Here is a 287,017-nt window from a genome sequence, read left to right on the forward strand (position 1 = left end):
TGTGGCTTTTTCAGGCACGTTCCAAAAATGAAGGCGCCTCTGAAATTTTGCAGCCGGGAGTCTTCGTCTTGCTACACCCAACGGTCTTGGGGTCATAAAGCTTGGGGTGTTCGGCTACATTGGTTAGTCTCAAGAAGGTGGTGGTTGTAAGCGAAGTCGTATGATGGGAATTCACAGAGAAACACTTTCAGCTCACTCTAACCGAACCCGTTCTTCAAAACTTTCAATGCTACGGTTTAGTTAGGCCCCAGCAGAGTTTTCCACACGCCACATGCATATGTGAAAGCCTTTTACTTTGTATTCTCTACATTTAACGTGTCTCCTTTCCTTACTCCAAAAGGTACAAGTTGACTTCCGCATCCAGATTGAAAAGTTAGCAACGCGCACTGATGCCATGGCAACAGAGAATATTAAGCCCGAAACAGCCTTTTGAAGCTGGGACAGTGGACATCTCCAGGCTCTTTTTTTTTCTTCTTTTTTTTTTAACGCTTGCAGTTGCGTTTCTCATTTTAACAATATGACTTTTCCTTTTTCAGAGAAAAAGTTAAGAACCTGATAATGCACTACGGAGAACCCTTGGGCACATTCACTCTCAATTCCCATTTTAAAGCATCTGGCCTTGTTAAAGATGCCCTCCTTAACATCAATAGTTGTTATATATATAGTCAGCGCGTAGTGATCAGACTTGGCCCTTCACTGAGGAACAAAAAATTACGTACCTTCCGGCGTTTTGAAAGTGTGAGGCGGATATGTGACTGGGCCGAGGAGCGAGAAAGATACAGGAGATAAACAAACAAGACAAAAGACTGTCGAAGAGAATCTGCGGCGGACAACGCTTGGAAAATGAGAGTGAGCTACATATACACAAAAGGAGACGATGCGGCAGCGCGGTCGCCGACGAGTGTCGTTATAACACGCTCCCACGCAGGGGTTCCCGATGGGTATCGGGTTAACCCTGGTGTTTACAGGGTACACGCATGTACACAGGCCCGGTCCAACTTTAAAATGGCGTGGAGTCTCTGGCATAAACTAAGGCATTTGTTTTCAAGCATTCCTCACAACAGAATAATTCTAATAATAAAAATAACCCTCCCCCCCACTCTGCCCTCCCCCTTTCTTTAATTTTGGCGACTGTTGCGACGCCGGAAGGGCCGGAGCCGAAGGTAGCGAAGGCGAGCGTGGTGAGGCGAGGAGCAGTGCAGATTTATTTACATGATTGTAGAGATTTTAGAGCACCGTGTTTTAGAGAAGGTCTCCCAATGACCCCAGCAATGGTCAGACCCCGGTTTTTCTACACTGTCTTGTCCCTAGGTACCTAGACAGGGAATCCTTTGTCCCTGAGCACTGGCCAATCGAAGAGCACCAATTGGCATTTTTGCACACAGCACCATGAAGACCCTCCTTCCGAATTCCTTCACGTAGGCCACGGCACGTCGACGAATACGTCACCAGCTTCCCACAGGTAGACCTGGTTCTTGACGCTGCGGAAGCGAGGATATCATATTGTCGGCGCGTCTGTTCTCTCAGGCGTGCTCTTGGTAACGTTAAACCGACCACAATGCGGGGCCGGCGATGCATGTCTCCCTCTTCCACCGCTGCCCTTGGGAAGATTTTAAGGGCAGACTGCCGGACCGTTCGCTGCACCTGGATATCCGATGCCACGCGAGCTTGTTGCTTTGCGCAGGGCCTTGAACACCGTCGTCGAGGCAGGCCTGTTGCTATGTCCAGGTTGATATCCGCTTCCTCAAGTGCCCCTAGCAATGAAGACACGCTGGCGCCTTCACAGACGTGACCGCACAGACATCACACGACATATTTGATTTTAGGCTCCTTCGTTCCGCACTGTTGGTATCGCCCAATAAATCTCTACAGGGCCGACAATTTACATCTACGTACACCGCTAATTTTTCAAACATATACCATCTGTTCTCGCAGGTCGCACATAGGCAAACAAGCGACACCTCGGTATGGAGCGTTTTGTTCCATTTTATTTCGTAGGAGCTACGCATTGAATGATATCAACAGTGACACTCGGGCTGGAGACAGGCAAGACGCGTAGGATGGCTCGGTGCCTCAGAGTACGACACCAGACCTGGGCGTTGCCGAGGAAGCGCCTCGTCTGCCAGTACCTCGGAATAGTTTTGAACGACACTGCCAAAGAAGGATTCGAGTTGCTCTTCGCGCTCTCTTCTGGGGAGCCTGGCTTGAGAGCAAAGCCCAGTACGGAGATGGCTCTGAGAAGAATGGACATACGAATGACACGTTGTTCTGGAAAGTTATCTAATCAGACTTCAAGTGAAGCGATCCGTGCAGAAACGCTCAAGTTGAGCTGGCATGCACCCAAAACACTGGCTTAAATTAGTCTCAAATTTTAAACCGTTTCTTGTTATTTCGATGCGCTTGTATAATCCCGAATCGCTCTTCCTGCCTCTGACGGCCATTAATGCATACGTAACGATATAAAATTATGAGATACACTTAATCTCCGCCTTTATGGTTAGGACGCGATAACGTAGGCTACCAGCCGGCACATTGCGCCTGACTTTAACCAACCCATATGAATGCGTCTGCGTGGTCTAGGAGTAGCGTGTATACCTGTCTCGGCATCCAAAAGCACTGGCAGCTTTATTGTTATTGCGATAGCAATACAACGCCAGGTCTAACAGCTCGTCGCTGTGTGCCGTGTCCGTGGTCCCCGAGCAGGAAGAAGAAGAAGAGGAGGAACAACAAGAACAAGAAGGAGAAGAAGAAGAACGGAAGGAAAAAACTGAGGAGAGGCCGTGACGTCACTTTTCGCGACGCCGGCCCACGACCGGAAAATGCTGTGGCGCCACCTACACATGGGGCAGCTTTTCCCCTCGCACTCCCCTGTATGCCCTTCCCCGTCTGAGCGCTTCTCCGCGTCATCCAACGCCGACGCCGACAGCCATGATGCCCCATAGCAACGCTGACGCTGCTGCCCCATCATCATCATCATCATCATCATCATCATCATCATCATCATCATCATCAGCCTAACTATACCCACTGCAGGGTGAAGGCCTCTCCCATATTTCTCCACTTAACCCGGTTCTGTGCTAGCTGCATCCACTTGACCCCTGCGAACTTCTTAATCTGATCCGCCTACCGAACTTTCTGCCGCCCCCTGCTACGCTTTCCTTCCCTTGGAATCCAGTTTGTTACCCTAAGCGACCATCGGTTATCCTCTCTTCGCACTACATGTCCTGCCCATGTCCATTTCTTCTTCTTAATTTTTACTAGAATGTCGGTAACGAGTTATTTCTCTGACCCACTCTGCACGCTTTCTATCTCAATGTTACCCCTACCATTTTTCGTTCCATAGCCCTCTGGGTTGTCCTCAACTTAAGTAGAACTCTCTTGGTTAGCCTCCACGTTTCAGCGCCATAGGTGAGTACAGGTAAGATGCAACTGTTATATACTTTCCTCTTTAGCGATACCGGTAAGCTGCTAGTCATAATCTGCGAGTGCTTGCCAAATGCGCTCCATCCCAATCTTATTCTTCTTGTTACTTTTTTTCATGGTCCGGATCTGCGGTTACTATACCTGTCCTAAGTAGACATATTCGCCTACTACTTCCAGTACTTCGCTACCTAATGTCAACTGCTAAGGCTGCCCCATATCTAGGCTAAAAAAAAAGCACGTGACTTCCGGCACGTTGTTCGCAATGCATCTGAGATACATGGGGCCTCTCCTCAGGTTTTTCCTTCCTCCATGAATAATGAGAAGAACGTTCGGTCACCCACAGGAAATGCTTTCGCTCCATATTCAGTTCAGCAGAACTGAACCATACTAACTTTTTTATTATTATTGCATATTCCCACCTAAATTGATCAATCCAAGGTCACACTTCCGCCTAACGTTCTGATATCGTAAGCAGTGTCCGGCCACATCAGCTGTCAGAGCCATGCCTTTGGAGTTTTCGCTCATATATGTCGCCGACACCGGATTTCCGGCGTGAAGTCCCCTTTAGCGCGATCGCATTAGAACCCCCAAAGAGAAACAGTCACACTTTGCACATCGAACGGGGCTACGTCGATGATTTCCTTGATTTTACCTTGCCGGTGCAGGCGCGACAAAAGTGACCGAGAGGAGCAGCGCCTACCAATGTGGAAAGGCCGGAATAGCGGACCACAGAAAGGTTCTCATAACGAGTGCTTCCCGATGAATATATCACAGCCTGCTTTCTGCACCACACGGTGGTTGGGCAGCTCTCATCTCTGCCGTTCGAGTAAGGAGTTCGAGATATATTTTTTTTCCTCGAACTCCTTACTTACGAATTTTCAAAATTGTTCGTAAAAAACATCCGTTATTTGGGCAGTGAAAGTCGCGCGGTTGTTTTATATAATATAGTAACCTGTCCTGGCCCACGAATTCACTGTGCACCGTCCAGCGATTTCGCGCGGAGGATGCTTGCACAGTTCTGGCTTGTGGATGCAAGTTACGGGTGGTCTTAGCCTTACGATTTTTTTTTTCAGCAATTACTCCACCGTAAGAGACATATATTCATTAAACGCGAGATATTGAGGCACAGGCATGTGACCTAGCCCAGTCATAGCCTCCCCCCCCCTTTCCCATTCCGACCAAAACACAAGCACACACGCACGCAATATTCAAATCCTGCTGAATTAGGGTGCACATATTGCGCTCAGATCTAGGCCGTCCATAAGCTCTGTTAAACATGAATGAAGCATGCCTACACATCAGCCTGACACCTGTGCCGAAGCGCTGACGCACCTGCACCAAGGTCAGACTAAGCAATCAAGCGCCAGCGAAGCAGATGCTGAACCCCTGGTGTGTGTCCAGGATGGTGCATGCTAATTACCCCCCCCCCCCCCCCATGGGGGAAATCTCCCCAGTGCTCCTCTACAGCGTCTCTTGGCTCAAGGTCAAGCACCCAAGTGAATGACCTTTGGAGTTGCACTGCGAAGAGTACAGCTCGCAATCTAATATATTACAATAAGTTGACCGCGTCCTTTGAGGAAGCACATTGTTGGCACACAGTAATTATAAGGTATAGATGTATAGCTTTAATTTTTTACAACTACAACATCTTGGTGTTCGACACTCATCTGGCATGACATCACTAATACGGCGCTAGTAGCTAAGTGAGCTCTAAGCCAAAAACGCATGCGTATTCCAATTCGATCAAGGCGTAGTGGTGTCCCTACGACCCTTAGCCTTTTACCCGTTTCAGGGTCGAATTGTTTTGGAAAAAACTTCCCCAGATGGTCAAATTACTTTATTGCGGATTTTGAGAGTTCAATATGAGTAAAGTCAAGGAAAAGTTGTAGAAAAATATTAGGAACCGTATTTTGGAGTCAACGTTGCTCCATAATGCAAACTCAGGAACCTCAGGAAACCACAAGGAGAGGAGGAATACCTCGTGAGCGCCGATTATGAACAAGCTATCAGCAGCCCGAATAAAAATGAAAATCGGTTTCTGTGGCCCCTGTGCACCGGGAGTGGCCATAAAGATAAAAATCAAGTTTTGCTCGCCTCCATTGCGATCACGAGGAGGGGGGTAAACGAAACCATGCAAGGGCCTTGCCGCACACCGGGTCACAAGCTGCAGCTAGGAATCAGTTCTGTTTATCCCCTGCACGGAAGCGCCCATAAAGATAGAAATTTTGATCACGTCGCGAAACCGAAACCGCGATAGGGCGGCGGCGTTGCCGCAGACCGGGAGACACGCTGCAGCTAGGAATCACTTCCGTTTATCTTCGCAAGAAGGCAACGCAATAAATTTCAAGCGCTTCTTGTAAGTCCTTGGAGGTGGCAGCACCTCCCAGTGAGCATGCATCATAAATAGGGCGAGAAATCTCAAACTGAGGACTGAAACCGTACCGGTACGGCAAAAACCTTGTGGGACGGAAAAACGCCGCCGTACATTTACGGCAAAAACCCTCAATGGGTTAAAATGCGCGCGGTATTTTCCCTTCGGCGTGCGCGGAGGCAGCGCAAGTACCCATATGCAAAATTTATCGCGACGCGCGACATGTTCTCGACGCGGTTGTCAGTCTTTATAAGGGCGGCGAGGTCAGCTAACCGGGGATTCCGACGGGAACCCTGCTGAGGTCAGTTGTGTGGTCGGCGAGCGGCACGGGCAGCACCACCTAGACTACTACAAGGCCTGTGCAAGCTTATGTGACGTCATCGTAGTGAGATCATACCGAAAATCGGCTTCACCCTACGCGGTTGCGTTTTTTTTATTCAACCCTGCTCTGGAGCTATCTGTTGAAATGTTTAGTGCTAGCAATGAAGAGGGTTATACTTGTGTTACATGTGTGTTATCTAATATTGCCAGTCTTTTGAAGTATATCAGAAGTTTGACACAATCCACCTGACATTTATTTCAATGGCAGAAATGAAGTGGCGAGGATATTTTCACCTTCATTCAGAGTTACTTGAACAAACATTAAGACAGGCACAAAATTCATCTGAGAGCACATTTATTGTTAGATGGATAGATAATGATAAGAATGGTAGGCAGAGATATTACTCAGAACGGTGACCTTGACGACACTCGGTGTAGCTTGTCGTGATTACGAGGTCGCTAAATATAAAAAACCTGCTTAATCTAGGAGCGGCGATTACCATTAGTATATTAACGCAACGAGCAGCTAACTCGGCTTTAAACCAGTCACTTACTATAGCAACTACGATCACGTGGTCACTAGCGAAATAAAATTGTTTCCACAAGAAAATAATTTAAGTTGCAAAAAAACTTTGTTCCGCACTCAAAACAGGGCGAATGCTACTCGATTATTAGTAGCTGTTGGTATTATTAGTTGTGTTAGTATTGTGTGCTCGATGTGGGCACGCCTACGCTTTATTACACCATGCTAAATCAAATAGTGGTGAATAGCAGCCCGAGTATTAGGAAGCAAACGAGAACGCTTTCTTACCACAGTGCACTTCATCGGTAATAAGTTTTCCCACGACACAGCCTTTGTCCACGCTGCATTTTGAGCACAGTCCGATGGAAATTTGTACTTGCGCTTTGGATCCATTGGCATAGTTAGAGCGACAGTTTAACGCACAACAACACCCAGACATTGTAGATATACTTGCTCGCAAGCGACGGATTTAGGAACACAAACACAGCTAGCTGAAAACACGCACACTCAAGCAGAGTCGTTCCAGATCGCATTGCTTGCTTGCGTGCGCTTGCGCTCGGCGCCGCCGATCTATCTACAGACCTCACTGTCGTGACGTAGGACCAGTGGAAAGGGGGACTTGCGCAGGCTTTCTTGGCACGGTCCAGCGTGATATACACGGACAGTGAAGCGGAGCCTTGCCCAGACGAAGAATGAAGCGGTGCCTTCTGAGATGGGTACACGAGGGTGTTTTTGCATCAGTTGCTGCCACGTGATAAGCAGTGTTTGTTGCACCGCTCGGAACCTTTTGCTCATGTCGCCCTATTCGCGCGTCGCCCTATTCGCGCCGCAGTATTTTATCTTGCCGCGTTGAAGCCCCGTTCGCTTTTAATCTTGGCATTTTGCGCTGCTGCGCGTCTCAAACGCATGCTTTTCTGCGTTTCTAAAGTTTTCTTGTTTATCCGGAATAAAGCGGTGTTTCTAGGCAGACTGCATTTGTCACACGTCGGTCGAGATCATATTGCGGACCGGTTTTATCAGCGGGGCTTCAGCATAAACTTCATTTCCGCTTTCAACTTGACGATCACAGCGATAGAAGAAACTTGTCTCTTTAGCATCTATGATGTCGTTTTCACGCACATTGTGTTGCCAAAACAGCGTAATCATTCAAGGCAGAAAGCTGACGCAAAAGTGCACTCCTGCTCGAACGCCATTGTAATATCAAAATTTTTATTTGATAATTAAAAAAAATATTTGCGTACTTATATGACTATTTGAAGCACTACAGGAAGATAGAGTAGAACAACTTAAGAGATATAGAAGCTATCAGGTAACAAGGGAAGAGAGAATCTCTAGGTGCGAATGCAAAAAAAGGGGAAAGATGAGGGAGGACGCATCCGAAAGTTACGTTACAAACAGCGAGCGCCCTCTCTCGGCTGCGACACAGCGCCGTGTATGTACTCGCCGCCACCATCCGATGGCGCGAGTTGGGGCGTCTCTCGGTCTGGTGTGACGTCACACGGCCACGCGAAAATGACGTGACGTCACCGCTGCGGCTCCTGTAAGAACTCACCGCCACCGTCCGATGGTGCCAGCTGGGGCCCCGTCTCTCGGTCTGGCGTGACGTCACACGGTCACGTGAAAGGTCATGTATGGAGGCGCCACGACACGACACGCCAAAGGCTCGAAGTGCTAGCAGTATTGCTTTCGCAATAAAAAAAGCCAGCTAAGCTCACTCTGTTAGCAAGGTGCCGCCACGCTCTTTGCGCGCCTCGAACCCATGTGCCGTATGGGACTTGCTAATAAAAGCACAATTTATTTACAACTCGGCGACCAAGAAGTACGCATCTTCCCATATACGCAGATACCGCAGCAGTCATTTGCACGTCGTTGTCACAAGGAAAGGAGGTGGTCCGAGGCCAAGCCGGTTCTGTCAATTCTCTGGAACTCATATAAATTAAAAAAAAAAAAAGGCGCCTGGCTAGGAGGCTAGGCAAAGACACCCTGCTAACTCTTCGGAGTAAATTGGATTGACAGAATCGATAAGTATAAAAGGGCACCAATCTCGCCATAGCTACAGCAATTGTGAGCCGGTGCCAATACAACCCACCATCGATGAGAGACACGATAAGACATGTCTAATGCGGTTGTTCATTTGGCGGGTCTCTGCTTAATCTGAGTGACGACTAGCGGGATAGGTGAGTGAACTCACAGATCATGGCAGTTTTCAGATGACACTATACAGCGCAGCTCATGTGCCGAAGTATATATAACATCCTCTGGAGCTCTCGGGCAGGTGGACTGGGTTTGGTGAACATGGAACTTAAACTTATCGTCTAAAGATTCATTATCTTTCGTGACCAAAAATATAATTCTCTTGGGAAAGCCACTGAATATTTTGGTTCGGCATACTGGACCTCGTGGATGCCCACAACGCAGCCAACGTGCTACGGAATGAGAGTCCCGGCATTCTGCACAAGCATCGCACAGGCCCTGGAGCTTGCGAATACCTGCTCTCACTTAACCTAAAATGTATTACTTGTATACCAAACGGCGCATTCGTTGGCCCACCCACAGATCTGGGCAAGACTCACTGGTCTCAAGAGAGTCAGAAGTATGCCTATGCGAACGGGCTCCAAGGATTTTCTCTTCTATTTCCACATAGGAGTCATAAAGTGAAATCGTTTCAGGAAAACCGTGGTGCAACATGGCGTTCTGCTTCTGGGACGAAGTGTGCAGGTTCTTTTTTCTTTGTTATTTTTTTTTTGCGTCACATGGCCAGGCCACCCGTGCCCACGCGCCTTCCTATAGTGTCCAGTGGTCAGTGACTGTGTGCTGGTGCTGGCAGCGGATGCCCGATTCCGTATGCGTGTACACTGCGTCATTTCTGTAGCCTTTTCACATGCTAAGCTGTCTGTCTTGGTTGGCTTAACGAAAATTACACACGACATTCAAAGAAAAGCCATTTCACGATGTACCTCTGAGTCGCCTTCATCGTCTTCATGTGCGGACAAAAAGTTGCACTGAACGCATTCAGACCTTCATTTTATTAAAAGAATAACACACCAGTCAATTACTCACGTACATAGCTGGATAAGGCGTAATGCAAATGTAAACAAAACTAAACTTCTATAAACAAACAGTGAACATGGCTTCTGAATATATACCCCTGCTTTATGTTGCGCTTCCGATGAATATTTGTTTTGTTCCAAAATTAGCTTTAAAACCATTAAAATCTTTTATTAGCCGCACAAAATCGTAGGTATTTTTCATCGGCAAAGAACAATTCTGACATTACAAATGTCCACAACTTCCTGATGCGCGGCGTTTAAACGCAAAGCCAGAGAGCCAAAAGGGAAGCGTCCCTCTGGAACTCAGACCTAAAAAGCACGGGTGTATAAAAAAACGGAATGTCTTGATGCTGATTTACGTAATGTGCAGGTCAACAAAACGTTAAAATAACAGCGCAATATTGCTGCTGGGTTCTATTTAAAGTCACTTGTACTCTGTGCAAAAAACGCTATAGCATTATCTTTATGCTGGTTTGAGCTGTATCAAAACAACGGAATGCTCTTGATGCTGGTTTACGTGATGTGCAGGTCAATAAAACGTTAAAATAACAGCGCGATATTGCTGCTGGGTTCTTTTTAAAGTCACATTGTACTATGTGCAAAAACGCTACAGCATTATCTTTATGCTGGTTTGAGCTAAAACCACGGCTATACAGCGCCAAATATTCAGCATGCTAATCATGCTGGTGTCATCATAAAAACGAACGCAAAGAAACTTATGCTGGGCAACATTGCACGAAAAGAGAATTACAGCTTCCTCCAAGGCATTCACCCTTTCGCATCAGACATCACAGACCTGGAAAGTTCATATTTTCTGGTGAACAGGAAGTCCTTGAAGTGAGAAGCCCAAAGGAGAACGTCCTCTATTCGCGACTCGGTGACGTCAGAGAACTCTGGTCTGTCCCATAGCTCGTCGTTGAAGTCCTGCGCCAGGAGTGCGGTGAGCCTCATGGCGTAGTCCAGGTTCTCGCTCAGATCCAATTTCGAGAAGAAATGGTCGTCGGCTGTGCGGCACCATGGCCTTATCATCTGCATCGGCTCTTCGGACCCTTTTAGGAACTCAGCGACGTGAATGCTGGATTCTGCCACGGACTCTGCACGCACTTGTTCCCGGAGGATCTGATTGAGCGCAGCGGCTTGGAGTCCTGTCATATCTTCAACTTCATACAGCAGCTCGATGACCTCCAGGTTACCGAACTTCGCTAGGTTCAGAAATCCTTTCTCTATGAACATGACGTCATCCCTGTAAAACAAAATTACACATGTTATTGATCGAAACGGCAGCCCATCCGGAGTGACGAAGTGATGAAATGATTTACTGCCTTCGGCGGGGTGATACCAGTCCTCCATATATATACTCGATGGAGCTATGGTCTCACACAGCAATTTTATGTCGGAAAGTATAATGACCAAATAAACGGCTCTTCCGAATCAGGCGTACAGTGGCATGCTTATATGGTGGTGAGTGCGAATCACTGAACGATGTGCAAGCCTAAGAATGGCCGTTTACATATGAGTGGAGTCCTTAGTCCGGGACCAGGACACCGGTGAAGAAAGCTTCGCCCGTGCCCATTTGGCCAGACTCCGCTGGGTCTAGACTAACGATTAGCAGCTGAGAAAGGCTGCCTCCTATGCCTCTCTGATGGGGGTGTAGTAGGGAAAAGAGCAGTATTTTGTTGACATAACCACACCATGCATGTGGCAGACATCGGAAGCCTCTCTGCAGTGTGGGCGCCGTCCATCTCTTTATCTTGCGATCAAAATGTTTTGCTAATACATGACACAAGGAGTTAGTTTACAAACGCCCCAGGGTTCGTTCATCCGCCCTAGCCAGCCCCTTTTCCTCGCGCAGAATGAAGCTGACATTTTGAGCCGTCACCGACAGTATGAACCGTAAAGGCTTTTGAATCAATACTTAGATATGCGCCAAGTAAATGAATTTTTCCAGCAAGCCTTTCGGCACACCGCACAGAACCTGATCAAACAGCAAGTTTCGACTTTCTCTGTGTTTATGCTGTTATGCTCAAGCTATACGAACAACGCCGCAGTTGAGAACTAGGGATCTGTCCCATCTAGTGTTCTATAACGTCCACTGACATCACACGGGCGCCTCGCTTTTTGCCTCCACCTAAAGCGGCTCCTTCAGCAAGGATATGAATATAACGGGTGTTCCAGCTAAAGTTATACAATGGCTAAAAAAAGGGTAACATTTGAGGTAGGCCAGGGAGACCAGTTGTGTATAGCTGCCAGGCGTCTTGCGGACCATAGGTAATTATTTCTTTTGCAATTAAGCAATTAATATTTTGGATCATTTTTCTGAAAACTACGTTAGACCATATATGCGATTTGCAATGTTGGAGAGCCCATTCAGAAACCCCCATTTCTTTATTTGCGATAAAGCCTCACGCGTGTACCATTTTTTTTCCGTTTCATTGATAAACTTTATTGGTGAAAATTAGGGGTTAGGAGGTTAGGAAAGAGCAATTAATGGTCGGCAGTTCTTTTTCCGGGAGTCCGATGACCTCAGCAGCGGCTCTGGCTCGCTGCTCAGGACTAGGGCTGTCTATTTTGAGGCATTACGAGGTTAGCCCTACATCTCCATGTTGTGTGGTACAGTGTAGCAGTGTCTCCATACCAGACAAATTCGCTTTGGTATTGTATTGGCCATATATCTTGTGGTACAGGGCTCTATTTGGATAAGTGTTTGTCTGCAGGCTTGCTCTCTGCTTAGTATGTCATGTATAGTACTTTCTACGCCTCCCCCTGTACGCTCGTAATGTTCCCTCGTATGTTTCTGGTGCTGTGAAAGGCTCTACACTTGGCGCCGCCCGGCTAGTGAAACCTAGGACGACGGCATCTCTCTATTGTTTACCCCTCACCCCATCGTCGGGGCCCAAACAATCGCGTGTTGCCTACCTAGGTCTGTTCCTTTCGGCCGACCGGCTAGGAACTTCTTTGATATGCGACTAATCTTGTTGTTCCCAGCTTTAAAGAAACCCTGCGAACCAGCACATTTGCGCGCCATGATTATGCTGCTCTCAATCGTGGTTTGAGCGCATGAAATCAGCTGAGGTTCTAATTCGATTGCCCCGTCATGCCCGTTGTCGGTGATGGTTGCAGCGAGCTCGCTGCAGCTTGCACTGTGACGTGCGCCGACTGACTGGCGTAGACGCACACTCAAGGGTGCAAATCACACGCGCATGCAACGCGAGTGGACGAAAACAGCTTTCAAATTTTTATCTGTGCTGGGAAAATATCGTAATTTTCTCCGTTCAGGACATCTTGAGCCTTTGGATGACATTAGCGACAGTCTACACTCCGGTTCTATCCAGAAGGGAAATCTTCAACGAAATGCAGGAAATTAACTGGCGTTTAGATTCGCTGACATACTACTCTGCATTGTAGCTTGCACGTTATCTTCCCGACCTTAGTCCCGTCAATCCCCTCCATCCTTTAGAGCGGTAGCTCTACTGCGGTCACATGCGAGGAATAACGCGTTATTGAGGCGAAAGCCTTTAATGGTTCATGCTGTCGTGGACAAAGTGTGTCCCGCTTTTGCGGCGTTCTGATTGGCCGAGGCGGGATGCGCCCCTGCCATCTGCCACATTTGAACGCGCGCCAAGGAACACCATGCGACAGGAGCGATGCTGTACCGCCCAAACTCTCACTTGCCGGAGAAAATGTGATAGTAACCTGCGCCTTTCCTTTCCTGTAAACCAATTATAATGTAAAGAAGACAAAGAACAGAAAACGCTGCGGCATCGCCATCACCATCGCTTGTCTCCGGCGCCCATCTCGCTCGCGCTGAAGCTGTGCCCTGCGGCTGGTAATTCGATCCTGCTGTGCCCGAATTACTGCCAGCGCTAGACGTTCCAACCAACCATTAAATTCACATTTCACTTGGTGGAGGTGCGGGGTATATGTAGCACTACAACGAATGCCGACAAGAGGCTAACGATGGGAGGCAAATTATAGGATAGGAAGGGTAGGCTTTCGCCATTAGAGAGATTTAGCTTACCGTAATCCGCTACCGTGATCCGCCACCGTGATCCGCCACCGCGCATATCCAGATCCCCTTGACGCCGATACATGGCGCCACATACTTGATGCCGGCACATGGACCTGCCGCGTCGGGACCAATCAGCTTGTGCGCGCCGCCCACGCGCGGTAGAGGGTCGCGGTGGCGGATCGCGGATCACGGTAAGCTAAATCTCTCTATTCTCCTCTTAAAAAGCATCTAAGAGACCCTTTAATTTTCCTGACCGTAGTACCTCACGCGTTCCACAGATGGCGTCACGTGCTCTTGCACGTGACACAATGTTGCACGTGACGCCACGTGACGCGTGTTTTTCTTCTTGCGCTGTTCACCATTGTTTTCATCATCGTGCCCACTCATGAGAGCAGTATGCTATCTTCGCAGCCCCTCCCGCCTCGTGTGAAACACAGCCTCACACTGTGCAGTAAACACTGAACGATCTTTATCAAGTTAGGACTGCAAAGTCACTCGCGTTGTTCATTGAACATCGTCGTATGCTTGAAGTTCCACCTCTTTTTTTTTTAACCAACATTTTTGGTCCATGGCCCCTTTTCCCAATCATTCACCCCAGAAGAGCCGATAATAGGTCGGGAGAAATCTTGTACCCATCGGAAACCGGTGGGTGCCCGGCGGCACCGGGGTTCGAACCTGGTACCTCCCGAATGTGAGGCGGATGCACTACCACACATGCATACACGCACACACGCGAACACACACACACCATCTCGCTAAATACAGAGACCGCTGCCGTACCTGACAGGCTGCCGAGGACACCGAAAAATGAGAAGTTAGACTGGCCCGTTAGTGACAAGCTTGCGAAGCGCGGAAGCGAGCAAAAATCGAAGCGGCAGATGCGGCCGGTGGCTAACTCTTGTGAAACTTGGCTCAAAGGTAGTAGACGCTCAACAATTGTTTCATGACTGCGGCACATCTGTGTTTGATAACGGGCCGGAGCAAGAGGACGACGACAATACACTAATCGCTCCTTTTGCAAGCCCACGAACGAGCAGTTCGCGCGACATTAGCCTTGCCTTCCTTTCCGTCCTATCGTTACACAAGCAATGTTTGGCGCTTCCTAGCATTTAGCTGAGATCTACGCGAGGGTGTCGGCAAGTGGAAACACGGGAGTAGCTTCTCTCGTTTTCCAACATGGCGAATAAAGGTAAGGTATTTTACAACAAAAAACAGCTTCGTAAAAAAATGACCGCCGCTGTTACCTCAGTGCGACGTTCTCGGACTTGACGTAGTAGGCGTACTGGCCCAGGACTAGAAGCACAAGGTAAGGCTTAACCACGCCGTGAGGCGAGTCAGCCTTGCCACAGAGATCACACAGCAGCCTCCCGCTTGGCCAGAATAACTCTTCGCCATCGCAGTTCTTCAACACCGCCGTGGGCAGTACAGTCTCCATGTGAGTCAGCAATAAATCCTGCACGTCTTTCAGCGGTTTTGCCACAACCAAGGCGAGCGCCATGCTGCACAGGCTGATGATTTGACCCGCTGCATCCAGGGCCTCTCGGCTGGAGTGACGGATCAGGTCAGCCAAGTAGTCGATGACACCGGGACACGTGGGCAAGGGCTCTATGGGCTCCGCCCGGCGCGCCAAGATAGAGGGCATCTTATTGAGATTCAGGACACCCGTCGGTACATTCCCGTAAGGTCCGTCGATGACTGGGTCGTGCGCTTTGTAGATGTCGGCGAACAGAGGCATCCCCGGAGTTGACACAGACGGCGTGGCTGCAACGCAGTCAAGCATAAGGCCGTCGAAGGAGTCGTGCCAGTTGTTGGAGGCGAACACCCGAAGCCAGGAAGCGTACAGCGAGCGGCGAGTGGCGTCGTCCGGGTACCTGACGCCCTTCAGGATTTCCCGGGCGCCCTTCATGGCTACGATGTCGCACCAGTCGCCGAGGTACTCCATCTCGGCGGCCAAGACGCGCTCTGTAGAAGACAAATATAGAACAATAAACTCGAGTCCACATCAGGGGGTGCGTTTTTGTGCCTACAGCGGGACGAAAAGTTTCTCGCGTGCAACGAAGAATTAAATTCCCTTACATCGAACAGCCGTACACACGTCAATGCTCTGAATGACGCCGCTATATGCCCATTTAATGAAAAGATGCTACTAAATATTTGTCTACACACAGCGCATCGCATGCAGTGCGCGAGAAGCAATGCGCAGTTAGCGCCAATAGGCTTAGTGCTGGCCAGCCTCCACTGTCGGCGCGTGTTTTACGAATCTTGCCTTTTACAACGCAGTCAATTCGTGCCACTTTCTGCTTTTTTTCGCACCTGCCTTTGGAAACTTCTGATATTCACATTGGGTGCTTGATCAAAATACAGTGAAGATAGCAACGCCTTCTCACCTTGAGGGGGCGGGGCAAGAACAAATAATCCATTTCCCGCCCAAATCTCCCGATAAATGTTCTAGTTTTTTTTTTTTTTTCAAACCAGGATGCCCAGAGTTATTTGTCGTGAGCAGCACGGAATCCCATTATACCAGATCGACGGAACCTTTGTGCTAGGGAACGGCACGCGGCAGTTTCTTTACATGCGCTTAAAATACACTTCGGAGACACCGTGCTCAAATTCACGAACTCGCAGATAGCATTCACAGCCGCATTAACTGAGGACGCACACACTACATTTCACTATATCCTTGCAGTGCTATATATCATAGCTGCTGCCAGTGTGGAAAGGACGTTCTGGGGTTGCAGAATGTATTCTTCTAAATGGACATGTGGAATAGTGCACGCTTCGTAGAGCGCAGGCGTCTAGCGCTGGTTTTATATCCAGCTGCATTAACGTACGCTCACTGGATTAAGTGACAAATGCGCACGCTGAAGTAGCGTTTCCAACATGGGCGGCAATCTCAAGTTTCGAAGCAGCCCCTCTCACTGCGGAGTGGAGAAGGCTTACTCCAAGACCTTCTCTGCGGCCATGGCGCAGGAGAGCCGGCAAGGAGACCCTCCACCTGGCTGGGCCCCTGCCCCGAGGTCCATGTCGGTGTAAATAAAGTATTTTCGCTCACTCACTCACTGCGGAGTGGAGTCTCTCTCGCGAGACGATCTTTAGTTCGCGGTAACGCACCTCCCGGTCCACGACGAATCCTCGGGCATACTGGTGCACCGCCTCGTTCCCGGGATGACCCGCGTGAGCGGGGGCCCACAAAATTTTAATCGAACGTGCATTTTTAGAATGATCATTTTGATCATTCTACATTTTGATGCATTTTGATGAATTCTACCTTTTGCGAAATTTCGAATCGCTGTTTTCGAGTCGCCAAAAATTGGTGGCTTGGTTTGTGGGGTTTAACGTCCCAAAGTAACTCAGGCTATGAGAGACGCCGTAGTGGAAGACTCCAGAAATTTCGACGACCTGGGATTCTTTAACGTGCACTGACATCGCACAGCACACGGGCGCCTTGCTTTTCGCCTCCATCGAAAAGCGGCCGCCGAGGCCGGGATTCGATCCCACGTCCTTGGGAACAGTAGTCGAGCACCGTAACCACTGCGCCACCTCGGCGGGGTCTGCTAAAAATTAATTTGAAGTTCATCGTGACTATCGCCAGAGGTATACAGTCGCCTCTTCTGCCTCCTCTGGGGTTCGTACTTTGTTTATCGTTCCTGAATTTTGTAAGCGATACATGTATCGACTAGTGCCAGGGCATATGCTTTCTTATCTCCGTATTCTGCCACGTCGACATAGTAGATTAGAATAGTGTTTCTCTAATGATTGGGCTCTTGCTACCCGACGCTGCAGGAGAAAGTCCAGGTGCATGTTTTTAGGTAGTGGAGGGACTTCCAGTATTTTGTGTATAGAACTGGGAACAGACGTTACCCGGGAGTGTATACCCTCATAGTGTATATGTCGGTCTTTCGCAGTAGGCCCCACGTACAGAGGAATAACGAATTGGTACAAAAACAACAGACTGAAATATCCAGAACCCCACCCAACACTCAGCAAATTACAACAACACTACTCAGAAAACTTCAGACAAATACGTGCTTTAATCCATATCAATTAGCCCAATGGTATCCAGGTGAACACAGCCCCTCATGATCTCTTTGCGGTGATTAGAGGGCTGATCTCGAACACATCATGTTTAAATGTGAAAACATGAAACCGCCGGAGGGCCTGCACATTACCAGTTCGGAACAGTGGGAGGCCGCATTGCTTACCTCTGATCCAGGCAGGCAACACGCCATCACGGCCTGGGCCAAGGAGGTCGTCGAGCGCCATCGGGCGGCAACCACCCCTGGAGCGGCTTGAGGAGAAGCGTCCTCACACGAACAAAGAACACATCAATTTCTCCTCAATAAAGTTTTCTCCTCCTCCTCCTCCTGCGGAGTGGATCCGTAATTGTTGCTGGATTTTTTCAGCATATGCTTCCCTGATGTCTAAATGTGGCAATTACTCATGAGTTTCCCTTTCGCTCATCCTACCCACAGCAAAATGCGTGAGCGATAAATGCGGTTATTATTTTTGGTTTCAAGCAACGGCTTAGATCGAGTGTTGGCTCCTGTATTTATATTTTTCATTTATTTGATTTGGTTTGGTTTGTGGGATTTAACGTCCCAAAGCGACTCAGGCTATGAGAGACACTGTAGTGGAGGACTCCGGAAATTTAGACCACCTGGGGTTCTTTAACGTGCACTGACATCGCACAGCACACGGGCGCCTTGCTATTCGCCTCCATCGAAAAGCGGCCGCCAAGGCCGGAATTCGATTCCGCGTCCTTGGGAACAGTAGTCGGGCGCCGTAACCACTGCGCCCGACTCAACCCTTTTTGTCAACCCTGAGAATCCGAGGGCATTGCAGAGAGGAGTTGGTTACGTTGGCCGCAACCACTAGGGTCATTTGTTTAACCTACACCAGCTACACCAATGTAGGAAATCTCCTATACCTACAATTGATTTTTGCTGCACTGGTGTAGGTTAAATAAATGGGCCTGCTGTCGCTGCTGCCGCTTCGATTCTGGCTTGCTTCCTGCTTGGTAAGCTTCTCGCCGATGGAATATAGTCTGGTCTCGTTGTTCGATGTTCCGGGCAGTTTGCTCGCTTCATCGATTACGTATCATTGTTAGTGTGACGCTGTCACATAACGCAATGCTAAGCCTTATGATGTTGTAGCATCTCTTGTAATCACGACTAGTCATGTGATGTCATATATGTCGTGAGACACAAAAATAAAGGTTTGGGTTGGTTTTGGTTTGCGGGGTTTAACGTCCCGAAGCGACTCAGGCTATGAAAGATGCCGTAGTGGAAGACTCCGGAAATTTAGACGGCCTGGAGTTCTTTAACGTGCACTGACATCGCACAGCACACGGGCGCCTGGCTTTTCGCCTCCAGTGAAAAGAGGCCGCCAAGGCCGGGATTCGATCCCGCATCCTTGGGAACAGTAATCGAGCGCCCTAACTACTGCGACAAAAATAAAGGTAGAAATAGTTAATGTAGCGTCATGTGAGTTTTATGCAGTACTTCGTGGCCTAAAATGTGGAACCTATTTATGTTACTTGGACGACATTATCTTTTCGTCAACGTTTAACGGCTATCTCACACGCCTGAGTGACGTTCTCACGTGCCTCGCTTCAGCGGGCCTATAGACCAACACCGTGTTTACAAACAAAGGGGGCGCTCGCGGCGCCACAGCCGACTGGGGGTGAAAAATAGGGTTAGCGTCCGTAGGAATACATGGAACCGAAATATTCCAAAGCAGTTTTCTTTTCACGGAGCACCTGTGATGTCGTTATTCGATACAAAGCAACTATGAACATCCTAGAACAGATCGTCAAAATATGAGATCTCATTACTGAGGTGAAGTATTTTTAAAACACCGTGAAACACGTTGGGGTGCGAGTTGGAAGGGCGACCCGTAAAAATACATGTAAATAAAACCGGAACATTTTTCTCATTTCGCAGAGCATCAGAAGTGATCGCCGGTCGTTAAACGTTGACCAGCGCTTTGAAGAAGTGTGTGATAAAGCATGGTGCGTCATTACGAAGGCAGTCAACTTTTAAAACTCCCCGAATAATCTGTGTTATGAATCCAGACACCGCCAAAAGGCAAGCTGGGTGTAGCGAATCGCGCAGTTTTGCTTACAGTCTGATATGCTGCCGCATAGGGTAAATAAGTTTGATAATACTGTCGTTCCAGTGATACGTGCTAGACATAATTACATTTAAAAAGCAGTTCTCAAACGCCATACGACAATATGAACCGATCGAGATTCGCGCATTGCAGCAGACGACAGCGTAGCTGGCGATACCCACCGCGGTCGCTCCGGAGCCTGATAGCGACAGCGGGTGGTGCATGGTGCGCGGTCAGTTTATCGTGATGTGAGCGGTCCCGCAAGTCGTCAGACTTGCATTACTTGCAAGGGAATGTAGTGTGCCATGCAACATGACGTCGGGGCGTCGTACAAGACGTTCACCAAAAAATGAGAAGGGTTCAACGCTGCTGAACCGAGCAAAATGTTGCGGTAAGTTGCGTTTACATGTATTTCTATGGGTCGCCCTCTCAACTCGCACCCCGATACGTTTCGCGGTGTTTTAAAAATACTTCGCCTCGGTAATGAGATTTCACACTTCCATGATCTATTCCAGGGCGTTCATGGTTGCTCTGTACCGAATAACGACATCTCAGATGACCCGTGAAATTAGAAAACTGCTTTGTAATATTTCGCTTCCATGTATTCCTATCGGCGCTAAGCCTATTTTTCACCCCAGCTCAACACCAAGAAGATACCACTTTGTACAGAAGGAAACTAGAATATTGGACCATATAGTTAGACATGGCGGAATTCGTCCAGACGCTGAAAAAACCATCGCAGTCCTCGACATTGCTCGTCCTCAACGAACTGCAGGTTTGAGCAGTTTCCTCAGCCCTATTTCCGGCGTTTTACAGTTGAATCCCGCTATAACGAAATTCACGGTGCACGAAAAAAAATTCGTTCTCGCGGAACTTCGTTATCGCAAAAATTTGACGTGAAACACAGAAAGAATTGCCCAAGCAGCAGCAAAGGCGTTTAATGCCAAAAATCTGTAAGCTTGGTTTGCTTACGCTTCACGGCGAGCAACGCCGTCACGCGATTTTCGCACTCGGTCAGCAAACCCATTGCAACATCGTCGTCTCGGACAGCAACGAAATTCCTGATGACATCAAAAGCGTCCATCACCTGTACGGCGGTTGCCGCAGCCGGCGCTTCCTGTACGTCGTCGTCTTCTTCATCGGAAGAGTCCTTATCATTCCGGGCAGCTTTTATGATCTGCTCATCACTCACATCTTCGTGAACAACAACACAAGCGTCAGCGCCGATGTATTCGTCGAGCTCGAGATTAGGCGGCACGGTTCCTATTTCTCCCAGCATTTTCCAGGCGGCCGCGATCCCCGGAGCCGGTGACGCCTCTTCGTCGTCGTCTGTAACGCCTGGTGTTAGGCCAGCAGAGTGTACGGGTCGACCTTCGACAAATCCGGCGTGCCTGAAACAGTTCACAATTACTGAGCGCCCCAGTGTGCTCCAGGCAGCAGACATAATCTGCAGTGCCACGTACAAGTCCACCTTCGTGTCTCGGCCGGTTTCAGTGTTAAAAAGCAGCCGCTGAATTAACCTCCCGCGGTAAGCGCGCTTCAGGCTAAGAATCACGCCCTGATCGAGAGGCTGTAAGACAGACGTGCAATTGGGAGGGAAAAACCTCAGCTCCGTGTTAGTGAGCTTGACTTCGTCGGAGTGATGCGCTGAACAATTGTCCAAAAGCAAGCAAACTTTACGGCCCTGCCGCTTCATGTCGCGGTCGAATGCCATCATCCACTCGGTGAAAATAGCGCGGGTCATCCATGACTTGTTGTTCGCCTTGTACTGCACAGGTAGGCTACGAGTTCCCTTAAAACAGCGCGGCTTGGCACTTTTGCCTATGACTAACGGCGGACGCTTGTCCGAGCCATCCATGTTTGTGCAAAGCAGCACTGTGATGCGTTTTTTGCTGTGTTTGCCGCCGTGACAGCGCTGCCCCTTGAAGTCGAGCGTCCTAGCCGGCAACATCTCGTAGAATAGCCCGGTCTCGTCGGCGTTGTAAATGTCTGCAGGCGCGAAGTTGCTTAAAATTCCGGCCATGTTACTCGCCTTCCAAGCAGCTGCTCCGTCCACGTCTGCTGACATTGACTCGCCGCACAACACTTTTCCAACGATGTTATGGCGGGCCTCGAAACGGTTTAGCCAGCCAATGCTGGCTTTAAAATCATCAATGCCAAGTAGGCATGCATAGTTCAAGGCTTTCTGCTGGACGATGCTTCCGGACAGGGGGACGTTGCTGGCTCGTGCTTCCACAAACCACGCATGCACTGCTTTGTCCAACTCTTCATGGAGGGGCCGCGTCACCTTTTTGTGCTTCGAGGATGTGCCTGAAGCAAGTGCCATTCTCACGCTGTCCTTATTGCCTAGAATCGTTGACAGCGAACTTGCAGGAATTCCGAAGTCTTCAGCAATTGCCGCTTTCTTCCTTCCGCTTTCTGCTTGGGCGATTATTTGAGCTTTTTGCTCAAGGGAAAGAGTTTTGCGTTTTTTCACTTGCGTTGCCATCGTGTCCTGCGGATGAAAACTCGTCGTTGTCGAAGAGAAAGGCAGCGAGTGAACAACGCGACCACGACACAAAGCCAAAATGGCGGAACTGCAATCACGTGATTTCATGCTTAATGTGGCTTTGGATTTGACTTGGACTTCTCGCCAATAAAACTAGTTTCGGTTTCGATTTTGAACGCGAAAATTTCGTTGAAGCGGAAACGCTCTGCAAAAATGGTTCGTTGTGCAGAGAAATTTAGGCCATTAATTCTTATAGGATACTCGCGGGGAATAAAAAATTATTCGTTGTCGCGGAAATTTCGTTGTGGCGGTATTCGTTGTGGCGGGATTCAACTGTATTAGGCATTTTGCGACTATTGCTGCTGCACTTCAAGAGCCCTTTCGTGTGGACTGAACAGTGCGACACCGTTTTTAATAACCTCAATCACGTCCTCACATCGTATACCCTGTTGTTGGCCACTCCCTATTGAAAAAACCGTATGAGTCACAATAACCTCATACAGATTTCTCAAACTAAACTCATACGAACCTCATATATTTCTCATATGTTGAATATCCAGGTAGAACGAGAGGAAGAAGATGGCTTACACGGTATGAAGGAGCACTGAACAAGGGGTCGCAGGTCGACCCAACGTTTCGACAAGTGGACATGTCTTCATCTGGGCAAAGCGACCATGATCGCTTTGATCAGTTCGTCGATAAGCTAAGGAACCTAACCGTGCAGCTCACTGACTGTGACCGTGCCTTATCCTGAAGAAACGAAAATGGCGGTCGCTCTCGGTGGGAGGAGCTTCTCAATTCCTATTTCTATCGCGTTTTTTTTATTGCGATAGCAATACTGCGTCAGGTTTCGAGCCGTCCTGTGGACCCGGTGGAGGCCACGCTTGACCTTGAAGAGCCGAGGAGGAGGAACAGAATAATAAGAAGAGCAAGATGAGCTTAAGTGTCCCCAATCATGTAGCACCTTCAGCTGATAGGGCGTGATAGGGGAATAATGTAGCAGGCAAAAGAAGCTTCCACCGTTGATATCGCAATTCAACTAGGGTTAACCAGAGTTAAACAAAAACTATTTTTTTAATACGCTCCACGCGCTAGGCACTAGAACTTTCGTGTAGAATCACAGACCTGTATAAATTCCCAGAAGTACAAAACGGCAATGCGTCGATCGACCTTGTGATCGCCCCTTTAAGGCGAACCTTAAGCGCCCTATAGTATTCTATATGGAAAGAAATCGTACGAGTTTTGGCACTGCCACAAAGCCTTTTCTCCTGGGTGTATCCCCCAAAAAAGTGAAACCCCCAGAAATGGCGCGTCTCCTGCGTGGCTGTCTGCGAACCTCAAGGACATCACAGCCTGCTCTATATAGACGACACGAAGGTGTCGAGGGAATTTTGAAGGGGCAGGTCCCTGGAGGCGAGCCGGATGAACAGCGGTGGCAATGGAGGGAAATCGTAGGCAGGGGAGTGGAAGGCTGTGTGGCATTGTACCAGACAATGTTTTATATTTGTGGAGATATGATTCACAATTACGAATAAGTTTTTTTTTTTTCAGGTGTAAGACAGAAGCAGCAGCAGGAGCGCCGCTGGCTCCTAGCGCCGCGAATGTGGTCATATCTGGATCAAATCCCCTTGGCTCCAGCTAGGCCAGTGAAGCTCTCGCTTTAGAGGGCTTTACTGGGATCAACTGGCTTACGTTTTTCAACCATCAACTAATCGGCAACCATCCACAGGATTGGGAAATGCTTTTCAACCGCGCCATTTCTTCTGGTTCCACACATCAAATTGGCCCGTAAAAGGAAGAGCGGGGTTCCTTCCTCATAAACTCTCTCCTGTGTCGCAAGCGTAAGAGCACTCAACACATTGCTATGAAGTGCAACTCGGCGCTTACCTTCTTGGAAGTGCGCAATTTTTTTTTTTCTTTGCATGAAGTAGGGCGTCACATGGCCACGCCTTTGTGCCTGAACGCGCCTTCCGAATGTGCAGTGCTCAGACATGATCTGCTGGTGCAACTAATACATGCCCTCTACCTTGTGCGGATGTTCTACGCCATTTCGATAGCCGGTTGTTCACATGCTACGCTGCCAGTCTAGGTTGATTCACCAGGCTTAAAATCTGGCGCATAGCCAATGAAGCGGCTAACAGGCGGAGGTAAAAAATGCAGGCGGGGTTTAACCCTGGGTACACCCAAGATAGAGCGGCTGTGCGGTGACTTATATTTTGGGATCCTCGTTAAAACCTTTTCAACAATATTGACCACGTTGTAGCAATAAGTTCAATTTTAATTCTCAGTTGACTGAATAATGGTAATTAGCACATGAAATTAGCATAGTGTAACCATACATGATATAAGGTATCCAACAATATCACGTGAAGCTACAGAGCAAAATTTTATATTTAATTACAACTATTTAACGGTGGACATTTAAGACTTACAATCAGTCCAGGGCAATAACGATCGACATAAGCCATAAGATGATATATGACCTGATGCAGTAGCAGAAACTATTATTCACTTTTAACTGAGTAACTGTACTAAAGGCTTTTAATTAGCCTAATACAATCGTCTACTCAATATAAGCTATTCAACGATATACGATTCGGTGATGTACCGCAGAGTCCGATTCGTATCACGTTGAACTAATTAGCCGTAGTTAATCACGAGGCGTAAATATCAAAACGGTGGTCTTCCACCAGTTCACAATAGCACATCATGCTAAACGAGACTTGTTGCTAGGCTGGCTGTCTTAGATAGACTTTGACTGAGCTTGAATCCATCATAACATTTCTTTTATGCCTTGAGGCAATAAACTTCGAAAAAAAAAAGTTCAGTCTGGGGGACGAGGCGTTTTCTTTGTACCTTGCCTAGTATGCTACCTCCAGAAAACCTACCATGCTGCGCTTCGGAGGTCGTCGTATTCATCTTCTTCACCGATGACAAACTCCACTGAAAACCTTAATTGGGCTTCTTTTATCTTAATGAAAGCCGCCCCGTTAGTCCTTAGTGGTGCTAAAGTAACGCCAAGTGAAGCAAAGCACAGCTAAACGAGTGACAAATAATGCTTCTGCGTTTATTTAATGTTTTCTTACTTCCGTCAAAAACACACTATAAAAACTTTTGAAACGTTTTATTGACAGCATAAAACAGTTCCGTTTTCATTGGCCAAGAAGAGCTCTGACAGACGACCACATCTTCGTGATGAATGCCGCACCTTGAACATTAGAAGGCACTGATACCAAGCAGTGCTTAAACGTGCGGACAGAGTATCACAAAGGGAGCATCACTTAGACCTAAGTTCAGCTTAAGGGCATGGATATGTCCAAACAACAGCATGATCTTGATTTACGTAATACAGGTATATAAAGCAGAAAAATAACAAAACGATCTTGATTATGGGTTCCCTAAAGACACGGCTATTGGATGCCAAAACGGCAGCATGACTTATGCTGGTTTCTGCTTAAAACCGCTGCTATACAATGCGAAAACTACAGCAAGATTTCCTTGCTAAACTAACGACAAGCACGTACGCAAAGTAACATATGGAGAGAAACCCTGAACGAGATGAGAATTACGGCAGCGTCGTATGCATTCAGCCATTCGAATCTGTCATCTTAGACCTGGGAAGTCATTCATACTTTCCGGTGCACAGGCCCTCCTTGAAGCGAGGGGCCCAAAGTAGAGCATCCTTGATTCGCGACTCAGGTACGCCAGAGAAAGCTCGCCTCTTCCAAAGCTCGTCGTTCAAGTCCGACGCAAGCAGAGCGCCGAGCCTCACGGCGCAGTCAATGTTATCGCGCACGTTCAACTTCGAGAATAAATGGTAGTCGACTGCGCGGCACCATGGTCTAGTCATTTGATTCGGCCCTTCGGCGCCTCTAAGGTACTCGGCGACATGTAGACTGGACTCTGCCACGGCCTCTGAACACGCATGCTCCCGAAGCAGCTGGTTGAGCACGGCAACGTGAAGTCCGGTCATCTCTTGCACTTTGTACAAATGGACGACCTCCAGTCTACCGAACTTCGCTTCCGTCAGATATCCTCTCTCCAGGAACATGACGTCATCTCTGTAAAATAAAATTACGCACGTTAATGACTGCAACGGCAACTTTTTTCGCCGAGAAGTGATCAAGCGATTTGTTGGCTTCGGCAGAGCGCAACCTCACATGTGACTCGAAATCCCACATAAGTGTGTACACATACACGCTGAAGCTATTTCCTCACAAATAATTTTTTGTAGGAACCTGGACACATGGTCTTTCCAGTTGTGATGTATGGATGCGAGAGTTGGACTGCGAAAAAGGCTGACCGCCGAAGAATTGACGCGTTTGAATTGTGGTGCTGGCGAAGACTCTTGAGAGTTCCTTGGACTGCCAGAAGATCAAATCAATCGATATTGTCGACCATAAACCCTGACTGCTCATTGGAGGGTCAAATTCTAAAGTTAAAGCTCAGCTACTTTGGTCATCTGATGAGAAGAGAGGAGTCGCTGGAGAAAGATTTGATGTTGGGAAAGGTTGAGGGTCGCCGGAGAAGGGGTAGGCAGCGAACGCGATGGTTAGATGGCATCCTCGAGGCGCTGCAGATGAAGTTATGTGATGTTAGGAAGATAGTGAGAGACCGGAAAGCGTGGCGTGACATGGTCCATAGGGTCACGAAGAGTCGGACACGACTGAACTGAACTGAGACACTGAAAGCAGATAGCTTTACCCCATCACGCGTGTCGTAGCACGTTCTGGCCAGACAAATCCGGTTTGTTCGACGCATCGCAATGTTGACTGACGCGTCCCTGAAGGTATAACAAAATAACGGCTTGAGGGGCTAGTTGGTGCTGCATAATACCCAGAAATGTGGCGCAACAAACAAACACAAGCGCGTGTGTTGTGTCTCTTCGCTTGTGTTTGTGTTTGTTGCGCCACATTTCTGGGTATTCTGAAGGTATAACATTCCTCCACTTCATAGCGACTAGTGTCATCTAAGCGACGACATTTAAAGCATCAGTTCCCCACATCGTGCCATAAGGCGCCCGTATATGAAAGACTACTCGTGGATATGACGTCACAATAAGCTACAGCATTGGAGAAATGCATTCGCCGCTGACAGAGGACGAGCTGCAAGGGACATATATATGATCGCACAGCTAACGCGGAAAGAGGTCGCAGTTGTCAGAACGGGCCCGTCACGGTGAGAGGAGCAGAACTGAGGCAAGAGTGCGGCTTATACCCCTGTCACAAGGGTAGTTTCAATGCGCATTGAGTTGATGGAGATCCAACTCGATGGGGTTCCGCCACTGCCACACGGCAGTTTTCACTGACCATTGAACATTTTACAAATGTTTAACTCTTGGCTAAAGTTAGCTTGGACAGCTAACGCGGAAAGAGGTCGCAGTTGTCAGAACGGGCCCGTCACGGAGAGAGGAGCAGAATTGAGGCAAGAGTGCGGCTTATACCCCTGTCACAAGGGTAGTTTCAATGCGCATTGAGTCGATGGAGATCCAACTCGATGGGGTTCCGCCACTGCCACACGGCAGTTTTCAATGACCGTTGAACATTTTACAAATGTTTATTTTTAACCCTTGGCTAGTTAGCTTGGACACCCTGTATATAGGTGAGGCAAAGAACCTCTAGTGTTCCTCGCCTCCGAAGCAGTGGCCTTGTTTAAAAGGGCTTTACTGAAGCCAGCTGGTCCAGTACAGGTAGCCACTCCGGAGAATTATCTTGTGCACGCAGAATTTCTCTCAGGTATACCACGCTCTCAATGAAGTAGTGTCGAGCGGGGTGTACAACGGTTCGCTCATGCCTGACATCCATACGCGTTTTCCATACGCTATGCATACATAATAGCATCAGCATGTCATTCGGCACTCCTTCAGGGTCGGCGCATGGCAGATATCGGATACCGAATGGCATTATTGGCAATTCCTTTTTTAAAGTTCGCTTCAAGATATCCCAGAGGAAAACTGAGTCATGGCACTCCAAGAAGATGTTTTGCTTTGTTGTTGTGCATTCAGAGTGTATGCTGTGTGTTTAAAAAAATAATAAAGAAAAAAAAAAGAAGCAGTGGCCTTGTGGTAGCGCATCCGCCTGCCATTCGGGAGGTACCAGGTTCGATCCCTGGCGCCGCAGGGCCCCCTCAGATTTTCAGTGGGTAAAAGAATTCCCTCGGTTGGATGCTCGGCTCTTATGGGGTGAAATGCTAGGAAAAAAGGGGGTCATGGCCCAAATAGTTGCGCCGATGGGAGAGCTTTCCGCCGTCGGACAACCACAAGGGTACCATTTGATTTATTTATGCTCATGGGCCTCCGCTGTATATGGCGCTCAAGAATGGCGGGTTACCATTGCGATAAAGATGCACGGCTTGCCAGAATTTATTTTCGGGAAAGCGTAGACAGGTATTTGGCAATCCAGGAAGCTAGAGCAGAACCTTCCGAGTGGGTCTCAAGGCTAGAGCCTTTGTTGTGTATGCGTGAATTTTAGTGCGTCATATGTAAATAGCATTTGAGTGATTTTTGTTGATTTTGTTCTCGTGTCAAGACCATGCAGGCAATAAAGAAAAAAGAAGCCAAATGTGGCCCTTTTTCCCGCCTCGCATTCGGGTTCTAGGTTCGATTCCTTGTGTCACCGGATACCCACCTGTCTTTAGTGATTACAAGCTTTCCATAGTATTATTGCGTCATTATTGCAATGTATTTTCTTACCCTGGATCTAATGCCTTTTCACTTCGGATACATACATACATACATACATACATTATATATATATATATATATATATATATATATATATATATATATATATATATATATATAAATATATATATATATATATATATATATATATATATATATATATATATATAGCATTATTGCGTCATTATTGCAATGTATTTTCTTACCCTGGATCTAATGCCTTTTCACTTCGGATACACACACACACACATATATATATATATATCATCCGCCTGACTATACCCACTGCAGGGCGAAGGCATCTCCCATATTCCTCCCATTAACCAGGCCATGTGCTAGCTGCATCCACTTGACCTCTGCGAACTTCTTAATCTCATCCGCCCACCTAACTTTCTGCCGTCCCCTGCTACGCTTTTCTTGCCTTGGAATCCAGTTTGTTACCCTAAGCGACCATCGGTTATCCTCTCTTAGCCCTACATGTCCTGCCCATGCCCATTTCTTATTCTTGATTTCCACTATATATATATATATATATATATATATATATATATATATATATACATATTTAAAGGAGCGAACAGTCTCGAGTGCAAGGGAAACGTTGTGTGTGTTATATATATATATATATAATACGATATAGATTCGGCATTGTACTGATAAGGAGGGAGGCGGTCCTCTCGAAAAACTAAAATGATACAGGTTAATAGAGGGGGCCCGCGACGAGGAAGTTTTACCGAATTCAATTAAGGTGAAACAGAAAAACGATAGTAAGCGCTAATACTAACATTTTAAAGAAAAGCATCTCAGTAAAAAATCAACATTCGCTATTACCTGGGAGCAGTATCCCCGGACTTCAGGTAGCCGGCGTACTGGCCCACAACTAGAAGAATGAGGTAACGCTTAAGTACGGCGTGAGGCAACCTAGGTGGCCTAGGGTTGTCAGTGAGAGGACGAAAAAGCATCCCGTTGAAACTGAATTCCTCGTCCTCGTCGAGGTTCTCCGGCTCCGCCATAGGTAGGACACTCTCCATGATCTTCGGCAATAATTCGTCCTGCACGTCTACAACCCATTTAACCCCAACCAAGGCAAGAGTCAGGCTGCACAGGGTGATGATCCGCCCTGCCGCGTCCAGGGCCTCACGGCTGGGGTGGCTGATCAGGTACGCCAGGTAGTCTATGATACCCGGACACGAGGGCAACGGCTCTATGGGTTCCAGTGGGCGCGCAAAGAGAGAGGGTACCTTCATGGGGTCCAGGACGCGCGTCGGCGGGTTAGAGTAAGGCCCGTCAATGATGGGGTCATGCGCTTTGTAGATGTCGGCGAACAAAGGCATCCCCGGAGTTGACACTGATGGCGTGGCTGCGACACGGTCAAGCATGAGGCCGTAGAAGTTTTTGGGCCAGGAGTTGGAGACGAACCCCCGAAGACAGGAAGCGTACAGCGAGCGGCGAGTGGCATCGTCCGGGTAGACACCCTTCAGGATTTCCCGGGCGGCCTTCATGGTTACGATGTCGCACCAGTGGTCGAGGTACGCCATCTCGGATACTCAGACGTGTTCTGTAGAAGTACAGGAAAAAAAAAAAAACTCAAGTGCATCTGCGTAAAAGCGCGGCGGTCATAATATTATGTCTGCAGTATGAAGAAAATTCGCTATAATACAATGAAAAAATAAAATTCACTTACGAGAATAACAGTAAAAACTCGATCAAAACGTTCTAGATCGCTGGGATGGCGCTGTTCAGGGGACGTAGACTCCTCTTTATTTTCACTTTCACTCCCAACTTCCTCCTTTACGGAGCAGTTTAGGTGTCCACGAAACAAGTGTGACAGATGCAGCGCCTTTCCTTTCCTGTGAACCAACTATAACTAGAATGTGGCGACGCCCACCTCCCGAGATTTAACAATGAGGGGCATGAAATTCTCAGGCAGGTACTGAGATGGTATATATATATACCTGGAGAACAAAGTGGCGTCCGTGTGCTGTGCGATGTCAGAGCACGTTAAAGATCCCCAGGTGGACGAAATTACTCCGTAGCCCTCCACTACGGCTCCTCTTTCTCTCTCTCCATTTTCACTCCCACCTTCATCCCTTCCCTTACGGGGCGGCTCAGGTATCCACAGAGCAAGTGTGACAGATACTGCGCCTTTCCCTTCCTGTGAACCAATTATTATAATTATTATTATTACATACAGTCTGCGAGCACAAACGCACAGGCAGCGCAAAAAAAGCCTAGTACAGGACACCTTTTGCAGACAGCTGGTTTTTTAGGAACCATGACATAAGCAACGCTGTCAATTCGGGGTCTTGTTTCGCATCTTCTTCTTGCGTGCATTGCGGGCAGTTAGGAAATCGCGGACGAAGCCATAATACCACGTAATCGCGTAATAATCGAGGACGAAGCATTACTCCAATGCAGATTCTGCAGTGCTCTAATTTTTTTCTGTTGACACTAGATCGGCGCCATAAGGGGAGGAAGGACAGTGGGAGTGAATGCGGGAAAAGAGAAAAAAAATTGGGTTGGGTTGGGTTGTGGGGTTAACGTCCCAAAACGACTCAGGCTATGAGAGACGCCGTAGTGGAGGGCTCCGGAAATTTCGACCAGCTGGGGTTCTTTAACGTGCACTGACATCGCACAGCACACGGGCGCCTTGCTTTTCGCCTCCTTCGAAAAGCGGCCGCCAAGGCCGGGATTCGATCCCGCGTCCTTGGAAACACTTTTGGGAAAAAAAGGAGGTTAGAAAAAAAAAAGAAAAAAAAAGCTCGTGAATGAACCTGGGCCCGTATTCCGAGTTTGCGCTATTATCGGTGTGTCGCTACCCCACGTGACCTCGAGTCATCTGATTGGTCGAAACGCCGGAACCAGGTATTGCCACTACGGAACCGGAAGAGGTGGCAACATGATGTTTCTGCGTTTCCACCAATCAGACGACTCGAGGTCGGGGAGATTACCACACTGTAGATAACGACGCAAACTCGGAATACGGGCCCTGAAGCCACGCGGCACCGTTGGGGTAAGCTCGCTGCATTCACAGTGCGGCAAGTGTTGCGAATTTTTCGGTTACTTTTCTTTATGCGTCTGGGGTGGGTCAGATTTTGATGTCCTGAGAGGACGGAACGGCCAAGCGCGTGGCGAGGCAAGCGCGCCATCTAGTAACGTTGAGCGCGCCAACGGCCGGGATGGCGCTTGCCTCACTGCTCGACAGATGACGTACCATGTTAAAGCAGCTTTTAGACTCGTCTGCGAAAATTGTGCACGCCGCCGAGAGCAGTTTTTCCTCGATTTCAGAAAATCTAGGCAAGTACCGATGTTGAATCACTTATCAGATAACGTAGACTATATTTAGCTACTTTGTGAACGTTATTTCAGCTCGAATGGGGTAGTAGATTTCGCATAGAATTTTTTTAAATCCATGCCCCCAAATATTTAAGACCCTGTATACGCCGTGCATTTGCCAGTTCATTCACTCGCTAAACACAGTATTGACGAGTGTGGAGACTTACATAGACGTCCATCGCATGAATGCAATCCTATAAATGGTTCCGCCACTAGCCACAAGACTATTGCTGACTTGGATGCATGTCACGATAGTTTTTTTTTTTTCTCGCACGGTTTTAAAGCAGCCTTGGAAGATCGTAAGCACGCGCCCCATCATAGCATAAATTTGCTCAATTATCACGCGGGTTGCAGCTTATTTCTTGTTTGCACTAGTTTGCATATATGCTATCAGTCTGGGTGGAATGCTTTTATTTTTAATTTTTACTCCTATGCCTACACGCAGAGGACCAAGCCGAGCAAGTGGGTTAATTCAAACGAATTATGATTAGACTATAGAATAATGGTATAGGGCGATGGATACGATATTCTAGGCACTGTAGCCACACTATAGTTAGCAATTTTTCATTAACTTTCAATGATACGCGAAACTTATAAGAACATTTTTTTGGCACTAAACCTCCGCCGGTTGTAATGATACTAGCAACTTTCTGGACTAAATTACGAGGCAAACACCGTTAGAAACTTAAAAAGAGATGTTTATTTACAAAACTCATGTCATACAAAAACAATATATGGGCAAGTACAATCAAGAAGTACACACAAATATTTCGTTATTTGCAAAGTTCAATCACTAAATGATGACTACTTGCGTAGTTTTCCATTCGCAAAGATAAAACTCGCCAGACTAAACACGCAGCTCCTATCTAGCTCAGCAGTTTTTTTTTTTTTTTTCTGGCAAGCTGCTTGATCAATTATCATTTTTTCCTGCGTTGACAAGTTGTGGCCTAAGCAACTTTTCTATGATTATCTTCTCCGTGTCAGTGCCGTGGTCTTTCGTTGCTGCGAAGCTAGAAGAGAGCACCTCTCGAAGTAAGGCAACATAAGCTAGCGACATGTACGCTACACTGGAATGTAGCGATGTACACCCTCCCGCTTTTTTAACCTGAACGCACGAGCGTCGACCGCCGAGTCGATAAGCACCGTACGACGGAACACAGCGGCGAAATGAGCGAGAATACGCGCGTGCGCACAATGCGTACTCCGATGCCGCTGTTCTTTGCCAAGCTGTTACGGGAATCGGATCCAATGTAGGACCGCTACTGTGGGAAATAAAGTTTTACCAAACCAAACCAAACTAAACCCCGCCTGCGTTTTTGTGCGTTATCGCATTTCCTTTGGTTTTCTGCATGCCGCTGGGAAAAGATTAGAAAAGACCACGTGGTACCACCTGCTTTCCTGTTACCTTTAATTTGCAGCAGGACCGTGCTACGTGAAAGAAACAAAATGCTGATACGCATGCAGTATAATCAGCGGGCGTATATCGCATTCAATCCAGCGCTAGCGCTACCACCTGACCGCTTATTTACAACTTGATGAAAGCGTTCAAAAAAGAAAAAGGATGATTACGATAACGGTTCTCAAAAGAAGCAGGGGTGACGACCCATTCCCAGAACAGCCGGGCACAAGACTGCTCATTGCGCGCATGCGCGTATTCTCGGTCGTTTCAGCGACGGTGGCGGCGCCGCGCGGCCTGTTTTTGAAGCAGCGAGCCGCGGGCGACCGCATTGGTTTGGAATGGTTTGGAGCGTGGAGATGAAAGCAGAAAATGAACATTTCTGCGATGCCGAGGTGTGCAAATCAATAAACTGCTCGAAAAAGCAAATATGTTGTTCCTTCCAGGGGCCAGATGTGTAAAATGCAGCGTTAAGTTCACTGGGCCGGTTTGTAAGACATTTTGACTTGACCCGTGTGCATTCTGAGCGACATATTTTGTTAGGCGAAAAGCCATGTCGTTACTGCATTCATTCTCGCGAATAGCAATAAATTTGGGCTTAATATCATGCCACCGCAGCTACACGTAAGTGCTACACTGTTTAAACACCAAGCTAATATGTTACGGCGGACGTGCTAAAGAGAAAGCCCTTTCTCTCATTAATAACCGCCTATATTTTTCCGCGTGCAGCTGTTCTTTACGGCTGTCGTTCAGCTTTAGTTTATTTTGATTCATAACCATTTGGAGCCAATTGAAAAAAAAAAAAAAAACGAAGGATAAGATTTGTAAGCATGGCTTCCTGGCCATACTGCGTCGACATAACGATATGAAATGCGCACATTTTTCAGATGTATTTTCATTTTTGGACGGAGTGAGCGATATATTTGAAATGCGCTAACATTTCAGTTGTATTTTAATTTTTTTGGACAAGGTGAGCAATGGGTTTAAACAAACGCAATCATTTCTTCACTGATGTCTTCTCCGCCACTAGCCACAAGATTATTGCTGACTTGGATGCATGTCATGATAGCTTTTTTTTTTTTTTTTTTCTGGCGCAGTTTTAAAGCAGCCGTGGAAGATCTCAACTTATGCCTTGTGGCAAACCTTTCAAAAAAAAAAAAAATGTATTCTCCCTACTTGATCACGCGCTTTTCTCCCGGTAGTGCAAAGAACACACCTCGAGTGCTAATTTCGGCTGTTTCATGAAGCTCAAATAACCGTTTCGCTACTGTAGCGAACAGTAGCATACATTTGCCTCAGACGCCTCATGATATATGCTGAAGACAAACAAGCTGTTACCTACTCTGTATATGCGCACGTGATCAATATATACACTCAATGGCGGTGCTGAAACCTGCCATAAAATGAAATGCGAATATCCAAATAACTGCCGCTTAGAGAGTTTGTTGCCCTTTAATGCGGAATGTTTGGTACATGCTGCAATACTGACGGAGCTTTCTCTTGCGAGCTAGCGAATCCACGAGCGCTCGTATCAACGAACGTTTATTATGAAACTAGTGTAGCCAAACTCATAGATAGCTTCGTATTTATGACTGATATGACTTACTGCTGCTTATCTAAATGCCAGATCTCCCATAACGATGCCACAACGTCAAGAAACAGGCCCGCTTGTGAAAACATGCGATAACGGCCGCGGCACTATTATCACCGACTCAGCCGCCATGTCGTGCTGCCGACGACCGATATATCGACTCGATGCTCGTGCGTTCAGGTTAAAAAAGTGGGAGGGTGTACACTTCCCTTGAATTTGTTATACTTTCAAGCGAGCGCAGAAGTCCTAGGATTAAAAATGGGGAGAAAAACGAATGTCACAGTTCACCAAACTGCAAAAAGACCTTGCAGCTAGGAAATATGCATGCATTTCACCATTCAAGCATACGCTCGTGACACTGATTGACCGCCGGCTTCACGAGTAATCGTTAGGCACTCAAAGACTACTCGAGGTAGTCTTGACGAGTAATTGTTTCACAAACAAAGAAAACTGACTACACGAGCCCAATGCATAAATTCTAAGTAGAACGGAACGCATTTTGTGAACGCGGCAAGAACATCAACACTCCGCTTCGGTAGTAGACACAACACATAAATTGTGAAACAATTCCGACATACCTTGCGGTCAGTCTTTGCTGGATATGACACGTTCGTAACAAAGTTTGCGAGAAAACCGCGCCAGCGGCGCCGCGAGCGGGCTGGACCACGGCCGGCCTCAATGCGCGCGCTCGCGCGCTGGGACGCGCGTATTGAGACCGGCCGTGGCTGGACGAAGCATTGATGATGATGATGATGATTTGTGGCTGCACCCTTTGTATCGGGCGGGCTCAGTAATGTGCCCTAGCCGGGTGAAATAGAGAAACTAAAAAGGTAAGAGAAAAGCAAAAAAAAAAATTACCGACGATTACGTTACTTCCTAATGCGAAATTTGAGCGCAGCAAATAAGCTGTTTCACCTTTTCGATAGATTGAGGCAAAGAAATCAAGCAACACATGTATGCGCCATCACCGATTTTTTTTTTTTTTTTTTCACACGTATTCCTTTAACAAAGACTCCCTTCTCGGCGGCGGCGATGAGCTTCTGCTTCAGCCTCGCTTACACCTGGTTGCTCTCGACGGTGGCGATGAGCCTCCGCTTCGGCGGTGCGAACGGCAGGGTCTTCTCGACGGCGGCGATGAGCTTTGCTTCAGCCTCGCTTACTGCTCTGGATTCTGGCGGCGACGGCGCTGGGCCTCTGCTCTGGCAGCTCGTTTAGCAGCAGCAGCAGCAGCAGCAGCAGCAGCAGACGGAGGACTTCCACCGGTCGTCTCGCTCATGGCTCAGAAAGAACTGGCAGATAATTTCGCAGTGGCGAACGGCAGCGGCAATTTCGGCTCGGGCGGTGCACATATACAGATCCGCCGCCGCCGATCTGGCTCTCTGATTGCCACCGCACAGGGGTTGCGTTGGAGGAGGAGCGAAGAAAGGAATTAAGTTCGAGCCGGCGCTTTGACAACCGGAGACTGGCAGGAAGAGGGGGCGGCGTGTACACCCAGCGGCAAACGATGGGGGCAGAAGCGCGCGCAGCAAGCGGACAACGCGACAAAGGGAGGAGGGAAGAGATAGCAGCGACTAACTGATGCTGCTGACGCCGATAGTGAGTCAACCCCAGCTGCGGAGTTGGTTTCAGGGACAACGCCGCCGATGCCGACGCAAACAATATGATACCCTCGCTTCCGCAGCGCCAAGAACCAGGTCTAGCCGTGGGAAGGTGGTCACGTATTCGTCGACGTCCCGGGGCCTACGTGAAATAACCGGCGCGTCGGCAACTGAAGAGCACCCTATCCGCCACACAGGAACCGGGGGGGGGGGGGGGGGGGGGGGACCCTCCCCTCCTCTTTCTGCATGGCGGCGACGGTGTTCTATGCAGTCACGTTATCTTGACTCTCTAGCGGCGTCAGCGGCATCCAGCGGTATCAGTCGGTCGCTGCTAGCGCTGGGGGGATGAAAGGGGGGCGGAGCTGGTTACGAGGCCGACGACGACGCCGACGCGAAACCCAGGAACGGACGCCAAAGAGCTGCGCTCTAAAAAAGTAAGAGAAGTGAGAGAGGATAGGGTAGAGCTGCTATGAACACTATCAGCGTTTAACTATTGCCCACCACGCACGAAGCCGGGCTTTCGTCGTGCGGATGGCGCCACTGTGCTGTCCGCGTTCGGGCGATTCAAAACCCAGTGCGCGCGGTAGCGTGGTGTCCTCTGTCGGCTGGGGCGATAGTTTCGCGCAACGGAGAATCTCTAGGCCTCAGGTCAACCTCATGAATAAAGGTTTATGAATGAATAAATGAATGAATGAATGTGCTCCGCCGTCTCGTCTGCGCTCCCACATGCCCTGCGCCTTAGTGTTTCTGTATATGCTATATACAGGAACACTACTGCGCCTTAGTGTTCCTGTATCTGAGCCTTAGTGACTACTTTTTTTTGCGCCTAGGTGCGCACTGCCGCCTGGTGGCACCTGGATGTATCGACAAACATTTGGCTGGGGCGCGCGCCGATTGAAACGGCCGGAGAGAAACGCGCGCGTGGGCAATCTCGGAGGCCGTGATTATACACACCTTACTGTAACTTATGCCACCAGAGGGCCAACTTACACCGCATACTATGGGCATACCCACGAGACCACCATCTGCGGGATCTGCAGCTCTCCATACACCTGGGAGCAGTGAGAGGCCGGTATGCCAACTGCGGGCCATCGAGAGTACAACCCAGGTCGCCAAAGCTCAAGGGCTCCTGGCCACCTAGCGCGGAAGCTCCTGCCTGCCTGACTTCCTCAAATAATAAATGTTTATCCTCCTCCTCCAAGCAAAAATTCTCCACCCTTAGAGCAATTCGTTAAAACTTCAAGTTGGGCTAGTTGGTAATTTCTTCTTGGAATCATTTTGTAGCGGTAAAAACACGGACACAAAGAACACAAAGAAAAGGGTGTCCCTTGCGTTTCGTGTTCTTTGTGTGCGTGTTTTTACCGCTATGAAATGATTCCAACCTTATAGCACTGTTTGCTTCTAAAAAAAAAATGGCATTAGCTTAGTTAGCTCTGCTATGCTTATATATATATATATACATATATACGAAGCGTAAAGCTACGGTTATGCTTAGTTGAGCTTGTTTCGGGCGCACGTTTTGCCTCAATTGTCTCAATCGCTCTTCCGCTGCTCGACGGCCAACTGCCAGGCGACAACCTTGGGATCGGAAGAATTTAAATTTTCCAGTCTTCTGCGCTGTTTGGCAGTGGCTGGACTCTCCTTAGCTGCCATGTCGAGCGCGACCGTCTTTTCTCCGTCGTTTGGTTGGTTGGTTGGTTGGTTGGTTGGAGAACTTTTATTTCCATCGGAAATGGGCAACCTCTTCCCTGCCCCCGACACGCGTGCCGGGGAAGGCGGGAAGTCGTGCGCCCGCGATTAGAGGCTGGCAGGTAGCCCTTGGCTTGCTGCGGCCTCTTCCGCCAGATGGACGGTGCGTAGCTGGATCGCAGGGTCCGCGCTTCGCAGCAGGGTATCCCAGACTTCTCTACTTGTTATATTTTGTCCTACCCCTGGGGATTATAGGCATTCCCAGAGCGCATTATATACACGCAGAGCACCCTCCTCGCGCATGCGCAGTAGCGCGCGGCGCAGCTGTCGTAAACACTACTCCGGCGAAAGGTCACGCGTCAGAGAGGAGCGCACGCCGGCGGCATCGGCGAGGAGCGAGCACCGGCTGTGGCGAGGAGGCGACGAACCTGCGCCTCTTGTAACGTCACGCGGCTCTCGCGCATGAGCATAACGGGCGGCGCGAACACACGGGAAACTCGGCTCTGACCTGCGCAGTGTAGCTTTACGCTATTAAAAAAACAAAACAAAACAAAAACGACTGTGTCAATCGTTAGAAACCTCGTAACTGCGGCCGCTGCAACTGTAACGCTCGACACGAAACGAGCGAGCACGCCGGCCAACCGAAAGGCCACCCACGGAACGGCGGCAAGATAATCTCCATTTCTTTTGATCTGCACTAAAAAAAAAATAAAAAAAATTCATGGTCTTTGTTTTAAGAGGAGAATGGCGAAAGCCTGCCCTTCCTCTCCTACCATTTGCCTCTTATCGGCGTTCATTGCAGTGCTAGATACAATTATAATTAGTTTGCAAGAAAGGAAAGGCGCAGTATCTGCCACACTTTCTCCTGCAAGTGTGTTTGAACGGTGCACAATCGCTCCTGTCGCGTGGCGTTCATTGGCGCGCGTTGAAGTGCGGCATTGCAGGTGGCACGAATCTCATGTAATTTCGCGGAATATGACAGATCTCGCGCACGGGATTTCGTTCCGTGAGCCTAGAAAGGCTTTCGCCTTATTAAAGTTTTCACCGCCATCGCCACCAGGCCTCGTTCGTCACGGCGCCACTGTGTCCTACAACCGCGCATCGAATAGGATCAAGTGGCAGACCACAAAACGTGCGAGCGCAAGGTCCTGCTCCTAACATGGTGCCCGGCGAGCAGTACCTTCAAATTCGTACGCCGTGACACATGCGACAAAACACAAAAGGGCGGCATCGAATCCCGGCCGCAGCGGTCACTTTTCGGCGGAGGCGAGAAGCAAGGCGTCCGCGTGCTGTGCAATAGTGCACGTTAAAGGTGGCCAAAATTTCCGGAGCCCACCACTACGACGTCTCTCAAAGCCTGCTTTGGGACCTTAAACTCCATAAACCAAACCAAACTAAATGAAATGACAGGTCGCCAGGTAAAGGAAGGAGGGGGTGCACATCTGGTACGCAAGAACGAAGACACGGAAGAGATGTGTGTTAGAGTTTTTTTTTTTTTTTTTTTTTTTTTTTTGAAGAGTTGATCATATCGTGATCACAAAAACAAACAGCAGCGGCCGCATTTCAACGGTGGTACAGGCGTCCATGTGATGTGCGATGTCACTGCAAGGTAAAGATCCCCAGGTGATCTAAAGTAACTGCCTCCCGGAGGCTCAGCGTGTGCAGTTAAAACGTTCCGGGGTAACTTCTACCGCAGCCTGACTCCATAAAGTGCACCGACATAGGCTGCTTTGCGGACCAGCCCGCAGGCCAGAAATGGCAGGTGGATCGGGCTCTACGTGAAGCACAAGCCCGTGGACTTCTGGACTAGAGGGACCACACTGGAAAACTTATTTCTTTTTTATATATCTAATCTAGTAAAGTTGATTCCATCCATCCATCCACACAACACACATGAGACTATTTGCACCACACTTACAAGGATACGCCGTTCTGCGACTCGCATTAAGCAGGGCGGAGACGAAAGCAGGACTACGTCTACTAAGCACATGGCGAACGCCGTGATAACAGCCGGGCACAATCCAAATTTCGCAAAGCCATCCTCGTAATGGCGAAACAAAACAACACGGTACATCGGCAACCTCTCATCAGAGCACTTTCAATGACCGCAAGCGTCACAACCACGTCTCATTCCCATCTCTGCCCGTGCTAACATGCATCGGGGTCGTATTCCAAACGCACCCATAAATTTTAATTTTGGCGTCACAACAGCATGACAGCACCAAATCAGATGGAAGCAGCGAGCGGCCAGTCACTGATATCACAAGCCGGGTCCCGCCGTGGAAAACCATCGGCACTCGCCGCGCACCTGCTAAACCGCTAGCTATACACGCGCGCGGTCCTGTCAGCAAAAGGCCGATGGGTCGCTTCCAACGGGTGCTAGAATTCTGCGGCTTAGGCTTAGGCCACCCACCGACAGCGACCAATGCCAAAGTGCGAAATGGGTTCGAAATGGACAACGTATCTGCATCCCGTACACAGCTTCTCTGAAAATCAAATCTCACCTCCCGCTTCCATTCATAGAACTATGCTAGCAGACCTAAGGCGATCGCGTCGCCTGCCACACACAAGTAGGTTTATAAAACAACTGTGTGTTTTACAGGACGCATATGCTTGTAAAGACAGCAGCTAATCTGTACAAACGGACACTTACCAATATTTGGGCAGCCGTAACAGCGGGAAGGTCGGGGTGGAAAAACAAATTCAACTCTGGAAGCCGGTGTGGCGGCAACGACGGTTAACTTGTGCTGCGATTGGTCTGAAGTAAAATACCCCATGCTTTTCCGAGAAGTTGACAGATGGCGCAACTTGAGCCTTTTGTAGAAACCACGTGTGGGAACTTTGCGCGCCAAGGCTTCGACCACGGTGCTTCGACGCTCTCCACCGGTCGAGTGTTCTCGCTAAGCCGCCGACGAAACTGATCGGCGCGCCGCCGACGACGTTTTCTCCCGGCGCGATTCAATTATGTATTTTTATTTCATTTATATAGACAGCGGCCGTCTGCTCTTTGGCGTGCGCGAATCTGATGTTGTGCCGGTTATTTGACGCCCTCCATCAGCCTGTGGGCACTTTAGACTCTGGGCATGTGTGCTCCCGGCGAGTCGGTGCCATTCTGGAGGTTCGAGTGCCGTTTTTGTTTGGAATGTTTTGAGACTTCGCTTGCAACGTCTGCATCTGTTTGCATCAGCGAAAGTGTGTGCAGCGCGTCGGCGAAGAGAGCGAACGTGTTTTGAACATTTCATCTGCGTGAACCTTTAGTGCACTGCGTGAAAAAAAAAGTTTGCATGTTCTTATATCTACCTCGAAGAAGCGATTTGCCCCAATAGAGTTTCTGTACAAAACTCGATCTGCACCCACTTAGTGTACGTAGATGAGATATTGAGGGTTTCGGCGTGCAGTTAAAAAAAAAATTGTCACAATTAAATAGCTGTACTCAAATAAAGCCGGCATTTTTTTATTCCGCATTTCATTCCGGTAACTCCGGTAACTTGTGACAACCGGGTTAAATACCCGGTTGTCTCAAGTTACCTAAACGAGACTGTTCTTATTATACCATATCGCAGTGGAAAAATGTTCAGTTGTTGCAGGAAAAAGCGCAGAGAGTGTGTTGAGTCATTTTTCTTCATGAAAAACAAAAGGCTGTAGGTTATAATTACCAAAGATAAAGATGAGCGATATGAAGAACACGTCTTATTGCCCGGCGCCGGTATACCGGCCTCCTCCCTGCTGCGCGACTCTCATTTGTCGGACACTTGAGACGCCGTCCAACCAGAGCTCGGATTTCACCAACGCCGTGTCATGATTAGCCGTAGGCTCTCTCTCTCTCGTTTTCTTTCTCCCTCTCTCATGTTGCGTTGTGCGCGCCATGGTTGAGCACGTTGCCCCGCCGGGGTGGTGCAGTGGTAAGACGCCCGACTACTGTGCCGGAGTACCCGGGTTCGAACCCGACCTCGGCGGCTGCGTTTCGATGGAGGCGAAACGAAGAGGCGTCGTGTGCTGTGCGATATCAGCGCACGTTAAAGATCCCCAGGTGGTCTAAATTACTCCGTAGCCCTCCACTACGGCTCCTCTTTCTATCTTTCCACTTTCACTCCCATCTTCCTCCCTTCCCTTACGGCGCGGTTGCGGTGTCCACAAAACACAAGTGAGACAGTTACCGCGCCTTTCCCTTCCTATAAATAAATCAGTATAAATCAGTTGAGCACGTTAGCCCCGCCGGGGTGGTGCAGTGGTAAGACGCCCGACCACTGTGCCGGAGTACCCGGGTTCGAACCCGACCTCGGCGGCTGCGTTTCGATGGAGGCGAAACGAAGAGGCGTCCGTGTGCTGTGCGATGTCAGCGCACGTTAAAGATCCCCATGTGGTCGAAATTACTCCGTAGCCCTCCACTACGGCTCCTCTTTCTCTCTTTCCACTTTCACTCCCACCTTCCTCCCTTCCCTTACGGCGCGGTTGCGGTGTCCACAGAAAACAAGTGAGACAGTTACCGTGCATTTCCCTTCCTATAAATAAATCGGTTTAAATCAGTTGCGCACGTTAGCCCCGCCGGGGTGGTGCAGTGGTAAGACGCCCGACCACTGTGCCGGAGTACCCGGGTTCGAACCCGACCTCGGCGGCTGCGTTTCGATGGAGGCGAAACGAAGAGGCGTCCGTGTGCTGTGCGATGTCAGCGCACGTTAAAGATCCCCATGTGGTCGAAATTACTCCGTAGCCCTCCACTACGGCTCCTCTTTCTCTCTTTCCACTTTCACTCCCACCTTCCTCCCTTCCCTTACGGCGCGGTTGCGGTGTCCACAGAGAACAAGTGAGACAGTTACCGTGCATTTCCCTTCCTATAAATAAATCAGTTTAAATCAGTTGCGCACGTTAGCCCCGCCGGGGTGGTGCAGTGGTAAGACGCCCGACCACTGTGCCGGAGTACCCGGGTTCGAACCCGACCTCGGCGGCTGCATTTCGATGGAGGCGAAACGAAGAGGCGTCCGTGTGCTGTGCGATGTCAGCGCACGTTAAAGATCCCCAGGTGGTCGAAATTACTCCGTAGCCCTCCACTACGGCTCCTCCTTCTCCCTTTCCACCTTCACTCCCATCTTCCTCCCTTCCCTTACGGCGCGGTTGCGGTGTCCACAGAGAACAAGTGAGACAGTTACCGTGCATTTCCCTTCCTATAAATAAATCAGTTTAAATCAGTTGCGCACGTTAGCCCCGCCGGGGTGGTGCAGTGGTAAGACGCCCGACCACTGTGCCGGAGTACCCGGGTTCGAACCCGACCTCGGCGGCTGCATTTCGATGGAGGCGAAACGAAGAGGCGTCCGTGTGCTGTGCGATGTCAGCGCACGTTAAAGATCCCCAGGTGGTCGAAATTACTCCGTAGCCCTCCACTACGGCTCCTCCTTCTCCCTTTCCACTTTCACTCCCATCTTCCTCCCTTCCCTTACGGCGCGGTTGCGGTGTCCACAGATATCAAGTGAGACAGTTACCGCGCCTTTCCCTTCCTATAAATAAAATAAATCAATGGTGCGCTACAGCTTTGGCCGTACATGTGGCGCCATCTGGGAGGTGCCGTCTAGAAAGGCGGCTGTCTGGATCTGCAGCCGTGGGTAGCGCTTACGCTGTGTTCCGATTTGTTCCTGGTTCCCCGTAAGAATAAAAAAAAAAAACAAACGCCGACTGAAACAAGAGCCTCTACTTACTGTTGTCTTTATGGTCATTTCCAACCTGATATCGCACCCATTGCCTTTCGTTTCGGCTGCGCATTTCCCATGTTCTTTTTTTTTTTTTTTTCACGACTGCACGCTAGGTTCTCTCAAGCATGCGCACGACCGATCGCTTGGTTGTATCGAGCGCGAGGCATGCGAGAAACAAAAAAACGGGGTAGTGCTTTTTTTTTTCTTCTGGACTCAGCTGAAGCCTTAAGAGTTGTACTATGCGTGCATGCTTGGAACCAGTGCTCGGCACGTCTTCGGACACGGCCTGTGTGTTGTAGAGAGCTCGCAGTCTTTCTGCCCAGCGGGATGTTTTTTTTTTTTTTTAATGACTTCGTAATGATAGTTTCCAGCTGTTCTCGGGCGCTCGTTTTTGGGAAGACTAGCCTGAAGAAGTACGACATCGAGAGCGAAGCACATTGCAGGAGTGCGCGCTCTTGCCATGCGTTCACGGCTCTCCGCAAAGAGAAAACCTCCTTTAAGACTTACAACTCGATTTACTGCTGTGTTTATGGGTGCCTTAATAGTTATCAAAAAACCGTCGGGAAGCAACCGAAAATCAAAGTGTTTTCGGTTTCCTTGGAAATCATACGAGAGCGATGCGACTCATCGTTAACAGTGGCCCCCGACTTTGCCGATGCAACTGGCCTGTGACTTTGCGTGGGTTAATTTGGCAAAAACGACATTAAAAAAAAAAAAAAAAAAAAAAAAACGAATTACACATGTGGTGAAGAGACGCCGAAAGGGCTGAATAAAACTAACCTCCAAGCTGACGTCGTAGAAGGCGCGCATTTTCCGAAGATATCCGAGGGCCCCTCTGCACTGTGAAGTTCCTCGCGCACTCCATACACGTGCTGGCTTCGTACAGTTTCTGACCGCGCACCAAGCAGTTATTCTTAAAATATGTCTCAACATGCTAGGATCGCCACCTCCGAACAGCACGCGCTGCGGAGCTTGCTCAACTATGCCTGTTTTTCTGCGCACTGCACTGTCACAAGTCACCTAGCTCTCGTTTCGACGCACCGAGTAGAAAATAAAAACTACGGCAGAACTGCCAAGTGGCGAAAAAGCACGTGCACACATGGCCCGCGGCGTCTTAGGGCACATCTCCAGATACAACCTGGGCTCGTCCTGTCCTGCGAAAGAGCTTGCTTTTTTTTTTTCTTTTTAAAGAGCGATTCCATTGACTGACGGTGCCCAGCTGTACTCGGCTCTCGGTTCGGGGGAGTCGAACATATGCCGTCTACACATGCACTGCCACCGATCGAGGGGAAAAGCCAGTGGTGCGCATTGCACACTGGCTTAGTTTTTGTTTTATTTATCTGCTTACTTTCAAACTGCCAAATTGCGCGGATTCCAAATTCCTACTTCAAAATGAAAAAAAAAAAAAAAAAAAACGAAGAGCCGCCGGCAGAAGCGATCGCGCGCCGACGATGCGCTGCGCCCCAAGCGCCGGCGGCCTTCTACCAGACGACATGAACGAGTAGCGGCGTTCTTTGCTTTGCTTTCGATTTATTTTTTAACACAAACACATGGTACACATGTCTCTTACGTGCGCATGTGGCACGAGGCAGGAAATGGCCGAAGAAAGTTTCGTTCTAACAAGTTTGCTGTCGAGAAGCGTAGACTTCGCGTTCACTCCGCCGCCTCTCTCCGACGAGCAGACGTACCACATACGGGTGCGCCGGCGGGAGGTGGCGCCACTTGTTCCGGAGCAGTTGCGCCTCCATACCAGCGCACTAGGCCCATACTCGGACCAGTCTTCGTAGCCTCAGTCAGCATCGCATGCAGGTGGCCACACCAGACCCACCTTTTACAAGAAAAACCCAGCTCACCCGAAGTCTTTTTGAATAAGCTCATCACCCATGCGGCTTACACGCCACGTATTATGGCCCGCTGGCGTCAGTATACGGAGAAAATGATTACGTCCCCCCACTGTACGACTCTAACTCGCGGCGGCATATCTCATCTACTCTGGGATTGCCCTGCTTTTTCTACTGGACGCTCCGAGATCAAACCCTACCGCCTGAACTACCGTTCCCTTCTAGAAAATGATGCTAGCACACAGATGATATTTTCCAAGTATATGGCTCGCTTAGTGGCCTGGTTAGAGCTATGTGATTCGAGTGACGACCTATACAATGAAGATTGTCCCATGAGCCTTCCCATTCAATAAAGGACTTTCAATCAATCAATCTTCACTAGTCGCTCGCCCTGTTCATTTTTACCCTTATTGCACCAGTGGTCACTTGTCAACACACGTGCTCGCCATGCTTGCAAGCTTCTTCGTTAAGCCTTGGACGTGGTGGTGGTGAAACTTTAATACCTAACAGATGCAGGATAGGCGTCAACCTATCCGCATACACGGCGATCTGGAGTCCTTGGACCCGGGCGGCGTGTTCGGCCAGTCAAATTACTCCTAGCTGCATGTCGGTGTGTGAGCACAGCAGTAGTCTCCAAAATACTTGTTTTTCTCTTGATTTATATTTTCGATCTGTGGACACGTCCAGATCATATGTACCAGATCCGCCTTATCCTGACATAGTTTGCACCTATCTGAGAATTGCTCCGGGTACCACTGGCTAAGTGTAGCTGGATTCGGAAAAGTCGTTGTTTGTGGGCGCCTCCAGATGCTTTCTTGCCGCTTATTTAGTGTCCTATCTGCCGGTGGGTATTCTACTCTGTTTAGCCGATTGTGCTCAGTAATCCCTTTATAGCTGACCAGCCTATCCCTGCTCAGAGTGTACTGAGGGTCAGAGCCTACCCGGAAGGTGAGACCGTGGGCAAACTTATGAGCTCCCTCATTTCCCTGAAGCTGCAGGTGAGTGGGCTGGTGCCCGTATTAGCCGGATTATTCTGTCATCCTGACAAGTTTCCAGTATACTCTTTGTCTGTCGAAAGACCCTTCCCTTGAGAAAATTGCATACTGCTGTTTTCTAATCACCTATAATTGTAGTATCGTCCCTACTATCGAAATAGCAGCGGTCACCTCTTCAGCCATGTCCGTCCTGACCGAGCCGCTTATTAGATTTTGTTCATCTGTCACTACAGCAACCATAACCTGCTTGTCCTCATATTCGGCGGCGTCAGCATAGACCACGTCCTGCCTTCCTTGATATATCTTCTGCAGTGTTTCCCCTCTTTTCTTCCTTCTTTCCTGGTGATGTTCTGGATGCATGTTCCGTGGCAGCAGGGAGATTTTTAGTCGCTTCCTGACTTCCATCGGGATATTCGTCTTCAGGTCCCCTTGGCGTCCATATCGAATGCCTAGTCATGCTGTATATTTCTTCCCGTCCGGGTCTTTGCCAGTCTTTCGTATTGGGAGATTTGGTTGGCCTCTATCACTTGCTTCTGCCAGCGTATTGTGCACATCCAGCTTCATTAACCGGTTCGTAGATGAACTGATGGAGAGACCAAGGGCTGTTTTTATGATCTGCCTGATGATTACTTCTCTTAGCCTTCTCGCAGATGGCCAGGTGTTAGAAACTCGATCAATAGCTGCTGTGTTACTTCTAACGTCGATGTACGAACTATTGTGCATCTCACATGAATCTCGTGAGCTGTGTTTATCTCGGAAATAATGAAGAACAGGCGCACGGCTTTACTTTGGATATGTAAACATTCTATTCAATAAGGATGTACTATCCGGCGAAAGTCGTTGTAAAAATAGCTTGAATCGGTACAGGCTGCTGTCCGAGGTCTGCTTCACCTGACAGAAACATCTCTCTTACAATGCTCCGCCGCAGCGATGTAATAAACATGCTTCATGGACTTCGAAGAACATGACATATGCCCCCTGCGTGCGGACTGAGCACTCTCAATGCAGTCAGCTTACCGTGATGCCCCCGACTTCCATCCATTGCGCGCCATGTAACCCTTCCTTCCCACAGGTCACCACCTGCACTCGACAGCTCAGGTAAATCCGTACTTTTTCCTGTTTTTATTCTATCATGAATTAGTTTCGCGCTTTAATTGCTTCCCCATACTAGCTAATTTCTAGAAATTGGTCTAATACATGCATGGAGAAGAGCATGTCAGGAGCCTAGGGAGCTTGGCAGTGCTCCAGGGATGAGACAGGACTCGGAGCCTGGAGTCCAGACTAGTGGCGCTCAGGAATGCCAAGAGATGACGAAGGACAGCCAGGTGGAGTCGGACGAGGAAATGTAGTTCGGAGGCTCTGGAGTAAAGAAGGCCCAGGCGATGGAAGTTGACCGCAACAGCTTGTCGAGCCTGGCTCAGGGATAGGCAGAAGCAGGGTGTGATGGGTGGTTTCGTCAGCACCGAAGGAGAAGCAAGCTGGGGAAGGGGCATGGTGGAGGCGGTGGAGACGGGAGGCCATCCAAGAACGGCCAGAGCGAAGTCTGAGAAGTAGGCGCTGATCTGGATGTGCCAGCTTCTGAGGGAGGTGGTGAGCCTTGATGCTCGCGGCGATCCTGGGGTCAGGGTGGAGGGTAATGTAACCTCCCGTATGAAGTAGAAAAATTTGACGCTTTGACGGCTGATATAGGGAGTTTGGGGTCCTCGTGAGTGGCCTCGGAGAGTGTGCCTCATTTCCTGGTATAACCAGGTGGCCGGGGATCCATGAAGCAACAAGGCAGCCAGGTTGGTCTGGAGGTCTAGGAGGCGGGCCCAAAGAATTAAACTTATCTTGCCTTACGGGAGTTTCAGGAGTAGATGAGCAGCCTTTGAATTGGTTAGGATGACGGCTTCCCTATGGGATGGAACCTTCGGTGGTCATGTGGTGTCGTCGCGCTTTCCCGAGCAGCAAACTTCCGAGCGCTGTCGACGGAAGCGGAGGAGGAAGTAAACACAGAGGACACCAGCGCAATTCTACAGTCTTACACCCACATTACATTATATTACCGTACACAAAGAAGAACACTGCCACCGCCGCACCTAACACTCACCAAGGCCGAAGCTGTGGCATGGCAACAACTGCAGACTCACACGTATACGAATCTGTACCACAAACATTTGTTCTCCTCCACCTGCTACCCAAAAAAATGCCCCACCTGCCAACAACATTGGCCTGCCCAAAAACACCCAGCGGCATTCCCCCTATAACTCACCCCATCCTCTCCTCTTGGGAAGATTCCTTCTCCCGCACGGAGCAGACCGAACAACGCCGACTTTAGAAGTTAAGATATGAGGTAACATTCTTGTTTATTCTTCACTTGTCCACACTATACAGCAGAGAAAAACAATTTTTTAGGGGTTAATTTTTTGCATAAACATTCCCAGGCGTCTTGGCTTCCCGTGGGACGAAAAAGTGCTGGCAATAGTAGCTATGCTGCTCTCTGCATGTCTCTCTCACACCCGGCATCCGCGCTATCTTACCATGCACCCAGAGAGACTTCATTTTCGGACCTGCTGGGCATTCAGCAACATGTGAACGTGTTTTCATATGGCCTAGTCTGAGACCAGCCTGACTGAACTGCTGGATTGTCTTAGCCATACAGGACACATAAATGAAGGCATCCATGCTGTGAGCAGGCGGAATTGGAGTGTTTATGGTTTCGACATAGCATGACATCATTTGCCCTGAATCAGGTCATTAATACATGTACCCTAAAAATAAAGTTGAAAATTGATGCTTTATTGTACCACGGCAACATTTTTGGTGACTAAATGTTTGCTCCAGCCGGCAACTTTTTTGGATGCTTTAAAGATTTATTTGGTGCTTATTTTCCCAGAACACCTTGCAACCCTGCCTACAGTCCATGCACCAGCAGAACATGTAGCGCCACCTAGCAGAAGCATGCTCGTGATATTCATGTCTGGGCACCACCTTTGCTGACGACGTTTGTGCTAATGGGGAATATAAGACTGTCGAGCTAATAACTAGGAGTCAATAATGAGTATGCAACAGTGAGCATTTATTACAGCAAGATGAAACTATGAAGGTGCAGTATTAACACATGCAACGATGCTATGATGTTAACTGTACAAGTCCATTTTCACCATGTGATCACACATCATTGATGGATAGTGATGAAACTGCAATCTGAATCTGTGGTCGCATTCCGCCGTCAGCCTTCAATCCTAATATTATCACACTGTAAGTGTGGGGCTCTTGCTGGTAACCAGAAGGCCCACTGTTCACCTAGAAGACAACAGTGAGGAGATTATGTTCAATTCACCAGTAGGACACTTAGCCTTCAAATGATGCAATCAATGAAATAGCACATCTTTCAAGTACTCTGCCCGCTACGCTGGCACCGTTTTTATGCCATTTGAGAACAGTCTAGCAACAGTGATGTTGCACTGTGGTAGCGGTCAGGCTATGCTAACACAAATTAATAACTCAACACAGTGCAGGCACTCACTGACTAGCTCCAATGCAACAATTGTTTGACCTGTACAGCCAATGGAGTATACCCTGGAGCATGCCGGTCACAGCAGAGCATCGATGCCTGCTCCGATGTGTCTGTCCCGGTATGCCTTCTTCCTCCTTGCACCGCGACCCACTCGGCCCATGCGGCGGCTAAGCTTGGCAGTGCGGCACTCAGTCTCCACCGGAGCAGGGGGCTGGGGTGTCGCAAACATCAGTGGCATTGCACCTGGGTGTCAGAGCCATACTCAATGAGACAGCACTAGAGCTGTGTCCTGCACTACCAAGCAATGTAAACATTATTCACTTGGCCATGACAATGTTTGATGACGTGCACGGCAGACACAGAAAAAAGAAAAACCATTCTGATATCATGTAGTACTAATAACACTAACTATTGCAAAATCAGTGCTTAGCCATGCCAACTGCCAGCTACCACTCGTCAGCGCCATGCCTATGATTTTTCACTCACAACGCCTATGGCAGATTTTCTGAGAAATGGGATGTTATGTAAAAGGAGAAAGAAATGAGATGCTGCATGACAAGGCAGAAACCCAAGGAGGAAACAAAAAAGCAAATAGTCTGAAATGCAATTTAATGGCAGCTGCGCACTGCACATCTGCTATTGAACATCAGAAGCTGCTGCAGCAACCATTCATGGAGAATGATTGTGTTGCATGCACAATGGTAAAATTATGATACTTGGAGACCACGTCTGGTTTTGGTCACCTACAGTCGGGTGAAACTTGAGAATAACTTAACAAATACCTCTCAAAGAAGACCCACGACATGAAAAGCTGATCAGCGGCGCTCCCCCACCACAGTTGCTTTCCAGCAGTGCCTAGCAGTGTTGCCAAATGTCGGTGAGCAAAAGTAGCTAGATGGCAGCGTGAAAGTAGCTAAAAGTAGCTAAAAAATTTAGTAAGGAGCTAGAAGTAGCTAGATTTGTTTCCGAGAATTTTTACTTTATATTTTGGATATATAACGCATTTATTGGCAGCTCTATTATTGTAAAAATTAAACACAGCTATCAAGACATGGTTTCCTGCAGGCGACTACGCATGACAAGCGCTAACTAACGAATTACGAATGATAAACGTGCTCAGATTTCCATTCCGATAATTTAGGCAGACGTAGTTTTGCAAAGCGTTAAGGCTTGCGCGCTAAGAAAAGACGAACTGCGAATGCATCACTGCTCTGTAAACATGTAAAGAATGGACTTTTATCTACTTTTTGCGTGTACACAGGCCTATGAACGGAGAGTTATGAAAGGTTTAATGACTGTCCAGGCGTATCTTCAGTCCGCGACTCGGCGTAACACGATCCGGTGGGCCTCTTGGCCTCTTACATCCGCTCGGCGCTGACCGCGCATGATCCGCAAAGAGAGTCGAATCAGACAGTCGATTCCAGGCACCTTATGGCCGCTGCGCAGGGAACGTTGAGAGTTTAAGTAATAGGAATGCGTACACACACGCACAATAGTATACCGCGAGCACGACTTCGATGCGCATGGAGGAAGCTCCACGGAGGCAAAAACGCCCGCGCCTTGTATTGCATCCTCCTCTCTCTTTTCAAGTGTTTCCTTCTTTCTCGCAACTACTCGCAAGTTTGTCTGGTTTGCGTCTTGTTTAAAAACTACCAGATGGCGCTATGTGCCTGACGTCAGTTTCATCATGTGTAGCGTCTGTGGAAAGGTTTTTCGTGCCAGAATAGTAATTTTCCGAAATGTAGCCAGATTAGAGCTATATTTCACCAAAATAGCTAGATTTGTAGCTAGATTTTGAAGAAAGGAGCTAGAACAGCTACTCGTAGCTAAACTAACTTTCTTGGTAGCTAGTTGAGTCCAAAAGTAGCTAAATCTAGCTACAAAGTAGCTAAATTGGCAACACTGGTGCCTAGGTGCAAAGGGGCCAAGCATCAAAGAAACTCAACATACGAGGTGCCCGTTCCCACAGAAACATGATTTTATGAGGACAAACGCGGTGGCTTCTTTGTGGTGCCTTAGGGGCATAGGAGTGAACCATTTGATAACTACAACTATTCACTTGCATATTAGTGAGCCGCATCTGGGCATGAGCAAAAACACGGCGGCTGAAGGCTACTGCGATGGCTTCTCCACATGTCTTGGTGTAAAGGGGCAAAGCATCCAGAAACAACCAAGGATGCGATTCCGACTCATCATTGCCTTCTACGAACTAGATTCTTTACTAAATCTCTCCTGCACTTTAAGAAAGCAATGCAAATACGGAGAGTGGAAGCCTGCTCCGGATTCCTTACCGAAAATAATTTACATGAGTTTCTATAATATGCCTTATGGCAAGCTTGCATAAAAAAAAAAAAAAATACGAATTGAATTCCGCAAGAGCTAAAAAAAGGATCTGTGCTTACTGGATGTCTATAAATGCTAATCTATACTTTAATGCAGGGAAAGTCTCAATTCTAAATGCCTTTGCACCTCATTCAGCAGTTAAAACTTTCAAAATCAGGTGGCTCCGATCGTAAGTTCTCCCGGATGATACTTTTATTTCCCGCATTTCTTTTAAAGATGTATCAACGAGGCTTTACTGTATATGCTTAGCTCGGATTTTCATTTCTACCACCAAGACCAGAGTTCCTATTGCAAGCTAAACCAGACAAACCCCTGATCTAAACATCGGTCAGTAAGCAGCATCTGCATTACCTTAGGTCTTGTTATCTTGTTGTCATTTACTGAAATATCAGTAGACTCCTTTTAAGACGAAATCTATGGCAGACTGTTTGAATTGATTTTGACCAGCTGAAGCCTTTCAACTCATACACTGCACAAGACAGGCCTATCTCTGCATCCATCCCGATGAAGTCACAACCGATAGGAATTGAACACACAACCTCGTTCTCAGCGGCAGAACATGGCGTGGCAGCTCACCCACTGTGAACAGCCGTAAATCGCCCCCAACACCATCAACCCACCTTCGAAGCTTATGGTAATGGAGGGCCGGCGCTGTGGACGCAACCAGGGGACCACTTCGAAGACTGGCTCCCGGTGGGGACTAGCCGCAACGGGTCGTTTCTTGCGTGGTTGCTTACTCTCACTTTGCGGTCTCCTCAGGGCAATCGTCAACCGAATGCCCCGTGCTGGGTCAGAAATGGTGCTCTTCACCTGCGGACAATATGTGCACGCACGTCCTGAATGCAAGGAATTCACTTTTGTTCAGTTCCAGCACACACCGCACGGTACGACTGCAGCAGTCAACTAGTCAGTGAGGTATGTCGTGCACCACGATTTTCGTCTGTTGTCCAAGGTCCGTGTTCTGAGTTTGCGTCGTTAATGAAAGTGTCGCTATCTCCCTGACCTAGAGTCCTCTGACTGGTTGAAGCACCAGAACTGCATGTCAGTACCACTTCTGGTTCCGGCATTTCCACCAGTCAAGACGACTCGAGGTCGGGGAAATAGCGACACTTCGGCTAAAGACGCACACTCTGAATACGAATTCAGCCTCACAAATGAGTGGTAACAAAGCGTAACTAACTTTAACTAACTTCTAGTCTGCTGGCCTTCAACCAGGATAATCACGTGACTGAATGTTTTAAGGCAAAAGCCTTTTATGGCTCATGACTCGCTGGCGTGTCCGTGCATCTACGGCAGCTGTCAATCATTTTCTGAAGGATTAGGATTTCTTCAGTACTGATAGTTAATCAATGATGTAGTAGGTGTATGAAAATTAACAATAATTAGCTGATAAAGTGATAATAATTAGTAAATGCTAATTAGTTAATTATTCTAGGGTAGTTTTATTAATTAGTCAATCCTAATTAGTTAATTAGCCATGAAATTAGGAGACGCCTGCTTCTGGGAAAGAGAGCAATGGTTAGCCTTGACCGCCTAGTAAAGAGCAGAGACATTAGTCTGCCAACCAAGATCCGTATAACCCGTGCTATGGTCTTTCCAGTTGTGATGTATGGATGCGAGAGTTGGACTGTGAAAAAGGCTGACCGCCGAAGAATTGACGCATTTGAATTGTGGTGCTGGCGAAGACTCTTAAGAGTTCCTTGGACTGCAAGAAGATCAAATCAGTCGATATTGTCGACCATAAACCCTGACTGCTCATTGGAGGGTCAAATTCTAAAGTTAAAGCTCAGCTACTTTGGTCATCTGATGAGAAGAGAGGAGTCGCTGGAGAAAGATTTGATGGTGGGAAAGGTTGAGGGTCGCCGGAGAAGGGGTAGGCAGCGAACGCGATGGTTAGATGGCATTCTCGAGGCATTGCAGATGAAGCTATGTGATGTTAAGAAGATAGTGAGAGACCGGAAAGCGTGGCGTGACATGGTCCATAGGGTCACGAAGAGTCGGACACGACTGAACGCCTGAACTGAACTGAATTAGTTAATTAGTAAGCTTAATGACGTCATGATTGTGCAATGGGCTTTCACCTCTGCACACTTTAGACCATCAAAATGTGCTTCAAATCTTTATGGAAACTATGAAGATGAGCAATGGCACTCTCTCAAATGAAGCACAAAATAGTACTGCAATGTTTTGCATATCGTAGAACACCCACTACTGGCCTTGCAGTCGAAACGATCCAAGTTCAGTTCTCTGTTTTCCTTGTTGTACTTCTGCCTGTGCAATAGAACACTGAAGTGCACATGGTAGGAAGTGAAGGAAATCAACATAGGAAGGGCATAAAAAGTGTAGAAAAGATAGAAAAGATAACGACAACAGAGTGGAACCCAACAGAAGGTTAACGTAGCAACACAACAAGAAAGGGGGGTGAGAGGGTAGCAGAGACTCAGGTGGGCGGGTTGAGATTAGGATGTCTGCAGGTGGCACAAGAAAGAGTTCATAAAAGGATTCAGAAAAGGTCTTTGTCTTGTGAAAGGTGCAGATGGGCTGACTCCCAGTTTCGTAGCAGAAGTGCAGGGCCTACCTGCGGGTGGATATTGGGTGATGGCCCACTGAGATTGCTCTCTTCCGAGTTGTTGTCCTCGTCAGCGGCTGAGGGGCTGCGCTCTTCTTCGTAGAAGGCCTCCAGAAGCTGCTCTCCCGTGGGGCTGTTGCTGCGAACTTGTCCACACCCTGCCTGTAAAGAGGGCTGCGGTCACCCGCCGCAACGGACACCAGGCACGACATTTCCCACTCTAGTCTGGTACGCCACCACCAATTTCACGGCAAGCGCAAATTCCATGCAAGAAAGAGGCTGCTATCTAGGTAACTCAGTTTATATGCATTTCGTGAGTTTTTAATGCTGGGACGTTGTAAACTGACAGGTAGATACAGTGAAAATGTTGCTGTCAAATAAAACATTCGTGCTGCTGCAGCTTCTAGAGCTTTATATCTTGGCAGCAGTGGATCTGTGTAAACATGCAAAGTAAAGGTCCTCTCATTTTTCTCAAAGACTGCTAAGGGCACATAAAGTTAGGCTTTCCTGCACTGAGTAGGACTTTGAGAATTTAACCAGACGAAAATCTACTGAAACGTTTCTTTAAAACGAAATGAAATTGGGATGGCTTAGCAAAGACGCTTTAACGTAAGTTTCTGAACTCATAGAGTGAATTGCGGAAAGCAAGTTGAAGGGCAACTCTGGTGGTTTTTTCATCGTTTTGAGTTATTGATTGCGTTACTTTTCCCGGTGTGTCCTGACTCCAATACAAAAGACCGTTTTCTAAAAATCCAAGTACAACTGTTTTTGAAAAGAAACAACAGTAAATCGAAACCAAAACTGGTTTCATGGCCGGAAACGACATTCCAGTTGACGAATCAGGACGTTATAGACAGTATTGCAAAACCCTTGCACGCGTGTTGGATGTCGGAAATCATGACACAGTACACAAAATGCCTGAGACAGCCTAGTACCGGCCTCAAAATTTCTTAATCACGTGGGAAGTGGGCAGTAACGCGGGTATAATGCTTGTGATGCCACAAACACAGTGTTGCCTGCAGAACAATTCAAAATCAAGCTCTGTACAAATAAATTACCGCACAGCGCCCAGACTTGGTTGAAAGCGTCAGGGCAGAGAGAAAAACCTGAAGTGAAATTTTTTGCCAGATAATGCGAATGTCGAAAAACCTCCGAAGTTGTCCTTTACGACTGACCCGTATTCAGACATAAGTACAACTTATTACTTATACTCGGCAAATTTCATGCCGGTACTTTACAGCCAGAGTGGTTTTAGTTGCCATGCTTAAGTACAATCTTGTTACAAGAGACAGTCGGTCATAAGAGACACATAAAAATGGTTTGGCTGCTTTTAATATGTTTGCCATGTTAACAACATTGCATACAAAAGACATGGTTACAAGAGACACTCTGTTACTAAGGAGAACTTTTGCAAGCCCCTAAAGTAACTTCTCCACTATTTAGAAAAGACACAACCCAGGTGGGCTCATGCAACGCAGCTGGCTCGTACGAACTTGTATGTGTGGCAGTTTAGATTTCCTTATCTACATTCTGCTTTATATCGGTGTCCTGTTTTGTTGCAATATGTTAGGAACCAAGAAGGAGTGCCTCCTCGACTTGGAAATCAAAATGTCCCTGTTGTTTCAGTCACACAGCAATGTGATGACAGTGGCTGAAACAATAGGGACATTTTGACTTCCCAGTCAAGAGGAGGCACTGCTTCTTGGTTCCCGACATATTGAAACAAAACAGGACACTGATATGGAACAGAATTCAGATAAGAAAATCTAAACTGCCACACATACGAGTTGGTAAGAATTTTTGGTTACAAGAGACCTTGGTTACAAGAGATATCTTTTTCGAGTCCCTTAAGTGTCTCTTGTAATGAGGTTTTACTCAGTGAAGCTCACCTGCCGTGGTGTGTACAGGAGGTGGGCCACATCAGACAGCAAGGGCAGCTTAGAGGCCAGGGCATCTCCAAAGCACTCGTACAGCAGCTCATACGGTGCCAGCAGAGACTCGCACCGTGCCATTTTTTGACGCTGATCCTTCACCAGTAGCTCCGCTGCCAACTGTCAACATGTGAAAGCCGGTACCAGAGAACAATATGTTCAATATGTTGCTGCTTTGTGTCTCGATATAACATACACTAGCTGTGCCAAGTATTAAAATTCACTAAATACATCATTCTGGTGGTTACAGTGAAACAGTCTCTAGAAATTGGTTTAGGCGGGAAGAAACCTCATTTTCATGAAATAAAATTTTGCTATGAGCAAATATGAATCCTTTTCATTCTTCTGAGGTAAAAAAAATTAAGTGGTCATTTCATACCGCACAGCATACATATTAAAATGCTGGCAACAATTTTCCAGTCCTTGCACGAGGAATATGCAATGTGGGCAACGGCGACTGAAATGTCTTTGCGTTAGGGTCATCCTCGTTAATCCGCTATGAGTAAAGGTTCTATATATGTTTTCAGCTGACATTTTTCTATGTACACAAAGAAGTGATGGCTATTATTTAAAATATATGGCATCTCTTCTTTTTGATCTGTTTGCTTAACATGCATTTGTTGCCACTTGTAGATCACATCGCATTGAAGATGAAAGAGAGATGTGTCAGTGCATCATGCATTGCTGCAAGAAAGGGCATGTCATGCTACGTTCTAGTGGCTGGCTCTGGATTCTAGGATGGATTCACACATGTAGCTTTGGTTGGCAGGGAATATAAACAACAACAACAACCTACTGCATCAGGAGAGAAAGAGTGAGAAACACGACAAACCAGCAATGCCCCGTGGACCCGTGTGGCATCTGCCTGGGCCTGGGTGTTGGCAGGGCGGCAATCTGCCAGCACGGCCTCCAGATGGCGCCAGTAGCCAGCCAGAGGCGGGCCCAACACCTGCCGCAAGGCGTCCACACCCAGTGCAGTCAGCCCCGACACGGCCCCATACTGGGCGCACAGGGGACGCGAGGAAGGGTCTCGTACACACTCGCCCAGCGAGTCCAACACCTGCGTTTCCAGGCCCACAATGCGGTCGCCCCAGAACCTGCATAAACCAACACGGTTGTCATGACAACCTTCGCAGAAAAGGAATCGTAGCAACATAGCACAATAAGCGCATTCGCATTGTATTTCAAATGACAGTAACAGCGTAACTTCGATGAAGGACCAGGGAAAGAAAAGATGCAAGCGCTACCTTCAACTCCTTTACTCCAAGTAGGAATGTAAACATCACAAAAACCACAAACAAGAGATCAGCGCTTGTAGACATCTTTTCTTGTCTCTCAGCATTTGTGTTTTTTCTTTCCTTTGTCAACCATTTAAGTTGCGCTGTTCAGGCCATTTGAAATAAAAAAGAAAGAAACAGACTAAAAATTCAAAAAGTGCTCTGAACGCTATCGAAAGCACTTTCGCTGTTTTTTTAGTCTACTTTGATGTCTTTTTGTTGACTTGTCACTTGAGTGTTGTCTCTCTGGTGTCCTGTTAAAAAGGGTTCCAGAAATGCTGTCAACATGGTTGCTTTGCACCCCGGCGTAGACAAACTACGCCAATGCTCGAAGAGCAATCTCAACTTCTGCAGTGGCTGGTTGGGTCGGCAGAGCACTGTGAAATAGGATGATCGCAAAACTTCCCCAAGAGCTGACTGGGAAAGTTCACAAAGAACCATGAAATAACAGTTTGCCGAGAAAGAAACCATAAGCGAACAAATGGCATGCTTGCGATAGTGCAATGAGTCCTTGCTTGTGCGCGAGTGCTTGCATGTTTGTTGTCCCTGAAGCAATGACCTGAGCTTGCTTATCAGAGATTTCTACTTCAACATCTTTTGCCTTTACAACCTTGGAGAAGAGCTCTGGCAATATCTATGCAGAAACATGTATTCTGCTAAGCATATCTGCGCCAATGGTTGCAAACCAACACGTCGTAAGCAGACTGTGGGAAATGACGCAGTATGGGTTCCTAACATGTGGATTCTGCCATGCCAACACTGCTGGAGAGGGCACCATTAGCTGCACGCAAGTGTAGAATGAAAACTGGGCCCGTATTCCAATTTACGTCGTTATTGAAAGTGCCGCTATCTCCTTGACCTCGAGTCATATGATTGGTAGAAATGCCAAAACAAGAAGTGGTAGTCACTTCTGGTTCCGGCGTTTCCACTAATCATATGTTTTGAGGTCGGGGAGATAGCAACACTTTAGATAACGACACAAACTCGGAATACGGACTCTATTGTCATGTGCTCAGTGCAAGTAGAAAAAGGAGGAGGACAGAACAAAGACAGACAAAAATAAAACACAGTGCTTTAAGGTTAGAGGCTGAACTCCTCAGTTTTATTTGACATTTTAAATAGTATTTTGGCAAACTTTTTCTTGTGTTTAATTCAGAACCCATTTTTTGTCTTTCCTTGCAGTGTCGGCACAGCTCAGCTGCTGATCCTGAGGACGCGTGTTCGATTCCAGCTACTGCAGCTACTTTTCTTTTAAAGAAAGCACGAATGGAAGTTAGTCTAAAGAAGTCTAAAATTTGGTTTGTGTAAAAACCAAATAAAGAAGAAGGCAACTATGCAGAAAAAAAACTGCTGAGCTAAGCGCATACGCACTTGCCACACCCAGCGAGTGGAGCGAGGCCTTTCTGAAGTGCTGCCTTTATGTCGGAATCACTCTGCCCGGCTGTGATAAAAGTACACATATTGCTTGCCTGCGACTCTATACTTCTCCAATGAAAGCAACGGGGCAAGGACAAATATCAAATAGGCTACTGCAGAAAAAGGCCAGAAATAAGCAGAGGGCCATGCATCACATAGTCCGCATCAACTAAACCATCACAGAATCCTGGACACGAGGCTTCACGTCCCATCTCACGTCAAAGCTGTGAAGAATGCACCACCATTGCCATCGCTAGGACATCGGCTTGTTCTGTTTCACCCCAGACGCGGAGATGAAAAAACTCTAGGGGCACTTATGACTGCTTAAGTGCAGCAAAGTGAAAGTTTGTTCTAATATATATTTTTTTTATTGCGTTAGCAATACTGCGCCAGGTTTTGAGCCGTCGCGTAGCTCATGGCCAGTCGCCACGGTTGACCTTGAACAGCCGCGAAGAAGAAGATGAGGAGGAGGAGGAGGAAGTAGGAGAAGTAGAGGAAGAAGAAGGAGAAGAAGAAAAGAAAAAGGAGGAGGAGAAGAAGAATGCTCGGTCACCGGCAACTAATGCTTTCGCTCTCCATTTGGTTCAGCAGCATTGAACCCTTCTCATTTATACGTGGGCTGGTAGCTTATGCTCGAGCGTCATACTCTTAAAGGATGAGCTTAAGTGTTCCCAATAATGTAGTACCTTACACTGATAGGGCGTTATAGGTGAATAATGTAGCAGGAAAAAGAAGCTTCCGTCGTTGCTATCGCAATTCAACTAGGGTTAACCAGAGTTAAACCCCAACTAATTTTTTATTTCTATTACCTTTTTTTTTTCGTTTTAGTATTAAAATTTTTGCATGGCTTTTAGCTATTCATTACCCAATGTTTACATATTTTAGCCAATATAGCCCATGTTGGCTTCTTATGTGGCTACTGTTGGATTGGCTATGGATCTAGCTCGTTTGACACATTCCTGCGGACGCCGATTCATGAGCCAAGGAACACTTTTGCCTTAAAAATCAGCGGTTGCAGAAGCCGCCACGAACAAATAGTACAGGAGATGAGCAACAACAAAAAAACACAATGGCACCGACTGCAGACCGATGAGTATAAGCCAGCAGTTCTAGTGTTCTGTGCCATTACTGTTGGGCACGATACCTCGAAACAGACCTCTCACCTGAGCAAGGCAGCCAGGAGGTGCGCCGCATTGTCCCTCAGGGCCCAGTGGTCATTGGCTGGATTGATGGCAGCAGCCAGGGGCTCAAGCAGGCAGAACAACAGTGCTTGGACCACTAGTGTTGGCTGCCATGAAATGCAGAAACACAGAAACGATGAAACACCAGTGTGAACAATGCTGGGCACCATTTTCTGCAAACCACTGGGTTCACACACCCATGCACTTCCCAAGAAGCACAAATCATGTACACAATATTGGTATTACATTGGCAACAACCAGTCATGCATAGGGCCAATCAGTTGCCAAGGATGTACCAGTACTGGCCCTAAGGATTGTGATGACTGGTTCTAACATACTCACATAGGGCAGGGTGTCGAGGTAGAGTGCAGGATTCCGTGCCAGGGCGCCGATAGCGTGGAGGAGGCGGTCCAGGCTGGCAAGGTCGTGGCTCAGTTTCCGTACCTGCAACGACGATCAGTTGGTTCTTAAAGGGGCAGAACACTGACCAAAATGTGTAATGGGATTACGGTGGAAATAAAAATACCTTGCGTCATATGGCATAGATCGAGCTCTACAATATCCAAGAAATGGGGATTTCTAAATTTAATTTGGCACCGAAAATCGCATAAAAATGACTGAAGTGGCCTCTTGTGGCGAAACACTGAAATTATCACTGTAGTAATTCACGTGATCACATATCGAGAAAAGGTAACTGGTTTCACAAATGCACCATATTCTCTGTTCTTTGAAGAGAGCTCGCCTTGTTTATTATATTTCGCATTCTCTCTGCTGCGACCATCACAAAAACCATCCTCCATCTGCATTGCCTATGATGTGCTCTTAGCATTTTGTCACTAGATGGTGCCACAGTGTTTTGATTTCCTTGGATGAAGCGGTGACCATGGCTCACTAAAACTTCTGTCGATGAGGCATACGTTTCTGTGCCGTAACAGTGTTGGGTGTAGAAATTAAATGGACACTACTCTGTACTAAAAATGCCTAATTACTGTCTGGAAGATGAGATTTATCTTAGTTTCAGTACATCACTTTTGTAGATGCGCAATCGTCATCGCGGTCACTACTCATGGTTTCTAGCATCGGACTACATAAAAATGGCCGCATGCACATGCACTGATCGAAACATTTCCAGTAAAATTTTTCCACGGTGTTTCTGACAAAACCTCTAATCAATCGACCACTCAAGACAGGAAACTTTCCACTGCGCCAAAAAGAAACTGGGCACTTGAAGTGCAGTATTCTGTCCCTTTAAGATGATAAAATTGACATTTGTAAAGCATGCAGCACTCATAGGAAATAACCAGTGGAGTGCCAGAACGGTCATTGAGGAAAAGGAAGCATAGCTGATAGAAGCAGAGTGTCAGGTGAGAATAGAAGGCTATTAAATCAGCTGGAATAAACTGGCCACAAGTGTTATAAGACTAGGTTCACATTGAAGATTGAAGGAAGAGGCATTTGGCCTGCACTAGACCTGACTGAGGTGATGGTGTAACTGGCTCACGCAGCTGGCTTTTGAGGAGAAGACCAATGTGGTACGATGTGAAAGTTGTACTTTACATGGTTGTGTGTTTAGCAACAATGCATAAGTGAGAATGTACAGAACCGACCACAACTGTCATGCCTTAAAGAGACACTGAATGTAAAAGAGAGAAGTTGTCCTGAGACTGATCACTGCATTCCAACAATAAAGAAAGGCTAGTCTTACATGAAACGCTGCTTTTGCACGCTTTTAAAGATAAGACTTAGAAAGCTGGCATCATCAACACTGGCCCACTATCGCAAGCTAACTTCAGTGTATCAAGAGAAATTTTTGTGCGCAGATCCCCGATGCCAGACTGCACCAGCATTAACTTTCTAACAGTGATAATGGGGTCCTCTTCATTCTTGACACCAAGTGTTTCGATCCAGTGGTGAATAAATTTTTATATCTAATTATCTCAGCAATAAATAATGTTTTGCTGCCAAGCATCGAGACAGCTAGAAAGAGCCACAGAGCAGATTTTAGTAAGAGCAAGGAATTATGGGGGCACTTAGTAACTTTGGGCAAGGAATGCAACATCAGAAGTATGTTGCTGCTACATTTTGGCCATTGCAGCTCCATGCGCTCAGTCTCATTTATTTTCTTTGTGTTTTCTTGAACTTAAGCACTTATCGTAGGTTGTAGATTCAATCCAGTGAATTCGAGTTGTTTGTACACTATGGTAGACACAGGTGGCATTGATTGTGGTGCCACCTTGATCTGATATGTCGAGCCTTCTACAGACAGGTCTGCATACAATAAAGTGCAGCTTCCACCTGCTGCCGAAGCCGCTATTACTTTTAAGCATGTCACGTGACCAGCGCATCGATCTACCAACAGCCGGCGGGACTCCCAACTGGGCTATGTCATGTGACCCTGTGATGTCATCAACCTCTAGACAAATCACGAATTCCTGACATCATATGATGCCACCCTGTTTTTCTGCTTGTTGCATTAAAATATGACAGAGTCAACCTCAGTTTTTTTTTTTCTTTCTTTGTTGGCAAACAGAGGTGCTGATCATACCCCGAGTGACACGAAGTGGACCAGGTAGGGCAGAAGTGGACTGAGGCAAGGGTTGCTAGCCAGGTCCTCCAGGGCAACCTGCAGAAGAGGTGGCAGGGTTCAAGGCTTGAGTGGAGGCTAGAGAGTCTTGTAACGACATAATGAAACTTCCCACTGTACTTAAACGAGAATATTAATGTCAGGAAAGTAGTGCAATGTACAAAGTGCACTTGAGCACGGAGCTACCCAGGCAGCACAAAACCTTGGCCCAATATTGGAACTGTGTTTAATAAACAATTTCTGGCTCTATATAGAACCATTATATTGCAGTGCTGCCCGGGTAGTGAGATGGTGGATCACACTTCATTAAACTCAAGCATCTGTTCCCCGTTTTCTCACCCTCATGTTGCACCAGCAAAGCTACACTTCCAAGATGCAGTGCTATATAGTTCAGCATTGGCCACCTAATAGTATAATGAAGTAGAATAAAGCACGTAATATGAGCGGTTGGCCTACATCGGCTGATAAAAGCAGAGTATCACTCATCTCACAAGCTCTGCCCAACATACTGCACGAGATAAGGTAAAGTACAAGAGATTACAAAAGTGTGAAACCAAATGTTTAAAACCGTAAAGCTGTGGTAAACACAAACATCAACCATGCCACATGCCTGCAGCCAGAAGACAATGAAAACAAAATTGTAATCGTCAAGTACAAACCCTTTTCAAACTGCAGACCTAACCTGAAATTTTGACAGTGCTAAAGCTCTTTGACCGTTTCGTTACTTCAAAAATTAGGGTATTTCCCAGTTTCCGCAGAGTCACTATTGTAGGCCCGTTACAATTACGGCACCACAAGCACTTCCAACAGGCCTTACAAATCATGCACAATTAAGGGGGCACATGGCTCTTGGAACATTTTTTTCATTTTTATGCTCTATGCAATGAAAATGCACACTCTTGGTTGGTTTTTATGTTGATTGTAAATATTATATAATCAATTTTCTCATATGTCAATCAGTTTTCAAAATATTTCACATTTTCATTCCTTCTTTTATAGAAAAAAGAGAGAAAAAAATGTAGGAACTACTTTTTTGGTAAAGGACAATATTTGTCATTTTACAACTTGTTGAAGTTCAAGGTGAGGAAAAGTGGTCGATGAACCATTTTAATTTAAGGACAGAAAAAAATTGCAAGCAAAAAACGAAGAATCTGTTCCCAACAGTGCATAGTTACATCGCTTAAGAGCATGCTGCATTAAAAATTATTCCTTTATCTGCTCTAGATGCAATGATATCCCTTCTTGTAAACTAGAAAACCGTAAAAATTTTGTTTAAAAAAAAATCTAGAAAAAAAATATGAAAGGAGGTGGAATTTATTCAGCTCATTTGCTTATTTATAAAGTAGAATGAATGACCCAGGGAGTGAATAGTAGGTATGTATGGGGCTGTAAACATCCAAAATGTAATTTTCAAAGAGTTGCTCTTTTCCACGATTTTCAGCGCCTTACAGCCCTGTCCCACTTCAAACATACAGGGATAAGGAGTATATGTGGTATAGCGAAATTTTTTACAATATCTTTTATGAATGAAAAATCAAAAAGCCCTAGACTGTGCAGGTCACCTCAACCAGCTGCTTGTCGCTCCCAAGCAGGGCCTTGGTGATCTCCTCGTAGTACTGCATGTGGGTGGCGTTGACGTCAGTGTGGACCGCTTTGCTGCCGCTGCTGCTCTCATCCTGGCCCACACCTGGTGGTTTGTCGGGGTCCGGTTCGAGTGCCACACCTTCCACTACCAGCCATCGTCCTGCCAAGGACACAAACGTGGAGCATGTCTGCATCACACCCGCACAGGAATGACATATATTCGCACACTCATTGTGCAAACAAAAGAATTTGGGTTCGTTCATAACACAGTGCAGGAAATTCGATTTCTCTACAGCATGGATAAAGGACAGCCCTGTCCAGTTGCTGCATGTGAGCAGAACTGTTTCCTACTCAATCTTTATGCGCATAATACTTGATACTTCACATACACACACCTTGATTTCAGATCCTTAAAGAAATAAGTGAAAGATGAACATTACACCCAGAGTCATTACCAGAACCCATTTCAGCAATGTCTAAAGCCTTCAAACACAGCTTTCTTTCCTCAAGCCGTTTCGGAAGAGAACTCCTTTCCAGGTACCATATACCAGCCTTTTATTCTTTTGAACAGAATTTCCTTCACCGGTTCATTAAGATTATTTTGTTGTTTTTATTTAACGGCTTGTGATGTCCTGGAATGCCTCAGTATTTTCTTCATTATGATCTCTGGTGCTTCGATTAGTTTTGCATTGCCTCCTTGTATAAGTCAGAAATACTAGCCTAGAGCCTTTTAGAGGAAAAAAAGAAAACCAAATAAACAAATAAATACACAAGACAGTGCCAAAAAGAGATTTCGAAATTCTGGTTGATGGCGGACACGTAAAGTAGTCAGCCTTCATGACAGAAGGCGGCCACATGACATTGCATGTCACGTCATGTTCTAATGTGATATGTGACAAAAGCTACAACTTGTCCTCCAGCTCTCGGCTTGCACCATACAAGCAACATGCATAAGCTGGCAGGCAGTTGGCAACCAGATTGCAATCATGAAGTGGCATGACTTTGGTCGACGCCTTAAAGTGCGAACCTTGGACGCTTGGCTCTGGAGGAATATCAAGCTGGAGGGGAGAATCAAGCTCGTCCGTCAAGTCAACGAGGCTGTCGTCCGTGCAGAAGACGTCGGCTTCTCGTACGTGTCGAAAGGGCAGCGGCTCCTCTCCACTGCACCCGTAGCAAGGCTGAGCAAAGCACAATGACCTCACGTCAGTCACATCACACCAAACAAGAAAATGGGACGAATGCCGTAATTTACAAAAACGAGAAGGCCACATTCAATTGCATAAAGCTCTGCTGGCAGAAACCACCTGGTTAAACAAAAGTGGTTTCAGCTCCAGAGTGTCTTTTACGATGAAGTAATGAAATACTAGTACCACTCGATCAAAATCCCTTACATTGTCGTTATTGCTGCTCTCAACTCAGCCCAACACTGTTAGATGCTAACAACTGTTATCCTGCTTGAAGTCTAGAACATCTTACGGTGAATTCCAATCAGTGATCTGGAGCAAGTTCTGACGCTCTGTGAAACCAAAGAGCAGTAATTTAATGGGTAATTTGGGTTCAAATCACAAGTTCTGATTGAACCCCAATGGTACAGTACCTATATTGCCCAGACATCTTGCTCTTTTGCAGATATGGAACGTGCTCCAGTTCACCAACTGGATTTCACCATTATTAATGTACAAGCCAGCATGGTTTGCACAAAGGGCAATGTACAACATAACTGTTCAATGAAGCTATTCTCTGTGGGACGCAAAGTGCTTAACCAACATTATACGCAGAAAGGCTGCAAGAGCAATTCTGCATTCGTCCAAAGCTGCTATTTTTCTGATAGCACCTGGACGTAGCACTACATTAAAGGTCTGAAAAATTTATTTTTCAGACCTTTAATGTAGTGCTGCCATTTTATTGATGTACTAGAAACGAAAGCAATAACAAGCACAAGATATGCATTTTACGCACTTAGATCTGTATCCCAATTCAATTAGACAATATTATAAAGATAAAACAACTGACCTTTAAAATAAGAGCACTTATCCTGCTACAGTAGGATCCCTTTCTTGGGGGGAGGGGGTACAATCTAATTTTCTTCCTAATTTTTGCACTTCGAGTAGAGTTATTGAGCCCGATTTCTCCCTACAGAGCTTCTTCCCTGATACAGTTACTTAACAGTACAAACTAGCAGGTGTGCAGTGCCAGTTTCAGCCTGGTGAACATTGGTGAATGTAAGCCTTTTTTTTTTTTTTTTTTTTTTTGCAAATGTTGTGCACAACTTCCAAATGAAAAATAATGCCAGATTTGCCCTCTCCACTATGAATTTCAAAGCACAGGAAAGTCCAAAAAGTAAGAACCTCCCTAAAAGAATTCACTAACACAAAATACTGCACAAATTAAATGCAGCCTTAAACGTAAGAGCCCCAACTGTTCAAAGTGTGATATGTGGAGAAAGAAAAAAAAAAAAAAAAGAAAAACACAAAAAAGGACTACAAATGGCAAAAAATAACGTAAAAAGATTAGCACTAAATAAAGAAATTAAGGAGTATGTTGTATCCTCAGTGTCTTGCACGTAAGCCGTACGTGAGAATCATATCTGCACAGGTTACCTGTGAGTCACTCCAGTAGAGAGCTCGTTCCACATCACTGCATGTCAGCTTGCGTCTCTTAGAGCGCCGCATGAACTGGCCACAATTCTGAGGATAAAAAGAACAGAAATCACATCACGCATCATAGTGCCACATTAAAAAAGTAACAGTATTGAAGTGCTTCCTCAAACTGTAGAAACAATCTGCATGATATTCCAACACTTTACAAAACTACTGCAGCTAACTTTCACCTATCTTTGGCCCTGCAAGCACTTAAAATTGAACCTGAAAAGTAAATTACTTTTCCTGTTAAATTCTGTAGGAAACAGCACGACAGATTTGCAACAGTTTACTCCATAGCTTGTTCTCAACGTGTGCAAGAACAACTATCGACTGGTCAAAAATCTGGCACCAATAAATTGATACAGTTACGCACAAAAAGAAACAATGGAGGAAAATTATTTGACAACCAAGCTTGTAGCCTTTTAGGTTGCACATTAGCTGACCCTTACCACCAATTATAAGAGTTTCTGGCAGTTCATGTAGCAATGCTGAGGGCTTTGTCTGTCTTGTTGCTTGTCGAGGTAGAACACGAGAAGATGTATAATTTCTCTAATTTAGTGCTTGTAGTTACAATATGTGCAACAGAATATGAGATAAATTGAAGACAGCCTGGTCCAACTGCCTGTCATAGTCAAAAAACAATTAATGCCCAATTTTTTATTTCTCATAAGCAATACAATTCGTCTTGCAGTAACAAAATGTACTGTTTAGTCTTTTAAACTAAGAGACTGCAGTGTTAAGCTGTGCTGGAAAGAAAAGCTTTACATATGTGCCACTTTTATTAACTTAAATTCACAATTATCAACATGACCTGTGCAGGTATCTTGTCTAGAGCATCGAGACATAACTTCTATGTCAAGCAAGCAGAATACATCCTCACATTATTCAAGCGAATGTAAGATTGACACTAATACCCTAGCTGATGCCTAAGGTTAATGAAGTAACCATTACCACTGGAATGACCATTAAATTAACATTATTAGCCATTTCCATTAGTTTGATGGACTAAGCGCAACCTCTTCATCCATTACTATTATTTGCAAGAATTACTATGGAAAACAAACAGGAGCTGAAAACACCAAGGTCAACTCACTGTAAACTAAATGAGAGTCCACTAAAACATCTGCAGCTCTTGTTTGTTTGTTTTTTTCCTTTTCAAAAAGTCACTCTTACGAGTATTCCAGTTTCTCTGGCAATACAGTGACATTTGCCCTTAAAGAAAAATTTGTGTTGAAAAATGTTTTTCTTCTTGTAGCCAAGAAAAACACCAGAGAGAGCAAGGCAAGTTTGTCCAATTCTAAGGGAATCCCCCAAGGTGTAGATTTGTAATAAGCCGGTAATTACACATTACCACCCGCTCAAACGCAGCCATACGGTACAGGTTTCCTACCTGCGCCAGTTCACGAAGTCTGTAATTGACATCTTCAGTCAGAAGGCTGAGGGCCTGCTCGGACACACCGGTGATGCCGTACGACTCCGCGAACAGGCTGACAGAGTCCCTGGAAAACTGGGTATATCGTTTCTCTTCGGGCTTCTTCCCGGGTGCCGCTCCTTTGAGAGTCCTTTTCGATGCCATCTTCAAGGTTTATTTCTGCAGCAATGAGTGCATTCGTTACCATCATGTCAGCAGCAACCGCGTTAGTGCTTTCGATTTTATAGTCAGTCCTGCATACCGACACACAGCTAAGCTGCTTATTTCCGCCATCGACGCATGACTTCAATTGACTTTTGGTGAGCTGCCAATGACTCCTTTACTCTTATGCTATGAAATAAACTTATTTTCAAATGTTCCACAGACCCTGCACGTGTTTCGGACTTCAGAAAGCATCGCACACCGGCGTCATTCATGCATTTATTTCGCTCGTAATATATCCGGCGATAAGGCAACCGGTTCGCAGCTCTTCTTTGGCGCTTCTCTACTGACCAGGAAGTCGCAGGCCAAGTTTTTATACGGCGTATATCTTTGGTATATCTACCTGTTGCTTTCAACATGCTAGCTATGCCGCGCTGCCTCGCGCGTGCAGTACCGGCACCATTTGAAAATTGAGGGTCGGCTGCCAAAAAGCCCCGAGGCACGCACGCAGTTCCGACTAACCAGGCCAAGGTCCTTTGCTTCGTCTGTGCGTGTCGCCTTTGCTAGGAGACACCTAGGGACGCTGTTGTATCATGCAACGAATCTTATCGACGATCACATCGCCACACCTCCACTGCCCCACTCCATGGAGAAAACTAAACCACTAAACTCTACCAGGGGGTCGACAGCGCACCTTTTATCAGCGAATTTTAATGCGCCAAAGCACACCTGCTAGATACCTGTGTGCGCGCAAAGAAAGTTACCAGTTTTCGTAGCTACACTTGTATACTAATCGATAAGATTGAGCAATACTAGTATTCCGCACTCTGAACACAGGGTAATATATTTTACCTGGGATCCTCACTAGTTATTACATACAATAATCTGCATTGCGGAGAAGCGGAAACGCATCATACGTCACGTAAATCCGGGTCAGACATAGGTCGAGGATACGCGGAGCGTTACAAAGAGCTGTCTGCTAGAAAATGATGCGGTGGATGGTGCTGGCGAGTAACTGTAGGGCTGGCTTCCCCGTGTAGCCAATGTAGCGTCAACAAAGGCCTGGGAAAACGACTTCAACCCACAAAGTAGCGGGAAGAGATGCCGTCGAAACCTTCTTGCGTCTACTGAGTCGCCATCGAAACGATGTGCATCTCTGGATCTCCGCCGAAGGTGCGACCGTCGACAATGTGCCGTCGCGGTTCATCGGTGCATATCATGCTTGTGAAACCACGCACAGCGGCAATTTAGAACGAAACGCTCGTCTCGATGATTGAGCATGTGCTGAGCGAGTGGCGATCATGCTTCTGAAGCTTCCACCTTCCGGTGAGGGGAGGTTGACGGCTCCCTGATCTCAGTGCGCGGCTTGTGTGTTGACACCGAGCAACAGCTAGGAAGCCTCCCTTTCTTTTCCGTGCCCACAGCGATGACCCTTGCTGGTGCTTTGACCGCGGCGTGCGTGTTGTGAGTGTTGCGCGATGCCAAAACGAAAACTCAAATGGATTTTGCTGCTTGCAGTCGCATGGGTAGGCGGCGTGGGCTATTACCTCTTCTGGAGCGGCAGTCAGGACGTGGTACGTATTTGTGCCCTTCGTTGTCGGCACGCCTGTTCTGTGGTTGTTTTTTACACGTGCTGAGTCAGGGCCTCTATATGAGTAAGCTGAAACAGGAACTCTTTCTCTCCGCTTCCCACGCAGACTTGTTTTGACGGAACTGGTTTGTTTTGAAATCAGAATCAGCGCGAAGTGCGAGCCGCGTAGATGATCAAGCAGGCAGACATTAAACACAGCGCGTATTCTACAGCCCCTCGTCGTGCAGAAAAGATGTCAAGTGCTACTGACAGCAGACGTGTGATATACAAGGATCATGAGAAAGACCCAGTTCCTCTTCCCCAGTCAAAAAAATTCAATGGGTTCAATTGGGAATTTCCCAACTGATATGAGTTGGTCAAAAACCAATTGTGGTTTTGCCACCCATTGGGCCTGACCATTTGATATGAATTGGTACTTCCAATTAGAAATAATTGGTCACCCATGAGGACCAAATAGTTCACCAATTGAAGTCAAATGGCATACCTATTGAGCCCGGTTTGAACTCACATAGCAGAAAAAAAATAAAGAATGGAGATGCAATTTCAATGTTTTCTGTCGAGAAGTTACAGGGGAGCTGACTTTTATACAAGTGGAATGAAATTACAAGTTTTTACAGAAATCATGAGACAATTGCATGCATCACACACACGGAACAACACAGATTCAATGTATATATCCACAGGATACTTTGCAGACTTATGTACATATTCGTTGAACAGTGCTACTAGAACCAGTGAAACATCTCTGTTATTCAGAGTTAACTTCTGTTATTCAGAGTTAACTTATTTAATTATACCTCCACTTACAGTGGACACGATAAAATCAATAAGATTAAGCAGCATATACTTTTTATAAGAACTTAAATTTTTCACTGTTGTTTCTTTATAGAGGTATGTGTATATATGCACATCTCAGTCAAACATATCACTGATTTCACTTTCCCAATTTGGAATGTTTCCTTAGGACCAATTGGAACCAATGGGAAGCCCAATTGGTTTCAATTGGCCGTCCCAATTGGGATTTGAAGAAATCCATTGGGCTTCCCAAATAGCCCTATGGGTTTATTCATTCCCAATTGGGATGCCCAATTGGTTTCTTCATTCCCAACTGGGAGCCACGAAACCAACTGGGCGTCCCAATTGGGAGTGAATAAACCAGTTGGGTTGGACAGTACCCATTGGACAAACCATTTGGGATTGGCAGAACTATGCAATCTGACTGGTCGTCCCAATTGAACCCATTGATTTTTTTTGACTGGGCTAGTTTATCAAGATAGGAGTAAAGTCATAAATCGTAATATGATTGTCCTTGCATCTTCTTCTCAACTTGACCCTGCTTTGGGGTAAATCTGTTTGGCATGTTTGAAAGCTAGGCGGTAAATTACATTGGCACCTATAGTTTTAACTATGCTGACTCTAACATTTGAAGCGTGACTGGGGTGTGTAACTTAATAGTATTAACGAAAACCAGATTTCTTCATGTCTACTGGTGCCCAAATTGACATCTCTGGGATACATTCCTGTGCGTCCTGTTTGGCCTCATGCAACCCAGCTTCAGTAGAATAACTTGGGCAGCAGTGCAAAGCATCACAGTGTGGTAGCAGAAGGTAAAGCATGGCAGCTAATAATGCACTAGTTTTGAACAATGATCTGTGGGCTGTTTTGTTGAAGACTTATTTAATGAAAATTGATGTATCATACTGTTGTCATAATACTAGCTGGACTTGTTACAGTGCAAAAACCAATTCCATTGCTGTTGTGTGTCAGCTCTGCTATTCCTGATTTCAGCTAGAGTACCCCTAACCTGTGCTTTTTGTGCTACTCACTGTGCTCTCTCTCGGTTTCCTAATAAGACGCTGAGGACAACTCCGTGCAAATGTTGTTCTCTGCAAAAAGTGGTTTTCTCTGCATGGGGTGATGATCGTCCTTCAGCAAAAGACACTTTTGTTCTGGGGAAAATTGTCGAAAAATTTTTCCTCCTCTCGATGTCTGACATTTACACAGATGATTTCATCAACATCATATAGAAGTGAATGGCAGTGTGAAACTCAGAGATCTGTGCCAGAAGAAAGTGTATTGATGTCGCATTTTGCTTCTGAAAGTGGCTGGCGGGCCAAGCACCAGTATTTAATTTTTTTACTTAATCTTACTTATAAAGGCTCCATTTTGCGTGAAGATGGCCTATGTTGTTAGACTATGGTAATCGACTGCCGCTGATACAAGCAGGCATTTCACAGCTTGCTCCAAGTTGGAGTTCCTATGCCTTGTTAACTGAGTGTTGAGATGCGCTCATTCTTTGTCGATCATTGTGATTTGCTAGCATGTGGTAACTGAATCTCCTAATGTCCGGTAACTGAACCTCAGCTGGCTGATCCATTTTAGTATGTAATCGTCAAGCATACCTCATTCACCATTGTCTTAAGCCATGTGCCCTCAGCACAAGTACAGGGCATTTCGTATTTATCTATCCAACTTGTGAAAAATTCTCCTGAGCAAACTACTGGACTATGCAGGCTCAAACACTGACCACAAGGTAACTTGTGATGGTCTACGTTTTTCTATGTTGTAATTTAACGTCTGAACTTGCCTGCATTTTCCGGAATCAGCAAAAACCTGCAGTCGTCTGCAACTGAACTTTTTGTCGTGGTGAGCACACGAGCCGATTCAACAGGCTGCACCATCTGGTGAGTTGCGAAGCCTGCCACACCCAATGCAGAATATTTGCTTTGTAGTTTGCGCAGGAGAATTTTCACAACTCGAGCAGATAAATACAGAACACTCTGTACCTAACTGACAGTGGGCTTGTGGCGTGCAGCCTCCAGATAGCAACGAGGCCCTGCGTCTGAAGCCGTCTGCCACAGCAGCCCTCCGGCAATCTTCCTCCCAGCTGCCAAACACAAGCAGGCAGCTGTCGTGGCGCTACTTTGACGAGAAGGGCTACGTGGCTGTAACGCAAGTCAAGGCGGGTGTGGACCCTTACGAGCGGCATAAGTTCAACCAGGAGGCAAGCGACGCGTTACCCAGCAATCGCGCCATTCCTGACACGCGTCATCCGCAATGCATACCAGAGGGCAGCTTGCAGCCGGGCGAGCAGCTGCCATCCACAAGCGTCATCATCACATTTCACAACGAAGCCCGCTCAGCACTGCTCCGGACTATTGTCAGGCAAGCCGCGCACTGCTCTACTGGCATGGGGGAAGGGTGTACAGGGTAGAAACATTCTAGCACTAGTGAGCTGAGATAACCAGACGTTATCACGCAACAAAAATGGTTTGCATAAAGCAGCACATGCAGTGGTGCCACCTGATAGCATTGAATACGAGTTTCGGCACTTCCATGACTGTTTAGCGTAGTTATGATGAAATCTTTTCATCGTCAGGGGCCGAATTACACAACGATCACAGCACAAAAACTCAGCCCCCCCCGTCTATTGGCCGACAGATCTGCTAGTCAGAATCGATAAATAGGAGCAGTGCTAGTCAATATTCGTGACAGTTTTTGTTGTGTGTTTGCAGCCTAATTTGATGCCAGGTGGCTGTGAGTAGTCTGCAGCATCTTTGTGCTCTGTCAAAAGTGTAGAGTTTTCGTAGTGAGTGCATCTGTGGAGACAAGAAAAAGTCAGGACAGGCTATCACTTTTCCTCTCTCTCTTTTGTCTGCTCACCTTTATTGAGATAACTTTTTTTTTATTGTGTCATTGATGTTATCATTCTGTCTGTCTGATTTTGTGCATGTCCAAAGTATACATCCACATTCTTTAAGAAAGGTGCTTGCTTTGTGTCGCACTGTCATGGTTGTCATTTGTCGGAGTTATTAACACACAGATAAGCAGCCTGTCATATCAGGTCATTCCAGCTTGTGAGCTAACAACTGATATAGTATTGACTGGAGTTTATGACTCCAAACTATAGCTTTCATCAAAAACGTTCTAGTGAATGCACATACCTTCTCTGCAAACATTCCGTTAGGCATCACATCTAGCATTTAGTCTTTTCATTTAGTGAATGTACGTACCTTCTCCGTAAATGTTACCTGGTGCGTCACATTTAGTATTCGGTTTGTTCATTGCCGGCAATAGCTTTTTAGGAGGCACTCTTTCCAAGTGTCACTTGGAAAGAGCTAGCATTCGCTGTGCTGTATGTATATCATCAAGATGAGCTCTGTTCAAGGTGCATTAATTCTAGTGTAACATGTTGCATTATCTTGTGTCTCTTCCAGTGTCCTCAACCGAAGTCCGCCAGAACTGATCGAAGAGATCATCCTAGTAGATGACTTCAGTGATGATCGTAAGTGGTTTTGTACTGAAGCAAAAGTTATTCCCCACCACTTTCAGCATGCATTCCAACCACTTTGTTTTACTTTTATGTTCATGCAGCGTCGGATGGTACAGAGTTGGCAGCTATACAGAAAGTGCGTCTGGTGCGGAATAACAGGCGAGAAGGTAGGTAGATGCACATGGCGTCTACATTTTGTTGCATTTTACGAGCGCCTGGGTTCTGGTGTTGCGTATGAAAAAAAAAGTTGATCAGGTATTCCCACTATATGTGATACAAGCTTTTCAGCATCAGTAGTATGTCATTGTTGCTTGGAAGAATGTTACAAGAAAGTATATTCGGAGGTCAACTTGTTTCCTAATTTACTGTCAACTGGCATTATTTAACACGTGAGTCACATGGTCATGTGACCTTGCTCCATGATGACGTTATTCCATGTGGACTGTGAGCATGAGGTGAAGGGAAAAGGTAAGATAGGGAAAATAAAAACTGAGAGATGCTTAGTTGACTTGATGCAGCGAACTACTCAAGCTGAGTGTCATTTTAGGATGTTGCTTTCTCCTTTTACCATATCCCATTGCCTAAATGTTGTGCCAATTAATTTTATACACTTTGGCTGGCGTTATGGCTCGCTAACGAATCTTTTTCGTGCTCCTACATTTGCTGCATTTCACATTCTTCCTTCCTTGGCGTGACGCATCGAATACCCTGAATGAGGCCGCATGTAATGGGCTCATATTCTGAAAGTGTCCAGTAGGGCAGGCATGCCTAAACAGGCGTGACTTAAACGGGGTGCATTCTCCTGCTCCGAAAAATGTCGAACTCCAATGTGGCCATTTCAGATTGTGTTATAGCTGTGTCGAAGCTCCCGTTGACTTTAAACAAAGATACCTGTTCGTGGCTTTGAACGCGTTTAATACAAATCATGTTATTTTTTTTGGACCCAAACTTCTGTTACCACTTTGTGCTACAGTGCAGACGAAATTAGACACGCATTTAAGGGGGCACTCCTCTCAGTGTGTGCCCTGAATTTTCCAAGAGTGTTGCAAAGAGGGGTAAGGAATGACTGACAAAAAATATGCAGGCCTGGTGCGCAGTCGTGTGCGTGGGGCCCACGAGGCTCGGGCCCCGGTACTGACATTTCTGGACAGTCACTGTGAATGCAACCAGGGTTGGCTGCCTCCGCTGCTTCGGCGCGTCAAAGAGGATCCCCGTCGCATTGTCTGCCCCGTTATTGACGTCATCAACCTCAACTCATTCAAGTACTTCGGCGCCTCTTCCGACTTGCGCGGAGGTATGCGACTGTTGCACATACTCTGACTAGAGTACCACTTCATGGTCCTTTTGTCACTGGTGTCATCAGTCATGTTTCATCCACTGCACTAAAAGGCCTCCCCTCCAATGATGTCTAATTACTGCAGTCCTGAGCTGGCTGTGACAATCTTATCACTGCAACCTTCGTTAATTTGTCACTGAACTTGAACTTGTGCCGCCCTCAGATGCCTTTCCTCATCCTTAGTGATATTCTCTCCACTGATTCTCTCTGCCCTTCCTTTCATTAAATAGTTTTCTCTCTCTCTTGATGATATCCACTCCAGCAGGTAACCGATTATCAAGAGCATAATATTGTAGCCTTGTTGCAAAAGCCTAATATTGTAGCCAGAATTGCCCTTTCAATCAACCTAGTCCCGTCTCTGGCAACTGGGTCTGTTTGTGCAGGCTTCGACTGGAACCTAGTGTTCAAGTGGGAGTTCCTGTCAAGTAAGGAGCGTGAAGAGAGGGCTTCACATCCAACACTGCCCATCAGGTATTTCTGCACTTTGCGAAAGGTGTACAAAACTTGCCCAAATTTCTTCCTTACCGTTTTCGCGTTATGGTGCAGGCAAGCTTTCGTTGTGGACCCTTTGTCAATAAGCTGGCCAAGCTCAGAGCTCTAAAAGTGCTTAGAAAAGAGACGTACCTTGCCTGGTTCTGTGTACGCTCACTTTGCATCGCAGTTTGTTCACTACTGAAGCCAGGTAGACATACTCCGACTAGCTAAACTGCTGCTAACTTTGTACTGAGACTTAGAGGTGTCCTTCGTTGTGGTGGTGCTGGCCTGGTTTGTCCAGAAATAGATCAATATGATTTTTGGTTAGTGGGCAGGCTCAAGTGCAGATGTACTATTTAGCAGAGAGTGCTGCTCTCTGGAATGGTTTGGTTTGGTTTATAGGGTCATGAAGCTTCTCGGGCTGCGAAGGACGCCTTAGCAAATAGCTCCAGATGAATTCGACCACCTGGAGCTCGTTATTGGGCACTAACATCACACAGTGCATGGGTGTCTTGCACTTCGCCTCCATTGAAATGCGGAAAACCGAAATGCAAGTAATGCAGTGAAAATTTCAAAGCGATGCCGATGTACTAACTCTGGGGAGCACAGAGTGTAGGCGAAGATGCACGCAACCATTTGTGTTAGCAATGCAACTTTGATGCGATGGAGGTCATGCTTGCAGAACGCCAATGATTGCGGGAGGCCTGTTCGTGGTAGACAAAGCCAACTTTGAACGCCTGGGCACCTACGATACAGCCATGGACATCTGGGGTGGGGAGAACCTTGGTGAGCTATGTTGAGATGTTCCAGTACTACTGCAACCTCTTGTGCTTACCTAAAGAAGCAGTAAACTAAACACGCGAACCCAGTTCACTTTTGCTCCGTAGTTTTCCTTGTTTGTAAAATGTAAAAATTTCTGGCAACTCTCCTGGTTTTTGAAGGACCTACTTACTGTGTGTAACATGATGCCTCTTACGTCACTTTGTCATGATTGGCTTGAGTATTCTGCCTTCACCTGTGGCACATGCTGTTAGCTAAGCTATTGTGATCAATTTGAGCAAAAGACATGACTCGTCGGATACTATTTGCAATCTGGCTCAGGCGATATCAAAAGTTAGGCTAGAGCATACCAAATGCAGTTTCTAATTTAAGATGTTTTTACAATGAAGAAGCCATGGCTGTAACATGCGCAAAAGGTGATGGTTTTGTTCCAGAAAATGAACGGAGTCTGCGTAAATGTAAACATTGTAGGATTGTCCGCTTTGTAAATCAGGCCGCCCTCAGCATGTGCTGAGTGCATCCGTTACGAAGTGCTATGCCAGCATGTGCTGCGGATTGATTTGGCTTCGTGCACATTTAATTTGGTGCACCAACACCCCGCAGAGCTCTCCTTCCGTGTCTGGCAATGTGGAGGCAGCCTTGAAATCCTGCCCTGCAGCCGCGTGGGCCACGTCTTCCGGAAGCAGCACCCATACTCTTTCCCCGGGGGCAGTGGTAATGTCTTTGCTCGGTGAGTTCTCTTTCGCACAATTATCTTCTCATAGCGCATATCAATTCTCCAGTGAATTATATCGATTTTTATTCAAACCTGTGCCTGTCACCAAGAGTACAAACACCACGAGGTAAACTGCTTCATGTTTAGAAGGAAAGGCAAAACTGTGCTGTCTTGTGAAAGCAGTTTCAATTTGAATCTTTGTGTAGCTTTATTAACGAATTGCTAATAGCTCTAGTGTTTGAATTGACAACTGTCTTCCCGTAAGTGTTGTCTTCGCTGACCCAATCAATTCTGAGCTCTATTCAGCCTAGCTTGCTGGAAGCATCTCAGCAGTGTTGTGCAAACTGATAAAACAAACCAGGGTGATAGCCGGCTTGCTGTTAAAAACCGCTGTCAAACCTCGTCCGGTCATTTATTGTATGGACAAGTAATAATGGCCTGTTTGTCCATGGTGTTAAATCATCTTCCATTGTGGGATGCCTGTAACCGGAGTTGCGATCGCATTTAGTTGTACGACCACCGCACATGGTCACAGCATTTGTTAGTGTGACAGCAAAGTCACAGCCACGTGTGGATGTTCAGAGCGTCACTTGTAGCCACATCGTAATGGTTGCACTTCATGAGACGATTCCATTGAGGGTGTATGATGTGCATACAGAAGGCATAGCCAAAAACAACAGTAAGAGCGCTTGGCCTGTCTTTTCTTTGAGCATCTTTCAAGGTGCTATATAACCAACTCGCTCAGCTGTTGATTTTGCAAAAAAGAAATAAGAAACAAGATATGCAATAATGTGCATCCCACACAAAAAAGAATAATAATAGTTAATCGCCATTCACTGTCAATACTTTCAAGTACTAAAACTTAGTTCTATAAATAGTCCACACATAATACATGAAGGTCATTTGAACTATCGAGTAGAATGCTTATTCTGGGACATTTTCCTTCACCTTGTGCATAAGCTTGAAAACGTCTTGTCTAAGACTTGTTTTCAACTTTTGCTGAGAATCGCAACTAGCTTGTTTGACAGCTTTAGTTTTCTGATTATTTAGCATGAAATACAGGCACAAGACATATATATGAGCAGTGTGTATCCTGTACTGTGATGGCTGCATGCTTTACTAAGGCTTCTGCACTTGGGAGTAAAGTGCCAAGAGATCCTGTGAAAAGTATTGCTTAGTGTGTGTGCCTTTTAATGTGAGGGCGTTGGGAGTGTCACGAAGTTGAAAACTGTCCGACGGTGGCAGTGTCACATGGGGGCTATGATAAAACACCGGTTATGGCATCTTGTTAATAGCACTTCAGGGACAGGCAATAGTGATTTGTTGCAGTGATGAAAGCAGCTTAGTGAAGTTACCTGGTAGTGGTCATAGTAATGCAGAACATGCTCTAAGCTGCAGAGCGATAGAACAGAGGAATTTAGATGGGAGACGAGTGCAGTCACATTTCCTTTGCGTCATTCCAATTGAGCGCCCCTAATTAAAAAAAAATTTTTTTTTACCACACCTAGAAACACTCGCCGTGCTGCTGAAGTCTGGATGGATGACTTCAAGAAATACTACTATGCCATGGTGCCTGTTGCTCGCAACATTCCTATGGGAAGGTGGGTCTTTCACCATGCTTGAGCGTTTTTCTCTTTTATGCCATTCTGAATCTTGTAGTGTCAGACTGCCCCTGTTGGATAGATTGGAAATCTCAATTTTTGAAAACTTATACACCACAATTCCTTAGTATCATAAAAATTTCTACTTTTGGAGTTCGTACAAGGGGTAAAGAGAGTAAAAAAAGAATATCAACTTTGTGTACAGTAAAATGCAGAGATGCAAACTGTAGACAATGTTGTCTTGACCACGAACCATCAAACATTGATTGAAGCTTTTTTTTTCTCCGCCATGCAGAATTTCACCGTTCGGCTAGTTAGGGCTACGTGCAAGTCAGTCCAGCCTCTCATATTGATGGGAGGAGTCATGTAATGCCAAAATCGCTGACTACGAAACCGCAGAAAAGAAAGTGAAATTATAATAAATACACAAACACGCGAGATAGAGGTAGATGAGGAGAAGGAGGAAAGGCTTTCATCGTTAAGCTTTTAAGCAAAGCTAACTGCAATCCTATATTTTTCCTTCCTTCCCCTGACAGCATTGAAGAGCGACTTCATTTACGCAAGCGCCTGGGCTGCCAGTCGTTCCAGTGGTATCTAGACAACGTATTCCCCGAACTGAAGCAAGTATCTCCTTACGGGCGCAGAAAGCGATGACATCTCCTCTGCACCCACTCACCTGCACTGCACCAAATGACCAATAATAAAATCAACGAGGCCAGCATGTCTGCTTGCTTATTAATGCTTGGGCCCCACAGGTAGCAGCACTGCATGCTGCCAGCACGGTAATGTAGTAGTTCACCGCACGTGCCAACTGCTAAGAGCCTCCGAGCTAGCTGCGCTTTAATAGCGGGGTTGGAGGGTAAAAAGGGATGCATGAATAACGTAAGCATGACTGAGCATGATTGATAATGCACTCTCATGTCAGCATGCACATGCATGAGCTTTTTACTTGTTTCATGCCCATTTCTGAAGATTGAACTTCTACTACGATTATAAAACGAGGTTTGTGGCACCACCATGTGAGTTTATTTTTATTCTTTTCACTGCATTTTAGACAGCTTTGCAACTAACTGCAAAGTTTCACTTTTGGGCTTTTGATAACCTGTCGGACGGGTCGGTCACCCTCCTAGCACCGAATTAGTTCTGAAAAGTAGCTAAACTTTATTGGGTTGGTTTGGTTTATAGATGTTAAAGGGATTGTCGAAAGATATTAATGGTCGTATTGTAATGCAACAAAAAAGTACCCTCATAGACTGAGTTGCTTTGGATGTTGAAGCCTGTAAATCGGACCAAACCAAGCATCGAGTTCCAATAGCTTTACTCGTATGAATCCTGTTCAGCAGATTCTATCATCAGCTCAGTAAAGGCTTCAGCCTTACAGAAACTCCTACGTGGCACCGAATGTGGTAAATGCGCGGAGGACAGGCAAAGGGGAGCTTCTTTTCGGCTTTCTTTCTCTTCATGGCAGATGTCACACTGTTATATGTTGTCAGCTCTTTTGATATTTTGTTACTTTACTGTTTGCATGGACTGTTTGATAAATACTTAAATAAATTATATCAGTAAAAAATAAATTGGTAATAAATAAAAAACCCCATTCAGCAAAATGGACTGTTTGGACATCCTATCCAGTCCCTTGAAATGCAACAATTCTATGGCATAAAAATCTGGCAAATTCAAAAGAATTCGACCACTGGTCGGCTAACTTGGACTGAGGTGGTGGGCCTTGCATGTGCAGAGGACTTTGGAGATCTTAGTGACGACAGTGATGAATGAGCGATTCCTAGTAGTGTGGCCACCATAGCTTAAGCTGCACTGGCGTCCATCCAAAATTTAAAATGGCCATACTCATTATTACGATCATCTGTTGAAAAGGAACGATGGCATGCTTTCTTATTTTGTGCTGCGCTCCGCCATTTTCCTTGGTTTCATTGTACGCATATGATGGAGTGTTATGTCGGTGTTCTTTGCACCATCGAAATCCTGTAATCATTTTAAACTTGCGTCATGTGCATGTACACAGAATGTGCTCTTTTTCTTTTGCACAGTATGCCTGTGGGGTTGATACCATAAGCGCCATAGAGGACCAAACAATTAGTCAATCAGCCAGTATGCACACCCTTAGGAATTAGGTGGAACTGCAGAATTTAGTATTCCCATGCAAATTTCTCTTCTCTGCATGAGAAAGTTGGCAATTACGAGCGTTTTCGAGGAATAGAGGTATGTTGATAGGGAACATTTTATGGCCTTTTACTCAGTCTCTCTTGAATTTGACATTCATTTAATTCGGGCATCTTCCTCGGTCCTGTAAAAACTAAAAGGTTTTTATTGTATCGTAGCTACTGAATACTGGTAGTGCGTGCATGCGCACTGCTGCTGTCTTACCTGCCTTGTGTTCACCTGCCTTGTGTAAGCATAGAACAGGAAACACTGCAAAGTTGGTCATAAAATGATGGAATACAAGAAGCATGGACAAGCATGAAGAAGTGAACTACTAGTGACTCATTCCATGTTGAAGAAGTGAACTACTAGTGACTCATTCCTTGTTTGTCCATGTCTCTTGCATTTGTCTGTTTTGTAACCAACTCTGCAGCACTTCCTATTCAGTATGCCAAGTGATACCAACTAGCCCTTAGACTAAATATTAGCATCAAAGCTTTGCATTCGTAAAGCATGTGGCAAGTCTACAAATGGGAGCGCTTTCCACCGTACGAGGGCACACACACAAGTGAATGGCATGAAATCTGGACTTTCGATGAAATGTAATGGGGAATTTAGTTTGAGCCTGCTTCCATACTTCCATGAAAGTTTCAATTGTTCTCTTTGATGGACCGTAATTTTTTAACGTACGTGATGTACCCACTCCTGTCTTGGCTACCAAAAGGCAGCTGGCAGTATCGAATAAATAAATATATAAAGTACAGTGGTCTTGGCTTCCATTCGTGGGCAGGAGCCAATCTAGCTGAAATTTCTGCTCTTGGCGCGTGTAATAAGCTTTTCTCTTAACTCAGCCTGACGCTATGTGGCAAAAAAGTAGGGGTGCGCAAATACTGAAATTTTTTAATACGAATCGCACACGAATATAAGAAAAATAATGTTTTCGAATATCGAATACCTGATCAGTGCAAAAAAAAAAGTATGAAATAATTGAATGCAGAAAACATTTATTTCAGAATTTTCATGGTATCTGCAGATAAAATTAACTTATAATTCCACGGATGTGCATACCCTGCTGAAAAATCCAGTATAAATTTTATACAGAGTTCCGTATACCAGATTTTTTGCATAGGAGGGACCTGCGTCAAAATCTGGTTGAGCTTTCATATTGCTGCTGAATGCAGTAAAATTGCGTTAATTGTCCCTTCAAGGGTCAGAAAAAGTGTCCAAATTAACTGAAAGCTAGAGTTATTGAATGGGCCTGAAAAACCTACCAAAAACCGTTTGCATCGCAGCAGTTTTATCTGATGGACACTTGTACGATGAATGTTTGCATTTGAGATGAAGCCGAAGTAAGGACAACATTTTCTTCCCAGTTCTTTGGGACGTTAAACCCCACAAACCAACCTTTTCTTCCCAGTTTCGTCATGTGCTTCACTTTGTGCACACCGTCTGAAAAGCCGCTTTCACAAAAGGAAGTTCCCTGTTCACAAAATGGTGCCTTTTGCGTATTTAGGATGCTTCACCGCACAGTCTACTCTGTCGAGCATTTCGGTGAAGTGCGCAGTGCGGAGAAGCTGCTGTGAATTCGTAAACGTTTGGTGTATTTGGTAACTTTCGAATATCACTCGAATACGGATACAAATCTGTTAAAAGCATATTCAATTCGTGTCCAAAGTTTCTAATATTCGTACACGCCTACGAAAAAAGCTTTCTTCGTCCACACAGTGTCATTGAATTCCTTAAGAGATTCCTTCTGCCTCCTTGTCCTTCCCGGACAGCACGAACCATTGGCCCGACATTGGACTATATTGGTCCAGTACTACTTCGGTAAATATCAGATCAGGCTTGCCAACTCAGCAGTAATATTGGGCCATGTTTAGTGCTGCCTGGGACACATAAAATAGTTCAGAGGACTGTAACAGCGTTGTCACGGAACCCTTGGTGTGCCATATTGTTGCAGGGTGCCAGCAGCAGGAGGAGAGCGGTTGGCTTCCCTGCGCCAGGGTTCGCTGTGCCTCGACACCCTGGGTGGAAGTGAGGGCTCGCCGGTGGGCCTCTTTGTGTGCCACGGTGCCGGTGGCAACCAGCACTGGAGCCTGGCGTCACGCCTCATCGCACACGGCGGTCTCTGCGTCACGCTTGACGAAGAACAGCGCGGGTCGCTGCTGCTCAGGCCCTGTGGTGGGCACCCGTCACAGGTGAGGTGGACGTGCATGTTCGTGCATTACTTCGAGGGTCCCGATTATCTGGCAACTTGAGCATTGGCTAGCACGAGCAGAACATATTTTAGGCATAGTTTAGGTTACTCCCATCAGTCAGCCATTTTGAACGGTCTGCTAGGAAAATCCTCATCAGCCATGTCACGTTTAGGAGCGCAGCAGCTCATGGCACAGGAGCCTGATTACCATGATTAAGTGCTGACTAACAACATTTTTATGGTGATAATTTAATGCATCGTGGGTTTTCCAAATATAAATTGAGGGCATTAAAAGCCATGTCAGCAGCTGTTAGTCTATGCTTTGTCTTGGAAGTTCTTGCACCTTGTGCGACAAGCCAGTGCTTTGAGCTGGTGCTGTCAGCAGTCCTTGCTCTATCAAACATTGGCAGCACATCGTGTGTCCACTGTCACAGAGCACACGCGTCTTTGTCAGCACTCTAGATACTTGGTGCACATCTCGAGTGCACCGCGATGCAGCACGAGTCTTGATGGAGTAATGCAGCCCGGAAGATGCCAATAAAAAGGATCGAGACTTGAGGTTTTTCACCTGAAGCAGTTGCAACAAGAGGCAGGATCTCTGCTTTAGAGCACATCTTTCTTGGAACAGGAAAACTGTACAAGTGTGTTCTGTCTCCACTGGGCTCTTTCCTTCCTCATGCTAACCTAGCTTCACTGTGTTGGCTATCCACACTCTTGGAATGCTTGGATGATTTGTTGCAGTAGTAACTGGCTGGTTGAAATCGTTTTAAGGTAAGTAGCTATAAATTATGCTTGATGAAGTGACGAACGAAATACAGAGGAAGATACCCTTAATAATGTTTCCATCCCAAAGTGCATGGCTTGTTAGTAAAATTAGTAGTAGATGGTGGCAGTCCAGTGTTGTTCTTTTTGTCCCCATCTTTTTTGTCCCTCTTTCAACATACAAAGACAAAACACGCAATGTTATTTTTTTGTCTTCATGGAAAAATAATAGAGCTCTCCAAGAGCAGGCAGCCCAACAAATTGGCCCAGCATTTGGTATGTGTTGGCGATGCAATGGCTCCGTGTAGGACTGGCCATTGCCAACTTAGTGTCCACATTGGTACCATGGTTTTTACTGCGCTTTAGAAATACACTCATGGCCGCGCTCCCTCGCTCGCTTGCTTCACGTGTGCAGAGGTGGCTGTGGCAGGACCACAAGCTGCAGCAGCCCGGCGGGAAGCTGTGCCTGGATGGCAGCAACGGACGGCTGAGCGCCCAACCATGTCGCCGCGCGGCCAACTCACAGAGGTGGACCCTGTCCACCTGAACATGCCTGTCTGCAGCCATGGCACACTGAGAAAGCAGCTTGCTCCTCGCGCGGTCTCACCTTGAAATGCCGGTACTTAAGGCAGTGCGTCCGCTGCGGTTGTGACAGATGCGCACCAAGTGCGGTTGTCGCAAATGACATCTCTCTGCATCTTGAAACAAGAATGTGCAGCAGTGGGAACTTGGGGCTTAAGTAACAATTCCCTTTTGATATTATTTTCCATTCTTCTTTTCCTTTTGGTCGTTGTGCCCAGCTCAGGCATGGTGCCACATTCCTTGTTCTCTTCGTCATTGGCTGAAGCTGATGCTGCTTCAGTCGATTGCATTGGACAAAAAAGAAAATGGAATGCAATCAAAAGTGGAACTGCTGTATCCCGGAAATCGTGATATTTGGCGCATTGCTGTCATCCAACTTCTCAAATGTTGAGGGCCCCAAGGCAGAGTACTATTACTTTAGGGGCCTCATTGGCATCAATAATGGGCAACAGTTACTTTGCATAGCATGCAACACTGTGCAAAGCAGTTGAGCAGTGTGTCTTGGATGATTGCAATACAATAGTAGTCGCAACAGCTGAAAGCTTCTCCTGCTGCATATTCTAGCTTCATCTTTCTTTTCCCCGATGGTACGCATCAGAACAGTACATGTGGCGGCTTCGGCCAGAGTTTGAACGTTTCCTCTTTTGGCAGAGTCGCAGAGTCTTCCCCACCATGCGTGCTATGAACGGGGCTGTGAACACAACAGTTGCTGGCCGACGTGTCAAGAAATTTGGGGCCGTACTTTGGCTATCATTTCTGTGATTTCGGTTTTACAGGAAGTAGGCGTCTCATTTAGAGAAAGTGACACAGGTTCGCACAATTTCTTTTCCTTTTACTCGACATCAGCTCTTGTGTACTTATCAGGAGGCCTTGTTGTGCGGCAAGCAGTTGCTTCTCTACGGTGACAGTTTACAATAGATGTTGCAGCTAACTATATGACAGCTTCGAGAGACTCGTTGCGGAGTTGCGTAGAGTAGGGCAGTCTTGGAGCTATGGTGGTTAGGTTTAATGAAAAAACTCGCCACTAAGATGTGCCACTGCTAGACGTGCATCTCGAAGAGTGGTATGTGTCTTTGTTGCAGAATTGCACAAAAGATTCCCTTCTCTCAAAAGGTTTACTGCACACTAGAAGTTTAGCATGAAAATCAGATGGCATCCCTTGCCTGTCTGGGCACGGCAGTGTCACGAGTGCACCACCTTTTTATTTTTTTTTGCAGATTGCGTGGCCTGTTACAAAAATTGTATACTACGTGTTTCAACTCTGATCTGTTGTAGTGGAATTTGTGCCGAGGGAAGTGACCTTTATGTTCGTTATGCAAACAGGGTAATTGCAGTTTAAGTGTGACCATGGTTTGCCAGACTTAAAGGGTGCACCAGGCTGCTGTAACCACTGTGAACAAGTTAAACAGTGTTCAGTTTGCCACACAGCTGCTGGCAGCCATAATTAGAGACAGCTGTGCTTGCCTCAACTGCGCTTAGGCTTCTTGTGTAATGAAGGTGTTTGTGAAGCAGTAGTGGAACTGTCACTTTACACGTGGGCTGGTCACCTGTTCACTTTTTCGTAAGTCAGTTGGCACAAGAGCAGTTGGGTTGTGAAGACAGTTTGTGAGTAGTGTTGTGTAGTTTCGGCCGCCAAGAGGCCTTGTACAGCTATGTCACCGGTCCCCGTCCCAACTGAAAGGCACACAACGAAAAAAACAAAAAACAAAAACAAAAAAAAAAAGAACCTTTTGCATTCAAAAATAGCCAAAGCAAGGTCTCAGAGAGGAAAGGCTTATATTACGATGCACTCCTTTTGAGTTTTATTTAAAAGCCTGGATGGATTTCTTTTATGTCAATGTTAGCAGCAGTGAGGAAAGAGGTTGAAATGATTTAAAAACTCTAAATGCGTTTAGAGGGTAGAGTAGACACTGCTTTGAAGGGAACTGTAGTGGTTGGTTTTACCGGCTTAAAATGCACAGTTTCTACAGTTGCACTAGGTAGATGCAGCTTTCAGGGCCACATTAAGGCAGGTCACACCCATTGCAGTGGATTACCACTTTCTAACGACTGCTGCTTTCACTGTGTAAGGAGCCCTTTGGAGCTAAAAAAAAAAAGCAACAAATGGGAGGCGCTTATCGTCAGCCACTTTTCCAGAAGTGTATTGCGTTGATGAGGTGAGAATTTTTGTTGCATGGAACAAAAAGCCGAGCAGTTACATGCCTGGCTGTTCTGTGCTCTTGCTACTGCTACCACTTGTACACTTCCGCTGCACATACAAAGACCAGTACAAAAAAAAAGTGCAAAAAGTGAGTACCCGAGTTTGAACCCGAGCGCAGCAGCCATCACAGGCAGTACAAACCACTGACCCAATATTGGTGCTGTATATTAGCAATGTCCAGCCCAACACAGGACCAGTGCATCATCAACATAGTGTCAATATTGGATGATGGTTCGTGCCACCTTGATGTGCTGGCCAACATAGGACCAATGGATTACCAACATCGGGCCAATATTTGGCCTGTGGTTTGTGCCGCCTGGGATATATTCAACGGAGGCAAGATGTGCCAGTGTGCTATGGGATGTCAGCTTAGGTTAGAGATCAGAAGGCGGTAGAAATTATTCCGGAGCTCTGCACTACTCACAGCTTTGGAGGTCGTCACTAATGCCACGAGTTGAAATTGGAGTGGCGATACAAATGAACCAATTTCAGCCTTGAATTTCTCGGCATTGAGACTGTCTTTTGCAGCTGAAGACACATCGGCAAAGTCATGAAAAACTAAGGCATCAAATCCTACTAAGAATACAGAAGTTAACTTTCAGGCTGTTTCCGCCATCCCTTTTATGACTTACAATTTGTGGGTTACGGGTACTTAGGGGTACCTTGTCAGTATGATGTGTGTATAAAAGACGCCATAAGGAACAACTTGTCGAGAACAAAGCTAAACAACCGGTGACAGGTTCAGCAGCTTGGTCAGCGATTGGAATAAATTTGTCAAGCCTGAAATGCTCCAGTTTAATTTTGTAAACAGTCGTATATACATGCTATATATTTAGAACAAAATGTCTTTCTTGTTTTGTTTTGTAAACAGTCATATATATGTTACATATTTTGAACAAAAACATTGTGGAAATGCACCTTGCATTCTGCAGGGGCAGCGTTTGCAGCATGTAGTAAACAAACGTGCCTCCAGTACAGATATTTTTGTTGCAAGAAAAACTGACCAGTGGAATATTTCCTATGTTGCGACTGGTGCATACAACACCTGGTGTTTACTTTTGTATTTCAATGGAAAGATGATTTCACAACAAATTTAGCAAGAGGAAAGAACACTGCTTTGAAGATACAATTGCAACTCTGAAAACATCGATGTTAAGTTTAATTAGGATGTATAGCTTGGCAAGCAGGGTATGAAACGAGAAACTGGAAGCCGAGTTGGTTTTCGATATGCTTTGCGGCCTCGACAGTTGTCAAGCCGACAACTGGTTTGGAAGTTGGCAGCTTTCAAGTGTTTTTTTAGAGGCAGGCCAGAACATTTTACTCAGTTATGTTTGTATTCTCGAGTTACACAGTAGCTCTGGACGTCTTCAAAGTAAGCCGGTGACGGAACCAGTAATGCACAGTTGCGAACCGCATTGACTTGCATTGCTTTGAATCTAATGCAGCTACATAGTGGCTCAACCAGGCCACTTTTAGTATCTAGTGCCAATGTGCGCTTTGTGAAATCTTATCTATTATCTTATCTGAAACATGCTTCATGAAATCTTATCTCATTGAGTATCTAGAGCCAGTGTGCGCTTCATGAAATCTTATCTCTTATCTGAAGCATGTTTCATGGAATCTTATCTCATTGATCTGTTGTGCATATCAGTCTAGTTTGTCTTTGTTCTATTGTGTTTTGTACCGCAGAACTTATTTTCCTTTAAATAATTCGAGTTCATTCTGTAATCATACAGCTAGGTTACACTCCTAGCCCAATAGCAGAGATATCTCGGTGATGAAACGGATATAGCTGTGCCTGCCATGAGTGTTGTTAGCACGATGAGACGGCTGGGCAAGCCTGTATTTTTAATCTTCACATATCAGCGCCTCCACCTAATTACCATACACATTTTTTTTGTTTGCTGTTGTGAGCATGCAATATAGTCTGGTTTGGCACCTTATTAGTCTCAGGAACAAATGTAGACCTCTGGGTGAAATGTACGTATTGTTTATGACTGTACCATGGTCACCTCTGGTAGACGCTCACCGTGCGAGCATGTACGCCCGACTGCAGCCACTGTGCGCCGAGCTTTACTGCTAAATGTGCATGTGTATGGGGTACGTGCCAAACAGTCTTGTCATTAAAGGCCGGAGTTTTCTTCCATCCAGTTTTGTCATTTACTGTGTAGCAGCGAACTGCTCCAATGAGTGGCTTGCTGCGAACCCTCTCCGCTATAGTGTTCCTTATAGGCCATGCATCACTTCAGGGTGTTGAACCACAGTTTGCAATATTAAATTTTTTGAGCATTGTGCATTCACTGTCCCAAGTAGCCCTAGAGTAACCTTTAATGCCCCTGCAAAATGCACTTGTAACTATTTTTTCATGCTACCATATTTTCAGATTTAACCATAATGCTGTGATGGACACGGCCATCCATCGTAAAGACGCTACCTATGGTGTAGCGATCGCTGCTCAGTTTGACTGGCCTAAAATACATACAAGAAAAGCGGTTTTGTGTTAAAAATATCTAGAAATAAAGTGACAGATCTTTTGCATTCAGATGCTTGCAAGACTCGAGTGAGGCTGTGCAAGGTTTGGTGTGGGTTTTTGCTGTGGAAGGGCCTGAAAATGAAGCATGGGGATTGTTTAGAAAGTTAAGCATCTCACTGAGGCCATTTTGGGGCCCTTGCACAAGATTCTTTCGGTGGTTATCATAGAGGTTAGAGCAGCAGTCTGGATGGAGGCCTTTGCAGATGACGCATACAACGCCGAATTTCCAAGTCTGTGTCAATATCTGTGCCTAGCACAAGGGTTTCCAAGTGAGTGGTTGCCAAGGTGATATAGACACAATTTTTCGTTGTGTATTCTGTTCTTTGTAATGATGTGTACCAGATTACACGGACCATCATCTATGTACTACATATGAAACCTTGACTTCATAGCCATCAGTCGGCTGTTGAGTCCAACACCAAAATAGACATATATTATGGTGAGGCTACCCAAAAAAAAATGAAATAATGTGCCTCTGCCCGTGCCAAATAGACAGTGAAACCACTACAGATAGAGACAGCGAAACCACTATAGGTGAGAGAATTTCAACTATGGATTAGTTACTGGAAATTGCAGCATAGCAGTAACAGAGACGAGACAAGAAGAATGCAAACACAAGCGCTGTGTTTGTGCTCTTCTCGCTGTGCTGCAATTTCCAGTGTGCAAAACCAACCAGCCAGTCACTGTTTTAAGCGAATGGATTATTTAGTGAATGTATGCGAATCCCACGGGACAATCCATTACGCATTGTTAACAAGGAGAAAACATTGTTTAAATGTAGTGTCTAAACTCTTATATAAGACAAGGCTCTGGGCTTTCAAGATGCAAGGTGATTGGTGCTAGGGAAAAACTGCGACCAACAAGTAACTCGTGCCACAGTGCCAAGTGGATAACATGCAAATTAGCACCAAATGGAGGACGAGCAAGTAAAAAAATATAGCGAAGTTGTACTGTGAGAGGTGATAAGGTGCTGAAGTTCTAGTCTGACAGATGTTCTCTTTTTTATTAATGCCAACTAGGAAGATAAACAGCAAAACAGTTAAAACCTGAGAAACAAAATGCATGAGACTTCCTTTCGTGCTGCAGAAACTCCATGCCCAAGTGGCATCCACACAGGTAACAATCTTTTTTTTTTTTGGTAAAGTCATGTGATACTTGTTGCACTTTTCAGTACAGCCACTATCAAAAACCCCAATGCAGAAGATCAGTTACCAAGTTGAGAGCTTGTTCTTTTTTAAAAAACTGGTTCCCATGTTATGCTCCCCGACTATAACTCGTTTTCCACTTCACATTACTACCTCTGGAGCAAACCAATCAATTAAGCAAGAAGTCCCCCACCCCCAATGCTTATACCAAGAATTAGCCAGTGCAGCCTTTCTTGAAAACCAATATGTTGTGTTCAAAATCGAATTTCAAAAATTATGACCATTGGACAATTACCAGTGTTTAGCAGTGAATTCCAAAATATGACAGTCTGGAACCTTTTGGAAGCATACTTTCATTACACTGTTTGCATAAAATGCATCTGGGCTACGGACGTATCAAAATAGAATCCGGCCCGACTAGTACAGTTTGGCTGCTCTAATTATTCCCGTGGAGGTGACAGCAGCACTCTTCTTGCTACTACCAAGCTAGAAGGATCCTAAGCCAATACTGGTAAGGAGATTGCAAAGCAGGTTCAGTCTTCACAGTTTATGCCACTATTGAAAGTGTCGCCATCTCCCTGACGTTGAATTATACTGGTTGATAGAAATGCCGAAACGGGAAATGGTGACATCCGTTTCCGGAATTTCGACCAATCAGATGGCTCGAGGTTAGGGAGATAACCGACAGTGGCACAACAGTGCTACCCAAGAATTCTTGACATGTAGCGCTTGCTTCAAAATTGCTACGACTTTCCTGAGGTCTTCACAGATGGTCATCACACCTGGCACATATACCGAATACATACAACGAATCCCAGACTGTTGGCAACTTTCACCAGAGGCGCTGTGGTTGCTGCCATGAGGCTAGAGGTAGGTCTTCGCTGCTGCCAAATGCTGTAGTGCCCAAATCAAGGCACTCCTGTATGCTTCGCTGTAATTAACGGCTTAAAACTGTTCCCTAAACCCACCAGTTATGAAACTGCACTGCTGCTTCAATGTTCAGCTCTATTTTTTTTTATTGGCCGATTTAAGGGACCCATGCAAAGCATTAACTACTAAAACAGCTGCATCTGCTGGCACTACTAACTCGGAGTAGGCTTGCACAGCTGAGCAACTTCGTAATACATAAATAAATAAGGAGCTAACAGTGCAGAAAAATACAGAAACGCACCACAGAAAGTTGACAAAATGACCAGTACTATAGTAGGATACAACTTTAAAAAACATCAGCCACAAACTATGGGCAGTGGTCTGGTGCATGTGTTTTACTCCTCCGAATAGTAAACAGTGTCAGTTTTTAATACTTGACTACGCCAAACAAGTCAGAGCCATAGAAATTGTTGAGCTTTTAATTTGTTTTGATGGTTAGCGTTTTATTTAGGTAACCAGAACAGCCTTAACGACAGACTACTTACTGTCAGGAGGGATTGCATGTGGCAGTTAGTGTAGACAAGTTGTATTCGAATATAGTAAACAAGTTGGTCATTGCTTTGTCTGAGTCCTTCTGCTCTAGCCTTCTTTCTTTTTCTGGTCCAGTTTTTTTCATGGTACTGGATCACCTGTGCCATAATTACAGCTCAGCCTTTGTGCAAATTTACAAATTCTGCAAACATTCGATCTCTGGACCTGTTAGTATCTTTGAAACAAGAGTCCAATGGGCAGCTTCATAACTGGTATGGTTAAAAGGATGACAGATTTGCCAGATAAAAAAGGAGCGCGAGTGATTCAAGACGTGACTTGCACACACACACAGGCAACAAGTACTGAACTGACACCAAACGGTGCAATGTATCACAGCAGTTTTAGGCAGCTCCAGGTATCACACACTCGTCACCCTCACTGTATGCCGAGAGCAAACAGAATCACGTAGCTGCTCGACTTAGTGGTGCCAACCTCCAATGTACCACTTGTCGCTGTCCGACAACAGCAATGCAGAGCTGTCACAGTCACTATCTTTCAACCACACGCTTTGGCACTCGCATTCAACTGCACTCAGCATTTTGAGAAAAAGCCTCTCCTATTTTATTATGCATCAAGAACGAGTTCTACGTAGTGGAAGCAGGATGCATAAAGTCTTACCAGAAAAGAAGCCAATGGGTAAAAATGCCAATCCATCACATTTTGTGGCCTCTTCGGTAGCTAAGTTTGTACTGAAACTTTTTTGTGGCCTAGTTAAGCTAAGTTGGGCTGAAACTTCACCATCCTGTGCCTGGCTAGCAGTAAGGCTGTCTAGGCTTCTCGATTGGATTTCTTTTCTCACAAGTGGCGCCTCTACGAAGAGAGCGAAAATTCGTTTGTTACTCACAAAAGTTGGTTGAAAACAAACGCACGTCCAGTTCGCTTTCGCGAGGCACCAAATTCGCATGCAGTCCGCAGGTGCATTCTTGACACCTGTCGCACCTGCAGCCAACACGAACCAGTACTTGGTGACTCGTTTTTCAACCAGTCAAGCTCACGGCTGTGCAAAGAAAAAGGTGGATGGTGCGCAGTCCAGTACACCCTCTAACAGATGAGCAGAACTCTTTACAATAGCAGTGCATCAAAAAAAAAAAAAAATTGAAGTCAACAAAGGATCAACTCGAGTCGGGCAACGGTGGTGTCAACAGCAGTATTTTTTTCTTCTTTAATCTGTGGAGAATGCGCGTCGCGAGTACAAAAATAACGGGACCCGCCGGACGGCCTTGGCAACGGGATCGCACTCCCCCAATTAAAAAGAACAATGAGAACCTAGTATTTACAAGCCATGTACAGAGAAGAAGACGAACAACATGAGGCGGGGCGGGGCGTTGAGCAATTGCAGCGGTAGCGCCGGGCCAGCAGCGGAGTTTCGGCAGCACCAGCGGGCAGCGTTCAGAACTCGAAGCGGCTGCTCGCCACCGAGCGGGGCGCCCCGTGGCTCTTCATGTGGGCATTGCGACTTTTCACCTTCGCAAAGACCCTGCATGAGATGCATACTTTGCTTACACAAATGCGCCATACACTAATAAAATACTACATGAAAAAGACACAATCCATAAAAGAGCACCTGTAAATTGAGTGGTGGGGGTGCGCTAGTTCAAATTCAAATTTTATTCAGCACACAAAAGTTTATAGCAAAGCTAGTCTGCAGAGTGTCATTTTGTGTTGAATTACAATTAGAATGGCTCATTTAACCAGCATTGCTGTACTAACCAATGATATCAACGTAAAGGCAGGATCTCTTCATTTAATCCAAAACCCCACAGCATCACCTCTAAGGTAATTTAGAGGGGATATGGCAATTGTAACTATTTTTGGTATGCATGCATGAAACACAACCAAATTTTGAAGGGTCGCACATTGTGATGTCATAACCGCACTTTATTTTGCGCTAGCTTGAATAGTTGTGATATACTAATTGCAGCTAATGGCCTCGCGAAGTCATCCCAGCAAAGTTGAGTAATTAAGAAAAAACAAAATGCGTAACTTCTGAATTTCGGCATGCTTTGCAAAGGTCTGCTGTGTGCAACAAGCAGACTAATATTGTTTTCAAAATGCCTAGCAATTTTAAAACATAAATACTTACCCGCATATTCACGTGGCAACTACTTTTACAAAAATTACTTTAAAATATAGCAAGCACAAATAGTCTTTGACATCTTGGGAGTTGAGCACAAAAGGCAAGCATTCTACTACTGCCATCAGTTACAAAATGGCCCCGGGATGAGATACAGAACTCCGCAAAAAGTTCAAAGCCGAAAATATCGACATTAAGGTTCATCGCCTTGTGTTCTTTTTGCTTTTAATCAGAGGGACGCAGCACTGCAACCAATAGAAGCTCTGATCTGTCCTTTTGATTGCAACTTCTAGTCACGCTCTGAAGTCTGAAATGCGCAAAATTCATAGTGCACTGAGACCATCAGAAGCGCAATTCGCTAATAGTTTTCAACACACACATAAAAAAAAAAAAAATTGATTTTCAAACTTGCAGAGCATCTTACGCTGCAATATTTCATATACATACAGGATTGAGAAATAGAAACTTTTGAAAAGCTACAGCAATAGTCAGGCTCACTAATGACAGCCACAATAACAACGAACACAAGCTTAATATGAACATACCCAATGCGATTATCAGGATGTCCATTGGCACTACAATGCCAAATGTTGGATAGACCCAATGTCTGCCGACACAAAGTAATGAAGATAAACATGAACGCAACATGAAACAGCGCGACTTACCTGCCACAAAGCCTGCAGGGGAACTCCTGAGGTGGCTCGCAGGGTTGCACAGGTTCCGAGGGCACTGTCGGCTTTGCTGCGGCTGCGGCTAAGGCAGCGGGGCTACCGGCCGCTTCCTCCATGTCATCTTCCTCGGGCGCCACCTGGTCCAACTCACGGCGCCGACGCAAGCACCGCAACCGCCGGTACTCCTCGGGCGCTACTTTCTTCCACACATAGTAGAACTCGACACACTGCTGTACACTCTTTGTTCCAACCTGCACCAGGATCAAGCCAAAAAAATTATGCCAAGCACTATAGGAGACAAAAACTTAGGTGGGGACAAGCTATCAGTGCATCGCAATCTATCTTAGCAGAATTCGAACAGTGCTGTTTGTCCCGCACCACCCGACTTTAATGCAACATCTGCCACTAGAAACAGCACAAAATGAACATAACTCTCAATACCATATCCTTGACAAACGGGCCAGGTTTAGGGGTGTGCGATAGCTCATAAATTTCAAATAGCACATCGAAGTTTTCCATTCGGGTGTGGTGCCCACCTTGGCGGCGACGTGCAGGAAGTCCTTGTCGAAGGTGGCCAGGCCTTCTTGGAAGCGCTCCACCTCCTCACGGCTCCAGCGGTGGCACTCGGGGTAGCGGTACGTGAGCAGGGGGTGGCCGCCGGGCAGGCGCGGCTCCCGCTCCATCAGCCGCAAGGTCGCCTCCTGCGCCACACAACGCGGTGAGTTGGCAACAAATCCGTGAGAAAAAAGGTGGGGCAAGCACTGCTTCATGCAGTTCCCTCCGGAGTTGTTTAAAACTGGCACTGTAATAGCACTGCTACGATGATGCTGGGATGCACAGGCTTAGTACTTGGTTAGGCAAGACCTGGTGACAAGTTTTGCTTGGTAATGCAGCCAAAGTGCCTCGTCCCCTTACCGTGAGGAACGGGTTTCTCGCTGTTCGGGCTAGGCTTAGCACTATCCCTAGCACTACTAGGCGGGTTAGCACTATCCCTGCGGAACGGGGCAAAGGCCCATCTTCTTCCCTTTCTTGCCAAACCTCACCTGCATTGCCAAAAAAGACTTGCCCCCGAGTATAGCAACTATCCAAAAACATGTGAACCCAAGTTGTAGGTGTACACAACCCTTTCTTGAAGTAAAGTTTTGAAATAAGTCCCAGAGAAGTTCACAAATGCCACAGAGCCCTTCACAACTGCACGAAAACTTCCGACGTTTTATTTAATACTGCTCAGGCTTAAATTCCAGCATAGCTACATATCTAATATTATGGGCAAACAGCAGCAAAGCCAAATGCAAGATAAACATTTCCCAGCATTGCCAAGGCGGATTATGCATTGCTTGAGAACATCCGTTCCCTTTACCACCATCTGTTTGGGAACTCCTTTCCAAAACGACTCGGGCTTCAAGAGATGCCGAACCAATAGCCTATTGGAGACACCGAACCAATAGCAGTTTCAACAACTATCAAGCAAATAGAGCATCATGAAAATATACTGGTGGCAATGGCAGCAACACAATGCCTTGGTGCGAGATATGGCTACCATGGCTGCCTGGATCAAGCTGGCAACCGACACAGGTGGTTGTGCAGTGATCGAGTCTGTCGCGCAGCAGTGCAGCCAAACTCCTTCGACACCATCACACCATGAGCGATTGTTAGGATGGAAGCGGGGCAGTGCGTGTCATCCCGACATCCGCGCTATTCGAAATGCCGAAAACAAAAGACATGCAACACTGTCTTCTAATCCGTGTGTCATATAATTGGAAATATCCCATACAGTGGACAGACGCCTTTTTTGCAACAAAACTCGCACATCTGAGTCAACAGTGCACCAAGGTTGCACTGAGGTTGCTCCAAGAGTGCACTTGCCTGCAGGTTTCCCTGGCAGAGAGCTAGAACGTGGAAGGCGTACTCTCTATTCCGGCCGCCACCAGGCACAGCAGCGCAGCACGCCAACTCCAGGTAGTTCTCCACTGCGACAAAAAAGGGCGTACATTAAGATCCTCCACACACATCAATGTCGAATATGACTATGCTGCCTGAACGTTCCGGTGGAGAGAGGGCAAAAGTGAAGGAAAACTGAAGAGAAGCTGACACTATTCACGTGCGATATTGCAACTGGTTTGTCACAGACAACTGTGTATAGGCGCTTCTGGAGATGATGCAAGGACATTCTTTCTCTTTTGTTGGTGCTTTATTTCTTACTTTGTTTTCAGCAGGACGTTCAGTGCAAAGGGCTTAGCCAACTTGCTATTTAACTGTGCCATTAAACCACGATACTACAACAAAATCGGCAATATCAGTAGTTTACACTGTGATGCTCCAATTTTCCTACGCTGAAATTCATTTTGAAGCATGCAGACAATCCTCCAAAATGTGTTACAAATCGCTAACATACACACAAAAAAAAGTTCATGGGTTAACATTCTGTTGCAGATACTGTTGCTACATCTTTCAATCATTACCTAACTGCCATTTTGCAGGCCTTCAAGGTTTAGATAGGTTTGACCACATTGAAAGACACAGGTTCCATTGCAAGAACGTCCGCGATAGTGCAAATAAAACATGACACCAACGGTCCTTTCTTAGACAAATTAATTAGCCTAATTTCAGCAAGTGTTTAATTAACTCATTTTCAATTACCAATTGACATAATGATGGAATTAACCAATTGAGCTAATTATACTGTACAATTAATGGCAATTGCATCAATTAACCACACCTGAAATTGTTTGTTCTATTGATTGCTTAGTACTTTCTCCGTTTGCACTACAGTCGAACCCGGATATATCGAACTCGAAGAGGATCGCGAAATAGTTCAATATATCGATAATTCTATATAGAGAAATCGGCTTGAGACGCCACTTGCAATCGTGAAAAGTGATACTGTACTAGTCGCGTAATCAACCCACGCGCATAATGAACCCCCCCCCTTTTGCCCTCGAGAATTTGAAGAAAAAAAAAAAGCGTTCGGTGGCACGTCCCTCCGTTTCGACCGTCGCATGCACAGCTCATTTATTGGCAACGCGGCAAGATGCTACGCAGAGATAATGTCAAGGCGTGTTTATCTTTTGACTATACCTTTGATAGATTTTGCAGTGGCAGGGAACGAACTTGGCAGAGTGGCCGCGATGGCTCGATTGCACAAGCCTGCTTCGATTTATCACGCTGCGCTTGGGGCGGGCGTAGTCCACTATAGTTGCCACAAGATCATTGGAAAGAGTGATGGCTGCAAATGCTGTTTGAAGCGAACAATACTAAAAGTCGGTGTCATGATCGCAGCTGACCGCATGCTTTCATTGATCCATAGATGTAAGAACAAACGACTCTCGCAAAAAAAAAAAAAGCCTGCCGGTGCAGCCGCCATAGCTTACGCTGTGGCGCACATTCAGCATGACAAGTAAGGAAGACTCTCGCAAAAGAAAAAAAAAAGTTGCAGCTTCTTAACGGCCACAGTCGCCATAGCATACTATGCTACGCAGCACATTTAGCATGACGGGAAAGATGAACGACTCCCGCAAAAAGAATAAAAAAAAAAATTTGCCGCTTCTTAGCGTCCGCAGCCGCCGTAGCTTATGCGCATTCAGCACGCCAACACGAGATGCCCATCGCACGTCAGCTGCTGCGCGCAGAGCGTTCACAACACACACTGGAGAAAACGTCTGCCACGGACTGAGCTAGCTTGTCCGCGCATGCGTAGTATGTGCTGCTGCAAACGCAGACCAGGAAAGAGAGAGGAAGGGGAGAGATAAAGCTAGACAGAAGAGTAGGCGCACCCTTGCGCTTCGCTCTATTGCGTTTTTCCCCTTTCCCTAACACCACGGCGGCATTGGTTCCCTCTTGTGTCTTCACACACATGGCTTGCAAACGTCACGTGCTGGCGCGCGGATTCCGCGCCCTTTCATTCCTTCCGGGCCTGGCTTGAAAACGTCATGCGGCAAAGGGACGGGGTGATGCGATCGTCTTTAAGGGAAGGCGCACCGTCCAATGTGTGGTGAGGAGTTCGATATATCGAACGACCAGTGAAATTGAGTTCGATATATGACGCAGCTTTCCTATACTTTTGCATGGTATTTTCAAGGGGATATTCCGTGAGTTCGATATAACCAAAATTCGAATTATCCGGGTTCGACTGTATTTACGATCTTAGCTGACTGGTGATTGCCACAGCTCATGTCCTTCCTGTCCATGCCACCTACGAGGCAAAAAATGATTTTGCATTAAAAACTTTACTCGCAGTTAGGGTGGCCTATTGCTTCAGATTTCTGCACTTTCTTCGTTAACGACGCTGCCCATGTGACCATAGAAATTGCACTGCGTCTCGTTTTAGGAGTCAGCAAACCTGCTCGGCACACCTCTTCACTTTCACCACCGTAAGTGCGAGCGTTCTGCTTTGCAAGTGCACGCTTTGTCGGGTAGCGCAGTTGTCTGGTGCGATACAGGAGACTGGCTTCACAGCTGATGCGTTTGCCAAGAAGCACCGACTCGTCAGTCCTCCTACTTAGCTTCAGAACCTGATAGGCACGATAAACTCGGCATGTTTGTGGCATACAGCACAACAGTGCTGCACGCTCTCAGCTAATAAATGTCATCACATATCTGCCTGCCAATGCACTTCGTATGGTGCACACTTCATTAGGCACTCCGCTCAACTCCTCGAACCCTGTTTGAGTCAGCAATGAACTAGTTAGCAGTGCGGCAAAATTTAATTCCGTTATATCGAAGCTAACAAATACATGGTGTTCTATAGACATAAATCTGTGAAAACCAACATGCTGCATTACAACGAGGATTTTGTTACCCGAAAGCATGTTAGAGTGAGATTTAAATGTACCAGCTATTTCGTTGCGAAAGCAACACTACGCTAATCATCGAGTCATTTTGCGTGGCACTGCATGGGCCAAGCTGTGCATGCACGACAAGCCACGTGACGTCAGAGGCAGCAGCCGGTGTGCCGGAGCTGCCGTCCCGGCCGCGCGCTCCATTGGAGAAGAGGTGTGTGTGGTGTACATATAGCTAGGAGCGCGCGGTCAGAATCGACCAACTATAGAGAAAGAGAGCCCGGCTGCTGCTCAGCGCGTAGCCTAAGCTATCCTAAGCGTAGCCATGCAGCTGTTGCTTTCGCAGCTCAACTAGGTTTAATCTGAGCTAAACCACTGCCAATTTTTTACGCAGATTACTAAGTGACTGCTCAAGCTCTGTGTCCTCGTTTTTCAGCACCATCCTTTTTGCACACTCCCCCAAGTGTACGCCGCGTACACCAAGAGACACAAAGCCACGAGGTGATCATCAGAACTCACCGTCGTCATCAGCCAGGTGGTCTCCTATGTGTGGGTCCCAGACAAGGTCCGCATGATGCTCAGACTTCAGGGCTTCCTCAACTAAACAATGGAAACGAGGACACTGATTAGTTGCCATGCTTCAAGCAGGAAGAAGCATAGACTGAGAACAAATCATTGACATTCATCAACACGCTTAAAGCGATTCTAACGCCAAAGAGGCAACCGTCACCGAACACAAAATTTTCTCAAGGCGAAAAAGGCCAAAAACAAAAGAAAGGCATTCCCATTCACCACCTACTTCTGCAAGTAAACAGCTGTGTGTGTCAGGGAAGTTTTTCCGATGCAGATTCCAGTGGCTAGGCTACATCACCATTAACTTTAAAATGGTAATCACAAAGACCTCGAGCTTGAATCGAGCAGAGGTAAAAAAATATTTTCACACACAGTCTCGTCGGCAATAAACTCTTTTTTTTTTTTTTTTTTTTAAGTGACGTGAACGAAAAGAACTGCTTTTTTCCATTAACCATTAATAATTACACTGCTAAAGCCTGCTGCGGTGTCTGCAGTATACGACGTAGCCACACGGCAATAATTCAGTCAGAAAAGGCTTATAGAACAATGGCAAAAGAAAGAGTGCAATCTCACCATCTAAAGAAGGCAACCGAGCTTGGTACTGTGGCCCCACATTGACGTGCCTGGGCAAAAGCAAAAGGTGCACCTGCTTAGCCACACATCTGCAAGCGGAATAGCACTGCTAGATGTCACAGTGACACGCATACTGAACATACAACACAATTCATAAGCCTTCCCGTGGCTATTGCAAGATAAAAATATTAACAATTCAAACTCAAGTGTGCAACCGCTTGAAACATCCTTGCAAAAAAAAAGGGGGGGGGGGGGGGGATGAGAGCTGAGAAAATACGGTACTATCATGATTATAGTGTAATCTCAAACTTTCAGACCAACCACAGCAGAGAGCACACTAAGAAAATGAAAATGGCACATCAAAATATGGCAGGGACGGATGGACAGGTTGATGCTATTTAAGAGGAAACCCTTCAGATGGATGCATATGCATGTATCACAATGAAGTGAAGCCAAATTGACACTTCAATGCAAGCAGCCTCCCATGCAGCAGCAGGAACCATCACAGCTGTGCCACTGTTACACTCTTGTGGTTCCAGCTACCCACTCCAGCACCCTTTTGCTGTTCCTTGCTTCCCTTATCCCACTTGATTCTGTCAGTGCCTTCTCTCCTTGTGGTTCCATCTACCCATTCCAGTACCCTTTTGCTGTTCCTTGCTTCCCTTATCCCATTTGATTCTGTCAGTTCCCTCAACGACTCATATTGACTCCTTTCTATAGCGAAGGCCAGCTTCTTCACACTTTCAAACCATGCACTTTGCCCCAAGTTCCTTACAAATCTGGCTTCTATGTACTAGCTGTTACTGAGACTGGTGCCGAAAGTAGCATTAGCCAACCCGAAGTGCTCGGAAAAAGACAATATTCACACTAATAGTTCTGAATATAGCGTGACATGCATTCTGAAGCCTAGTATGACATGTCTTGCAAACTTTCGAGAATTCTTTGTTCTCAATCTGCGAAATTAAAAACTTTTCACCGCAGGAAGTTAGGGGCCCTAAACATAGCAACCACAAACTAAAAAAAAAATCTAAAAGCTGAGAAAAGATGCTCAGGGTGCATTTACAGCCTATAAGGGTGTCATCTACACTTTATTTATCATCAGTGTAACTTACGGCAAAATGTCCGTCTCTGGGGCCAATTCTCCCTCTTCTTCAGACAGGGGAGCTTCACAGGGTCCCTCCAGGGGCGACTGGGGCACCACTCCGCCCCCTCCGCCGCTTGATGGAGGATACACAGCGCTTACTCGATCTGCACACACGCACGTGCTTCCAGATCAGCACAGGCTGCAGCCGAAGCAGCATTTGATTCGTTACAGAGTTTTAGAATATGTTGATCCTATCACTTTGGGGGAGAAAGGAATAGCGGGGTGCCCAAGAACACAAAAGCCCCTCGAGTTTTTGAGCTAGCGAGTGAAGTCAACCAAAAGCCAGCAGTACAGTGCGGCCTCATCACACTTTATGTGAGGGTCAGACAACATGGTGGCGTTCACCTCAAAGCGGGCGTCACCCACCTCACCGCCATCAACTGCGTGCACAAGTTTCACGCACTTTGCACTCTTCCCCCGTCCTGTTGGAGCAAGGCAGACAACGGCACACACTCACCTCTCGGCGTGACCGCGTGAGGCGTGACTGGTCCAGCCGACCGGGGTCCCGAGAAGACATGCCAAAAGAGCCCAGACCCCGAACGCAGTGGGCTCAACATGGGAGGCGGTGTGTATGGGGGTGGCGAGCTGACCCCCGCGACACCCTTGCAGCCTCCACCGTCCGCACAGGGGTCCCAGAGACGTGGGGAACGCAGGCGGCTCGGGAAACCGATGGCGTTCACATGTGGTGGGATGTACAGGGGCTGTTGAGGAATAGAACAAGTGAGGAATTGAAGCAAATAGAAACAAGTTGCTGCAGACTTAAAGCAGAAGCTGTCGATGACAATGTAAAGAGGGATGCGTAGAGTTGTGCCGACCTTCAACTGACTCCCGCTGCTGTCGCCCGCCACATTCCTGCTATATTTGGGATGCTAACTGGTCAATCCTATCAAGGCCAAAAAAACTGCAACGACTTTGGGCCATGGCCAATTTAGATGAAAGCGCCACTCCTTGCTTGCAACTACTGGACAGCACGTCATAACACGTCACTGCTTCCATCACTACACACTCGGACATTTGCCTCATACTGCCACTGACGGGCCCTTAAAATTGCCCTAGCGGGCTATGATAAATTGCTGCATACAAAGCATTACGGTTGGTTGGTTTGTAGGGTTTAATGTCCCAAAGCGACTCAGGCTATGAGAGATGCCATAGTAGAGGACTCCGAAAATTTCGACCACCTGGGGTTCTTTAACATGCACTGATATCACACAGTACACTGATGCCACTTCGTTTCACCTCCATCGAAACGCAGCCGCCGAGGCCGGAATTCGATCCCGCTTCCTTGGGCACAGTAGTCGAGTGCCGTAACCACTGCGCCACCCCGGCGGGGACAACACATTACGGTGCAAACCTCTGGACTGACATATGCCAGCATGCTGTACATAATGGTGGCCACCTTTATTTTCTCTCTCTCTCTCTCTCCCCCCCCCCCCCCCACCCCTCCCCCTTTTTTTGCTGCACTTTGCTAAGCGCCTTTCATTTCTCTCGTTTTTTTTACCGAAAAACTTAGGTTTCTGTGCAAAGCGAGAAATGAAATCAATGCTGTTGCAACCGTGACTCTCAGTGTCTCCAAGCATAGCAAACCATGGCGCTCCCAGAGGCCAAGCAGCAGTTGATGGAAAAAATTTCCCATGCACATATGGAACAAGCCAGCTAGATCCGTATTCCGAGTTTGCGTTGTTATCAAAAGTGTCACTATTTCCCTGACCTCGAGTCCTATGATTGGTGGAAACGCCGGAACCGGAAGTAGCAGCCACATCCGGTTCCAGCATTTCCACCAATAAGATGACTCGAGCTCAGGGTGACGCAAACTCGGAATAGACCCTGGTCTTACATACGAGTTCACTTAACTAATCAACTTGATACAAGCAGATCTCAGCTACTACAACCCTGTCTTCTTCAAAACTGGAGATGATCAGGTGGGTTGTGCAGTTATGTCAACACCTGCAGAACGCTCTTCTCACTGCATCACTTATTTGTTCTTGTTCAGACCTCGCACACAAACCGCATTTCCCAACAACTCATATTTCCGACAAACACTCCAATTTTAGGACGTTATTAATGTAAAGCACAGAGGGGCTGAGGTGGTAGTTGTTTTTGTAGCCAACAGTAAAGCACTCCCTGAAAGAAGTTTTTAATAGACTGACCTAGACTCGTGAGCATCATTAGCATAATGTGCAAACACTCTTACTGCAGTCGATCATAATGCACACATTTTTTAAATCCGCCCATTGAGATTCTAGTTTTATATGCATTAAACCTCTCAACAATTCCAAAAAATATGCAAACAAAATTTAAAAGTCACACTTAAATAAAACAATTAAATAAATGAAACACCCACCCACCTCCCCAGTCAAAAATTCTAGTACAGTCAAAACTCGATTTAACGAAACCCGATTTAACGAAAATCTCGATTTAACTAAGGTATCCTAATTCCCCCTCAGACGCCCATAGGGTTCAATGCTTTGACTAACCCGAAATAACGAAACCGATTCCGTGATCTGTCCCGATTTAACGAACCTTTTTTCGAGAAATAAAGGTGAAAAAGTGTTAATTTTTGGTCTATTTTGTAGACAGCACCCCAAAATTTATTGATTGCGAGTCAGCGGTAACAGCGCGGAGCATCTTCATCCCGTCGCTTTTTTCAAACTGCGCGGCGCAAAACGAGTTTTAATTTTGAGTCGAGCTCACGAGATGGCGCCAGCAGTAAAAAAGTTTCGTGCCACATTTCATAGATGGCGCTGTCGCAGTTCGAGTGTTTTTTTTTTTGTGTGTGTGTTTGTGTGTTGTGCTGCCGGTCGTGGTGTTGGCGCTACCCACTCGAAAGTAGCGCGGGGGGTCATGACGATGACCATACGGACCCCCAAAGATTGTGCTATTTGTATGATTACCAACTTTGGCGCCAATTTGTCATTAGCTGTGTGGCTTGCCGTCCCGTCGGCGGTATTTAGGGAAGATTGTTGCGCCGCTTGTTGCGGATGCAAAATGCATTATGTTCAATGGGTGCTCAGTCGGGGACTTGACTTTACTACTTTTAAAACGAAAGTACTGTTTAAGCAGGTACGTTTTAACGAGGTTTTACTGTAATCGAATGTACTGAATTATGTGCCCAAGAAATGCCTCATTCAAATTTAACCCCTTCACCGTTTTGTTATATCAACGAATTTATTAACAAAACTGCTTATTTTTTAATTTCTGATTTCGGTTGTTATTGCAATAAAAAGCATGCATTCAATCTTTAAAAAAATATCTGAAGCAAACACAAAGTCAAATTAGCATATTGAGCTTTATTATTTCTCACAATACGGAAAACCAACTTCCTGCTGGTAATGAGCAATAAAAATTAAAAAATTACCACAGCCAACAATTTCATAACTCTTTCACTGAGTTATGGTGATCGTACGAAGGAGATGATGAAGAAAAGCGTCGTTTCCGAGAGGACGGGCCAGCAATGCATGTGTCGCCTCCGCCGGATGCCATTTTTAAAACCCATGTTGCCATACGAAAAAGACGTTTATGTGGTAGAAAAAAAAACGAAATTAACAGGTCAGTGCTGCCATCTGTCGAGCAAAATGCCATCTAAACCACAAACGAGCGCTGCTCGTCCGAAACGCTGAGGGTAAGAACTTATTCAGCGAGGACGGCCTGTAGTCATCCAAAACGGTTTGGGGACGGCTTGGCAAGGACGAACGCAGCTCGTCCGAAACGATTAAGGGGTTAACGAAGTTCTCGATTTAACGAAATAATTCACGGCTCCCCTCAACTTCGTTAAATCGAGTTTTAACTGTAGTTCCAAAGTCCCTAACCTGGGAAACACTTCCAGACTATTTGCCCTTCTTTACCTCTACAAAATCGTTACAAAATTCTTACCCCACCTACGTAACGACCACTGCAAAATTCATTAAGTACTAAGTCTGCATTCCCAGAAAAAAAATAAGGAAAGAGAGCACCTCACCTCTGGTCTATGTTTCCGTCGGCTCCGCAAGGGGCACGTTGGAATGGGGCTCAAGAACACATCGTCGTCGTCACACTCAGTAGTGCGGCATGAAGACACTTGGGCTTCTTCCGCGCTGCCTTCCAAGGGCTTTTTTGGCTCTGAAGAGGGCTCTGGTGTTTCAGTGGCATGAGTACTGCTAACATCGGCTGACATCGGCTGCTGGCTGGGTTGAGGTGTCATTGACTGCACTGTCGTAGGCATCGCTGTCAAAGTGGCTGTCGGCATGCTTCTTGGCACGCCTGTTGGCATGCCTGCTGGTGGTGCTGTCGTCAGCACGGCTGTCGGCACGGCTGTCGGAATGGGTTGGGGCATAGCTGTCAATACAGACGTATGTACAGTTGTGTGCATGGCTGCCTGTACAACAGGCTTCACATCCTCTTGTTTATAAACTGGCTCAGTTTTTATTTTGTTCACAACCAGCGGTGGCGAGTCAGGCACACACACCACTTCGTGGCCATAGCTTGCTGGCGACTGCGCCAATACTGATGCCGGAGAATGGGCCAACCCCCTGTGTGGCGAGTGGCTGTCGACAAAGCTGCACATGTCTTTGTCCGGCTTCTCTTCTTCCTCGTCAAATGCATCGCTGATGGCGGCAAACACGTCCTCGTGTTGGTGCGAGTCTCCGTACGACATACCCCCCTGCAAGTCGTCGGGCGAAGACACGAGGGAGTTCCGAGACGACGCTACCAGCCCCTGCAGCTGCTCGAAAGAGGGCAATGGTTCGAGTCCTGGGTCAGAGCCAACCCTGGACGTGCGCCGAGGTCCCAGCAAGAGGTCGGCGAGCAGACCGCTGCTTTCGAAGGCCAAGTGGTCAGAGTCCGAGTGGCGTCGACGCTCGTTGCTGTTGGCGCTCGTCAACGAAGGGCGGGATGGTCGCACGGCCCACATGTTGAGAGGTGGCAGCAGAGGTGCCGCGGAACGCTGCTGTTGCCGCTGGCCGGACGACACGACGACTTCATCCGGCTGCAAGATGTGCATGCTTTGCCTCGTCACCACTGGGGCCTGCTCCACAACTGACTGACAAGTCTCTTGCAGTGCCTGCAAATAAAGAACAAGAATGATCAAAGCTTATTTAAATTCCTAAGGTTCTCAGCAATGAAAGCATCCTTTAGTACTGAAAAAACATTTTTCCAGAATGGTGAAAATGTCAGCTGTAATTTTACTAAGTTCTAAGAACCTCATCCACGCCTCTCTCATTTTCATGGTGACAGTTTCCACAAAGGGTAGCACTGAATTCCACTCCTCAAGTCTCGGTATATACGAAGACCACCTACCTGGCCGGCGAACATGGCAGCGCTCTGGCTGGCACTGGTGGTGGTTGGCGGTGGCTGGTGCAGCCGCATGTGCCGCTCTAGTTCCGACAGGCTGGCGAGCTTCTGATGGCAGAGGCTGCAGATACATTCAGGCTCGGCCGCCAGCGGCATGCTCTCCAACGCAGAAGACTGTAGACTGCTGCCTCTGCTGGGGTTTGGTGGCTCATTCATTGCGTCAACCGGGAAGGAGACCTACGATGCCAGTCACACCCACTCTTCAGTTTCTACTCACCACAATGATCTAATCATGACATACTCCGTTCCCTCCTTTGCATCGCTTGACTGCTAAGGGTAGCCCCACATTTTTCATATGCAAGTATCTTTCAACAAGACGCATTAATAATAAGCCTGGCAACACAGCAGCTGAAACCGCCGCTATGAACTAACCATAAAATACACTCTTCCCAAGAAACAACAAAACCTAAATCGTATGAAAAACTTTTTAATGTGATAGTATTAGCATCACAACATGGCGTTGCTAGTCATGAAATTTGATGACTGATTGAGGCTGATGCCACAGGGCTGATGTCACATAACTGAGTTTGCAAGTGCACTGGTCATGTGACGTGTTTTAAGCACTGTGGTGGGCTCGGTGGAATTTGACAGCTGCACTCGCCTGTGCGCAGGCGCGTCTAGGTAGGACTGAATGGAGACAGAATCAATGAGTGTTGTCTCTACTCTGGTAGAAAATCCCTGCAAGCTCAGAGGGCAATCACAAAATATTTCGTTCATGAGGGAGTATCAGTGGCCTACAGGCTCTACGTATACGGCAAGCAAGCAATGACCGAGCGAACGCAGACTAATGCTATTGCATTCTCAACATGTAATGTTATGAAGCGTCTCCTAAATGCATTCCATACTGTGAAAAACAACAAAAAAACAGTGGACCTTTGCCTGGGCCCAATTTTTTTTACATTTCTGGTCAACTCGAAACATTTTCTGATGTTCAAGTGACTTCAAATTAACAAGGTTTTACTATAATTTATCTAAGTATACTTCATAAAGAAAAAAAAACAGACACACACATTGGTCAATTAAATCTAAAAACAGGGACTCACTGCAACGCTGCAAAACAGTCACCACACCATGTCACTGATAACCCCTCCTCTCTGAATAAAAAGCTCGCAGCAATTTCCAAGCAGTAATGCTAGTTATAATGCTACTTTAACCATGTTTACAGCAAGAAATAGGAAGGGTGAAACACATTAAACCAATTCCACTGCCCCTACTGCAAACCGCTTCCAACTAGCGTGTTGGAAGTGTCCCAACCATTGATAGCACCTTTCGAGCTGCCACTAGATGTGGGTCAAAACACTGCTTGAAGTCCTTGTGAAGTAGAGTTAAAAATTACACAGCTCTGATCTGGACATCCCTCATATCCGCAAAAGATACATCCCGGGCACCTTCCTCCAAGCAGCCAGATGTCAAAGTGTGCACCCCGTCCTCTCCAGTACTGCCAAGTGCAATGCGCCCAGCCCACTGACCGTCTGCACAGACGACCACGTCTTGCTCGGCTCCAAGAGCTGCTGAAGCAAGGGAGGTCCTTCAGCCTGCGGTCGTGGAGGCGGTGGTGGGCGCGGAGAGGGCTGCCGCTGAGGGGGCGGCTGTTGCTGCACCGACACCTCCTGTTGCTGCTGTTGCTGCAATGTTGCAGATGCCACTGACGGCTGCACCGCTGTCGTGCTCTGCGCTTGCGGAGTCACGAGCAGGGGTCGCTGTTGGGTGGCCCACACAGAAGCACCGTCTTCGGCAGGAAATGCCACCAGCTGCAACTGCGGCGGTAGCGGGATGGCCTGCACCACAACAGGCACCACATTGATCTGACGGCGCTGGTACCAGACATGGCTCCAGACAATCGCAGAAACTAGGGGAGCACACTAGTATTAAAATGATGCATTTGCCAGGCAAAGCTAGGAAGACGCAGCACGGACGAAAGGTTGCCTAGAGAGTCCACAACACACATAGTCTGTTCAGTCAAACTGTGCATTGATGTTTTTGAGCAGTCATGGGTTGTTTTTCTTTTTACCTTGCAAATTTCGAGCTGAAACCAAGTCCCATTGCACAGAAGGCTACTGAATTTTCACTTCAAGCGATACTTCTGCAACTGAAACCTAGCATGAGCACAGAGGCGCCATGAAAACACAATGTTGTGTCCTCTTCACATTAATACCTCGCATGCGCTGCAGACCTCAAGGCAAGTGTGCCTGGAAAAAAATGCCTAGAACTTGAATTACATTGCACTTTTCAAATCCCAAGAGGCAATGCGAAAGTTCATTATACCGCCTCTACCTAGTTTTGTGGTTGTGTCCGAGTGAAGTAAGCTTCAGTGCCAGATCTGTAGTGAAAACTCAATTCAAACCTCGATAATTTGAATTTTCAATAATTCAAGCTGCATTGCTTGGTCCAGACAAACTACATAGAAGCCTATGCATAACAAAGCTCATTAATTCGAACACAAGTCGATTCTGCCATGAATAATTCAAACGATGCACCACAGCATTTGGGCGGCCTGGTGCCCGCAATATGGCCAAAGAAATGTCCCCGCGATGGGACGGCATAGTTACGAGGCTGCACGCCTTCAAAATTGAGAGTAAAGACAAAATCGAGTAAAACCATGGTAGAATGGCAGTTCCATGGTAAACAGGCGCCATATACTGGAGCAGCGACCGACGGCACCCAAGCATAGAAATTGGCGGCCATGGCGGCGGCTGCCTGCTCTCTCTTCCGAGTAACTTCCTAAACTTGTAACTAAATGCTCGTTAACGCACAAATATGAATAAGACTGACTGCAAATCATCTCGACAGACTATTTGCCATTTGCCAGTGCCATTAAGCACCGTGCAGTGAAGCCTCGCATGCGACATAGGCTGTTTTATTACGCTGCACCGTGAAGGCCCTTACCATTTCTGAGCAGTTCCACTTCAACGCCTCCCGAGTGTGTGCACATAATAAAGCATCAATGGGAACACGAAAAATGGTCATTGTTGCGCTGCTCTAGTCCCATGCCCAATTTTTTGCCAAATAAATTCACTGTAATGCAGGTGGTCCTTCAGTTTTTCCAAGGCCATTCAATAATTCGAACTTTGAACAATTCTAACTTTCTTCCCAGTTCTGTGCAGCCTGAATTATTGAGCTTTTACTCACCCTTGCAACATTCTGCTTACATACAAAAACGACAGGATATGTTGTGCACGCACCCAATGTAGACTGAGCATGCAAACATTCAATTTGATCGTCACAATCTTCCGGGCTAGTTGATATGATCCCTGCTGTGGATGTCAGCATGAACTTTGGGACGAGGAAGACACAGAACAAAACATTGCACCTGCTCTGCGTCTCCCTCGTCCCAAAGTTCATGCTGACATCCACAACAGGAATCTAACCTGATCGTGGCTGTCAATCTCCCCAAACCCAGCCCATGCCGTACTCCATACAGCCTCATTCGACATCACAGCAGCTGCTTCGACCCATAAATAGACACTACTGAACAGATGCATAGCAGGAAATGATCTCACAGTGTTGGAGCCTGTGGCAGACACTAAGTTCCACTGAGAAACAAAAATCCCACTGCAAAATGCAAGTTACTTGAAGCGCGGTATTCAAAGTAGGTTCCATGCCAAGTATGTTTCATTTATGATGTTTTGGAGCTTGTTTTGGATAATTGATATGATTTTTGGTCAATTGCCGTGAGAACCGTATCGAGATTCGATTATACACGCAAGTGCCATGCAAGCAACCCTACACCCTGCAACTGTTGAACTCCACAAGATGGACCCATAACTATTTTTGCAAAAGGCAGGGAGCAGTGTCTGGAGCTATGAAGGACTAGAGAAATGCAAGCTGTCATTTATTGAAATAAAAACGAGCTCACTGAGAGAGCGTTCTCGTACCTTAAAAGTTGGTTCCCCCACCTGGAAAGGCACCAGGGTGAGCGCCACAGAGGCATGGTGGTTCTCCTTGTGTCGCCGCAGGGAGCGGGCGTCACAGTAGCTCTTGTCACAGCCGTCAGCGTCACACTCGTACGGCTTCTTGTTGCGGTGGGTCAGCAGGTGGCCGTTGAGGTGGTCCTGCCGCTTGAACGCCTTCTGGCACTGGGTGCACACATACTTGCGCTCATCCGAATGGGTCAGCTTGTGCTTCGTGAGAGCGCTTGAGTTGCCAAACACCTGCGGCCACAAAGAAGAATGCGCTCCTTCAATCACTTGCTTCCAAGAAGCGAAGCCATTTGCGAAAGAAATGAGGTTAAAAACTGAGAGATACGCCAGCTGGATTGGCTATTTCAAATGCTGCACAGTCCACAATGGGTGCAATGTCAGCAAAAAGGGCACATATCATTTCTCGTGTTCTCAGGGTAAAGTAATCGCTGCAACACCTGGATCGGCAAGATGGGACACCCACTGTGGTCAAGACAAGAAGCTTTTTTGCCTTGACCACAGTAGTGGGGTCCCACCTTGCTATCCCACTGTTTGTCTTTCTTGAAGACAGACATGCAGTAGATAGGAAAAAAAGAAAAAAGAGTGGAAACAGTCTCAAAGTTGGATGATATCACAATTTGCTGTCTTTTTCGCATAATCCACAAACCAATCATAAACACAACGTCAAACGTGAAACCAGAGCAGCTCAGCCCTGTCGAGTCTGACGAGCCCCCGTACCTTGCCACAGACAGGGCAGGGCTGGGCGGAAGGGGCGCGTCCTCCGGTGGTGCCTGCTTTAGTAGGCATGGGACGCATGCCAGCGGCAGCTGACAGGGCTGGTGACAAGCGGCCCAAGTCCTTATCGGACGGGAGACCTACACACGGCAGACCCATGGTCGTTCCTGGTGAATCCGTGCTGCTGGCCACACCTGTGAATAACCAACCACTCCATGCTGTCAACTAGTCAACCTCTAACGCACAGTCATTGCATAATGAGAATTAGGTGCCACCATAATTTTTCTTTTCCCAGACTCACGCCTGCAAACCTCACCCTCGCGTTGCATTATATTCGGGTGAACACATTCCATAAAAAAGACAATGACCCTCTGGCCCATCCACCCTTCCATCAGTATGATGTTTCCTAGCTTTACTAAAGTGTAACATGCACCACGCGCCGCAAATCAACAGTCTACACGTTCAGTGCGCAACTGACCGGTGTCTGAGACATGCGTAGCTGCGCCAAAAGCCTGCGGCGGCGACAGCTGCAGTTCGCTGTCACCCAGCAGGTCAAAAGGTGAGGGGTCGGCCGGGGCCGTGGCTGGCCGAGGGGGAAGCCGCAGAAGCCCATCGAGAGAGCCAAAGGGCACCTCGAAACCTTCCTGAAGCACTTCATCCTCGCTGCAAAGAACGAAGAGAGCACACTGGCACTCAGAATCACATATGTCGTCATTAAATCTGGCTTCACGGCAGGCAGCCAGCTTTCACACTTTAGTCCGATAGGGCCAAAAAAAAAAAAAGAATTCTTGAAATCTCCACTTTGATTGGAACAAGCAAGAAATGTTATGCAACATGACAACACAAAACACACTGTCTAGCTCAACAGTTGTGTGAAGGTTCCCGCACAGACGAACGAGAATGTGCATTCATGAAGAGCTTGACAGCTTCTACTTTTCCACTTGCTTTCACAAGGCAAGCCTCACAGTAGTAGGGTAGATTTGTGATGAAAAAAAAAAAAAGCACAAATTTGGAACACGAAGGAGAAGGAAGACACCAGAAATGGTGGCTCGCAACTATGTTTTGATGAAAGGGTGAATGAATATACAGGCAGTCCCAAGTAACTTCAGTGAAGATTTCAAACAGGAACAGTGTTTTGGACATGAACTGAACCCGATGAATGACGTTCGCACTACTGCATCGAGAAACTCGGGCTATTCTTTATTTTCCCCTTGAAAAATTCATTTAGGTTCAATTACTTAACTTTTTAAACCCTGGCTGCAGACCTCTAAGCGCGATGAGCAAAGTTGTAGACAACATTCAGACACCCCTTATTAAATTGTTTCCAGCATGATATGTCTCAAGTATATTGCCTGCAAAATATGAAAGAAAAAAACGCGATCGGGCACTTGCACTTAACAACACTATGCTTCTCCCAAGCGTGTAGTGGATGAACAAGATCGGCTGCAGTATGACTGTGGCTACAGGGAAACAGCAAGGCGTTACTATGGATGTAGGTATTCAAGCCTCCAGGGGATGCAGCTGTCTGAACGCGGCCAAAACAATAAAGTATCCAAGACTGTAAAAGAAAAACAACTTTCCAATTCTACTCCAAAAGAAGGAAAGCCTGGCCAGCTGCCCTTTGCCCCCGTTTAATAATCTTGTTATGCCACAATGTTTCCTTGTTGACATGCGGTTGTGACATGTGCAGTTTGCAGTTGTTGCTGGGTGTACAGTCTATCCGACTTTTCACTAAGCCTTCGGTATCCAAAACTGTGAAAGAAAAACAACTTTCCGATTCTACTCCAAAAGAAGGAAAGCTTGGCCAGCTGCCCTTTGCCCCCGTTTAATAATCTTGTTATGCCACGTTTCCTTGTTCACATGCGGTTGCGACATGTGCAGTTTGCAGTTGTTGCTGGGTGTACAGTCTATCCGGCTTTTCACTAAGCCTTTGGTATCCAAAACTGTGAAAGAAAAACAACTTTCCGATTCTACTCCAAAAGAAGGAACGCTTGGCCAGCTGCCCTTTGCCCCCGTTTAATAACCTTGTTATGCCACAATGTTTCCTTGTTGACATGCGGTTGCGACATGTGCAGTTTGCAGTTGTTGCTGGGTGTACAGTCTATCCGGCTTTTCACTAAGCCTTCGGTATCCAAAACTGTGAAAGAAAAACAACTTTCCGATTCTACTCCGAAAGAAGGAAAGCTTGGCCAGCCGCCCTTTGCCCCCGTTTAATAGCCTTGTTATGCCACAATGTTTCTTTGTTGACATGCTGTTGCGACATGTGCAGTTTGCAGTTGTTGCTGGGTGAACAGTCCATCCGGCTTTTCACTAAGCCTTGGGTCGCAAGTTGTGGTGTCTTCCTTCTTGTGCTATTTCCTCACATCGTCGCTCTACTGAGTTGATCACACTCACCCATAGTTGATGGCACTGAGCATAGCATCACCAGCATGGTCGTACGCTCGGTTGGCCGGGGAAGAGGAACCCTTGGCGTGGTCCTTGGGGGAGAAGGATGCGGCCTCAGGGAACAGGTACAGGGCCTGCAAAGGAGACAAAGACTCCCCCTGAGCGGTCACAAAAGGGCGTGCTATATTTCACATGGCATGGCAGTGACACACAGTCAAACGACTCAATGGACAATGGCAAGCTTGTGCCCACAAAGGAGACATACTTGGCATACGCAGAGCTAACTGCTACCGTCATGGCAATCAGCTGAATGGCTTTACCCCGAAGCGAATCAAAGTATATTTGTGTGGCTACACAGCACGTGATATTTACAGGGAAACATGAAATTGCGAAGCCGGCTCTCAGCTTGAAAAGAGTAGGTTTCACTGCGAAGTGGAAAAAAAGAAGAGCTTGAAAGCAGGAACCTGAAGCTGCACTCCTCACTCTCAGTACGACCTGCCTTTCTCCGCGTTAGCCCTTCGACACAATATGTACACAACTGTGTACAAAGCTAACCCTGAGCTTCTTCCCAGGGCTTTCATACATCTAGCAATGATTTCTTTGGTTCAGTTGATTTTTTTGTCTTTCATTCAACAGATAAGTTGTCTTTTACATGACACTGCTTTACACTGTGCATCGCATCCACATATATCTCATCACTCTGCCGATCCGTTTCAGATAACTCGACCTATTGCTTGCACAGCAACTTTTCGCAATCTTTCTTTCCCCGAATTGTGGACTAGAATGCCCTTCCGCAAGAAATTTCCACAAAAACATTCGCATCTCCATTTCTTGAAGCCGTGAAAATCCATTTCCAAAGACAATGACCTGCACTTTTATTTTACTTTCCTTACATATCTGTAACCCCACCCCTTTACACCCTTAAAGACCTCCAGAAAAAGGTCTTTAAGAATATAATGTAAAGTGGAGTGAAGACACAGTGAACACAGCAAATAATATTTGTGAAACAATGAGGGAAATGGCACGTCGTCCACCATTTTTGTGTGCACAGCTTTTTTGATGATATCACCACCTTTTTTTTTTCCAATGTCAAGCATAATGTACACCTTAGAAATTGTTTCAGGATCCTTCAGTAGTTTGCCTGACAAGTCTCGCCGTTTCGATGCTGCCATTTCCATCAATTGTTAAATACTGCACGAAATTTGCCACATCTTTTTTTAAAACAGCACAAAATAATATTTTGTGCTGGAAAACTAACAAACTGTTTTCCTTAAGGCCTTAATATACTATTTGCACAGAAAAATATTTCTTGATGTAAACAAAAAAATTAAGGAAAGGTTTAACATGGCTAAACCTAACTAGACAAAGCTTTCGCACCACTCCGCAATATATGTCTGCGAACCTCTATGACACCACAGTCGGGTCTTGACGCCACGAATGTGTCGAGGGCATTTTGAAGGGGGGAGGTTATGCATAGTTAGTAGCCATTCAGCGACACTGTTCAGAACTGGCACTCCAGGCGTAACGGTGAATACTAATAGATATTACTAACGCTATGTAGCAGAACTTTAGCCTTGAGTAAACTGTCCTTACAATTCTAGATGACACAAAGATGTCGAGGGCATTTCGAAGGGGGGAGGTCCAAGGAGGCAAGCCAGATATAGGCAACGATGGTGGGGAAGAGACTGGAAGGATGTGTGGCATTGTATCGGGCAATGTTGTATATTTGTGGAGACATGCACCGGCACGAATGAAGTTTGACAGGCGTGTAAAGAAGGAGAAGAAGCAGGTCTGTGGTGTAGAAGAAGAAGTGAGTGCTACTGCCACACGTGCGAAGAAGTGGGCGGCGTAGAAGCCGCGTGCCACTAGGCACACTCAAGGCTATATGAAACACACACCGGCCAAGCTACAGAAGGGCGCAGTAAAGCTTTCTCTTTAAAAATCGCGTCTGAATGTTCTCTCCAAGTATGACACGTACTGTACATTTACGCTCAAGACAGGCTTACCAGTAAGCTAGCTGGCACATCAAGCCAGACCCAAAAAGCAAACTAAACAGCAAGGACAAACAAAAACAAACATAACGTCTGCATGTGCAGATATCATGATAATTCCGCGTTGCGGCCTAACGTGTAGAGTCCAATACCGTAAGCACAGGGTCATCTACTCTTAGTGCAAACACTGGTCATCATTCTCTTCAAAGCGCCATTACATCCGACATGACCATACATCGAAGCAAAATGGCCCAGAGGGAGGGCACAGCTCTCCACTTGGCTGCAATGCCTGGCCGGGTAGGATGCAATGGCCCTTTGAATAGAATGACCAGTGTTTGCACTAAGAGTGGACGACCCTGTATTATCTCGCACCAAAACATGCAGACATGAAGGAGCTGCACATCTGCACAAAGACTAAACAAGCATAAATGAAAATCGAATAAACAAACATGCAGGACTATGTACACAACATAGAAAACAATGTACTGCCATGAGCAAGAGTTAAGAGTGGTGCTGATCTTTACACCAGGAGTACATTGTCAGGCAGTGACCCCATGATGTACAGCACGGTCTGGAACTTGGATGGGAGGGGAAGCAAGGTATTTTACGTTAGCTCATGAGTTTCAGGAAATATGTTTAAATATGCAACAAAATAATTAAATGCATGAACAAAAAGCACTGCAATTTTCTTCGTCACCATGACTTAATCACTCTGGTATCGAGCATGGTGGAGAGGAGCAGACCTGCGAGTGGTCCCCGCCCACGAAGGAGGGCAGCCCGAAGGCCGAGAAGTCCACGGTCATGGCCGACTGGGGGGCCGGGGGAGAGGAGGAGGATGGGGGCGAAGAGGGCGCCTCCAGGCTGCTGGACATACCACCTCACCCGCAACCGCAGCAGCAGCCACCGCCCATCGCTGCTACCACAGCGCCCCCTGCATTGCGGCATGGCACACAGTCAGACCGAGGGTGAGAGGGGAAGGGACACGCACCCCACCACTGCCTGTGAGCCAATAGCAACGCTTGTTCTGGCCAGAGCCGATCTTTACCTCTGAATTTTGGCGGCTAGCTGCATGTTCTTCCTGAACACCATGCCAGCCTCTTTTCTGCCAGTATCCAAAGGCTCTGAAGGTGTGCAAGCAGAACAATGCCGGAAGATTGAACTCATACATGTATTGTCCTGACTGAACAAATGGCTTTAATCTCCATAACCGACTTTTCAGGGACATCGTCTTCCTTGAGAAAGCTCACAGTATTTGGTTACAGTGGAGTAGGAAACAGTGAGAAAGAAAGAGGTGCAAAGAAAGAAAAAAAAAGGGCAGTGTTGACGCTCGACTGCGATGAGGCAATGAGAGTAGTGCTTCCATACCGGGATATTAACTGCAACGTTTTCTGCAACCAAACTATAGGCTGGCCTAAATGGTTTACACAAACCCTCTCACCTAAGTCAGCCAGGAATAACATTTAAAGCAGCAAAATCAAAAGTGCTGTGAATATAGTATATGCTTTGAGAATAATGGCAGGCAAACAGCACTAAGCAGCAAGGTCTGACATTGGGAGGACAATAGAAGTTTGACACTTTTGTACCACAGTGCCAAGCTGTAATCACAAAAGGAATGTAACTGCTATCTGGTAAAAAACAAAATAAGAGCTTCACCGTCAACAGCCAATTCTGCAAGATGCACGCGTAAACATCCAAATTGGGCACAGACCTAACAAGCTAATACTGACAACACATCTTTTTCAGCAATATTGGGACAACATTTAATCCAATGGGGGAAAATTTTTTAAACACAAATATATCCCCGCCTTCTGTCGCTTGACAAGCGCAACAATGCCAGGCAGAGCCAGAGACTTAATTTTTGCTCATTTAGATAGAGATGTCTCCCTTAAAATGTTTTTCAAGGTCATCATGCTGCTCAAGATGTCCAAAGGGAGGCCAAGCTATAATGCTTTCGTGCTTGGTGCTTCCCTATCACGCAAACATGCAAGCTTTCACAAACAGTAAGCTAGAGACAAGCAGCTGGCTTGGGATGGATTTAAAGTGATGTTTTACTCAGTTCTATCTCATGGTTAAATTTGAAAAAGTATCAGTGCAGCACTGCTTACTGTCAGCGTACCAGCACTGCAATTTCACCGTGAAAGTTTTGTCACAAGACACGAATGAGATCAACGACACAGTGCCTTCTAAATTCAGCGTTAATAATTGCCAAATGCTATGAATATTACCTAATTAAAGTCATTTATCTCGACATGTACCCTGGAGAAAGCTCAAGAGACACAGTACGACAAGTATACCATGAGAACTGTGAAGCAAAAAACATTAAGCCCAGCATCATCTTCATTTACAATACCAATGCGCTTTAACTCTAACAACTAGCTCATGTTAATTTTTTTTTATTTAATTCAGAATAGAAGGTGAAAATGCTAATGAAAGAAGCATTGATTCACACATGTCTGCATCTGCATACTTTCTTACTCTGCAAAAAAAAAAAAAGAAAAGAAATGCCCTAATGTCGATAGGAACAATGAGCAATGGAAGCCGTTAGTTCAGAGAAACCAGCATAGAAATGTAGCTCATCAACAAGCCCCTCCTAGCACTATATCTTACTTAGGTGAAACATGGAAAACCCAGCTATATTATTGATTAAATGACAGGATTGAGAGAAGCATGCGTGGTCTTGTGGTCAGTAGTCTAAACAAATCCTCAAACCAACACCATCTCACCAGTATGTAGAAAAACCACAGACAAACTAGTTTCCAAAAATTTTATTCTCTCCTTTATTATTTTATTCCATAAAATTTGTTCAATCCTTTTGCGTCAAATAATTTTCATTTCAGGTAAAACTTTGAGCATTTATGACAATCATCTAGCAGTGTCGTTTCACACCAAGCCTGAAAAAGGACATTAAAAATTAACACTGTAGCAAGTCATCCGAACAACTCGTTTTTCTCGAGCATGTAATCAAAAATCTACTAACAATGTGTGGATGAGCACTAGCTTTGAATTCTGGGATTGAATTGTTTCAAGCTTATGTCCAGTGCAAAGCCTTTCATCATGCAAGCATACCATATTTTCCGCTGTATATATAAGACGTAGTTTGTGGTTCTTTACAAAATGTTCGGTAGTGCATGATACAACGATGAGTCTTATGCGAGTTTTTTTTTTTTTTTTTTTTTTTTGCATTTTGCGCAATGTTCCTTGGTGAACTTTGTCGGTAATGGTAGCGACGTCTGCGATCACAATATTTACAGTCGTTACAGTCTTCTAGAATTGTACAGCCGTCTCACTGGCAGAATGTAAAAAGGTGGAGACACCATGCTCCTGGCCCTTTCCACGCTGCCAAGACAAGCCAGATCGAGCCAACCCTCTTTTCCAGTTACGATTTACAAAAGTTTGGTGGCTATTGCATGTATGTTTTCTCTTTTTGCATGTGTTTTGCTGCATATACGTCAGAGCGCCCACGCACACTGACGATCAGCGCCTTGATTATTAGCGAAAAGAGGACGTCTAGGTGCAGTCTCGAAAAATCAGCGACCGCGTACAAAAAATGAAGCCTTTCAAGGCTTTGAGTAATAAGTGTTCTGCTCTCACTGAGCGAGAGTTTTTTTGCGCATGTGTTGCCTTTTTTTCTATTATTCCTACGCGCACGTAACATATTTTCTTCCAGGCACATAGCACACGATGGTCGAGTAAGCATATATAGTCAAGTCCTATCGTCCTAACCTAAATAAATTGAGGTGCGTCTTATATGCCAATTTTTTTGGGGTGAAAGCCTCTGAATATGAGGGGTGAATCTTATAAATAGGAAAAGATTGTAATCACAAGGATCAGAATGGAACACTTATTCAGTGCCATATAAGTGAAACCACACTTCCAGAGCTTGCAGATGATGTGATAGTAAATTGTTTTAGCAGGTTTTCTAACAGCACAGCAATTGATAGGTAAGCTGTAGGAAGTCAGCTACTTGCATGGTGGTACACTACTTGCTTCTCGAATGTTTGATAATCTGGCTTGTGTACATGTCTATCTCCTGTTTATCACCCACGATTGGCCATACGATGCTTAAAGCATAATAGCCATATGATTAATATATAATGCCTGTCTAGTCACAAGCTTTAAAACGTATTAATTCCTAGTATACGGAACATGTAGCAGTTAAAGTAGTCGACACATGCTGCTTCCAGTATAAGCGGAATCGATAAAATTTCACCTTAACCCAGTTTTTACAGCATACGATTGGGCACTGTTCTATGCTCTACCAGAGAAAAATTCTTATCACTGTACACCAGTGATTAAAATTAAAGGTGATACTTGATATAAGTAGAGCGCTACTGCTATAGTCTCGGAAATTATAAACGCTGTTTACACTGTGGGCTTCATTCAAGGTGAGCAGACTTACCAGTTCACAGCAAAGCAACAACCGCGAAACAATTTTCTGGCGAAAGAGAGTAAATGCAGCTTTCATAGTATAAGAGTTTCATTGAAATGCCTCTTTTCTGCTGTCTCCGCGCTCAGTTCTCGCGATTTAACGAAATTTCACAACCGGCACTATGAATATCCGCGCTGTGAATACGCTAATTTTCAACAAATAAACACAAAGAAACGCTTTTCGGAGACCACACAAACGGCACCCTTGGAGAGCTGATGAGGCTCGTGAACATGCCAGCAATTTTTTATGCACTCCGAAGTACCGGGAACGAGATCCAAGCACGCAAAGGAGTTTCCTGTCGACGGACGCGTGCCGACGGGAAAGCGATATTATTTCGCGCACCTGTCGGCTGCAAAATGCCCATGCAGCAGCCCCCCGCATAGAGATTCGTGACGAAGGCGCGCGTTTTTTCAGCGCGTTGCGCGGCTTCGCGTAAGCGCGCCCACAGTTCGTTCGCACATTTCAAGGTTAGCATTTTTCTTAGCGATCTGGCAGCTCGCTAGTGAGCCGTGCCGCACGGGATACGGTGCATACGGCGCGCTTGACGCAACCATGAAAGCGCCTAGCGACGACTGGCCATGCACCGCCGCGTAAATGCACGATACAGCACGCCCGTACCTGCACTTGCTCGGCGAGATTTCTCACGCCGAACGGCAGCGGCGCCACGAGAGATAGGAAATCGCGCAGCTGCGAGATCTTTTTTTGCCGAAGCCGCGCCGCTGCACGATAGAGCGCCCGTTCTGCGAATGCAGCCAGCTCGCAGGGCAGAGCTTTGCAACGAGCCGCCTGTTGCAATTGCAAGCTCGATGTGCCATGGCGCTTTTGCGTTTAGATCGGGAAGCTAACCTTGACGCTGAAGCACCAGCTCAGCGGCAGGAGCACGGACCACCCGCCCTCCAGAGAGCTTGCGGACCTCCGTGCAACTCGCGAGTGCGTCACGGCAGTGCTACTGAGTTTGTCGGGTGCATATCGCCGCTACACTCACTGGGGATGAATTGGCGTCCTCCGCGTGGGCAAGGGCGGTCTGCTAAGGAGATGCTTCGACGATTTCGTAGGCGCGGTGGCTTGTCAACTTTCCGCCATCGAGGTTACTGTAACTTTTCTTTTTCTTGCTCTGATTTTCTTTTCTCTCCTCTGCGTTGCATTTTGTGCGCACAACCTCCGAAAGACACGCTAACGCGCAAAACGAAAGAGTGCTCAAGCAGTTCAATTAGAAAATAACTTTGCCGCAATGACTATTGCTTATAAAAGCAACAGAGCACAAAAGACAATCATTTAATCGATTGTGTAGTGCTATGCTCTATATATTAGCCAATATGATCATTAACTCTGAATGCGCATTGCGGACGAGCACAGGATGCGTTTGGTCAAAATGTAGTCCGGCCACAGCTTCCATCCTTCCGTTCTGTGACAGCCGCGCGTTGCATACGCTGTTCTTGATGCCATGTGAACAAATTATAAGCAGTTTACCAACACGTTTGCAAGAAACAACGTAAACTAACGATATATCTCTCAGTTTTGTTGTCAGGCGATATCGAACAGTCTCTTGACGACGCTGTCCATGCAGTGAAGCCAACGTGTTTTTTAACCAGCCACTGCCGAGTGCGGTGCATTCACCACTGTCACCAGCAAGTCAATGATTGCGAAAGACTGAAAGCGACAGTGCATGGTACCAGGAAGAGATAGCCTATGCGATTAGAAGCTTAAAAGTAAGATAGCACATTTTGCCGACGTCAGCTGTCACGTTGTGCGAAACTAATGTGACGTAAATGAACTAGTACTGGATAACTGAAACCATCGTCGCCAGGCCCACAACCATGCCCACAACCCTACTGTGGCGCTGCCTACTTTCCTGAAATCAACCCTCCGATAGTTTACATCTGTCCACACTGGTCCCGATGTAAACATTTGCCATGTGCGACTCGGAATCGAGTAGCGGTGAGGACAGCTCAGGCGATTTCTTTGGTTTAAATGACTCCGACTGGAACCCCCAGCTGGAAGAAGCGACAGAAAAAGCATACGAGTTTTTAAAAGCTGACCTAGCTTTGCGCGAATCAGCGACAAGACTTGGAAGCAGCGTATCTGGGCCGAAGATCAAGTCAGACGGTCCACCTACAATCGAGCGACGTTCTAATGACACGAGTATTTCGAGTTTGAAACGACCATCGCAAGGTTTGTGTTTCGTGTCGCGTAAGCATGCAAAGCTAGATACCCAACAAAATGAGCCTTTACCTGCAACTTTTCCCGTTTCATCGAGTGGAACTTTGGATACGTCGCTCGTAACCTCCGACGAGGGATGGGAAAGCGTCGAGTACTACGCTCGCGCTGTGACAAGGTCTTTTCGTTGCATCAAAGCGCACGCTAAAGCGATCGTATCCGCTTTTTGGGCTCCGGAGCCTTATGGCAAACTTGTGCTGACCGCATCTCACGATGGCCACATCAAATTGTGGCAGTCGACGACGGGGAACTGCCTTTACGATCTTCCGGGAGAAGCTGGCATAAGAAGCGCCCGGTTTACGTTGTGCGGCAGAAAGATAGTGCGTTGCGGGTGGGACCGACGAGTTATAGTTGTCGATCCTACGTCAAACTCGGTGATATTCTCGTGCGGTCCGTCACAGAGTCCGCCGTCATGCCTTCGCATGCACGTGTCCGACGAGTCCAACTTCTTCGTGGGTTGCAAAGACGTAGTGCAGCTGTGGGATATGCGCCGGAATCCCGCAGCAAATCCCGCTCGGACGTTTCCAGTCTGCTGCGGAGACGTGTTGGACTTGCTATGCCTGCACAGGGGACAAGAGCTCGCCTGCAGCGGGAATCTGGTCGCGAGAGATTCGTGTGAGGCGGCGCTCTCCGTTTGGGACGTGGGTTCGGGCGCGCGCCTGTCGGGTCAGCTGTACCAGGAACGTTACACTATCCCGTGCCTCGAAAGCCTGACGCCGCAGACTGTGCTGGCGCAGACCAACGGAGACTACATTGCCATGTTCGATACTCAACGGCCGTACCGCCTGAATAAGAAGAAGCGGTTCGAAGGGCACAAGGTATCTGGACATCCAGTCAGGTGCAGCGCGTCACCCGATGGCGCACTCGTATGCAGTGGCGACGCAGAGGGCGTGCCCCACATCTACTCGGCACACCGTAGCACAACAGTGGGCGTTGTCTCTCTCACGGGTGAAAACACACCCGCGACACACCCGGACTGGCATCCTAGTCGTCCTGGCTTACTCCTGATTGGTTGTGCCGACGGCAACTTGCACCTGTGTCGCTAGCAACCTGTTTGAACTCAGCATTTGATATTCGATGTGGTGAAGCTGTCAGCGCAGGAAGTGTCAGTGACGGACAGAGTATTTCATGACATTCAGACTGTGCATTTGTTCTTGCTCACCATTCTTTGTGACAGTAGAGAAGCCTCTATATATTGTCTGAATTAATGGTAAAGACGATGCGCTTGCCTTGCCTCATGTCGCGTGCTGCTGCCAAAGCACACTCTCATTGTCATGTTGTTCTCATTGCACGTCATCAGAAGTGGCTGCTAAATGTATCTGCACATGGAAAGAAAACTGCGTGGTCGTTGTAGCTGCCTGCATTCATGCTGAGGACAGCGACCATTCTACACAAAACCTAAAAAATTTATATGTTCTTTAAGTCGTAAAGAGTGACAATGCTACAGCTTGCTCTGGCTGCATTTCTTTCACAAGATCCTTTTACCATCAATCTGAGGTGCACATTAATGTTCTAGTTCCTACAAGGAAACACAATGTGTCTTTTATGTTGGCTTACTTATGGAGACATTGTTACTGCTGAAACGCACTATAGCTACTGGTACTGGTACGAGGGGGTTTACTGTTGTGAAGCTGCATGCCAGCTATGAAAGGTAGCGCAGTGCTCTGGATGTATTTTCACCACCAGTGGTTCTTCAACGTACACTCAGATCATACTGCACACAGACATTTCTGCAATTTACCTTCATTGAAATTAAGCTTCTACAGCTATTCTATTCAACGTGTGCTAACAGCGGAACAGCCTGCTCTTGGCACCCCTGCTGCAGGCCAGGCATTGGATTTACTGCTACCTAGTTTTAAGTATGACTAGAAATATGAGAACCTGTCAGGTGCCACGAGATCATGGGTGGCAGTTTAGTAATATCCTTCAAGAAGAAAGTACATAATAATATCTTACCATTATTTGCCTATGGCACAGAAACTAGGAAAGCAATGGAAAGGGTTGAATTTAAAACTGAGGATAGTGCAGTGAGGTATGGAAAGGAAAATGACAGGTGCCGTATCAATAGAGCAGAATGAATCAGAGAACAGATGAGAGCTGATAACATCCCAATCAAGATCAAAACAAATAGGCGTGAGCAGGGCACGTAATGTAAGCTGAAGATAATCGATGGTTAATGGTAACAGACTAGATTTCACAAAAAGTCAAGTGTATCAGGGAGCAGTAGAAAGTCAGCCGGATGGATGAGATTGGGAACATTATAGGGATAATGTGGATGACCACACTGATTGGAGGGCTATGGCAGAAGCCTTTATGCTGCAGTTCGTGTAGTTAAGCTGATGATGACGATGATGGTTATTGGCTTCAAGCACATGTAGCACATTTTCTTTTCAAACCACAAAATTTTGCAACAAACCCAAGTTTCACTGCATCAGCCACAGACATGGGTGGCCTAAACGAAATGTGCACATCAAATTTGTAAACTGCTCCCAAAGGGGCATCTGATAAGAGTCAACGACCACTCTGACCCACAAGAAAGTCTCTGTGCAGTTTTATTTCAGGCAAATAAATAGCGTAATACTAGCTCAACACAGGTTTCTCTGTTGGGGTGTGGAAAGCTGTCCATTCTTTTCTTTTTCATTTTTTTTTTTTCATATGAGTGTCTCTGTGGTTCGTGGTTGGTGTACTGCACCGTCACCGGCACAGTGCTGACTGGAAGACCGACTGCTGCAACACAAGGAGGCTTGGGTTCCCTTGGAAGGGTGCGATCGTCTTCGCTCGCGAGCACGTTCTTCCAGCACCTGCACAGCAAAGAAACAAAAAAACACACTCCACTGTTGGCAGCATTTCTCTAACAATCCATAGCTCAGAAAAAAAGGCTGTGAAAATGTACTTTTACCTGCTGCTTTTGACACATGATATTCTTTATGAAGCAGAACAATATAAGTGCGAACTGACAACTGTTTACTAACAAAAGTAGGCTTTCATCTTGGAGTGTGACCTCTACTGCTAGCATTCTTCAAGGTCATCTCATTCGGCAATTTGACCTTGAGCAAAACATCACATAGCAACAGTGCATACCACATGTGGACACCTGGGCCACGGTGTAAGGGAGGGAAGGAAGGTAGAAGTGAAAATGAAAAGTTAGAAAAAGGTACCGTAGTGGAGGGCTGCAGAGTGTTTCGAGCACTTGGGGATCTCTGTCGTGCACCGATACAATAGGTCATATAGCAACAAGGCATACCACGTCGTCATCATCAGCCGGACAATACCCACTGCAAGGTGAAGGCCTCTCCAATACTCCTCCAATTAACCCGGTCCTGTGCTAGCTGCATCCATCAGACCTCTGCGAACTTTTTAACCTCATTCGCCCATCTAACTTTCTGCCGCCCCCTGCTATGCTTTCCTTCCCTTGGAATCCAATTTGTTACCCTAAGCGACCATCAGTTGTCCTCCCTATGCACTACATGCCCTGCCCACGTCACCTATGCAAATTGTAAATTGGTTTATAGGAAAGGAAAGTTGCCGTATCTGTCAAACTTCTCCAAGGACACCTGAATAGTGCCTTAACGAAACCACGAGACCAGCCATGGCAACATAGATCGTTGGTGCACGGCCGCTCAATGGAGGCGCACTTGGTGCGGCCCGGGGAAGGGTGGAGCGCACAGAAAAGGTACTAGCAAGTTTCGTGCTGTCTCGAAAAATAATTTCAAAAAAATTTTCGGAGGAGCACTTAAGTCACCTAACATGCAGCATGGCGAAAGCATTTTGGCCACCCTGCTGCGATCCTTGGAGCGCCTGATTCCTCGAGAGAGAGAGACAGTCTCTCTCTGAGAGGGAGAGTATAGAGTGAGAGAGTCTCTCACTTTCTAGAGTATCTCCCCCTTTCCCTACTCATGATCAAGAGACTCTCTCATCACTGACTACCATAATCTATAACGATCCCCAAACCAGGCAAAACACCTAGTCTGGATAATCTCCGACCAATTTCGCTTACCTCATGCGTGGGGCTAAACTTTACAGAAAAGTTATCAAGACAAGACTGAATAACTATGAGGAAGACAACAACCTGTTTCCAGACAGCTGCAGCTCTCTCTGGAAACATCACTCAATCAATCAAAATCCCTAACTATAACTACCCGTCACTAATATATACCAGAACCCCACCGATATCTTGCGGACACATCTTACGTACACTTTCTTTGGATGCCACTCATGAGCTGTTAAAGGATTTTGCCTTAAAAATGGCATAGAAGCAAATGAAAAAAGGAGCCGGGTGTAACAAACCTTGGCCATGACGGCAGCGCTGATGTAGTCGGGCAAAGGGCCGTTGCCATCCTGCTGCTGCTGCTGCGTGGGCGTCGTTTCCTCGGGTGACACTGAGTACACCATGGCTGTGGGCGGGAATGTGGGCATGGGCACCCGGATCACCCGAGCTTCGGGAGGGGTGCGTTGCGCCCGACTCCCCAAGTGGTTGCGGACTTTCTCCTGAAGTTCGTTGGGAAGCTGCAGCACATGGAAGATACCAACACGTAAACACTTATTGCGAGAGCTTCCTGTAGAAAGGGAGACTCCTGTAAACAACACTAACACATCCCCTTGGAAACAGGGAAAAAATGTGCCTGAAAGAAACTTACGCTCGTTTCACACAAAAGAAGGGGCACAGATGCAATGCTGCAAAAGGCAGTGGTACAGATGGTAATGCTCAGAACACTGTCATGCTTACTGAAAGAAAAAAGTAAAAAAAAAGGTGCACAAAGTGTACTTTAACACACTGCAGTGAAACACAAACGCTGTTTATGATGCGGACGAATCAGAAAGAAAGACCTGAACACTGACAGGCACTGAACCTGAGAGCTCAGCCCGTTACGCAAATATTCAACAACCCTCTATCTGTACGTAGTGTTCAGGCAACAATATCAGGTTGCCCTGCACTACTTCTTAACGGTGCGCTGAAAGGGCAGAGGTCTATGGTGGCTACAAGTACTAACAGGAGTTATGTACAAATTCATTCACACTACTAATGGCATCTGGCATGTCACCAATGCCGAGTTTCAAAGGAAGCTGCACTCAAAAAAAATTTAGTGGAGGCACTTTGGGCTGCCCGCATGTATAAAGTCAAAAGCTTGCTCACGTAATGTGCTGCCGTGACATCCAATTCCTAAGCTTCTTCCTGTGCACATTGTGATCGGTAGCACAATGACCTCCATACTCTTTCTGCTTCTCCGGTAGTGGCCTCTACACTCATCCTCCTGCTACTTTGACAACGCCCTGCCGCAGGAGTATCTGTTGTGCATGCAGTCATCCCACTCGCTGCTTCGTTGGCTCGTCGCTATAGCTACCAGCGAGGTATGATGGGATGAATCCTCCTCCTACTCTGACAATACCCTGCCACAGGTATCTGCCATGCACGCCATCATCCCACTTGCTGCTTCATTGGCTCGTTGCTATAGCAACCGGTGAGGCATGATGGGATGAATCCTCCTCCTACTCTGACAATGCCCTACCACGAGCACCTGTTGTGCATGCCGGCATCCCACTCACTGCTTCGTTGGCTCGTTGCTATATGGCAACCAGTGAGGCAAGATGGGATGAATTCTCCTCCTGCTTTGACAATGCCCTGCCACAGAGTACCTGTTGTGCATACCGTCATCCCACTTGCTGCTTCGTTGGCTCGTCACTATGGCAACCAGCGAGGCATGATGGGACGATTTTTCTGCCGCTTGCTGCGGACACTTTCTGTCCACACCATGCACGAGTTAAGCAAGGCTGTCTTCTTAGTACACGATATGGGTAAGAAATTTGTGAACATGACTGCTGACATAGTCACAAAAACAACGCGCAGCTGACAGAGTAAGGCATCATACCGTACTGTACTTGGAGGCTACAAAGTTGGAAGGCTTGCACTGCAACAGCTGCACGGCTACGCTGCAGTCGTTCCGGTACTGCTCCTGCAAGGTGTCAGTTATCTACTGTTAGCTACTGGTGGCTGTTCCAGTAAGTTCTGAAAACAGCAGATGAGTTAGTTGACAAGCAAGTTGTGACCAATTCGTCCTGTTCTGTCTCCAAAGTTTTAAATGACAAATCTAGCAAGCATAAATGAGGCTCCCAATTTGGTCCCTATTCTCACAATGCTCATGAACATGTCACCAAATTTGCGCTGACCAAATGTTTTTAAATATGGCTACAAGCACAGCATCATAATGGTACTTGCATATAACATTTAGTGTAAAGTTATAATTACCCTTCTAAAGCCAATTCAGCGGGTTCTGCAGTGTGTGTAGAGAGAGCTAGTATACTAAACGCTAACGCAAACACTGACAGCCGCCAAGGGACTGCCAACTGGACAAAACAAATGCAAAGTAGCAGCCATTCGCTAGAAAACAAACTTCAGTAGCGTTCACCCTATGGAAAAGCATAATGGCACGGACAAGGATGTGTACGTCTTGCTGAACAAGGTGCAGCTGTAGCTTCACAGTCAACCCACTCCTGCATCATCACTGTAACCACACACTGTCAAGCAAATTGCACTCAGCTTTCAAAGCATATGAGTTCCATTAAAAATAAACAAGCCCTTCTGTCTTGACCAGCATTTCTGAGGTGTCTGAAGCATTTAACAATTTATGGGCAACCTACGGCTATCTAGTACTTGCCAACCAAAACCCTCATAGACACTGAGTGATGTCAGGTGTACGACTCTATCGATATTCATAAAGTCACACGAGTGACAGCAGCTCCGGGACTCAAATGCGGTGAGCTCACAAATAAATGCTTCTTCCCTTGAGCAACACTTTCGGTGAGATAATTTCCATTTTCTAGGTAGCCGACATAACAGGGCTATATGGCAGCAAGACAACCCTGATGTGCATGAACAAAAAGAAAAGAGAAAGTAGTGCAGGTTTAACTGGCCACGTGAAAAATAACACACCTAAGTATGAAAACCAGTGTGCACTTTTTATCCTCCCCATTGCTTTTATTACTGTAGCCATCATTTCAAGCTAAAGACGGCTGTTTTCAGATGTCGCTGGTGAAACAAATGTCTTGGTGAACGGCATTTCTGCCACAGGTGCTGACAATGGGTCTGATAGCAAAGAACAGCAACAGGTGCTCACACATATGCTTCCTTATAACCGAAAAGCCTTTTGCTCTCATTTCAATATTGTAATGCAAAGAACACTTGCACTGACTTGTTGCTGCTTCCATTATATTTCTTATCACATTCAAAAATATACCTTCCAGTGTTAATGTGCCCTGCTTACTAATCACAGTGAAATTTTTGGTCATAAAATATGCATTATGGAATTTTATTTACAAAAGCTGCGTTCATTTAGTATATTAAAAAATTGAGATACAGTAGACAAGTAGAAAATGTCTCACCAAGCACATCCTCATATGGAGCACTTTGCAAAATTATCATACACTGACCTTACACGTACTTCCCTATCCAGATGAGTGCCACAGATTTTGAAATTCTAAATTTCTGTTCACCGCACTGACAGCACTGTTCCCCACGATATGGTCATGCACCAAAGGTTATGAAATTTACAAGCGTGTCGAAGAAACAGACAACTTCAGTTAATGAGCTGAGCCAGAAGCAAACGTCACAGCAGCACGTCTGATCCACATTACACTTTCATTCAACAAATGATCCAGCTGTAGTACACGATCGTCCGCTTCCAGCTTGATCACGACTCCGTGCAGCCGACGCTCACAGCAGTACCTCGCACAGGCGTCTGTGAAACTATTGTGCAAGCACACTGAAAGACATAGAAGGCTGGCCCTTTGGCATGTCGTCTGCTACAGCACCTCACTGCGATTGCATCTGTCTGTCGTCTGCACACCGCAGCAGACGATAAAGCCACTAACGGCTTTCACCATGCTTGCGTAACAGTTCTTTTCTGGAGTGCCAGTAGCTCTGAGCTGTGCTCAAGCTGGACAACTGTGTGCACCTGGTACATTATTCGTAGGCCGATAGTTCGGCCAAACAAAGAACAGGTGCACAGGTCCAAATTCAGGAGCACTGGGCACAAAAGCGCGCGGCCACGCACTCACATTCTCCTCACGCAGCTGTGCCAGAGCCAGCTGCGCATCCACAAGTCTCGCTGTCAGTTCCTGCAGGTCACGGCTGAGCGCATTCTTCTCCGTCTCACAACGGTCCACCACTCGGAGCAGTTTGTCCTCCAGGCCCTGGTTCACCTGCATGAGGGATACAGAGCCAATGAAAGTTTTGATTACCTAGTACAACAATGGTCCTCAACAAACTTTATTCGTTAACATGGTTAATACAACTTTATTCGTTAACACATGAGCAGGCTCCTCTTTTTGTTCTGCAGAGGTAGTAAAACGAGAGAGACTTTAGTCAGCATTTCAAATCAGCTGACCAGATTCTCTGCGAAGGGAACTGGGCAGAGAAAGAAAAGAGAAAAAAAGGCAGAGGAAATAGTAAAAATAATAGTAATAATAAAATAATATGTGAAAATTGTAACTGGTCTAACTGTAACTGAAACTTCATGGGAACCAACTGGTACCAACTCAGAATTATTCCATAAACCAGTTAGACCAGTTACGATTTTCATTAGATTATTTAGTGAATGTAGGCAAATTTCACACAGTGATAAAATATGTCTACTAATGTTTTATGCAAAATTCAAAACCTCAAAGGCAGTAAGAAATATTTGACATCTCTACCCCAGTAGCAGCTGTTACTGTAGAAGAAGAAAAAAAAAGTAAAGGGTGTCCCCTCCCCACGTCAGAATCTGAAGGAGTGTTTGTGCCCACCTTCTGCAGCTTACGATATCCATCCTGTAACCGCTGCCACCTATCCTGGCAGGATTCTTGTCGGCAGGGAGCGCCAGGAGGCGGGGGCTCGGGGGGTCGGCCCTGTGGCGGGCCCTCCAGAACCTGCACCATCAAAGTATGTCATGCAGCACAAAAAGGCGGCCAGCCTAACAGAACTAACAATGCAATGCCCATATCTTTTTCATGAACTCGCAGTTGCTTAGCATTGTTCCGAGCACCCACTCTGCACTTTATTTTCTGCTCAATGAGACCCTCGGCACATGCTTTTCTTTACACACAGGACATTATACAGCCCTTGGCATTCTGATGCACAATGCAAAAGACACAGAGAAAAAAAGAAACTAAATATGATTAGTACAGTGACAGTAAGTCTTGCTAGAAGCGAAGAGTAACCAACTATAAAGTTGGCACTGTTACAAGTGGCCGTCCACAAACAGAAATAAAATTTGCAGCTGACAGTAACGAGCAATATTTCGGACCACTTCTGCTCTGGAAAACAGAGAGATAGTATTTTGCCCCCAAAAGTGAACGATGAGGAGAGGCTCATAAAGCTAACTTTATGGAGCCTCACTTTACGAAATCAGATATTTCACACAGTAACATGCAACATTTCTGGCCATTTCTAGTTTAGAAAGCATACAGTATTCCGCCCAAAAAAGTGAATGATGAGAAGCTCATAAAACAAACTTTACGGAGCCCCACTTTACCAAATCAGATATTCCACTCCAACTTATCCTGAACCACGAGCCAACTAGACCCAAAGTAAGTGTTGCTGCTAAGCACATTCTCGCACTTTCCTGATGACAGGAGAAAAAATTGTCCTCAGCCCTACTGATGCACAAGCCAAAGACAATCCAGTGTTGCTTGGGGAAGTGCATGTTCACCTGTGTCTCCATGCGCACGATGTGACAGTCACGCTCCAGAAGCTGCCTCTTCAGAGCCTCGATCTCCTGGTGGAGGTGCAGGCTGTTGCTTCCGCTCACACAGCTCTCGCAAACACAGCCGCACTCCTGGTGTGACGAGCAAGACATCGTCTTTTACTAACCACAACCAACCGTTAAAGTAAAAAAAAAATGATCCCTAAACAAAAGTTTCAACAGGCCTTCGTTTAGCACTGAAAATTGAGCCTATTACCATGACTCCTAAAGGACTTTTCTCCAAAACTGAGAACACTCAGTTTTTTTCAGGTGCATGATCAGGGGCTCGATTATGCCACAAAAAATCAGAACCATGCCGCAAACCAACCAATTAGCCCTGCTCCTATAGGTTTGCCTTGACCGGTGGACATATCGGCCAATAGGAGAATAGCCAGTGGATCAGTTTGTGACTGGGGTTATGATATGAGTTTTGTGTAATTCGGCCCTACCACTGCTTTAATAGACCTTTGACCACAGAAAGCAAGCCGTCTACATCAGTACAAGCTCTACATATACCTAGTCCTCTTCCGCTAAATGCAGACGAATAGAGAAGTAGATGAAGCATGTTATTGTTTTCTGACACCTCACACATAACTGAAATTGGGAAGTATGTGATGTGCATTCTGTTAACAATTGCAAGTGCAGTTCTCTGTGAACAAAGTCCTTTTCAATATTTTTTTTTTACTACTGTGAAGTTTTTCCACAATGAAAATGACTCACTCTAAACATCAGCAATTCAGTTTGAAAGGCAAAGCAATGACAATGGGACCCAGCCAGCTGCCTTTTGTTTTACTTTTTCAAGTTCTATACGTGGCGCGGCCCTGGATTAGCTTGAAGCCTTGACAGGGACGCACGTGCGATTTCCTCCCGAAAAGCTAAAAAAATTACCCGTAATCCTACTTTAAAGGGGAAAAAAAGCTCTCACCTGGCAGATACACTTCATGGTACTCATCTCTGGCTACGTCATGGCTCCGAAACACAGCTCGCCACCAGACCAGTGCCGCTACTCTTGCGTGCAAGCCTGCGCAAGCAATGAATGAGAAATTTTTGAAGGGTTCAGACAAATCTTCGTAGTTATGTCGCGGGTGATCCGGTCGTACAATCTCTGAAGCCCAAGCGCAGCATAGCAGAAACCAAACGGCGAGTCTGACAGCAAACGCACATCTCTAAACTAACTTCAGCGAGGGTCGAAATTTGATTGTCAAGTCTGTCAATATCTCGCGCTGAGAAAGAGGCAGGTTCAGTGTCGAATCACGATTGCCGGTCCGCAAAAAACAGTCCGTCCAATGCGACAAAATGTCACACACAAATGGTCAAGTGCATGCAACGTATATTGAAGTAATCGTGCGCGCACTGCCGAAACTGCGTTCAGAAAGTAGGAAATCCCCATCCCACAAAACGCGATCAGTGGAAAACACCCGAACTAGGATCTAGGCAGGACAACGCTTACGGCTTCCAAGCGGCCTGTGGTATTCCGCTGGAGACGGCGAGCGCTCCTTCAGTACAGCGTGGCAGTGTAGCTAAGACGCATCGTTCTTGAGCAGGGACAAAACGAGTGCGTAGCGGACTCCGTCACTGAGCTCATCGGCGGCTGCTGCTGCTGCCGCCACCCAAAAGAGACGTGGTCCTTGGCCATCCCAGCTATTGCAGTTATCGGAGGTCGTAAAATAGTACTCAAAAAGGCCGCAAGTACCTCTATGTCTCTGCTCGCCATTAGTGCAGTTGCGTTGATTGTCTGATTTTTTAAACGAAACAGTTTTTAGCAGTTCTGTATGTCTCTTTGTCTAAGATTGGTGCCTAAGCTAGTTTGTTTTAAAATTTGGCACTAACTACTCTTCCTAGTTTTGAAGAAAGCGAGACGTTACTGAAACCCATGGAGGAAGGAGGAAAATGCTGAAATCACTGAATGAGTATATTGTTAGTATATGTCTTTTATGCACGTTGCTCTATGTATATTAAAGTAAATGTAAAGGTGATAAAACTCATACACAGTGGTTTCAGCGGTTTCATCGCTTTGGTCGCTCAGGCAGCTCAGGCGGGTAATGGAGTCACTTTAGTACCACGATACCCCGCTTTGCATACTGACGCTAGCTACCACGTCAAGTTGAGCTAGTTGCCGCAGTTACTCCATTGTGCGCGGTGTGTGTTTCGGTGCGTTTTAGTGGTTTTAGTGCGTTTCAGCAGTTTCAGCACCATAGTTTCAGTTGATATGCTGAGTTACTCGACTAGTATTGAGGCTGTTTAACAGGAATTATAAAGCTAATATTTCGTGTAATTGTTGGCCGAGTCAGCAGACTTTCCTGTTGTTTGTTCTCATTCAGCAGGTGAGCATGTCGTTTGAGCATTGTGAATGCGCGGATGGCGACTGTTTCCCTGCTTGCCGATGCCAATCGGGCGCCTTCCGTAAAGCGACTCGATGTTTTCAAGCTTCTTGACTAGTATCTTCCTTTCAAGCATATTGCATGCTGCATAGAAGTTTGGTCATAAGTCTGCTTCTATGTGGGTGCTTCACTGTGGCATTGGGATCTCTCGCTCAGCTCAAGGCAGGCCGGGCAAAGCCCGGTGATCAAATACTAAATTTTACAAAAGCATAAGCGGTGCTTTTACTAGTTCGGGACTGTTTAGGAAACACGAGTGTACCGCTGTGAAGTAAAAGTAGCACAATCTTTTTTTTTTTTTTTGTTGTTGTTATTGTACCAGCTAGATCAGCCAATCGAGACTTTCTAGAACTTTCACACCCGACAGCTTTATTCAGACTCGCTCATACATTTACTGCGATTTGCGTGTAGAGTAATATAGAAGCCCTTTGGAAAGGTTAAAACTCAAGTCAAACACCAGGAAAGTGGTGTTAGCCAGCCAGAAAGCATGTTTATTGCAGTGTGTTAAGGGTCTACGTAATTTAGTGGCATTTAGGCATTTTAGGATGTATGTGGGCTGAGTAATGATTATGCACGCTCAAGAATTTGCAACATGTGGTCCTGTCCAAACAGGCATAAAGGTGAATCACACCAACTGACCCTTATTCGTTATTGGGAGAGGGCACCTATTGAATTGAACGGAAATAAAAGTGAGAATGGTATGGAGTTTATCGGGAACGAGAAAAGATCATCAAGCTAGTTGGCTTATGTCAAATGGAAACAGTGTCGAGAGCAACAACGGACGTGCAGAAAAACGATTCAAGATGTGTTTCATCATCCTATTCTGCATTTTTTTCTGTTTCCACCAATATATTTGTTTTACTCACTGTGTTTGTGACTGCCTGTGCCCTGGAGTATGCTTATTTGCACTGAAATACGTTATTTGACATTTGTTTTCATTTTTGTGCATAGATTTGGCGCGCCAGAGCCATGGCCATGTACAAGGGGGCCGCCAGCGAGGCTGGCAGAGCCATGCACCTCAAGAAGAAGCGCGAGAAGGCGCTGGAAGAATTGGAGCTACGCAAGAAGAGGATCGAGGAAGAACTGAAACTGTCGACCATGGAGAACAAGTTTGCAGCCCACTACGATGCAGTCGAGCAGCAGCTCAAGTCGAGCACCATTGGTCTTGTCACTCTTGATGAGATGAAGGTGTGTTAGGGAGGTATTTGTCAGTGCTTGTGTGAGACACCTATGGGGCTGAAACGTGGAGGCTAACCAAGAGAGTTCTACTTAAGTTGAGGACAACCCAGAGGGCTATGGAACGAAAAATGGTAGGGGTAACATTAAGAGATAGAAAGCGTGCAGAGTGGGTCAGAGAAATAACTCAAGTTACCGACATTCTAGTAGAAATTAAGAAGAAGAAATGGACATGGGCAGGACATGTAGTGCGAAGAGAGGATAACCGATGGTCGCTGAGGGTAACAAACTGGATTCCAAGGGAAGGAAAGCATAGCAGGGGGCGGCAGAAAGTTAGATGGGCAGATGAGATTAAGAAGTTCGCAGGGGTCAAGTGGATGCAGCTAGCACAGAACCGGGTTAAGTGGAGAAATATGGGAGAGGCCTTCGCCCTGCAGTGGGTATAATCAGGCTGATGATGATGATGATGATGTATGAGACAATGTGCAGTCATAAGGCGTGAACATGTATGCATTGTAAATATCCGCTGCTCTTTGCAAGAGTATGAATTACTCATGGAAATACTTCAGGCGAGGAGAAGGTGGGCGATATTCCTGAATGCAGTGGTCAAGCACAGTACAGTCTAAATTAACAGCCCTGTGTAGAATTTATTTGAGAATAATAATCATCATCATCAGCCTGACTATACCCACTGCAGGGCGAAGGCCTTTCCCATTTTCCTCAAATTAACTCGCTCCTGCGCAAGCTGCATCCACTTGACCCGTGCAAATTTCTTTATCATCCACCCAATTTTCTGCCGGCCCCTGCTATGCTTATCTTCCCTTGGAATCCAATTGGTTACTCTTAGAGAACATCGGTTATCCTCTCTTTGCGCTAATGCCCTGCCCATTCCCATTTCTTCTTCTTGATTTCAACTAGAATGTCAGTAACATGAGTTACTTCTCTGACCCACTCTGCACGCTTCCTAACTTTTAACATTACGCCTACTATTTTTCGTTCCATAGGCCTCTGCGTTGTCCTCAAATTAAGTAGAACCGTTTTTGTTAACCTCAATGGTTTCAGGCCGATAGGCGAGTACTGGTAGAATGCAGCTGTTATACACTTTCTTCTTGAGTAATACCGGTAAGCTGCTAGTCATAATGTCTGAGTACCATCCAAATGCACTCCATCTCAATCTTATTGAGAATATTTCAGGCAGATCATCAGTCCACGAAGTCCCTCTTGTTATATTCCAAATGGAGCATTAGTACGGAGTAGTATAGTGGACCAGTATAGAGCTCTCAATAATTATTTTTAATCCATGGGCTTAAAAAAGGTTTCTCTCTTACAAGGTAGGACCGGCAACCAACTGTTAAGGACTCAATCTTTTTTTTTTTTTCTTTTTTTCGCAACAGTAACCTTGGAGTGCTGGGTGCCTAATTCTGCTACAGTTCCAATAGAAATAGTGCAGAGAGTTTTAACACAACAGTGTTAAAAGCCCCGTCCTACAGGAAATCTGAAGTCAGCATTGTTGGCGTGAGTGAGAGGTCTAGTGCCTGATTGGTCGGAAGGTTGTGTGATGTCACAAGACCACCTGACATGGCCAAGGTTCCAGTAGATGGGAGTCGATCCCAGGACCCTTGAATCCCAAGCCGGACATACTACTCCTATGCCATGCAGGCTCATTCGTACGGCTTGCTTAAAGCGGGCCTTATGTCTGGTGATCTTTTACATAATATGGTAACTTACAACTTGATGCCAAATAATATGTGCGAGATCATAATAGAGGCACATATTAAGAGATTAACAATTAAACGAGTAACAAAGTGCACATACGCAAACTAGGATCTACGAGGAGTGAAGGTGGGGTTAAGCCGTTGCATTATACCTTCAAAGGTATAGCTTAAATGTCCTTCATATTTTGTTTTATATAGGGATGCTCTTATTTTTATGTATATTGGTGTTGGAAACAATGATCAGTGAGTGTGATGGGGATTGTACAATGGTAAAAGTAAGAAACAAATGACCCAGCAGCAAGGTGGTAATCAGGCAGTTTTCGTGTAGGGTAACATTTGCTTGCATTACAGGAATGTAAACCCATTGCAGCACCTTGACGTATAGTAGTATCTTGTTTAGCAGGTGTTAGTGATGCATGCTGGCATCGCAACCAGCAGATGCAAAACACTGCAACACCGACTAAGTATAGCAAATAAGTGTACTTCAACTCTGTCAACACTGTGATGCAAAGGACATACTATTTTTTATTCTAGTATATGCTTTTCTTATGCTGAAAGATGCATTAACCCCTTCAAGCACTGCGTCTACATTGACCCAAATTTTATTATATCTTTTCACGAAGTGCGAATTTTTACCTTTGAATTTGGCACACGTAACATTTGGGCCCGCCCTGTCAAGTATGTGGCATCATCTCTTGTTGCTACAGCGAAATGTGAAAAATTTTTCCTTTCAGAAAATTTTATTGGCGCCTGAAGGGGTTAAGAGAGCACAATGGTGATAACATATACTAATACTTAAAAAAATTAAACAACCGTTTAACAATGGAAGTCACATTTTACTGTGATGTGGTCATATATGGCGAGGTACGCAAAAGTTTCACCACTAAATGTTGCTTCAACTTGATTAATGGGACTTTCAATGCATGATTAAAATTGTAAATCTCCTCTTCGTCGGTTGCAAAATGCTAGATTCTGCTGCCACGACAAATCTTTTCGATTTGTAACCTATTTTTGTCACTTGTTGGTTCCTTTGAACAGGCATTCATACTGAGGAATTCTTTTCATTCGTGAAGTTTAGAAAGGAAATGTGATCGTGCCGAGCGAGACTTTTGATTAGAAATGCTCGTGAGCGGTACTTTTATGATTTAACACATAATAATGTCCACGTGCATTATTGTCCTTTTCTATGACTCACATCTCTGGGGCTTCATTCGTGTTTTTTTTTCTTTCCAGGCCAAGCAAGAGGATGTAGTGAAGGAACGTGAACGCCAGTTGGCACAGCGGCAGCAAGAACGTGAGCTTCAGAGGCAGCGTGAGATTCAAAAGAAGCGTGAACAACAGGAGAGGCAAAGAAGACAGGCAAGTGCTCTGTAACTTTTTACTTTCTCCTTCAAAAAGGCCCCTTGTGAGGGTGATAAGCTATGTTCTAGGCAGTGCAGGTTGCGGCAGTCCTGTCTAAATCATTCGTTCAAAAATACAAAGAGTTTTTCTTTAGCGCCATCTAAATGCAGTTTAAAACTTTAAATCTGCGCTGGTTTATTGGCAAGACAAACATAGAAGAATGAAAAGGTCATTTCAAAGTGACCGCTAAACCTCACCGTAGTTGGAGAATTTCATAGTGCACCATTTACTCAGAGCAGGCCGCGTGCTTCTAAAAAAGAATAAGGCCTTTTTCTTGAAATATATGTATCGGCGGTGCAAACATAATCAGAATGCGGATAGAACAGACTGCTGCTGACACGTATGGATCGAAACCAACGAGTCCGGCAGATCGTATTATTCAACTGCCTTGGAAATGTACATTTTTGTTCTTGTCACTGTAAGTATAATGTAATCTATAGTTATGCGAGAGACCCTACAAGTCTAGGAGACAGATTCTAGGTGCAGGGGATAATTAAAAAATACAATTTCATGCAGCAAACAAGAATGTTTCTACCAATTTTCGGCCTTAGACGTCACTACGACATTAAATGTCATCAGTCATCATCGTTACAAAACAATGATGTTGCAACTTCCACATAAAAATTAAAATATCATTTCCTTTAAGTTTTTTGACAGTGTACTATGCCATACCTAATTAGTCCCATCTTAACTCTTTAACCACCAATCCCGAGTTGTACTCTTCGTTGGTGATGATGCTGATATCATCAATAACAAGTCGCATCTGTACCGCTAGATTTTTTGCTACGCCCGATGCTAAAGATGAGTTACAGTCGGGCAATGGTGGTTGAAATTGTCTACACTAGGGGCGGCAGCTGTACATGAAAAATCGCAATTGTGAGGGCACGGTTCTGGTTTTTCATGTACAGCTGCTGCCCCTTAGTGTAGAAAATTGCGACCACAATTTGTCACCATTGCTGACAATCTTGAATTTGTTTCTGACAATGACTTGGGCTCCGTTTGACGACATTCATGAACTGAGCTGACGGCCGAAAGCACTGGCATGCACCAAGCAAAAGCAACCTTCAAGAGAAGCTTTTTGTTTTTCAAATTTCTGGTGATTCTGACCAAAAATTAGCAGAGCAGTAATATATATTTTCAGAACCAAACTTCCATGGAAATAAATTATTAAAAAAAAGTTATGCTAAAAAAATCTTTACAGTACTGGTACATTTAAAGGTGGCTCACTTGGTTGTTAAACGGTTAAGCAGTGAGAAGAACAGTTCCGAAAGTTAGTGCCACGGTACACATGGTTCACACACGTGAGCCTCTCTCACTTTCTCTTCCAGATTGCAGCTCTGTCGTTCAAGTTGGACGATGACGAAGAGGAGGAAGAAGAAGAAGACGAAAAAGACTACGATGAAGAAAAAGAGGAAGTGAAAGAAAAAGAGGAAGTGAAAGAAAAAGAGGAAACGAAAGAAAAAGAAGAAGCAAAAGAAAAAGAGAAGGAAGAAGGAGGAGAGTCGGATGAAAACGAGGAGGCTAATGGGCATGACGGAGAAGAAGAGGTCGACTACGAACCACCTGTGAAGCGTAAATTGGGCAAGAACCCGGATGTAGACACCAGCTTCCTGCCAGACAGGGAGCGGGAGGAGGATGAGAAGCGTATCCGAGAGGAGCTACGTATGGTACGTATGGCTACTTTGGAGCACAGCGCTCGCACGGGCACTATAGTACTCACTCCGTACTACTATGGTCAGCTACAACTAAAAAATTAAGTGGTCAGCCAGTGGTGTGAAAAGCTCTCCTGATGACTTTGTCAACTGCCTTGTGCCTGCTAGAAGCCCTTTGAGAGGCATTTACCTTTTCTGTCTTCAGTTGTATCCAGCAGTTGTAATGCTTTCCTCAGAATCTTTCTGTAGTAGCCATTTCACCAGCATATTTTGCCACCAGAGTGGCTAGATTGCTGCCTCGTTTAGCCAAATCAGTGCGCCATGGCTGATCGGACGTTATGTTAGTTTCTTAAATGGAGTGCTGTAATTTTTTAGCGTGCATAGCACTCGAGTTTCCATTCAGCAATTTTGCTGATGTCTGTTTGTCTAAAGCTTGCCGTGAAGTCAACTGCGGCAGCACTTTTAAGACGGGAATCAAGCAGCACGGTTAAAGTGGTGCTTTATACTATCTGCGTTGGACGGTCTTTCATGTAATATGGTAGATTTCACTGTATGCTAAGAAGTGTCTGCAACACACACACTGAAGGAAATTTCCGGAGCCTTCCACTACGGCGTCTCTCATAGCCCGAGTCGCTTTGGAACGTTAAACCCCACAACCCAAACGAAACCAAACCTGAATTGAGAGCTAGTGCTAGCACAACTAATTTGCATTTGGCCTAACCACATTAAAGTGACCTTTTTCTTTTTTTTTTTTCAATTGTCCCTCTGTCCGAAAACAGAAGTTCACCAGTACAGCAGGGGCAGAGATGGCTTTGTTAACAGAGTTGTAGCCCCTCTCTTCACATCAGCGGTTTTCCCTTGGTTTGAAATTGGGGATGTCTAAATTTCTAACGCCGATGAAGTGGCAGTCATTTTTATTATTTTATTTGTCAACATGTCACTTAGGGCTATGATCGAATACAGCTTAAGTCTGCAGCAACTAACACGCACAATTTCTCCACAATAGAAAGCAGTCCATTGTTAAGGCTTTTCTGGTCGTTCAGATAAAAAGCTAACCATTAGAGCAAATCAAAAGTGCGAAAATTTTGGTACCTCTGTTCTGTTTGGTATCATCAAATATTAAAAAAATTATTCTGTATTCTGTTCACTGGTGTTTTACACATGCCGTGCACCACTGCCCGTTTGTTTTGTTTTTCCCATGTTTTATCCTTCCTACTATAGTCAGCGTTTATGATTTCAACACTCATTACAAACACTGTGAACAATTAATCCGCTTTAAGACAAGGGCTAAAGTCAAAGTTATGAATGGGCCAACCTAAAACAAGGACGACATAAGATGTGTATAGAAACTACACTGCAGTTCAATCTGCTAGCAATAAACATTATGTCAAAAAACATATTAGTAGCTGTTTAACACCACACTCGTGATGCAGATGTGGAAAATACTGTAAAGCACGAGTCCCTTCGTACTAGTCATAACAGACCAACCGAGTAATTAAATTGCACAGACCAGGGAGTCAAATCTATGCTCACTGTCACAGAACATGCTACAGGCATCCTTTGAGTGTCGCCACACGGCATCACCTTTGTACTGCATGTTTCCCACGCTTGCACCCTGGCCCAGGTGCTTTGAAGCCCGTGCGGCCATTACATTCGTCATACTTTCTTCCATGTGAATGCTGCGGTTTCTTCCACCACAAGCAAACTATGGATGATGTGTCCCCGTGAGTGCGTGCCCTGTTTTTTTTTTGTTTTGTTTGGCACTACTAAACGAAATTTCTCACTCTGTTTAAAAAAAAAAGAATGTTTAGAGGATGCCTTCAGAAAAATGGGCACGTACCCCCACCCAAAAGAATGTTTAGAGGATGCCTTCAGAAAAATGGGCACATACCCCCACCCAGCTGAGGTGTAGGGAAATTACCGCTTCGGACCTTCTAATCAGCCTGCTAATCCAGACACTAAGCAAACAGCGACACTGCATTTTATCTCATTCGTGAGGTGTATCTAGGAAAAGCTAAATAGTCATACACTTTGGTAAAACGTTGTAAAGCACTGTGACACAGCAAAGTGACACTCTAACACTGTGCTACTTGTAGGAGTGGGTGCAGAAGCAGCAGCAGCTCAAGAATGAAGACATCGAGATCACTTTCAGCTACTGGGATGGCTCGGGTCACCGGAAAGTGGTGCGCATGAAGAAAGGAAACAGCATCTACCAGTTCCTGCAGGTTGGTTGCTGAGAGAAACATCTAACAAGTGTGTGTTGAGACCAAAATGTAGGGAGAAAATTTACTTATGAAAAACTGAGTTTTTAACTGCAATTGACTACTCTAGGTGCTGTTAAGAGTGCGAGTGACAGATGTCATTGCCTATAACCATAGTGAAGAAGCTCTGCGTTCCGGGATGCCCTTTAACGCGACGCTGATAAACGCTCCATTCTCCAGGTAATCTGGTGTTGGTGTTGCAAGCAAAATTCACAAGTTTGCTTCTGGCAGGTGGCGCGACAGGCACGAATAAGTTACCAGGTTGCATAAGGTCATGGGACCACATGACATCGAGTTGGCATGAGTAGCCGACTCGAGTAGCTCCATTGTGATGAGGTGAGATAAGAATCCACCAGGATCATTGGATCTCGGCCAGACACACGCTGCCTTTAGGTCACTCAGGCATGTACATAAGGCTTGGTTGAGGCGAGGCATTATACCTGTCAGGTTGTCTTGCACATAACATGGCAGCGTACAACTGTATGCTAGTAAGTATGTATGAGATTATATAGGCACAACTAATGGTATTCGTGGAATAGCTTAACCACGCGAATTTACATCACAAAGGTCTCCAAGAGTAACCAACAGAAGCTATTAAGGGGGGACAGGGCTTTTGATGGGATAAAAATCGCGAGAAAAAAAAAGCGACTTTTTGAAAATGACATTTCGAAAACCTACAAACCGTCTCTTACATACCAACTAATTTATTTGCTTCCTGGGCTATTAATTCAACTTTATAAGGTAGCTAATGAGCTGAATAAATTTTATCGCTGTTCATCGTTTTTCTCATTTGCTCAAAACACACATTTTTGACAGTTTGCTTGTTTACAAGAAAGATATCTTCGCATCTAGAGCAGCTAAAGGAATAGTTTTATTGCGGCATGCTCCTAAGTGATTAAACTGTACAATGTTGGGAACAGATTTCTTATTTTGTTGTTGCCAATTTTTTTGCACTCTAAATGTAGGGCTTATAGATCACTTTTTCCTACATCAAAATTCAACAAGTTGTAAAATGACTGATATATTGCCTTAATCAAAAAAGTAGGTCCTACATCCTATTCTTCATATTGTATCTGTCTACCCATTGTATTCTGGTTTTTTTCTTTGCTGTTTTTATAAATAAAGGAGTAAAAATGTTGATTATTTTGAAAACTAATTTAAATATATATCAGAACAGCAATTACATACTGTAAATCAGCATAAGATACTGATTAAGACTGTGTATTTTCATTACGCTTAGTCTAAAAGTAAAGAAAAATGTTTCAAGAGCCCTATTCCCCTTAACATAGTCATGCCATAACCTTTAGGGCTAAGGTAAGAATTCCCCATCATTATGATAGAAATCACTGATGGGAATCGTAATGTATGAGGCAGGTTTGATGGTTTATTCACTTGCAAGAGCATTAAAACAAAATTGAATTGTAGTGCGCAACCTTTCAAGATGCCAAATGACTTTCAGAAATGCATGGAGCTCCTGCGGAAGGAATTTTACGAACTGAGGGCAGTCACGGCAGACCAGCTGATGTATGTGAAAGAAGATCTCATCATCCCACACCACTACACATTTTACGACTTCATTGTGACAAAGGTAGGTGAAGTGCCCAAATTTTAGTTAAAAAAAAAAAAAAGAATGGATGATTATTAAATTTGCTTCGAATTGCAAAAGAATTTACTCAGATTGGAGTGGTGCATTCAGCTTATGTTTGTGATTGTGAAGTGCCCAAATTTTAGTTAAAAAAAAAAAAAAAGAATGGATGATTATTAAATTTGCTTCGAATTGCAAAAGAATTTACTCAGATTGGAGTGGTGCATTAAGCTTATGTTTGTGATTGCAAAAAAGAAGTTTTCTTTATAATCAAAGAATTATTAATGATTGAGAAGCAAGACATTAAATTTAATTAATTATATAGGCACGTTTATTGAGCTAGTATGGCTAAATTGCAGTGCTAACATGTATATTTAGATATGCTTCCATGTAATATGTTTTTTTTTTCTTTTTGCTTTTGTCAAATGCACTGTCAATTTCAGGTGTTTAATTTAATGTAGAGCCTAGCGTCCTTGAAAGCCATATTCCTTTATAGTTATTTATGAATCTCTGCAACTAGTGAAGTTTCGGAAACAAGGTTCAGTCTTTTTTGACAGAAGCAAGTCTTGAATCGCATACAGCAGCATCACTTCAGCTTCATTCCGGAAGTTTCTTTTTTTCTTCGAAATATTTAACATACTTCTAGCATACTGGATATGTATTGTCACTCATTGTCTCACACAGGCCCGTGGAAAGAGTGGTCCCCTGTTCGCCTACGACGTAAGGGAGGACGTCCGGCTGACCAACGATGCTTCTGTCGAGAAGGAAGAATCGCACGCGGGCAAAGTCCTACTACGTTCGTGGTACGAGCGCAACAAACACATCTTTCCAGCCTCCCGATGGGAACCATACGATCCCGCCCGCTCATACGAGCGCTACACGGTATCTGACAAAAAGAAGTAGACCGGTCGTACCGGCTAACTTTTTGTACCTTAGGAGCAGAAACTGCGCTGTGAGGAAAAGTCCAGTCATTTGTGGAAAGCTTGAGAGAAACCACGAAGTGTCTTCATACAGATGTGGCTGTCCAAGACAGTGTGCGTGTGTGAAACGCATGCAAGCATGTCCTGAACGTTGCAAAGAGCCGTTGCTGGCGTCTAAAGATTTGCGACGCTAAGCCTAGCATAGGAGCCTTTTCGCCATGGGAGTTGGCTGTTGTATAGTGATGGTGACACAAGACCCTTCACAACAATTGGGCAGTGTTGAAGCTTAAAGTTCCTCTGCACTTCTTAACTACACTGTGAAGCAAATCGTGGAAGTGAGCATGCAGAGAAATCACACTGCCAGAAAAAACATGGGTTGTACCCATTCAAGCTTGCCTACAGAGTCCGAAAGTAACGTTACTTAGCATCAAAACATTTACTGTAGCCTCTTGGCAATCTTGTGGCCATGTTGTGAATCTGGCAGCCTGACTGGTGTTTCATTGTTGTTTTTTTGCCAAGCAGTTGCCCTTCCGCAATATTTTGAGGTCATTGTAAATAAATAAGCATCATCACTACTGCATCGTTTGTGTTTCTTTACTAGTACTCGAGTGATGTGCTCAGCACTAGGTTTTGCTTATGGGGTTTATAATAATAATAATAATAATAATAATAATACTTTATTTTTCCTTTACTACAGGGAAAGGAAAGGAGCAAACGTCCCAAAGTGACTCTGGCTATGAGAGACGCCACTTGTATACTAGTTACAACAAATATATCCGAAGCGCTGGCTCGTTCGCAGGAAACACCCATAAAGTTGTAGGGTCGCCTTACAAGCAAATTTGCCCCAATTCAATTTTTCTTAACTATGATGCAGTGTGGAAGCAGTGAAATTATGCCCACAGTATGTAATCTCTCATTTCCCTCAAATTGAGCTCTCCTCTCCCAGGAGCTCCTTCTCTTGGACACCCTAGACAATGTCACCTGTATAACGTATTGAGCAAAAATTAATTTTGGGACTCTTTCTGACCATGCTAAAATTGCACAGCTGAACCGGGGTATATCACAGTTTAACTGAATGAACTGCAGTGCTAAAAAAAATCACTGGCTGACAGGCCACCTTTGAGGTTCATTTGCTGTTTTTTGTTTTCCCGAGTTGTATCACACTATAGTTTCATAATTGTTTTAAGTACCATTAATAACGTGCAAATATTCGAAATTTCAAATGCGAATCAAATGTTTGTTCAATTTGTATGCGAAAAACTGACATGTATTCGTAATTCCTGAGTTATTAGGAAATTACTGAATCTTGCCTAAAAGAAAGGTTGGCATCAAATCTAAGTAAAGAACTTGGCAGTTCTGGATTAAAACATGCAGTGATGACACTTTTTCAGCATACCATTTGCGTAGTTTTTGCTGAATTGCACGTTTGGCCTCAAATGCAGTATTATTCATTGAACAGCACAATTTTCAGAATTATAGCCACCTACATAACGTCCTGCTCAAAGTATGAATTAAAAACCAATGCTTAGTAAAATTGCAAAGAAAAACCAAGCCCTCAAAGAACTATGATTTCCAACAACTAGTTCTTGAAGAAAAATTTGCAAGGTTTCATGTATGGTTGAATCTAGTTTGAGGAGCGCTAGCTTGGTTTAGCAGTAAGGTCAAATTCACGGGTCACACCCACCATGGTAAACACTGGTCACCATGGTGAGGTGGTGGTTAAGATATATACACCCGACTATATACCTTATCTAGTATAACTTCACTCTGTTTCTATGCTGTGCTTCTCAAGGTTAAATGAAGGTCAAACGCAGGCTCTAAATGGTACTGACTTTTGCACTGAGTAAAGTCACCACTTAAAAAAAGGTTGACAAATGGCATTTGTTGCATTCCAAGAGTCACATACACCTTTGAAGCGTACACAAATTTGAAACATTATTAAAAAGGGAAATGTTGTACAACAAGCAAGAAGCCTGAAAATAACATTGGTAGCAACATTTAATATCTTCAATTTGTTACAGTTCTAAATTCTGAAATGTGAAAATGCAGGTTAAAAACTACACTTGCACTAATAACAGACATCACACGTGCTGCAAAGAGCTCTCACAAGTTTGCACAAGCTTGCAAAGACTGCAGTTGGACCACAGCAAATTCAGATTTTGTCACAAATGCTTTGGTCGTGGGCTGTGCACTGCACGAGTCCAGAAATGCATCCTTTTATGGAACCACAAAAGGTACCGTGCAAGTACAGAGGAGGAAAGATCTTGTCCTAACGTTTCGTACCGTACTTGCGTAATGAATGCATTTTTCTTGACCCCAAAAATTAATTAAAAATTGTACATGCATTCTTCATGCACAATGCACACAAATTCAGTAAGAAGGAAAGCTAGGGTCCACGGACTTGGACCAGGCCTCCAGGCCGCCCCGCACATCGCACACCTTGACTGCCTGCTTCCAAGCCTGCCTCAGCTTTTCAACTGCCAGCTGGGAGTCGTTTCCACGGCGACAGATGACCACCACTGCAAAAGCAGGTTGGCCACCGGTCAGCTTTTACTCATTCATAATCGTCCAGCAAAACGTACAGTCTTCGTCAAAAGTATACGGCACAAGAGGTTCACTTCTAAGCACTGTAATGCGGCTGCTGGCAGCAATATTGGAATATGAACGTAAGCTAGAGGAGCATGAGGCTGAGATTTGTCATCTACGAGATTTCCAGCGCTAGAGTTGCTTTACGAACCTCATTACTGGGCTTAGAACAAAAATCCTTGGGCCGTATACTTTTGACAAAGACTTTACATACATTACTCCTTGCATCCTAACAAAACATGAGCCAGGAAGAAGAAACTGCGACAGAGCATACAGAAGTATAGTATATACACTTGTGCTAGCATAGATACTGTCCGCCAAACAGGCTTCCTATTTTACAAAGGCAATGGGAAACATTACTGCTACAGTATAGTATATCGCTAATTTATTTCTGCAGTGAGCTCTCGTTCAGGGTGTCTGTTGTATTATGTTTTACCATAAGTAGCTTACATCTCTGTGCAGTTCATGCAGTTGGCACTCCCATCTTGTCCATTTTCGACAAACTGCTACAACTACCATATGCTTGCACAAGTGTTATATGCAAGGATGACACTGAGCTGTCCAGCGAGGGATTTAAGAGTGGCAAGCCAGATTCTGCAAGCATATTGTACACAGTTGACATGAATGCCTGTGGTATAGTAATTCACCTTGTCATCAACGAAACTTTACAAAATGACCCCTCTCTCTGGGTGTTGGCAGACATCGGAACTACATTACAACTGGCCGCAAGAACTTCCACACGACGCCTGACCTGGTCAGCAACTCTGTCGTATTTGTCACGCAATTTAGCATTGTGACAAAGTTGTAATGAGACATGACATAATGAGTGCCCTTACCTTCTGCAGCGTCTGCTATCCTTCGCTCCAGTGAACTCAACTCGTCATCCAGCTCTTCAAACGGAATGTCTGATCACCAGCCACAGTCAACGAAAAAAAACTTTTGAAATTTTATCATTGCTAAGGGGCAAATTTTTCCTGTAGCATGCAGGCCACAAATCAAGCACCCTTTTACAACATGACATGGCACATTTTCCAATGTGGAGTGATGATATCCCCCAACATCAAACCAGAATAATTAGCATTGGATAGCTATTTCTCCAGAGTTTCGAGTGATACACACACTAAAGGATGAGGACCTCTTTGAAATGAACAATGACAATGTGAAAAATTACACAGTGTACATCAATGTGACTTCACTCCCAAATCTCTTGTACAAACTGCCAGCTTTCAAGACAGGCTTGAATGCTCGAAATAGTGATATGACATGCCTATGCCCAGAAGCCAGAGTATTCTATCCTGGTGTGATGTGAAAATGAAAGAAAAAGGATACTGATGCTACCAGGCAAGTGACACATCTCAAACTGGCACTTGGGCCGGACGTCCAGTAGAAGACAGCTGGGCTGCTTTTGCAGGAGTCGATCCCTCAGGTCCTGAAAGGAGTTGGAACGTCAGAAAGTTGCTGATGCTGTGCACTAGTTGGACATTACGAGAAACTTCAAAGAGGGCAGTAGTGACAACTTCTTTAAGGGGTTGAAAGCAGGACAAGAATAAAACTCACCTGACATGAAATCCGTAGCTCCTTCGGTAGCACAGAGATGCCACAACACTGGGAGAAAGAAGCGAAGGTATCGTTGATAATGTGTTGGTCAAAAAATATTGGCAAAGACACAGCATGAGGCATATAATGCATTAAAATGTCCCCTGTGTATCACACACAGCAGCAAATATGTCTCACACTTGCGACTACTTCCTCTCGTCAGCTGTGACTACTACAACAGGTGCAGTTCAGCATATTTGACATATCTTTCGAACGCTCCGATAATAAGCAGTATTTGCGCACCGCCTTGAACGAGAAATAACAGGACAGTCATGTCAGTGCAGATATCGAAACACTGCCTGTGACAGATATTGATCAGCACATTTGCAAGATGCATCACATGTACTAGCTCGGACTCACCAGAATACATTTATGAGCAGAAACACAGCACAAAATGCAGGAAGGGCAAGTAAAAAGAGCGATAGACACAGGTGCTCAAGTTAGGTCACTGTTTTCACGTGTATTTTCTTATTACATTTATGTTTATATCATATACATAGTGTTTAACATACAAGAGCACTTTTTTCACCCCAGCAGCAATTTTCTTCAAAGTGCATCAACTTCTATCATAAACCAAAAGCTAGTCATGCCGTTCGAGAGCATCACTCCACAAATAACTCTCTCATGTTTGCCCGCAAACCTAAAAATGTTTTTCTTTTCAGTATGCCGTCTTTCACCACGGTCTCTTTCAGACCCTCTTCTAAAGCCTCATTGCGACAAATGCTGCCTCTCACTTCACTGTTGGCAAGATGAACTGTCAGCATCGTCAATCAGAGTTGATCATAACTTAAAAATGTGCCATAACCATCATATCACAAGATCACTGTATGTGCAGCTGTATTCAGAGTAATGTGAAGGTTTTCACTGAAAAAAAAATATACCTTTGATGCATATGAACCACCTGTTACCTTATTTGTTGGACCCATTCCGCATAAGGCAACATAGTCCTGTAATGTAGGGTCTGCAGATGGGTTGGCACAGACGGGACAGTCGGGCAGCTTTCCTCTAAGTGCAACCTGCCGCCACCTGGCATCGGCGCCATCAAAGAGGAGCAGTCTTCTGGAACAAACCTCTGTAATACAAAAATTTCCTCTTTAAATTCAAAGGCTCCTATTATAAATTTGTAAATTAACCATTTTGTTGGAACTCCAAACGAATGCAAAGTGTTGTGTGAGATGCATACTCCATCTCTAGCTCATGAAACATGCTCTTCAACACGAGAGCAAAAGCAACATCAAAATTCGACGCAGTCGACGGACAAAAATGAAACAACTTGATTTGATTTGACTAGGCCGGCAAATTTTTAAATTTTGCAGCAATGCAGCAGGTACTGAGACATCAGGGGCTAGAGATTGATTTCAGCCAAGGTGTGCCAAATCCTCGGCACACAAGTGATCCTGCATTTTGCCTCCACTGAAAAACACTGCCGCCATAGCTAGAAATCGAACCCCTGACCTCATGCTCACCAGCAGAATGCTGCAACTAGATGTGAAAGCCCAAATATGTAAGCATCACTTTATGGTAGAACTTACCCCCGCATCCGGTCAGGATTTTCACCACTTCCAGCGCTTGCATGCAACCAATGACACCGGGAACTGGGCAGAATGAAAATACAGAAAGCTCAAAACACGTGGTGAAACAAGACCGCTGGTTCCCAGAGGTACTGTATTTTTCTCAGCAAGTATTCCAGAAAGCCATAGCATTGCCAGCATTTTTGTTGCAGTTTTCTTTTCACTGAACTGATTCTTAAACAAGCTTCTTAATGAGGCATTATGTACAAAGATCCTTCATAGGTACAGCTATAAAGCTCAGCATCAATGTATCAATTCTAACTACACCATGTGGCACAGCAGCCAACACATATTCTGTAACGCAGCTACAATTAAATTTGCTAATAACTTCACAAGTTCAAGGCAATGATGCACGGTAGAATAATGAAAAACTTACACGAACAAGGTTCAGACAAACACTCATAATATAATTCATCCTGCCCTCACACGCGAGGCTACAATTGGATGAATTATCGAGCCAACTTCTACAGCCTAAAACATGGTTTACCCAACATGTAATCTGCAGCTTCTTTTCTGCCGCCAATTTGCACTAAAACTTAGGATGTTTTTATATCTTTGAGATTTGAGATGTTTCCATAGACTGCCAAGTGGAAGCCTTTTCTGTTTATTTTCTTCATCAGTGCATACCAAAGCAACAGAATTTTCCACCTCCATGCTCCTAAGTTTCCTATAAAAGCGTGTCCACAGGAATCGTGTAGATACGTGCCCATGCCGACAACGCCTCCTTCCGAGCAGTTGGTGACCGTAGAGGTGGGCGGTGGCTGTGGGAAGAGGCACCGGTAGCAGGGCCCACCATGGTGCCCGTACACCGTCAGCTGACCCTCCCAGCGCAGTGCACTGCCTGACACCAGTGGTCGACCCAATCGCACACACGCCTCATTCACCAGATACCTGGTGGCTGCATTGTCACTGGCATCAACCACCACCTGGTACCTGCATGACCACACAATTGTGAAATCAAGCTGTCCATTCTTTAATGACATTCAGTGTGGAATGGTTAGTTTAGCATCCCAAATCTGCCTGTGATAGTCAGGGATGCTGTGTAATGGACGTCTCTGGATTGACTTTGACCACCTGCGGTTCTTTAACATGATCGATTTTGACCGCCTGGGATTCTTGAACATGATCAATCTTGACCACCTTGAGTTCTTTAACATGATGATTTTTGACCACCTGGAGTTCTTTACAGTGCTGGCATTCGCAGCACGGATTCGATTCCAAGATCTAGGAATCAGCCACTTAACACCAGAACCTTTGCATTCCATTTCGACTCCACTCAAGTGAAGGAAAGTTGCTCAGAAAGTTTTTACCATAACAGAACAAGGTGCAACAATGAATGCAGCTTCACAAAGATGGAATAAATTTCTAGACATTACAGTATTGGTGCCCATAATCATGCCTCTGAAGCATCCCTGTTACAATGTGCAGTGGCTGGCTTAGGACCGCAATAAAACCGCTTCCAAGCAACATATTTTTATCCCTGTGTAATAAACCATGCAATACAATTACAATAACGTAATACTCTCTGCACGTATGTGTGAATATATATATATATATATATATTTTCATCTTTCATTGCTGCACTGCCGTTGCTCTCTACATTAATCACATGAGTGTGCTAGCCAAAAAGACTAAAAGGAAACAAAATAGAAATAGCCAGCCCTCACCTGCCTATAATGTCCAATGCATTGGAAGTGTCGAGAACTGCAGAATGTTGCACATATTCAGGCTGCGAGTTCAACCTGCGAAAACAAACGCAAAGACCACAAAATGTGCGAACGAAATGCTTCACATGGCTACCAATGCTACAGGCAGTGGGGCACTGCATGAGTTACATCTAATAAACTGCAAAATTAACAACGTAGTGATTCTTACTGCCTGTGCTACTGTCACCACCACAGAATATCGGCAAAATGCGATTAGTGTGACAGCAAAAGCCATCCAGGACATTCCAAAACACTTGAAGAGTTCTACCTTTTTGAAGACGATATCAAACACACTACTGCACAGTTGACGAGTGATTGAATCCAGGAGAGTCATAATTAACATCCAAGAAGAGGGCTTTGTTGGGCTGGTTAGTTCGTGTTGAAAGGAACGAAAAAACAGTGCTCACAAACGGGACGAGTGGGAAGACACATGCGCTGGCTAGCAACCAAATGGTTTATTGAGAAAAAAAAGGAGCAATATAAAGCAGCGAGCCAAAGCACACATGAAAAAACAATTGCGGCACAATCATGGTCGTGGCATACACACAGGAGCTATTAAAACTGTTCCTGATTAAGATAGGCAAGCTCTTGTGGGAATACAGCCACCGACGGTTGGCTGACACGTGTCACCAAATTCGTGTATATGTGGAAAGCCTCTTATATGAGGCGTAAGGTCTGATCTCTATATTTGGGGACGATTGTGGTCTGGTTTAAAAACGCCTCACTGTCCTTGAAATCGGCGGAATGAATGACTATGTTATTTCGGCGTGGTTTTCTGCGTCTTTCGCATGTTTGCGTAGTCGATCGTTCACGCATCATCCAGTTTCCCCGATGTAAAATCAGCACCATGACAGCGGAATATTGCATACAACACCACAACAGCAGTTTACAAATTTCTTTCAATGTTTCTTCTCACGTGCCTTCATTCTAATCTCTCGGTTAATTCTCTTGGTTAACTCTTCCACAATCCCCCTAAACTTGTAACACAGTGCATGTCTGTCTCTCCTTCCCAGTCATCCTGTTTTCATTTCTTTCAATAATGAACATGGCCCCAATTTCAGCACATCAGAACAGAATGAAGTCCCCATGTGCGGGTACCTTTCCTAGAAGACTGGCCAGCCTTCCTTTTAGAGAAAATAATAAACTCTACTATTTTAGCTGACATCCGGCAGCAGGAAAGTCACCTATTACTGAAGAATGCAACAAATGAATCAGCACATCTTAGCCACGTAGTATTTATACCACAAGCTGTCAAGCGCTATTATGAGCCCTGCAAGTGTCATCCAAAGGAACATAAGCCCGTGACCCTCAAGGTACACTGGACATTCAATAAAAATCCAAATTATTAAATGAGTGACGGTCGATGCATGCACTATTCACGTTAGCAGATAATCGAAAAGCTGCAAAATTGTATGACAATGATGGCAGTAATGTGCAAACAAGCCATCATCTCTGGAGATCTATTCTAAGATGGAGAAGGCAATGCTTGAAGCCCTACTCCCAACATTGGTGGCTGGGAGCAGAAGACCAGCAGACTAACAATATGTGCTCTTTCGAGAAGAACATCGCCACAGGCAAGTTTCCCAAGGACTTACTGGCGTAGAGCAATCACCAGTGAGTCTACTTTAGACAGACCCACTTTGGCTTCAGAGTGGAGAATCTGCCTGTGGAGGTTGCTCGTTTCCACGGCATCGAAGTCTATGATTCCTATTCGACCTGAAACGAAACGAAATCAGCCCGTAAATGAACATGCTCAAAAAATTTCGGGTGACAAATCACAAAAGAAGAAAGCAACTCTTAAGACAGACGAAAATCATTCCTTAGGTTTGAATTAGGAATGTGTGTTGTAGTACGTTCATAAATTTACTGGAAAAAGCTACACCTGCACTTCAAGTCATTCATATAAAGTACAGTTTAGAATCGGCAAATTTATTTTACTGTCCACATGCACTGCTTAACTATCACATTCAAACAGTGTGCCTCAAGCTTCGTAACGGCGCACAACAGCATAACTTTTTGTATTCTATCACGGTGTAACATGCTTTCGCGTGGGGGAGCGGTATCCCTTGAAAGAGCAAAACATTTCTCAAACAGCAAATACTTCAAACTCAACATGTGAGCTGTACATGTACATATTCTGCTTTAAAAAAAAATGGCATACCAACTCCAGCAGCTGCTAGGTATGCAGCACATGGGCATCCCAAGCCACCGGCCCCAACGATGAGCACGGATGCTGCCTTGAGAGCCTTCTGGCCTGCACGGAAGGAATCGTGTAATTGGAGGCAAGTCATCACCCGACACTGGGGAATTCTAAGTTCTATAGTGTGTTTTACTGCATCCACGCAGACACAATAGAAGTTTTACTCCAAAAGAGACGCAACGACGTGCGCAGATTATCAGTAAAGAAACTTCGAGTGAATTTACCTTGTACGCCGAAGCCTGGGAGTAACATCTGTCTGCTGTAACGCGACACATCGGCCTTGCTTAAAGCCGCGTCGATCACGCCTCCCAGAGCCTTGGACAAGCGAAAAGACGCATGAGCGAAAGCAGCGCGAAAATGAAATAAGCACCGCAAACGAATGTCTACCTGTTGGTGCGACAGAGCTTGACGAAGTCGCTGTATCTCCTCATCCTTCGCTTCCACTTGGGCGTGTAGAGCAGCTACCTCCGTGTCGTGCGAGTCCATTTTAAAACTTTTGTAGTTAATCAACAACGGAAATCACAGCTGCAAACCACAACTAGCAGTTCGTCAAAACGACCGGGTGCAACAAAACAAACCCCCGCCAACCGGAACCACATGTTGGCACCCTAGCAACAAACTGTACCGTCACTTCCGCCACTTTTGGGCGCCAGTTTAAAGTTCTACGATGACGCTCGTTTGTTTATCATGAAGTTCATTGTTTTGGTAGCGAAACTTTTAGTGAAAAGTTAGGTCAAGCGACAGGAATTCATCTCAAGTTCTGGGCGAAAACTTTTATGAGTCTAATTAACTGTGTTTTCGTGGGAATGCAACAGGTATAGGCGCCACGTTGTTCTAGGCAACGAGGGGGCTCGAGTGCTGATCCCTAAGGCTTGGATTCAATGCGAAATTTGTGCGTTCCCATGTCTCGCGCCACGTCTTGTAAAATGTCGAGAAGCTGCCCGACCTCCCTTTGCCTTCGCCAGCGTCGTTGTCATGTCGTCGCGGTAAGTACGGCTATATGGAAATGCCTTTCAAATGCAAATTTAACGCGCTTGCAACCAAATAAAGTAACGATAGCCTACTGTTTTTTGTTTTGTTTTGTTTTTTTTTAATTCTTCTGACCACTTAAGTAGGTCACCGAAACCAAGAATTAGAGGGACGCTGTGCCGAAGGATGCGGGATTGAATCCCGGCCGATGCGGCCACTTTTCGATGGAGGCGAAGTGGAGAGGTGTTCGTTTGCTGTGCGATGTCAATGCGCGAGTTGATTGAAATTCCTCCGTAGCCCTCCACTACGGCACCTAGTAGTTATGACTGAAATCACTACTAATGACTTGTAATGACCAATATGTCTAACGACGACTTGTAACGACTACATTTTGTAGAAATTGCAAAAAATGCTTAGTAATGAGCAGTGAAGACTAAAATAATTACTATAATTACTACTCTTACTAGGCTTCCGCCGTTCACCTCTTACATGATATCTTAAGGGACCCTGTAACTTTTGTCCTACCACGTTCCAACCAGTTCCGACAAAACCCGGACCGACACAGGGTACGGTAAGCTTTTGGACTAAAAAGCTGTATCACTCTCGTGTAATATTGAAGATGCAAGTACGGCTGACGATTGAGTTCTGTAAAAAAAAATATTTTCACGAAGAGAAAGTTTAGTACCACCATAGTGTGAAAAAACATCACTTACAGGCCATGCAACAAATATTTGGGGAACTGAACAATTTCAGCAGACAAGAAAAAGGAAAGTAATTGTTCCTTTGCATCACTTGTAGGCCGCGTACAACCAAAATTGGTAAATAGATAACGTACGAAAGGCAACAAAACGAAATACTTGTTCCTTTACATCAAACAGGCTTATATTAACTGTTTGAAGAACAAGTGAAGCAGGGAAGGAAAGTGAGAGGGCGTGCGCTAATATTTTAGGACAGGATACAAAAGCCTGCCATCCTGTATTACAAAGAAGCTGGTATGCTAGCGCCGCGGGAACTGTGCCTCCCAATTAATTCTATAGCATGCCTGACAGATGGGTTCACAGAAGGGGGAGGAGGATGCGCAAGTTCTGCAGCGCTAGATACATTTCTATAGCGAGCTGAATTCTGGTATCAGCCAAACAGCAGCACCGCCGTAATAAAACGTTTCGGATTGCAAAATATTTATTTCGTCAGAAAAAAGGCAGAATGCAGATTAACCGTGCTAGATGATCAGCGCAATGCTGTCGTTTCTTCCTTTGCCCGTGTGTCAAGAGTGCGCTGCTTTGTTTCCCTAAGATGAACTACCAACTAGCCCGTTTTTCCACCCTTGCTAGGTGGTTATCAATCCAGGGCTGACAGCGACCTGAGTAGCCCATTCAATGACCCGGGTTTGAACTCCCCCGTCTGAATTGACCAACTCGTCCTCCTATTGCACGAGAATAGGAACATGCATTGGAGATCACATATTTTGGAATTGTAAAGAGGAACCGCAATAAATTAAACACATGCAACAACAAGTTGTTCAAATGCACCGCGTCTGCGCCGTACTCCTGGGTCACCGTGCGCTGCAAAACATTCTATACACAAGGCGCCACATACTACGCCCGCAACACAGCATCCGAAAACACATGCTGCAGTGTTTCCGGCGCTTCACAGTTGGGGCACTGATTATTGGGCACCACACCCCATGAAGCGAGGCGTCACCGGATTTCTCGGGGAAAGAAGAGACTACATTCTGGATTAAAATGCTGGCAAGGACAGTGTGCTTTTTATCTATGGCGAAAATTTTATAAAGGGGAAGTAGAAGCAGCACTACGTTATGCATTCACACGCAAGTACGAAGGTTTCAGATAGTGGGTTGTTTCGAGACACCCAATCCCCCGCCGTGGGTATGTGCCATTTTGTCTCAGGTCATCATCATCATCATCAAGTACGGAGGAGAAGGTAAAATGCCTAACACAGCTCTGCTTTTGCGTTTGGTGCCATGTTTCTGTGTTCCAGTATTCCGCGTTCTTGAGAACGATACAAGCAGGGTCTTTAAAGCCATCATGTCAAAATGGACGTGACATCTGTGACATCTCACGTTTGTTCAAGTACGCCTATCATCGCAAGCAGTTGGCGCACGTACACTCCTGGTAGCTCTAGAAAATGTCGCGGCGTCACAGCGCGTATGTGCGACGTCACACCATCCTTCTCATTGGCAGGTACGTAACGGTACCTGCCTTTCCTTCTTCTCTTCCTCCCCCTTTATATCTCCCTTTTTGAAGAAAAAGTCAGAAAGAAAGGGTTTCGTCATCTTCACGGCACCCTTGTGTTTATTCATTGACGGCTTCCTCACAATACGAAGCAGCGAGCACACTGGTGTATAAATTTCAAATAAATCCAAACAGAGTCGAAAAATACGTTTATTTATACGTCCTTTTCTCTCTCTCAGAAAAGTCCGATTGGCTGTCCAGTGGCAATGTCCAAGTCGACGTCCATCAGTGCCGGCCTGGTAGGCAGACCGGGCATGGTGGTGACGTCTCCGGCCAGCGCGTACACGAATCCCGCCCCGGCGCTGAGCCTCAGCTCACGCACAGGCAGTACGAAGTCCCTGGGCGAGCCCAGCAGCTTCGGATCGTGCGAGAGAGACAGGGGCGTCTTGGCGATGCACACGGCCAGCCGACCATAGCCCTGGCGCTCGAAGCGCTCCGCCTGCTTCTGGGCCAGGGCGCTCATTTCCACGCAGCGGGCCCCGTAGATGGTGCGGGCGACGGCCTCCAGCTTGGCCTCAATGCCCAATGACAGGTCGTACGTGAAGCGAAGCTGCGCAGAGAAAGGGTGTACATAAAAGACGAAACCTCGCCGAGGCTGGACCGTACACCTATGTATTCACTGCTAATTATAGATATTGTATCTGGAAGTCAGAGTTCGAACCTGGAATTTTAATTTGATAGTTTGGTTTACGATTTATGGAGTTTAACGTCCCAAAGCAACTCAGGCTATGAGAGACGCCATAGTGGAAGGCTCCGGAAATTTATACCACCAGGGGTTCTTTAACGTTCACTGATATCGCACAGCACACGGGCGATTGCTTTTCGCCACCACCGAGAAGCGGCCGCCACGGCCGGGATTCGATCCCGCATCCTGAATTTGAATCTTGAGCCTAGTTGTCAGAGAATAAGGATAAAAGGTACAGAAGGAAGCAACATAGGGAGGGGCGGGAAACTGGCCGATTTTCCAGACTTTCAAATATTCTGTAGTTCTATAGTATACTTTTCTGCAGCATGCAGTTTGTGGTAGTTACCTGCTGTTACCACGGAATTCTGATGTTGCTATAATTTATGCTTTGACAAACGGTTTATGGGAAAAACCGCGCAGAAAATTTCGTCGCGGAACAGAAAATTTTCGGCTGCCTTTTACCATCCGTATTAAACCTGTGAAGACATCTGCTGGCTACTGTGTTTTCCGCAGAATTCCCGCCGAGCAGCCTTACTGAACGGTCTCTAAACAGTCTAATGGCTGCTGCACCGTCACTCGATGTACGACTATACTGACCTCGCGAAAAAGACTGTCCAAGATTTGAGTTAGTCGTCGAATGCTCACAGTGGAACACACCTCAGCTGACGTCATACTCCCCGCTATAACCGCCACAAAGCACTTCGAAGGAAGATACACACCTGCGGCCTGGGCTTCGAGCAGGCGTCCTCGACGGCCTTAGCCAGGTCGATGGCTCCCTCTCCGCCCAGCTCCCAGTGCCGGCAGACGACAGCTCCCTGTGCTCCCGAGGCCATGCTGAGCTCTCTCACCAGCTCTAGCTCGGCGTCGCTGTCCGTGGAGAAGGCGTTGATGGCCACCACGGCGGGCAGGCCCATCTTGCCGGCGTTTTCGATGTGGCGCGCAAGGTTGCAGAAGCCGCTGCGCACCAGGGACACGTCCTCGCGGCTGTACTGCTCCGGTAGAGGGGAACCCAGGGCGATCTGCCAAAGGGTTTAGGGAAAAATGACCATAGTTAAACGCATGGTTCCCATGCGAAAGCTAGAAGTGCTTACAGTCTTACAGTTAGGCCTGTTAGCTAAGCCTAATCAAGCTTAATTAGGTTTAAAAGGCGTAATTACACCAGTGTAAGTTCAGACCCGTTAAGATTTCATTTCCTAACCTGTGCTCTACACTGGATTAATCATTGCCAATGAGGCTCAATTCCTAATTAAGTTTAAAAGGCGTAATTATACCAGTGTAAGTTCAGGCCCGTTAAGATTTCATTTCTTAACCTGTGCTCTACACTGGATTAATCATTGCCAATGAGGCTCAATTCCTAATTAAGTTTAAAAGGCGTAATTATACCAGTGTAAGTTCAGGCCCGTTAAGATTTCATTTCTTAACCTGTGCTCTACACTGGATTAATTAATGCCAATTAGGCTCAATTCCTGGCGCTCGTGGTATATGGTCATGGTCGCTCATTGCGAGTCATAGTACAACTAGAAAAGCTATACACCGTAAGTTTCCATAGCAATTTATAGGCGGACGGAAGCTGGAAACCGGAAATCAGTGAAATGCATCGTGATCGATACGAAGTGTTCTCACAATAAAAAGCAAGAGTGTCTATTTCATGAAATGCCGATTCCAGCAATCCACGTGTTTAATAACTTCGTCAGAGTGCTTTTTGCTGAGAGTGTTAAAGCAGCTGGGTGCAGTAACCAGCCGATCGGTGCGGGGTAGGGGTCTGTCAATGCCAACCACTTAATCATCCATTCATGCCCTCTTATACAGGGCAGGAGTCTGGCATTACAGGTGCAGTGAAAGGGAGGGGCATGGATATCACTCGTGAGTTGTGACGTTAGGAGTGTCGTTAATGACTGGCATTCTGACCAATCAGCATGGTGCGTTGTCATACAACATCATAAGTATAACGCCAGTCAATTCTGACCAATCAGCGTTCAACGGTGTCATGACGTCATGTTAACAACGCATTAATGGGGAACCTGCCATATTGGCTCAATGGTCAGGGCGCGCACTGCTGTTCCCAGGACGCGGTGGCCACGTTTCGATGAAAGCCAAACACAAGACACCCTGTACTGTGCAATATTGGCGCCCGTTTGAGAACCCCAGGTCGGTAGAAATTAATCCAGAATCCTGCACTGTACGGGCTTCTTCACAGCCTTTGTCGCTTCGGGAAATTAGAGTCCATGGATTAACTAACCTAAACGCATTTTGACAAAAGCGAAGTGCAATCACCAGAGCGGCCGTGGAACTGGAAATAAGCCTGCGAAATGGAAAACGTAAGGCGACATTGCAAATATTATGAAGACAGGCTAGTTGTTTTTACCAAAAACTGATTTTGTGCCTCATTGGGGCTGTGCTGATGTCAGTTCCGAGCGTTGCTCCCCCGGGGTTCCGCTCAATCCTCCGGTTCTACCGAGGCAACCATATCAATCCCGCTCATAACTTATGCGGACATTACAAATTACTTACGCCTCTGCAGGAGGGCACTCCCGGACCCGCCAAAGGTCTCGACAGATCTGAGGAGTGCCACTTTAGACGGCTCCAAACCGGATGTTTTCTAAATCCCGCCATACTAAAACACATGGACCCGACAATCACGGGTAGGTGCAAATTCTGCGGGCAGTATGCTGACTTATACCACATGGTGTGGGCCTGCCAGCAAAATACAAAACTAAAAGCAATAAAACAGCCAACTAGGGAGGGCTGGGAGGCAGCCCTGTCCAGCTCGGACCTGGAGGCCCAGCGTGTCCTGGTCCAGAGAGCTCGGGCAGCGGCGGCGGCCAATGGCGTCCCGGGATAGGGTCTGCCACTCAGCTCCACAACGAAACGCACCTCCCTTCCCAAATCATATCATCGTAAATAAATGTTTTCTCCTCCCCCTCGGCAGCAAACGACGCATTTATCGAGGAATAAATCTGGATTTAAGGCTAGAAATTTTTCCCTAGCAACTCGATTCAAAGCCGTGACGTTAAGGGGTCAGAATTCGCCCGCTCACCGGAGGTCCTCCGCCGTGAACTTTGAGGGCTCGCACGGTGGCCACAATAACAACTGCACTGGGCGACAGGCCAGATGCCCGGCACTTGATGTCCACGAACTTCTCCATGCCGTTGTCAGCGCCGAAGCCACCCTCGGTCACTGCGAGGAATGCGAGTCACGTCAACCCAGGCTAATACAACCGTCACAGCGTAAGCGAAGAGTCCTTCAATACTCATTGAAGGACTCTGGTACGGGGTAGAAGAACGCCAAGGCTGTAAGCCCGTGCCACTCCAGAAAGGAACTTCGCGAATTACAAAACCCATATATTTTGTAAATGGCTGGGCAGATCGGATCGTCCAATGCGTTTGTGCCATTTGGCGATATTTTCTGTGTTCCTACTGATCCACCACTGATTGACGAAGTCAACCATTGTACAGGAAGAAACTGAGTTATTTCGCTCAAGCTGTTCCTATAGACGCTCTTCAGGTTCGTTCATCAGGAAAGGATTTCGGGTCTACTTGAGTGCTTATAGAGGCAAGCCGTACCGACGTAGCCATTGGGGCCGACCAGCTTCAAGGCCATGCGGTCGGCAATGACGGACGAGTTGCCGTGCGCGATGTTGGCAAAGGGGCCACAGTGGATGAGCACCGGTGTTCCCTCTAGGGTCTGCAGCAGCGTCGGACACGCGGCGTCCTTCAGCAGAACAAGCATGGCACCTGCAGCTCCCTGCGCGAAGCATGCGCGAATATCGTTACATGGATAGGAACATGGTCACTGCTCCTGTCATCCGAGGAACTGAATTGACATGATTTATGCCGAGGACGATTGACGTTTGACACACAAAGATCCGGATGACAACAGGTCGCGCGACTGGGGAGCCCTACAACTGAAGTCGGAGTACGTCAGTCATCCGTACTCGACAAGGACCAAGTACAGTTCCTGCCATGACGATTCCAGGTATACCCTATAGCTGCAGCACCTCATATAAAACACATTTTTAACTGGAGAACGCAAATGACCTGTTCTACGTCTACCGATTACTGCAAAACAGTGACTTTTTCCATCCTTACAATGCTGTCACACCGCTAACGCCTCCAGTGCAGTCACACCGCGCCACGGTACTGTTATGAACGTATGCGAGAATTGTCATAAGGGAGTTATTATTCATGATCATCAACCCAAGTGAAGACAAATACGGCTGCAAAATCAGGCTGTACAGCTTTCACGGAAATCTGGCAGATGAAAAATCATCATGTTTCGGGGTTCGTATCCGGGACCACTACCTGTACGTGACAGTTGAGCTGACAGTGGAGCGTGACGACCAACAGATCATATGGTATACAGGGTGAGAACGAAATAATCAAACCGAAGTGGGAACGCTGTTGATCCATTGTTTATGGAAAACAACCAAGGTAGAGTAGATTTGAATAAGGGAGAAGTTGCTCATTGGCATCCACCATCAAATGCACTCCACCTCGGCGGATTTAATTGCACGTTTGAATAACAATGTAGTAATTAGGTGTAGATGGTGAAGACTCCAGCAAACCCGTATGTATATGAACAAGAAAGGTAGTACACGAACCAGGTCGTCCGCTGTCACGGGGTTTCCCTGACGGTCGCTAGCCACGACGATGTTTCGAAGCCTGTCCCTGAGGTCTTCCAGGTCCTTAGCAAGGGCCAGCACGGCCATCACCTCGCTGGCCGGAGTGATGTCAAACTGGGTCTGTAAAGAACACGTCCCTCTGCTGACGCACATTTCTTTCGCGTATACGTTAAAAACGTGCCACGTCGGCCGCTGTAGTGAGCTGATCGAGGGACCTCACCTGCCGTGCCATCTTGCTTTCTGCTGGACCCTGGCCTATCGTGATGCGACGAAGGAAGCGATCGTTGGTGTCCATCACTGCAACCGAGTCAATGCAAACGAAGCACTTTTAAGTTGTGGACACGACAGTTCGCGTATGCAGGTACTCTGCATATGTTTCCGCCAGCCCCAGAGGATTTCAGTGTCTAAATCCCAACGTGAAACGACCTAACGGAGTTCCTAGAACAGACATTCCGTACTGAAATGAATTTGCACTGCTCAGTCTGTTCCCGATTTAGAGCCTAGAGATGATACAGCTACCTTGAAACAATAAACTGATTGCCCTCGTAGACCACGAGAACAGCACCTTGGGACTCACCTACTGAACCTAAATGACGTGCAAGAGCCTTAGATGACAAAAGGCAAAGAAAAATTTCAGGGAGCTTTAGCTCTGCCTTTGAGGGGATGATGCGAGAGCAATAAAAGCTCCTTTCAGCGGCTCCCCTCGTTCGCCTACATGTACTTCGTCTCTTGCTTATTCACTAAACACTGTATTTGTGCTCTGTTGTCTCGCAAATACCCAACAGTACACAGTCGTAAGCAGTACATTAGGTGGAAGACCGTCCGACATTGACATAAATGCGCGCTTTAACCAAGCTGTATACGAATACGTCTGAGTGTCGTAAGAGTAACATATCTGACTCAGTATCCAATAATACCGGAGGGTTTGATTCCAGTCCCACCCTCCCACCTCGAAGCAGCAGTTATAGTTAGCAGTTTCTGCCAACTCGACCATGGCATGTAGTATCGTGATGCCAAATGAAACAATCTTAGGTCAAATTAGGCCCCAGCACGTCACCTCCCAAATATTACCTGCCGGTGATTTTTCGCTCACTAAGCCAACGCCGAATCGTCTCGAGAACAGTGTATTTAGTGTAACGTTTATAAGTATTACGCGGATGCCCAGCAGAGCCTTATGTGCACCCACCTCTGTTCCAGGTGATGCTGTCCACATCCACGTCGAGGCGGGCGAATCGCCTGGCCTGGTCGGGGCTCAGCTCTTCGGGCTTGAGGTCGGTGGGTAGGCCTAGGCGAGCCAGGCGGCGTCTCTGCGAGTCCGAGAAGCACTTGGGCCCCTTGCGGGGAGTGACGAGGCGCGTGAAGAGCGCCTGGTCCTGCTGCGTGGCTTCGTGCAGCATGCGGGCGTCCAGCTGCGCCGCCAGCAGGTTGTTGGCTGCCGTCACGGCGTGCATGTCTCCCGTCAGGTGCAGGTTCAGGTCATCCATCGGAATCACCTGCGTCATCGCCACGGCGTCAAGCCCTGTCCAGGCTCAGGGTACGCATGGCGAATCATTACACGCCTATATCTCCTCGAAGCGTTTGGGTCTATATAAGTCGCAGCGTACCTAAGGTCATCGAGGGGAATGGCCGTCAAGCAGTCCGCTACGTCAGGTGCAAGTACAGCCAGTCGGAAGGTAAACCGGGTCCTCCCGCACGACTTTTTGTCTAGTCATTCTCATCGACGTCATTCTGTCGATGGTACGAAGTACGTTGCAGACACCGAGGAATGTCGGTCCCGCAATTTTCTGATTTGTCAGTTGTTAGTTTTGTCAGTGCGAACAAAAGTAAACGAAGCACGTCATTTCCTTCTAACGTTTTTGGCGTGTTGTATATTTAAAACTGGCACGCGTGGTATGCGCATGCGCAGAAGCTAGTGTGCTTTTTAGTGAACAATTAACGTTTTTCTTTGTCCGGGAGAGGTCCACTCTAGGACCTCACACTCTCATGTCAGATACAGAAGACGTGACTGCAAGCCGAACGAAAAAGCGAGCTCCGTTTAGTTATGTCAGCATGTACTACGTCATGGTTTCCAACACTATCCAAGCGCTCCGCTTCACACAGAGCAGTTGCAAACGCCAAGCAGCGATTTCTTCTCTCGAAAAATGGGTCACGCAATAATGCTACCATCGACGAGCAAGCGCGAGTTCATCGTTAAATTTTAAAGGCTGCGCGCTACAGTGCAGGTGCCCCCGAATCTGTCCGCCGTGCCACCATGTGCTATCGAGAGAAGCACCCTTTTCTATGTTGCGGAAATCGCCAATACGAATTGTATAACCGATTAGTACCGCCGGTATCGGGAATCCGAGGAGAATAAATTGCATCTGACGGCGCGGGCGCCATGACAGTCAATGATGTAAAAGCTTTCGCAGTGCACGGTACACAAAGCAGGAATCGGGTTATATACCAACATGCAGCTACTCTTTGTGCTCCTGCTGCACCAACATGGCGGCGTAATTTATTACAGTTGCAACTACTCGTAATAATCTGCCACGCCATTTGCGTAAATTCACATGACCTGCTCACACGCCTACAACCCTGCCAGTTCGCGACATGTGTTCATACAGCTTATAATGACCCGGGCAGCCGCCTCGACACGCGCAGGCTGCCCTTAAGACATGCCCTTTCCTTTGCTCGTCGCTTAGCTATAATAACAGAGACGGGCTACGACCAAGTATAATTTACGACATATTTTGCTGCCGCTAATGTAATTAGCAGCGTGTTCCGACGTCGCAATGCAAATTGTGATCGTATATCTCTTGAAAATAAAAAATGACGCCGTCGGTTTCACCAATACCAGAGTGTCGGCGTGCATTTCTTGAAGTGTTCGAGAAAGATACAGGCGAACACGAAAGCTTCCTGCACGAGCCCAAACATGAATTATGGCGGCGCTCTTCAATGACTCGACGGCAGACACAAATCGAACTACAAGTATACGCTTACTTGAAAGAACAAAAAAGGCAAAGTGAAGCTGGCCTTTGCCTTCCCTGCGAGTCCGGTATATACACGAGGCCTGTGGCGCTGGGTGCGTACCTGGGCGTACCCTCCTCCCGCAGCGCCACCCTTGATGCCGAAGGTGGGTCCCTGCGACGGCTGACGCAGACAGGCGATAACGTTCCGTCCCAGGTGGGCTCCCAACGCTTGGCACAGGCCCACCGACGTGGTGCTCTTGCCCTCGCCCAGCGGCGTCGGGTTGACACCGGTCACCAGCACATAGTGGCCGTCTGTGCCCTGCCTGCGAAGAGGCAAGCATATATCATACCCCGCGGACCTTGCGCCCTGTCCGTGGCTAGTAAAACTGAGGCTGAAGATTCTCTCCAAGCAGGCGGATCTTGTCCCCAGGTGAAGATTATCAACCGGCCCGAACTGGCCTTGGAACTATTCCCTGATGTTTTAAACTGGAACCAACTTGAACTCTATCCCTGCTTCGAACTTGTCCCTGGTGGGAATTTTTCCGTGCAAATCCGGTAAGGACCAATTACGTAACAAGAGTACAGCATATACCCAGAATGGCATGGGCTCAAAGGGCACACCCTGAAGCTCTGAAAATGGCTCTGCTGACATGCATGAATTCGGAAGCTGTGCCCGGTAACTCTGGAACACACTAGTAGCCGGTCAAATGATGCATTCTTATTAGGCGCGGAGAAACATACGGAGGCGATGACGCCTTCAGTTAAGCGTCAAGCTAGTATGCACAGGCCCATAAAAGACCAGAACGAGACAGGGTTGTTTCTGTAGCCGGGTCCTCACTGTTTTACCTCGCCTTAGCCGCTTCACTGCTTAATATAAGCCCGAGCTAAATATGCACGGAAGAAGAAATGGCGGAATCCCTCGCCCACGAAGTAGACTGAGTTTTAATTGGTACAACAGCACCCGATGATTCGGACGTGCTAGCCTCAGCTACCTCAGCTGTAGCCAAGGTAATCAAAATGGCGAAGCGTCTTGCGGGAGCCAACCAGAAGTGTTATGTTCCCCTGGCTCTTATATTTTCTGAATTTCTGGTTTATTGATAAACACTACTAAGACAATACCGTGCGCAATTTTGGGTCATTTGGTCTAAACAGTGCAGCGATAGGCAAAGCGACTGCCGACAGCATTAATTTGGTTGTGTCCATGCGGGATTGCGGATCTATACGCTGGACGTTGGACGACGTTAGTTGGAACCCCCCGTGCACATCAGGGAATAGCAGTGCGCGGCGGGCCTACTTTTTGAGCAGCGGCAGCAGAAGGATGGCCTTGTGGCGTCCGTGGGGCTCCCACTCGTGCGGCTGGAGGCCCATCTCCCTAGCGAGCTCCTCGGCAGGCTTGGGCTTCTGGGCGAACGCGATCTCCAAGTCCGAGGGAACGGGACTCTTGCGAGACAGAGGCAGGTACCGCATAGACCACGCACCGCCTCCTCCTCCACCCGCAGTGGCAGCCTGTGTCGCAGTTCGTACCAGTAGTCATGGCAAGGGTTTTTATCAAAACATAACAACGCCAATCAAATGATTTCTACGTGCTTCAGAATGTATCGCTCGTTTCCTAGACTATGCCCGGTCTGTGGAAGGCTCGCGGAAATAAAAGGCATAGGCTGGGCTATAGGTAGAACGAAATTAAGTCAGGAAAGATAGGAAGAAAGGATAGCGGAGGAAATTACTACTTTAAACCATTACAGCTGTGTACAATCAAGGCATGCATTAGATCGGTAAACCTTTTTTCATTTAACACTTTTTTTTACCACAGCAAGCCCATTTATGCCTTGATCGCAAATCACAATATTAAAATGTAAATGACATTCGTAGTAATTAACGCGGATAATGACTAACTATAGTAGGATACACAACCTAAATAAACAGTAGTTGCTAACTATGAGCAGTGATACGCTGCGTGTGTATTACTCCGCTGAACACTAAACAGAATAGGTATATTGTTATATTTGAATGAAGCGAACAACCAAGAAGCATCGAAATCCTCGAGCTTATAATTTGGTCTGACGGTTAGTTTTTGTTCAGGCAACCAGGAAATAGCCCTAACAACGACCTATTTTCAGTCGCGGAGAAATCGTGTGTTGCGGTTACTGCAGACTTGTTATATCCGACTATAGTTGGTCCATGTTGTGCATTTGCAGATGCATTTATTTTAAATGCTGCGACCAAGCTGAAGTGTGCGATGACCGTGATTCAGCTCTGAACCGTCTTCGACATATCGATGTAGTTAAGTTGTAGTGTGTTTCACAATCTTTTTCCGCTACTGGCACTGTATTAAACTCTACCTTTGTCGCGCATGCGCAGTTGAGTCCAGCCTATGGAGGTTTGCATGGGGTGTAGGAATGATTAAACTTGCTGCACTCAGCGATGTGAGATCAAAAGGCCTACAGCATTCTGCCACTGCAGTGTTATAGAATACGATTCCATGCAGCCACCATAATGTAGACGGCCTTTGTGATCCTGCTCACGAGCACGTCTCATTGTTGCGTATAGCTTGACATCACGCGCATGCCCAGCCGTTGCTGAACGCTCTCAGCGCGTCAGTGGGCATTTGGGCACATTTGATTTTGAACTACGCTAAAAGGAGTCGCGTATTCGATTTTTCTCGGGCAGCCCAGAAGCTCCGCCCACCAGTGCAGCTCTGGTAAAGTAGCGCTATTCTGGCGGCCATATTGAGTTAGAGTCCTTGTGCATTCTGAGTATACTTTTCGTGCTTGTGCAGGCGTTAAACCGTGACACGAGCTCTGTATACCTGGTCCCTAAGCAGCTGCCAGATGTTTGAATTTTACACCTTCGCGTTGCTGCCCTGAAATTGAACACACGGACGCGTTCACAGCTCCGAGCACGGACCGTTGCTCGTGCTGCCCGGAAGTTCTTCACTCGACTCACGATTTTTTTTTCAGCGTACAGGCTTAAAAGCATCGCAATCGAACGCTTTTGTCTGTCGGCAATTAGTCCATGACTGGAAAATCGAATATGCTCAGAGAAAACTCCCTCTAAGTATAACAAATATAGTTTCGTCATATTCTCCAGGACATTTCACAGGTAAAACGGGGCGTCACTAGTTGGAAAGATCTCAGCGACTCACTCTGGCTGCTTGGCTCGTGTTCACGCAATTTTCCACTAAATTTACCGCTGCTCGGGGAAATACCCGTCGGCCAACAATCATACTGAGCAGACTCGGCTTTCAATATCTTCTTCCAAACTATGAGGTCCAGAAATATAAACCTAACACGGAGCGGCGGTATACGTTAGCTGAAAAACGAAAGAGTGAAAATAGCTTGAATGACGCTAGAAAAACGCTAAAATCGCGGCACGCATTAGAGGACACAAAGGTTTTGCTCTCGTCTGAAGAAAAAAAAAAAAGTACAAACTTCCCGTGCCGGCGCTGGCGCCTGGGTCTGATAAGATATCACAGCGTGCGTAAGCCGAAGGGCATCGACTTTCGCGCCTCTTTATAGAGAGAGGAGATAATCTTCGGTGCTCGCGATACCGCGCCAAAAACTTGTCCTAGCCAGACGAGATTGACACAGCTGAGACCGATGCCGAGCATGGCCAAGAGGGTGCCTTTGTGATTCGATCGGTAGGATCCATTGGAGAAAGAAAAAAGAAAGCAATAGTATGACATCTCGTCTGCATTCTTGTCTCCCCTGCGCGGTGCAGCTGCTGCACTGACAGCACCATTTAAAAGTTGTAATGGAAGCTTCGGCACACGGGGTGAACGTGCGTTCAACATGCTTGACAATGTGCCTGTGGCACCGCGCACCGGCCTTGGCGATACGAGCTGATGTCACGCACAGGGTCGTTCACTCTTAGTGCGAACACGCGAGCTGATGCTCGTTCTGTTAAAACCATCTGTGCGTCTGACGCAGCCTCACATCGAAGAAAAGTGGCGCATGCGCAGACGGGGCGTGGGACGGTGCTTCGCAAGGCCTGCGACTTTGCTTTAATGCGCGGCCGGGTCAGCCACAATAGAGACATTTAGTTTACCGCGGCCCGTCAGTACAACACGTGCTGATTGGTCCCTGCGTGCGGAATCCGCAGGTATTTGACAGGAAAGTGGCGCCATCTGTCTCCATCAGGATGATCTGCGCATGCGTACTGACGCTCGCGTGGTAGCGGTAGACGGTAGCGGTAAGCGGTAGCGCTAAACTAAAGGTTTCTAATGGCACCCCGGAGAGAGCGAACGACCATCCGCTCGCCTGTTTGCACTAAGAGTAGACGACCCTGTACGTGTCGTGGTGTGACTCCAGCCTCCGCCATCGCCGCTTTCGTGAAAGATTTGCGGACGTCGCTGTAACGCGAGTGCGAGCGATCGCTTCGTGAACGTGTCGCAGTCGCACGAGGCGTGAGAAGCATGATGGACTGTAATATAAGTGCACAACAAAAACGTAACAAAGAGGAGAAGTGGACAACGACGGCGTTAGGGGCGCAGGGGATAAAAGTCGACGTCACGAAGTGTACTCGAAAGACGTCGAGCGAATCAGTGCCTGTTCAACGCTAATCAGTGCGGCTCTGAATTTTCGGTCAATGAAAGAATCAAATATGCCACAAATTTTGAATGTAGCGTGGAACATGCGCCACAGAGCGACGCAGTTGGATAGACGTAGCTGCGCCCTTTTCGAATTGCGCAAGAAATGGCCTGAATTTGTTCAGCCACACTGACGAGGAACATCGTGTTTTCGGAATACTGAAAAGTAACTGTTACTGATTCTCGCAAGCAGGCGCCTATCTGTAATAGTTAAAATTAAACTACATGCATTATTATTACACGTACTAGTACGTACTGATGTCTATCGCTACTCCTTTTTTGCTGATGCAGTAGAAATCTGGAACCAGCTGCCAAACGACATCGTGGACCAAACAGAAGTAGAAAAAAACGGAGGTGTGAATACGTTCCTGGAGGATTGGTGTGCAAATCTGTAATTGTTTTATTTAGTGTACTTTAGCGAAAATAATAGCACTTGTATTTGTATGTTTCCCTTCCTGTAATGACTATCTTATAGAGGGTTAGCAGTATGAATAAATAAATAATAAATAAAATAATAAAACTAGCACTATTCGTCACTTTCCCTGTTGTCTATACCGCTAAAATCGTATCTTTGTCAAATCTCTATTTAAAAAATATATATATATTCTTTCTTCCCTAAAACACCTGGTACTTTTTTATGGCACATTGACAGCCAATCGTGCCAGCACTGACATCTCCCATATATTAATTTGGAGCACTAACGGGCGTCATGCGCTAGACACCGCAACGGGTATACTCTACTTTCACTTCATAGGCAACCAGAACAAGTTTATTCTGCATTTTCAACTTTAAAAGGGAACGTCGACATCAACGATCGAGCTTGTGTCGAGACCTGCGATGCGCGTACAGGTGGTCACTTCGCGGAAATGCAGGTAAACGCGCCCCAAATGTAACGGATACGCCGGAAGATGAGCAGGCGCATGTCCGCTTGCGCCGGTCTCGGATTTTTACCGCGATATCAGCAGCAGCAGCCCCCAAAACAGCTGGTTTGACAGCGAGTCCTATTTCCGTCATGCGTCCACATGCGCGAACACGAGTGAGCAAAGTTCGACGCCTTACAATAGGGGGTGTTTTGTTGTTTTATTTGTCTCGCGCGCTATGCAGTCACGTGCCATCCCGACGTCATGTGCAAGGGTTTGAAAAAGCGCGGAGGGACACTGACTCATCGGGCGTCTCGTCGACGGTTTGTGTGAGCGTCCTAAAAATCAGTACGATTCTTTCATACACCCCTATTCTCTTTAAAATCAAACCGCACTTGCTGCTGGGCTAGTGGTATTGGTTCATAATTAAGTAGTTTTAAGGCGCAAAAAGCAGACAAGACACATAGGTAGGTGACAGGACGAAGCGCCTGAGTAACGTCTGAATTAGGCTCCAGGTGACAGTCGAGCCAAAGTTCTCAACGCTTTCTTTTAACGAGAACTTGTGCATATAATTGGTATGCGTGTCATATGTAACAGTGAGGGTACATTCTTCTCTTCTAGAGGGGAGGACCTGGGCTAGAAAAGAGCCTTTTCTGTCGAACAATAGTTGATTTACTCAGGGTACGTTCTGCAAACCTAGGAGCATATATATATATATATATATATATATATGCATTTTCCCTCCAGTGATTCCCGTGACGACCTATTTTTCAGTTCCAGACGAAGTCTCTGCCAGCGGCTGGAAAGGCGCTTATTACTTGCCGTTTAATTACCAACTTGACTACGCGTGCATTACATGAACGACTCCTAAAAGTAGTAAGGGGGAAAGTTTGGTTTGGTTTGTGGGGTTTAACGTCCCAAAGCGACTCAGGCTATGAGAGACGCCGTAGTGGAGGACTCCGGTAATTTCGACCACCTGGGGTTCTTTAACGTGCACTGACATCGCACAGCACACGGGCGCCTTGCCTTTCGCCTCCATCGAAAAGCTGCCGCCGAGGAAGGGGGAAAGTTGGACCAGTTTCAAGTTGGACAAATGGAAGACGCAATACACGACGTGGGCGCAATTTCGCAACTAAAAATTAATTGCAGAAACATGGAATATAAGCCCACATCGTGAAGAAAAATATTAAAAGGAAGAAATGGGGGATAAAGATAACAACAAAAAAAAAAGGCGTAGGTTAATAGTCTTGTGTCGGAAATAATCCGGGGCTATGTAAAAAAAAATCATTGTAATTCGTGTTTCTAGTGATTGATTATTGTTGATGTGATAGGCGATAACGAGTTATGAAATCGTTGTAATTAAAGAAATGAACACTATTTCAAAAAGAGGGTTCAAAGGTGTCAAATTTCTCGGAATGGAAAGCCAGTGCTCGATGATAGCAATTAAAAATTTAGAGTGTGGAATTGATAATTTAATTCAAATAATTGAAAAAAAAAAATCAAAATGCCTTTAAATGTGTCAAACTGCTCAGAATGGAAAACTGCTGTTTGCTGATGCTAAATATCAGTGTGTAAAATATTTTAAAAATTCAAAAAGTAAGAAAAAAATATCGTCCGTGGATGCGAAACGCTATCGCGTTATTCCCGTGGCTTGTGTCCCATAGATTTTTTTTTATCACTACCTTATCTATAAGCTCCTTTATAATCGAAGAGTCGGGGATTATGCATCACCGGAACGAAGACCCGTATCATTGTCATGTCTGCAGCGGGAGGACTTGAGTTAAGTGGATGCCATATTTAAAGGACCCTAATTACGCGCGCTTGACAGTTGCAAGTTTACAACAGTCGAACGCGTTGCATCAAACTGATTGCTACAACTCAAAACACGCAAAGTTTAATTTACTCGATTGCTATAATGTGGAAATAGCCGAATTCATTATTACTATAATGGAGAGATCGAGAACGCCCGCCACACAGCATAAAAACAGCTCCCTTTGGTAGCCCCGACCATGCAGCATCAATTGGCAGTTCACGCACGGAGGTATGTACTTAATCAGGAAAGCTAAGTAAACTAAACAAAAAAAAAAGCATTAGTAGCCGGTAAAACAGGTTCACTGATCAATTCGATATCCCCGTCAGTCCGCGCTTTCAGTGATCGGTTCGACCGGCATACCTCTGCAGTTGCAAAAGTGAGTATGGGTTAAAATTCAAATCTACAGTAGCCACAGTCCAGCAGATTTGTGTCAATTACTGTATTTGAAAAAATATTCGCGCCGAAATTCGGCCGCGTATTTGAATTCGCACAGAGCTAGCTATAGCGTACACCCCCCCAACACATACCGCCAAAACATTACCAATTAAAGTATGCAACCGCCCGCGCATGTATATGTTGACATATGCGGAGGTGGGGAAGACAAGGCGAACATATGATCCGCGGCAGTCACTTGAGCGGATCAACACGTACAACAGGGCGTGTACACTGATTCGGAAGCCACAACATGCCGAACGAAAACAAACCCGGCAAACCGGCTCTTTTTTTTTTCCTGGCCTCATGCCACGATCGTTCTTTCCCCGATCGCATTCCTTTGCAGACCGCGACGAAGCCAGAAACTGCTCGGGTTTCCGTTACAGCACGAGCTCCCACCCGTCGGTCCAAGCATGCAACGGCGTCAGCAATTATTACCATGGCAGCGGTCTTGTCGGCGGATTCCTGGAACAGGTCGCAGCGGTCAGCCGTGCGCTTTCTGGACGATGGATGCGCCAAGAAGCCTTGGAGATATGAGCGGGAGTAGGAGGGGATGGACCGAGCGGGACGCGTCGACGACGTTATCACGGAGCCCGGATTTCGTCTGCTACAGGCGGCGCCGTAGTGAAAGTAAAAAGGAACACAAATATGGCGTGCGCGGCGCCAATCCGCCCGAGCGGGAAACGAAGAAACTCGCGCCTGGAGTAACTGCTCAATGAGCACTCAACAAGTCGACCTTGAAGACGCGCCGTATTTACTTGTTGCACTGACTTATGCAAAGGAAGGCTGCACTGGGGGCGCCACCCCAAGATGCCGAGTAGATGGCGGACATTCGTTCAGCCATTTACGCCCGTCTTCCTCTTGCATGGAGTTTAGCAGACGACGGCGGAGTCCGTGACCGATCGAATAATCTGGCCGAGGCCACATCCGCATGACAGCAAAGACCGGCCAACATACACGAACGGCTGGCTGTAAATCCTGTTAACTCCTGCCTGAAAAAGTTACGAGGGACTTTAGCGACGAAAGTAGAGAAATGCAAAAGCCCGAGTGCCGCATTCTGCTACGCAACTGGCACTAATCAGTAAATTATATACTAGACATTAATCATTTAATTGATTAGTCCATCAGTACTTAGGTGGGTGATTAGTCACTTCAATGATTATTCACTAATTAGACAATGATGGATTAATTAGTCATTAATGAGTAATTAACTGGTCATAATTAGTAATTAGTTATTAATTGGCTTATGACCATATAAGGCACGCATTCGCGCATACTGTGGTGGTGCTATGTGATTGGCCGAGACCTCTATGACGTCATCCCGCCTCGGCCAATCAGAGCCCCCGTGTTCTATACGAATTAATCCTATCTAGAGGACTTTTAAGGCCTCCTGCTTTAGTTAACCTTGTAATAAGACGATCGAAGTATCTGCCTTGAACACACTCATGAGGAGTTCGTGCAGAAACTGGGGGAACAATTAATGCCAAGGTCGTGTATACCATCTCCCCGAACAAACCTGCGCAGAATTTTAAGCGAGCTAGTACCGCTCGCGGAGTGGAAGTGTCAGCGTAGCTGTTCAAACCAGCGACAGGTAGCCGGCGCTGAGGAAGCGCGACCACATTCGGTTCGTTGCGAAGCAACAGATTCTGGTATTTCCACGGAGTTCCTCATCAAGGTCATGAAATTTCGTAGTAAGAAATGCGCTTCCTAATGGACAACGGAGACTATATCCTATATCCAAAGAAAAAAAAACACCTTTTTTTTTACCAGCAGCCATAAGGTTGCGCAAAAAAAAAACAGTCTTCATAGGAGGAGACTTGTGAAAGCAGTTCAGCCTTTCACTGTGCATTTAAAGGTAGCAAACCATGCACTTTCAAGATCAGTTTTTATTCACAAAATTTTTCAGCAACCCTTCGTAACAAGGCAATACAGCAAGAAATAATTCCAATATTATGACCTACACAAATCTAAACTGCTTTGTACCAGAGCCATTCAAACTTGTCCAGATTACTACATTTCTATGCCCTTATATGCACCCCCTCCCCCCCTTCTTTGTCTCCAATCACTTATAAAATGCAAAACTGCTGGAGTATGTGCACCCATGGTAAAAAAAATTTATGCACCGGTATACTGAAAATAGTGCTGTTGCTGCACATAGATTGGAACAGATATATCTGCAGCTCGCCTTCGTGTCTGAAAATATACCTTTCTCACCAGACCGAGAGGAACCAAACTTCCGCAATATATGCAAGCCGAGAGTTGGTAGCCAGTATAGTGAGAGCCATGGAGACTTGTTTACATCCAACTCCCTATGCAGAAGTATTTTCAAAGACAAGCCGCTTGTTGCTTAAAACAGTATGTATCATGTTAGTGCCTCACCTCAAAACAAAATGTTAGTACTAGTTAGTACTAGTTGCATAGATAAAAAGAATGGTTTCACCAGAAATCCCCTTGTAGTGCCCATAAAACAAAATTGTCAGCAATCTGTAGAAATAGAGAATAAAGTGTAAGAAATAAAGCTGGCCTTATGCTTGAATGCAAAGCAAAAAAGTCTTGAGATAATTCTGAAATATACCCGAATGTGGCCAGAAGCAGAGCCGCTGCTAGTGACGATACCTTCATGTTGTGTAGTTTAGCAGTAAGGTAGACGCAAATGATCTTCAGCTTGCGACAATTAAAAGGACATGCTCATTGCGCAACACAAGAATGGTAACAAGTGCTATGAAATATGCGTTTACTGCTATACGTGTGCATATATATATATATATATATATATATATATATATATATATATAAAGGGCATCAAAAGGAAACTGTTGATGTGTACACCAGACTATTTCAACTGTAACTAACTGGTCGGAAGATACCCACCAGATTACTACATTTATATGCCCTTATATGCGCCCCCTCCCCCATTTCTTTGACATGCTCATTGCACAAGACAAGAACGGTAACAAGTGGCATGGCATGAAATATGCGTTTATTGGTATATATATATCAAGGGTATCAAAAGGAAGCTGTTGATGTGTACACCAGACCATTTCAGCTGTAACTGACTGGTTGGAAGATACCTACCATATGCTTATTGCTGAAAGGCAAGAGGAGAATGCAATATTTAGAAAGTGCGCATATAAAATTGCAAACAAACACGAAAAATGCTAAAAAAATAACATACTACTTGATGGTTTTTTGAAGAAAGTAATTACATTTGATGGTGCTTTCCCTTTTCACAAAATAATATTAACTATAATAACTGGTTCACAGGAAAGGAAAGGCGCAGTATTTGTCACACTTGTTCTGTGGGCACCTGAACCCACTCCATAGAGGGAGGGAAGAAGGTGGGAGTGAAAGTAGAAAGAGAGAATGAGAAGCCGCAGTGGAGGGCTACGGAGCAATTTCAACCACCTCTGACATCACAGAGCACAGGGACACCTCCCGTTTCGCTCCATCCGGTGATCGGAATCGAACCCGGGAACTCCCATTTCACAAAATTCCAGTCGTAAATTTATGAATAATCATAATATGCTCATCGGTTTTGAACTGGGGTAACAAAATACAACTGACTTTCATAACCTGCTAATCACAGAAGTCCATAGCTAAATAACTGTTCTAGCTATAACCAACTTTAAGTACTGAAATAAAACCAGAATATGCAAACACCAACGTAGTACTTCCAGTGCTCAAGGTAAAGAATCTAAAACAAAGTTTTGCGTGTGCCACTGTATGCATAAATATGCAGTGCAACACTGCAACTAACCATTTAAAGGTAATTCACAGATTCATGTTCACATTGCGTGACACAAAACTTTTCTTGTAAACCTCACACTACCTGCATGCACAACTTGTACATCTCTAGTAAACCACACCTATAACATGTTCTGTTCGTGGCAACATTTACAAATGTTGAACACATTATATCGCTTTGCCGCTGGCTTCGCAAGGATACATTAGGGCAGCTTTGAGCTGTTCTACCTATGACTCACAGCAACACAAAATTTTCTCATAACCTTTTTTTTTTTTTTTCACGTGCGAGCTACTGAGCGAGAAAGTTATGTAGATTTTATTAACGGTGCTTAAAAGCAAAGAACAAGCAAAGAGAGAAGGAACTGTACAAATCGCAATATAGTTCATGCTGCAAAACTGATTGATTGTTCATAGGAACCAGCAATGAATAGCAATGAATGAAAATCAATCCACCAAGTAACAATGCTTGTCATTTCAGGAACATTGAGGCATACATATGTAACATGCAGAAAATGGAACAATCATTTAATTCGCTCATAAGTTTGAAATAAGCAAAAATGCCATAGCGGCGGTTTATGCTCCATAGGAAAAAGAAAAAGAAAAAAATACTCCTGATAACTTAGCACGCCGGTCCTTGACCATCTGCCGATGAACTCGGAAAAACAAACAAGCAAATAAAATGGGATGCAAACGAGAGTGGATAGAATGAGGGGGAACAACATGTAGCCCTTATTTTTAAAGCCTATTTGAGATCATAGTTATGAAGTCATTAGTTTTTAGTTTTCAAGTGACAGCTGCCTCAGCTTACACCTAATTATTAATTGAAATCAGCCCATGTGGGAACCAGCATTTTTATAAAATGTTTAACTACTGCCTCATCTACTGTCCACAATGCCTAGTGCATAGTCATCAAGCATACACAAACCAATTTTACAGACAAGTTGTATGCAAAACACAGACGTTGAAAAATAATTACGTTCTACTTTTGAACGAACTACCGAAGATATCAATCAACTTGCAGCTGTAAATTCTAAATAATTTAAATACTGCATTTTTTAAACTCCAGTACGCAATTCAGCTCTCTTTCGTAGGAATACTCCTGCGCATGAGTGAATGTTCCTGGCGAGATAGATTCCTACGTTTAATTCTTTACTTCATTTTATGCCATTTTCCTAATCCCAATAGAACGGGGCAGCCTATTCGAAACGCCACTTGCCTTGAGCGAGGCCTTGAGGCAGCGCTTGGCCGACTCAATGGTGTTGCTAATAAGCATGGCGACAGTCATGGGACCGACACCCTCGGGGACCGGTGTGATGTATGAGGCCACCTTCTTGACCTCGTCAAAGTCCACGTCACCCACCAGCCGCGTGCCCGAGGTTCTGGTCGCATCTGGGAAAACACAAAGACGAAGCCATGAAGCATGCCGAATATAACTAAAACAAGCAAATACGACAAAATCTTGTTTTATTTCTAAAAAGTTGTCACTCACTCGTACAAAACCTGCAGGTTCATTCAAGCGGCCACTTCGACACATCTTGTCTTTAAAGTGAAAATTCGTGGTCTACTAAGCCAAATGTATTGCTACAACAGGTGCTTCATAAAACATACGATTCTGCATACCTTGAGAGAACTTAGTGGAAAATGTGCGCACCTAAATGTGCATTCACATAGCAAGGTATGTTGCTGGGTGAGTTGGTTAATCATTGTCAGAGGAAGAACGCTAGCAGACGACAGACAATGGACGGACAACAAATGACGGATGGTGTGTGTCCTCCTCATCCTTGTCCGTCGTCTACTAGCGTTCCTTCTCTGGCATACACATAGGCGTGTGCAGAGGGGGGGTGCGGGGGGGAAGGCGGCCGCCGGGGGGCGTCAAGTTCACCCCCATACTTTCACTTTGTCAGACCCGTGCAGTTGTTTTTAAAAGTGTAGGCCAAGCAGATTATTTACTATACTGACAGCCTAGGTGTCGTGCTGTTGCGTTCCAAGCCACCTTCCCTCCGAAAAGCCGGGGACTCAAGGAACCGTTAGGATTTTCAATTCTGCATCCATGGCGAAGCTTGTTTTGTTTTAAGCGCAAAATATTTTGTATGCATTGTTATTTTATCACATCAAACAAAATGGGGGGGAGGCGATGTGGTGAAACTTGGCTTTCCCTAATGCAGAACCCTGCACACGCCTATGTGCATACATGCTTAACAATGAAGTATGTTCAACAAAACGAACCAATGAGCAAGTAGTAGTGCATGCTGACACATCAAGCATACTTCCCAGAGTTCATTCAATTCATTCATCCTGTGTACCTTACATATGGTTTCTACCTCTTTGTCTGATCGATATAATCAGCCTGGCAAATTCATATCAAATCGGGTGACATGTTTTGGTTGAAGAGTGCCACTGTGGGCGAATAATATAACAACTGCGTCAGCAAACACTCAAACATCTCTAAAAATACAACACTCAAAAATTCCTAAAGATACAAAGTTCCAAAACAGAAAAAAAAAGAGTGTTTCCAGGAACAAGCTCTCAGCCGCGGTAGAAGAAACTTAAAGGGCAACTCCGGCAGTTTTTTTATCATTTTGAGTTTCTGATTGCATTACATTCCTCGGTGTGCCCCGACTCCAACACACAAAAAAAGAAAACGATTTTCGAAATTCCAAGTAGAACTATTTTAAGAAGGAAAACCAGTAAATCAAAACCGAAACTGCTTTCATGGCCAGAAATGACGTTCCAGCTGTGGAAACGGTGACGTCACACACAGTATTGGAAAAACATTCGCACTCGCTTTGGATGGTGGAAATAAAGTATGGAAATCATGGCGCAGTACATAAAATGTCTGAGATAACCTAATACAGACTTCCAAATTACATGATCACACAGGGAGTGGACAGTAACTTGGGTATTATAATGTTTGTGACGTCACAAACGCAGTGTTGCCTGCTGAAATTGTCTCAAGTGAAACCGCAAAAACTGCAAATTTTAAAATCGTCTTCCGCGCGAATGAATTATCGCACGGCGCCCCAATTTGGTAGAATACGCCCGGGTAGAGAGGAAAACCTACTGTAAAATTTTCACTAGAATATTTGATTGTTGAAAAGCCTCCAGAGTTGCCCTTTAATGTAAAAGCTCTTCAAATTACACAGATATTTAACTATATAACTCAGAAATGATTTTTAGATTAACTATACAATTCCATACCAGTTACTTAAAAAGAAAAGAAAAAGGCAGCTCATTTTCTAAACCCCAGCAGCACAAGAAGGTTCAGTGCTTCTTTATGTACCGAATAGAAACTGGGCACACTGGACGTGCAGGAAGCTTTGCGGAAACGAGATGTCCGCTGATGACACACTGCAAATACCTACGGCATTAAACCGACCATAGCATCCAATCAGAGCTGCACATGCTAGAGTGCCATGTCATTACATGCTTTTGCTTTGGCATACATGAAAAAGTACCGATAGTATTGCCACCTATGTGGTTTTTACAGCGTGATGGAGCAGAAAAGGGTACTTGACACGGCAAAGTAGAGCAAGCAGTTTGAATTTGGTGCTGCAGCCACTGCTGCATGTTGTTAGCGGCCGCCGCATTTCCACCCAACTTCCAGCAAATCTAGAGTGCTCAGTGTAGATTCTGAGTAAGAAAAATCGCCAAATTTTCGAGCAAAACTCATGCTGTGTTATCTTGTTCACAACTTCGGACTCCCCAATGGCATTAACTGTGTTAATTCGTAACCTGATCAGTGAGTTTTCTGTAATTAACCACTCAATTACAGGAGCTATATAAAAATACATCTGTTAAGGCCAAAGTTTGTTCGTAATTACTTTTTTGCCATTTCAAACTTGGTGTATTTAAAAATATTCGTAACTGTCTGCAGATACACCCAATATACAAATGGACACTCAAGCCTTCAATGTGTACAATGCGGTGCATGGAGCACATGCATACCTGGAATGGCGTTGATCCCACAGTCAATCACCACAGCACCTGGCTTCACCCAGTCACCCTTGACCATCCGCGGACGGCCGATAGCTACCACCAGGATGTCAGCCTCACGGCACTGCGGAAAGCACAAGCACCCAACCACACATGCTGAAAGTAGAAAAGCAAACATGGCAGGGAAACGATAACTTGCTTTTTGGCATACAGGTCAGTTATACAAATTAGTATACTAGCAGTCTGAGCATTGATGATCTAGTAGAAGACTCTAAAAGGTCTCCCAGCCAACACCACACCACGTCAGCTGACTATCCGATTCTTAATAACACTCAACTACCTGCCAATCAGTAGTAACACTCAAATCTAATTGGCTGCAGACAAAAAAAAAAAAAAAAAAAAAAGAAAGGTTTGGGTTTGGTTTGTGGGGTTTAATGTCCCAAAGCGACTAAGGCTATGAGAAACGCCGTAGTGGAGGACTCCGGAAATTTCGACCCCCTGGGGTTCTTTACCGTGCACTGACATCACACAGCATACGGGGCCTTGCTTTTCGCCTCCACCGAAAAGCGGCCGCCATGGTTGGAAAAAAGGCAGCCAGAATATCTGGAGTATGCGTCCTCAGGCTAGCTTGTGAACCACTCCCCCTGGGACCACTTCAAGGTGCAATGTAATTGACGAGTCAGACTTATCTTGACACTACAGAAAATAATAATATAGAAAAAAATCTCATTAATTCGGCCCCCGCTAATTCGGAAATTCAGATAACTCAAACTAGGACAATACTCCTGGTCGATGCTCATGCAAGTCCATAGTGCCGGATATTCGTTGATTGGGACGTGGGCTGGCTTTGCTTCGGTTAATTCGGACGACCCATGCAGCCAGCGAATGCCGAAATAAGGCTCAGAATTCAGGCCTGAGCTTCCTTACCATGCCGGGCAAGTCCTTGGTTTTGGAGTGACATGTGGTCACTGTGGCGTGGTTCCACAGCAGCAGGGATGACATGGGCGAGCCCACAATCTTGCTCCGACCCAGGACCACTGCTCGAGAGCCCACGATGTTGACACCTGCACAAGAAGCGGGGAATGGACACGCGAGGCATTGACCGTGCAAGTTGAGACCAGTGGTCAGTCTAAAGAAAGACAGACGAAGTATCCATTCCATGGCTTAGCGGTGTGAACGCAATGAAGGGAATGAATAATGAGCACAATTCATTGAGATAATCCTAATCCACCTCATATCAGCAGCAGACGCTGCATGTTAAAATCAAATAAAGAAATAACCTGTAAAGCATGATATCAACCCCCAGAGTTAGCCCACCGGTTCACCTGTTCCCACTGCAGCTGCCAAAGCTAAACTAGCTCGGCAACATTTCGAGGTGTTAGCCGTCTACACATAACCACACAGCAATGATTCAAGCTATAATACTAACTGAATAATGAGTACACCAACAGGAAATTTTCGTTTCGAAATGAAATCTGCACTTCAGTTCTTAACACTATGTTCAAGGACTCCACTAAGAGAAGAGGCTCAATGACGTACCCTATTCACAAATTCAGTGGAAAACAAGCAGCCCTACACAGCAAGAATGACAAAGCTATGGCAGTGGTGATTACCACCAGGAAAGGTGAAGAATACCACTAAGGATAGTCCAAATGATGGAAGGGAGGCAGACTTCATTGGGCACATCTCAAGATTGACTAGAATTTGCCGCTGCCACGTGACACAGGTAAATCTCTTTCAATTGTTTTCAGCTTACTCTGCAATCTTAGGTGAACTCTCAGCATGCCTTAGATCTCGCTCAATTCACGCATCCGGTTTATTTGACCTTCTACGTTAGTACCACGAGACTGAGAAGCCCCCCCCCCCCCCCCCCCCCCAACAAATTTTTAGTCTGCTCAGAGTGCAAACTGTCGAGGGCTGGCTGTACGAATGTCAACAGCAGTTCCCTTGTGTTTGCTTCAACACAACCTAGAAACACGTTCTGCACTGCGGACAAGTAAAGCTCGCCAAGCCTAGCTAACAGACATCGCTTTAAACAGCGCAGTCATTTCACACCACATATTTAATATGTATACAAGGAAGTAAGTGAAAGCGTGAGGCCTGTGACTACTGAATTACTAAATTACCCTTTCTTAATTTTAAAAAAAGATGCTTTACAGAAGGAAGGACATACATATATTTGAGGAAGAAACAAGGGCTCAAGCCACTTGATGCCTCCAGGCTTTTCCTTTTTGGTTCACTTGGTCAACCATACCCAGGGAAACGCGTTCCATGTACGAATAGCCAGAGAACAACATTTACCTGACCGCTTGATGAGCTCAAGGCAGCCTCTCGGTGTGCACGGAATGAAGAAACCTTCCAGTTCTCCGTGAGCGAGACGGCCCGCATTCTGGTCGTGGATCCTATAGGACAAGAAACAATGTTAACCTGGTTCCTTCGCCTTTCATATTGACACAAAAAAATTTATGGGGGACACCTAAGCTCAGTCATTAAGCGTATGACGCGAAAGCATATACTATTAGCCCATATATAAAGACCCGCTTTAACCAAGCTGTACGAATGTGCCTACGTGGCTTAGTGGTAGCGTCAATGCAAGGGTCCTGGCAGGCTGGTTCTGACATCACCCCCTTGCATCGAGTTAGTGCGCGGCCATATCAGCTGCGAGCTGCTCCTGCAATGGTCGCGTTTTTTCACCCACAACGGCAACACCAGATTTTCTGGTGAATGGGGTTTGACTGCAGTGCATGAGCTGCACAGAGGAAAGGCAGCAGCACGACAATAGCAAAAATGCATTAGGCTGACAGAGGCATGACTACCTTAACCCAATCCTATTGGTGACAGACAAATGCATTACAGGATTCATAGAACAGAACTGAAGGAGAACAAGTCTGAAACATGCGCAATGTTTGGCAAGTAAAAGAAGAGCCTGCAGAGAGAGAACAGGAGTAACGTAAAGTAATAAGAGGGTGAAATAACTGAACTCAATTTGTGTCACTGGACTTTCTCATATTTTTACCAGCCACTACTGCCTCCACATCCCCCAACCTGGATTATGCAAACAACCAATTACAAATAAAAGAGTAAGGAACTGTTACATACATATCAGCAGCAAATGTGGATTTTTAAAGAAACTTTAATCGAGAAAAGAAAAAGTGAAACTGGTCAGAAGTGGACACATACCCGTCCACATCTTTGTCAGGCGAGACGGCATTTGTGATCCGGTTGGAATCGATGGGTTTTTCACAGTCTAGTGGAAGCTGGACAATGATGCCATGGATGGTGGGATCTTTGTTCAGCGTCTCTACTTCCTTCACCAGCTGCAAACCGTGAAAGATGCAGGAGGGGCAACAGGGTTGTAACAGTGCACTGACGAACTAAATTAGGCTGGCCTAAATAAATTTATTACTGCCTTTCAATGACGAAGAGGGTACTTTTTCACTCTGAGAATAGAGCTCTCACAAGGTGATCAAGTTTGGAAAACAAAATGTAGTTATCACTGCCACAGGGCATTTTTGCACTCAAAAACGCAATGACATTAAGCACTTTATTTTCAGTATACAGTTCCACACCTGATCTACAGTCAGCACAACTCAATTGTGACTGAATGTAAAAAAATTGCACATAAAATTGCAGTGGAGCATTTCATGCTGTAATTGCTAACACTGAAAAGAAAATGCTGCGAAGCCCACCTTGACAAATAGTCCGCAAAGCTTTAAAGAATTCAGATCTTGTACAGGCCACAGGCTGCATTCTGAGATTTACCGTGCCTTCTCGTTTGTCAGAGGCTAAAGGCTTACTGATGATGCCAGTAGCACCTTACACTAAATCAGCAGCGGGAAAAAATACTCAACTTACAACTGCAAATTTCCCAGCAATACATACGTCTTTTGATGTCAAACAATCGCGAGCAAACAAACAAACAAAAAAAAACAAGCAATGCATTTAACTAGCTCCAGGACCCTGTGATATTTATCCAAAGAGCACTTTTAACGACATAGATGGGCCTCCACTTTATGTACTAGGCGTACCACTAGGTATTGCCAGCCGCAGAAACTACAACAAGTCTTCAGAGGTAAAGAATGGACTTCACCTTTTTTAACGATGTAAGTGCAATGCAAATCCCATGTAGGCAGTGCAGTACACGTGCAGAAAACAGTCGAGAGAACAGGCCATTTGGTCGAACACAGAGAAAGTCCGCATGCTTAGTTTACGCATGTAACATTACTGGCAACGCAGCAGCCAATGACAGTGGCTTGTCTATGGGCTTTGGCCTGAATGGGTGTGAATACGGTCTGAACAGACGAGACTGGCTCATTTGTATCTACCTCTGTGAGTACAGCAATGTTACCCGTCGTCAGCTGACCACACACTCGCGCTCCTTCAAAAAGAGGGGATGAGAACAAATACACCGGCTCACCTCTTCTTCACTAATGGTTCGTGGAAATTTGATGTGCTGGGACTCGGCACCAACTTCTTCAGCTGCACGACGCTTCATACGAATGTACACGTTGGAATCCTCTCGCCCGCCAACCTGAAGAAGACGCAGGTTTCAAAATCTTTGAGACATTCACGCAGTGATTACCAGCTAGCATGAAAAGTGGACAGGAAAATTACAAGGTCCCTCGCTAATCTGCAGCTCAGGGAGGAATGAAACAGATAAAGCATCAAATTAAGTGCCAGGCAAGTTAGGTTAAAGACATGTCCTGATGGACTTCATGCAATCCCATTAATAAATACACAGCCGTAACATACAAAAGTTTTGTCTAGCCACAGGAGTAAGGTAAATATGATGCCAACTAACCACAACATTAGGTATACAAACAGTAGAAATCAAGCGAACTCAAGAAAAAAAAATTCAACATGCAAGGTTCCGTTTCAGGGATATCTAAGAAGTTTTATTGATAGTTTTGGAACACCTTTTATCGTGACCACAAGCGAAAATTTTGAAGCACCTTTACCAAATGCCACGCAAAACCTGAATCTGGTTATATTTATGGACCAACATATCCTTCCTAGGCATTTACAGTTGCCCCTTTGAATTCATCTTAGTTTGTGCATGCTTCCTAGTGCTTGTGGTTGTCATATGCAACATTTCACCGACAGAAACTTTAAGACACCTCAAACCATGCATTTATTTTCACGTCTCATCACTCCCTACCAGCACCTTAATACTTACCTCAAGCCCAAAAAGTTCATCCCGCTAGCTGCAATTCCAGTAATTATTTAAGGATCAAAAAGGAAAAAGAAAGAATTATCACATCCTTTCTGTTGATGTTGTACATCAAACCTGTACATATACTATGATATGATATGCTCAATATTATGATTTGAAAACAGGCAAAGTGATGTCCAAAACACACTCCAAGCATTGTCACATGTCAAGCATTTTGTAGATGCAAAATCCTCTTCCAAATACTCAACTGAAGGCTACACATAGCCTTCCTTGCTGCATCTTTGCTTTCAGATTATCGCTTAGATCGCGGACGCCGACCCCTGCTTTGTTTGGATGAGAATGAGGAGATAAAAAGAAACAAGAGGGAGCTGCAGACTCCCACGGCGAACCTAAGTTTATGCTGCTGGTGGAAACCCTCTCCACGTGTGTCCCAGTAGCTTATCATGGCAGATAGCCATGAGAGGTGAAGGGACAGTGCAATATATTCAAAGGGGTGATGCGTATCACTGTAATGGCAGAACCCGCAACTCTCATTTCATCAATTCTACTCTCTCATCTCAGTGATTTGGATGTGCTGAATGCAACAGTACCTTTAAAAACTTTACAGAATGAATTTCAAATGTAACCGGCAGTTTACGAGCTTCAGGAGAACATTCAGAGGTAGGAACAATACCACGCACTCTCTTGATGTGTCCTGTCTGTGCATCTTTCAAGTGTGTAATGTTATCTATACAAATATAACATGGCCAGTAAGGCTCACATTTTTAACACAAAGTCGTTAATGTAATTGCGACTAAACACACTCACCTGCACGATGGCAAGCATGGGACGAAACTCAGGGTGCTTGGCTTTAATGGCCTTGACTTCGACTGCAAGCTTTTCTCGGATCTCCCTGAATCCAGATGGAATCATTTTGCATGGTGAGCAAGAAAATAATGAAAGCAATTGAGGCATGTGAGACAGTCGGTCATTCAAAATAGCCACAGTTGCAGAAGTAAACACTAACTTTCAATCAGCTTATTAAATCACAGAAAGTTTAAGGTCCTCAGCTCTTTTCAAGCAGCTCTTATATTATGCAAAACAAAGGCAAAAGTGTGGTTTCATATCATGTTTGGGCTATGCAGGAAGCATTTATACACTCAGCATTTTACAACAATTCCCCAGTGTTCACCTGTATTAGCTAGTGTCTTACTAGGTGAATTGAAATGTCTGAAGCTGCATCTCAAAAATAGCGCACACTACAGCTGGCAAGTTGAATTTCTTGAGCTTTTGATAAATGTTTTGGCCATTTTATTTATGATGATGCTCAATGTTTCCTACACTTCCCTCTTGTTTCTTTTCAAGCACTCAAATATGTGCCTTTCCGAGCCCCTGGAAGTGCGCATACTGTGAATCTGTATTGAAAGACAAGTGTATTGACCATTCCTAGCAGTGGCCGTGTGGGGTTTTGGTACACTTTTAGCAGTTACCACTCTGGGATCACGCCATACAGCAATTGAGATAGGAACGTGTTCAAGTTTTCTTATATGCTCTTATCCCATCTATAAGGACTTATCAGCAGTCTAGGAAAGACAGGCGCCCAGACAGCCAGCCCAAGGTCACAAGGGATGTCATACAGATAGCGAGAATTGGTTTCCCGATGAGTTTGCACAAATGGAACAGCTTTGTGCTTAAGCATTTCAACTAAATATTATCTTTTTAAGGTCAGGCGTAACTGTGCTGCAACGGTAACAAAAAAAGAATAACAAGAAAACGCAACACATCACGACTGTAATTAGAATGGTTCACATTATTCATCGGAAACAGTAAAAAATAAAATAAAAAATAATAATAAATAAATAAATAAATAAAAAGAAATACAATTCTGTTGAGACGAACTTCAAGAGTGCGCAAGAGAAAAATGTAAAGATTACAACAGCATTGCAAAATGCTTGATGTCATCAGTAATTGATCCAAGATTACTTGCGGCAGAGGTGTTCGGAATTACAGCATCTATGTGGGCTAAAAAGTTGCCATATATCTGAACAGAGCCAACTAACCAGCGTGACAAACTGCAGGAGTTCAGCGAACTGCTGCGCAAAGCGCGGGGTTATGAGAGCGCCGCGCGTTTTTTTCTTACATTTTTTTTCTCATTACTTTGCATGCTTGTTTCGTAGTACTCACTTGGCAATTTGCCTGCCGGAGAGCACAGTTGCTTCACCTGTGGCCGAAGACATGCTTGACGAGGTAACGGTCACACCCAGTAGAGAGCGGAGATCAAACTGAACGTGTCGGACGATCCGCAGAGTAGAATGCCGGTCACAAAACAGCAGATCTCGGTGCGACGGGCGTCACAAGAGCTATCAACTTTTCCTCGTGCCCCTCTCGCGTAGCAGGCTAGCCGGCTTCCGCGATAAGACACGTGATATCTCGGGAGAGGGGAGCCAAAGAAGACCGTCGAAAGCACGGCGTCGAGCGAGCCGGTCGAGCAGCTTGTATTGAAAAAAACATGGTCAAAGGAAATGGCCGGCAGGCGCCGGACGACGCGTAGACCGGTCTTTCGGTCGTAATTGGCGACGCTGGTGTTGTCATTTTAGTTCGTTGCACAATCAAGGAGACTTCCGTCGGTCGCATTTTGAACGAAAGGGTAAAATACGGCATGATGAGGAAGTGAAAATTCAACATTTCGCCGCCGACTTCGTGAGCCCTGCGCGGACTGTCATGGCGGCCACCTGTTGTGCCCCTCGCGCCGCAAGTTTGCGAGGAGTTTCGGTTTTCATAGGCGGTCCATGGACGCCGATGACGCTTCAGGTACTTCAGGAAGAGAAAGCGAAGTATTGATAAACGCTTCCAAACACAAGTATGTAGAATTGGAGCTGTTGAAGAAGAGCCAAAAGTTTAAATTATCAACCAGAGAAGTAGTACTATTAAACTAAATTACAATGGCGAAAAGAAGGCGTCAGAAAAAATTGGGCACGATATTTTTGTGATCTTGCTCCCGCCACAGAAACGTTGGTGTGCTGAGCGAGAAATTATCCTTTTTCTAGTGAAGAAGTTAGCTGACGTACCCTACTTAAATTTTGTGGCGGATAAGCTGATAAAAATGCACGTCGATTTTGCCCGTGCTTACTTTCGTTTCATCGGCTAACCTTCGGTGCTGCGGCAGCTAGATTTCTCATTGTGACCGTGTTTTGGACCTGTTTCGTACAGCAACGCTTGCACCACTTTCAACAGTTTCGAGTTAATGAATGTTTCGTGTTCACAAGAGCCTCATATAATGAGCAAAATACGAGATCAACCGCAACATATAATTTTAAGTCCGAAACCGAGGACACGAAACTAACTTTATGGATATATTATATGGATGCGACATCAGCAGTGACCTGAGTTGCATGTTTTGCAGACCTGTGTTATCCTGTGTGATCGGGTCCCTCTCATGTCGGAATAGTACTCTAGTCGGAATCCTTCATTGTCAGTCGCAAACAATGGTAGCAGACGCTGACAATGGAGGATTGCGCCATGCGACAGAGAGAGAGAGAGAGAGAGGCTCGGAGAGAGAGGCTCGGGATGAATCCATTACACATTACAAAACATAAAACAGTAACTTATGGCCCCGCCGCGGTGGCGCATTGGTTAAGGCGCCCGACTACTGTTCCTGAGTGCCCAGGTTCGAACTAGACCGCCGAATCCAGCGTTTCGATGGAGGCGAAACAGAGGCGTCCGTGTACTGTGCGATGTCAGAACACGTTAAAGATCGGGCGGGAAGCTGAGGTGGAGAAGGGTGGCTGTTCCTAGACCGACGGGGCTGGGACTGGTAGGCCAAAGCGGCTTGCGGCGGGGGCTAGCCTGCCACCGAATTTTGATCTGTTGTAGGCCGCCATAGCACCCGCCACCGCTTAGGTGGTGGACGACGGCTGTTGCAGCGCGCGTCTTTCTCACCCTCTTCCTTTTCTTTCTTCTCTACTTTCTTCTGTTCGCACGAGGCATCGTTTCGATGGAGGCGAAACGAAGAGGCGTCCGTGGGCTGTGCGATGTCAGCGCACGTGAAAGATCCCCAGGTGGTCGAAACTACTCCGTAGCCCTCCACTACGGCTAATCTTTCCACTTTGACTCCCACCTTTATCCCTTCCCTTACGGCGCGGTTGAGGTGTCCATAGAAAATAAGTGAGACAGTTACCGCGCCTTCCTTCCTATAAATCAATCAATCAGAGATGGCTTAGCTACAGAGCCAATAGCAGGCCCGTGCACTTCTTTTCCTTCTTCCTACAGCCACAACAACAACGTCAAAAGATCCACAGGCGGTCGAAATTAGCCCGATGCCCTCCACTAAGGCTCCTCTTTCTCTCTTTCCACTTTCACTCCCACTTTCCATCCTTCTCTTACGGCTCGATTCAGGTGTCCACCGGGAAGTGCGACAGACATTGGGCCTTTCGTGTAAATCAATCATAATATTAATTATGAAGCAGTGCTACAAACGGCAAGCGCGGTAAATTTCTTAAGACTAGGTACCGTTTTAGTCAGGACTTATTCTTACACCGTGGTCAGGACCACGGTGGTCAGGACACAGAGTCAGGCTTTTTTATTTCCAGCTCACGTGGAACATTATCCCATACTTTAGCCTCGATGAAAATATATTGAGCGCCACCCGTGCATGTTTAAGCTATAGGTAAAAATTCTTTGGACACTTAAATCTCTATTCTTTCCTGCCACTCTGCACTCATTTGGTGCTTTTTCACTAATTTAGTTCTATTTCCTATTTTTTAATTGTTTGCTCTTCACTTTTTATGCTCTTTTGCCAAGTGTGGGTACGCTTTTGCATAATGTGGGCGTATTTTGCATAATTTCAACATCCGCGGCTGCATACGTCTGGACACTATATCGACGTTCTAGTCTATTTTGACGCCTAATTATTTACTATTTGGCCCTAATGAATTAATTCCTCCACATCAGCGAAATTTTGCATGCAGACACATTTTTTTCACACCCTCTACCTCATACAACCATTCTTTTACCCCTCAATCAATTCATCTCTCGACAATAGCGGTGTGACAACCTCCGCGGACGCACAAATCGTGTCCACACACAGGAGCCATCCGCCTCAAATTTGTTATGCTGTGCCTGCATAGTATACCGTTTAGGGGTGGTGAAGGGTGGCTGTTCCTGGCCGGGGCTGGGACTGGTAGGTCAACGCCGCTTGTTGTTGTGGCTGTAGGACGAAGGAAACGCAAATGCACGGGCCTGCTACTGGCTCTGTAGCTGAGCCACCTCCACTGCCTGATTGATTTGATTTACAGGAAAGGAAAGGCGAGGTAACTGTCTCACTTGTTTCTCTGTGGACACCTCAACCACGCCGTAAGGAAAGGGAGGAAGGTGGGGGTGAAAGTGGAAAGAGAGAAAGAGGAGCCGTAGTGGAGGGCTACGGAGTAATTTCGTGCATACAGGAGAGAAAATAGACGCGCGCCGCAACAACAGCCGTCGTCCACCACCAAAGCGGTGGCGGGTGCAATGACGGCCTACACAGATAAAAAAAAAAACTCCCCCCATCAGGGGAGAGTTCCTAGGTCAACGCCGCTTTCGGCGGGGGCTAGTCTGCCACCGAATTCAGATCAAAATTCGGTGGTAGGTCAACGCCGCTTGCGGCGGGGGCTAGCCTGCCACCGAAAGCAATACTACTTTCACTTTCAAGCCTTTGCTGTGCGACGGCGGTGCACATGAAATGACCTTTCGCGTGACCTCTGTGTGACGTCACGCCTCAAAGCTGGGCGACCAACTCGCGCCGTCCGTGAGAGACGGCGGTGCGCATGAACGGCGGCCTAACTCCCGCTCTCTCCGCCAGGAGCGCCACAGGTGTTATGACGTTATACAGCTGTATATATCGGCGACCGACTCACGCCGTCCGTGAGAGACGGCGGTACTGTGGCTAGAATTAACGGCGATGCGCATGACTACGATGCCGCTAAGGATGCTTTCGCAACCTACCGGGCTTAACCAAGCTAAGCCTCTGCCAACGTTTTATCTGTTGTAAGCCGTCATTGCACCTGCCACCGCTCAGGTGGTGAACATTGTTGTGACTGTAGGAAAAAGGAAAAGAAAATGCACGGGCCTGCTACTGGTTCTGTAGCTGAGCCACTTAGTGGTTCCCAAACTCCAATTAACCAATTAAAGTTTCCACCCCCACCACCACCTTTTTTTAAAAATGATTTATAGGAAGGGAAAGGCAAGGTATTAAATATATAGTTGGTTCATAGTAATGAAAGGCGCAGTATCTGTCACACTTATTTCTGTGAACACCTGAACCGCGCCGTAAGGGAAGGGAGGAAGGTGGGAGTGAAAGAGGAAAGAGAGAAAGAGGAGCCGTAGTGGAGGGCTACGGGTAATTTTGACCACCTGGGGATCTTTAACGTGCGCTGACATCGCACAGCACACGGACGCCTCTTCGTTTCGCCTCTATCGAAACGCAGCCGCCGAGGTCGGGTTCGAACCCGGGTACTCCGGCACAGTTGTCAGGCGTCTTACCACTGCACCACCCCGGCGGGGTACCACCTCCGCTGCCTCGTGCGGACAGGAGAGAAAGAGAGGGGGGGGGGGGGGGTGAAGGGTGGCAGTTCCTGGCCCTACGGGGCTGAGCGGCGGGGGCTAGCCATCCACCGAATTTTATCTGTTGCAGGCCGTCATTGCACCCGCAACTGCTTCGGTGGTGGACGACGGCTGTAGTTGCGGCGCGCCTTTCTCTCCCTCTTCTTTTTCCTTTCTTCTCTATTTTCTCTTCTGTCCACACAAATGAGCCCCGCCGGGGTGGTGCAGTGGTAAGACGCCCGACTACTGTGCCGGAGCACCCGGGTTCGAACCCGACCTCGGCGGCTGCGTTTCGATGGAGGCGAAACGAAGAGGCGTCCGTGTGCTGTGAGATGTCAATGCCCATGTGGTCGAATTTACTCCGCAGCCCTCCACTACGGCTCCTCTTTCTCTCTTTCCACCTTCACTCCCATCTTCCTCCCTTCCCTTACGGTGCGGTTGCGGTGTCCACAGAAAAACAAGTGAGACAGTTACCGCGCCTTTCCCTTCCTATAAATAAATCAGTGAGACAGTTATCGCGCCTTTCCCTTCCTATAAATAAATTAGTTTAATTAGGCAGCGGAGGTGCCCCGCCGGGGTGGTGCAGTGGTAAGACGCCCGACTACTGTGCCGGAGTACCCGGGCTCGAACCCGACCTCGGCGGCTGCGTTTCGATGGAGGCGAAACGAAGAGGCGTCCGTGTGCTGTGCGATGTCAGCGCACGTTAAGGATCCCCAGGTGGTCGAAATTACTCCGCAGCCCTCCACTACGGGTCCTCTTTCTCTCTTTCCACTTTCACTCCCACCTTCCTCCCTTCCCTTACGGCGCGGTTGCGGTGTCCACAGAAAACAAGTGAGACAGCTACCGCGCCTTTCCCTTCCTATAAATAAATCAGTTTTTTAAAAAATAAATCAGGCAGCGGAGGTGCTCCCCGCCCCGCCGGGGTGGTGCAGTGGTAAGACGCCCGACTACTGTGCCGGAGTACCCGGGTTCGAACCCGACTTCGGCGGCTGCGTTTTGATGGAGGCGAAACGAAGAGGCGTCCGTGTGCTGTGCGATGTGTGGTCAAATAACTCCGCAGCCCTCCACTACGGCTCCTTTCTCTCTTTCCACTTTCATTCCACCTTCCTTCATTCCCTTGCGGCGCGGTTGAGGTGTCGACAGAAAACGAGACAGTCACCGCGCCTTTCCCTTCCTATAAATCAATCAATCAGGCAGCGGAGGTGGCTCAGCTACAGAGCCAGTAGCAGGCCCGTGCATTTTCTTTTCCTTCTTCCTATACAGCCACAACAACAACAACAACAGAAGAGAGGAAGTAGAGAAGAAAAAATGGCTTAGGCTTAGCTTGGTTAAGCCTGGTCAGATGCGAAGCATATTGATTGCTAAACTCGGCTTTCCATGGTTCACTTGGCTAAACTTTTCTTTCCTTGGTTACACGTGCTTTTACACGGTTTAAACTTGGAATGCACAATGTTTTCCTATCGCATAAAACTAGGTAATAGCATGACTCGTTCATCTATAATCTAACTGTGTTACCGACACGCACAACGAACATGTCGTCCCCCAGGCCAACGATACTCGATTGCCACTACGCGAATATGTACGCAAAGCAAAAGCTCTTAGAACACCGACGTGCACGGCGTGCAACCGCAGCCGACGGCGCGAGCTGGACCTCCGTCTCTCCTCTGTCGTGACGTAAGCGTATCACGTGGTGTGACGTCACCATACCACGTGGTTCGCACGGCGTGCAACCGCAGCCGACGGCGCGAGCCGGTCCCCTGTCTCTCCTCTGTCGTGACGTCAGCGTATCACGTGGTGTGACGTCACCATACCACGTGGTCCGCACGGCGTGCAGCCGTCGGAGCTGCACCCCCGTCTCTCCTCTGTCGTGACGTCAGCGTATCACGTGGTGTGACGTAGCATTCCACATTCTTTGCACGGCATGTAACCGTCACGAAGGGCTGTGGTTTACCTCTAGCAATATGCTTCGCATAAAAGAAGAGGGAGAGAAAGACGCGCGCCGCAACAGCTGTCGCATACCACCTAAGTGGTGGCGGGTGCAATGATGGCCTACAACAGATAAAAATTCGGTGGATGGCTACACGGCTGGAAACGAGGCGAACGCCGCAGTGACAGCCGTGTTCGGGTGTTGGCTCGAGGGGTGCTGGCACCCTCACTTTCTCACTGCGCAGTGAAAAGCACTAAACTCCCGTAGCGCAGCCTCTGCCTCGCTGTCACACTCGGGTGGCGCGCGGGGATGGAGGGGATGGCGAGAACACTTGATAGGGAGGATCGTTGGAGCAACGAAAGAAATGAATTAACCCCTTAGTGCCGCACGGTTAGTGCGAGTTTCAGTGCCAATTTAAAATTATAAATCTTCGTTTCTTGGTTATTGTAATATGAGGAAATATTGTTTTTTTTATTTATACTTTGGTCAGTTTTCCGTTCCTTTAAATCCTTACCATAGAGCAGTGAGATCGGCACATGGTGCGCATCTCTCTAGCCCTGCCTTTCAAGCAGCGGTAGTAGCCTGAGCCGCAAAGGTCATCGGGGATCTGGGCGTCCGGCCATTAATTTACCATGCTTTTTAATTGCTATTAATGTAGTCTCCATCACTCTATCGGTAAACCCTCTCTAATGTTTGTGAAAATCAAGGGGATACATTTAAATGCAGTGAAGATATCGATGGATGGAAAACTCGCACAGGTGTCGACAGAGTATCGTCGCAGTTCAGAGTGGTCGATATCAACTATGAACGCGCCTCACGTAATCGAAATGCCACTGCGTTATCTTAACGTTATTATTAAACCAACAGATCAATAACATCTGCTTACACGATTTGACCACTGTCGGGCAGTGTTTGGAATCCTGCACAGTGCTTTCCTCCCATAGGTGGAGCAAACTGATCTTCTAGGTTTTGAAAATTATTATTATTGCGTAAGCAATATACTAATCCAAGGTCCATATTCCGAGTTTGCGTCATTATATCAGAAGTGTCGCTATCTCCCCAACCTCGGGTCATATGATTGGTGGAAACGCCGGAACATGATGTTGCCACCTTTTCCGGTTCTGTAGTGGCAACACCCGGTTCCGGCGTTTCGGCCAATCAGGTGACTCGAGGTCACGTGAGATAGCGACACTTGGATAACGACGCAAACTCGGAATACGGGCCCAAGTCTCAGCCCCTCGCGTAGCCGTAGCCGGTAGCCACGGTGACCTTTAGAGCAGCTGCAGATGGGCTCCCAGCTCAAGCCGTCGGGGGGCCGTGGCCGGTAAACACGGTGTACCGCTCGGCTCCCAGCTCAAGTCGTCGCGTGGTCGCGGCCGGCTAATTTTATTTGGTTCAAAGCCTTATCCTTTTCTTTAAAATTGACTATTTGCTTGCTATACATACGTGGTGCAGACAGAGGCTTTTTTTTTCTTATTAATTTACAGTGTCCTCGACATAAAGATCAGAGCATATATCAACAGCGGCGCGGTCGAGGGACAATGGAAGGACACATTCGATGTAGCTGGCCGGGGGGGGGGGGGGGGGGGGGCAGTGGGAATTTCTGCGAGAATACTCCTTCGAATTTCATATTATTATACGTTCCCATACGATATTGGTAGCGGTCGCTGGGCTTCGGCAGCGACGACACACTCTTCAGTCGAGGTTACTGTTGAATGACGTGTCTCTTATGATGGGGTCAATATGCAGTGTTGGTTGCAAGGCGAAGGGCTAACGTGTGCGTGGGCCCCGATAGCTCCTCCGGCACAGGGCGCCTGTTTCCTTTGCGGAGGTGCTCATGCCTTGCGGTGACGCTTCCTCGCGATTTCAGGAGGGTTCCTACGTGCAAGTTTGGGTATACCCACAATGGTGCAAAGTGCGTTCGACGCGGTTGATATTTTGTGTGCTGCTACTCGCGCGTCGCTGTTGGTCTTCAATGCCTGAGTATGCAGGCACCAGGGAAATCATCGCTCTAATGTTAAGCTTGAGAATCACGTTTTTGAAAGTCACTGATAAATGACCGATTAATTTAGGATAGATTGACGTGCTCTCACTCGCTCTTCTGCAGAGTTCATCGCGCGAGACGAATCCGCGAAGGGAGAGTCTGTGCATGGAGTCATACTCAGGAAACGTTTGCGGAACCCACTGTGCAGTTTTTAAAGGTGCTGCTAGCTGTACTGTTTCGCACGGTCGACGTCGTCTACGACGAGCAATGTTGCCGTATTCACCACGCGATGGGTGGCATTGACCCACGCCACAGTCCGGACACTCTTGGGAATATCAGTCCCGCGGGTATTATGCACTGCTTGTACGTGAGTATTGTCACTGCCATATTAGTATATATGGTTGCGGTAGTAGCCGTTGGTTTGTTCGCTTTGCTGAGGCTGTGCGCATTAGCGAAGCGCTTACGTCGCTCCGAGTTGCCGCAGCGAGAACCCATATTCGTGGCTATGTTCTGCCATATATGTACGTGAAACTGTCGGGGCCCAAGGTGGATGAACATGGTCATTTGAAGAGTGAACTTCTTTGGCGAAATATGAAGATAATCTGCGTAAAGGCCACATGGGGTACAGTTTAGGCGGTACCTTTGGCGAGATTTGCCTATTCAGCGATCTCCGAAAACAGGTTCATGCTGCTGTATGTGTAGGCTGTTTCGGCAGACTGCCAATGTGGGTGGCTTCGCTGTTGAGATGCTCAAGGTTTTCAGACTCTTCTTGCGATGATGCGGGTATAATATCCATACATAATTCGGGAGTACAGAGAAGGGATGTAATTAGCTGGTGGGCCTCCTCTTTGCATCCCGCTTATAAGACGTCGAAAGGAGTGTCTTGCATTGAGACCTTACTCTACTGACCCATGTTGCGCCCTTTTCATCTCGGTCAAGATACGCCCAAAAATTCGTTTGGTATAGAGATTGGCATCCAATATAAGTTTGCCGGACATATATAGTTTTTGTAGTCCTCGGACTGTTTCCGCTTGCCTATCAGGGCCGTTAAGAATTACAACTTATTCAATATTCTCTGTCTCTCTGATTGTATATCTAGCCCTTATTGGAGAGTGTTCTTGTCCACCCGCAGGGACCGTTGCGTAGATGGAGATTTCTGTGTAACAAGGCATACTGCAAGCCTAGATTGGCAGTAAGGATCAGAGGGAGTCTGAACATTACAAGATTGAATAATATGGGGGAAACAACCGCTCCGTGCGGTACGCCGATATTGTTGGGACTGATTGCTAGTCTGGTCGCCTATCTTTAATTTGGTACGCAGAGAAAGTTCTTAATGAACATATGTAGGTGGCTACGCGCTCCAGTTAACCTGATGCTCTCGATGATGGCTGTATATAGTACGAGTCGTACGTCTTGCGGACGTCTACCGCTACCAAGGTTCTCGGCTGAAACGACTATGTCATGAACTTGCTGCTGCATCATGAAGAGCATGTCCTGGGCGTTCAACCCTCGGCGGAATTCTGTTTGATGATGGAATACCCTGTTTTTCTTTCTTTCAGTAGCCAAGCAAGGTGTTCCAGGATCATATACGTTCCATAATCTTGCACAGGTCAGTGATATTGGTAGCAGGTTGCTATGCTTAATGGGCGGTTTTTACGACTAAAGAATGGATATAAAACGACTCGCTTCGGGGACAGGGAAGTGTACCCACCCGTCATCCAACCGTTGTTTAGGCAACGAAGAATAGCTGAATATAGCCTTCCGGATGGTTGCGAACTTCCGAGGTAGTAACCCCATCTGACTCAGGTAATCTGGAGGCGTTTGTCCTTGCTAAAGACACGTGCAGCTCATACATATGGACAGGTAGATCTACATCCTGGTGAATTTATGCACAGCATTCTGGGGTATTTCGAGGTTCGGAGTCATTGACGTAAAAGAAAAGATTCTCTATAACTAAACGTTGTTTATGGAGTCAAAGAGGAGCTGAATATATACTTCCAACGAAGCTGCGATGCAGTAATCCCGTCTCGCCCTGTAGAACTGGAGGTGTTTGTCCTTGTTAAAGCCGCGTACAGCTCAGAAATGCGAAAATTACGATCTATGTTCCAGTGAGATTGCTAAAGAGTTCGGAGTCCTTGGCGCAAAGTGAGAAAACATATTTACCAGGCTGAGCATCCAGCTGTTCTGTCATGTGCATGCGGGGGGCCTTCGTTTCTGCTGCAGTATGGTGTTTTGGTTTCTCCTGCCACGTGCGGAACAGCTGCCATATGTGCTAAGTACTCATATTATTGTCAAAAATGAGCAGATGTCATGCTATCGAGCCTATTATAATTTAATGAGGTTGTCGTTCGCCTCAACTGCAATTAAGATCATACGAATTTTGCTCTGTACTCAGCTCAAGGCGTCAGGGCATTGCTGCCGAGAAAGAGCGAGACTAAGGTGTGGAGAAGGAACGCCCTCAGCTACCTGTTACTGCTTCGTTGCTAAACACTTGGCCTTGGTGCATGTCCTGTAGAAGCTGAGTTAACCCTGGTCCTGATTTCTATCTGCCACAGGATCTCCAAAAGTCCGCTACAGTTGCTTCCGGAAGACGGCCCAATCGACGAACACTGGCCGTACGTGCTACTTATGTGCTACAAAATATCCAATGGTCGTCTTGGCAATAAAGAAATACCAAGAATATTTTCAATTCTGTACAAAGTGTTTGTTTCCAGTTATATTGCTCATGAGCATACATTGAAGGAACGTAATTACTACCGCTGCATAAATTTATAATCTTTGGAACATTTCTGCAACCTTTTTTTGGCATTACTATTGAGTGAAGCAAACCTAAGTGATGCGTACAACAATTTTTCTGTTACTCAATTTCTTGCTATGAATGAGCTTGCTGTATGCAAACAAAGGCTGGTCAACATAACAAAAAGTCACGGATAAATGTCATGCTCTACAAAAAAAAAAATGCAAGGAAGGAATATAAAATTTAGCATCTATGTTTAAAAATTGCTACTGATAAGAAATATCATGTACAAGAAATGAAGTTAATATCGAAATAAAAATTGAGAAACTTCAGTGCTACCACGACCTATGACCACGCGTGTTTTTAATGATTTCGGAAAAATTAGGGATGCAGTAAGAAACCTAACGTAGAAAAGTGAGCAGGAATAGATCTCGAATGTCAAATCAAGCGACCAAAGTTTGCGTCTTAAAAATAATTGATGACACTAAATGAACGTTTTATCAGATGGGAATATGTCTGCAGTAATTCCCGAAATTCGTCTTGTCCCTTCCTACCTTGTGCAAGTACGTTTGCTCAACTCATTTGTAGTGTCCCCTACCTTGCTTTGCTAAGTCGGTGAAATAATTGGTCAGCTTAGCAATGATTGTGGATCTGAATTTGATGACATTAATGCTGCTCCCATATGTACCAGACCCGATCTTTTCAAAGTGGTCGAAACTACTATCCAAAGCGAAGTAAAGATAACCTTTATAGCTAAATACAGCATAAAGAACGGTGCTCAATATGACTTCCATTGAGTGGAAGAAGTCATGCAAACAAGCTAGCACTTGGCTCGTCTTCCGGAGCGCAGTTAAACACCATGTCGCTCAATCGTCGTCGCAACACGGGCTTGTGGACCCGTGAGGAGTTAAGGCTGGCAAGCTACCCGGTGACCTTCGACAGCAAGGACGGCCCCCGAGACAAGAGGAGCGCCTCCTCTCTGCCTGAACTGGGGGTTTGTATTCCGGAGCGCGTTTGAACATCTAGTCGCTCAGCTATCGCCTTGACGCGGGCTTGCGGAGGTTTTCGTCGTGTGCAACTGAGTGCAGTTTTCGTAGCGCCTCGTCACCGTGACTGTGACGGTGCCGCAGCATACAGCCTCACCTGGAACACGCTGGCCACGCCGTGTGTCCTGCCGTGGATCTTCTCGTTCCGAGAGACCTTCGCGGCTAGACTACCGCAACATCCCCGTGGTGGAACGTCGCTCCTGCGTACCTGACTCTCGATACGACCGCAGCCGCTTCCCACGGCTATACACCGGACCGTGAATCACGAGTGTCCTGTTGCGCGGCGAAGACGTCTTTATATTTGAGTTGTCTCGTCCTGGCGGTGTTAGCAGTCCAATGCTTGGTTATTGCAAACGATAGTGCACTGAGCTGGGACACGCGACGGTACGTGTCCCTCCAGCCACGGCCGGCCGCTGCGGACGCATGCCATCGAGAGAAGAAACTTTCGTGGACACCCAAGCCATTCACTTTTGAGCGTAGGTCAGTCACTATAGTTCTCAGCGACATCAGAATTCCATCTGTGCGACGTAGCTGTCACCATGTCTTGTAGCCAAAGCTACACTGCGGTAGGTTTTCAAGACCTTGGGTGGCCGCAGCTACGTCGTGAAGAGGCGTAGCTACGAGAAGAAGAAGAATAAGACGAAGAAGAAGGCGAAGAAGACAATGAACAAGAAGACGAAGAAGAAAAGAAGGCGAAGAAGGAGAAGAAGACTAAGAGGAAGAAGAACGCTCGGTCACCCGCAGCTATAGTGCTTTCGTTCCACATTCGGTTCAGCAGCGTTGAACTCTTCCCATTTTTTTTTATGAGTACGACATTATGTGTATAATTTCAGACGTATAAGGGTGCTATATGCAGAGCGCTATGTGCGTCATTTGTGTGTGTGTGTGATCCCGTGGGAGTGCGACATGAACACCTTATATGGGGTGGATCGTTGGCATAGTGAAAGCACTAAATTTGCTTCGCAGGGCAGCGTGCTTCAAATTCCGCTGAGAGTTTCGCTCGACGAGGGGTTCGTTTTAAGTATAGTTACTCTCCGCCAGGCGTCGAAAATCATCTACTTTGCGTGCTGGCGCGCTCCCTCTCGCTCTAAAGCGGCTATCCGACTCTACAACGCTCGAGTAGAGAAACCGTTGAATGTGGGAGATGTGCGCATATACTTGTAAACGAACAGTACATGCCCCTTACGAATAGAATGTGCTTTAAAAATTTATGGCATGCAGTTACACTCGTCGTTGTATAAAGCGGACGACAAGAGCACAAAATGTGGAGAAACAATCACACTTCCTTCCAGTTTAATGCGTCTCCAATACCACTTCCTCCAATACTCCTGTCCTCGGCGCATTGCGAGTTCCGTGAGCGCGGGCGAACCTCCATCCCTTGGATCCCCAACCGAGCGCTTTACCGCTGTACCAAGCCGCTGGTCGTGAAGCGCTGCTCATGAGGATGATAGCGGGATTCCGCGCGTGACAGATACTGCGATTGGCGTGCAATTTGTAAGTACCAAAGACTAAAATAGTTAATTCACTCAATTAGGGTGACGTCAAGGATGTGACGTCCCCCATCTGCCGGAAGCTATGAGGACTAAGCGGGTACGAGTGCGCTTCGACGCCGCCGGGCGGCGCTTCTTGCCTTCCGCGAGTGACAGATGCTGCGCCTTTCCTTCCCTGTAAACGAATTATAGAACGCCAGTGAACTTAGACGCGCTCGACATGGAAGCCAAGGAGAGTCTGGATACTGACGAACGTCGCAGAAGACTGGAGAAATTAACTTCTGATCCAGAGGTAGTCACTGCTTTTCGCTACGTATATCCATACATAGCAGAGCTAAGCCATGTTTAATTTTTCGAAGTGTCTAAAGGTACGTCCGACGGATCCATTCGATTCTCGTAAAGATACGGCGGACGTCGATATACAGGCTCATGGCTATATGCACGTCGAACGCGGCCCCATTCCGCTTGCTACGCGTGAATGGATCTCATCCTCTATGATATCAGCTAGCCGCGACTCTCGATGAGGTGCTACGAAGAGTGCATCCGTTCTAACATAGATCACGGTCTTCACTTAGGGTTGACTACGGCAAACATCGCTGTCAAGCACATAGCTGCAGGCGATATGCTACGTACTGCACCAGCTCCACCAGCTGGCATCGAGATACGCACATTCACGAGCAGCTTTCGCTTCGCACTAAACTATCACCTCGATCTGCCCGTAATGCGAGCGAGCTATTCCTAGCATTTACGCTGTCTTAGGTCCTGCATCGACCTCTGAAGATCTAGCGCCGGCACAACACACACACACCTCGTCGTGCAGCTGAACATTCGGCAGTCCAAAGTATGTATGTGAAATGGCATTATGCTCGTTCCTCACATGCAGACCGAGGAAACAGGATGTTTTTAGCTAAATTCTTCGTTTAAATTCTACCTCAGAGCCGTGGCAGAAGACATGCCGAATCTACTAGAGGCCTACACATCGACTCGTCGAGGCGAAGACCTACTGCACCGCACCGCAAGAGTGCACAACCGGAAAGCCGGAAGCGTGAATGATCCGAATTCCCTGTGAACAGCAATGTTCTTTGGTATATAGGGGATTACTAGACTAAAGTGCTTAGGCTGCATCTTTTTCTTGTCGTTGAAGTTTGCGTACATGTAGTTTAAACCCCCGCATGCTCGAGGTTAGCGTGACCCGACTGAACGGCCGCGCAGCTTTGAAACGATCGGGATCGATATGCATGCATCGCCGGGCTTAGGTACGCGGTAGAAAATGTGCGCTGCACATTTCGTTGAAGAAGCTGACTCTTGGAATTGTGCAGAGTGTGCCATGCAAGCGATCGTTGCTACAACCACGCATCCATGTTCCCACGGCTGGCCTACCCCGAGGCGCATAAATGTTCAACCGTGGACGTATCAATGATCGAAGAGAGGACAGATTTTCACAATGTTGGGCGCGAAATCGATAGCTACCAGTGCTCAGTCTTAGAGAAATTCTGCCTTGATCATGCGCAATTCAGTGTTTCAGGTGTGGTCAGTAGCTATATAAGTTTGAACAGTTCGCCTTTCAAGTCAGCGGCGCCAGCGATGGATCGGCGGAGCGATTTTCCACGCTACACCGCTGTCATGCTAGAAAGCCTATCTAGGCGGCGTTTGACATTCACCTGCTTTTTGTTGGCCCCGTAATTGAAAGCAACGCCTTCAGAAACGCGTTAAATGTTCAAAAATGTATTCTCTTCAACAGTTTCACTCCAGGCTGTCAAAGCAGGCGGACGTTGATAAAACAGTTGAGCACTCCAGTCTTTAGAAATCTGTACAATCACCTTCAGTTTGTAAAATTATTGGAATAGGTCACTTTCCGATCGCTGGGACATAGACCCTCATGACAGCGCTGTCACGTGAATAAGGACCACACCAGGCCGAAAGCTTGTCTCATATAACATAGCTAACCAGCATTGTGTTGATTTTTATGGTGCCTAAGCGACTAATGCTGCCATGCACCAAGAACAAGGTTTAATGTATTTATTTTGTGTGTAATGACTAAAATGTTCTTTAGGATGTAGCTTGTTTAGGAACATTTTAGGAAACCAAAAATGCAGGAAATTTCCACGTCTCTCCTAGGATCATGCTGGGATGGAAATGGATCTGTTGGAAATTGTACAAAATGTTTCCTCTTTTCTCGACTCTGGCGCATGTGTAAGATATGGTTTATTGTTAGTTCATCTCCACACTCCTTGCATATTGGTTTGTCCTCTTTCATAAGTATGAAGCTGTGTGTGAGGTTTGGGTATGTGTTTTGTGAAGATGACCTAAAATGTCCTCCATGTTGTGTTTTTGATTACTGCATGATTTCCATTCCTTAATGACAGGTTTGACAAGTATAGTTTGTAGTTTATTTCAATGTTTCAAAAATCCTGCCATTTCACTCTCACTTTTCTTTGTACAAGCTTCTTGGTATCTTCATGCAGCATATTCACCCTCTGTAATTTAGCATTGCGTCAAGGTAACCTGGTTATTTCTTTTCATCACCTTTCAAGACTACTGTCCCGATTTCATAAAGTTTCTGACGACAGGAACTCCTTGGAAGTCATAGAAATAAATGAGATCCACAATCATGAGCTATCTAGGGTATGCATATACATGTCCATCGCTCAGTGGAATGGCGTCAGTACGCTGTTAGAACAGGTCTTGAGATAACAACAACCATTGTCTGAGGTGGTCCTTTAATGGGCATTGAAATGCTATGTAACTACAGGTACTGATAGAACTCTTGATCATGTTATGTGATGATGCAATCCTTGCATGAATATAGGTATACATTTCAGAATCTGCAGTGCACCACTTGACCATTTGCCACCAGTTTGTGTGAAAATGTATTTTTCATGCATGTTAACCAGTGTTTAACAGATGACCCCTGTGCACAAGCCAAAAGTGCCACGAGCCAAATGTCACGAGGCCACACGACATGGCAGGAGCTGTTAAGCCAAGCTTACAAAGTTATATTTGAAATATTTCAGCTTCAACGTTTCAGCTCCAATTAAGAAAGGTTGAGGCTTACAGAGGTCTATGCCAGGTTGTCTATCACCTAACAGGGCAGCCTACGACCGTATGCTAATGAGTATATCTGAGATAACAGAGACATGAATTAAGGAATTAGTAGTAATGTTTGTAGCAAAGGGCATGTAAATTAACGAGAATCCGCAGTGGGATCTGCAGACAAGAACCATTAACGCTGGCACACCATACCCTTACAGGTGGAGATTAGGAGTCTCCCTAATTTTTTGTCTGCTCAAAGCTTGTCATTTCCTTCGTTCTTCCAGATGAGGAAGATGTGAAAATGATAGCATCTAAAATGCCAGAGACCATCGTTAACAAGGATGCTGATCCCAACAGCGTAAAAAGGAATTTCAGAAAAGATGGGTGACTAGTAATGCTGGCAACAGTTGAAACTAAGTGGAAAGGCATGAAATTGAAATGCAACATATGCAGAGATATGTTGCGAGACGACCAGTCTGTGGTGTGCGACATCTGTCTCCGTTAGTTCCATCAAGTGATTGGCCAAAGCAGATGGGGCTTGTGGTTTTGTGATAAGCGCAGTGTAGTAGCATAGATGCAACCTTGCCCATTAATAATTCGAGTGGAGTAAGTGCATTGTTTTGTTTTGTTCATGGTTTCCATGAAAACATTATGAGAAATTTTTTCCTAGAGAATGTTTGCTGAAATGTGAATATAATGTGCAATAAAACTAGTGTTTTCTTGCTGTTTACTTTTCCTTGTATACATTAGTTCTGTGAAGAAAACCACAGGCTAGAAAGAAATGTAATGGCATGCATTTTGATACTTGGCCCCGTTGTGCTGGCTCAGTAGTTAGAGTGCTTGGCTGCTGAACCCAAAGATGCAGATTTGGTTCCAGCCACAGCAGGGACATTTTAATAGAGGCGAAACAATAGGCCGTCATGCACCGTGCGGTGTCAGTGCATGTAAAAGAACCCCAGATGGTCGAAATTATACCGGAGCCCTCAACTATTGTGTTCCTCATAGCCGTAGTTATTTTGGGATGCTAAACCGGATATATATCACATCATACTCTGAGTAAGATGCTATTCATAGTCAGTTAATCATACACTAAATGATCAATTTTTTTTCTGCATGGTACAGCAGCTGTTGTACAATTTTACTTTAGCCTTCATGAAGAATATCACACTGGCTCCACATGGCCTTCTGTTGACCCTTGATATGCGTCACAATCACACACCCGAGTATGTATTTGTCTAAAGGCACCTATGCATGCAAGGAGGGGACCGTTACTTTCCACTTGTCAGAACTGAAATGCATGATCCACATCATTTCTGTAATTCAACTGCTTGCTATTTGAACTGTCCAGCATTGATGCAAGTTTCAAAGAACTGCAATTAGCAAATTAATCTAAGCAGCAAACCATGCCAAGAACTGCTTCGGTTTCATCTTTAGCAACTGTTTGGGAACTAAAATTAGCCAAATGTTGCAAAACATAGATGAGAGGTTACAAAATCTAAAAAACAATGCAGCCTACCTGTGGCATGTAGGGTTTCACATCCTAAAGTGACATATGTAGCTATGAAGAATACCGTAGTGGAGAGCTCCAGACTAATTTGACTGCCTGGGCTTTGTACTTTGAATTGACATCTTGCAGAAAACAGAAGCAGTTGCATTTCACCTGCACCAAAGTGCGACTGCCATCACTGGTATCAAACATCACGACCTTGGGGCAAGTAGCCTAACGTGTCACTAAGATGTCGCAGCGTGTACGTACATGCTATACATGTCAACCTTTCTAGCATTAAAGCTGTCACATGCATGGCAGATATTCATGTTCAGCTTTGGACTGACAAGTTTAAAAGTGTACTATTTGTGTTTGTCTAGCATGAAAAACAAAGGAAACTAAGGAAAAACGAAAAAAAAAAATGAACATAATATGTTGAAAAAGCATTAGTCATTAACACATAAAGCATATTCGTTCCTTTATTAATGATAAAGTGGCCTTCAACAATAGTACAAAGCCTGAACATTTAGAAAGGTGCTGTGCCAGGCAGCTATTTTACAGAAACCTGAACCATTTCACCTGTAGTAATACGCATCCCGGCGGTGTGGGCTGGGCACTTATTTTTCGGTCCACTCCAACATGCGAAAACTGTATCGTGCATTCCCATTTTCCGAGTTTTGAGCTCTGTAGTACAGGCTAACAAATTGTCGATGACTTATTTTCGTCTGATTGTTGCACAGCGCGTGTAAATAAATTACCACTGCACCTAATAAACACTGACATGCACGTGCAACATCGCCGATCATAAACGGACACACTGATGTCCGTCCGGACATCGGCGCACTCATCACAGCACTCTAGTAGGACGTAATCCGTAATCACAGCATCTCACGGTAAGCACAAACCACACCTCCAGTTGTACAACAAACACGAATGACGCGATGCTTGGGCTAGAGACACGCCGGCGGTGCCCAGCTTTTTCAGCGCCGCTTGTACTACGTAGAACTTGCAGCACCAAACCTCAATGCGAGCAGAAAGCGATGCGTTACGTGACGCATCTCATCACAGATGGAAGTGAGGAAACTTTGAAGAATCAAAACTACATAATTACATAACGACCGTCGTAGACGTTAATCCACATAACAACGAGGACCAAATGAGCGGGCGTGCGGGCCGCGGGCTGGCCATCAACACCGCGATTACATGCGCTTGCGCTCTGGTCGTGCTTGCCACCCTGCCGCGGTCCAACTCACGTAAACCTATCATCATGCCATCACGTAGTATATCACCCATTCTAGGCACTATTCTTGCCACTGTACTATTCTTTGTAATTTCACATTTCACGCATGCAGTACGTAGTACATACTTCTTACACCTCGCACGTACACCTCATACCAACTTCGATTTGGCTACATATGGCTACCATGTTGTTGCTACAACCACATCTGAATCCGGCTTTCCCGACGGATCCCAAGGCCCATATCGGAGAAAAATGCGTTGGGTCCGTCGGAAGAACCCTACCGATCGGGTCCGTCCGCCGTACCTCTGAAAAACATTTCCCGGATCCGTCGGACGGATCCCGAAGAAAAACGCACCGGGTCCGTCGGACGTACCTTTAAGACCATTGATCGGGTCCGTCCGACGTACCTTTAGCCACAGCCTTAATTTTTTATTGCACTTTTATATTGCCGGCATCATTGCACTGAAAAAAAAAAAGAATACACAGCAGCGTCGGCAAAGGAGACCCTCCAATGATGGCGTTGACCTCTTTCCACACGGAGTCAAAGAACTGTACAGCCGCCCTGATTTTTAACAATATAGCGTGAGCATCGACCAAACTGCTGCTCAGCGCCTTATAACGACGATAAGCGTGCAACACGGCGAGAGTTCGTGCACGCGCACGAAGAGAGAGCGTCTTATGCTGCGCTGTTCGGATCACAAAGACACACGCCCTGCCACAATATCGGTTTGCGACGTTCCACAAGGGCCACAAGCACAAATCCATTCAAATGTTTTTTTCGTAGGGCATCCCCCATCCTGCTCTTCTGGAAAATAGTCTCTTCAACCAATCGTTAAAACCAGATGTTCTTTTTGGCGTTTCGTCTGACGCGTAGAAAAATATATTTATAGTTGGGAAAATTTAGAGCCAAATATGACATACCCTTTTCCGCTGTTCTATTTCGAACTTGTGGTTTTAATGATGCCAGGTGCAAGGACTTCACGCCAAGTATGACGTCAAGGGATGTAAACTGCGTCATCACATCCAGCGGCGGGATCTCATATACTCAGGGACTGAAGTAGATCCGGCAACCGCAATAATCATTAACGCCTCTGTTCTCTTGTTTGTGCTTTCTCTTGCTACGTTTGCGTACGCTTGGAATTCACTCCGTTATAACAATCAGTTACGCTCCCTTTGCGTTAAATTTCATGTCGGTGTCATTTCTTCACGATTTCAGTTCTGACATCACTATCTTGCATTTGTCCGCTAACAAGTCAATATGTACGCCAACTTTCTTGAAGGGAGAGCGAATATCATCAATATTGTTATTATGAGAAGAATATATTCAGAGATTTGCAGATGAACAAGATTAGGGGAAAGCGACATAGCCACCAACACGCCCTCGTAATACATGCGCGCAGGCGATGGGAGGGCCGAAGCGTTGCAATGCAGTTTTTCATGTAAAAAAAGACAAGATCTTAATCTGTATAGCTTCTGGATTAGTGCTTCCTGAAGAGAACATTTTTCTGGCCTATTTAATGCGAAGCATTCAAAAGAGACCCCAACGCCGCAGACCGGCAGCTGACCACGGCGGGCTATGGGACAGCACGGGCTGATTGTAGAGCTAGATGTATTCAGGGCCTGTCTAGAGTAACCTGTGCATATTTCTGGAATATTGGCAAATTCTTACTCATTATTTTATCTCAATTTTGATATACACACTGTATTTGGCATCGCATTAAAAACTACCGCTGATGCTAACCAATGTTGCTGCCTGCTAGGAAGTAAAATGAGCAGCATCAGTGATTGCGTACGCTACAGTTTAAAACGGCAGACGGCTGAATTAGTGAAATACTGTCGGATACATTTCAGCAACGCGATTGAGCATGTAGATGCGTGTTTCTCAAAGGAGCTTCAGCCAATGGCGTTCTCTTCCACGAATATTCATCTATCATAAACGGTATACTTGTGGTGCCTTTAGAAGAAGGAAAAGAAAATGCACGGGCCTGCTACTGGCTCTGTAGCTGAGCCACCTCCGCTGCCTCGTGCACACAGAAGAGAGAGAAAAAAAAAAAGAGGGAAAGACGCGCGCTGCAACAGCCGTCGTCCACCACCAGGGAGGTGGTGAAGGATGGCTGTTCCTGGCCCTACGGGTATAGTGCCCTATACTATGGGGCTGGGACCTTAGGCCAACGCCGCTTGCGGCGGGGGTTTCCTGACTTCTGGAGGGTCTTTTTTTTTAAACCGGGCCACCAGCGTTGACCGCGGGTAGCTCTCGTAGGACCTTCAATCCGGCCGAATTTTTGGTGGGTGCCACCCTAATTTGAGGATGGAACAAGTCGGGTTTGAACAATGGTCTAGTCTCTTTTATGTCTCTATCTCTTTATTGTGCCTCGCCTGAATGACCAAACCCAATCAACTAGCCCTAAAAAACCGCCTCGCTCAATTTTCAAATTGCGCAATGTCAGTTTGCGAGATGGGCTGCTCTTATATGAGGATGGGCCAGTCAATTAGCCAAACCCTCCCGGAACTTTAAAGCGCCTTCAGAATTCAGTGCGATAGTATTGTGTTTGAATCAATTGCGAACGGATAGAAATTGAAGACGGCTTGAAAAGCCGGGAGAGTGGCTGTAAAACATGCGGGATGATCGGTCGAGGCGACGTAGCTACGAGGTTTCGTGCTTTTTTTTTTTTTTTTTTTTTTGCTCCGACATTTTTTTTTTTTCTTCTTTTTCGAGCTCTGCATAGGCTTCACACAAGATTCTTGGTCGGTTTTAACCGTGTCAAGAGTTCTTTCGCAGTAAAATTCAGAGCATGCCCCTGGCAGGTGGTAGTGGGAAGCTGGCATAGAAAGGCGCTAGCGGATTGGGCTCGAACGGGGAGGCTAACGGAAATGGTTCTACTTACGCTGCGGACAACGCAGAGGGCTATGGAAAGGAAAATTGTAGGTGTAACGTTGAGAGATAGGAAGTGTGCAGCAATGTTCTATTAACGTTGGCGTGCAGAATAGGTCAGATAAAGAACTCAAGTTGCTGACATTCTAGTGGAAACCAAGAAGAAGAAATGGGCATGGGCAGGACATATTGTGCGAAGAGAGGATAACCGATGGCCTCTAAGAGTAACCAATTGGATTCCAAGGGAAGGAAAGCGTAGCAGGGGGGGGGGGGGGGGCAGAAAGTTAGGTAAGCAGATGAGGTTAAGAAGGTCGCATTGGTCAAGTGGATGCAGCTAGCACAGGACATGGTTAATTGGAGGAATATGCATGGGAGAGGCATTCGCCCTGCAGTGGGTATAGTCCGGGTATGATGATTATTATTATGATGATTGGCACAGTGTGTGTGTGTGTGTGTGCGTGTGTGTGTGTGTGTGTGTGTGTGTGTGTGTGTGTGTGTGTGTGTGTGTGTGTGTGTGTGTGTGTGTGTGTGTGTGTGTGTGTGTGTGTGTGTGTGTGTGTGTGTGTGTGTGTGTGTGTGTGTGTGTGTGTGTGTGTGTGTGTGTTGTGTTGTGTTGTGTTGTGTTGTGTTGTGTTTGCATATTCCGTGTATTATATTACGATCGAACTGTATTTTTCTTTCTTTTTATAGAACGAAGTAAACCACATTAAATGATAAAACTACAAAATAAAACAGATGAAACTATAGCGCCAAAATGTATGCTACCTTCCGCACTTCCTACTTCATATTTCAAATATATGCTTGACTTCAAACTCAAATAAATAAAATAAAATAAAAAATGGGGCGAGGGAAGCACTGCGATCGTTCTATGCCGCCATCTATGCAATCAGCTGCTGGCCCGTTTAATTTCAACGCTCGAAAATCCTCCTCATCCTACTTCAATCACCGATAGAAAAATGAATACTATATAGGAAGCATTTGGAGGAAGTGAGCGACACGCCAGCGCAGGATACACAACACATGTGTTACATGTGGAACATGCTAAAATAGCACGCGCACGAAAGCCAATGAGCATTCTAGCGCAACAGCATTAAGCCAGATGTATGTAAATGAATCCCTCTAAGGGGAAACAAAATGTCAATCACATCAGGAAGGAGAGAGGCGCGGATAACAGTAGCGCCCCCTCGCACCAGCAGCGACGGAAGAGTGCCAAACGCTCTGAACGCGGCCGGCGCGAACGAAGGGCAGTTGCTTCCCTCTCTATCGACCACGTGGGGCTGCTTGGCAGAGCGCGCGTCATTTAGGCAGCAAGAAGCGCGAGGCCCGAAGCCAGTGGCCCGCCGCTATCGCCAGCGCACGGACGGTGAGGCAGCTTCGGCAGGGTTTTATCCTCCCCTCCACGAACGTCGTCGTATCGTGGAAGGAGGTTCAACGTAACCAGGGTCAGCAAGGAAGCACCAGCCTGTCACCGCTTACTCTGCTCCAATTACGAGACGACAACCGAGACAGATTTCTTTTCTTTTTATTTTCAGGTAAGCTAATGAGCTCTCCTACCAGTTCCCCTTTTATTGCAGGGCAATAGGGCATAGACATGCGAAATTGTGTTGTGGCTATGATTTATTCTTGCGAGGGGGGGAAGGGGGGGGGGAATTACGCTAAATTAGCGTCGATGTGCGCAATATTGCTTCTTTGCCACAAAGAGGACTTCCTTACTTGGAAGAGATGTTGCCGTTTTACACCAACCGCATTTTCTCCTTCCGTGTATCCTGCTCAGACATGGCAGTAACTGAATTACAGTGATGAAATTACTTTAATTTATTTACTTTTCCAGGTAAGTTGTAAAGTAATGGATTACTTTTTCGGTTTGGTAATTTAGTAATGTAATGAATTACTTTTTGGCAGTAATTTCGCAGTAAAAGTAATTTATTCCTTTCGAAATTACTTTACTTAAATGCACCCCTACTCCTTTAATAGACAGCAAGGTAGAGAGCTGCGAAAGCAGGAACGACATGCGGCAAGCCGAAGCAAGCGTAACGGATCGGCAATAGGAGGCAGAATTGAGCAGAACAGTGCGTCTGAGACCTCCTGTGTAGCAGTTCACAGTGCGGCTATTCCATGGCAGGAAGCAAGGCGTCAAGGGAATGCCGAAGGGACAAATGGTGCAAGAAGGCCGGAGTTGAAAACTAGTTGGAAGCGCGGCGAGTTGCGTCGGCTAGGACACAGTGGTGCCTGGTTACACTCGTCACCACGGGGCGAGGGAGGGTTGGGGCGAGGTAGACGGGCAGAAGGGTCCATGCCGTGAGCCGCCGTGGCATGAGCATTACTGAGCTCGAGGTGCCGAGGACAATTCTTGGGACTATGGAAACAATACATAACCTAGCTTCTTCGGGCCCTTCAAATGACGGAGACAGCTCCGGGCCAGCAAGACGCTGCGTTCGCGGCTCATTTCAGGACCGCTCGACCATGCTTCTGCTTTTTTTTTTCTTTTTTTTTTTTGCGGTTGTCTTATTTTTGTAACGTCAGGTGCTCTAGGAAAGAGGGAAGAAATAGTTCTCTGGTACAGAATTTGGCGGGAAGATGAAAGAATGTGTGTGCTGATCGTGTCTGGAGAACAAGTTGTTGTTTTGTTTAGTATTGTTGATGTTGATTGGTTCACAGGAAGGGAAAGGCGCAGTATCTGTCCCGCGCCGTAAGGGAAGGGAGGAAGATGGGAGTGAAAGTGGAAAGAGAGAAAGAGGAGCCATAGTGGAGGGCTACGGAGTAATTTCGACCACCTGGGGATCTTTAACGTGCGCTGACATCGCACAGCACACGGACGCCTCTTCGTTTCGCCTCCATCGAAACGCAGCCGCCAAGGTCGGGATCGAACCCGGGTACTCCGGCACAGTAGTCGGGCGTCTTACCACTGCACCACCCCGGTAGTAGCTTTACTTAGTTTTTGCATGGGTTAAAACTAGAAAGTAATTTAGAAGTAATTGAATTACTCAGTCGATGTAATTGTAATGTAATTGTAATGTAATTTCATTACTTTTTAGGAGTAGTAATGAGCAATGTAATTTAATTACTTTTCTGCGATTTTCAGCGAAGTAATTGGTAATGTAATTTAATTCCTTTTCAAAAGTAATTTTGCCATGTATGATCCTGCTCCGTGTTCAGAATACAATCGCATATCCGTCGTATCTTATTTATCATAGTGCGCGTAGCTGCTGGAACTCCGGTTTACGTAGCTTTCGACCGTGCATGTTCATACTGGGCCGTCCAGTAAGATACGTTCTTTACGACCGGCCAATCACCGCTCTGGGCCAACTGGGTCTAGCATTTCTCAACATGGCGTCGGTTAGCAAGCGGCTGATCGCGGAGTTCGGTGCTCTTGAAGCTCAAAATGAACTTATCATCATCTGTGCGCTCAACCTAGGCAGACGGACGAATACTGAAGAATTTGGGTTTGTCAAATATTCTTCGATAAAGCATGCCTGTCCGCATGGTGCGACGGTTGTCTTGCATGCCGGCTTCCGTCCTCGAACTACCAATACTCTTTTGGCAAACGTCTGATGCCGCCGCCCCGCGACACTCATGGCGATTTCCACTGGTCGATCGGAGCAGGGCGCCCGAGCCGACCTAGAGCGCTACAGAGCGAATCAGCCTTGGTCGACCAGCGGAACGTGTAGAGCGCGCGGCGGAAGTAAAGCTGAGCCGGTTTCGAAAGTTGTAGCCGCATCCCAGCGCCAAAATGTTTGCGGTAGATAAATAGGCAGGAGTGCGGTCCTCAACAACTTGCTTTCTCATTTTTTTAACGCTGCAGACGTTTTTCGATATACGCACTTCGACATATTCGCGCAAAAAACGGTGACATCCAGCGTCCACTGCCGATGTCGCTGAAACGGTCAAAAACAGCCAAAAGAATCCAGCAGCATCCGGAAGTGACCGCGTCAGCGACTAGGACTTCCGGCGAGATCCGACTTCGGTCGGCGGATCGAGCTGGAGCGTCCCGAGCTGCCCCAAACGACCAGCGGAATACGCGCAACCTATCTTGATCGACCAGTGGAAATCGAAATCGTCGTCCCGGAGCAAGAAAACGTGCTCCGTAGCGACCAGTGGAAATCGCCATAAGTCAAAGGAGCAAGGCAGCATCTTTTTTTTTTCTTTTTTTTTTTTCAACAATCCCCGCTCGCACGTAGTTCCGGCGTGCGGTCCGCCTGCATCCCTGCTTGCGATCCAGTTTACCAGTGCCCTGCAGCGATCTTGGAAACGAGCCGGGGCGGTGACTCAAAGGCCGTACTACTCACTTCAAACAATGAGCCGAGCTAGGCGCGTGCCAGACACGGAAACGTCGGCCCGGCCGCAACGTCTCCCCGCGTCGCCATTTCGCTGCAGGCCAACTGTTCCCTCACTTATTGATGGGCTGCGAGAATGCACTGGGATGAAGCGGTCATCCCCCTCCGCCATAGCCTCACTTTTCTCAACTAGAGGAAGCATTTGATGGTTGAGTGTTTGTTCGCGCATGAAAAAAAAAAGAGATTGAAAAAGCACTTACTGTTTTCACTCAGCGCACTGGCAATTTGCAGCCAGGCATCGTTTTGCACTTCTCTCGGTGCGATTTCAGCTACTAGTAGTCGAGCCGGCCTCTGCCGAACTTTTTTTATGAGAGGCTGATAATTCCACAGCGAAGAAGATTCCGCACTGCACATGATCAAGCTGCGGGCAGATACAATCACTGAACCAACGCCAATAACACCGGCGAGTTGAGACACTGCAGCAGCGTAGGAGTGTTGGATGATGTCTCCTACTAGCTGGTTTGCGCGCGAAATCTGGGAGGACCGGAAGCCCCGTGACCGGGAAGGGAAAATCGAAACGGCTGTGAGCAATGGTCGCGCAGTAACGGACGTATATATCTGTGCTAGTCGCAAAAGTCGCGGCCCACACTGGCTGCGGACTTTGTGCTGAATTTACGAACGATCCGTGCGTTGCGTACCAGCCAACGCAGCGAGATGACTCGTACAACTGGAGGTTACCGGGTTCGCTGGTTCCGTCCGCGATATTTCCAGACTGATCGAAATCAGACATTTAGTGGTTGTCTTTACCATAAAGTGATAGGTGGTCACTGCATGACAATGAATAATTAAGTGATCCATCCTCATAACAAGGTCTTTGCGGAAGGAAGAGTGGTTTTTCTCAGGCGGAATTATATGGACGAAAAAGTTCAGTTTGCAGTCACTCACGATGAAGAAGCCCGTGGTATGGCGCGGCAAAGAACAACTTGATCCAAATTAGCTCCAGACACTAAACTAGAGCTAATTAAAATGTTAATAAAGTTGCAGTAACGTTACATGCATTAATTGGAATCTATTCTTAATGCTTATTTTTTTAAATAACCTTAAATGTTTTGTCATGAACATTATCGTTTGGCGTTCAAACTAAACATTTTGCCTATGCTGTGTTTAAGTTGTTATCACGTTAAAGTTCACAAATAATTTTAGACGTTGTGTAGCAGGCATTAGTTTAATACTCAAACTATATGTTGTTCTGATATCATGTTCTAAATGTTAATAAAATAATTAAAGCATAACAATCGATAGATTTCAAGCATTTTGCCCCAAATCTTTGCGTACTATTCCTGCCGTACAACCGATCGAATAATACTGATAATACTCTACGCTGCTGATTCTGCCTGTCATATTTTATATGCACATAGAGACGCATCATTCTGTTAGAGAAAATTATGAGGGACTTTAGCGACTAATGTAGTGAAAGGCGAAAGCCTGAGTGCCGCATTCTGCTAAGAAACAGGGACTGATTAGTAGTTAATTCATTGGCCATTAATTAATTAAGCAAACAGTCATTGAGCAGGTAATCAATTAGTTATTGATTAATTTATCTGTCATTACTTAGTACTTGACCATGGATTTGCATATGGCCATATAAGGCACGCATTCGCGCATACTGCGGTGATGCTCCGTGATTGGTCGATACCTCTATGACGTCATCCCGCCTCAGCCAATCAGAGCCGCCGCAAAACTGGGACACATTTTGTCCACGACAGCATGAGCCATTAAAGGCTTTCGCCTTAAAACCTTTTCTTAATTATAGTACTTATTCACCATGATCGCTCACGAGACACCCATCAACAACGAGTGTGTCTTTGAAGTATCCGTGTGGAAGCGAGCGAGTCATGTGTATTGGTTGTAGCGTTAATGAAGGTGTCGCCCTCGAGACAATCCTTACAATGCGCTGTGTGCTTTCACAATTTGCGGATCCGTACGCTTTTGCAAGTTTATTTGGCACTTTAGAGGCAGCTAGTTGTTCGAATATAAGGTGAGAACATGGTTATTCCAACGCTTATTTGTACAGCATTAGAAAGAAAGAAAAAAGATAATCAAGAATAAACTTTGAATGAAATAAAACTAAAAAATTGAACAGTGTTTCAACGTTCAATCGAGACCTAGGCGTTACATTATTGGCAGTGCTTTGTGTTAGTTGACAAGCCGGCGTAAGGTCACCGTCGAGTAGGCGGCCTTGGCTGACGAGTTCGTTGGCGTTTCGGTTATCCGCGCCGTGCGTTCACCTCACTACATTGAGCCTCGACGGGCTGATGTAACACTGCCGGTCAATTTCGCCAGCCTGTCGCGGCCCGCGGTGGTTTCTCCAAGACCTGTCAGTGAAATGATTTCTCACGCATTGCTGTAGTCAGCTGCAGAAGCAAACTGAAAGGGTGCCAATGCTATATGATGTCCCACCTCCCCGCATCTAAGGAAAAATGACAGTGCTTCGGTCTGTGTGGACCACACCAAACGTGACGTAACATTTCCACCAGATAGATTTATAGCCAGTTATAAATTAAGAAAAGCACCAGACTGGCCGCAATTTGCCTCATCTTCTGTTCTTTTGCCCTGCCATGCAGTGTGTCAGGGAATGTTTTTTACTCTTTGCCCTGTAAAATATTGCATTGAAACTGCAACTTTGGTAGGGCTTGGCGACAAGGTGTACTGTGTTTCCCGGTAGGATATTTTTTTTTGCTCCTTTTTTTTTAAAGTAACCCAAGGTAACTACAATCAAGCCCGATATAGCTGCCCGGCGATGATCTTGTTCGTGTTAAACCATGTAATTTCTGGAAAGCGAGGCTTCAGACGAGATAGCTGCATGACAGGAAGCTCTGAGTCAAGAGAGCGCAGACAGTAAGTGACACTGAAATTCGTGCGGGGACCTCCCCGATAAGTGGCCGCTTTTCAGTTCATATATGCATCTCTGAAGATGGAAAAAAAAGAAAAGCACATGCATGCTTCCTTCGTCATGGTCACGCGTCTATCTCTTTCTCTTGACCTTCGCGTGGAAGTTGCGACAAGCAGCTCGAATTAAAAGATTGCGCTCGCCGGTCACCGAGACTTCCCTCCGGGCTCCGCCGCTGGCAGTGACGTTGCAAGAGTGTGGCCTTCTTTGCATGTCTGCACAGTCCCCTCACAAAAAGGTCGAAAACCGAGCGACTTGTTGACCTCACTCTCGCATAAGGGGCGACCACGAACCAGAGCAGAGCTGAACGTTGAGTCGGGCAATGCCGCTTGTTCCCCCTTCGCCGCGAGCACTAACAGTGCTTCGATACACCCCAAAGCTATTCGACGTTGCGCCGTAAGCAGCTGATTGGCGTCGTCTGCTGCCAACTTAATGACCCCCTGCAGGGGTCGCCATCACATGGCACACCTCCGCAGCGTGTCGCAATGTCTACAACTGCCCTAATCGCTCCCCGCCCCCACCTCCTCCCTCCTATTGACATTCCAGCGCTCAGCTTTACGTTCCCTTCGTTTCTTTATTCGTTGTTTTATATCGTTCCGTTTTCTTTGCCCGTCGATTTGTGGCTACCATTCGCGTCTTCGGCTGCGTCAAAAAAGATCACATGGTTTGCGCACCGTCTGCTACGAGTCTGAGTGAGCTCCCTAGTTAATTACCCCGCTGTCTTGAAGGTCGGCCCTAGCAAAGACTCCGCGAGGTGGTGTGACGAGTGCGGACGCTGGAGCAAGCGACGATCAGCGGTGCACTCTCACTGCGTGCTGGTTCCGACGCAGTGCGCGTCGCGTGGCCAGCTTTAGCGCTGTTCACCGGGAGAGAGATTATCGAGGGGCTTTAGGAGAGAGCCGTCGACATCGCCTGTGTACTCCACCTGCGCGCGACAAGTTTCATTTTTTACAACCCCATTCCACTCAGAGCCGCCTTTTCTGGTGAGTTATTTTCCGCTTTCTGGTGGTGATTGCGCTCTGCATTTCTAAATCCAGTCAACAGCAGATGCAGCATGCATGCAGGTCATCCAATGTTGAAAGCAACCGATCATGCCAATGAGTCCAATTAACCTCGAACAAGCCCTAATGGACGCTGACAGAAAACGTCACCAGATTTCACGGTTTTGTGAAATCTGGCACCTCGGTCCGTATCCGAGTTTCCGTCGTTTTACAAGATGTGTAGTTATCTCCCTGACCTCGACTCATCTGATTGCTGGAAGCGCCGGAACCAGAAGGGGCTATTGTTTCCGGTTCCGGCGTTTTCACCAATCAGTTGATTCGAGGCCAAGGAGATAACGACACTTCTGTAAAACGATGGAAACTCGGAATATGGACTCTGGACATTTTTTGATTTCCAACGACTTCTTCCCCCAAAAAAAATGACAAATTCATTTCCAAGAAAGTTGGCGTAGATGCTGATATGTTTTTCCCGCCACTCCGATCCACACTTGCTGTCGGCGATGACGTGAAGTGTAGGGTTTTTTGTTTAGTTGCTTTCGCCTTCCGCGCGCGATAACACGCATCCACTATCAGTATTTATCAAGAGGGTAGCCCCAAAATTCAAACGTTTCAATGCTTCTTTTTCTGTTCTGCGTTACAAACAAACAAAAAATGCCGCCTGACGTCACACGTTGTACCTCTGGATACGCCCGGTAGTAGCGGTACCTGCCTTTCTTTTTACTTCTCTTCAAGCTTTGCGTTTTCAGTGGTAATTGGGGGTTTTTGCAATCCGAAAGCGATACCTATCTATAGACCCAACTTCAGCTAGTGGAAAGAACGACGAAACGCGTGGGGTATCTTCGAACCTCCTCCTTTCATAATGGCGCCGAAATTGATAGATATAGCAATATCTGTAAATAACTCATTCATTCTGCTCGCCTTTATCACTCATCCAAAGTTGGACTCGTGTCTTGCTGCTGTAATTGCTTTCCTGAAATTTCCGTCTCACGCGCACCACGGAACTGAAGCCATGCTTCCTGGTTTCACCGGTACCGCTGAAGATAACCGGCAATTCCAAGATGCTTCAGTAATATCTCATAACCAAATAGGGAATTACACATTTTGCTTTCTGATGCCTGATTTTTGTTTTTGTTTTTTACATTTTATCGCTTCCACCTGCAGTGCAATCTCACCTTGAGGGGTCATAAACGAAATGAAATGAAGCCGGAAAAACTTCCCCGAAATCCAATCGAAGGCATTGCTGTCGCCTTGAAGGAACTGAACATATTATTTAACGCATTAATCACGTTATATCCTTTTATCTTTCTTAGCGTTGCTAACCCCTCGGCATTTTTCTCTTCGGGTCTTGTAAGCTCTGAGCGTAACTAACCTAAAATACATTTCTCACATGATGTCAACCTGCCCACCCAAAGAGTCCCCAAGAGGGAACCGATGATTAAATGAGTGATTTCTTTTTCTTTTTTCTTGCAGCCAGCAACAGTTTCTCCTCCTCTCGCAGCGAGCGCGCCTTCGATCCCGGTGTCCCCCCCTCCGCGGGTGACGCGCAACTGCCCCACCTAGCGGCGAGGCCCCCCTTTCTCCTAGCATCATGGGACGTACGTCGATCGTGGACCCCCCTTCGCCGGAGGGGGCCCGCCAGCCCGATCACGTCTCCAACGGGGTCGCGCTTAACGGAGCCGTCAGCACCGCAGTTGCCATGGAGCCCGCGACAGACGCGGAGCAACAGCTGGTCGCCTCCATGGCCCGAGACTACCGATCTCTCCTCGAGAAAGTCGGCGAAAACCCGGACCGCCAGGGATTGCGGAAGACTCCCGAAAGGGCCGCCAAGGCCATGATTGCTTTCACATCAGGCTACAGTCAGGACGTCAGAGGTGAGACCTTCCCTCTGTCTAATCAGTAGGGACGTAGTGCCGATTTCACGATCCTCAGCGTACGATTTAATCTTACTTCACTGGGTCACATGGTCCGATAATAGCAGGTACAGGTGTAGGTTGGCCTCTGAGCCTCACCCGGTCTAGCGCAACGGCAGCCCACGTTCAACCATCTCCATTCATCGATAGATTACAGCATGTGTGATGCACAACTGGTAATTGTGTTATCGCCATCATCATCAACACTGCTAGGTGCGCTCCAAGATAGTGATGGCTAATGTAACGGTACTTCCGAAGGTACCTTCTCTAAATTCCAGTCATCTTTGTCCTGATCAAGCAGCGGTCACAATTAAAGCAGATTATCCTACCTCCGGGGAAAAGCAGTGCAAGAAATTAGGACTGAGAGAAGCCGTGAACAGGACGGGTAGCTAGCGACAGTCGCGTCAGCATTCGCTTTTCACACACGCTTTTTTTTAAGTAACTAGTTCAACTTAAAACTTAAGTACATGCTCCATTCATATATTCTCACTCGCCTGCCACCCGAGTGTCCGCTGCCGGCAGTTACAAATTTTCTAGTCCCTTGGTACCAACTCTGTTAGAGGAGCGGCTGACAGTCAAAAGACGTTACCATAATGGCTGACATCGTGGTTCGTAAAAATGTGAAGATGTGACGCGCACGGTTTCCGCACCGGGATGAGTATAAGAATGTTATGACACGATGCGAACACGCGGTTATACTTCAAGATGGAGGTCCGTTCCGAGCCCTTTTCTGTGCAAGGGCTCGCCCAATTTTCCGCTGCCTCTGCCTGTCCCAAATTATATCAGCTGGCGCTTATCTGTACGGAACAGGACGCGGTTCTTGTCTTTATTACTCGCAGTGGCTAATCCATCATCACCCGCGGGCGACCCCCGCCGAGCGAGGTTCTTTCGTTGTCTTGAGGGAGATAATGGTGGAAATAAGCAAGCAGACGAAAGAAAAACCGCTGCCCCAGCTGGGGATAGCGCTGAAAGACGGAGCCGTGATAAGCGCGAGAGTTAAGAAGGCGCCAGTCGTGCCGCGCTGCAGGATTGGCGCGTCCCTCAGTTTCGTATCTTGTGTTTGGGTGGCGAGATCGTTAAGCGCACCCACACAGGTGGTCGGCACGGGGTCGTCAGTACAGGGTCTCCCCACCGCGCTCCTCACACGGTCATGTGTGGACATTTGAGCTATGAGTTTAGGACCTTGCAGTATCTCTCACAATATCACATATTTATACTGCCATCGTCGCATCGTCCTTCTAGGAGGGGTTTCCCCGGAAAATGAAATTAGGAGGGGGGGGGGGGGTGATGTCTACATTCCTAGGATGTGTGTTGAGCGTAAAAAACAAGCAGTCAGTGCAAAATAGAAAAAAAAAGTAACTTTGTTAGGAATTAAGGGGGACGCTTTCAAATAAGGAAGGTGCCGAACATTGATCTTCGTTGTTGTGCGCACTGTCATACGGCCGAGAAAATCTCCCGAGTTTCTGCCCTCACTGGCTTCCCATCTATTTTACTCTTGCTGTCAGCATCAGTACATTTACGGACCATGCACTGGTCATCTGTTCTCGCTCAACGTGTCCTGTCCATTCTTCCCTGCTGTCTCGAACCGTATGGGGCACCTTTGGCTCGCGTCTTTTTTCTTGTTCACACTACTCTCTCTCTCTCTATCTCTGTCTTAACACCAACATTTCGATAATGCTCTTTAAAACGTTCCTGCACTGTCATAATCCCATTTCTTCAGTTTTTTTTTCTTTTTGGGTCCGCAAGTATTGGCAACTAATAATGTAGCTTCATCCACCATATTCGTCTACGTAACTATCGTATCATAAAGAGAAGAATTGCGAAACAGTTGGAACACTCCAGCAAAGACTAAGAGAAAAATTGCGGAACAGTCGGAACACTGCAGCAAAGAATAATTAGTTACGAAACAGTCGGAACACTGCAGAAAAATTAACGGCGTTCAGAGATGCTGAAAGTCAAGTCGACCTCCTACAAGAAATAACTTTCTTTTTTTTATACAAGAAATAAAAAAACGCCTCTCCGCGATTCGTTTTATTTTTTTTTTCGCACACTGAACCTCGAGGAAAAAATGAAAGCTGCAAAAAATATCACCGCTAAACCTTCGGCTGCGACGAGAGTTATAAAATGGGGCCTAGCGTGCCACTATATTTTCTATAACTTTTCTCACGTGCACCAGGAAAAAAAGGAAAACGCATTATGGAGTTCTCCTTGACTATACTCTCCTCTCACTCGTTTTCCTCCGACACGAAGTCCGTCGTGAACGTTCATTCTTTTGCTACCAGCGTCTTGGACTGAAGACATGCGGCCGTCAAAGTAAATGCTCTATTTCCTGCTCTGCCCCTCTTTTTTACGACGTTTCGTTCATAGGATTTCCTCTCCTGAGCATGTGGATCCAAGCTGCACATAATATAGAGCAATCTGGACAGACTTGATTCCCCTAGAAATTGAATTGCATTGAATCAAGCGGGAAAGACATGATTTGCGACTATGTAAAACGCGTACGGTATGCTCCCTTTATTGTAAAGCCCCTCAATAAACTAAAAGTAGCGCCATCTCCTCTCTCCTCCTCCGGCGGCGCCGCTCCTCCTCTCGCATTTCGACCGTGGCTCCACCTACGGGGTGCGCGACTAGCGCGCGCTCTCCGGAGCAGGCGCCCTTCACAGCCGTCTCGATAACGGCGATATGTGCCGGCGATATGTGCCGCGCGCGCGCCGTCCGCCCCGCTGGAAAGGAGGAAGCTGCACGCCCAACAAAAAAAAAAAAAAAAGCGCGCGCGCACGTGACGGCGCTCGGCCAATGAGAGGGTCGAACGACGAAGGAGAGCGCAGGAGAGGAGGCGGGCGGCAAACTTTACATGTTGGCGCTACTTTTAGTTTATTGAGGGGCTTTACTTTATTGCAAATGCACTATACACCTCTATAGCGACGCGCTCCAATCTATGATCAAGATACCGCGGGTAGGAGTAATCGGACGGCTACTTTACTCTCTCCAGCAGCTATTCACTTCTTCCCTGCAACATTTTTACTCCGTCTGAATTGCCGTACGACAGACGTCTACCGTCTATTTACCGCTTCCAAAGAAAATGTATGAACACGTTTGCAAATGAAGCGGTAGAAAGCGTCCATATGATAGCCTATTTGTGCAAAACAAACAAACAAACAATAAACGTTACGCGTGTGGCATTTCCATTTATCCTGTGATATAGAGAGAGAGTGAGAAATTGACCTGTCTTATCTAATTATGCGTCGCAAAATTCCCCTCCTCGTACTGCTGCGCATTTGGGGTGAACTACTTTTCCTGATTCACCAGAGTGCAGGAAACTCACACGTCGTCCAAATTCACTTAATGACTTCAACACCGCCACAGCCGTCCGGCTGGTGAGCATGAGTTCGTGGGTTCGATTGCAGCCGAAGTGACGTACTGCACCTCGAAGATGTGCGAATACTTCCCTCGTTCAAAAACCGTGGGTGGTACGTGGTTGGAATTAATACTAAACTATTCGCTATACTCGGGAACTATTAGGCCAAATTACGTGCTTATAACGTTTCTGGAACGGGGTATCAGCGAAAAAAAATAATGATTTAACAATCACCTTGATTTGTCCAAGGTTAAAGGCATCTCAGGTGCTGTGGCGAAACAGCCACGTATGATCACATATACTATGGCAATGTAAAGAAGAACCTCCACCAGAGGATCTGAGGATCTAGTACAAATTCTTTCTTGTGAGTGCTAGCGAGCCGTCGTGGCTAGCTACCCGGGCATTCAAGCCTTGGTCGCCGAATAGGCCACTAAGGCTGCCGCCAGCCATTGGCTGTATAGCGGAGAGTCATCATCTGCGTTTCGACGAACTAAGCCTTTTCCAAACCAAATATTTGTTCACGGTCTGCAACGCATATGTGCTGCCTGGTTCTGGCTATGCGAATTACATAGTGCGTCATTCGATCTCAGACAGTGCACCCTGCGCGAACGCAGGAAAGGAATAACTTTTCGGGCCGGCTTAACTTGACTCCCAAGGTCACGAAACAATTTTCCACGCTCACTCAAGTTCAGCCGTTCTTGGACACCAATTTTTATTGCGAGACAACAGTGCAATACCGTAAGATACTGTTGTGGAAATATTGAAGGGAATGGTCCAACGATATATAGAAAAAAAGGCTTTCATATCCAACTTCGCGTTGACAAGTACGCTTCTCTATGGACTGATGGGTATGCTTCCAAAGACTGAAACCATACAGTTGCGCTACCTGGTGTCTCGGTAGGAATGCTTTATTATTTCGCCGCTACGTATCACGTTCGCTAACTATACCGACAATGGATTTTAAATGTGCCACTCCTTTCAACAGGTGGAGCCCGCAACCACCTGTGGCGTGAACTGATATTAACCGGGCTGACCTCGATTCGCCGTGCCGCAAAACGAACGATGACATAAAACATTCATCAATTCAATTCAATTCATCAATTGGCAATTCATCAGGTGTCAAATTGCTGCAAATGGTGGCAGCGTTCAGTCACAAGTTTCAAAAGATGGTTCACCGCTTGACGGTTTGTTTGACACTTTGTAAGCTTTTTTAAGGGCTGAGCCGTGTTGTTATTTTTTTACGCAGTTCATGACAGTCTACAGACAACCAATAGGCCGTATAGTTATACTAGTTTAATATTTGCGCTGGTCAGTTGACTCCAGTGTAATGAAAACTTAGATAACAACAGGTGTCTCAATAAGGTGTCAGTGCGGTTTAGATTTAAATAAAAATTAGGCACCGTTCTTTATATTCTTTGCATAGCATTTAGATTTTCTTTTCGTGGGATGGCGCACGTGGCCCTGCCTTCCATGTGAACCAGTCGCAAGTTAGACTTTCAAACTTTTCTGTAGCTCACAAAAAGATGGGAGTAAATTCTCCATACTGTCAAAAAAAAAAGGTGTTGGTTGAAAGTGTCGAAGCCATTTCATCCCTAAAGTGCAGCCTCTTCCAAAGTCAGCGCAGTACGCTTCATTTAACGAATGCGTCAGCGTCCGAGAAGTTTCTGCCGATTGCGTCATTCTAATGGCACCACGCGGCAGCGAATACAACGAACCATCAAAACGAGTCCTCGATTCTCAGCCGTAGAGGAGAAGCTGCAGAAAAAAAAAAAGCTAAAGAAAGGAGAACGCGATTAAAAGAGCGCCAACAGTCAACTATCGATCGACTTTGAAAAATAAGCACTTGGGGCTAAAAAAAGAAGGGAGACGCCAAGTGACAACGCAGCCGACCGTGATTCGACGGTCACTGCGACCATGAGTGGGCAGCCCAGAAACTGACCAAGAATTAAGCTGCACCGGCAGCCAGTTGGCCGTTGAGAAAAGTTGCGTTAGTTCCTGCCAGATCTGCGCGGAGACAGCGCGCTGGTCATCGCTAACAGCAGCAGACTGTCGCAAGCGAGCCGTCCGGTCGGCCTCCCTGCAATGACCTGGATAGGGTTCACCGAGCGCCCGGCACCGTCCCGAGCAGCAGGTGTCCCCTAAAGCGCCGAGGGAAAAACGGGAGAGGATGGGGAAGAGCGTCGGGATCTGGGGAGTGATGCGACGATGCGCCGCGCGACAGTTGCCAGGCAACGCAACAGGCAGAATAGAGGGAGAGAGAAAAAAAAGGATGTGGGAGAGGAAGCGTGCACGTCTCACTCGGCCCCAGCCGCCCACGTACCTACAGTGACGAGACCCCGATTGGGAAAAGTAAAAGGAAAGTGTTTCAGTCGCGTCCCCATTCCTTGGGACCCCTGCCGCAACGATCGATGGCTGCCACGCACTCAGGAAGTCACGCTGTGGGCGCCGGCCAGCTAACATCACGAAAATGAAAAGTAGAAATATATATATATTCATTAACTAGCTGTCTGCGTCCATCCATCTAAGCGACGAAGTGCGGACTCTCAGGGGTAGCTGGAGAAAGATATCTGCCTGGTGCCATTTTCTTTTTACATACATCCTTATCCCATCGGCCTTTTTGCTTTTCTCCTTGTGTTGCCTGATCTGTGCATATCGTAATCCTTTTGCCTTCTCATCTCCTTTGGAATACGTGCCCGGTGCCGGCATGCATTATCCCGTGACGTCATCTTTTATTCCGGCGCGACTATGAGCGTTAGGAGATATAATATCCATGCATGCACGGTGCATTATGTGTGCATTAGTGCGGCAATCTCGGAACGAACGGCCCGACGGGAGCTCTGCACGGAGATTCTTGCAGTTAATTACCGTCGCACTGAACCGTTTCGCCGTGCGCATAATCTCATCTTGTACGCAGAACCCTAGCAGCACGCAGAAACATAACCGCTGAAGCTGGCCCGCAGAACGGCAAGGTGAAGACAGAGCTTTCTTCAGCAGTGCGTTCGCGTATATGAACTGGCGTTTCCACTTATAGTTGGCGGTGGCATCTTTTCATTCTGTCTATACGCATTGTTCTTGAATGACCGCTGCAAAGCAGCTCGAATAAGCTAAACAATCAAGCTGAACCTTCGTTGACAAAAGAAACAAAGTGCCACTAAAATTATCTGTGCCTTATTTTAAATTTTTTTTTAGTGTATCCATTGCCTGGAGCCTAAGCGGAATATTTCAAGCTGTAAACAAAAAAGCAACGAGATCAAAAAAGGTTATTATGGGAGTGAATTTCAGAAATGCACAAACGGAGATAATTTTTCACCATCGCATCACCTAAACGAAAAGAAACGCTCTTACAATCAATCCGTCGGCGATATGTTATTATCACTCCAGAAGGCGACTAAGAACGATCTAATCGCGAAAGCTATCTCGAACCGATTCGCCAGCCCTGCTGCTATTGGTCGATATGTCCGCAGACTACGGCGAACCAATAGGGGTGAGGCTAACGTTTAGGTTTTAAACTGGCTTTCTGATTAGATAGATAGTTGCATAATTCGCTTCCAGGCGGCCTTCGAAACAGCTGTGAATGTCAAAAGAAGGGTCCTTCGCGTATCGCCTCCTGATTCACCCTGATTTGATTGTCCTGATTCGTCCGCCATAGGCTGACCGCCGAAGAATTGACGCGTTTGAATTGTGGTGCTGGCGGAGACTCTTGAGAGTTCCTTGGACTGCCAGAAGATCAAATCAGTCGATATTGTCGACCATAAACCCTGACTGCTCATTGGAGGGTCAAATTCTAAAGCTAAAGCTCAGCTACTTTGGTCATCTGATGAGAAGAGAGGAATCGCTGGAGAAAGATTTGATGTCGGAAAAGGTTGAGGGTCACCGGAGAAGGGGTAGGCAGCGAACGCGATGGTTAGATGGCGTCCTCGAGACGCTGCAGATGAAGTTATGTGATGTTAGGAAGATAGTGAGAGACCGGAAAGCGTGGCGTGATATGGTCCATAAGGTCACGAAGAGTCGGACACGAGTGAACGACTGAACTGATTCCATTTTGAAAGGACTCTCTAATCTTTATCTCGCAGATATGCCCGTTTATCGCAGCAAAACGCGATTCTGTGACCAGCCCGGGCAGGCTTTTACTATGGGTAGCTTTATGCATCTTCACAAAAAGAAATAGGCCCGGCGTGTTAACGCTCTCAAAATGGGACTACGCGTCCGTAGCTCCACGTGTTCTCAGTCGGCGAATCTCTTCCGCACATGCGCTTCCGTTCCACATGTGGTGGTTCTCATCGCTGCCACATGAGGCCGATGAACGGCTCTGTGGCCCGCTTTCCATATGCTCGAAAATAAGCCTCGATTTTCGCTTTTCGGGAGCATTGGATGCGCCAATCTACAACATGTGACCTCGATGTGGACGAAGGACCTACAGCATACATGTGGTGTCCCCGCCGCGGTGGAGTAGTGGTGAGGCCACTCGAGTGCTGTGCCCCATAAGGCGGGGTAGAATCCCGGCCGCGGCTGCCGCTTTTCGATGGAGGCGAAAAGCAAGGCGCCTGTGTGCTGTTGCGATGTCAGTGCTCGTTAAAGATCCCCAGGTAGACGAAATTTCTGGAGCCTTCCACTACAGTGTATCTCATATCCCGAGTCAATTTGGGACAGTATACCCTATAAAGCAAACCAAACGGTGTTCACGAGCACCGAACTGCGCCCTCTGCGGGCCAAGACAGTTTTGATCGGAGATTCGAAGGCGTCCTTCGTGAATGTCTCCGTGGATAGCTTGTCATCGGGATGGTCTGCCGCGACCTGGTCAGTTCGAAAGTCGGGACGGCGCACAATAGAGAGTCTCCTTACCATGATCCGCGATCCGCTACCGCGATCTGCCACCGTGCTTTCCACTGCGCATGCCCAGATCCCCTTGACGACGATAGATGGCGCCACGTACTTGATGCCGGCATATAGACCTGCCGCGTAGTGACCAATCAGCCTGTGCGCCCCGCCCATGCGCGGTAGAGGGTCACGGTGGCGGATTGCGGATCACGGTAAGCTAAATCTTTCTATTGTATCTGCTGGTTCCCTGCGCGGTACGGTTTTGGCGAGCGCAAAGCACCTTTCAGCGCTTACAGCTGGTGGACAACCCACCCGCTTGATATGACGTCACGAGTTCGTCCAGGGTGATCCGCCTCTGGTATACCGTTCGCGTGACAGTTTGCTCTGTGGGGTCTATCCACGGGAGATCTTTAAAGTCAGCAGTCAATGAAACCGAAGAACTTTTCCACCAGCGCCACTCATCTATAGCGGCGGACGTAGGAACGCCTATTGTCTATTCTATTGTCACACACACACACGCGAGCGCGAGTTGACGCATGGCAGAAAGTGACTTTATTCAACCGTTTTCCCACCCCGTGTCAACTCATTTACGTTTATGCTCTACCGAACACATATTCGAGCTTTCAAACCCCTCCCTAATTCAGTTTCAGAAATTCCTATAAGTAGCGAGTTCAGAGAAGTTAAAAAAAAAAAAAAAGGATTTGCAGGAGCGAACTCTCAGGCCCAGCGGACAGTTTGTTGCAGAACACTTCTAATTATGCGACTAATTAAATAAAACCCACAAATTAACATTTCATTAATCGCAGTTTGGTGGTTCTATCCCAATGGGAAGTTCTAAGCCATAAACAAAACAACGTCATATTGGTTTTTGAAACGAAGAGTCATTTTATAAAGCTCTCCAACGCCAGGTAACCCAGGCACTTTTCTTCGTGCGAAACCGAAACTAAGCATAAAAAGCGCGCAAGAGGCTCGATGGAGATCTCCAGACTCGACGTCCGTTCATGACATTTCGCGGGACCATGGCGCCAAATTCGAACTGATTCTTGTACTGTGACATGTGATACACCCTATAGTCACTCCGTCGCAAAGAGCGTACACGACACATTGTAATGCCTGTTGTTCGAATTGAGTACCACAGCCTCTATCTACACACATCGACACCAAGCGACTAAGCCTCCATTCTATCCCAGCTTCCTGCGGGTCTCGCGTTCAGTTCCGGTTTCGCGCGGAAAAAGAACTTTTCCCTCGCGCTGCAGGGCTTTAGAAAATCAATTTTCCTTTGTTTCAAACACTCATATGGCATCGGACTGTTCACAGCTTCGATATCCACATTGGCACTAACCGCGAGAATGAGATAAAACGTTATTTATCGGTTTTAGTCACTTATCTATATAACGAGAACACTTTCGCAGCAAACTGTGTCCGCCGCGGTTGAGAGTTCGCTTTTGTAAATTTTTAAGGCTCTTACTACTTCCATCTGCCGGTTTCTCGCCCGTTTCCTCGTCGCTCTCAGATTCAAGTTGGCGGTCAAGTCACGTGATCCTGGCAACAGCATTGCAAATAATTTCTTAGCTACCACGTGAGTTGACCCACCCAATGGAGTCCACCACCTGGTCCACCATGTGTGACGTCATGATTCCCCCAAAGCCACGTGACCGGAAGACAAGTGCGCAGAAATTATGGTTCATTTATATAGTAGGATGCAAGTTAAAAAAACAGCAGTTGCTAATTCTGGGTCATGGCGCCCAGAGTCCACTGAAAAGTACACAAAATCAGTTTTTGAAAATTGGCCACTTACAAAACAAGTCAGGACATTGAAGTGCTTTTTGGTGACGGAATTGGCCACTTATTTAGGTAAAAAGAAGCGCTTTAACACCGGGCTGCTTTTGGTCACGGAGAGATTTCGTGGTCACTGGGGACAAGTTGTATAGTGCGAAACACAGAACTACAGTGACGCATACCGGTACAGCGCTACCGTTGCATCACCTCAGGACCTGGCTGCTGCAGGGCCCCGCCCACTCCAGGTACTTTTTCGTGCTTGCCCGGTATATGCGAACCTAGGTCAAAATCGAGAAGTGATACAGTAACCAGCATTTTGGATTACATTGTTCAGAAGTTCGTATGAACCAAACGTGCGGGCAGTTCTCTGCGTCTACGCCGACACGTGGCTGAATAATTGAATCGCGCGAAAACATTTTTTTTGTTGTTTTCAGACGTCGTGAACGACGCAGTTTTTCTGGAGGACCACGACGAGATGGTCATCGTGAAAGACATCGAGATGTTCTCCCTATGCGAGCACCACCTGGTGCCGTTCATCGGCAAGGTGTCCATCGGCTACCTGCCCAACAAAAAAGTTCTCGGCCTCAGCAAGCTGGCCAGGTGAGGGACATTTTTCGAGTTGTCGACAAGGCAATCACTGATTTTTTTTCTTCTCTTGTGCGTATCCGTCCGCTGGTCATTGTTGTCGCTTTGAAGCATTTGTAACTTTCACGAGAACACGCATAGATAAGTGTGTTCGATGGCTCAGTGCGTTGCCAGAGTGATTTGTGTACTACTTCTGGCCGTCGCCCGGGAAAACTCGGGGAGTCGTTTTACGATGTTACGTTTAAGGTGTTTTGTTGTGGGCTTCCTATGGACGTTGTCAGCGGAATGTTCCAGGCGAGAGTGCGGATTTATGCGTTCTGCCAAGTTTGTGCATGCATGCCTAGCCGCTTGCGCCCCTTCCATCACCATGATCGTTTCTGGCTATGCACCTAGCAGACTGGCCCTATAGCTTAATTTCCGTTGCAGAAGAAAATGCATTAGTCCGAAGGCGCATTTTTTTTTCGCATATCTGTGGGCATAAAACACCATTGGCTTTTGTTCGCACACATCGTTCATCTGCATCCTCCTAAACCTGACCTACAGAGAACCTGGCCAAGGTCTGCTCAGCCAAGCGTTTCAAGTACGGCGAGAGACCGCAAGCGTTATTGCGGGACGTTTTCACAAATCACGATGACGCTTGCTGAGCCACTTGCCCAAAGAACCATTAATATCAGCCCATCGCACGGGCCGAGAGAAATACGACACCTCTGTATGCAGTAGACGGGACTACCTCACAGCAATGACGGCTCTCCGTGCCAAAGCTTCACACCTACCATTCCTACCAGCAAAGCATCGGTGAAAGTATACATTGAGTTCGTCGCCCGTGCCGTCTACGGCGTTTAGTTCGCGCTATTCTAATTGTTAGCGCCTACTCCGCATAGCCTAATGTCGGCACTCAGCAAGTGAAATGAGGGAATGAAACGAGTTTTCATCCGTTTCTATTTTCAACGTTTGCGTGTCCGATTTCAATACATTTTTGCACTGGCGCAGGAAAGCACGAGGAATCCATTTAATTAGATTAATATTCATGGTTAGAATGCCGCGGTGCGTTAAGTGTGAATTTCTTCTCACCTTCGAAAGGCGAGCGTTGCCGGCTTGTCACTGTGAACACGTATGACGTCGCCAGTCGACGTCACTGCCCTCGCATTACCAAGAAGCTGTTTCGCTCATTACGTTTTTCGTGCATTAAGCGAGTTCGAGCTTTTCCTCGTCACTTCGATGCTTCTGTCGGCACCTTGGCAGAGGTACATGCAACTCTGGCCCCTGTAACTAGCCGCACGCAACTATGGACAGTAAATATGTGCGCGTACATGATCCAAAGCTATATCCTGCATGCGCCAATGAACCTGCTATAGAGTATGCACGACAGTTGCTGTCTTTGCTGACCACGTAACTCGCGTCGAGATGTATTTACGCACAATCACATGCAAGATGTCCAGCGCCACAAACATCAGCTTTACGTCACCTACTTTTTCTTCTTGCATTTGCTTTCGCAGGATTGTGGAGGTATTCAGCAGAAGGCTTCAAGGTACGTCACCTGCTGCGCGAAACACTGATCGACACTCCACAGTCCGGAGTGCCCGAGTCGCTTATTTCTGCACATCCTTCTTTCAGTGCAAGAACGGTTAACCAAGCAAATTGCGATGGCGGTAACGGAAGCAGTAGGCCCCACCGGTGTTGGAGTGGTGGTCCAGGCAACGTAAGTATATACTGACACAGCGTTGGGGACTACGTCATTTCTTGGCTGCGTTTATGCGCCCTGTAATAATGCGTACGGTAGCAATTTATCCGAACCAGCGCTAAATAATTTATAATTGTTCTTTCTCACCTGTTTCATTTTCAACTGCGATGGTTATGACGTACAGGTGCAAGAACTGCGATACAAGCGCTCTTCCGCAGTTTTAATTCACCACAACGCTAAAGCCAGCCTGCACAGAGAATAGGAATCATTGCAAGTAGCTATTATATCGCTTTTTTGCATTTCTGGTACATACTACCGTTTTGTCATGCACATCACTCGGCCGTTGAAACGGGGGAAAATAAAACTTGTCTAGCGCGCAGACAGAAACTAAATGACGATTCATGCACGGTACTCTCTTACGTGACAAAAGAAAATGCAATGAAAGGTTGGTTTGCGAGCTTTTTTTGTTTCAAACGTTTCTTAAATCCAGAAAATGATGCACGCTAGAAGATCGGTATGTTTCAGTGAATTTAAAATCCATTGTTTATGTGAACAGTGGTTTCTCGATGCGAAGTCACGTGGCCTCACAAATCTCTGACGTACATACTGCTAAGTCGTCGGCTCTCGAGCACACGTGCTGTCGCGTAGGTAAGCGTCGAAAATTGGCATGTATAGCTACAGCAGCTTCGATTCAGACCACGGTACGTCTGTTATCAGACTCTAATGAGGACAAGACACTTTTTATGGCAGCAGCAACCAGGTGGTTAATTGCTGCACGAGGAACCTTCGCAATGCCTTCAATAGTCCAACAAGATCAGATGCTGAACGTGGCCATTATGTGATGCCATTAGGCTTGGCTAGTTCGGCACTACGCGGAACGCCTACCCCCCCCCCCCCCCCCCCGACTATATAAATTAAGATGTTTTGTCTTCCTCGTTACGCTTCCAACACAATGACGTCATCCGCTAGCGATGGATCTTGAGAACATCGACTTTTTTCGCAAGCGAAAATACATTGCAGTGCTCTAGCAGTGTTACTGCATACAGATTAGGGTTATAGCATGCTCTTTAAGCCTTAAATTTTGCTCTCTCAACTACAATTAAAGCCGGCTCGCACGGCAGATCAAATCGCTATCCATGCTCGAATCATATCACGCGACTACGTCACCGGCTATGGTACGCCTCGTCCGCAAGCGACGACGCAAGGTTCCCAAACCATTGTCCCCACGCAACTAAATCAGCACAAAGCAGGCGACGACGCAACACCGTGATGTTCGTTAAGTAATCAGTACTTCACAGTAACGTTGCTCCACCCCACTAATGGGACCGCGCGACTTCTGCCGATGATTTAGAGCCCGCTAGGCCACGTGATGCTCGTCCGCTGCCGGCGTCTAATCGCGAAATGTCGAAAGGTCGGCGATATGCGGCTGCCCCCACCCCGCCAGCTGGTGCATTGTGTCGCGCGCGCGGCTATGTATATACACCAATGAAGCTATATATTGTAAAAAAAAAATCTAATGCTCGGATACTTGCGCGCGAACTCTCGGAGCACAGTTGCGTTCTACGTGACGAGAGTGCTTTAGGACCAAAGGATCACGGCACAAAATTAAATTCGCACCGCTAATGTCCATGTGTACACCAGTCAGAATCGAGCAAAGCTGGGCGAATTTATGGAAATGCTGGTGGCCCGACATTTACTCGCAACGAATTCGCATAGCTCAAGCTATGACGGTCAGCTGCATTCTCGGCACTCCGATCAGTCGGTCGAACTCATTTTGAACTAAGCCATTTGAGCGACAGTACTTCGCCCCCCCCCCCCCCCCCCTTTTTTTTGGAGGGGTCCCGCTGCCCCGACCGAATTATGCATCCCTTTTAAGACAAGTGATTCACGAGCTCTCGTGATGAAGGCCCGACGTATAAATTTATAGTTTGAGAAAGCCTAATACTAAATTGCCGTTCTGCACCTTTCCGACGGATCTCCATAGTCAAGTGACACTAAAAAATTTCGAAGGTAACTACACTCTAGTAATGACTTGAAGTGGACGAGGTATTAGGTCACCTGTAGAATATTTGCCCTCTGGACGCTTGTGTGGACGAGTCTGCACGTAGATTGCCTAAGATTCGTTCTAGACTGCTCCGTCAATGTTCAAACTCGGCCATAGTTTTAATGCCTTTCTAGAAAATGGAGATCCAAAGTAGAGTTCGCGCAAAGTTAATTTTTTTTCCATATATATAACCTCTGGTGTGCGCTAAGTAAACGATCTCTGCGCACTCATCACTGTAGTGTGGAGAGCCGGCGGTGCTTACCTTATTGGGGAAGTTGTCCGTCGTCAGTGGCTACGAAGCTCGCGTCAATTCGCAGAGCTACGAACACACCACGCGTCAATGTTTCGATTTCACCCGGCCTGACAGCTTCATAATGTTGGCAATGAAGGCTAGAACAGCTTGCAACGAACCCCTCCTCTAAACTGCACGAATTAAGTTTGTTAGGAGCTCGCAGCCAGCATGGAAGCTGAAACAAATTTAAACGAGACTGCAGCTTTCCTTCTGTAGTTTCACTGTCAATCCCAATACAGAGCCGAATTGTCCGGAGTCTGAAACGCGCAACTTTACCATGTAGCATCAGAAAGCCAGGCGAAGTACTACAAGGCAGTGCAGAATGGTCAAAGACATTTCCCTAGCCCTAGAAACCACTAACCCCTATTGTCGACTTGGGACGTCATCATGGCTCGGCGCACTGTAATTGCGAGAGTGCACAGCAGCAGCGAAAGAACAGTTAAATTGCATGATGGCGCTGTGCCTTCTCCGGTCGATAAACCAGTCCAGCCGGGCCACAGATGACTTGGACATTTATTCGCACTGCAACGCGTGTTCATCAGACAGAGCTGCCCCCGTGTCTTACCTTCGCAGGCACATGTGTATGGTGATGCGCGGCGTCCAGAAGGTGTCGAGCAAGACCATCACGAGCACCATGCTCGGAGTGTTCCGGGAGGACCCCAAGACGCGCGAGGAGTTCCTCAAGCTCGTGCTGGGAGGCCAGTGATTGCAGCCATGGTGGCTCGAACAGCCCCCCCGAGAGAATGTTTTTGGCTTTATTGTTGCTGTGATGCGTGTGACCCGCCTGTCTTGAGACGGGTCCCAAAGAAGAAATAAAATTGACGAGAGCACTCGCATACAAGCACCCTCTCAGAGCTTTCTCTAGGCCGGCCAATTCTGCGGCGGCCTGGAAGGGACGGCCGTGCGAAGAAGTAGTAGCGAGTAGTCGACCCGGGCCGGCCGAGTGTCGACCGCGGCAGCGCCTCAATTGTAGCCGCTGCAGAGTGGAGAGAGAAGGCACCGTTGTGACGCAAAGATCGTGGAGTTGCCGGCGACGCCGGGTAAGGTCTCATCTCATGCACACGCAGTCAGTCACTCTTCCCCCCCTCTTTGCGACCAGTGCCTAGAGATTGCAGGGTCTGCCGCGCACACACACCAGTCCATGCGCCTTGCAGCTTTCGAGGAACAATAGCTAGGACATCCACAACAAAACTAACTGTCTGCTAGCCTAGCGGGTAACGCAGCGGGCGGCAGTAGTAGAGGTGGCGAAAGAGGTTCGGTCCCAGGACGGCAGCCCATGGGCACGGCCCATGTCCCAGAACCACACGGGAGGATGGTTGTGCTGGCCTATGCTTAAGACCCGCGGGCTTCTGGGCCAAGATGACTGCCACTAGGGGCGGGCCGCCTGAGTCCTCGAATACCGCGCAGTTCATCTGCCCTGTGGTGCATCTCGGTTGCCGCTAAGAGCGTGTCTCAAGGAAGTCGGTCAAGAAGAGTTGAGAGAGAGAGCAGTTCATCCGCCCGAAGCTACAAGGTTGCGCGCACACCCTCGCGATAACACGCGCCGCCAGATCCCTCCTCGAACAGAATACCTCTGTGCTCCCAAGGGAGATCGGCTACGGTACCGCGGGCTGGAGCCGGTGCCATAGTCCTGGCCGCTGTCGTTGCTGCCACTGTAGCGGTCGTCGTGGCCCCACGAGTCGTAGCCTCCGCCGCGCCTCGCACCATAGCCGCCTCCGCCACGGGGTGGACCGGACCGGTAGCCGCCTCCTCCACCGCCACCAGGGGGCCCCCTCGGAGGTCCGCCCCGGTAGCCACCTCCGCCGCCGCCACCTCGTGGTCCACCGCGGAAGCCCCCACGGGAGCCCCGCTCTCGGGAATACTCGACACGCAGACGAGAGCCGTTGAGCACGACGCCGTTCATGTTGCGGATGGCCTCGTCCGCGTCGCGGTCGTCGTCGAACTCGAGAAAGGCGAACCCGGGCGGGTTCTGTGCCACCCAGACCTGGTTTAGGCGGCCGTACTTGCCAAACTCTCGCTCCAACTCCTCCTTCGCCATGTTGTCACCCAGGCCACCCACAAAGATACGGGTCTGCGGCTTCCGCTCGTACGACTGCATACAGGATAAGAGGTTACGACACATGAATAGACACGCCAACGAAATGCTCAGAAACTCTAAACTGCTTTACACCCTTTACACACAGTACAAAACAACATGTCATGTCTAAAATAAACCACTGCTGCAAGCTGGCAGGTGCAACCAATCCAGCATTTCCAGCCTTCACTGTGCCCATGTATAAACTGGCATTATTTCTTGGTCAATTCCTTGCCATCTGAGAGCAAGTAAGCACACCAAGTAAAAACAAGCAATGCTGCCCCATATTGTTATGAGCCAATACCACTAATCTACACATCCTCACCATTAAAAAAAACACCAAATGATGTTGGCTTGTGCCACGATTAAATTACCTGTGATGTACAAAAATTCGTGGCTCTAAGTGAGCTAAAGACGGAACATGCACAGGTTATTCTCAAGCTCCTAGCTCCAGTCCAAGTGGGCAAAATTGAAAGGGAAGCTGGCTGAGTTATGTCTTTCAAGTGCTCACATATTAAGGGCAAATCAAAGGCCAGCCAGGGAAAAGCTGTTGCCTGTCAAAAATGTCAATACATCCACATCAACCATGTGTAGTAGCAGACTTGATTAACCCTTTCACTCCTAATCCAGAGATATATCTGGCTATCACACACACATGCTCCCTTGCTATTCCTGAACAAATTCTGTTTGCCTTTTTAACTATCTCCCTGCTGCCACTTCCGCTTGTGCGAGAAAAATTTGGCCATGTCACGCCATCTGTGGAGAGGTCAAAAAAAAACACACAAAACTTGCAACAATGAAGTTAATGCTTCTGCATTGGCATCATAATCACGACCACTACGTTGCTTTGTCGTCAGCAGTGGACCTACGGGAAGCGAGCGTGCCACGTGCGTCCAAGGTTTGCCGGACAAAAAAAAAAAAAAATTCTGACTGCCTCTTGATGAATGCAGACTCGGATGAGTGACCAATAACGGATCAGCTCAGCTAAATGGATTCTCCAATGAAGGTAGTATGTGCCCAGGCAAATCCGAGCAAGAGGAATCTGGCCGATCAAAATGAAAATATATTCTAAACATCCATGGAATGTTAAATCAAAATGCCAAAATGCGCAAGAAACCCAGCAGTGAAAGGGCTAAGGAACATTTGATGCCTAATACATATATGGAATCGCTGTTTTGCAGCAGTGTCACTTTTGCAATGCCCTCGAATGTTTCAAATGCTCCACAATGCTTCATCCGTTAAGAAACGGATAAGGGGACAGCAGGAATGGTGACACCACAAACAAAACACTGAGGAGGCTGTAGCATTCGGCTTCTGAGTACACATACAATGTGATCGATCACCACCTGGTCTGAAGCAAGAAACCCCTCGGCGAAATGCCCGCTAATGTAGCTGTGTCCACTTACACCATCCGCTTGGTTACATGGGCTTTTACACGGCATGTAGAGGATACAAAATCACGTACAAGTTCCACTGCTATCCTGTGATGTGTGACCTCATTCTATACTAAGCTTAGAAGCAAAACAATTACACAGAAACCAAGCTTTCTTGAAGCCCCCTCAATTTCATTCTCTTTTTTTCGACGATAGCGACATTCGAACCTACAAAGAAGCCAATGTAAGCTCTATATACTTTCAGTGCACCGGAGTTGCATTAACACACAAAAACATGTCAACCAGAAAGAAAACCACCTTACTTTGCACTGTAGCCTCCAGCCATCTGCTCATGTCTCCTAGTTCTAGTCTTGTATGAACTCTTGACATATACTTCCCGTGCAAATAATATTTGGTGAGCTGGAGATCTCATACAGTCCTGCTGTCAACATTTCTTGTGACCCTGACTTGCCATGGCCATGCAGTTCTAAGGTGCCTGGCCACTACTACCCATTTCAAACTACAGCCCCTTCAACAGACCAAAACTTCACCACTCCCATGAAAATAAATTAAAAAAAAAAAGTGTGTAGGTGTGTGTGTGTATAACAGACTGTCTTGCCCACTGTGGAACGTCTACTGACACTCCTAAAAGCATGCTGTGCACACCTGAAACGCCAGTTAAAACATAGGAGCTGAGTGATAACATACTTCTGCAGCTTCAAATCTCTTCACACACCTTAACGTTTTTCCCGTCCTATGCTGGGGGGAAAACCTATGATGCCATGATTTTATACTATCCAAGACACACCTTCCACAAATTAGCATACAGCAAGGCCTAAAAATTCTTTATGCCTTTGCTGTAACCTTTCTTGCGGATTAAAATGATAAAATTCCCGAAAGACAGCACTGTGTTCAGACCGTGAATAAGTTCAAACAAAACATGTTCTGGAAGACAGGAGACTGGCACAGCACAGTTCAGGCGGTGTGTCTGGCGCAAGTCAGGTGATGAAACATGACAACTACAAGCTGGCACATCTCCAACATGGGACAGTCCTTCAGAGGCTCCAGATACTGCATGCCAACCAGCTGCCTACCCACAGCCACTGCTTGGATTTCATTTCTTATTTCCTTAAAGACCTCTCTCTGGAGGCATTACTTAAGGGGTGGGATTGCAGGCATGAAAAAATACAAGCACAGGTCATTGTGTTTGAAAATAAATTTGCCTTGACCAAAATAGCACCCAAAATTACCATTAATGTGACACCAGTACCTCTAGGAAGTGCACTCAATTTGATCTAGCCACTGTAGAATAAAATATTTTTCCACCATGATATTGCAGCCCAAATCCTAGAGCCTCCTGCTGCATTCATCTTTTATTATGCAAGTATGGGTCAAGAAACACCTTTACCCACCATTCAAGAGAAATTCCAGTGTTCTAAACTCTCGAGCTTAATATCAAATTAAGCTTGTGAGCATGCTAAATGCTACACTGGCAATGAAGTAATCTGTCTGAGACAACCAAGCTTAAGCATTTTTCAGCAAGCAGAGCAAATAAGAGGCATTGCCTAGACTGAGGCTTCAGAATTGGAAAATTTAATTTGCACTGAACGAAAGCCCAGCTGCAATATTTGGCACTAGGACGAGCGAACTCTGGAGAACACACTGAGAAAATTTCAACAAAATGCCGAGGTTTCAGCCCTTTCGCCATTAACCTTCAGACATTGCAAATACCTCGTACAATAAAAATATCTGCAGTTAAAGACTGCTGCTCCGAGATATCCAACTTATGGCACCTTACTGCATTCTCAGTGTTGCCACTGCAGGTACCCACTAATAACAATAGGCAAAAGCTGTTTTGCCAGCTATTACACCCACTTTGCCTCTGACAATTTTAATCAGTCTCTTCAGATCCAGCTTGAAATTAAACTTCATAGCACAGCGGAAAATGCATAGTGCACTCCAGTAACTGCACTGTAGTGTGTGTCATTGATTTCATAAAGCTGATGTTTAAAATATTTAAAATATTGGCTAACAGCTCTGTAAACAGAAGTTTGCTTAACTGACTAACAAAGCAAAATTACAGAGCCAAGCAATTTAGCAGACACCCGCACCTGTAATGATTGGAATAACCTGTCTGCATCCCTAACAAGTATAACTGAAGAAGAAAAATTTAAATCTGTGCTAAACTTTCTTGCCTAGTATTAAAACTTGTTGTATGGTTATTTGCTTATCTTCATTGTACACTGTTTTGCTTATTATATTCTTATATTTTGTTAACTTTTACATAAACCTATGCAGTATTATGTTGCTCGTTCTTTTTTTATGTGCTTTGTTTATCAGATTTGTACGCTTTTTCTGTTAACCTTCTGTTTTATATATATATACACTGTATGCGCCTCTCCCCTCTGTAACGTACATCTGTATCCTGAGGGTATTTTAAATAAATAAAAAAAATATAAAATCAGAAAACATGTTGAATGCTGAAGTACTGAATGAATCTGGAGATGACTACATTTTTGTGCTATAAGGAACCCTTTATAGGTGCAAAGGTAAAGACCACAAAAATAGAAAAAGAATTACTTAGAATCCATTCCGCAAAACCTAGTCGGCCTACCAAAGAACGCGAGTGTCGGGCAGTCTACACCCGTTTTCTTTCGACACTAACCGTAGACACAGTATTTAATATCACAGCGACCTCAACAGGAGACGTGAGCTTAAAAAAAAAAAAAAAAAAAAAAAGAATGTTATCTCGGCATCCGGCGTACGCAGGTAGCAAGGAGAAAAACAGAGATAACATTTGCGCATCCGTAATTAACAGCAACCTTTCTTGTTTCAATCTTTCGGTGAAGTGGTAGCCTTTTGTGCTGCTCGGCTGCGCAAATAAAGCTGCACAAAATGGCAATGTTCATCACTGACGGCAGCTGCTACGAACGATTTCGAAGGGCACTCTCGCACAAAGCGGCCGCCGCGTTTGACGAACCGTAGAGCAGGGGCTCATCCCTCCAGCGCATAAACAAACGTGCGCGATGAACGCAGACTAAACCTCTGGTCGCGTGGCAAAAGCGAAAGGGCGCGCAACGCCATGGATCGCCGAGCGGACGCCGGGGCTGGAGACGCCGAATGCCGGCGCAAAAAAGACAAAGGAAACGCGCCCGCACGTAAACACGCAACGAATTGTGCAGGAAGCGGTGTGCTTGCCACGTAAGCTCGAAGGCCGTGCACTAAGCGGTTGCCTGCGCCCCTTACATTTTAATTTTATTTCCCAAAGTCTTCTGTACAAGCGGTGAGCTCACGATAGACGGAATTCGAGTGGGACGCGTCTCGCCCACAACGGCGGGAACGAACCGGCGCGACGCGCACTACCCCCCTCTCCCACCCCCTCCCCCTTCAAAGTCGGGGAAAAAAAAAAAAAAAAAAAAACGAAAGAAAACCGACGCGGGCGGAGGTAACAACAACCGCCGCCGGTCTTAGGCCTGGTCTTAAGACACGTGCTTTAACTAGACGAGCTCAAATAGCAGAGGCGGCGGTCGAAAATTTACCGGCCCGCCATGCGCAGCATGCCCGAGTGTTACCCGCCATCAGCCTTGAGCACCAAGAACACCGACCCCTCTCTCGCTCCAAATGCCAGTTCGGTAAACAACGACGTGCCGAGTCGGCGTTTGACACAAAGCCGGCCAAAATAGCCCGAGGAGCGTCGGCCGGAGGGGACAATGCTCGCGGCGGGAGTTGTAGTCCTAGGGCGGCGGTGCAAGCGATAAACCTTTTTCGCGCCGGGCACAAACGACGCAGCCACGCCGAGCGAGAAAAACACAAAAATGTCGGGGCGGGTGAGCCCGGCATGACGCACGGCGGGAAATCGGGATCACGCGGAATACAGCACATTTTCTTCAGAGAAGTAATGGCTTTCCGTTCTAATAAGTATTGCGGAGCACTCACCATGGCTGTGTCGGAGACGGCGGCGTTCTTTGCGATCAATATGCGTCCGTCACCCAGCCACCAGCGCGCTAGCGTCCTCGGTCGATAGCGGCAGGCAAGAAACAGCGGAGAGGGAAGAAACGCCGGCCTTCTCGGGTGCTCCGGGGTCCGTATATCTGTCCGCACGGCGCGCCACGGCGTAGCTAGCGGCACGGCAAGGCGTCGCGGAGAGGAGAAACCGGCGTTTGGCTGCGGCTACGGATGGCAACGGATTTCTGCAACAAATTGTTTTGACGCCGCTTCTGACTTCCAGTTTCGATTTTGCCGAAATTTATGCCAGCTTGTGGGCCGGTGGTTTTGGGGAACTGCCACACGAGCCGGTTGCGGAGTAAAGCGTCAAAATAAACCTAAATTAGTTTTTAAAGGTACAGAAAGGTACGCGAGACAGTGTTGGGTCAGCGCCGATAAAAAATCACATGAATGTTCTTGCTTGCATTTTCACCCCATTTGCATGCTTCATTATCGCCGTTCTCTCCTGTCAATGTTTGATGTTTGGGTTGTCCATAGGCAAGTTACCCAGAAACTGGTTGGTTGTCTTTGGGGGTTAGGGTACACACACGAAGTCGCTCTTTTCAAAGCCGGATTCCTGCTGACACAGCCATATATCAAAGCAAACTGGTGCAGGCAAAGAAGGCCCTGAAAGGGGGTTGGGAAGAGGTGAGGGCTTCGCATATGTGCCGTTATTCAGTTTGGGTGCACGGTCGAGTATGACGCAGTGGCCAAGTGCTTGCATGTTCAACGTCAAAAAATGCCTGGCCGCTTGCGACTCGCAGCGGTCGCGCGACCGTTTTGGTCGAAAAGCGACAGTCGCAAATGGTCGCATCAGTCGAAAAGCGACTGCCGCGGGCCGTTCGGGCACTGCTCGATTTTCAGTCGCGCGACTGCAGGTCGCAAACCGTTAAACCAATCAGCGGCTCAGCTGACATGAACGTAAGTTAGCTTTACTTTATGTGGTGAACAGTCAAGGTAGACACGATGTGGAAAGCAAGTCGCATTCGCAAGTGTGAACATCGGCTGCTCTCTGGTCGCATGCTACTCCCGGTCGCGCGTCCTTGAAATATCTACCTGAAATATCTTCACTGCATTCACACCTGCCCCGAGCCCATTGCTTCTGCAATGTCTACTCCATTTAGCTGAAGGGAAGTAACGAATTCTTCACCACCGCCATTCCCATGCATCCTTTAACAATTCGAACAAACCGCGGTGTCCACCCTCGAGTCCCTTATCTCTAGCCTGCTATCAGAGCTTTAAACCCTGATAGCAGAGGGTCTGAGACCCCCTCAGTATTAAGAGGGATCTGAGACCTCCCGCGCTTGTATGACTCGCATGAAGGGCCTGCATGAATCTGAAGCAGGCGATAATTTTTATTGCGGGAGTACACATCCAGCCATGTCTCTCCCCGAGGTGAAGGTCATCTTGCGCGTGTGACCGTCGCTCGGTGAACGGAGCCGTTGCCATAGCAACTATGATGCCAGCTGTTACAGGGCCACAGAAGCGACCATTTGCTCGTACGACATCTATAACTCGAGAAGTAGAAGATGGTACAAGCAAAGTTGCAAGGTTTGGGGGTGATCTTAATGCTTGCTAAACGCGCTATTCAACCGTAACATCGCATTGACGAATCGACCGGCCATTGCTTTAACCATGTTCGAACCTGCCGAAGTTTCTGGTGCTCCTCAGTTGTGGTAGGATCTTTTCCATCTTTCCAAAATTTAGCCGACAGTTTTAGTGAGAATCACTGTTATGTTTTCTAAAACCCGAGATGTGTAGAAAAATAAAGGTGACCGCACTGTTCTGCGCACACGCTAACTCTCGCCTGTTTTGCCGGTTCGCACCGTGCTGGTGTGTACTGGGGCGCTGACTTAGCAAACTGTTGATGCTCGTGATATATATTAAAAAACAAAATTATATAGGATGCTGCACATGTCGCCTGTCAAGCAGGCCAACCTTGTTCGTTCGGTATTCTTTATGGATTGATTGATTGATTGATTGATCGATCGATTCAAATATTATTTCCACGGATGCAGGATACCCGTTACTTCCAGCCCATGGCACGCATGGCCTAGGGAACACGGCCGGGAGACTGGCGAGGGTACATTGGTTCTTCGCGGCTTCAGCCGCCAGGCGGACAGCTCGTTGCTGGTTGGTGGGGACCTCGCCGACCTCGCTTCGCAGTACTGGCGGGGACTTGGCTTCGCTTCGCTGGGGACAATTCTCCCCAGCGCCTTGGGATCCGGGCATTCCCAAATTTTAAGATCGAGAGTCCCCCAGGCTCCGCAAGTCTTACATTTATCGTCTTTTCTATCGTATATCTGAGTGTGAGACAACTGAACGGGGTTTACAAAATTTCTGGCCTGTAATTGTCGCCAGGCTACAGCCACTTTATTGTTTAAACTTGGATCCGGTGGTGACTGCAGACGTCTTTATAGTTCTCGACGATTTCCGCGCACGTTTGCAAACGTTCGTCCATCAACTGGCAGTCGGGCGGCTCTACGGTTATACGGAAGTATAGGGAGATGGATGTGTGTACTGAGGCCAAAATTAAGGTGATCTTGCGATCGATTTTGGCTGCGGGCAGGATGCGAGCACTTTCCGGCAAGACCCTGCCCTTTCCGATGTTCCAAATTGCAGTTTTGCTGAATCAAGCTACTATACGCTTGGATCCAGCGCAAGCGAGCGCTGTCTTCGGCCGACGGTAATTGTGCGCTGTCGCACTATTGGTCGGCAGCCCCTCCCCCGTACTCCCGTACAGTGCCGTATGTTCAGACCGACAGCGGAGCGCGGTGCCGCCCCATATTATGCAACGCCCGCTACCAGACCATACAGGCAGAATGTTTCCAGTGAAGCGGTACTTCGCTTTGTAGGGGCCGGAAATAAGTTTGAACGAAAGCAGGAAAGAGACGAAGCATTTCAGTTACACATATTCTAAAAGGAGTCATGGATATGAGCTATCAATTTATTTGCACTGCACCCACGCACACGCTGGGCGATGACCCACGTACAGCTGTAACGGAAAAAGATAAGCACGAGTGACTTGTGACCGGAGCAGAAAAATTGCGACACCCGAGTGTTATTGTTGCCGTACGCGCCGATAGCAAGCCCGTTCCATTTCCTGAAGCAGGGGTGGCCGGTAGAGAGCAGCCCATTCAGACGATGCCCCATCCGAAAGATTTCATCGTACATCAAAGCTCGTGAATTCCTTATCGGTAAAATCATGCGCTGACTGGCTGCGCACATGGTGTTATTTTGTGTGTGTGTGTGTGTGTGTGTGTGTGTGTGTGTGTGTGTGTGTGTGTGTGTGCGTGCGTGCGTGCGTGCGTGCGTGCGTGTGTGTGTGTGCGTGCGTGCGTGCGTGCGCGCGCGCGCGCGCGCGCGCGTGTGTGTGTGTGTGTGTGTGTGTGTGTGTGTGTGTGTGTGTGTGTGTGTGTGTGTGTGTGTGTGTGTGTGTGTGTGTGTGTGTGTGTGTGTGTGTGTGTGTGTGTGTGTGTGTGTGTGTGATGGCGTTGAGAGCAGCGGTATCTTTATCGCGATTTTCCTTTTTTACAAAAATTTTTGCTGGAAGATGCACCACGGATGACTGTAAAAAGCAACGCCACAGGACATTAAAAGCTGTGGGCTTTGGGGGAAAACTGCACGATGAAGAAAATACCGAGGGTCGCACCGCCAGCTTGAAAAAAAGATATATAAACTCGCGTGCCAAGTAACGTTGTAGCATGATTCTACCGACAAGCAGCTCGCAAGCTACCATTAAAGACGCAAGGTTTCAGTCGTGCTGCTTTCTATACCTACCCCCTCCACGGAAAATTGAATGTGCCTGGTTCTCGATACAATAACAACAGCAACAATAGCACCGCGTCTCGCAATTTTTCCTCTCTGTTCACAAGTAACTTGTGCTAATCTTTTCCCGTTGCAGTTGTACGTACTACGTGTCTTCAGGGTTCAAGTTTATCAACTTTGACTTTAGCTGATGCAGCGGAAGGCTGAAAGGTATACATGACACCGCACTTCCTGGCAACGTATATGCAAACACGCGTGAAAGATACCCTACTGAAAAATGAAAAGTTCTACGGGGCAATAACCTCCCACAATCTCATCAAATAACATAGACTCTCATACGGTGCACATCATTATCATAAAATATTTCCCATAATTTATGGTAACTTTACAGGAAAATATGAGATCTTACGCAATTATATGCGGCATTTATGTGATTTCTTACGTGAATTGAATGAGATTGTGTGAGAAAATGTGAGGTTATTGCGTCATACAATTTTTTTCAGCAGGGTAGCCAATGAAGGAGGAGCTGAGGTATGAGGAGGAGCTGAGGCAGAATTGAGATAGTATCAAAACTGATAATTTCGGCAGCTACCTGGCTACAGCTCTATAACTCATGCATCAAAGCTGGTAAGTACAATCTATTTATTTATAGCGCTGAGCAGAAATGTGTGGAACGCAGCCATGTGCAAGAAGTCACATAAATGGCGTACATAAAAAAAAAAAAGCACTCACAACTTGCACGTTACTGCTTGCACTAACATGCAAGTTGTTAGTGCAATATATGTAATACGAACCCCCCTATGTAATACCCTCCTTTGGAGGGCCTTTAGGGGTAACCAGAATAAATAAATAAATAAACGCAGCACTTTTCGACCACGCAAGCGCTTACGTACGTTTCGCTCTGGTCATTTCTGTGAACGTCTCGTGTAATTAACACGGGGTGTACGCATTGTGCGCGCTTAGTAAAATATGCAGATTAATCAACTTCGCATTAATAAAGTGTTCTTTAGTAAATGCGAAAATGTCAAACTGCTGTTATCGATCGCAAAAAAATATTGCTTCCGAGATTTGAGCGAACCTCTGAGGTGAGCAGAAGTCGCGAAAAGAGACAGCACTCTGCGAGTGTTGACATGTAGGAATGTCCTAATTGCGTCGTGTTCGATGTCACTTCCTGCGCACCGGTGCTGAGGTATATAGTCGTATAGTGCTCTAGAGCTAAAACGGGGGCGGTGCGTATCAAGTGACCACTAATTTTGGTTTAGTTTACTTTCTTTTTCTCGTTTAAGAGGCGATCAAAACTCGCCCTTGTTGTGTTGAAAACACATGCACGTTTTAGCAAAAGTTTACCTACACTTCCTTTTACAAATTCAATCTCATCGGCCCGTCGGGATCATAAACGCTACCTTTGTCATGCGATATGCTAAGAGTATATTGCCAGATAGTAATTTAACAAATAATATTACGTACGCTAAGTTAACTGCCGACACTTCATCCACTTTGAGCCATTTCACGTCAGACATCGGCGAGCAAACTGGCAGAGCGAAGGGATTGCATTTTTCAGGTATGTGTCGTAAATTGAGCAAACAATTCACGAACTGTAAAATTATTGCTCCCCTTTGTGTAAAAGGAGGAGCAAAAAGGCCGCCAGCCATTGCTCTCTTTGCCCCGCCGGGGTGGGGCAGCAGTAAGACGCCCGACTACTGCGCCGGAGTGCCCGGGTTCGAACCCAAGCGCGGCGGCTGCGTTTCGATGGAGGCGAAACGAAGAAGCGTCCGTGTGCTGTGCGATGTCAGCGCACGTTAAAGATCCCCAGGTGGTCGAAATTACTCCGTAGCCCTCCACTACGGCTCCTCTTTCTCTCTTTCCACTTTCATTCCCACCTTCCTCCCTTCCCTTACGGCGCGGTTCGGGTGTCCACAGAGCATGTGTGACAGTTACTGCGCCTTTCCCTTCCTGTGAACCAATTTAACTTAACTTAACCCCAGGTGGTCGAAATTACTCCGGAGCCCTCCACTACGGCACCCCTTTCTCTCTATCCATTTTCACTCCCACCTCCTTTCCCCTTTCCCTTACGGCGCGGTTCAGGTGTCCACAGAAGCAAGTGTGACAGATACTGCGCCTTTCCCTTCCTGTGAACCAATTATTTATTATTGTTATTATTATTATTGCTCTCTCTCTCTCCATTTCCCTCTCCATCTCTGCTCAAATAGCCTGACCCCCCCCCCCCACCCCCCTTCAATGCTTCCCGCACTGAAGATACCGCAGTGACCATCGCATCCCTAGAAAGGGATCTCCCTCTCTCTCTCTCTACTCATTCCCGCAACCCACTTGGACGCACATATCCCTCAAGCGCCCACACCCTCCCTCTCTTCGATGACTAGCCACAAGCTAATTATCGGGCTAAGGGGACGCTAAACCGGCAGTTCCTGGCCCAGGCACATGAAGTGCCGATACCATTTGCTCAATGTGTTACCTTGTAAAATAGAACCGTCGTAGCCTGCGGAATAGCAGAACAACCCTCGCATAACCTACTAACCTCACCCGACATCCCTTTCTTGTGCCTTGCTACTTCGGGAACCTCTCATATAGTTGACCAGCCACATTCCCGATCCTCTGGGAGAGCACTGAGAGGCCGTTCTGCTCAGCAGTGACCATGATTGCCAGCATGATGGGGAAAGCCAGTGGACAATGTTGAGGCGGTCGAGTGCTGGACAAGATGGCCCACCCACATGCGTATTCTGCATTAATAGAGATGCTTTGAATCACTCAAGCCAGTAGCTTTCACAACATTACAGGGAGCCGTGGTGCTCATACCCGAAATATCAACAACACGCAAGCATTGTCACCTCTAAACCGCTACCATTGCCCATCCTCTTAACCGAACCACACCCGTATTTCCCGAATTTTTATCCGCCCATTAACGAATACATTCCTTCAAAAACATTTTGTTGCGTGCTTTGAGGAGTCATGAAAAGGGAGAAGCTGAAGAGTGAGAGAGAGGAAGCAGTAGTTGGCGTGCCTGGGGAACTCGCAGTACCTAGACTAAGAATAAACACCCTATAGTTACGTCGTACGTAACGAGGGTGTTTTTTATTAGTCTAGGTACTGCGAGTTCCCCAGGCACGCCAACTACTACTTCATCTCTCTCACTCTTTACTTTACCTTGCTTTCCAGCTGGCAGCCATCACACGAGGTCGTCCAACTGGGGTTACCCACGAATCTTACGCACAGAAAACCCTCTAATGCCCCTCTCGACATCACCTTACTCTCCTCAACTTCCTATACACTCGTACATGGGCTGGTATACATTCCTCGAGCATTCCACCACACCGAACCTATACATCTCACAGATTATCTCATGTTTTGCAAGCGAAATACATGAGGGTCATGCGTGTGGCATGTGTCGGTTGGCAGGTGACATCCGTGCACTGATTGAACGTAGGGTTGCGTTACGTCAGCAGCTCACATGACATGCCAGTTGGCAGGGGGGAATCAATCCTTCCGGGACCCTTGGATGATCAGTCAGACACGTTATACCTCTAAGCCCCGCAGACACGTTTTTACTGCTTGCTTTAAGCGGGGCTTTATATCTGTCTCGGCTGGTCGTTGACCTAATGTTGTAGCTTGCAACTGTATGCTGATGAGTTCGCATGAGGTAGTAGAAACACAAATTAAGGGATTAGTAATTAAGCGTCTATAAAAGAGCGTGTGCGCGAGCAAGGGCCCTCTAGTGGAGCCGGGAGCCATTAATTCTTCAACATGCCCTTAAATGTCCCCATTATTCTTTCTTCATCCACAAAACCATAGTCCTCCACCCCATGAACTGTGACTTATTCCGCAAAATACTCACTCCACACATTTCTGCCCCTTCCTGTTATGAATAGGTTTCATCTTTCCATTAGGCAAATCATTCTTCCCTGGACCCACGGTAACCGAGTCCTAAGACACGTTAGTCAGTGAAACTCCAAACCCTTCTCGACTATGTCAGCGCAGAGGTCACGCGACACTGCGTAATCAGACACCTCCAATTGCAACCGAATTGCGAGTGTATATGATCAGATTAAATGTAGAATTTCTGCGTTTAGTTGAACAAAAATGTTGGACACGTACAAGTCCTCATAAATGAGCCGAAATTTTCGAGTCTCGCGCATCGTGGCGACCATAAGAGTCAATCGGTGGTGCAAACGCTCTCAGTATCGGTGCACCAAGAAGCGATGTGCTCCCACACGATGAAGACACGACACAGGGTAAGCAAGACGCGACGTTCAGGCGTACTTTAATTCGATGCCTGTGGGGCGCACTACGGGCGCAAGCTGTGGACGGAGAACTGAGGTGACGCTGCAGTTGACGACGAGTCCGGGCGACGCAACGGATGAGTGGCAGACTTGCAAGGCGGCTGTCAGCGCAACTGAAGCCACTGGAAGGCGACTGCAATAGCTGCTACGGCGCAGCTCGCCAGGGTTCCATTCATAAGGCGCGTGAGGATCTGCGCATCAAGATAAGATATGGGCACGGATTTCCATCGTGCCTCAAAAACATAACCTTGTCCAAATGTAAACTTATAAATGACAAAAGTGCATATATAGCATTAACGCCTTAATGAGAGGCATTGTCGCCAAGACATATCTTAAATATCCTTTAGCGAATGCTGGAGGTTGTGCGTATCATTTCATTGGAAAAGAAAATTCTGTATTCTCGATGGCAAATATACGTGGACATTCTTTGTCACCGTAACACTACAGCTTAGAAGTATGGAATTCTCAAATGGCGCGCCGCCGCGAGGCGTACAAGGCGCGCGCGCGCACGCACGCACGCACGCACCCCCCCCCCCCCCACACACACACACACGCGCGCAATTCGCTCTAAGATGTGGAGTTCGGCGTCCTTTTGAAGAATATGTTACGCGAAATGTCACGGCAGACGTCACTGTTTTTGCTCCCTGCCTGCATGCGTTCGCCTTTGACATTCGAAGCAAACGAGGAACCGACTGCAGCTGAGAAGTGACGATAATTATGCCTGTTGGAGAACGCGATTATTTCGCCATGACTTCCCCGGACTTCGATTTATGCCAGCCATTTGTTAGATCGGCACATGAATGACGCAGATGCTTCATCTTGAACACGTGTGCATGCGCTTTTGTGCACTGAACGCGGCGTCTCGAGAACTGAGCTTTACCACAGCCGCCCATTTATATACTTTGCACGCATTGTAAAAATCGGAAAGTGCCATTTTCAATTTTCTTTGCAAGTGTTCTATACAACACTTTTTCCCCCTTTGTTGTTCAACAAGTTTTAAGGCAGTTTTTCACTAAGCGTGAAACGTTTTCAGCAATCACGCTGTTGGTCAGGCTTCATGGAAGGGAAAAACACTAGCTCAAAACAATTAAAAGTCTATAAGAAAATGACAAAAAAAGAAAAAAAAAAGTCCTGAATAACAGGAACCTTCCGCGTTTTCTTTCGGGCCGCTGGTGAACGTCGGATGGAGCCTACAAAGAGCTGCCGCAATAACGTAGGAATTCGAAAAAGGACACAGCTGAAATCGATATGTTCTGAAACAATGGGCTGGCGTTGGTGGAACACCATAGATAAGCAATGCGACTCAAATTGAACGCAGAGAGAGGCAAAGCATACTAGTGCCCGCACGCTCAGTGTACGCGCGCACTCAGAAAACGTATTTTGCATCTGACCAGCGCCTCTGCTGCATTTGGTCGCAGTTGTATTTACTGCTATAGATATCAAGACACGTGAAATGGAACAAGATTCGGTATACCTTGTCTTGCCACGCTCTGTTCTTGACGCACTCGTGGTACCTGATCCTGCTGAATGTGACCTGACAAAAGAAGAGAACAATCATGTCAGTCATCCGCTATCATTCAGCACAATGGCTAAGAAATGTAAGATGAGCGGGCGATTAAAACGCAACGACATCGAACAATGTGCAGAATCGACGATCAATCTTTGTAGACCTATAGGCACCTAATTTATAGGCACCTAATTGGGTTCAACACTTACGGCTGCCGCTAACATTTGGCCTCCCTTGACTGAGGTCATTTACTGACTACCAACGTGACTCCTTTCTCTTTGACCTAATTAGGCACATATAGAAATGTCTATTCGGAACCCTCTCTGGCAACTTGTATGCTCCTGACTTTAACAGCCAATGAGGTCCATGCTGAAACGTAAATGGATGACGTGTTTGCCAGCCTTTTAACTAAATAAATTCGTTTCCATGGGAAATCTGCACGATGACTTACATCAGCGAGCTAGAGCATTGTAAACTTTCCTGAAGATTCTAAAGTCACCGAGCGCAGTCCAATCGACGAATTCCCGCTTGTTACGTTATCCCGGCACTTACATCGAGTCATCGTCGTTCTTGTGAAGGGCACTCAACTCGCACGGCATTTCTCCTCATGGGGAACTTTACGTACTGGGTGATCAGGTGTTAATCATCCTCAACTATTTTATATAGTCGATCTTTTGTTGCTCGCCTACTGGCGGGATGCTTAATAATTAAAAATAATTAAGAAAATATAACGAAGACGATGTATCCTTCAAGGACCAGGGCTAGCATACATGAAGCGCGATGATCGGTAACAATGTCGAATGGATGACCCTATAAGTAAGGCGAAATTTGATAATGGCCCACAGAATGGCCAAGCGTTCCTTTTCGGTGATAGAGTAACTGATTCCAGCCTTGCAGAGCAGCTTGCATAAGCTGCAGCGTATTTGTGGAACCCAGGCTTACGCTGGACAAGGACAGCACCGACGGTGACTCCGCTATACACCCGTGTGTGTTTCGTTTGGTGCGCAATATATGATCGTAATGGCGAACAACAGGTGGTGAAGCAAGGATGATATGATCGGGGGTTCCAGCAGGCTTCAGCGGCCGACGATAGGAACCAAGCCAGGCCAGCGAGCCGTAGCCTCAGTGCACCGTGTCGGCGGCAACATCGCCGCCACATGCTGCGGCCATATCGTCGCCACGTGCTGCGGAGGTCAGTCACCTCACTGGGTCGCCAACCGTTCCGGGAAGCCACCCATACATGTTTAATTGCCCGCTATGGTGCTCGCTGGAGTGACCACAAGGAAATTGTCCCTATTGTTGGTGAACGCAAAAGCCTGCAGCTATTCCGAGAAGCCACCCATTCACGTATAATTGCCCGCCTGGCGCTCACCCGGGTGACCACAAGGAAATTGTCTGCAGCTATTCCGAGAAGCCACCCATTCACGTATAATTGCCCGCCTGGCGCTCACCCGGGTGACCACAAGGAAATTGTCTCTATTGTTGGCAAACGCAAAAGCGTGCAGCTTTTCGCTGAATGGGAGTGCTCGTGACATTCCTAGAACTACGACCAGTCTGGAAGAGGCCCTTGCCAAGGGCGGACTTCTCGGAATCCTTGACTGCATTTCTCTGCTCAATATCACCATCCCTACCAAGCAAGTTCACTCTTGCCACATGAAGGTGTGCGAGTAGGCTCAATTACCATCGTCCATCATCGGCAGTAGGCGGCACCTCGAATGCTCGTAAGTGTCTCCCTGACTGGACTGCCCGACCTGAGCTCTATTTCCCTATAGCTCCCTAGCTGGGGACAACAAGCCATATTTAAAAAGTAGAGTTGTATCCAAGATGAGTGCGATGAGTGAGTTGAGAGCTCTGTTCTCTCTTCTTGACCTGTACATACTTCACCATGTAAAAAGTGTACATAAACGTCACTCCTTCATCATTCTCCCTGCTGCTCCCCGTCCGGTCTCGTCCTCCTGGTTACGTTACCAATACGTTTTGGCCCCCCAACCCGATCCCATAGAGGAGCAGACGGAGAGTAGGGAAAGAGTGAAATTGGGAAGGAGCTTTGGGCTTGAAATACCGTTAAATGTGAAATGATGGTAGCGAAATTGCGGACGAAGCGATGAAAACACGAGGACTGATCTATGAAACACCTCAGTTATTTGCAGAAAGCTTGGAAAAGTCGGTGACCACGCACAGTTTTGCCAGATCCGGGTCACGGGCTTATGCCTTCTTTCAATATGACATGACCGAGTGTGGTGAGTTCGCGAGTTCCGAAGTAGCATTTCTTAAAATTTAGCTGCAGTACTTCGGAGCTTAGAGAAGTCAGCACTCGGCTAAGGCGAGTTAAATGCGTAAAGAAGGCGGCAGAGAAAACGACGATGTCGTCTATAGGTAAAACAAACATATCTTGCAGCGAAGGTCTCGCAAGACATTCTCCGCCATTAGTTCGAACGTTGCGGACATTGCAGAGGCCAAATGATATCGCTTCTGTCAGGCGTGACGAAATCTTTTTTTTTTTTTTTTTTTTTTCACGGCCGCATTTGTCCATCGGGATCTGCCAATAATCAGAATTGAGGTCAGGAGACGAAAAGAACTCCACACCTTGTAGGCAATCCAGGGTTTCATCTCTGCGTGGCAAAGAATAGACATCTTTTCGGGTAAAGACGCGGCCATAATCCAGACTACATATGACGGAACCATCTTTCTTGTGAACCAGCTCCACTGGAGAAGGCGATGGACTGTTCGGTGGTTGTACCATTCCGCCCTCTTACATGTCGACTTTCTCGGTGATGTCACGGCGCTCTTTTGCTGACACGCGGTATGGTAGCTGCCGTAGGGGTAAATGGGAGCCAGTACTGATGCGACGGTTGATCGCTGCAGCCTGATCGAGAGGACATTGGCAAGCACCAAAGTATGAACTGAATTGGTGCAACAGGTCGAACAACTATACTCACGGCGCGTTGAGCTTAGATGCGGAAAGAAGGTACGGTATAGGGCCTCAGACGGTAGCCGAAATAACCGGGATACATGCGAAAGAGCGTCAGGCGACGAAGGAAAAATGGTGGTGCGTTCATCGAAGGCTTGGAGGAGCTCAGTCGGTTCGACGCACCCAATGCGTTCGCCACGAAGCAGAGAAAGAAAATAAAATAGAAAGAGAGGGAGGTTGACTAGGCGATGCCCAGTAGGCTACCCTACACGTGGGGAGGGGAACAAAGCAGAGTCACAGGAAACGTGGTGGGGTTGTTGACGAGCATGGCCGTAATGCCGGAGGTCACACATTAAGTACACTGAAAGGAAGCGACAGGCTCTTGTGGTGAACGAATAACTCCGATGTAATAAATGGGAATGGCACAGATGTCTTGGGGAGGTCGGGAGGCGAGGTACACGATAGGGAGACGAGGACAGACAAGTGAGAAGAAACGTCGACATCGCTCGCATGAAAAAAAAAAAAAAATATTCGGGTGCTGAGCAGAAGGCTCCGGCAAGAAAATGTTGGGAGGACGGAGTGGATAACTTCGACTCGGGTGGAATCGCGTGCGATGGTCAGCAATGACAGAAAGAGCGCCGTGGTCCCGCTTCACCCCAATCACTCTACGCTTCGTCTAACTTGCATGGCCATGAATTCGTTCAGGAACTAGGGGCCTGTCTTCAAAATTTCTCGGCAAATATACGGCCCTTATCGTGCTATTTCACAAACATCCGCGGTGACCTGTGTTGTCAAGCACTTGACACCCTCGTCTTATCTCCGCCGCCGCTGCCGTGAACAGTTCATATCAGCTACCTGAAGCTCTATATGACCTTTTGACGTGTATCACGTCTTGGTTTGCTAGGATGGCTCCTCTCTCAGCAGAGACCCTTGTAACGACAATTTGCCTACGCGGAACGCGGTCGCTAAGTGCTCGCCGCTGGCTGCCTCCGGAACGATCATTGCTGTCTATCAATGAAAACCGCCCAGTGCCTAGTTCTTAAAGTTCTGATAAACGTGCATCATAAAACACTTGAAGAAACGTCGCCACTTTCCGATTGTGCGCTCTCAAGAGTTCACGGAAATAGATGCCTAAATGCATAAACACCACTGGAACTGAAGTCAGAGCATTGCACTCACTGTGGTGTACAGGGGAATCCAGAAGTTCGGCGCTATCGTGTTCAGGAAAAGGTCAAACTTCTTCCGTATAAGGAATGAGGTGGAGTTGACCAGGTGACGCATCTGAAACGGCACACAGTGTCACATAAGACATTTTATTCTACCATAGAATCACGAGGCATCATGCCTTCATCTAAGAAAACCATACCTTTGGATAGTGATGTAGCAGCGCAGCTAATGAAATACCGACGTGAAAAATAAATGGTCACACAGTATACCCGGATATCTTCCTCAGCTCCACGTTAAGGAACAAGCTGTCAAATAGTATGCTTTCAAAGGCAGTCACTACATTGAAAGTGGGGATCTACAATTATCTGTCAGATGGCGACCGACGACGCACGGAAAGTTTGTGTCACTTCAAAACGAAAGGTCCAGTTTTTATATTGCGCAGAGTTCGCCCAAAATGTTGTTTTGGAAGCTTTGGAATGCCCTCTTCCAATTCTGCTCATTGTAGCCACCCGTGACAATACGCAAATGACTATTGGCCGACGTCGCGGTCGCCTCCGTTTTGTCGCACATAGAGCATGACGAAAGGCCGCACGCATGTGACCATCACTCCCCGTACTCCGGCCTGCGCCGCTGAAGCTATCCTTTGGACAAGAGTATGGCGTCCTCGGCATCCCGTGAATACCTCCTACAATGTAGTTGATCAGTTCGGCCGACCACATCGACAAATCATTCGTGGCGTACAATGTTTGAATTCAGAACCTGGAGATAAACTATATATTCAGAAAAGAAAAATAATGGACAGAGCTGCGGGCTTAAATTTGGTCCGGGCTAGCTAAGCATAACCACCCCATCGATACTCGGACTGCAATGCGCAAGAGTGAATGCTGAGCGTTTATGTTTACCTCGACGTAGTTGTATAGGGCCAGGTCGCAAATGGCCTCCACATCCGGGTTCCTCGTCTCGGTGAACTCGGCGAAGATTGCCCCTGCGACGTTGCGCAGTGCACGGTCAATTAGAATGTGTGTGGGCTTTATCATGTATGTCTGCGCGTCAACAATATCGCGGTCAAGTTTGTTGGGTGGCCCAGATACGAGGAAATTTCACGTCTTTCCAAGGGTTTCTCGAAGCCAGAATTCTAACGCTTACTTTTCGCCAACGCAGTCACGAGTAATGGAATGTTGACCAACACCACAAAGTGGAGGGAAAACGGTTTTTTTTTTCTGCCCTTTTCTCGGAATCGGTGAATGTTGACTTCCTTTCAGTGCAAGTAACAGTTTGCTCTACAGTACTGATTTACTGGCATGATGAATGCTTAGATTAAAAGGGCATCACGCAAAATATTATAGCTTACATGTGCCTCTCAAAATATGCTCAGTGTTCAGAATTAAAGTAGACCAGAAACGAGAAAGATAAGGCGAACACCGCTAGAAAATATGAAAGCGGTGGAAATAACACAAGAAACAATGCAGAATGATAGCGTCGTACCACATATGTCGTGATATTGAGTGCAACTGGTACTGATGTGGCATGGAGTGATGATGATAATAAAAACAGTCCTCACCCAGGTCCTGGCCGTGTGCGTCCATGAGCTCGTTCAGGAGGCAGCAGTCTTCGAATCCCTACAACATAATTTATTTATTTATTTATACAAATACCTCACAGGTTCCAAACATGGAACATTGTGTGAGGGGGAGGGGTTACAGTGTATCAAAAGAAACAATGGTACATAGTTTAAAATACAAAGGTTAACAGTAATACAGGACTAGAACTGCAAATAAGTATTAGAGCCATGGGAAGTAATAAACCGAGGATTATGACATTATACAATAGTTAGCGGCATTGGACGAAATCAACCTGCACACAGTGAACGCAATATAAAAAAAGTTATTCTGACTGCAACATAAGTACCCGATCATTTTCAGCATGAGAGCCATTTCGAAGCCCTTCAGATTTTACAAACATCATCACAACCGGACAAAAGTGGCGTTCCTTTTTTTTTTTAAAGGTCCGCTGAGCGCATTCATTCCTCCAAAGTAGACCTATGAATCCGCTTTCAGACTGTGGTTTCACAACTCTTCAGGGCAGCCATGTGCATGCTTCTGACCGAGACCCTTGCTGCAGTCAAGACCTTTGCTCCCTGTCTCGCTCTTACCGCGATTCCATTTACATATCTGACGCTTTGGCCAGTCGACAAACACTCAAGGAGCTATTAGATACATTTAGTTTGCCGTTACAGCTTACCGCTACCGTCTAACGCTACCGCGCGAGCGTCAGTACGCATGCGCAGATCACCGCGAGGGCGACAGATGGCGCCACGTTCTTGTCAAATTCCGGAAGAAAATGATTGCAGGGACCAATCAACGCATGCTGTGCTGGCTGCGGTAAGTGGCAGCGGTAAACTAAATCTTCTAGCCTGTCGGGGCGCAGAATTGTCCGGCAGTTAACGCCACGTTTAATTGCGTTTTGGCAGATAGGGTGCTGAAGGGCGCGCTGTTATAGGTATCCGCGCTCGCGGGAAGCGCCTTTTTTCGACTGCAGGGGCGAGTTTACGACCCTTTGTAGTTTGTTACAACCGAGAGGTACAGTCCCGGTATGTTTTATCTGAGACGCAGTGCCTTACCCTAAAAAATCTCGACGGTGGGTCATGTGCTCTCAGCACTCGTAAATGCGTCCGTTCATTATAAGCTGCTTGACTGTAATATTAAAGAGCGAGCACAGCTATGGGGAATAAAATAAAATTACGAGGTACTTTACGAGCTAAAGTGGTGAAAGGCGAAAGCCTGTGTGGTGCATTCTGCTGCGCAACTATTACAGATAGTACGATGACTGTTGCTACGAGTAAAGTGAGGGACTACTGTTTCACATTCTGTTAGTGCATTTATTCAACGAACTCTGCTTGGCACGGCGCCTACGGCGCCTTGTTGCTTGTTGCGCCTTGTTGTGATTAAGTACTAATTAATTTTTGATTAATTATGGATTTATTAGTGCTTGAGTACAAATTAGTTTTTGACAGATTAGTGATTATCATTCACAATAGCTTTGACTTGTTAATTGCCCATATCGTAATGGCGCTCTGATTGGTCGAGAGGTTTGTGACGTCCTCCCGCATCGGCATAACAGCGGAGGGCTTACGCTGCATGTATGCTCTCACTCACCGCATTCATTCCCTGGCCGTAGAAAGGAACCATGGCATGCGCCGCATCGCCCAGGATCAGGGACCTGTCGGACACGTTGTATGGCTTGCACTAGAGGGGATCGAAAGATGTTTTTACACTGTTAAGCAGAGATTCATGCAATGATTTATTCATCGCTGCAAACAAGGCAGCTCGAGTCTGCTAGCTAACGTTTGAACAAAACCACTGACGAAGACAAGACGCGCAGACTAAGTCTTTGTCATGTATATACGTCGAAAAGTTTGCCAGTGGATTCATATTGCCTTTTCACTCCTTTCTGTATAGTTATACGCAAATGTAGATTAGGTTCCCTATTGAAAATGAAGGCTAATCGCGGGGCTAGTGAAAAGATTGTTAATTATCTAGCCTCTCACGCGCTTCGGGCTTTTCATCTCCTTTGTAAGAACCATTCTGCACAAATTGAGCTGTTTCTATACCATTCTGCACAAATTGAATCTATACGCCAACGTACCTTGATCATCACCATTGGCGACGCCGGAACAGCGAAGAAGCTCTTGACCAGGTGGTCCCTTTGCGGCAGCGTCGTTTAGGGCACGGAAGTTCCAGGTGTGATGGAAAAGGAAAAGCAATGAATAGGTATGCTGCCAAGGCGATCTAAACGACTGGTAGTGCAGTGGGTGGGAGGATGGAGTCATCAGCTATACCATTCAACACCGAGTATATATTCAGTCTCATGGCGCTCGAAGTAGGCTCGGAAAGCGCTGGTTGAAAGGATGTCACGTAAGCGTATACTACAGGCTAACTGCAAGAACACGTATGAGTATAATAAAATGGATACATATATACGCGTAGGTTCTTGGTCAATACTACGAGGTGGCGGCTTTAAACGCAGTGCACAGTTAGTGGAGGACATCGGGAGTTTGTGGTATTAATGAATAAATAACCGCTATTTTATTATGCATAAAATAGCGGTTATAGTGGTTAACAAACTGGGCATTAGTAGTCCATCCTGAGCGATGCTCGAAAGGAAAAGCAGGCTATGACTTTGCGACATCTCCGAGTAGTTGGATGCATTTAGTACGATGCACATCATATATGATGTGGCATTTTTGCAGTATGTGGAAACTCACACTTTTAACAACAAAGTATGGAACCACTGCTCGATCACCGCTCCTTATTTTTTGTTGTTAGTTTTCGTGCTTTTGGAGATGTTTGCCACGTGCGCGTTTATCTGTTGATTGTTCCACACAAATCATCAGCTTTATGTGCGATGCTTCCCTGTGTCTCCTTATGACTTCGTCGTTTAGTGGTAATCGCCCCTAGGTATACATAAACCGCGCCCTTGATTCCAGACAAATCGCACCAGCCAATTATCGAGGAAAATTTCTTTAATAATTAAAGATGACCCCAGTAAGGTACTGACTTTCCGATGAGGGGCACGGCGTCCGGGAAGTACCGGTCGAAGAAGGCGAGCAGTTTGTCCCGATCGCTGAGTCCCTCGAACACAGCGAACGGCATGAACAGTGTGGCGGTGTACGTCTTGTCCTGGTTGGGGAGCGCGATCAGCATGAACTCCCCTCGGGGCCAGATGTGCAGGTAGTTGACCTCCATGGCGAACTGCGACAAGCACCGCAAATACGAGGGTGCACACATATGAAGAACCAGAACCACGGTACGTGGTCTCGACCCTACACTCTGCCAGCAGATATACTGCCTGGGCAGGCAGTTCTTTGTCAATTCTTTCGTTGAACGTGCTCCGAAACCTCGGTACACTAGCGCTCGCTTCACGCTGCGGTCGGAACCCAAACCCCAAACTCCACAGCCACAGAGACATGTACCGCGATGGGTCCTAGCTGTCTTCAATTTACTTGAAAACCGTCAGTTATGCACATCTGTAGACATGTGCGAGCAGGACCTCTATTAGAAGTAAATATGTCAATGTTTAATTGGAAGAGAGCTCACTGAACACCATTATATAGGCCGCACGTGTAGGCTCGACCGAGGGCCGGACTTCGGGTGGTTCCCAATATGCCGCTATATTAGAGAGATTTAGCTTACCGTGATCCGCGATACGCTGCCATGATCCGCCACCACGCGTTCCATTGCACATGCCCAGATCACCTTGACGCCGATAGATGGCGCCACATACTTGATGTCGGCACATAGACCTGCCGCGTCGGGACCAATCAGCTTGTGCGCCCCGCCCACGCGCGGTAGAGGGTCACGGTGGCGGATCACGGTAAGCTAAATCTCTCTATTGGCTGGGCTGAACAGCAGGTATATTTTATCGCACGTAATTCTCACCGCTTCGACTCGTCTGTCACGATAGAGCGATTGATACCCTCACAAAAGACCTGCTATATCTATACGTACAGAAACATGTGATAGCCATTGATATGCTCTATAGTGACATATAGAGCAGCTTGTCAATGAAGAGAATATTAACGGCCTCGCCCCTTCTGGTCCACAATGCAGTTCAGTTCAGTTTATTTTCCTTAAAGAGCCCTATTCAGAGCTATTCTAACCTCCGGCATTCGGATGCTGCTTTACCATCCATGTTTCCTCACTGGTCAGTGAACTAGCCCATGCGTAATTCTAGGAATCAAAGTTTCTACACTGACAGGTTTACCTTAACAAGCTCGACTTTTTGAACTCTTTCAGTGATTATCCAGTGCAAAATTAATATAACAGAGACTACTATCTTAATACCAATAATAATAATAATAATAATAAATGCATCACGATGCCATGCGGCCTTAGGGTAGGTTTGGAAACGATAGAGTTTGTAGAAAATACTAATTATTAAGTTAAATTTTAACTGTCGGCTAATCTGGGATGATCCCGCCAATGCTGTCATCAGTAGACTTTTTCGAGTCGCGGTTATGCTTAAGCCGCATCGCCCCTCTTTAGGTCCCGCGTGAAATATGCCCATTTCTTTTGGGTAACGACTGAAGGTATTAATAAAAATACAATACGCATGCTACAGAGGAAGGCTATATACGTGCTTAATAAAAGCCGGTTACGATGTGTGAATACGTGCGATTTATTAGGCCAATTTTATGCTGTAAAATTATCTGAAATATGTGTTAGGATTGCTGAAAGATAAAAATTAAATTAAAGCAAACTGTAGCTTTCATGCGCGACACTGCACACATTTCGATAAAAGGTTAGGTATACCCTAACAGACACAGGGAATTAAATGTGCCACTTCATACATCAGACGGGTATTTTGTGCAATATGCTCCATGCCGTTGCTCCTTTATGTGTTTTATTCTCTTTCTTTTCTTTTTGTTTGTTATCGTGCGTTTCATTCATTCACCTCTTTCCGCTACCATGTATATGTTACCTTTTACGCCTGCTGCCCTGCAAAGCAGCGGCCAAGGGTCACGTCAAGCCACTATTTCCGGCTTTTTTTCTCCCGACCATCTCCGTGTGTACATGAGAAATGAAGAATTGAGCATAAGATGGTACGCTCACGCGGTTAGCGAATAGGGACGCGTCGTTGTCGAAAGTGTCGCTATCTTCCTGAGCCCGAACCATATGAATAGTGGAAACGCCGGAACCGGAAGTGGCTCACATTTCTGGTTCCGGTGTTTCCACCAGTTAGATAATTAGAGGTCAGGAAGACAGCGACACTTTCGATAACCACGCAAATTCAATATACGGATCCGGGATCCACCAGCATATATTTGTGCTTCAGTACATATATGTATCCTGCTCGTGCCACGCGGTGGCCTTTTTGCCAATATATTCACATAGCGTACACAAGAGCCCCGTGCACGCATTACCTCTCCGTCGGCGGTGGGAGGGATGCATAGCTCGAGGTATCCGTGCGGGATGTAGGTCTGCGAGTAGTTGAACATGGGCCGGCGCAGCATCTGTCGCCTCACCGCCGAGTAGGCGCCGTCGCAACCGAACACGGCACGGTGCTGGCGCCGCACTTCCTTGCCGTCGGGCCTGCAGCGACGGGGAATACACGAAAATTCAGGCGTTTCTACCTGTCCAGTCCTTGTACGCTAGGCCGGATCGACGCACGGCTGCGACGCTATCTACGCATGCGCGGGCAGCCAGAGAGTATGGCTAAGAGAGCCGTCAGGAGGCAGGATAAAATACATTATGTGACTCCTTAACGTTCTTCAAGGATTCAACCAGACCTGGCCTAGCCTTACCTAAATATCTCAGTTTTCAGGGAATCTGTGTTTGACACGTACGTTACATGGCTTCAGTTCAGTTCAGTCGTTCAGTCGTGTCCGACTCTTCGTGACCTTATGGACCATGTCACGCCACGCTTTCCGGTCTCTCACTATCTTCCTAACATCACATAACTTCATCTGCAGCGCCTCGAGGATGCCATCTAACCATCGCGTTCGCTGCCTACCCCTTCTCCGGCGACCCTCAACCTTTCCCAACATCAAATCTTTTTCCAGCGACTCCTCTCTTCTCATCAGATGACCAAAGTAGCTGAGCTTTAACTTTAGAATTTGACCCTCCAATGAGCAGTCAGGGTTTATGGTCGACAATATCGACTGATTTGATATTCTGGCAGTTTATGGAACTCTCAAGAGTCTCCGCCAGCACCACAATTCAAAAGCGTCAATTCTTCGGCGGTCAGCCTTCTTCACAGTCCAACTCTCGCATCCATACATCACAACTGGAAAGACCATAGCACGAGTTATACGGATCTTGGTTGGCAGACTAATGTCTCTGCTCTTTCGTTGAGATATCGCTGTTTTGGGTAGCGACAACTCAGGTTGAAACACAGGCCCTGTCTACATGCGGCCTTGAATATAACAGAACAGCGCTCAGGAGCTCTGCTCCGCAAGTTGTGCCATTGCTGGCTATCTGTATCTATCTCATCTTTCGTGAATTCAGTAGCGATGAATTTTTCATCCAAGAGCCGAAACTGGAGCGACACTCTCCCTACTTCAAAAATTTGGACAAGTCAGCCTCAAAATTTTACAGCTTTGCTGTAAGTATCGCTATAGAGCTAGGCTTCTTGCCTGTCGTTTCATCCAAATGATATCTGCCGACCAGCTCACCCAGTTCACCACACTGTTTAATCGAATTGGATGTGGACAGGGTGCGACTAACGAATTGTGGTAGCCTTTAACCCAGAAATTAAAATCGCGGGTCTGGCATAATGCGAATGCAGCTGTGCAACCTCAATACTGAAAATCCGTTGAAACACGTTTCACAAAAGCCATGCCTATATTTCAGCCTAAAAATTACTTTTTTTTTTGCACGATCACATCTTGATCAAAATCTGCCATACCTCCAGTCAAGGACACACTAAAGGATGTTTTGTGAGATATACATTCGCCCTGCCCGAAACCTATCATTTGCCGTTGCGTATACTGGAAAATTTAGAGGCGATCGAATGTTTTCCAGCTGCACTAAAAAACAAATAAACCAAAGAAAAGTGTGCGTGCAAACAGCAGTTGCTAATGTCGTTCCAAGTTTACCTTGAATAAATAAAAAAACAAAAACGAAACGTCGAAATACGAAATCTTCAAGGCCATTTCGAAATTATATTGCACCGGATTAATTTCTGGATAGCGATTCACGAGGGCGAACTTGATATAGATTATTCTGCATGCAGCAAAATTAATGCGAAGGCGTGCCTTCTGGTGTACCTCCACTGCAACTGACCTAATTTGCAAATTATTCCCGCACTTTAGATTCGTACCGCGCGCTCTAGATATGTGACTAAAATAATGGAGCCACTTGCGAAGTCAACGCCCTTCTGCATCTACGTTGGAAAGTAAGGCTTTTTTCAGGGTTTTCCGCCTAGCTTGCTAAGCGAATGTTAAGTAGGCGGCATATGTCTCAGTGTCTCCCCCGCACATATCACGTACGGTGTACCGAGCAGATGAAACAACGCCTAACGTAGCTTGCACTGTGTGAAACGATCATTGAAACGCACCAAGGAATTGTGGACTGTGTGAAGCTTCTTTCTTTTTCTTTTTTTGGTGAAAAAACGCATAAAGATAGCCGTTTACCTTACATGCGCAGGAGGCGAAATCAAAGCGAACGTGTAGCTGATAAACAAGGAAACAAAGTACACATCCACGTTTGACTCATGCAATAAAACAAAAACTTGAAGCGTAAAATCCGGTTAGCTATATGATGTTAGCGCGCTGGAAAATATACCGCGTGCTCTCAAACGCACAGTTATGCCTAGCTAGCCTATCTAGCTGCATTCCAGATGCCTGCGGCCAGAGGCGGCTTTAACATATGAAAACATATTAGTGTGAAAACCGCCTGCATTCCAAAAATGAAAGGAGGAGAGCTAACGCAGTTCGATCATGTCAGCGCGACTAGTGCTCGGTAATCGTACCCAGAATTATTGGACATTTCCTGGGAAAGAGTTTTTTAGATACATTTTTGTTTTTCACACGATGTTTAATATCACAATAGCAATCCAATATGTGCAAAAATCTTCACTCAGCATGCTTCTAAATTTTCTCGATTAATGTTCAAAAAAGCACCCTACTACTTTCCTACAGCACACTTGACATTTTTGTTGCCGCGCGTAGGCCGGACTTTGGAAAGCAAAATTGTATTATGAGTTGGAAATATAGACCACTACTATAAATATGCTCATAAAAATAGCATATGATTTTTTTACTGTTACCTCACAATTATTTAAAAATGCACTACGTTTGTTTCCTAGAGCAGCCTGCTATGAAGACTAACTTCAGGAGCAAAATTTTTCCAGGCATTGAAAGTTTGGACCTTTTATATTAATATTCTGACAGAAATATCTTCCAATATGTCAATGTGGCATCAAAACTATTTTCAATATGCAACATTTTGGGTTTATATGACAGTATTTACTCGCCGTGAGCCAAGTCTCTGCAGACTTTCAACATGTGGCGCCGTCTAGCGCAGCAAAGGCGATCTGGGCATGCGCAGTGGAATGCGCGGGGGTGGATCACGGTGATGTATCGCATATCACGCTGTGCTAAATCTCGTCATTAAAAGCAAATTTTTGCGCGCATCGGAGGCTTACACAATTCCCATCAACACGTGCCTAGAAGTATTTGATAATGTCTCACAGTTAGAAGTGGCCGTTGGTCGTCACGGGACGTACACGTCATAACGGTGGCTCACTCACCCCCGAAAGTTTAGGTCCGCGCGATCCAGGTCGGCCGACTGCAGCTTGTGCCGGAAGTGGAGCCGCACGTTAGGGTTGGCCTCGCACGCTGAACGACCACACGAGAAGAGACCGGAAAAAGCACGCATTAGTGATGATGCACTGATGACATACGCTTAACAACTCTGGACATATTCCTGAGCTACATTATCTGTGCCCATGCCCATAAAAGAAATAGCACCGTTCACATTATTGTACGCGAGCAGCGTCGACCAAGACAACACCAGATGCTGGCATCAGCACACGGAAAGGGCTTAATTTTATTCTTTATGAGTGGCAAATCAGGATATTCCACACGACCACCGAGTGCACTGTAGCCATCTCGAAACGGGGAAAAAAAGTTATACCTGAACTACGCTTATTCATAGCGTGGAGAAAGTTTATGAATAAACAGCGAATAAAAAGAGCACACATTGGATTAGCACACTTGATCGTAGGATATCTATAGATAAATAAAACCGAAGAGGTTTAAGGGCAGGTTGCAGAAGCCACCTGCCGTGGCTGAGAGGTGGCAGTTTCGCCTTTGCTCTTGCGAATGAGAAATGAGAGGGATTAAAAACAAAAATACTCGGATATAACGAAAGTCTTGCCTAAAATACATAACGTAAGACTCGGCTGTAACCAATGTATTTAATATGCTCATAATTACTACATAAGTGGAGTCGAAAAAGCATGTGCTTCAGCATAGCCTTTGCATTAATCAAATTGATCGCCCTAATTTTTTTTTTCAGCAGAGCCCGCATAGTCCTGATCGCAAATGAATAAAAGGCGAACCAACCGCGCATTATGTCGTCAAGCGAGCGGCTTTCACACTAAATCTTGCTGTTTTGTCTTCCTCTATCTCTTTCTCACTACCGTTTTCCCTCGATTGCCTCATACCCCTTGCTGGTATGTGAACAAAAAGTAAACGGAAATTGAAGTTTATTTCTCTTACACACAAACTCTTCGAAGAATCCTCAAAGCATGCATGTGTGCTGCCCTAGGAGAAGAATGCACTACTCTCTGACAATTAATTTAAAGGTCGCGTGACTCTATTTGGGATACTAGCACAGAGCCTATTATCCCCTAACGACCCACAAGCACTCACCTGACAGCAGCACTTCATTCAGGTAGCGCCGTCCGACGGAGAATATGCTCTGCAGCAAACAACAGCACTTGCGATTAGCGTCACTGCAAGCAAGCCGTTTTTTTAGTTTGATATTTTTTAGAATCTTCACGGCATACTGAATAGTCTGCATCAGTACTTAGGTGTATGCATGACGCACTTTCTCGTGAAATTATACCATCTCCGGATCTTATAGTCGGATACAACTTAAGAAAATGGGGCAGATGCCCGCTTAGGTGGCCCTGTGCACGGCCGCTCAATGGAGGCTTGAGCGGCCGTGCCCTGTGTGTGTCAAATGAAAATAGAATCACCATTCTTTAATCGTATTAACCACGGCATCATGAAAATCGTTTGATGTTATTACCTTAATACCTTCTCTGAGGGGTATCTGCCGCTTTTATCTTGAGTTTTAATTGACTATAGTGTGATAAGCTATGCTATAAAAGCAGGATAACTTTAGCTGCAGTGAATACGGACTAGTAATGCTTGCCTTGGGACACGCTAGAACAGGAAGTATCGATATTCCATGGTATTGTGGGAATAATTTGCTCTCGCGCGTTAGAGTTAAATTACTTTAATTTATTACACGCCTCGGTACATTTAAATACGACCTTAGGCAAAGCATGCAAGTATTGCGTTTTCATTGCAAAACTATAGGACGACTATTAACTTAATCTCGGGCGAATTCTGGCTCTCTCCCTTTTTAAACTGCGACGCGTGTTATGACCAAAGGGCGTCGTTCACATTCCCGGTTGTCTGAGATGTTATCTCCTCCGCAAGACTTGGCTCGGGCGTGCCTTGAATTCATTACGTACACGCGACACCGTCCAGATGGCGTAACGGGCTTCGCAGTCCAAGATAAGTAAAAGTGACTCGCTTCCCCTCAATTCTGTAGAGGAGGAAAATGGGCGAGGTTTCGCGGGTACTGTAGCGGGTACTTTCTGGTGCCCGGTCTCAATTGCACGAGCCTTGAAAATAATGCCTGGCCAGAGTAAATGTTGATATCGGTACATAATGATATTGACTATAGCGCCACCGCCGTAGCAGGAGCCAAGCGAATACAGGCTGCGGAAATTTCGCAAGCTGGGATTCTGAGCGATTGGCTTGGGTATACAAGTTGCCACGATCGACTACAGCGAATTCCCATGGTAGATGTGCAGTGCGATGCATTTCCCATTTTCACTAGGCTCATGGTGAATAAGTCGCGTCTGCGAGATGTGTAAGCGAGATTCTGCGAGATTCCGCGAGATGTGTCCTCAATTCTGTAGAGGAGGAAAATGGGCGAGATTTCTCGAGTACTGTGTAGCTTTCTGGTGCCCGGTCTCAGTTGCACAAAAGCGAGCCTTGAAAATAATGCCTGTCACGCGTAAATATTGATATCGATACATATTGATATTGACTATAGCGCCACCGACATAGCGGGAGCCAAGCGAATACAGGCTGCGGAAATTTCGCAAGCTGGGATTCTGAGCGATTGGCTTGGGTATACAAGCTGCCACGATCGACTACAGCGAATTCCCGTGGTAGATGTGCAGTGCGATGCATTTCCTATTTTCACTAGGCTCATGGTGAATAACTCGCGTCTGCGAGATGTGTAAGCGAGATTCAGCGAGATTCCGCGAGATGTGTCAGCGAGACGTCGCAATAGTTTCCGACGTCAATATAATTTCGTTGGTAAGGACGTCGTAACATATGGCATGACAACGAAGCCAAACAAAAGAAAGAAAGAGTAGAAACAATTGTCTCTTACGGGAAAAAGGGGGTAAGTTCCTGTGTGTATATAAACCTCTTGTCAGGCATATTTGGTGCGTCATTGCCGCCAATTTCCCGAACAACAGCTGACAAGTTATGTGGGACACTTAAGCTCTGCCTTTAAGCGTATGACGCGAGAGCGTAAGCTGCCAGCCGACATATAAAGCCCCGCTTTAACCGAGCCGTATGAACGTAAAAGGTATAGCGTGAATGCAAGGGAGTCATCACCCTCCCATATGAGGAGAGGCGAGTTGTCAGCTCCTGCCAGACTTAACGTCAGGCGGCTCTACGGCCAGCAGTGCTCGATCATGTTTGCTGCCAGCGCCACGTTAGGCATCTTTCGCTCGAAAAGGCAACGCCGGCGTTCTGTTCAACGGGGCCTTTTACGCTATCGCGTTAACATATGCTCTTCCGCGCCTCTGCGCATGCGTGGCTTTCAGTTTTAGACTAAAACCTCAGTTTGCCCTATTTTGTGTTGCTCGAGGGAAGTGCATCGGTCTATAGCTTCCTATGCCGCTCAAATTATGATTCACATTTAAAATGGAGGCCTCGCTCACGTGTTGTCGTGTGCTTAGCTGTACTAAAGGGGGAGCCGGAAGCCCATGACCGGATAATTCCTGCTATGCGCATTACATTCTTCACTCCAAATCATTTTCCTCGTATGAATAATGGTAGCCGCTAAAGCACTGGCGCCCACCAATATTTTAGCAAGAAAACAATTGCGAGGCTGCGCCTACAACAGGATAATTTAGTGTCGCCTTCGCTCATCCCTATTTAACCCTGCATCAAACGGGCTTATCTATTCCGGTCAACATTCATTCTCACTCAGACACCTGGCTAACTGCCACTCACTGCTGCGTTTACTTCTTTTTAACGCCGTTGCCTTAGTGGACCACCTGGTGCACTAAGGGTCTGTTCATCCTTTAAAACTCCCTCTGAAAACGAGTAAAACCGGTACTATTTTCTAAAGCAGTACAACAGCACACAAATAGAGACGAACAACCCCCTTCAAACATCACTCCTTGAAAGCAGTAAAGACGTGCCGTGTTCAAAGGTTTGGTTTGGTTTGTGGCGTTTAACGTCCCAAAGCAACTCGGGCTATGAAAGACGCCGTAGTGGAGGACTCCGGAAATTTCCACCACCTGGGGTTCTTTAACGTGCACTGACATCGCACAGCACACGGGCGCCTTGCTTTTCGCATCCTTCGAAAAGCGGCCGCCGAGGCCGGGATTCGAGATCCCGCATCTTTGGGAACAAGAGTCGAGCGCCGTAATCACTGCGCTACACCGGCGGGGTGTGCCGTGTTCAAACTGCATGTGCTGAATAAGTTCAAACTGCATGTGCTCAATAAGTTCAAACTGCATGTGCTCAATAAGTTATTAGTGCAGCACCCGTCCGACTTGAAACTATTAGACGCATGCGAACGCCATGAAAAAAATTGCGTGGGTGTTCATGTACTCACCTGGCCTTTTCGCCCGTACGGGATGGGTTTTCGCGTGCCGTCTGTGTTGTGTATGAGGCGTCCGTGCATAGGAATGGCGTGCCTCTGGATGACCTCTTCTTCGAGGCCCACGAGCGCCAGGGCTGCCCGGCCGCGCACCGACAGCGCCAGGTTGATGCTGCGCCCCGTGACGTGCTCCTGCAGCCGAATGTCTGCACAAGGTGCGAATGCGCAGCAAGAGGAAATCAACGGTACGCCACTGTGACCAACTTTCACAGTCTAATCATACGAGTTTGCCAACGTTAACTTAAATGCTGACTACGACCTTCGGACGGTTTTTAGACGTTAGCACATAGTGACGTCCCGCAAATGTCCTCAATCACGCAATCCATACATAGGCATGTATCCTCTACAAGTACATTCGCCGAATGTTGAGATTTTTGGGTTTATCACTGTGCTGATTTTGGTTAGTATGCCGCATGAGAATTTCCGCAGCTGATGTCAGTGCAGCGGGGCTGCCATCCTGGCCAGTTAGGACAGTAAGATGGAAACATTGGTAGTCCATTGCATCAACCATTTCAAGCTAGTGATCCAGGAGTCACAAGTGCTCTCGGTTTCATGGTAACGTCACGCGTTCGGAGAGAGCGTCACTCACTCACTCACTCACTCACTCACTCACTCACTCACTCACTCACTCACTCACTCACTCACTCACTCACTCACTCACTCACTCACTCACTCACTCAATCAATCAACCGAGCAACCAGTATCGTCCTGGGCCCGTATTCCGAGTTTGTGTCGTTATCGAAGTGTCGCTATCTCACGTGACCTCGAGTCATCTCATTGGTCGCAACGCCGGAACTGGGTGTTGCCACTACGGAACCGGAATAGATGGCAACATCATGTTCCGAAGTTTCGACCAATCAGATGACTCGAGGTCACGTGAGATAGCGGCACTTCGATAACGACGCAAACGCGGAGTACGGGCCCTGGTGTTTATGTAGGTGTCGCGAACGGACACTCGTTCTTGTTACCATCAACGGCAGAAATATAACATCTGCGCATGCTAACACTGGCACTGCGTAAACCATTAGTGTGCTTTAATTTGAATGAACAAAAAGGCCCATTCATGATGATACACTGGTTACACAGGTTATGATATAGGAAGTGGATAGTTCCAAAGTGGAGTCCGCAGCGGCTTCGATGGGAAGCAGGCTATGGAATGTTGGAGAATTCCAATGGGCGATCTGGAGCAAGTTTTTTTTTTTTTTTTTTACTCGTGCACGTTTCAGAGGGCTATTCGGATTTCGGCTCGGAGTTCTAATTTGACCCCGCCGCGGTGGTGCAGGGGTAAGACGCACGACTACTGTGCCGGAGTACCCGGGTTCGATCCCGACCGCGGCGGCTGCGTTTCGATGGAGGCGAAACGAAGAGGCGTCCGTGTGCTGTGCGATGTCAGCGCACGTTAAAGATCCCCAGGTGGTCGAAGTTACTAGCCTCCACTATGGCTCCTCCTTCTCTCTTTCCGCTTTCACTCCCACCTTTCCCTCTTCCCTTACGGCGCGGTTCAGCTAGGTGTCCACAGAAACAAGTGTGACAGATACTGAGCCTTTCTAATTGGACCCCGACGCTACGGTCCCTAGAATCCCTCTTGCACCTTCGTGGATTCAGAGTAGCGTGATTCCGTTCTCTCAACGGTAGGGTCCTCTGAGCAGCGTCACCTGGCGACAGATAGCGATTGTAAAAATGAATAAAGTCGCATTTGAAGCCTGCCGTGCTCATTGCCTAAGTGGTGCATTAGATTAGCATTACTTACCTGAGCACTTCGCGAATAAAACATATCGTCGAATCTGTTTAACCCGCCGAGAGGCAACCAATGAGGAGAAATAATTGTTGCGGGTTATGCTGTTTGCCTGTATAATAGTATTGATCTCTTTAGTTACTTCGTTACAAGGAACGCCATACAGAGCAGGAAAGTCTCCCCCCCCCCTCTCCCCCACCAAAAAAAAGAGAGAGAGAGAAAAAAAGCTCCGCTGTTGGTGCGAGATCAGTTCTAAAAATGTTACAAGAAATCTGTTGTGACAAAAGTTTTTCTCTTTTTGGGTAGAGAAACGCTTCAAGATTTGACAGAGGAATGCTTTGCAGACGTTTTTAGTTTCAGCGCTATGCACGAGACGAGGAAGAGAAACAAACACAAGAAGTCTCGACGATTAAGATGCTATTTTTAGCACCGCACAGAATGCACGTGGCATAAAACAATCAGCCTTGGGTTGAACAATGTGTTAGTGCTCGACGTGTCTTCTGCCTCTGTTCTCACCTATTGTTCTGCGCTAGCGTCGCTGACAGCACATTGTTTTGTATCACGCAGAATGCATACCTCTGTGACTGATATATATTTTTATGTCGGTTTAAACAATGTACTATTACAGACTGTCGTATAGTTGGTCCCCGTATCGCGTGTTCGCTGAATTTCATGACGTCACTGTACTGACATGCCTAATTATTTGTCTTGCTGCCCTTTAAAGGTATCTGCAACTAATTAGTCTAGCCGTTAATCGCTGAAAGTATTGAAAAAAAAAAATCTGGCTGAGAACAAAAAAAAAAAATATCACAATCTTTCGGCACAAAAATGGTGCAAAAAAAGCCCAGGAATGCGGAGTACATAAGTGCGTTGACACTGAAGTTGTGGCATAGAAGGTATGAACAAAATCCTAAGCGACAGCTTACATTTATCAATTGTTTCCCGAGGAACTTAAATTAAGAGGTGAGTCTACATTTTGGCGAGGATAAAGAAAAAGTTAATTTGTTCACAGGAAGGGAAAGGCGCAGTATCTGTCACACTTGTTTCTGTGGAGACTTAGCTGAACCGCGCGGTAAGGGATGAGAGGAAGGTGGGAGTGAAAGTGGAAAGAGAAAGAGGAGCCGTAGCGGAGGGCTACGGAGTAATTTCGACCACCTGGGGATCTTTAACGTGCGCTGACATCGCACAGTACACGGACGCCTCTTCGTTTCATCTCCATCGAAACGCAAAAAACAAAACAAAAAAGAACAAAATCAAAATTTGGCATCATCCCTTTAGAGGACGTGTAATGAAATTGCTGTTACACGGCTTTCGTCTCGCAGAAGTTTGGGGTGCCGTTGGTGCCGTTGCCTGTTTTAACTGTAGTGATGCACGGCACTGCTTTTTCATTTATAGGGGCCGTCAGTGCTTACTCGATTGCTTGACGCGTAAAAAATAATTTCGATCTTCTTTTTTTTTTTTATTTTGGTGCTCGGCCGTGGACACCCGAGCATGATCACATTCTGACTCAGCGCAGTGGTAAGACGCCCGACTACTGTCCGGAGTTCCCGGGTTCGAACCCGACCTCGGCGGCTGCATTTCGATGGAGGCGAAACGAAGTGGCGTCCGTGTGCTGTGCGATGTCAGCGCACGTTAAAGATCCCCAGGTGGTCGAAATTACTCCGTAGCCCTCCACTACGGCCCCCCTTTCTCTCCTTCTACTTTCACTCCCACCTTCATCCCTTCCCTTACGGCGCGGTTCAGGTGTCAACAGAGTAAGTGTGACAGATACTGCGCCTTTCCTTTCCTGTGAACCAATTATATTATTCTCTTTAAGGGTTGAAAAATTACTGTTGAAAGCAAAAAGTGGCGAAAAAGGTCGACACAAGCAAAATGACAAACAAAGTGACTGATGAGCTACTATGAGAGAAACTGAACAGTTCATATATACTGACTGCTCGGCGATATTCTTGGGGTACAAGTGTATAAATATTTCAGACAAGGTTTTCTATTTTCCGCGTTTGCAAACGGTGTTTTTCTCTTTTTTTATTTTTTTATTTTTTTTCCCTTTGTCAGGGACGTCTGGCTTGGGAGGCACATAGTTATTTTTTTTTGTTAATGCTACATAACTATGTCTTCGTCAATGCTTCCTTTTGATTCGCCAATACGTATTTTTTTTTTTCAATATTATGCATTAGCAATTGTAGAATGGACAATGCTTCCAACAAATTTATTGCGCTTCCACGTGTACCTCTCAGATGGTGCTCCTAATCATAGTAGAGTCACTAGATAAACTATCAGAGACTCAAAGCGGTATCACACACACACACACACACACACACACACACACACACACACACACACACACACACACACACACACACACACACACACACACACACACACACACACACACACACACACACACACACACACACACACACACATCTACACACGCGCGCGCGCGAAAGCACAAACATTAAGGGGACAGTTAAGTGCCACCTTAAGGGTTTAATTCGATAGCAGCCTACATGTGGTTAAATTGGTTCACAGGAAGGGAAAGGCGCAGTAACTGTCACACTTGCTCTGTGGACACCCGAACCGCGCCGTAAGGGAAGGGATGAAGGTGGGAATGAAGGTGGAAAGAGAGAAAGAGGAGCCGTAGTGGAGGGCTACGGAGTAATTTCGACCACCTGGGGATCTTTAACGTGCGCTGACATCGCACAGCACACGGACGCCACTTCGTTTCGCCTCCATCGAAACGCAGCCGCCGAGGCCGGGATTCGATCCCGGGAACTCCGGCACAGTAGTCGGGCGTCTTACCACTGCACCACCCCGGCGGGGCACCTACATGTGGTCCCCTCGGGTGCTTTTGCGCTGCCCGCCTGCGTATTGCCAAACCATATCCCGTAGGAGCACTCGAGCAGACGACGTTCTGGCGTGTGATTTTGTCGCGTGATCGCGTGGCGCGTGATTTGTCGCCAGGTGGCGCACGAGTAGCCGAAATATTCTCAAAAGAAATAAGAGTGCATTTAAAGGCAGCCGCTCGTGTCGCTTCTGTGGCGCACTGTATTACTACTTAATGCTACATATCTCTGCACAGAAAAGATCTGTTCGAATTCCATGAGTGCAATTTTTACCTTCATTATCACTTCCTGCCTTCAGTGAGTGTATGTTACCTTTAGGTTGCGTTCAGAGCGAGTGTATGTTACCTTCAGGTTGCATTCCGAGACGCCTTTCAGTAACAATCGCCGTTTTTACTTGCTGAGAGCGTCTTTTTTTTTTTTGGGGGGGGGGGGGGGGGGCACGAGTGCTCCTACGGGATACGGTTTGGCAATACGCCTCCGGCCTCCAGGGTATTGTTCCTGAGCGTTCCTGCACGTCGGGGAAATGAGAGAAATGCGATCATGTCCCTGTTTAATGCAGCATTATTACAAATAAACATCACTCTGCAAAATCATCGCATGCATTCAGAAGGCGAAATGGTTATCGATAGTTTCCATTTCAATAATGGTCTGCTTGGATTTCAATTGAGAAAGCCCCACTGTGCTTTAGGGCGCTGGAGCACAGTGCTGCGGAACAGATCCTAACGCACAACTGCAGTGTTCAGGGCAATGTGTTCTTTCCTTGCTTTACTTTCTACGGGAGCATCGCTTCAGCATGAGCACTGATCGTAAAACCCAACACTTGTTGCAAAATGTTGCCCCATGTCCTCTGCAGAGGACTGCTCGAGCGCTTCGCATGTCGGCGCCGCTACGCCACGTCAACCGAAGACAATGGAATGCCGGAATTCTCTAGGCTACTTGCTTAATTACTGCTTCCATAAATATTACATGTCTAATTACACACATACTCTTTACTATACGTTCGTAAGATACCACTTTACGTGAATGACCACACGACACTTATGTAAATCACGGCTCATGCGCCAGCCGTACAGAGCGCCTTGCGCGGACGAGTCTGCACCATGGCTGGTTTGCAAACCGAAGGTCATTTTTCTGAATTCCACTCATAATCGAAAATGTTCTTGAGCACATACTTTAAAGTGAAATCATTTTAGAAATGCGGCAGCTTTTCACTTCATCACATGTCATATTTTAATCACTTCCATTCCTGGAACTTGAGCATTCTGGGTTTGAAATTGCCGCTCTATAGCACGTGACTGTGACGTCATGATTCGGTTGGCCAATCGGGATTTTTTTATGGCGACGTTAGAGACGCCGGCTTTTCTGCGACACGAGCCCCTTAACGCTACCACGCTAACACATTTTGCCTGAAGCCGATATTTGCGGGAGAAATGAAATACTTTGAACTAACAAGGAAGCACAATGTACAGAGTGATTTTAAGTTAATAGCATTCATGATTTTCTTTAACGGCCGACAGTGGGAAGTCTCGTAAACTAGGAGCTCTGTAGTAGACGCCTCGTGATTAATTTTGATAGGCTGGAACTTTTTCACAGCGCCCACGTAGATCACAAGATAAAGGCTTCTGAAATTGCTGTTCTTCGTATAATAGAAATCCAGCCACCGTTGCTAGGATCGAGCCCTTTCCTCGGGGTCAGCGCGACGGTCACAGGATGAGCGTGATTTGTCTTGCACCTAGTTCATTCTAAATCCTCGTGTAATATTATAAGAAAAATGTCTTTCAGGAAGGAAACCAAACCGAGTAGAAAGTAAACGTATTGGTTTATTCTTCGCGCACTACCATGTTTCTGGTACAGGCGGGACCACGGGGTCCTCCCGGTTCGTTCCGAGCAAGCAAGAGATGTAGCTTTTTCACTCACCCTCTCGGGACTCGTACAAGTCGACCCGGAATCCCCGGTTTCCGAGGAGACAGGCGCACAGCGATCCCACCTGCGTAAGTTTGTCACACAAAACTTGTAGACAATCGCACGGATAATACGAATGCAGCTGACACATTTGTAGTCCAGAATACGTGTCTGCCTTTAATTCTTACTTGCAGGTTCTACTTTCTTTCCTGCACTTATAAGTAGATTTGATGTTCTGACGGACGCATATCGAAGAAGTGCACGTGTTTACTATTTTTTTTTTTTTTTTATGTTTCGACCTCACAGCCTCATTTACGCTCTCATTAAGCTTGGTTGCTTCGTTACAATTTACCCATGTCACCGCTCACAAGCAACACGCAACCAAGATGCGCACTCACATTTGACCTTTGCGTGTTCATAGAGATCAACAAAGCAAACCCGACCGCTTTTGTTTTATTTCAATTCGGAAATGAGGTCAAGAATAAAGTCATTTTTGTGCACGAAGATTGTTTTTTGTTGCACGTCAAGAGCGCGGTGTAGCCTTGTCGTCGGTTTTGAAGAACAGTATACTCTATTGGAAACATTGCCTTATTTACAGTCCCGCACTCTTTCCAGGAAAGATATTAGAAACGCTGCACGGATAGGTGAGTACATAGACAATGTGATCTGCTCCTCTTGCTCGTATAGGGGCCAATGACCTGCTCGAGTGCTAGGATTAATTCAAGATTAATTCAATTCAAGCACCCTTTCACAGGCTAAGGCACCGGTCCCCAAGTTCTAGAATTCTTTTCTGGGTTAGCACCCCTTTCTTGTCGTTACCTGCTCTTGGCAAGGCGAAACATGATCATGTCAGATTTCCTTGTTATGCCTTGACTACCGAAGTACAACTTCCTCCCATCTTCACACTGCCTATCACACGAATCCATACCGCACAAGACATGATGAGCAGCCGGACCAGATGACCACTGACTCGGACTTCGGAAGTTCAGATGACACAAGTGATGCGACATTTGGGTATCTGCGTGCTATGGAAAAATTTAGCTTACAGCGAACTTTACGTTTCTTGATGGCCATTTTTGCGAATATTTGCAAGGTAGAGCGTGAAAATAAGGAAACAAAGGGAGGTACAGATGACACGGCCACAGACGACACTAACAACAAAAGAGGTTGTAAATGGCGAATTGCAGTATTTAATATCCAGAAGCAACATATAAGCAATGAGGGGCGTCGCTTCCTGGACATCTGAATAATTTAGACCACACAGCACACGGAAGCTTTAGAGTTTCATCGGCTGTTGTGACTGTTGTGACAACTGCAAAGCCGCAAATACATTCTCCTGTTTCGTGCGAACAAAAGAGGAATATCACCAGCCCAGAATAAATCATACGCAGACAGTGTGAAACGATATACAGCTGTACTGTCATTATTACTGAGGCAAATGGATTCGAAAGAGAGAAAAAACAACAAGGATGACTCGAGCTTAGCGCCCATATGATTTAAGTGCTCCTGCTTAATAATCAGCCTTGTATAGGAATTCCTGCCACATAGCCAAATGCCCTTCAGCAAAACATCACCAGCCCCGCCGCGGTAGTGCAGTGTTGCCCGACTACTGTGCCGGAGTATCCGGTTTCGATCACGGCCGGCGGCGGCTGCGTTTGGATGAAGGCGAAGCGAAGTGACGTCCGTGTGCTGTGCGAACTCAGCGCACGCTAAACATCCCCAGGTGGTCGAAATTGCTTCGTAGCCCTCCACTACGGCTAAAAACGTAAACTGCGCGAAAAACTGGACACTAGGCGAGGGAACACAAACACGACAGTGTCCCGCTTTTCGAATAGGTTAGGTTGGTTCATAGGAAGGGAAAGGCGCAGTATCTGTCACACTTGCTCTGTGGACACCTGAACCACGCCGTAAGGGAAGGGAGTAAGGTGGGAGTTAAAGTGGAAAGAGAGAAAGAGGAGCCGTAGTGGAGGGCTACGGAGTAATTTCGACCACCTGGGGACCTTTAACATGCGCTGACATCGCACAGCACACGGACGCCTCTTCGTTTCGCCTCCATCGAAACGCAGCCGCCGAGGTCGGGTTCGAACCCGGGTACTCCAGCACAGTAGTTGGGCGTCTTACCACTGTACCACCCCGGCGGGGCACCCTTCGTCACCTTCCTTACGGCTCGGTTCAGGTGTCCACAGAACAAGTGTGACCGATACTGCGACTTTCTCCATACACCAATTTACAGCTGCGTTTCGATGGAGGCGAAACGAAGTGGCGTCCGTGTGCTGTGCGATGTCAGCACACGTTAAAGATCCCCAGGTGGTCGAAATTACTCCGAAGCCCTCCACTACGGCTCCTCTTTATCTCTTTCCACTTTCACTCCCACCTTCCTTCCTTCCCTTACGGCGCGGTTGAGGTGTCCACAGAAAACAAGTGATACAGTTACCGCGCCTTTCCCTTCCTATAAATCAATCAATCAATCAGTTTATCACCAATATTCGCATGATCTAACACCGCAAACTAGAAATCGGGACACGAACTTTATAGAACGTTACAAGGCCAATTAGAATATTCAATAAGAGTTGCTTGGCCAATCTCATCTGATACTGTCTTCAATGCCGAACGTTCAATATGAATATGTGTTTAGATGCTACGGCCTGATACCAACGACCTGAGTCTATTAAGTACATGACAACTAGCTGCAGACGTAGAAAAAAACCTTGGCGTAAGTTTTGTAATTTACATAAGCAAATGATATTAGACGATATCCTCCACATATTTAAAACAGTTAGTACCAGCGCCTTTTCTAATTAGCATAGCAAGTCCGGAATTGAAAGTGGGAGGCGGAAACCCGACATCAAAGCTTCTCGGAAAAACTCTGCCAAAACAGTCGCAAGGGAAAGCGAAAATTTCGTTTTATAGAAGGTGAGAAAGCGCATATTGAATTTCATTTAAAGTGACAAATCTCGCCACTACAGCACGTGCTCGTAGTGAAGCCGCGAAAAGGGCTCGAGTAAGCTACCCGATTTCACATTTTCTACACCCAACAAGCTTCCGACAATAATGAAAAAAAGGATAAAGAATTCCATAGCCATTACTGCACGTGCAACATCCATACTGAATTTCCAAAATTTCTTTCGCAAGAGTTGTTTGCCTTTCATCGCTCAAGACCAGAGCAAACGGTTGTCCAAATAAAAGCCTGCGAGATCTAGACCAGAGCGAGACCCCCTTATATCTTTCACTTGCAAACTGTTGAAGCTGTGCGTTTGTTATTGGTTTCTCCAGTAATGGCACCTGGAGTAATCCTGTCCAGCTCATATAGCTCAATTAAGGTACGTCCGAGCTCACCGAGGTGATATATCGCCGACGCTTCGATGGTTATATTTCTGGTCTCTTGATTAAATATGTTACATGCAAGGACAGTTAAGCTAACAGGGATTAGGAACAAGCCGAAGTTAGTGTATGCCGTTTGGTCTTCCCCGTCGAATGGATCTTGCAACTGTAGGCTAATCAGTATGTGTTTAATTAAAGAATGCAGCAGGCCACTATCGCGTCATTCCGATATTTTTTTCCCGATTGATATCATTTCGCTCCTCTGTCATAGGTAATAATTACTTGTGACGCCACGACTGACAGCTAACAAGCGATGACATTCGCAGCCGCAGGTACTGAAGGCGGGGCTGACCAGTTGTAAAGAGAAAGAAAGTACGACAATAAAATATCGTGACAAAATACAGCCCAAGAACGAGCTTCTCAACGAGCCTATCTTCCCTGATGGGGCTGGGACAGGTAGGTTACCGCCGCTTGCGGCGGGGGCTAGCCTGCAACCGAATTTTTATTTGTTGTAGGCCGTCATTGCACCCGCTACCGCTTCGGTGGTGGACGACGGCTGTTGTTGCGCGCGTCTGGTGCTGTTGCGCGCGTGTGGTGGCGCGCGTCTTTCTTTCCCTCTTCCTTTTCTTTCTTCTCTATTTTCTCTTCTGTCTGCACGAGGCAGCGGAGGTGGCTCAGCTACAGTAGCAGGCCCGATCATTTTCTTTTCCTTCTTCCTACAGCCACAACAACAACGACGAAAGTATATATGCCTTCAAGGATGCGGACTAGCTTGCTCTGTATTCATATCGCTAAGCGGTTAAGCAAAAGGAAATTTTTAATGGCAGTGCCACAAAAAAGTATCATTCTACAACAATGTTGTCCTAAGCAGCTCTCGCGTCCTCCATAAGATAGTGGCTCATCATACGCTTGCATCACTCAGCCCGTTAGCTACACTAACAAGGCCGCGAAACAGGCTCTCCTTAGCGGTCGCTGCAAGTGTGGCGCGCCGGAAGATTTGTCAGCTTATCCTTATAGCTCAGATAAGGTGGGCAGACCCAACAACCCTGTCTGCTTGTCTGAGAAGACGACGTCCGCATAGTAGTAGCCCCGCCGACAAGCGGCGATTGCCCCGGCCTTATCTTGGCTCCTATAGAATATGTCTTCATACTGAAGCTAATAGCTTGACTTCCCCCACCTTTCTTCTTGAGATAACAGATTATCCTTGCGTTTTGCCGAGGATGCAAGAATATGCAAGGAATATACTGAGAATGATGAACTATATTAAAAAAAAATGAAAGAGAGAAAACGACTTGCACACAAAATTTATGTTACAGAACGAAAAGTACAGAGGTGCACTTAACTCCCCTTAGGTAGTGAAATGAGAAAGGATTACAAGTTCCGTACGTATTTGTTTTTCCATATAGCTAGACGTTTTGCCGCCAAGCTGAGTTGCTCAGTTCCCGCTTCCTTTCCTTCTTTCTTTCTTTTTGAGACAATCTAGTACAAACTGTCTCCGGAGGGAACAGCAAAATGCCCGAACCGCACTGACGACAGCGTATCTAGCACATGTTTATATACGGTTCCACGTCATATGCAGACACACATATAAAAAATCAATGCAAATACAGCAAGGGAAGCTAGACGTAATGTTACTGCGGAAGAAGGAGGGAAAACCTTTTTGTTGTAATAGCACAAAAGCAATTTTTTGCATACTGTAATAAATTAACCAATAAACAAAGTTGTTTTTACGAAAAGAATATAGATGAATTACAACATAATACAAAATATGCGCGTGCATAATGAAATGAATCCACATAATGGGAGTACAGCACAATACAGAATAGTAACACCGATAATTTTCTCAGGGGTTAAACTAAACCACCTCCTGCTCAGGTAAAAGCAATTATTTGACTTTGTTCTTGAATTGTATTTGAGAGGCTATCGAATTTAGTAAGTTTATTATGTCCGGGCACTTACTGAGGAGTTCAGGAATTTGTGCATGACGATAACCTCAGTATAAGCACCATCACTACCTAGCACTAACGCTATCACTAACTCATTGTCACTGCCTGTCTAATCTGATGTCATATATGACTGCCATTAATGGTGACCTAAATTCCTCCTGAGATGCGTTATCACTCTTATCTAACCGTTTTATCTCATTATCTTGACAATCATGACTGACATATTAATCTGTGCACAACGTACGTTGGTGTTACTTATCTCATTATAATTATTGATACTCTGTTAATTGTCTGGTTATCGTTAGTCATTGCCGTTTTTATCTTTGTTATCTTATTTACACATCTCATGGTCACGCATCCTGCACATGCCACCCATGAGCCGAGAAATTATTTTGCGATAAAAATTACTGATAGTGGATTTGGTGGTTAGAATGGACACCGCGAACAGATAAACATAGAAAAGGGGAGAGTTGGGCTTGTTGGTTTACAAGCATGGTGAAAACAGCGCTAACACAGGACGAAAAAAAAAACAACACAGTACCTGTGTTGTGTTCTCGCTCTATCCTGTGTTAGCGCTGTTAGATGTGACATGAGACTGTCTTAGGAATGCCTGCTGAAGAGAATGTTTCTAATAATGAAGGAAAAATGTGACTGAATATAGTAAGTACTATCAGCCTTCCAAAGCAAACACGCTGCTGCGATGAGAACGATTGAGATTTATACCCTTGGTCATACTTGGAACGAGCCCGGTATGTTCTTTAAAAAAGGGGAAATAAATTGGAGGATGGACTCCACTGCGTTGAGAGACCGTAAACGCTTGGCGATGAAAGGTTATTTCAAGAAATAAATCATTTTCAGCGTAAGCTCTGCTGGAATTGACATCGACTCCGTGCCGGTTCATTCTTCGAACAACCTGTACTTGCAATACTGCTTTCAATTACATGCGCCGGATTTGAGATCAATTTTGCACGACGTTTTTTGTTTCATTTCTCGCGGACTAGTGAAAATTAGTTATATTTGGTCCTTCAAATTTAATGATAGCAGTGGACTTTAGTGAATAAATTTGCACGAACCTCGAAGATTGGACGCTTGACAACAGAAATCAGAATGATCAATGGCCAAACGAAAGCGTCATTTTACGAGCGAATATTTGTAAAAGGGTGCCATACGAAGACAAGTCCTTTCTCGAAATATTGGCCGGTGAAGTGAGGCTTCCCATCAGCCCTTGTTGATATTTTTTTCTTTTTTGTCGGCTTTGAACTGAAGTGTGAATATGTGGACAGATATTTGTCCGATATAAGCAATACGCAGATAGTAGAACAGGTAGCTTGCTACGCGGGCAGATGAACGAAAGCAAGGGAGAGATAAAAGAGATAATTCCTTCATTCCAGCTAAAGCGCCATCTATGCATTCAGCAGGTCTTGCGCCTAGTTCACCACAGCAAGCATGCCCTTAAAATTGTGCCGACTGCAGTCAGGCACTCCCGAAAGGGGTTATTACAGGTCGGTCGAAACGCAGCCGTCGCATCCGGATACTGAACCGGCGATCTCGCGCTGAAGCCTTCGTCAACAGTTTGCCGTCAGGCATCCGCCGAGCCAATCCGGCAGGTGCGGCCCGCGTCCGTTTAAGCGTCGATACGAGGAAGTGTTTGCAAGCATACGGGTTTTCTCCCGGCGAAAGGGA

General features: G+C 46.4%; 12 protein-coding genes across 19 annotated transcripts in view; 4 read left to right on the forward strand and 8 right to left on the reverse strand.

Moving 5' to 3' along the window:
* Positions 1-9,512: 9,512 nt before the first annotated feature.
* On the reverse strand, positions 9,513-41,400 carry LOC146173309 (uncharacterized). 2 transcript variants are annotated; one of them, XM_084585034.1, is made up of 3 exons: positions 41,242-41,400; positions 14,942-15,659; positions 9,513-10,931 (listed from the first exon to the last, which is right to left on the reverse strand). In XM_084585034.1, exons 1-3 carry the CDS (start codon positions 41,363-41,365, stop codon positions 10,457-10,459), a joined length of 1,317 nt encoding a protein of 438 aa, XP_084441160.1. In that variant the 5' UTR covers positions 41,366-41,400; the 3' UTR covers positions 9,513-10,456. The 2 variants fall into 2 exon arrangements, with proteins under 2 accessions (XP_084441160.1, XP_084441161.1); XM_084585035.1 differs by lacking the exons at positions 9,513-10,931; positions 14,942-15,659 and adding exons at positions 25,405-26,357; positions 29,810-30,536 and having other exon boundaries at positions 41,242-41,377.
* A 4,382-nt stretch (positions 41,401-45,782) lies between these two features.
* Positions 45,783-70,495, reverse strand: LOC146173310 (TAF6-like RNA polymerase II p300/CBP-associated factor-associated factor 65 kDa subunit 6L). Of its 6 annotated transcripts, none has more exons than XM_084584672.1 (14): positions 70,230-70,494; positions 69,525-69,725; positions 68,093-68,179; positions 66,520-66,670; positions 65,471-65,652; positions 63,870-63,947; positions 61,667-61,768; positions 61,307-61,431; positions 58,283-58,547; positions 57,409-57,570; positions 55,529-55,693; positions 53,571-53,760; positions 50,669-50,850; positions 45,783-49,015 (listed from the first exon to the last, which is right to left on the reverse strand). In XM_084584672.1, the coding sequence occupies exons 2-13, from the start codon at positions 69,708-69,710 to the stop codon at positions 50,684-50,686; spliced, it is 1,860 nt and encodes a 619-aa protein (XP_084440798.1). In that variant the 5' UTR covers positions 69,711-69,725; positions 70,230-70,494; the 3' UTR covers positions 45,783-49,015; positions 50,669-50,683. The 6 variants fall into 6 exon arrangements, with proteins under 6 accessions (XP_084440798.1, XP_084440799.1, XP_084440800.1 ...); XM_084584673.1 differs by having other exon boundaries at positions 45,783-49,069; XM_084584674.1 differs by lacking the exon at positions 45,783-49,015 and adding an exon at positions 49,866-50,393 and having other exon boundaries at positions 70,215-70,495.
* Positions 70,496-70,649: 154 nt separating this feature from the next.
* LOC146173311 (polypeptide N-acetylgalactosaminyltransferase 2-like) lies at positions 70,650-90,524 on the forward strand. The gene is made up of 12 exons (XM_084584124.1): positions 70,650-71,281; positions 74,114-74,463; positions 75,516-75,583; positions 75,673-75,738; positions 76,656-76,865; positions 77,291-77,378; positions 78,064-78,167; positions 78,765-78,891; positions 80,385-80,477; positions 81,014-81,097; positions 84,598-84,835; positions 86,012-90,524. Exons 1-12 carry the CDS (start codon positions 71,186-71,188, stop codon positions 86,141-86,143), a joined length of 1,656 nt encoding a protein of 551 aa, XP_084440250.1. The 5' UTR covers positions 70,650-71,185; the 3' UTR covers positions 86,144-90,524.
* A 3,530-nt stretch (positions 90,525-94,054) lies between these two features.
* On the reverse strand, positions 94,055-123,255 carry LOC146173312 (uncharacterized). Its single transcript, XM_084583177.1, has 17 exons — positions 123,080-123,255; positions 118,409-118,596; positions 115,684-115,808; positions 113,768-113,952; positions 113,293-113,483; positions 112,552-112,806; positions 110,125-110,433; positions 108,602-108,832; positions 107,286-108,365; positions 103,788-104,031; positions 103,299-103,434; positions 102,187-102,236; positions 101,560-101,640; positions 98,129-98,232; positions 96,799-96,963; positions 96,257-96,513; positions 94,055-94,994 (listed from the first exon to the last, which is right to left on the reverse strand). The coding sequence occupies exons 2-17, from the start codon at positions 118,535-118,537 to the stop codon at positions 94,907-94,909; spliced, it is 3,630 nt and encodes a 1,209-aa protein (XP_084439303.1). The 5' UTR covers positions 118,538-118,596; positions 123,080-123,255; the 3' UTR covers positions 94,055-94,906.
* A 618-nt stretch (positions 123,256-123,873) lies between these two features.
* Positions 123,874-126,900, forward strand: LOC146173313 (WD repeat-containing protein 25-like). The gene has a single exon (XM_084583175.1). It carries the CDS (start codon positions 124,008-124,010, stop codon positions 125,355-125,357), a length of 1,350 nt encoding a protein of 449 aa, XP_084439301.1. The 5' UTR covers positions 123,874-124,007; the 3' UTR covers positions 125,358-126,900.
* LOC146173314 (uncharacterized) lies at positions 126,847-135,665 on the reverse strand. Its single transcript, XM_084583176.1, has 8 exons — positions 135,478-135,665; positions 134,953-135,048; positions 133,995-134,120; positions 133,090-133,212; positions 132,364-132,507; positions 130,179-130,262; positions 128,599-128,817; positions 126,847-127,112 (listed from the first exon to the last, which is right to left on the reverse strand). Exons 2-8 carry the CDS (start codon positions 134,977-134,979, stop codon positions 126,963-126,965), a joined length of 873 nt encoding a protein of 290 aa, XP_084439302.1. The 5' UTR covers positions 134,980-135,048; positions 135,478-135,665; the 3' UTR covers positions 126,847-126,962.
* A 500-nt stretch (positions 135,666-136,165) lies between these two features.
* LOC146173315 (protein FAM50 homolog) lies at positions 136,166-147,840 on the forward strand. The gene is made up of 7 exons (XM_084583827.1): positions 136,166-136,351; positions 137,357-137,593; positions 140,530-140,655; positions 142,026-142,364; positions 144,446-144,574; positions 146,070-146,198; positions 146,880-147,840. The coding sequence occupies exons 2-7, from the start codon at positions 137,375-137,377 to the stop codon at positions 147,096-147,098; spliced, it is 1,161 nt and encodes a 386-aa protein (XP_084439953.1). The 5' UTR covers positions 136,166-136,351; positions 137,357-137,374; the 3' UTR covers positions 147,099-147,840.
* A 137-nt stretch (positions 147,841-147,977) lies between these two features.
* Uba4 (Ubiquitin-like activating enzyme 4) lies at positions 147,978-157,361 on the reverse strand. Its single transcript, XM_084583826.1, has 12 exons — positions 157,162-157,361; positions 156,999-157,089; positions 156,736-156,828; positions 156,170-156,290; positions 154,536-154,610; positions 153,575-153,801; positions 152,830-152,892; positions 152,206-152,369; positions 151,259-151,306; positions 151,031-151,130; positions 150,538-150,606; positions 147,978-149,634 (listed from the first exon to the last, which is right to left on the reverse strand). The coding sequence occupies exons 1-12, from the start codon at positions 157,258-157,260 to the stop codon at positions 149,486-149,488; spliced, it is 1,299 nt and encodes a 432-aa protein (XP_084439952.1). The 5' UTR covers positions 157,261-157,361; the 3' UTR covers positions 147,978-149,485.
* A 2,771-nt stretch (positions 157,362-160,132) lies between these two features.
* pug (pug C-1-tetrahydrofolate synthase, cytoplasmic) lies at positions 160,133-191,485 on the reverse strand. The gene is made up of 17 exons (XM_084584114.1): positions 190,953-191,485; positions 189,597-189,681; positions 188,034-188,147; positions 186,797-186,933; positions 185,918-186,018; positions 184,544-184,680; positions 183,629-183,740; positions 180,896-181,072; positions 169,544-169,733; positions 168,371-168,572; positions 166,488-166,794; positions 165,522-165,598; positions 165,281-165,421; positions 164,244-164,424; positions 163,718-163,857; positions 161,400-161,699; positions 160,133-160,545 (listed from the first exon to the last, which is right to left on the reverse strand). Exons 1-17 carry the CDS (start codon positions 191,003-191,005, stop codon positions 160,171-160,173), a joined length of 2,829 nt encoding a protein of 942 aa, XP_084440240.1. The 5' UTR covers positions 191,006-191,485; the 3' UTR covers positions 160,133-160,170.
* A 22,923-nt stretch (positions 191,486-214,408) lies between these two features.
* On the forward strand, positions 214,409-238,692 carry Pu (GTP cyclohydrolase punch). 2 transcript variants are annotated; one of them, XM_084583865.1, is made up of 6 exons: positions 214,409-214,691; positions 222,855-223,255; positions 233,684-233,849; positions 235,331-235,362; positions 235,449-235,533; positions 238,425-238,692. In XM_084583865.1, the coding sequence occupies exons 2-6, from the start codon at positions 222,973-222,975 to the stop codon at positions 238,555-238,557; spliced, it is 699 nt and encodes a 232-aa protein (XP_084439991.1). In that variant the 5' UTR covers positions 214,409-214,691; positions 222,855-222,972; the 3' UTR covers positions 238,558-238,692. The 2 variants fall into 2 exon arrangements, with proteins under 2 accessions (XP_084439991.1, XP_084439993.1); XM_084583867.1 differs by lacking the exon at positions 214,409-214,691 and adding an exon at positions 221,143-221,366.
* On the reverse strand, positions 238,593-245,462 carry LOC146173319 (uncharacterized). Its single transcript, XM_084583868.1, has 3 exons — positions 245,235-245,462; positions 239,423-239,943; positions 238,593-238,827 (listed from the first exon to the last, which is right to left on the reverse strand). The coding sequence occupies exons 1-3, from the start codon at positions 245,235-245,237 to the stop codon at positions 238,815-238,817; spliced, it is 537 nt and encodes a 178-aa protein (XP_084439994.1). The 5' UTR covers positions 245,238-245,462; the 3' UTR covers positions 238,593-238,814.
* Positions 245,463-253,298: 7,836 nt separating this feature from the next.
* The window catches only part of cn (Kynurenine 3-monooxygenase cn), a 42,406-nt gene continuing 8,687 nt past the window's right edge, over positions 253,299-287,017 (reverse strand). The window contains exons 2-14 of the mRNA XM_084585624.1: positions 280,083-280,152; positions 273,540-273,730; positions 270,308-270,356; positions 269,182-269,269; positions 265,853-266,021; positions 263,488-263,681; positions 262,576-262,633; positions 262,086-262,175; positions 260,492-260,549; positions 259,833-259,915; positions 258,943-259,044; positions 254,820-254,879; positions 253,299-253,536 (exon numbers count right to left, since the gene is read on the reverse strand). Of these exons, the coding sequence (XP_084441750.1) occupies positions 253,450-253,536; positions 254,820-254,879; positions 258,943-259,044; positions 259,833-259,915; positions 260,492-260,549; positions 262,086-262,175; positions 262,576-262,633; positions 263,488-263,681; positions 265,853-266,021; positions 269,182-269,269; positions 270,308-270,356; positions 273,540-273,730; positions 280,083-280,152 (1,299 nt within the window). The 3' untranslated portion in view covers positions 253,299-253,449. The remainder of the gene's footprint in view (positions 253,537-254,819; positions 254,880-258,942; positions 259,045-259,832; positions 259,916-260,491; positions 260,550-262,085; positions 262,176-262,575; positions 262,634-263,487; positions 263,682-265,852; positions 266,022-269,181; positions 269,270-270,307; positions 270,357-273,539; positions 273,731-280,082; positions 280,153-287,017) is intronic.

This window comes from Amblyomma maculatum, chromosome 11 (assembly GCF_055883805.1).
Source record: "Amblyomma maculatum isolate TAMU_Amacu chromosome 11, ASM5588380v1, whole genome shotgun sequence".
In the NCBI taxonomy this organism is placed as follows: Eukaryota; Metazoa; Arthropoda; class Arachnida; order Ixodida; family Ixodidae; genus Amblyomma; species Amblyomma maculatum.

What these genes read in the sequence shown, in the direction of transcription:
- LOC146173309 (XM_084585034.1), bottom strand. Translation starts at nt 41,365, where the DNA reads ATGGGGTATTTTACTTCAGACCAATCGCAGCACAAGTTAACCGTCGTT. An exon ending in TTACGGCTGCCCAAATATTG is followed by an intron (nt 15,660 to 41,241) that starts GTAAGTGTCCGT and finishes TGTCTTCTACAG; the next exon opens with AGCGCGTCTTGGCCGCCGAG. An exon ending in TCCGAGAACGTCGCACTGAG is followed by an intron (nt 10,932 to 14,941) that starts GTAACAGCGGCG and finishes TTTGTTTTACAG; the next exon opens with GGATGACGTCATGTTCATAG.
- LOC146173310 (XM_084584672.1), bottom strand. Translation starts at nt 69,710, where the DNA reads ATGGCATCGAAAAGGACTCTCAAAGGAGCGGCACCCGGGAAGAAGCCC. An exon ending in TCTACTGGAGTGACTCACAG is followed by an intron (nt 66,671 to 68,092) that starts GTAACCTGTGCA and finishes TGCTTTGCTCAG; the next exon opens with CCTTGCTACGGGTGCAGTGG. An exon ending in CATTACCATAAGCTTCGAAG is followed by an intron (nt 50,851 to 53,570) that starts GTGGGTTGATGG and finishes TCTGACACCCAG; the next exon opens with GTGCAATGCCACTGATGTTT.
- LOC146173311 (XM_084584124.1), top strand. Translation starts at nt 71,186, where the DNA reads ATGCCAAAACGAAAACTCAAATGGATTTTGCTGCTTGCAGTCGCATGG. An exon ending in GGAGCGGCAGTCAGGACGTG is followed by an intron (nt 71,282 to 74,113) that starts GTACGTATTTGT and finishes TGTGGCGTGCAG; the next exon opens with CCTCCAGATAGCAACGAGGC. An exon ending in CTGGGGTGGGGAGAACCTTG is followed by an intron (nt 78,168 to 78,764) that starts GTGAGCTATGTT and finishes AACACCCCGCAG; the next exon opens with AGCTCTCCTTCCGTGTCTGG.
- LOC146173312 (XM_084583177.1), bottom strand. Translation starts at nt 118,537, where the DNA reads ATGTCCAGCAGCCTGGAGGCGCCCTCTTCGCCCCCATCCTCCTCCTCT. An exon ending in CGTGGTCGTCTGTGCAGACG is followed by an intron (nt 108,833 to 110,124) that starts GTCAGTGGGCTG and finishes CTGGCATCGTAG; the next exon opens with GTCTCCTTCCCGGTTGACGC. An exon ending in CCCTGCAGGCTTTGTGGCAG is followed by an intron (nt 94,995 to 96,256) that starts GTAAGTCGCGCT and finishes CATCTCATGCAG; the next exon opens with GGTCTTTGCGAAGGTGAAAA.
- LOC146173313 (XM_084583175.1), top strand. Translation starts at nt 124,008, where the DNA reads ATGTGCGACTCGGAATCGAGTAGCGGTGAGGACAGCTCAGGCGATTTC.
- LOC146173314 (XM_084583176.1), bottom strand. Translation starts at nt 134,979, where the DNA reads ATGAGTACCATGAAGTGTATCTGCCAG. An exon ending in TCGTGCGCATGGAGACACAG is followed by an intron (nt 133,213 to 133,994) that starts GTGAACATGCAC and finishes TTGATGGTGCAG; the next exon opens with GTTCTGGAGGGCCCGCCACA. An exon ending in CACAGCTGCGTGAGGAGAAT is followed by an intron (nt 130,263 to 132,363) that starts GTGAGTGCGTGG and finishes GACACCTTGCAG; the next exon opens with GAGCAGTACCGGAACGACTG.
- LOC146173315 (XM_084583827.1), top strand. Translation starts at nt 137,375, where the DNA reads ATGGCCATGTACAAGGGGGCCGCCAGCGAGGCTGGCAGAGCCATGCAC. An exon ending in AGGAGAGGCAAAGAAGACAG is followed by an intron (nt 140,656 to 142,025) that starts GCAAGTGCTCTG and finishes TTTCTCTTCCAG; the next exon opens with ATTGCAGCTCTGTCGTTCAA. An exon ending in GCATCTACCAGTTCCTGCAG is followed by an intron (nt 144,575 to 146,069) that starts GTTGGTTGCTGA and finishes AATGACTTTCAG; the next exon opens with AAATGCATGGAGCTCCTGCG.
- Uba4 (XM_084583826.1), bottom strand. Translation starts at nt 157,260, where the DNA reads ATGGACTCGCACGACACGGAGGTAGCTGCTCTACACGCCCAAGTGGAA. An exon ending in CCCAGGCTTCGGCGTACAAG is followed by an intron (nt 156,829 to 156,998) that starts GTAAATTCACTC and finishes CCTTCCGTGCAG; the next exon opens with GCCAGAAGGCTCTCAAGGCA. An exon ending in AATCCTGACCGGATGCGGGG is followed by an intron (nt 152,370 to 152,829) that starts GTAAGTTCTACC and finishes TTTGTATTACAG; the next exon opens with AGGTTTGTTCCAGAAGACTG.
- pug (XM_084584114.1), bottom strand. Translation starts at nt 191,005, where the DNA reads ATGTCTTCGGCCACAGGTGAAGCAACTGTGCTCTCCGGCAGGCAAATT. An exon ending in TCCGGCAGGCAAATTGCCAA is followed by an intron (nt 189,682 to 190,952) that starts GTGAGTACTACG and finishes ATCTGGATTCAG; the next exon opens with GGAGATCCGAGAAAAGCTTG. An exon ending in TGAGCTCATCAAGCGGTCAG is followed by an intron (nt 184,681 to 185,917) that starts GTAAATGTTGTT and finishes CTTCTTGTGCAG; the next exon opens with GTGTCAACATCGTGGGCTCT.
- Pu (XM_084583865.1), top strand. Translation starts at nt 222,973, where the DNA reads ATGGGACGTACGTCGATCGTGGACCCCCCTTCGCCGGAGGGGGCCCGC. An exon ending in CTACAGTCAGGACGTCAGAG is followed by an intron (nt 223,256 to 233,683) that starts GTGAGACCTTCC and finishes TGTTGTTTTCAG; the next exon opens with ACGTCGTGAACGACGCAGTT. An exon ending in GGCCTCAGCAAGCTGGCCAG is followed by an intron (nt 233,850 to 235,330) that starts GTGAGGGACATT and finishes TTGCTTTCGCAG; the next exon opens with GATTGTGGAGGTATTCAGCA.